Source organism: Centroberyx affinis, unplaced genomic scaffold (assembly GCF_046629955.1).
Source record: "Centroberyx affinis isolate AG114_WGS23_722 - 3 ecotype Tasmania unplaced genomic scaffold, CSIRO-AGI_Caff_v1 ptg000592l_1, whole genome shotgun sequence".
NCBI lineage: Eukaryota > Metazoa > Chordata > Actinopteri > Beryciformes > Berycidae > Centroberyx > Centroberyx affinis.
The window spans coordinates 1-203,291 of record NW_027279232.1 but is presented as its reverse complement, the minus strand read 5'-3'; the positions used below and the strand labels follow the sequence as shown (position 1 = coordinate 203,291).

Below are 203,291 nucleotides of genomic sequence, written 5' to 3'. Positions count from 1 at the left end.
CACATGTACAGAACACTGCGTACATTTGTATTCGGTACAGCAATATGGAGGCTAGCTACCCAAGATGTGAACGTCCACACATATAAAAACTTCCCTTTGTGGAATTACACTGTAGCCTAGTTGATTTCACATGTTTCCTTTCTCTTTACACCTCCGTATGTAATTGATAATCAACACCTAAAAGGATAACCAGTTGCTAAGGACATAAAGGCCGGAGAAATGTATCGTAATGTCGGCATCTCTATAAAGATAAAGAGAGAGAGAGAGAGAGAGAGAGAGAATAGAGCAGTCAGAGCTGAGCCGCTATCCAACAACACCCTCCAGAAGCAAAGGTAATCCCGTTCTCCCTCAGTGAGCCCACATCCATCTGAGCCGCAAAGAGCAGCCATTAAAATTGGCAGAAATAGGGGCCACAGAGGGAGAATGAGCCACCTAATCCTCCAGCAATTCATGTACAGGAGAGAGCAGTCAAACCGAGTCATTAACGCAGCGGAAGCAAAGTGGGGAGACTATTCTTCAGGTCAGAGACCAAACCGGAGACATTTCTCTGGCGAAACTATGCGGCGTCGCACAAACAAAGGCGGGCGATGTTGGGTGCCGCCTGGCAGAGTTCCCACCTGAAACTGAAGCGGCGAGCCAAAAGGGGGTAGAAGAGCACAAGCTGTTCATTATTCATGAGTCTTCAGTTATTCATTAGATGTTCCTGAGCATACTCTTGTACTGTTGGTATGGGCGATCGTCATGAATATTTACAAGAGGTGCTTGATATTTAAACATGACTCGGAATACATTGCCAGCAGTAAATGCCAGGTAAATAGCACTAGAGTGGTACTTGAGTCTCTGGGGGTGCTGTCTTTCGCGTGACCTTTTCTCGTATGGCTTGGGTTTTCTCACTAATAATCTATTCACACGGCCAAATGGCAAAAAAAAAAGGCAGCTGTCAATGAGTGTGACATGAGCCATGTGTCAAACATTTCAAAACTCAATACCCACGTTTGCGTTAAAGTAATAATCTGTGACGTTTTGAAATAAATAAATCTGTTTTGCCATACATACAACGCAAAAGTGATTCAATCTACCGTATAGTCGGTTAATGAAAGCATTTCCATTTGCTGTTCGTTCCTGGGAAAAATGCTCTGGTACATAGGAAGTGATGTGTTTCACCTACAGAAACTCAAACTTCATCAACAGAAAATCCAAGGAAAAAGACGTCACAGTACTTGACACACTGTTTGATTGACAGGTGATCTGTGGGAAGAGCACAGCAATGACCGCTTAGCAGCAAAGCACTTCTCATTTTAATTCTTTTTCTTCTTCCTATTCCTATAAAATTTTACAAAGATCTCCCCTGAAACAAAGAAGAAGAAGAAGAAGAAAACAACAGTTTCATAAATCATCAAAATCAACCCGACACAGGGTGTTGTTGACACTTTCTGGTGCAGAAACATCTTTTTTTCTGAGCGCCTCTAAGATCCCTGATGTCAAGACAGTGGCATTGCTCAGTGGAAATGCCCTGACGCTGCATTTTATACACTGCTGCAGAGCAGAGTGGTCTTTTAGAAAGCAAGTAGGCACACCGTTCATCATATTACACACAGGGGAGGGACATGGACTGCTGGGGCCTCAGCAGCAATCCTTTGCCATGTGCTCAGAGGGAATAAACTTTCACTGCCAGCAGATGGTGATTTCAGTGTCCCAGTAAGACTCCCAAGTCGTAAACATCACACTGATGTCTCATTTTATCTCTCTATGGCGCTTTGGCTAGTCATTGACTAGGCTCGTTTCGGAAGTCCTGTACTCGTGCCTTTAATCCTGATTGGAAAGTGAATAAAGGAAAGCAAATTGTACCGTACCGTACCTTTGTACCTAGGATCAAATTCATCAGTCATCACATAGCAAGAGTGTTTTTGGGGTTTTTTTGTCTCTCAGTTATGAATGAATGCATGGGTTCAGGGATCCTGGTGGCTGAAGGACACACAAATTTAGTCTACATAAAACATCTGAAATGAAATTTGTGACCGCGCTGTAGTCGGTAATAAGCCTTTCTAATAAGTCAGGGAGGAGAGATCAAAGGTATAGTGTCCGCCACAAACAAGAGGCTAATTTGAATGGAGTCGCCTGTCTAGCTCCATGCTGTTTTGTGAGCGGTTTGATATGACTGAAACAGACAGGAGCAATCACAGTGGACTGTAAGAAGTCAAACCTTAACACACCTAGCAACTGACAATGCAAAAACCCTGCATACTGTAAAGATGCCAGGAAAAGGGCATACATTTTAGATAAAACATCTTTTTGTGGCCTTTTCCAAATGGACATGCACTGTTTGAACACATGTCAAAAGAAATTTAATTTAATCCACATTTAAATCATGATCTCGGATTGAAAGAGGAGTTTCAAGATACGCCTCAAGGAGCTAGCATGGCTAGATCAAAAGAGCACATTAAAAATATACTTGCGGGTCTTGCTCCACCCCGATGAAGGCGGCAGCATGGCTGAAACGCGTTGGCGTATGTTTTTCATATGTTCTTTTGAACAAGACATGCAAGAAAGGCTTGTTTAATCTTTTTTCTTGAAGAGTGCCTTGGAGCTTCTTTTTTTCATTGAGAGCAACAACCCTGAACCAAAGAGCACCTTCAACAGATGCCTCTACACAGAAACACTCTCTACCCAGAAAACATTGTGCTGACCAACAGATGTTGACACGACCAGCCTGCACCAGCTTTGAAAACCTGCGGCAAAAATATAGTGCCAAAATGAAAGTTGAGACAACTTCTGACCTGGTGTCAGTTCAAAACAGTTTCCAAAGCTCTTTAAAGCAGTATTCCACTTAGTTTTAACATGGGGGTTATTCGGCACTTGACCACCATGAAAACCAGAATATAAACTACTCACCAAGATCAGATGCAGCTGGACAAGTTTGTAACATTCAGATTTTTACTTCCCATTCATTTGAATGAGGCCATGAAAAATAGCCTGAAAACACGTTGGTGAACAGATTCAACAACAGATCCTGCTGCTGTGATTTTCAGCTGACTGTGGGTCCAGTGTTTTAGAACATAATTTTCCCAAATAGCATTTTTATTGATAGAAGAGAACATAGCCGAGGGATACAATACAGGAGAGATAGTTCCTGTTTGGGAGACTGGATCTACTTTTTTAAATACTAATTTTAGTGAAAACCAAGAACAGAAATGCAAAATGACGAAGCAGGCTCTGTTGTTGAATCTGTTCACAAGCTTGTTACATTATAGGTTTTCCGGCTATTTTCGTGGCGGTCAAGTGCCAAATAACCCCCATGTTAAAACTACGTAGAATATTGCTTTAAATATGAAATTTTACCATGCCATATTATCATATCATGTACTGCTGCTGTCCGTCTAATGCTTGCTGCGATGTGTTGGTTTCGGGGTTTTTTTGTTGTTGTTGTTTTTTTTTTTACATGTGTGTGTGTGTGGCTATCACAAAGGGGATGAATGTGGTGTCTGAGGTTAATGTGGTGTGATATGGCAGGACAGGTTGGAGGCTGTGGGGAGGCTCACACTTCATGTGTGTGTGACAGGGCAGAACAGCGGGGTGTTTGACCAGCTGACCCTCCGCAGGTCTGCGCCGTCTCGAGATCCATCTGCTCGGCCGGCTGTCCTCAGACCCCTGTGGAACTGACGCAGGCGATCTTCCACCCGAGCCGTAGTTTATTACGCAATTCATCTCGGATAACCTCCCCCAGTTGTGGCCGGGGCCTCTTTTCACCAAAGGCTGCAATCATAGGCAGTCAGGCATTTCGGTAACAGAGTGCCGCCTACGTTGTTATTGTATACTTTGTACGGTTGTAACGACATAATGGGTATTAGGGTTCGATCAATATGGGTTTGTGAAGGCCGATGCCGATATTTTTTTGGATTGAAGCTGCCGATAGCTGAAATTCAATCTCTTTAAATTTGACCATTTTAATGTCAGAAATGTATTCTTGGCACGGTGGGAAAGCTGCTGAAACACCTTTTCCACAACCAATAATAATAATCATAATGATGATGACAACCAGTGTAGTATTGATCAATTCTACAATAAAAATGTAATCAAGCAAACTGCATCATATCCATCATATCAGAGGTGGACCACACTGTCTGGACCAGATTTCAATTTTAATTGAAGGCCAGTATCAATCCCATATATTGTATTACATTGTATTATATTATGTCAAAACTCTGCTTTATATACAAATGAAGAAAAACATGTTTTTTTCGGAAGTGTAAAGTGTAGGAGTTCCACGTTGTTTGCGTCCAGTTGCAGTTTCAGAATGAGATTCTGCCTCACTTCAGTGTTCCTCTGTCTCGGAGGTGGATGGGGATGAGCTATCTCGGCGCTGATCGATTGCAAATGAGAACCCATTCAAACCGAGGCTCTGGCTGTCCACAGAAAGAGAGAGGAGGGAGGGGAAAAAATCAATGATTGGATGCTTGAATCTCTCAGCACACGTCAGAGATGAAAATATATACAGTATATATATATATATATACAGTATATTGAGCCTGGGGAAAATCAGGTTTAGTTCATTTACAAAAATTTTCAGTACAGAAAACCAAAAAACATGAATGACTACCATGATAAGCCCTACTGCAGTGCATTTCCACATGATCCACATCAAATATAGCCCCATATGAAGGTAAATCAATGCAATTATTTGATACATTTACATTTACCAATACACAGGATCTGACATAAATGTCCCTCCTGGTATCCCTGCCTTTGATGATCTGATATGTCATTGGGGTATGAACTGGGCAACTCTCATCACAAATATTTCATTGAATAAGGCTCAGTGCAACTCCAGAAGGTTCAACAGTTAATTCTGCCATCCCAGAATCACCCGCCTCCACACTGATCAGACCTATACTCACCTATACTAACTGACACTGTCCCTACACTTAGAGTTACACTTAGCCCTATGTTCCCTCAGCATCAGAGGGTTAGGGTTAGGGGGTGAAAGGGACAAAAACATTACCTCATTGGCAGAGGTACTGATCTGAGGGAACATAGGGCTGAGGGAACATAGACACGCTCCCCTTGAAAGTGTTCACTCAGCAGTCCAGAAATCCCATTGTATCAGCAAACAAAATAGTCTTAACAATGTAAAAACAAATGTACCAGTAGCTAAGGAGAGTGTGTGACTTCCAGTTTCTGCTGCCATAGCTTCTAAGCCTCCCCCTCTCGACACTTTCCCAGTTGTTCCATTGTCTCTGCTTGAGAAACTGCATCGGAGCTCCTCGCCGTTTCCTCCTTGCAAAGTATTTGCTGCACTACCAGCTTCCTGTTTGCTAATGGTGTTCCGTTTTTGTCATGCAGGTGCGCTGTCGCCAAGAACAAGACCTGCATAACCCTTCTGCGCTCGCTCTACAATATTCCTGTCTAAATGTCAATTGTGCTTGGTGAGTTGGTTCCTATTTCCAACCCGTTGCAAGAGTCATTCCACCAAAATGGGTCAAATTGTTTTTCAAATATCCATTTTCCATGTTGTTAACATTCTATCAGAAAGAGGACACATTTGATTTGCAGAAAAACATATCGGTCCAACTCAGACATCTGTTGATTTTGTGCAAATGTTAACGCACAAACCTTAAAAAAAACTTTAAACATTTTCTTACAAATGAACTGTCCCTTATTCTACAGCAATAATGTGTAAAACAATAGTTATTTAATAAAAGACTACAATAAAGTCATTACATTTGGGTTGAGCACAAAAGCAAAGCAAGTGCTGCTTTGCTTTTCAAAGGCTTTTAAAAGAAATGCTATTATTGAAAGAATGTCCCAGTTATTTTAGAATATATAATTGTCTCCTCTTCCCTTATACAAACTAATATTTGCGTTCCATTTGGTGAGGTTATGGCATTATTATCAAAATATACGACTCACCTTCACGTACTGAAAAAGCTCAAGATAGGATTATTTCTGTTAGTGCCTTTTTTCATTTTCATAATTTAAATTTAAAATGTTATAAATAAAAGTCAGTCCTTTTTTGCATCAGTCAGCCTCTTCTGGATTTCTTTCTTTTTTATCTGTTAGTTCTTGTGGGTTTGTTTTATCATTTTTGAACCCACACGCCTGTGACAAACCTCCCACATCAGAGGACTTCTCCTTAGAGCGCAGACATCTTTCACTTACTCTTTTTCATTGGATGATGAAATGATGCCAAGGAATAGAAATACCCGACCCCACACATTTCTGTGCTGCATTACTTCAACATGGGCAACCAGCCCTGTGCATCCCAACCATCCCACATAGGAACACATCTAGGCCTCAAAGTGAGCAATATATAGGCGATGTAGAGTTGGTATAAACCCACCTAAACCTGGGATGAATATACTTTACCCACTTTTTTGGTTGATATAAATCTTAATGAGTTAAATTTCTAGTATACATCATAGTAAGTAGCGTCACACTGATGTAAGTTGTGTGAAAATAGCGTCAAAAAAACAAGCACAAATTAATGCTTTTCTGAAAATATACTTGATTTTTGTTCATATTGGTGGTTGTTTGCCTTATGATGATCACCAGTTTACCCCCCTTTCTTTTATTGACAATACTTAACAATTCAACACAGTAACTGTTGTGTTATCGGAGACAAGCTGGGATAAGCAGGGTAGACAAAGATGGAATAATGGTGGTGGGGGGAAAGTGGAGGGGGGGGCCAGAGTCCCTCCAGTGCAAAGGGAGCCAGAATTCCTAGCTACGCCCCTGATTACGGCTGAATTATACTAGAAAAACTAAATTCTTTATATTTTCTCCAAAGAAATGTGTGTACTTGTGTGTGCAGTAGGGAGTATGATTTGGAGTATGGTTTGAGGAAAAAAACAAGAAACAAGAAAGAAATGTGTAAGTCCACTTTCCCTAATCATTAATATTAGCATCATTAGTATTCCATTCAAATTTTCCATAGGGATTTTGGACTTGAAACCAAATGACAGAATTTCTCATCAATTGTTCTTTTTTTTCCCTTTTATCTTTTTATGTTTACTTTATTGTGTTTTGCTTTACCTTGCTTTATTTTTTATTATCTACTTCATGCCTTATTTATTGTGTAGTGATATTATCCACTATTTGTTTTGGGGTACTATTCTTTTACTGTCTTGTCATTTTATATACCGTGAAGCACTTTGTAAACTGTGTTTCAGAAAAGTGCTATATAAATAAAGTTTTTTATTATTATTATTTATTATTAGTATCTGTGGCATACAAAATGAGGCAAAATTACGACTTTTGCTTACAGGTCCCGATTGTGGAGTCTCAGCAGCATGGAGCCTTGGAGTGCTTGCAGGAAAATACATATACATATATATATATATATATATATATATATACATATATGTATATATATGTATGTCAAGACCATGATTTACTATATCAAGGGCATGAGATGCTATTGCCTGTGTACAAGATCAATTCCCTTTGGTAATTATATATGTGCAAACAAACTGACTAACATATGCTCAATTATCACCCACTTGCATAACATAATTTGTTGAATTTAGTTGATTGCATTATTTATTTAGATTAATTAGCCTGATATTTTGTTGAATAAAGACTTATTTAGTTGGCTCAAGCTTTTGATATGGTGTAAAAGACAGTCAGTAGAAGAGCTGTCAGTAGGCAATGCCTTGCAGCAAGGCATTATTGTTGGTAAGAAACTATTGATGAGCATATTGACAGCTAATTGGCTCTGCCTTTGTCAATATGCAGACTGGAGGGATGGTATTGACTTAGTTAATCAGTTGCATTGATTTTTATAATCAACACTTCAGCCTAGTTGTTATGACTGCTGGTGTTAATGAGTTGTGATTGAGTGTAATTTGACAGGTGGCAGTTCATTGGCCAGGACGTAGGAGTGGCCCAGGATGTCTGCAGCTGATTGGCTCAGCGGTTGACAGCTATGGCTATAAAGAGGAGCCAGTCCAGTCTGTCAGGCAGAGCAGATGTCCACTCAGGACCCGTTGCCAACTAACTGTTAGGCTGCTGACAATGTTGTAAATTTTGTAAGTAGTTTGTTTTACTTTTCTTTAGTGTTAGGTCCAGGAAGCAGTAGGGGTGGGTCGCCTTTTCTTTTGCTACTCTTTTTCTCCTGTGTCTGTTGAGTTGAATTATATGAATAATACAAGTGGCCAAAACCAAGGGTGAATTTTGAAGCCAATAAGGAATTCCTCTAATGTGCAATAGATGTCTGCTCCAAGAAGACTCAAGTAACCCCCTGAAGACTCCAAACCCGGCCCACCTCCATGCAAGTCAATGGGATGACAACCCAACTTCTCTCTCAAAATATAAAGCCAATACATTTTTTTCGACAAGAGGTTATGGTCTCAGTAGCTAATTTCACTTCTTCTAATGTGTGTCCCTGTGGCGATTTTCAAAATAATTGCGTCATTAAGGGATATACCAGTTATAAAATGGGGTTGTTTTCCTGGTGATTGACAGGTCGCCTGTCCAGTGATCGACAGGTGTCCGATTACAGGCCAATAGCAGGCGGCGCTGTGGCTCGGATGGGGCACGTTCAAAGTTTTGCACCGTTTTGCTACGGTGTAAGACGTTTTTTCCAGTAGAACAGGATGTTTGCTCGTCAACGCGCTACCTTTTCCTTCAGTTACTTCCCGTTTGCTACGTTTTGGGGCAGTTGAACATATCGGCTTCGCTTTGGCTGCACCATAAACCGTCTCTGGCTGCACTGGCTCCAAAAAATGTCAACATAGCGGCGATGTAAACCCAATCTTTCAGCTTCAAAACGGCCCTTCAGACGCCTATGGGTGACGTCACACTCACTACGTCCATCTGTTTTTTAACAGTCTATGGATTAATATCATATTGTGAAAGTGTTGTGATCGTTTGGGCTGTTTAAACTCGACCTCGTACATGCTGCTGCCCTTCAAATTCTTGCGGGGAGTGTTTCCCTACAGGACGGCCGGTCCGGTCCGGTCCGGTCCGGGTGCTGTACTCTTGGCCTTGGATAGCCACTGCATGCAGGCTGCGGAGGAGTGACCTCTGGACTGTGTAGGCTACTCGCGGTTATGTAACTGTAACAGGTGCACTTTGGTCTGCTTGGAAAGTGGGAGTATCAGTGTCAGCGTTTGGAAAAGAGGTCAAGTGAATCTGCATGCTCTGCGTACTGAGTAAACCCAAAATGTCGACCAAGGAAGACTACGATTGCATAGTGATTGGGGCCGGCGTCCAGGGCTCTTTCACGGCGTATCAGCTTGCAAAACAGAACAAGAAGACTCTTCTGCTGGAGCAGGTGTGTCACACAGAAAACTTTCTATCTGTTCCATAGGACTTGCTGTTAATGGAGGCAAGAATCTGCAGCTCTCCTGCAATAGAGGCAGACGTCTGTTGCTTATTGTAGCCTCTCTGCTGTCTATAAGAACTATTTGTCTTTCTATTGTGTATGCAAAGCATCCTTACTTACAGTATAAACATTAGCACACTTACTATACATCTACAAAATGTAGACTAAAGGGATTGTTCAGATAAATAAAACTGTATCTGGGTGACAGAGTAAAAAGATTCATAAGTGGTGTCAGGGGTATAAGGAGTATTAAAATATTCCAATCAGAAGTAGGGCAGACCGGGGCATGTTGTCACACTTTTTACTCATTGGTGTATTTCTCAGCAGTGCCCCACTACTGAGATACAATATATATTTTTCTCGCTAGGGTAAGGTCTTCTCTAAAAAATGACATTTTTACATTTTGAATAACTTAGTGGAAGCAAAAGTTATTACTGATGAAATGCCACTTGACAACTTGCCCCATGTCAGGGCATGTAGTCACACGTGACGGGGCTGTGTGCTGTGTTTGTGCACTCCATTCCATTTCCTCTGAAGTAAATGATATAAGATGAAAAACATACTCTTATATTGAAAACAACATACTTCATCTCAGAAAATAACACCCACCACACACCAGGTAAAATAACCCATCCCACACCGATCTTGGGATGCACAGACAAACAAACACACATTCTGATACATATATACATATATTTCTAACAGTATGATATATTCATATACATGTAATATATACACAATTAATTTGATGTTTTTTGATGTAAAATGTCTTAATCACTTAAACCTGCAATAAGCGATTTCAGACCCTATAACCAATCCTAAAACTAATGTGTGCTATATGGAGATTTCCTTGAGACATAATGATATAAACCAATATCCACACAGCCAAAGGTTTGTGGGTTCAAGTACCAAAATAATATTTATTCAGAAAAAAATGAATGTAAAGCTATTTCTAACCAAAAAACAATGTGGATAGTTATGACAACATGCCCCGAAATCAATGTGACAACATGCCCCAACCAGACTTTCCTGACAAAGGTCCCATCACTGAGCACAGAGTTGAACTAAACCACTCAGATTTATTATCAGGTTATAGCTGGCCCTTACCTATGTGTCACAATGTATAATCATTTTGAGTCCTTATGAGAGAAAAGGAAAAACACAAAGATTTTCATAATTTACTTTGAGGTATCAAAATTGTTTTTATGTATGAGTGTTTTGACTTAGACTACTGTAATCAACATAGGGAACCTCTTATTAAGAAAGTAAACAATTGTGTAGTTGGACGTTTGGCTCTTAAACATTTAGTGTCAGAAATAAAGCCACAGAGACAACTAGTCCCGCTCTTCCCTGCTGTTACTTGAAACTTTCCTTAAGTAGAAGTAAAATAACTAATGTAAAATTCTACTTCTGTAAAAGTGAAAGTGAGAAAGTTACCAAGTTACTTAAAAAAAAGAATAAGCTTTAATAAAAGAGTAGGAAAAGGCTGTTGTGCCTAAAATTTAGTTCATAAATAATATTGACTTTCAGATGAGTCGATTCCAAATACAACGTGAATGAGTCGGTCCGAAAGAATCATTGGGTTTTACCTTTTAATATGGGGAAAAGATTTTCTGTATAATATGCAGAAGATATACTCTGTATAATATTTGATATATAATGTTATTTATATACTTGTTGTTTATTCCTGGAGTTGCTGGAAGATTTAGAATTTCAGCATTTACCAAGGTAGGAGTAGGAGCAGTAGCCTAAATGTGGACTGTTGAGTTTAAATTTATTCATCTAAAACCTGCAGATATTTTGAATTTTGCCTCATCATCCTTGGAAAACCTGTTTAGGCTGCTACAGTCATTTTCACAAAAGCATAGAAATATATTATTTTTCATTACAGATGCTCCAAATACAAATTGCTGCACCGTATTACAATTTTGCGTCCAATATTTTGATTTCGATCGCATCTTCCTCAGTGACAGCATCACCGGCAGACCCATCACAATCTATAGGGAGAGAATACACACACACACACACACCTAATGTCAATGGCATCAATCACACAGGGCGCTGACATCAACTACAGGATTGACAGAGTGTTATATCTGTATTTAGGTAAGCTACAGTCAGAAATACAGAAATACCTCTATAACAGCAGCATTCAACCCGTTCTATAGGAGAGTAACTGTTGGAATGAATAGCTCATAGAAAACATATTTCCAGGGACTATGTATATACTGTAAACATCATTCACGACCTTCACACAGCAGTTGCATACAACATCTCACACAACATCGGAAAGAAAGCTCTCCATTCATGTCCTGAGGATGTAACGTGTTCACATAAAACATCGATTTACATTAATCTCTGTTATATATTGTTGACTACCCCCCCCCCCCCCCTCCTAGATTGCCTGATTTGTTTACCTCAAAAAGTCTGCGGTAATGTGCCCATGCTCTGCAAAACGGATGGCATGTCACATGAGAAAACACACAGGAGAAAAAAAATGAAAAAAGATTTCTAGTGTGTGCCTTTTGAGTGAACCGAGTGAAGCCAGATTTACTCTCCTCTCGTCTCTGCTGACTAACCGTTCACTGTTAATGGCGCCGCAATTGGCCAATTTACAAATGGCCAGTTTCTGATGCACTGTACTCTGTAATGGATGTGATTTACAATATTGCGAAGTGCAATACTTACACTGAAAACATACTTAAAGCTGCACTAGCCAGGATTGTTAGGTAAAAAATAGAGCCAATTTATCAGCCGAAATGACCTTCCTTCCTTTTGATATCCTTTGGGGTAAAGACTCAGCTGGGTTTTAAGTAAGTGTCAAGTAACACTTTCTTGTGCTATCCCCTCGAGTCAAATGTACATTGTTTTTTAAAAACCAGGTATTGTTCTATCTCAGACATTCGTTCTGAATTCTTTTTTCAACTTTCAAACCATGTTGCAATTTTTAATGAGTATGGTGATTTTAAATAAATTGTGTGTAGTTTTAGCTGGTAAATATTGTAGGGCTGAGCGGTAATTCAGTATTATCGTTTATCGTCTTTCAGTGGAATCACATCGTGATGATATGAAGATATTTTAATATCGTGACACACATTTCTGCTGTCTAAATTGATGATGACAAGCAATTTTTACTTAAAAACTCTGATAAAATGAGGTATGGTAGGAATATTATTTGAATATTTCAGTTTTGTTTGACATCACACCTAACATTACCATTCGGTTCAATGAGATGAACATTAATTCGATTATTTAACGTGATTTTGCATACATGAACCATATCATGATATATTTATTGATATCGAGAAAAATCATGATATTGATTTCAGCCATATCGCCCAGCTCTACCTCATCCTTAACAGAAAACGTTCATTCATGAGTGTCTAAATTTTATAATGCAATACTAAGACTGTTTTATATTCTTTGTGTGTAATATGACCTATATTTATATTAACTATATGTGTGTGTATGTATGTATATGTGTATCAGTGTATCTGTACGAATGTATGTACTTATGTGTGTGTATATTTGTGTGTATGTGTGTATATATATATATTCTAGTATTTTTTTTATGTGTATAATTTTTAGCCTGTGTCTCATAACTCTAAATGAGTCGTCCTCAACCTCCTTTTTTATTGGGGTACTGTGTTTTTTTAACGGGGTACTGTGTTTGTTGCTCTGTTTGACCTGTATGTTGAGGAGTGCCACATAAATAAAATCATATCTATATCTCGCAAATCAAATCCCAATTCAACCAACGCAAGCTGGCGCCATGTCTTGTCTTGCCTCCTCAGTTCGTCCTGCCTCACACCCGAGGGAGCTCCCACGGCCAGACCCGCATTATCCGCAAGGCCTATGAGCAGGACTTCTACACCCACATGATGGAGGAGTGCTATCAGCTGTGGGCTCAGCTGGAGAGGGAGGCCGACGTCAAACTGTACAGGTAAGCAGTCAGCAGAGAGAGAGAGAGGGAGAGAGAGAGAGAGAGAGAGAAAAGCCATTAAATGGAACATAACAAAAGCTTTGCCAGAACACTGAGATTTGTCACATTCAAGGTGCTATGTACGCACACGAGCAGCAACTCAATCTATGGGAGCCATAAATGCATGACTTTCTCATTACCTCCGGCGTCAGTGAATCACCCCCAGACAACTCCCGTGCCTTTGAATGGGGGGGGGGGAGAAACGTGGCTTTTTTTTTTTTTTTTCATCTCGGTAAACCTCTGATTTTCATTTGCAGAGCGGGAAGGTATTTGTGTGTGTGTGTGTGTGTGAATATGACAGTGGCATCTAAAGTGCGAGCAACCTTCAAGCGGCACTTTAAGCTTCCTGGAAGTATTACCTCTGAACAGCCTTTATTTGTTGTCAGCACCAGCGAGCTGAATAACAAATTGATTCATTATGCATGTCTGAGGCTAATAGATCATGATACCCAGCCCCACCCACATTATGTTCCCGAGCACACTGTGTCCCCCCCCCCCCCCCCCCCCCCCCTTCCCTCTCCCCGGCGCACCCATCTACAGCTCATGACTGATGGGTCCACATTTGAAGGCCACCTGTGCCCTTGGGCCGGCAAAAAAAATGACTGCAGCACAATGAGAAATGTCGAGGCGAGGCTCGTGTGAATCTTTTTGAGCAATGCCTCTCTCCCCCCCCCCCCCCCCCCCCCTTTCTATTGTTTCTCTGGCTCGGGGATAGATGGAACCCGTCGAAATGAGTTGGAGCAAAACTAAAATCTATCTAGCGACCCCTTTTTTGTTTTGTCCACATACATGCCGACGACATGTGTACGCTCACACACACACGCACAAACAATTGCCTGCCAAGCAGTGCCACCCATCACGCTGTTTGACAGAGGGTGCACCGGATGATGTATCATATTTATGATCCTACATACACTCACATGCCTTTTCTTTCCTCTTTGTCACACACACGCACAGGCACACAGGGAGACGTACTCATAAAATTCTCTGATGAATGGCTGAAGCCTTTAGGTAGCGTTGTCTATGCCTCATGGCTGCTGACAGATGTTGGAGCAGCCTTTAGAAAACACTGCTGGCAAAGGGCAAGTCAGCCATCCATCAGGCAGATTACTGAATTAGACCCTGTGTTTCACAACCTCTCACTTTGGGACTCAATAACTTACCGCCGGAGCTGCTGTGCTCTGCTGTGTTGCCGTACACAGCTCATCCAGTCAAATGTCATTGCATGGTTCTCATTACATACTAAGAGATCATTTACTACCTCATTTACAGGATGCCATACAAGTCATTGGTTAATTGACAATGACAGGTTGTAGTGTAAATCAGTGGTTCTCAACCAGGGGTCCTTGAGGGGGTTCCAGGGGGTCCCCAGCAAATTGATGAATTGTTAAACTTCACCATTACTTCATTTACAAGAAGTGAACACCATTAGAGAATGTAGAAGAATGACTGTTTTGATCATAGTTTCTCTGTTATCTCTCTACCTACAATACAGATAGTCATGGAATTCTGGACAAAATCATTTCTAACAATAAAAAATATTCTCAGTTTTGGGTCTGAGAGACAAAATCTTGTCAAATGGGGGTCCGTGGCTCTAATGTGGACTAGATTAGGGGTCCTTGATATGAAAAAGGTTGAGAATCACTGGTCTAAATGAACACAGCAATAGTTCAATAGTTTGAGGATCCTTTGAAGGTAAATAATGCTGCATTTCGGTCATTTTGTTGTTTTTCTTTACACATCACACATGGGGGGGGGACTTCAATGACACAATACAGCAAATTTAGATTATATTGACAGCTAAGTGAGGTTTTAACATAACTTCATGGGCAGAGTTTTGAGCATTCAATTGCAGTTTTAGATCTACAAACATCTCTCAGAGGCGGAGCTACTCTGGAGGCAGAAATGATCTTATTGGTTGAGCTAAACCTCAATGGGCGGAGCCAATGAGCCATAGCGTTTCTGGCTAAGTAACGTTAAACTGAAGCCCAGTGATAACAGGCAGCTAATATTATGAAGCATAGCGCTCTTGCTACTAACTTTAAAAAAAACCTAGGTATAGTTATCTAGGTTAGCTAGTTGGCCTAGCTGACCTTCCAAGTTCAAGCTAGCCATACTAGCCTGTAGCTGTCTAGGTAATCATTGCCATTCCCATTTTTTATTTATACAAGAGTTCCTTCTTCACCATTCAGGTATGCCAGTTAGCCAAGTTGAGCTCTGAAAAACTGTGGTTCTTTGTCTCCGCCCATTGAGGTTTAGCTCAACCAATGAGATTATTTCTGCTTCCAGAGCAGCTCTGCCTCTGGAGTTTTAGTTATACAATCATTTCTCAATCTGCATTTAAGTAACTATCCTCCACATCATACATCCAATAGGAGGAGTTACCTTTTGGCTCACATGTATTGAAAACCTTCAACCAATCACTGCGTCTTCCAATCATAATAGTTTTTCCTCAGGTTTTAAACTGTTGTATGGCTTCCCCAAGGTTAAACTTTTTCAATTTTTCCTAAATTGGGCAATTAGCTTTATGGCAAAGGTAAAAACACAAGACAAATGAAGCATCGCGTTAGTTCAGGCAGGGCACGGACGTCACGCGTTGCTAGTCATCTACCAGCTGATCACCACACACACCAATCATACTCCATTCTCATAACAAGGCGGTCTATTTAAATGGCCTCCTCCTACACTGATTCCTGCTTCACAACTGCTGCACACTCTGCTGCTTGGTAAAGCTTTATGCTACTGCTGCTGTTACTGGTCATGTTGCTGTTCCTACCTGCTACAAGTTGCCGCTGGTCGCGCTGATTTCTCGGGCTCAAGATGTCTCACTTTCGTCAGATGAAGAATCTCAGGAGGCAGCACCATCGGCTTCCAAACCCACTGTCGGAGCTTCCATCTCGCAAAATACAGTCTTGTAATACCGCTTCAAGAAGGCATTGTCAAGAAAAGAATGGCGTTTGCGCGACTCATCCTGCCGCGACACTGCCGCGACTCTCGCAAAGGAGCGAGAGTCCGAACTCTGATTACTTCGAGCCGACGGCCGGTCATTATATCCAGCTCTCACTCGGTCGTGAATGTCCGCTTCAAGCCTGGAAACCGGTCTTTTCCTGCCAGCGTCAGCGGCCATTAGACCCCACCGTGGACCAGGGCATTCCCATGGGATTTCATTGCAAACAATGACGTCATGGTGCCGATAAGGATGCTGGGAGTTGTAGTTCCCATTGCTCCACTTCACCTAAGCTGAGTATTTGCATTGAATATTTGCTCTTATTATGGTGCAAGCATGCATCATTATGGCTGGCTGGGCGAGCTCCATTTTCGATTCAGTGTTGCTGTGTATTTAAGCATAATGCTGACATGCTGCTGCTTAGCTGGGATTGTAAGCTTGTACTACAATTGCTTGTTGCTTTACATGGGTCTGCAATAGTTCAATGCAGCTCATTTTAGTGAGAAGCAATTTTTTGTTTTGGGGGATTTTTGCGCTCCTTAAAGAATCTCTCCCTTATATTCGACTGGACTCTTGATATTGTCTCAGCTCAAAGCCATGAGTGCATATAGCCTAATTGATACTATTGCTGTCGTCAATAAATTGCATATGACATAAGAGATGCTGCATAAGGTGGTTGACTGGGTTTCACTGCTCTGATTTAGGTAGTATGACCTCACACGGGATGCATGCTTGCATCCCTCCCAAGAAGCAGTAGGTGATAGCTGAGGTCTGCAGCAGGCTTGCTGCTCACATAGATATTTCACATAACTGTAGGATGGCCTCTTTCAGGATGCATGCTTGCATCCTTATTCTTCAGATAATGAATTTCTGAGGTCTGCAGCAGGCTTGCTGCTACACATAGATATTACACATAACAGTAGAATGACCTATCAGGATGCATGCTTGCATCCTTTCATGTAGGCTCGTCTGGTGCCACTGCTTGAGGTCTGCAACAAGCTTGTTGCTACACATTGATCTTTCATTATTGATCAGCTGGTAACTTACTAAGAATCGGCTGCACCAGTTATGTTGCCATATGGTTCTGTTTGGGGGATTTGCATGGCGCCCCTGCTATACCTTCAGCATGCTTGCCGGGTAAGCAGGGAGCTGCTCGAGCAGGGCCATATCCGCCAAATATAACTGTATTACCATTAGTTGCAATTAATGGGTTCATCTGTGACTAAAGTGTTCCTGACTGAAATGAAGCATCGCGTTAGTTCAGGCAGGGCACGGACGTCACGCGTTGCTAGTCATCTACCAGCTGATCACCACACACACCAATCATACTCCATTCTCATAACAAGGCGGTCTATTTAAATGGCCTCCTCCTACACTGATTCCTGCTTCACAACTGCTGCACACTCTGCTGCTTGGTAAAGCTTTACCTCCACCTCCCCAGCCTCCACCTGTTATAGTCTATGCAATCGAGCCACGGTGGCTCTTAAATGTCAACACTACTGAGTATTGCTGCTCTGGCTCTGCTCTGTCCACTCCCATGGGGGGATTTGCATGGCGCCCCTGCTATACCTTCAGCATGCTTGCCGGGTAAGCAGGGAGCTGCTCGAGCAGGGCCATATCCGCCAAATATAACTGTATTACCATTAGTTGCAATTAATGGGTTCATCTGTGACTAAAGTGTTCCTGACTGAAACAACATAAAAGAGTGATGGGCCAACATCATCAAATACTACATAGAATAATGAATGAAAAAAGCATATGTACCATTGCAGGTCATGAAAGTGACCAAATTAAACAGCAGTGACCTATAATATTAAGGCAAGACAACAGCATTTCCGTTAGCATTAGCAGTGGAATCATAAACGTGGAAATGTGGAATCATAAAATGTATATAAAAAAACAACCTCCCCTTCCATTTACCTCCGCACCATTTACATCATTACATCAACATCTTCACCAGCATCTGCAAAAAAGTAGAACAGTCATTACCTCCTTGTACTTTTTTTCCTGAAGGCTAATATCCGGTGGAGTGAATGACTTTTTATAAGGGAATCTGAAGAGGAAGCAGAGGGTTGGATCTGGAAATCAGGGTGAAGGGGATGCTCAGGTCAGGCTGGACTGACTTTGTCTGCTGTATTACCAGTTTACCCAAATTACCCAGCAAGACTCCCAAGATCTTACTGCTCATCTTAAAGCTACACTAAGCAAGATTTTTATGGAAACATACAACTGTTTTATCCGCCTATATCACAAAGTGTGGCTGCAACAGAGAACAGCGTCTCATGGCCACTAATTGAGATGTCCTAGATTTGCCCAAATTAAATTCTGACATCAGGTATGTATACTTCTCCGCCCACTGGAAGGGACAAATCAAAACTTTTCAAGTGAGCGCTCCATCCAGAGAAAGCTGGACTCACCAACGTTAGATCTTGTACCTCTCTCAGCCCTTTGGCATCCTTTGGTATAAAACATCACAGGCCGGCCGGGTTGGTGAACATGAGCGTGCTGTGGTGCAGTTTACTGACAGAATGTTACATAATTTCTGGGTTTTGATGTTCAAAATTTTCAAACGGTTTCCTCCCGCTGCTATTTGGAGCGAGCAACATGCAAACCTGCCTAGTGCAGCTTTAACAAATCCGTCAAGCGCACCATTTTGATTTAACACCAAGGCTGCCATACCAGCAGATCAGAGTAAAAGAGTAAAAGTTAAATTGGATTCTTCAGTAAATAAGCTTGATAAGAAATTGTAATCAGTGTCCTACTAACCTGGACCTAGCCTGTTGCCAGAGGCAGAAAACACATTGCTGGCCCTTCTCACATAACATGTCAGTGTTACACTTCAGTTTCAGTTATCTACACTTGTGCACAGATATGTATTATTGACTGCAGTTTCCACCCCTTGACCCTCAATGATGAGGGTGGGTGAGTTTTGCCTGAAATCAGTGCACATAGCTTCACTTTTTGGCATGTTTTTCTGGAAGGAAAGCACTGCCAAACCAGTCAACAAAAACACCAACAACAGGGCCGTGAGTGTACATGAATATTAGCAACACTTGCTCTTTGCATCAAATAGTCTGACAAGACTATGACTCCTTATCCAATTCAACTATTAAATCCAAATCAGACATAAAAGGGGGCGAGGGTGTAGATGAAAGGGAGGATACAGGTTAAGAGGGAATATTAGGTCCATTGGAGACATGGACTGTGCAATATTAGGAAGGTGGCAGTGCAGTGTATATCATCCACACTCCCGCCCTTCAACCATAATAATTCTCCCACAGCATTTAAGCCCCCCGTCTCTTTGTAGAAGGCTGTTTTTTCTTCAATGACACCGCCACCCCGCTGTCCTTTGTCAAGTTTAATGATTTATTCAAGGGTGCCTGGGAAGGGGGGGTATGTCATGCACAACCTTGGAGTTGACGACCCTGAGCTCACATCGCCCAGCTGCATAAAAGTCAAACAAACCGACAACTTCATTCAATGCAGCACTCAGTTTCATTCTATTCTTATCAATGTTGTCTGGTTAAAATACAAACAAACGAAATGAGACCATGGCTGAGACTGACAGCCTCTACCGGCCTCTACATGGCATTTTGCATTGTGTACCACCGGGTTGGATTTGGTGAAAAACCTGCTGGATTTGCTTCATGGCACAAAGGGATATTGCTTTACGGCACAAAACAGGAAGAAGGTGCTGTTCTTCCAGTGCAAACGGCACTAAAGCTTTCAGAATTCCTGGCAATGGCAGATGGTGGAAGGAGTGAAAGGCCGATGGAAAGATCCCTTCCAATATGTTTATCTTCTTCAGAGAGGGGGAGGGGCGGCAGGAAGAAATGGGGTTTATGGGAAATGTGGTCTTAATTTTGAGAAACACTAGTACTGACAATGCCACTGGCTTGAGATAGAGTTCAATTGTCTCCACCATTTGTTTAGAGTAAATATACCAAGGCATTACAATTCATTTGACAACGATATATTGATGATTGAAATTGATGCACATAGCAGCTTTAACATCACTGAGCTTACTTTAAGTATCCAGGTAGACAAGACCCAGTTGACACTTTGTCAAGACAAAGTCCAATCTTCTTTCTTTATTTATTTGTGACTCAAGACCATCATCACATGGTATGGAGCACAAACAGAACATACAATAATAACAAAACGATAGCACACGGCATGGCTAAAGTACAACAAATGTTACTTAAACAAAGGAAGGACATTCTTCAAAAAGGCACCTAATTTACAAATAACTTTTGGCTTATCTGATTGTAATAACAAAATAATTTAAACATAGATGGGTGGTTTAAATAATACTTTGGCAAATACCTTTCTCTATAATTCATTATGCTTGCATTCTCACATTCAAACAGAATATGATACTCGTCTCCCAAGCGGTTCATTCATTACAAAGGTTGCAGATCCTCTGATTTCTATCCAGCCCTTTATATCTTCCATATCTTCTGGTGTTGTTCACCCTAAAGTTACAGATAGCCTGTCTATACTTTTTGGTTTTCATACAACAGATACTTTTCCAGTTTAAACTCTTGTTTAAATTCTACATAAATATCACATGATATCATACTTCTGAGCTCACTTTGCCACTTTTGCATGAACTGATCTTTCAGCCTCTGCACTTTGACCACCTGAATTTCCCTATCTGGGATAATGAAGTTTACCTTGACCTTGACCTTGACCTGTTCAACAGTTAGTTTCAACCAGTTAATGTTGTTACACTCTTGTGTGAGCCAGAGGTAAGACAAACCACAGTCATCCAGTATCTGCTTAACCTGCAAGACCCATGGCGACGCATATACACCCCAATTATGCAGGCTCAGCAAACAGTTGTACATTATTCGACTGAGTTTAGTTTCTTTACCTTATATCAGCCTCCCCCAGTAGCCAATAATTATCTTTTTAACTGTGACACAGAGTGGGTATCCTTCCAGCTCCCCATAGACCATAGAGGTTGTCTTTTAACTTTTAACTTAACTTTTAACTTTTAGGGTGTACTTAAGAAATTTGAGGTGTAGTTTTTCCAATGTATCTATTTTTTCAAACCCCCACACTTCACATGCATACAACATAACTGGTGCAACTAACTTGTCAAAAAGATCTAGTGTGATATCTACAGGTAAATCAAATTTTCTACATTTCTACAAAAGAGGGTAAACATAGCATGGGAGGCTTGCTTGTGCAACTCCTCAATAGCAATCTTAAATGAACCATTATAGATCATAATGACACCGAGATATTTAAAGCAGTGGACAATCTCTAAACTGTCTCCATTGCATACAAACTTTAGTTTGCTAATATCAGCTTTTCTGCAACCAAAAACTGTGACTTTAGTTTTATCACTCCAGTTGAGTCATAGTCAAGACCAAAATAGGCAGTAGACAGCGTACATGTCTTTCCATATGTAAAAATAAGAGGTTCTTAAGGATCAGCAAAGATGTAGATCTATCTGTAGCTTTGTACTAGACCCTTCAACATCCAACTAATCAATGGATAGGGTTTTGACTAATCAATAGGAGGGCTATTACTATACACAGGTATAATCTCTTACATTGTTTGTGCTGGGGAGAAAATAAATGAAGGAGAAAAACACTGGAGACCGGACTCAAGCACTACAGGCAGGGACGGCAGGCATGTCGATGCCACTGCTACTCGCATGACCCATGATCTCCCCTCTCAGACGAACGGGACTCCTGGTGATGGGACCAGAGAAGGCTCATGATTACCAGCTGATCAAGAACACCCTGCAGAGGAACCTGGTTCCCACAGTGATCCTGAAACGCGAGGACTTCAGCCAGCACATCCCCCACGTCAACCTGTCTGACGGAGATGAAGCCCTGGTGGACACAACCGCCGGAGTGCTGTATGCAGACCGTGCACTCAAGACTGTCCAGGTAGAGAGCAAATGGCATTCAGAATGATGGCGATACAGCATATCATGTGCATTAAAGCAGGTCAGAGGTTATGAACTGATATCTCTCAGTCAAGACCATATGTCTCTGATATGATGGAGGTTCCTCCCCAACCACAGCTGCAAAAAAAAGTCCCTGCCTTAAAAGATACGTTTGGTGATTTTGGACTTTTGGAATTTGTTTCTTACATACTTGTAGTACTTGGACCCACAGAGAATATTGGCTCCAGAGTCAGCTGTCTCTTGCAATGACTCCACAGGGAGTTGAGAGTAAACATGAGACTTTCACTAATCAGGAAATCAGCGCAGACTGATGTGGGGTGAAAGTGCGTTACTGGCGGAGTGATCTAGTTTTGCAGACAATCAGGTCAGATTGTAAACAGTAGAGTTTGGTACAAGACGATCCATTGAGTGGAAATGGTGCGGTGCTGCTGCTTTCCGGGCCGTGGATAGAAATATGTCGGTTGGTCTCCATATCGTTTTCACAGACTGGCTTTTTTAGAGACAAACCCAATTTGGACTCATTGTTAGCAGCAAGAGGCAACAGAGCTCGCCGTTTCAACTGACAGATGATTCACAAGCCAATATTGTCTGTGGGTCCACGTACTATTTATATAGGTCCAAAATTGCCCAACTTATCCTTTTAAGGGTGGAAAAATACCAGCTATCGTGACTTCATTCTAAATTCACTCCTCTATCCTGCAGTGGTGGCGCAGCTGTCTTCTCCCAAACTTGTGTCCTTGCAAAGTGCGATGGGCTGAAGGGATGAATGACATCCGTACAGGTGGCTGATATGCATAAAGCACATCAGCCACCTGAGAATTCAAGACCTTAGAATTCAAGACTCTGCTCCAGAAATAAGTATCCACCATACAGAAGAAGGGAACATTAGACAAATTTAAGTTGTCCATTAGACTTCATGCAGTACAGCTGCTGCTATAGTCGTCATGGAGCTATATGAAGAACATTCATTTCTAATGATCAGTTATTAAAGTGCTCAACATGCTGAACATGCTGAATCACTTACATTCTGAGAGGCATGGCCTATTCAGATAAGTTGTGTAGAATGTGAAAAAATATATAATTTCATGTTCATATCTTTTCCACAGTTTATGGCAGAGACCTGTGTTTTGTATTAAGAAATCTACCATACAAAATTCAACATTGGACTGTAAACCACGGCACTATAACGAAAATCCTAGAGAGGTTGGGCATGTGGAAGCAATAAAAGATTAATGTAGCAAAACATTTTCTGATTTCATCACGTACGAAAACTAGTTAGAGCATAAGGCTCAAAAATACTTCAAAACCAAGATGTGGATAATTGAACATATTTCAGGCCCACTGTTTTAACCTAATAATAGCTCACTTCAGGAATATCTTTCAGCAATGAATTCATATTATCTGGGCTCTGTCAGTATTGAACAAAGCAGTGGAGGAGAACAGACTCTTCTATGGCTGCCAGGTCAAGCACAAAACACTGTTTTGTTATTTCAGTGTGGTGCCATTTTCAATTGACTGGACAGATTGTTCACTTCTTTTTTGTGAAGCTGCAGTCAAGTATAAATTACAACTTGTAGTGATAGACGGATAATTGATGGGTTGATGATTGCTGCATGCATTTTCATGGTGTGGCTCTTTACTCTGATAGCCTCCTGCCTTTAATATTCTATTTTACTATATGCCACTATCGATCTGCCTCATTCCCTTTTCTTAGTGTGGGCTTTTTCTTTTCTTACTCTCTTTCTCTCTTATGTGTGTGTGTGCAGGAAGGGGTGTAGCTGCTCAGAAATCAAACTCATCTGATTTTCCTCGTTATTAGTTCAAGTTCTGATTTCTGTGCTTATCCAGCTATGTCTCAGTTGTCAAATCCTAGGCAATGCATATTAATCAACATTTCTGCAAATGCTCCAAAATGATTAGGCATAAATAGTTTTCATATATGGTTCATAACTTATCACCATTTCAGGCATTTGAGCAGCAGACTGTACAATAACTCTACATATGGACACTTGCTAATATATTCCACTAATGCAGTGTTTCACTCATTAATACTCCTACTGGTGTTATAGATCATACTAAATGGTACAAAGAGCGCTTAGAAAATATAAAAGCAGTGCCATTTAAAAACCCTCTCAGGCAAGCATTTGATGGACGGCAATGTGCAGGAGGTGGCCAAGTTCAATATCAACGCAAATGAGCAGAATATTTTCACAATATAATAACACGGTAAAAATGAGGGTAGCAGCTGCAGGAGACGATGGATGTCGTCTCCAGCTTTTATTTTGGCGTTGTATTGACACAGGTTTTCAACGCTGGCGCAGGCTGTCGCATCAACATCTATTCGACGTCTAAATGTTTGCCGGTTCAACAGATTGACTCCCAACAGATTGACGGCCATATTCCTGTTTCAGCCACCATGTCCCTTGGCAGGACAGCCCCAGCCTTGGACAGGTTCAGCACGTTCAACTCAGAATTCGTGGTGCATTTTAACACTATTGTCTTGTACATAGACAAGGTAGCTCCATATGAATACCTTAATACTTTACTAATACTTTCATTCCGATCTCTGCTCTCTCAAATGAATGGAAAAAGTGGGCAGCATCAAATTGAATGGTATTTGGGTATTGATAGATGTAGACCTATTGGAATACTGGAGAAACCAAAGAAGGATTTCCATTGAACACATGGTCCGGGTCCGCCCTTCTCTTTTGCCAGGGGCAGTTTCAGAAGCTGGGCGGGGTTATAAAGGATGGACAGAAGGTAACGGACATCAAGCCAGGCCCTGTTGTGACAGTATCAACCTCTAGTGGTGTTTACCGAGCCAGGAGTCTGGTGATCACCGCTGGAGCCTGGGCTAACACCGTGCTGTCCCACGTGGGACTGCAGCTCCCACTACAGGTATTCAATATCTTGTAGTCCCACATGGGATTACAACCTCCATTACAGCCATAGTCTCACATTATAATGCCACTCCCATTACAAGTACAGTTTACGTCACTATGGGGCTGATTATTGGCCTTTTATTAAAAAATCTGATTTCATCCAGTCACTGTCATCCACATCTGTTTGTTTTAGTAGGCTCCTTGCTAACACTATAGCATAGACTATGTTGAGTGCTAGTAGGCTCCATGCTAACGCTTTAGCATACAGTATGTTGAGTGATAGCAGGCTCCATGCTAACACTTTAGCATACACACTATGTTAAGTGATAGCAAGCTCCATGCTACCACTGTAGCATACACTATGTTGAGTGATAGCAGGCTCCATGCTAACACTTTAGCATACACTATGTTGAGTGATAGCAGGCTCCATGCTAACACTTTAGCATACACACTATGTTAAGTGATAGCAAGCTCCATGCTAACACTTTAGCATACACTATGTTGAGTGATAGCAGGCTCCATGCTAACGCTTTAGCGGACATACACTATGTTAAGTGATAGCAGGCTCCATGTTAACACTTTAGCATACACTATGTTGAGTAATAGTAGGCTTCATGTTAACACCTTAGTTGAGTGATAGTAGGCTCCATGCTAACACTTTAGCATACACTATGGTGAGTGATAGGAAGCTCCATGCTAACTCTTTAGCGAACGTACTCTGGTTGCGTGATAGGCCACTAGCATTATCCAAAGTAATAAGACTGACCTTTTAGTAATAGAAAAAAACACCAACAACATGTTAACGGTTTACTTGTTTTAAAAACTTAAATATCATTAACTCAAGACAGCTCGGTATCCTCCAGTACAAAGCGATTACAGACTGGCCAGGTTGGTAAACATTAAAGTGCTGAGTGTAATGAAATTCACCAATGTGTAACACTGCCTAGTGCATCTTTAACTAGATGTTTTGGCTTTGAACATGAAGGCCAGTAAGACATGGCATAGAGAAAACTGTTATAACAATTTAGACTAACAAAAGACTGACACTCCACGCATTAGAAATCCATAGCAAGCTTTTTTTTTTGTGAATTCTAATCACTGCACTGGTTCTGTAACAGCCCTCTACTGTATTATGTGGCTTTACCAGAAACAAAAGCATTACTGCTGTATATTTAAACACACGTTAGGTTAGAAGCCTTAGTCAGCAAGGCAGTCTCTCCCATCTCGCAATGTGCCACACACCCCGAAAAGAAAAGGTGATGGAAAAACAACCAGACAGCTGTTTGAGTGGAGAATTGGAGTTGGTATTGGAATTGCATTATTCAGGCTAGCAGGCTGGGGGGCCTGGGGAACGCCATGCCTGACTGAACTGGTAGAAAAGCGCAGGCTATGAGCTCATTGGCTCGTTGGAGCGCTGCCGTCTGAATTTTTATGGTCCCTGGGAATGAGAGCACGGCCGGTTAGTTCATTACACTGAAAGCTCCTGAACATTGTGTCCTTATTATTACCACCCTTGGATGGACGTCATTTGTACCGCCATGTGTACATTTAATTAAATCCTCATTCTCACTTCACCGTCACAGTGCTACTATTGTAATTGCACTTCTATTAGAGAGAAAAAAAACGATAAGGAGGAGGATGGTGATCTGTACGCAAGTATGTATGTTCAAGGTTCAGCCACTATGGATTTTGGAGGCTGATACCGAGTTTATGTTTTGTGCCAATATTCAATATCTTTAAATGTAATCCTTTTCATGTAAAAAAAAATACACAAATTACAACGCTTCCCCCAGAATTTCAGGTCAGGGTGGAAAAGCCTTTGAAACATTTTACATATTCATTCATACTTGTGTGGATTCTGATCAAAATGTATGCTAAGGTCTTCCCATAGACAACCAGTGTAGTATTGATCAATTCTACAATAAACATGAAATCGCTCAAACTGCATCATATCCATCATATCAAAGGATGACACTGACTGGAGCAGATCAAAATCATCAGATCCTTAATTAAAACCAGATCTCTAAGCCCTTGGTTGGTGCTGATGGTGCTGACGGTGTTCCCGCCCTCATCGCTGCAGGTGGTGAGGATCAACGTCTGCTACTGGAAGGAGAAGCTCCCCGGGTCGTACGACGTGAAGCGCCGCTTTCCCTGCTTCCTACAGGTGGAGTGTAAGGAGGCCAAAGATCACATCTACGGCCTCCCGTCCAACGAGTACCCAGGCCTGATTAAGGTGCGTCCCAGTGCAGGATCCTCCAGAGTCCAGAGTCCGTACAGTCCCAAGGAATATTTGGAGTGAAGGCATATAGCTTTCAAGATTTCAAATTTATGTTTAAGCATTTACCACAGAGGTGTTTTGATAGATTTTATATCATGTGTATTTTTAGGATTATAAACAAGATAAAAGTCATTCAAACAGAAAACTGTGCAGGGAGCGCTTCAGGTAAATAAGACAAAGGAAGAATTATGACCACCGATCAGGGGCAGACTGGCCATCTGGAGCAGCGGGAGTTTCCCCAGTGGGCCGGTCGACCTGTGGGCCGGCGCTGAGTCCAGCAACACCGATGTGAAAAATGTAAAAAAGCCCCATGCTGTTTGGTGGTTCTGCTATAGATTGGCTGGCCGGCTCCATACAGCTGCGTGTGTGTGTGTGAGGTGGGGGCAGGGGGTGTGTGTGTGTTACTTTGGTACATCCTACCATTCATACGCTGAGCTGACTGATTGTGTTGTGCATAAATTGGGGCCGAGTCGACCTGACACATGAACATTATGCTGCCTTCATGTGCTCTGAGAAATATCCAAATTTACAAGATGAGTGCGCATGAACAATATAAACTAGAACAGTGATTCTCAACCTTTTTCATATCAAGGACCCCTAATTTAGTCCACATTAGAACCATTTGATGAGATTTTGTCTCTTGGACCCAAATCTGAGAATATTTTTATTGTTAGATATGATTTTGTCCAGAATGACTATCTGTATTGTAGGTAGAGAGATAATAGTGGAACTATGATCAAAACAGTCATTCTTCTACATTCTCTAATTGTTAACTTCTTGTTAATTAAATAATGGTGAAGTTTAACAATTCATCAATTTGTTGGGGACCCCCTGGAACCCCCTCAAGGACCCCTGGTGGTCCCCGGACCCCAGGTTGAGAACCACTGAACTAGAAGATATACTGTAGTTTCACATGAAACTGTGTGGGCAGGCTGAAAGCACACAAATTGTTGCATCAGTAAATATAAACGTACATATATATCTACACACATGATCACCTAATTACATAACTCTGTGCATATAAACTGACTTACATGCTTAAATACACACACAGATATGTAAACAGACACCAAATAACTGAAAACACAAATTACCAAGAAAGGAATGATTAAGTGACATTGAAGACAATGACCTGACTGGAAGTTTACTGGGGACCTTTTGAATTTTTTTTACATTTGAGCACTGGCTACAGCGCCACCATGTGTCTAATTACAGTCATATTTGTTGGGACACCAATTCGTATCATTAGCACTTTAGGTCAGTAGCATATAGAATTTCATAGGAAATAGGGCCATAAAACATGATCTGATAAGCCACACCCACATTGATCAAGCACCACATTTCAGAACATTTGGTCAACCAGATATAACCAGAGATATCAGTGTTTGGCATTTGTGGTGCCCCCTGTCAACTGATTTAAAATTGGCTTGATATACAGTATATGCTTATAATACACTCATGTGCTGAGTTTAATGATGATTGGACAGACTACCACTAAGTTATGATTTTGTGATGGGCCACAAATGCTAGCAACTTCACTGGAATAGCCAAACGATAAAATATATCAAAAATTGGTTACATCAGTTTTTGTATCTTGGTCCTCTGAAGTTGTATCCATTCGTGCCAATAGGTCAAAAACTGAAGAAACCTACTATAAAAAACATGAAGAAAAAAAATTACATTTAAATAGCAAAAATTCTAATATGGCTGACCTTGGATGGTCCAAGATGCAAATTTGTAAAACAAGAAGAGCTGGACGTGTGTGCAACGTTTCGTGTCTCTAGGGCCAACTGTTGCAAAGTTCTGACCTTTTGAAACATTTGCTTTTGATTCAGCACATCTCCGCAAGTAGCTGCACTATTTAAAGTGTGAATGAATCTGAACTTTTTTTTATTTTATTTAACCTTTATTTAACCAGGCAGGTCAATTAAGAACAAATTCTTATTTACAATGACGGCCTAGCGAGAGGACAAAAGGACCTCTCGAAGGGTAAAGGGAAAAGGGGACAAAAAAAAACAAAAAAACACCCAATGTTACAATGTTACAGTTATGCAAGTCCAAAGTTTTGGGTGGACGAAGAAAGAAAGACAGAAAGAAAGAACAAGAGGGTAAATACGACTGGGAAAGTCAGGATTTTCTATAATCCCTAAATTGAGATGTGACATTTATGAGCCGAGTATGAAACCTTGTCAACAACAGATGGTAATTGTGACATTTTGTTTTTATTATATTTTGAATTAAAATGTATCTCCCAATGCATAAAATCCCTACTTAATTTTAAACACTCTAAAAAATTACCTATATGTGTGGATATGAATAATAAAAGCCTGTGTTAGATGGGATAGAACATTAAAAACAGCACCTACATGTACTGTTTTATCGCGTCTAACTATAGAGGAGTGAAGTGTCTCATTTCAACTTGCCCAGGCAGAATTTTGGCTCTTGAAAAGCATAGCGCTGCAGTTAAAAAGTTGCCGCAGTAGAGCTCAAAACCATAGTTGGGCTCTTTGAACTGCGAGTGTAGTGCTTCAAAGTCACATGTCTACAATATTTGTCCTACCTCAACAGATCCAAAACTTCAGATTAGTTCTGGGTGTTAGTTCAGCTTTGGTTTGCTTTCATTTGATATCACGTCTCTATTTCCAGCATTATGGTGGGCCAGCAGGAGTTCACAGACTAATAGCAGACCACATGCATGCAAAGGAGGGGGGGACAGATGGCGATGCTACATCACATTATTCACTCTGAGACACAGTCACTGGTGCTACTGTATGTCTTGATGTCTAACATTATGCCCGTCTAACTTACTTTGAAAGGAAGCCCAATTACTTAAAAATGAATGAGAGAAGTTAATAATAATAAGCCTGTATTTGCATTATTTTGTAGAGGTGTTATCGTCTTTTTTAAGCTGATAGATAAAACTGTGATTTTTTTCACTCCTTCCACCATCTGCTGCCAGAAACTCTGAAAGCTTTAGCTCCGTTTGCTCTGGAAGAACAGCGCCCTCTTCCTGTTTTGTGCCCTAAAGCAATCCAGCAGATTTCCCTCCAAATCTGACTCTGGTATACAATGTAAAATGTGCTGTAAAGTACATGGCCATTTTAGGACATTGACACTTTTTTCATCATTTGTAGATGGAATTTGTAAGACTTAGATGGATTTGCGTCAGATTTAGATGGACTTGAGTCAGGTTTAGCTGTCTTATATCAGACTTAGATGGACTTGAGTCAGGTTTAGCTGTCTTATATCAGATTTAGATGGACTTGAGTCAGGTTTAGCTGTACTTCGTCCATCTTACTCCAAATTACACCTAAGTTTGACAAAGTCCATCTGCAAATGACAAAGGTGGCTGAGAATGTCCTAAAATGGCCACTGTAAAGGCCGGTAGAGGCTGTCAATGTTCTTGGCAATGGTCTTGTTTGTTAACATTAATTATACTAATGTCTCAAAATTAATGTGGTAATTTATTAATGGTAAAATGATACATGTAGCCCCTTTAAACAGACTGGATTACTTACATGTATGCTCTTATTTGCAGATGTTATTTACAGACTCGATTGCCTACTTAAATATGGATTACCGAATATGAAATATGTGCTATATATAAATATAAGTATGTATAACGTTAATATGTAGAAATTCAAAAAAATACCAATATGTATACACAATGAAATAGTGGACCCATTATGAAAAGTACAGTATCAGCATATTACAATGACAGCGATACAGGAAACTGAAGAAGCAGATATGTGAATATGTATCACATTAACAACTTTTGAACTTTTATCTGCCATGATGTAACATTGTTTTATATAGAAATAATCTCACTGCAAACTGCGTTATGATGTGAATCCATGCGTCCAGGTGTGCTACCACATGGGCAGCGAGACGGACCCGGACGAGAGGGACAAGCAGACAGACCGGTCCGATATCGAGCTCCTGCAGCGCTACATCGCCTGCTGTTTCCCCGGCCTGGTGCCCGAGCCCGCCGTGGTGGAGAGCTGCATGTACACGGTCAGCATCACTGCCCGTCTGACTCCAGGCTTCACACCTGGTCCTGGAAATCTCTGGACTATCATGGAGCTTTGAGAGGTGTATTCCAGACAGGGAAAGTCGGGAAATTTGATAAATTCTCTGGGGAAGTCAGGGAATATCAGGGAATTTTACAAACTTTACAGGAATATAGCAGTATTTTCCAACTTATTACACGTTCATTTCTACTGTAGTAGAAACCAGACTGCTCACCCCTTTAGAAAAACAACATTACCAAACCAGGAAGGGTTAGCCTCCCTTCCAGAATCTACTCACCAGAGTGTTTTACAGCTGCTGTGTTTCATACAGCGCAAGGCTCTATGCTAATGATCAGTGGAATGATCAATGGAATCAATAGAAAAGCTAAACAACCATGTTAGAATTCCACCGATGTGGCTTTTTGAAGGCTGATACTGAGATTTTTTTTACATTGACGCTGCCAATGGCCGATATTTTATGTCATATTAAATATCTTTGACCATTTTATGCCCCAAAACAATCCAAAAGTATTCAGTGTTTCCACCAGAATTGTATTCTTGTCAGGGTGGAAAAGCCTCTGAAACAGCATTTAGACCATCATGGGACACTAAAATTTTCAATTGAAACACACAATATTAATAATGATAAAGCATATTCATGAAATCCGATTAGTTTATGTTAAGAGCTTTCCATAGACAACCAGTGTAGCATTGATCAATTCTGCAGTAAATATGTAATCAATCATATCCATCATATCAGAGGTGGACCACACTGCCTGGACCACATCTGATTTGTAATCAAAGGACAAATCCCTGATCAATACCATTGTAACAACCAGTTCTGTGATGCCTGTCCATCTCTTTTTTTTCCTAATTATGTATTGCTATATGCTAAGAAGCAACCAGTAACAGGATTGCATTACCAACTTGACAGAGTGAATAAGGTAATCAGGTTATAAATTGGGCTGTTAAGCTGCCTGGCAACATGATTTGTGTGCGTTGCTGGTTGTCTGTGTTTAATTCATTGTCACATCTCATGTCATTCCCTAAAGCCATACACAGGTGTGAGATTATGTGTAGTCTTGGGGGACGTGTGTGTGTGTGTGTGTGTGTGTGTGTAGGGAGAGTGGGGAAGGGTTAGAATTTGTGCAGCCATTCTTGCCCTCAAGCAATGCAGCACACTGCTTTTACAAAGATCACATACTGAAGCTCCAGGAAAACAAGATTTCTGTGACCTTGTCTAATGCCTCTGAAAATCATAATAGTCATGCCCTTTTCCCACTTAACAGCAAGCGTTTTGTTCAAATATCTGTTATTCCTATAAGAGGAAATAGTTTAACAGCTTGTGTCTGCTACAGCGATGCTAAGAAAAAATGTCTACAAGCCCTCTGTTAGAGGGCAGCGCATATTCTACAGTAGATCCTTTTAGCCTGTGGGAAGAGAGCAATGCCATGCACTTTCATTAGAACACAATATTTTACACTTTTTTTTCACACATGGTAAAAGAGTGTGCTGTATGTGTCCTTGTCAAATGGATCCAGGGGCATTCTGCTGTAGCTCAGTTCACTATTCATAGTCCCATATAGAGGAATAAAGAAGCAAAGAGAATCCAAAGAGAACGTGTACAAGCTGCAAAGCCTTTATTGGACAAGAATATTGAGTCAGAAAGTCAGAAACTGTGAGATCCAAAGTAAATTCTCTAGAAGCAGGAGACATCCAAACTTGTTCTCTATTTTCTGATGTTGTTTCTGCAGGTTACACCAGACCGTCATTTCGTGCTGGACTGCCACCCCACCTACAGTAACATTGTTATTGGAGCAGGATTCTCAGGTATGTACAGTACCCGAGGTAGTATGTTGCATACACAGAACTTGAACGGATAGAACGGTCATTCCCATTCAAATCAATGTTCCAGGATGGTCGGAGCGGCGGCCATTTTTATGTGTACCGCTGGGCTAGCTTCTGTGTAAACGGTCTTATGGCAAGTCATGGAGGAGAGAGGTTTTACAGTAAGAACCAAAGATGCGTCTCTGTCTCCTTGCTGCCATGGATTGCTAACATGCTAACGTTGACTAGAAGAGCTAGTGAGAGAAGTACAGTCTGTGATAAAGCTACATTAGCATCGTTGCTAACGTTAGCTTAGCAAGTAGTCTGGGCATTGACGACTTTATAGCCTTAATGCCCAGACTACTTGTGTTGTCACCATAGCAATTTAACCTTAAAATTCCATAATCGCCATTTTATGCTGTAAAACTAGCCAAATTACCATAGCAAAAGGTGGAGAAGGACCGTTCCAGCCATTCAAGTTCTGTGGTTGTATGATGTTTAGCACAAAATGGCTGCTGCTATATCAGTTTTAAAGCTGACATGTCACCACTGTTTCCTTTTGTTAGTATTTTAGGATGTTGTATGGACAGGTTTTAAGTGGGGTATCAAATCAGAATGGAAACCTGAGCTCATATTTAAACCTCCAGTGAAGTAAAGTATAAGCTTTTGTCTAGCTGGGAGTTTTGCTACTGTACCAGTGTTGCCAATTTTACTTTGAACACTACTAGAATTGCAGATAGACCCAGGTCAGCTAACATGGTGCAACTTGTGGCGCAGTGTTGCAAATTGCAATTAGTCCTGCAAGGTCAGATGAACACAGGACAAACAATTCTGTAGATCTATGAACCTGCAAATAAAAGGCCAGCCAAAGTGAAGGATGAACCAAACATCATAGCCATCACTAGTGAGTAGGTCTTGTCAGTGAGTTCATGAAAGCTTTTAGATTTGCTGTTCCAAACACTGTGATGGAGACAGCAGTCCGGAGCTGATCTGCCAGAAAAAGCTTCGACCAAGAGGAAACTGATGTCCTTGTGTGGGAGGTGCAGAATCGCCACAAGCCAATATATGGCTTATATTAAATGAGCTTGGGCGGAGATAACACCTTTGGTTAATGTTTTGCTCCGGTCCTTGGAGAACCATCGTGTCGGAAACGGCTCAGTGATATTAGGTGAAGAGCCAAACAGAAGTTGGCAGCCAACCGCAGAGACAGTTTGGCTATGGGAGAGGGGGGGGCGTCCACCAGCCAGTCCCTGACATCTACAGAGAATGGCTCCGCCTCCACAATCCCCACTCTGTGTGTCCGGGCGCATACTGACAGTTCTGTGTTGGATGATAATCATTCACACCACAGAAACCACATGTGTAGCTGTAAAATGAAAAATGTTGGATCTTATTTTTTCCCTGCTTGAGGCAATTATATCAAAGTCAAATTAGGAAGTTCAGTGCAAAAACACCACAGCAGTAAACGCTTAGTGCCAAAGATGGAGACAAATAAAAAAAATAAAAAAAACAATTTGCGGATTTCCATTTTAATATTTGCGTTCTGAGCAGACTGTGTTCCATTTTCTTTTCACGATGGTTTTGATGTTGTCATGTTTGTACAACTCAGGCTAATCAGGGGCACTGCAGTTGTTTTTTTTGTTTTTTTTAATAAGCTTACCCAAGAATACAAATGACGATAAAAGTAAAACTCAAATTGCTGTAGCCTGTTATTAAATATCAAAAGGCCTTTGTATTAGGTTCAGAGGTCTGTCAGTAAGGTGGTAGGGATGGGAGATGTAAAACTCAGGCTACTGGCTTTTGGAGTGGGATAGTTGTACAGTCAGTTGAAGAGAATACACTGCAATAACAGAATATTATTTATGGATAAACTATTAGGTGTATCCCTATGGACAACATGGCGAATTGAGAATGAGCATTTTCTCCACAAAGTAATTACAAATTAATGCTTTTAGCTTGAAGAGTCTGCTTTTTTTTCTCCATAGTCAAAACATCCAAAGCCTAACATTGTAATTGTTTCCAGAATGACACTGGGTAATTATTTATTTGTCTAACAAAAAGGCAATTTCCCTAACACTCTTTGACGATGCGTCCGCCAAACTGCTACTATCGCCGTGCAAAGTTTCAAGACACTTTGCTTTTCCTCGTCCTTAAATAGCGCGGTTTAAGGAACTAACTTTTCCCACTTCATAAAATGCGGCCTCAATCGACAGATAACTGCGAGCCTGTGCTGCTGATAAATCATACCTATCTGACAACTTCCATATTTCCCTCCCTCCGCTTTGTGCTCCAGCCCTCGGAGCAGCCACAAATACTACAAGTAAAAAAGCACAAAAAGGAAAGCAACATCCTGACCGACCCATTTTTTTTCTCCGAGCGTGAATGCCCTGCGCGCTCTGTTAGTAGATCAGAAAACAAGACTTTCGGTTTGTGCCGTTTTGATTTGTGCCAGTGTAAACCTTTAATAGACCCGGGCCACAGTACGGTAGGATAACTAAAAAAAAAATGCAAGTCATTTTACTCGCGGAATCTAAGAACCCGGGATAAAAAGAAGGGACAAAAAAAAAAAAAAAAGTTGAAGAGAGTTTTCATGTGCGGAATACCCTCAAAGCCCCGGACACAGCAAACTTTCCTCCCAGACACACAGAGCCTTAACTTTTAATGAGACTTTCTTGTCCATTGTGAAAGGTGAGGAGCCTTCGCTTTGGGTTCCGGACTCGAGTTCTCCTCTAATTAACACGGCCGAGGCACCCAGAAGGCCGGCTCGGGCCCCACCCTCGCTCTGTGTCAGTGGGCCTCTCTCCTGGAAGTTGCCTTCGGGGTCTCCTGGCACGCTTCCATCTGCTCCCGTAGCCGCCATCCTTCAGCTAATTATATCTGTAATTAATTTTGGGCTCATAATTTTCCGCTTTCTAGAGGAGTGGGCAGCGGCTGGAATAACGGGGGCATTTATTGCTGGAAATTTACTCTGCGGGGGGTTAGCAGAAGTCATTGAAGAAACCATGTAATCAATGCAAGGGCAGTCATGGTCACTAGACTGTTCTTAAAGTGGCAATTCAGCCTCTACTACTTATGTTGTTTGTCTGTGTTAATAATTGGTTGGAATTACCATGCCATGCCCTCCCATTATTTTTATTTCCTCTTCTGGATCTATGGAAAGAACTCGTTCTCCAGCCCCTCTCCTACGGTGGCAAAGACGCTCAGTGCCATATTGGAGAAGTTCACAGGGCTTATCCGTAATACAAAAAAAAAAAAAAAAAAATGTGTTGCCTTCCTCCCCCTCCTTCTTCACCGCTTGCATTTGTCATCAAAGCCCGACACAAGTGCTTTAAAGCAAGTCCTGGGGGGTTGCCATGGTTACAAAGTCACCCTGCGGGTTTGGCCGGCTATTGAGGTTTCCCATTCTCCTTCTCCGGCGAGATGAAAACGCACGTGGACAAACTGTCAGAGCCGAGCTTTTATGACTTCAAAGCCGGGCAGAAACCACAGGAGCTCGGAGACCTTTGTCAGATGGCGGTGCGCTGCATTCCTCGAGCCCTGTTGACATTCACGATTCGCCTCTCAGACCTTAGCAACAAGCGGAATTAGGCTGCATCTCGAAAATAGCCGCTTCCTCGTCTCACTCCTGGGCTCGAGCACATACACCCATCACCCACAGAAAGGGACAAATCTCCCTTAATTTAGCGTTTGGTCTCGGTTCACCAAAGTGAATAGATGCCCAGTGACAGCCAGTGCAATAGCTCTGTTCTTCCTTTATGTATTCACTCATGCGGGGCTCAAACCGACTGCCTGACTCAGACAAAGGGGCGCGAGACACGGGCTATTTATAGGACAACCACAAGGTGCCGGGCATGCGTTTCCTCACGTTACGATTTTTGATTCACCTAAAATGGTTGGCTGACCCGTTGGTGCGTCTCTTCCCCAGGTCACGGCTTCAAGTTTGGACCAATCGTCGGCAAGCTGCTGTGCGAGCTCAGCCAGGGAGAAGTGCCCTCCTATGACCTCTCACCTTTCAGAATCAGACGCTTCCAGGCAAAGTCTAAAGCAGCTCTGTAGAGCCAGGGCCGGATGCTTTTTATATCCCCCAACGGAACATCTATGATTCAAACGAAAAAGATGTCTGTATTAATGAGTCGTAAAATTTGGGATTGTTATGGTAATTATGCACTAAGCTGTAAAATGCCATCACGACGAGCGCATCTTGTCATTTGCTGCTTGGTTTAATGCAATCAGTTTGTGATGCCCATTCCACATGGGGTCAGCTACATGCTTAGCATTCCGTGGAAACGCTTGTCATGAAAGCAATGATTGGAGCGGAAATCTATCCTAATCAATAGCGAAAAATGCGACAACCAGCCTGACAATCCTTGTCTTATATGGAGCTACCTAGCTTACTTGTTATTGTTATTATACTGTACTATTCACTGTAGTGTAGTATGGAGAGCTGTATGACATCTAACCTACATTGTACAATAATGGATGTTTGCACAGATTTACTTTTGGTTGAGTGGCGTGAATAAGACATTGGAAGAGTCTAGTCGCATTTCAAAGCAATGACAACCTGTGTTATGATTAAACTAAAGGAATCCGCTGCCTACACTGTCACTCTGACCAGGGGCCCATCCAACATCTGCAACTAGATTCCAACATTGTTGTGCAATTGTAAATGCACCCATCTGTGACAAATGGTAATAAAGTAAAAAAAACTGTAAATGTATTGGCTTGTATGATTTCACACATCAGTAAATCCCCCTCTCGCTGCCTTCCCGGAGTTGGCCATTTCGCGAACTAAGCACATGGTTAAAAAGACATCAGCCATGGAGCCATTTGTCTATGTGCAGCCAGCTGCGTGCTCAGTCTTCAGTGGTGGGCTATTGCCCGGATCTATTTCCCCATGTACCGGTAAACATTTTAATCACCAATCAGCTGGCCTATTACAATGGATGCCAACCAAGGCCATCAGCGGGAATGGGAAAATTATGCAGCGAAACGCGAGAGATCAGCGAGCTATTTGCTCCTTTGCCTCTAAGTGACTTCAGATGGATAGCAGAGAGCCATTATGCAAATTAGAAGAATTAGAAGTACATTAAACATGCAAATGCAAATATTCAACCACCAATAATCATCACCCAGGGCCAATTGAAACACCCCTGTGGAAAAATGTATAGCGTGTATAATCCCACAAAGCATAAAAAAAATCCAGAAAATGCTTTGTGTACAAGTACCAACACCTGATTATTACTCAGTCAGTGTCTCTTAGGTGTGTAATTGCTTCTTGCCTTGGCAGCTAATCCAGCTCAGGGTGCTAATGACCTGTACTTTAATGGCATCTGGTTCCATTTATTATATTATGCCACCAGTCCGGAGCACATACTGTATATGTATGGTAGCTGGTGAAGAATCGTCCCTATCCGTACTCAGGAGAAACTCTGTGCCACAGCTGCCTGGACCGAGGCCTTTCCTTCCCGCTTCAAAACATGTAAATATCAAACTTGGATAAACAGGGCCGAGCAGGAGTACCGGTAGTGAGTTGAAGACTGTCCCGAGGGAGGGTGAAAGCCAACAACTGGAACCGTCTCTCTCGACACTGATGTGACACTAGAAAGCTGGAGAAAGAAGAGGAAGAAGGAAAAAAAAAGAGATGGAGAATGACAGCGAGCTTTTTTTGGGTTTTTTTTTTTTTCCACACGGCCGAGCTTCCAGCGCAGCGTCACGTCTGTTTTCTCTCCCTCGCTGTTTGCGGAGGAAAATCTGCCACCGCTTGTCATGAAGGTTTCCAGGCAGATGCAGGGGCCTGAGATCATAAGTGACATTTTTTTTTTTTCCTCCAGAATCTGAACAGCGGTGATGGCGGTGATGAATATTTACTGGGGCAGCGGCAGCCCAGAGGTGTCTTCTGAGCAAGACAAAAACCCAGTGGAGCTCGACTGCGGGACGTTACTGGGCGACTCCCAGTGCAAATGTGTTTGTGGCCCGAGGGTTTTAGAGCAAGTGGTTCTCAACGTGGGGTCCGGGGACCACCAGGGGTCATTGAGGGGGTGCCAGGGAGTCCCCCAGCAAATTGATGAATTGTTAAACTTCACCATTATTTCATTTACAAGAATGACTGTTTTGATCGTAGTTGTGTGTGACTGTTATCTCTCTACCTACAATACAGATACTGTAGTTATGGAGTTCTGGACAAAATCATATCTGACAATAAAAATATTCTCAGATTTGGGTCCGAGAGACAAAATCTCATCAAATGTGGGTCCCACTAGGGAACATAGAGGTTTGTTCCTTTCTTCCAAGATGGCAATTGATGAGTCGTATAAAGGCATAGAGGGTCATTCCTGAGCTGGACTATTTTTGATTTTGCTTGAAATTTTTATGTCATTTTAATGCAATGTAATGGTTTTTTTTTTCCATTTATTATAATCAATCTATTTTATGTAGAGCACTTTGAGTTGCGTCGTATGCTATGTATGAATGGTGCTATAAAAATAAAATTACCCAGCAAGCGAATTTTTTTTTTCATTTATATGAGAGAGAGTGAGGGTGAGAGAGAGAGAGAGGTGGTTCTCAACGTGGGGTCCGGGGACCTCCAGGGGGTCCCCAGCACATTGATGAATTGTTAAACTTCATTATTTCATTTACAAGAAGTGAACACAATTAGAGAATGTAGAAGAATGACTGTTTTGATCATAGTTTCTCTGTTATCTCTCTACCTACAATAGAGATAGTCATGGAATTCTGGACAAAATCATATCTAACAATAAAAAATATTCTGGGTTTGAGAGACAAAATCTCTTTAAATGGGGGTCCGTGGCCCTAATGTGTACTAAATTAGGGGTCCTCAATATGAAAAAGGTTGAGAATCACTGCAATACAGGTCCTGGGTCAGATTTGAACCCAGGCGAACCTGTTGACACTGAACCAAAACTGATGCCATTCAAACATTACACAATACAACTAAAAAGGAGGGAACTTTTATTTTCCGGCTCTCTGGAGTGATCTTCTCTGTCTTCGCTCAAGGGCGTCACGGTTTGACAGTTTGACACTGAGCGTAAAAAGGTAAAGAATGTGTTGTCTGTGCCTCGCGGGACAGAGATAAAACGGTGAGGCTCTAATGTAGTGTTAAGAACTGAGGAATGGAAGACAAACCCCGCAAACATTTGAGTAGGCATCGATGGGGCAGCCAGCGTAAATACAGTTTTGCGTTACTGTATTCCTTTTCCTTCATCACTGGAGAAGTTTCTAAATGCCCCGAATGGACGTCCATCGAAAGTGTTGGATAATAATAATAATAATACATTAGTCTTGTATAGCGCTTTTCTAAGTACTCAAAGACGCTTCACAAACAGGGTAAAATCATTTAATAAGTGCATTTAAAAATAAGAAAATAGTAAAAACAAGAATAAAAGTAGGTGGTTAAAACTAGAGGAATCATGAGGTGGACGGACGGGAGAGAGAGGGAAGGAGGTTAGCAGGTGAAAGCGAGCTTGAAGAGGTGGGTTTTGAGGGCCTGTTTGAAGGATGGTAGGGTGTTAGCCTGACGGATGTGGTTGGGGAGGGCGTTCCAGAGGGAGGGTGCGGCAACTGAAAAGGCCCTGCCGCCCCAGGTCCGGAGCTTGGTCCTGGTGGTCTTTAGGGTGGTTGTGGCCGCAGACCTGAGGCGTCGGGTGGGGGTGTGTCGGGGGACGAGGTCGGAGAGGTAGGGAGGGGCCAGGTTGTTTATGGCTTTATAGGTAATGAGTAGTATTTTAAAGTCAATCCTGTATTTAACCGGGAGCCAGTGGAGGTTGTGAAGGACAGGGGTGATGTGATCTCGGCGGTGGGTGGAGGTAAGCAGGCGGGCAGCAGAGTTCTGGACGTATTGTAGTTTATTGAGGATTTTGTCAAGGATCAGACCTTGGAGCATTCACCAGGACAAATCGGCGAGAAAAAGCAAGCGATTCCCCCGCTCTGAACGTGCTCGCGGCGGCCCGTAATGGCAGCGGTTTGTGAAAATTTAAGGATGCGAAAGAAAAAAAAATAAGAAGCGGCAGCGGTGCCCACAGAGATAATGCCGAGATTAGACGCCAGAGCGGGAGGAATGGACGGAGGAGTGGTATCGACTGACAGTTTAGCAAAAGGCCACGGATTGCGCATCAGCCTGGCACCTGTCTGAGACGCGTCATTATTCTCCACTAACCTTTTCATGAGGCATCGGGGCACAGCGGCCGAAAGCACGAGTAGAAAACGGCGAGCACACCACCAGGACTAAGATGAAAGAATCAATCCCCCTCTCCAAAAAACCCCCAAAAAGACATAGGCTTTAAATCTTTCATCACTGAATCGCATCGATGGAACACAACAAAACAAATTGTTCCACTTTCTTTTTGGAAAGCCAAGTGAGGGCATTTCTTTCATCCCAGACCTTCCACGCCAAAGATTCAGAGAAAAAGGCGGAGAGTGTGTACACGCCCCTTAGCCCTCCACCTGCTACACGAGGAAAATTATGAGATTTCAGCACAACCATTGCTGCTGGTCTCTAATGCAGCAATCAAGTTGTAAACAGGCTTTAACCCACACTTTATTTAAATACTTGAGACCAATAGCATTTTAAGGGAAGAAGATGCTTTTGAACAGCTTTTCTACTGCCAGTTTGCTTTTACGTTAATTTCAATGCCGTTTTCAATCTATGAAATAAAACTGATACTTTTTGCAAGGCTTGACTCAGTTTTTAGTCATACTTAGTCATTTAAGTGAGCGCTCAGGGTTTCCCATTAATGTACACTGTGGCACACTGCCACAGTATTTTTCTGTTAAACAATTTAAAATACGTACTAACTTTATATTCCTTATAAATGAAGACATTAAAATAGAGAAACAATGGTGTGTTTTTGTTTGACGGGATTCTGTTATGTGAGCAACAGCCTATCACGCGCGGCCGTACTGAAAAAGGAAGTTACGCCAATGCAGCAGTTACCGCGCGATTTCAGTTAGGAGTCGAGCCGAGCCGTTTTTCCCAGTAGGATTGCTTTTGCTATTTGCTTAACAATGGACATTCGTAAATGTTTTAAATCTTCCAACTCCTCTAACGTTATATTGGAGGAACCGTTCCGCCTCCAAATCGGACACTGCACCCCAAGCCCCGTGATGTTGACGGCGGAGTGTCCGGAATGCAGCCTAGCAGCAGCAGCGGTCGCACCTGCGGCCATCGAAGGTAATTTAACCCCTCTCCTGATATTAGCTAATATGCTGTGGCTCGTGAGTTCCCGGTGAAGAAGATGACGGAGACCTCGATTCCCTCCAAAGATGGAAAATGGACAACAGACAACATTCTCAGTACATTCCACTGTCCACGCCGACTGTCATCACAGCTTGTACCCTTGCCCTAACTCCTTCTCAACACTTCAAAACGTTTTCTCCGAGCATGGGCGTAGTATGTTGCACAAACGCGAGGCTCAGCTTACTAAGCTCGCCTTTGAAAAGGATCTTACTCACGAGCTCAAGGATGGATGGAAGGACATTTTGATGAGAAGATTCAACACTCAGAAACGCCGCCTTCAACTTCACTGAGACAGAGGGAGAACGAGAGAGCTCCATTCAGAGTAAATTCAGATTGTGTGTGTGTGTGTGTGTGTCTGTCAGCACCCGCCGTGGTGTTTTTTTTTTTTTTAAAGAGTGGTCGGCTGCTTTGCACTTGTGATGTTCTAGTTAAATGTTGTGTGTTGGCGCTTTGCATATCCCTGTGTTGACTGCTTTAAATGATGACGACATGATATTAGCCTATAACGCCTCAGCATCCGCCGTGGTGCTTTTTCAGTTCGAGAGATGTGGGCTGCTTTGCACTTCTGCTGTTATATTGAATGTGTTGTCTAGTGCTTTGCGCATAACATTACCTCTGTGTACTTGACTGCTTTAAATTCTGAGGACTGGTGTGGTGTCTTTAGGCTGGTCATATATTTGCTGTTGATGGTTTAGCATGATGATCGCATCGGTCATACTGTATCTTATTTGCAAGTGCACTGATTGCGGTGCCAACCTCCCCCGTTTAGTCATTGTATCCCTGGCGTCTATTCATTTTCTAAAGCAACCTTGTATGTGCGCCTGATTGGTGCCAGTTGTCTAATCAGTGAATGTCTGCATTGTGAACGCGCCAGTTTTGTTGCCGCTCTCCACGTTGTAATCGTAATTTACTGCATTGGAATAATTTTAGGCCTAATATGTCGGGACATATTAAATCTATCTGAGACTAGGGCTGAACGATTTTGAAAAAATATCAAATAGCGATTATTTTGACTGATATTGCAATTGCGATATGATTTGCGATATTAGAGGGAATGATAATTTTTACATCATTATTCTCATTTTCATTGAAAAACGTATTAAAATGATTATGGTGTGATTTTTGTGGGGATCTGTACCAAACAAAGATGTTTTCTTAAGTCTGCAGAATATGATGTGTAGGCCAAGACATCTCTGCAGCACAACAGTTTAATTTACGATTAAATTCACGATTTAATTTAAAATGGTATTTTGACACACATTTTGCCTTTAACAAATATTGCACCTCCTGCTATTTGAAAATTGCAGGTCATATTGCAATTTCAAAAAAATTTTGATTAATTGTTCAGCCCTATCTGAGATCAATTTGGTTAGTATGCGACCTCAGTATAGTTAGTATGCATCAGTGCTGCATGAATACAATAGCATATCGGATTATCAAAAATATTTAATAATAATTGTGCCCCCTCATGCAGTTCATATGCCCTCCTTAAGACTGAGCCCTGGCGACGGGTCTGACTACGTTATCAGCATTCTAGTCAAAAGACAGATTAGGCATTCGAGAATAGGGCTGGACGATAATTCAATATTATCGTTTATCGTCTTTCAGTGGGATTATATTGTGATGATATGGTGATTTTGGGATACCGAGACGCACAATTCTGCTGTCTGACCTGATGAGAACAAGCAATTTTTTTAGTATGGTAGGAATATTATGTGAAAATGTCAGTTTAGTTTAACATCACACCAAATATTACCATTTGGTTCAATATGATGAACATTAATTTGATTATTTAACATGATTTCGCTTATGTGAGCCATATCGTCATATATATCGATATCGAAAAAAATCCTTATGATTATCGTGATATTGATTTCAACCATATTCAACCTACTCGCCCAGCCCTATTCGAGAATATTATGGCCTAACGAGAAATATAGGCTATGTACGTATAATTACCGACATCCAAGTAGATTGTATGCCTATACAAATCAGCTATCTATCACCTGGTAGTCCTGTAACACCCCCCTCCCCTCGCTTTTTTCCTCCCTTCGGATCTACACTGATCTCATACATGGCCTCTCTGGAATCCAAATCCCTGGGAACTGTATGCGGGACAAAGATCAATCTTGTCTTTAGGTATTTGATTTTCTAAAATGCAAAATAGTAATATTCAAGTAAACAAAAGGAAGTAAGAAAAGTCTTAAGTTGATTTTGGGTTGATGTTTCCTTTAAGTTTAGGAACCTATGGAGGCAAATGTGTGGATATGTAAAATCATTGAAGGTTATCATAAGTCTAAATTGAGATATGTTAAACTCTACATCTACAAACAAGGTTATTACATTTACATTTTGGGCTATACTAACAAGAAAACCATTCAACTGGACTGTTTACAATTTCTTTTTATACAGTAGGCCTACTTCTAATTCAACCACATGCTCCTGTTGTACTGCATTGATATTGCGTTATGAGGTTTAATATTGAAATGTTTTCTTTGTTTATGGATGTGTTGGAGTTCAGCAGTTAAACACTGTTTCCCCTCTGTGAGTTGTCAGTTCGATTTTCCTCTTTTCCCATTAAAAATCAGTATAATTATCAGTGTTGGGATGGAACTAAGTACATTTACTCAAGTACTGTACTTTTTTGAGGTAGTTGTACTTTACTCCAATTTCTGCTACTTTATACTTCTACTCCACTACATTTTTGAGGCAAATATTGTACTTTTTACTCCACTACATGTATTTGATCACTTTAGTTACTAGTTAGTTTGCAGATTCATATTATTAATATAAAATAAATATCAACTAGTAACTTATGATGTATTATTATAGATTAAGCTACCCAACAGTATATACAGAAATTAAAATGATCCCCACCATTACCAGCTGCAACATTAAAGATGAACACATTAATGCATCAATAATTATAATCCAGTAATGCCTATATTATCCTGAAATGGGCCATTCTGCACTTTCACTTTTGGTACTTTGAGAATATTTTGATGCTAATACTTTTGTACTTTTACTTAAGTAAGGTTTTGAATGCAGGACTTTTACTTGTAACAGAGTATTTTTACACTGTGGTATTGCTACTTTTACTTAAGTAAAAGATCTGAGTACTTCCTCCACCACTGATAATTATTTAACACAGTGGTTCTCAACGTGGGGTCCGGGGACCACCAGGGGTCCTTGAGGGGGTTCCAGGGGGTCCCCAGCAAATTGATGAATTGTTAATCATCGCCATTATTTCATTTACAAAGAAGTGAACACAATTACAGAATGTAGAAGACTGACTGTTTTGATCATGGTTTCACTGTTATCCCTCTACCTACAATACAGATAGTCATGGAATTCTGGACAAAATCATATCTAACAATACAAATATTCTCAGATTTGGGTCTGAGAGGCAAAATCTCATCAAATGGGGGTCCATGGCTGTAATGTGGACTAGATTAGGGGTCCTTGATATGAAAAAGGTTGAGAATCACTGATTTAACACATCATACTGTTTACAGCTTGAAATACAGATATGGATTTCTTGAAAGAATTTGTGTTTTGGTGAAGTTAAGTGCAGGTTAGTGTTGTACCCAAAGTGTCAGATATGAATGCTAACTTAATCCATGTTTTCTTCAGCGTCACATAGCATTGCATACCAGTAACGTCAGGAAAAGGGCAAACGTCCAGACCAAATTCTATATGTATTACTGAAATAGTTGCAGTGGCGAGAGGCTGCAGCACCAACTATAAGGCAAAGCAGCAAATATGCACATTGTTGAGTTGCGTGACCTCTCAGTAACTTTGAAAAATGTGTGTGGAAAGATGGCTGCTGACCTTCTCGGGGCAGAGCTGTAGCTTCCAGCCCTTTTTCCAACCACTCCTACACAACCCCAGAGATGAGCCTCGACACCGGGTCAGCGTTCCACAGCACCCCGGGCTTCGGTTCACCTGTCTTCCCTGGTAAACTGGATCCAGGGCTTTTTTTTTTTTTTTTTCTCTCTCAGCCGAGACTTTTACCGAGGCTCAGCTGACCCTGGACCTCTCATCCGCCGCACCGTGCAAGCTCCGCACCAGAGGAGAGACGGAATCCGAGAGCCAACAGGTCACCGAACGTTAATAAACACTTGAAAGTAAAGAGGCACCTCAACCAGGAATGAGCACAAAGTAAGGAAATCGACGGCATTCAAGGTATTACACAAGGAATGAAAGGAGGGAACTGACGGTGATCTTTGCCCAAGCAAGCGTCTGAGGGACGGCGACCCGCAGGAGGCCAAGTTCAACGTCAAACCAACAGTTTCACAATATGATATGATGGTAGGCTACAGTAAAAGTTGATATGAAAACCGCTTTGGAAACTTTTGAAGTGATATCAACAAGTAACAAGTACAAATGTAGACGTTGAGAAGATGTTGACGGCCTGCACTGACCTTTGAAAACCCGTGAAAATAAAGCGCCACAGTGAAAGTCGGGACGACATCCGTAGCTGCTAACGGCATCGTTTGCGAAATCGGGACCTAAATATTAGGGCTGAACAATTAATCTAAATTTGATCGAAATCGCAATATGGCCTACTGCAATTTTCAAATCGCAGGAGGCGCGATCTTTGTCAAAGGCGAAATGTGTGTCAAAATACCATTTTAAATGAAATATTGTGGTGCTGCAGAGATGTCCTGGCCTACACATCATATTCTACAGACTTAAGAAAACATCTTTGTTTGGTACAGATCCCCGCAAAAATCACACCGTAATCATTTTGATACGTTTTTCAATGAAAATGAGAATAATGATGTAAAAATGATCATTCCCTCTAATATCGCAATTCATATCGCAATCGCAATATCAGTCAAAATAATCGCAATTAGATATTTTTTTCAAAATCATTCAGCCCTACTAAATATCTTTCTGGTATCAGTTCAAAACAGTTGATAACCAAAACTAGATAAGATAGAACTTTATTGATCCCCTTGGGGAAATTCAGGTGCCACAGCAGCAATTGGCGAAGGAAATCAAGTATAGGAAGGTATTACTTACCTTAATACTTAATAATAATTACTACTTAATATCGGATTTCATGCTTGTTTGGGTTGGAGTTGAACTTGCCCACCTCCTGCATGTCGCTGTCTGTCAGATGCTCACCGCTCGGCAGATTAACGAGTAACTGAACCCCAAACCAAATCTGTGGTGAAGCCAGACATGTAGAGGTGAAAAGTAGGGTACTGAACTGGCCATCTGCTGTCAGGGTTTTTCCTGGCTCAGAATGGGCCTTTGGGGGGTGACACATGCAGACCGATCATGCTTACTGTCATGCTGTCATGCTTACTGTCGTGAGTACATTACCTTATTTGACAGAAATCTATGCATTTTCCGACCAATTTCTGACCATTTGATAAACAAAAATGTCAATTATGCTTGAGTAAATGAAACCCCAATTAACAAAACTGGTAAAAAAAAATACAATTTATTACAACATTGGAAGGGGAGGGGAGTGAGTTTGAGGGAGAGGGGTGTGGGGTTGAGGGAGAGGGGTGTGGGGTTCTGTGACAGTGCCCTAACGACAAATCACTTTAGTCTTATAATATTCCTATAATACTCCAATAGGGACTTAGTGTCTGTGGTACCAATAGTGAGTTTATAGTGACCTTATCATGGAATTTTTGTCTTCTGTAGTATCACTATAATATTCCTATAGGGAATTATAGCTTTGTTGTGATATTTATTTCATCTAAAATGTATAGGAATACTATAGTTGTTTATCGCAGGGCCTTTGATTCCACTATTGAATTATATTAAATATTATATGCTTTACTTGATTTATTTCTAATAGTAGGACTTCAATCTCAGAGCCGGTAGACTTCTTTTTAGTCTTCCGTGTCATTTTTATGAATGAATTCCGGACATATGGGCCGGATGCCTAACTTGCATTATTGGGGCGTCAGTTATGCAAATTCACAATTCTCATGAACGCGCGTTCATTTAGAACAAGTGGAATTCATCATGTGTACGCATTCGGAGAGGATTTTAATTGCTATTTCTATTCTCAATTCTTTTCATTTTGGTGCTGGTGATGTTCCTTTGGCGCTGGCTAAAACCTCTTTTGGGGGGGGCGCCAAAAATTCCTCTATGCAGGAAAAAACCCTGGGCTATGGGCTGGTCTTTGGTGCCAGGTGATGTCACCACCTCTGATACTCTATGGTGACATCACCTGGCACCAGAGATCAGCCCATAGCAGATGGCCAGTTCAGTACCCTACTTTTCACCATTAGATGGGTTTAGATGAACCCTAGATGTCAGGCTTCACCACAGATTTGGGTTTGGGGTTTAGTTTAATGATCAATCTAAAACTTCTAAATGAATGATGACTGGCTATTGATCTGAGTGCATACAGTGTATTGATAGTGGAAAATGCTGAATAACCACAAAAACGATGCGGACAGAATTACAACTTCCTTCCCCGGGTGAACGGTTGACCTCAGGAATCCGGGCCCCGCGCCAAATTTCTCACGGCCTCTTCCCTCTTTCCGTCGAGAAAAGAAACGCCATCGAGCGGCCATCGCCTTCCTTCCGGAGCGGATGACAGGTCCGAGCGGGCCGTCTGCCGGGTTTACGTGACACGAGGTCAGAGGCGGCGGCTCGCGAGTCAGCCAAAAAAAAAAAAACAAGACGGACTGTCAGCCGAGGAGCCCGAGGGGGAAAAGAGAGGGAAACAGCAGCCGCATTTGGAAGGGTAATGAGCTCCGTGGCAGGAGGAAAAACACTGAAGGCATCGCGTGTTTTTACAGCAGCATCTTGTCACTCTCTCTCTCTCTCTCTCCCGGGGGAAAAAAGGTACGCCGGCGTTCCCACCCTCCGCTCCCTCCCTCCATCCATCCATCGGAATCTCTCGGTCTTTCGCCCGCTCCCTCCCTGGCAGCCGAGACGCGTTTAGCGGCTGAAAGGGCAATTTCCATCACTTCGGCTCATGAATACTGAACGGCCTCAAGTAGTTTTTGATTAAGAGGGTTCAAAGGTCGCAGACAGTAATCTCCAGTCGGGGGAGGGATTTCTAGGAAAACAGGCCACAGGAATGAAAGGATAGATTGGAATAATTCATGTTTCATTTTTAAACTAATTCAAACAGGGCGGGCCGTGGCTGTTTAATACAGGAGGGAGTGGATCTAAAAGGCCATTTCATTTCACTCCAGACAGAAGTGAAATGTGAGGTATTAACACCCGAGAGAATTTCCTAAAATTGCCGTTCCCCCTCCCTCTCAGAAGTGCTGAGGCAGCACGGCGGCTCCTGACATCCTCTGGAGCCGAAGCCGTATACAAGAGGCAGAGCGGCAGCCCGGCCCCCCCACCCCCAGCCTGCTGTTTCGGGGATGTTCCCCCCCCCTATAGAAGACCCGCGGCGACGGGAGGCATCAGAATCACTTACCGGCAACCGGCGCAAGATCCGGCCTCGCCTCCGGTCGCGTCCCGCTGGCTTTTGCTCGTCGGTCGGACCACACCGTAGGCAGGGAGATTTGACCCGTGAAGAAGAAAAAAATCAGCGTGAACCTGACCGCCTCACCTCTCCAGGATTTGGCCCAAATATGAAATCCCAGAGTGGAAAAATGCCCACTATTGCTAGATCTTCATACAGGGAAAAAAAAAAAAAAAAGTGGGATGGGACGGCAATTTGATGCTTAATTAGCTCCAGAAATCTTGAAGTGTGCGTACTTTTGAAGTGTGAATTGAATATTTAATTGAATTCAACAGCCTGTGGCCAAAGCATTTTGATGAAAGCCAAAGTTTTTTCTTTTTTTTTTTTTTTTTGGGCATAAATGCTCATCATGATTCCTTTCTAAAACAAGACCGACTACTGCTGAAACTCTAATCTTAATGATCCACAGACTTTTTTGGTACAATAAGCTCTTTTAAAGGATGTAAATGTCAGCAAAAAACGATACATTGGCGACAAATAGTACACCACATGTCTGAACACCATTTAATCATGTCTGCATTGATTTGCCAAGGAGTGTCATTAGACAGACATTGATTAAAATTGATTAGGAAATAAAGGAGCCCAGTAAAGACAGTTGATTCTGCTTCTATTGCAGCAGCAAATGAACAAAGTTACATCATGAAATATTCAGCTAGTGAAGCACAAGACCATTAAAGGCAGGTAGCATGTAACACATTATAAGACATCATATGTGCATCATAAGAACATTATAACATCATAACTGTATCAGAAAATGTCATGATACACTATAATTCATCATAAATCTGGTATAACCCGGTGTATTTACCACTGGAAGCTATGTTTTTTTTTGTTTATAACACATCAAATGAGCTGTGACGTTCTTATTGGGGTGCTACAATATCTTATTAGCAATTTATGAACTCATATTATCTAAAGTGACTAAGTACTCTGTTCGAAGAGACCACTAACATTAAGCATTTCCATTTACTATGAGCAGTAAATGTCTTATTAGTATGGCGTACTGCTGATCTCTTCATAAACTCATCATCATAAGTGAGGCAGAGGCAGACACATTGTATTATGCACCTACTTTAATAATTGCTGCATGACATAATGTATTAGAACAGGTTTTAGATGGGGTTTCAGTCGCCGCATTATTCTCTGTGTTCATCTGAGAAATGGCCTTAGCTCGACTGACAGGTAGAAAATGATCCTCTGAACCAAATGTGTATAACACTGATGTGGCAAGGCTTCAAACACCCATTTCATTTAGAGGTGTTGCAGTGGTGTCACAGATCTCCAGGCAACCACAGCTGGTTCCATCATGGAAGAACACTGGAGGAAAACAAATAAAGTCTAAATCTATAACAAACAAGCTAGGAACAGAGAGATACCTGCCTCCTTTAGCCCCAGTCTCTACTCCAAACCAGGCCCAGTGCTAAATATATTACTGACAACAGCTTCATAACCTGCATGCATGAACAGGTTATGCATTACAGATGCATTATGACCTTTTCTGATGCAGTTATAGCATTTCATTTTAACTGTTAAATTTGTGTTCTTTTAAAGCAATTCACTTTGTCTATTATCTTTAATTTCCATATTCTTTTATATTTTTACTTATTCTTTTAATGCATTTTGCTTGTTCTGTTATAGCTTTTTTTTCATTTGTTTGCCTTCTATTCATATAAAGCACTTTGAGCTGCATATTGGGTATGAAAGGGGCTATACAAATAATAGTTACATAATAATGATAATAATGATAACCTTTATGTGCTTACATGCATGTATGATGACTTGTGTGTTATACCCAACAACTCAAGTGTTACCAAACAATCTTGCAATAAAATGTACAATCCGGCCCAGGCTACACTGTCTAGACTTTGTACTGGGAGTGTGAGAAAGATCCTTCATTAAAACAACATTAATGATTATTTATGTGAACACACACAAGTCGGTGTTAAATGAAGGGCAAAATGCAAAGCACATTCCTCACCGATATCAAAATATGAGATTGAATATTGATCACTCAGAAGATTAGATCTTGCTTCTCCCTCAGTGACATCCTTCAAGGACACTTTCAGCACTTCATGAAACTCTTAACATAAATGTTGGTCAAACTGATATATTGGCTTTATGATATTGGCCTTTTATTAAATATTGTGCCGTCCATGTCTGATATGGAAGTTCCTCCTGGCCACAGCTACAGAAAAACTGTAAACACCTGCAATGAAATCTTTTCTTTGCATTTTTCAAGAATGTTATTTGTACATGAATTCTTCCCAGATTTTCCCTCCCATTGAATAGTTGTGGCTGCATTAAAGAGCTGCTGACACTAAAACTCTCCACTGAAACCCAGACTAATGGAATTCTTTTAGTGTCCCATGATGGTCTAAATGCTGTTTCAGAGGCTTTTCCACCCTGACAAGAATACAATTCTGGGGGAAATACTAAATATTTGGATTTTTTTTTGGCATGAAAATGGTCAAAGGTAAAGATATTGAATATTGGCCTTCGAATTTCAGTAATCTAACTAGAATGTGTGCATTCAAAATGATCTATTTCAAATTTCAAGTGTAGATATAAAAAAAATGAGTCTACATTGCCATAATGCATGTGTTAAAAGTTTGATTTTCCATGTAGATTTCTGAAATGAAAGTGTCTCTCTAACATTTTTAATCATCTTTCCCAACAGCTGAACACAGTAATCCAGGAATCGCGGCCCCTCCAGCTAAACACGGAGCAGTTTATTCTCAGAGAACTAATTATTGTTATTGTGCGGTTTCGCGGCTCGGCTTCGGAGTGCTGATTTTCTGCTCTGACAGAAAATACCCATCTTCCCTTTTAAATTACAGAGGCAGTGGGAAAAAAACGGCTTCTTTGAGCAAAATCGGTGGGATTTGGAGTTCCTGGAAGGCGTTCTCGGGGGTCAACGCCGCTGTTGACACTTCTCAAAAGCGAGATGAAAACATCAAAGCGGATGCATCGGAAAATACCATTCTTTTTCCTTGTTGTTTCACGCGCCTGCCCTCTGGAACCCTTAGATACGAGCGCTTTCAGAAGTGCATATTCAAGTCTAAGTGGAGAGGCAGCAAGTCAAAGACACAAAGCGGGGGGGGGGGGGGACGCTTCACATCGGCCCACGGGAAAAACAAACCCAGTCTGGAGGCATTCTAAAACAATCACCATCATTTATTTACAATATATTAAACTGTAATGCAAAATTATTACTTATAACAAGTGGTCAATTTGTTCAATAACGAAAATAAACGTGAACTATTTTTAAAGCTAGCATGAATCATACAGATATTTATATATAAATATTAATGTGTACAGTCAGCAAAGTTATGTCTGCTTATGTTTTTTGTTTTTTGAGCCAAATAGTTTTATTGAGCCGTGTTTATCGGGGTAAACAAGGGTCGAAAAAAACCTCAAAATTAATATCCAAACTTGTTTTGACTGCATAGAGAATAAGAAGTGAAGATGTGAGTCTATAAAAACAAAAAACAAAAAAAAAAAAGCATGTATAATACAATCACACCCAACTTCCCCCCCTCACGCAGAAGAGAGTCTGCAAAATCCTTTCAGCCCCCAGTGCCATGTCAAGATATTATGGCCTTTGGATGGCTTGCTAACATATTTGAATGCTACTCATAAATACTAGAGAGATGGCCAAAGGGGGTTCCGTGTTAACACTTCAGCAACCACAAAGATGCAGGTTTCTGTTTCTGTTTTCTCGCTGCATTGCTTGGCCAGTCTATAAAAAGACAAACCTACAGAACAAACAGGCCTCAAAGACGTTATTTCACAGTATTGGCTCGAACATATTGTAGTGTGTCCAGTTCATGACGCCGCGGTCTCCCAATGAGACTTTAAGATGCTGGTCGAGGATACTATCTGCTCCGTGGCGTATGCGTGTTTTTGTGAGAAACCCGACAAAAGGCAGGTGCCCCGTGTCAAGCGCATTCCCTTTGGAAAGCAAAGCACATCAAATTGAAAACAAAATAAGAGACGGCGGTGTGAACGACAAGCGCAAGGACAGAGAAAAACAAAAAACACAGCCGAGCCAAAGACTCCTTATCCCTAAAGCATTCCAGCAAACTACTTAGCCAAATCAAGTTGAAATAAAAATAAGACAAGGGAATTTCACGGAGGTATGCTCAAACCTCATGGAAATTCATTTTCTTTGACGGCGGTCCTCTGCAAACAAATTATCTTCCTCTGTCAAACATCAAAACAAAAGAAAAAGAAAAAAAAAAAGGGGGAGGGGAAATGGTTTCGCTTTCATTGCAGAGCAGTTAGTGCCGCAGCCCTCTTTCCCTGTTAGGAGAAAATCATTTGCCTGAAAAAGGCAGGAAAAAAAGAAACAACAAACTCCGAGGCAACAAAAAAAGCGAGCAGATGATGAGAGCGTCTTCGGTGTGTGGCGCAGCAGTTCATGAAACAGCCAAGATCCAAGCACAGCTGCGGAGAAGCCAGCTGTAGAGGAACCCACTTAAATCGAATGGCACTTGTCCCAAAAAAAAAGCAGAGAAAAAACTGGGACTTTTACCAGGATTCGGCGTAAATTGGCAATAATAACACAGTGTACACATACTTGCAACAAAGGCTTTTTGGCAATACATTGTATTACGGTGCACTGATACATGTATATATATATCCATGTATATATATATATAATATTATCATTGCAACTTCAAGTTCTTTGGCTCAGTTACAACCGTGATATGAGGCAAAAAGAGGGGAGGGCTGCTCGAGCCAAACAGCTGCTTGCATGCAGCATGCAGCCAGCAGAGACAAGTCATTATTAATGGAGCTACTGTTTCTGCAGTGAGCTCGGATTAGGAGCGGGGAGTTAAGAAGAGCCTTGACAATGTAGTTTTAACACTGTACCTAAATCCTGTACGGATCGGGTGTGGAAAGCCCTGCAAGAGTATTAATAATAGTAACATCTATTTGAATATTGTCTATGCTTTGCTGTAGAGATGTTAGCCCCATTAAGCAGTTGAGTATTTGCGTGTGTGGGTTAGTGTGTGTGTTGTGTGTCCAACTGGGGTCAACTTTGCATGCGAGGGAAAATTGTGACAACTGAATGAGTCAATGGCGGGGCATTTGCGAGGGCGTATGCGTGTCTGTGTGTGTGTGTGTGTGTGTGTGTGTGTGTGTGTGTGTGTGTGTGCACAGCGAGGACTACGTTGTGGTCTCGGAAGGCTTGTCCTCGCTGTCGCTATCTTTCAGGTAGCTGCTGTATTTGCGGCGGGAGCGGTAGGACCCCTGGGACGCCCCCCTCTCTTCTTTTTCTTCTTCCTCCTCCTCTTCGTCAGATCTGTCAAAGCAGAAGCGTCTCCGGCTGGGGGGGCTGGGGGGGGGGGGGGCAGGGAAAGAACAAGAAGAAGCTAAATGTTATAATCAGACGTGTGACCGGAGCATAGCTGAACAGTAGACGTTGCTGTCGGGTAAACCTTTCCTCCAAAATGCAATGTTAGGCGTGATCATAAGTGCTCCAACAACACTGTAAACCCATGCGATACGGTATCACACCCAAGCATGCGGTGTTATGATGGTTACTGTGGGACTGAAGCTACACCATTTGAATAATAAATAAATAGCTATTGAACAGAAAAGATGTGACTACACACTCAGAATATTGCATTTGCACAGTGGTATGATGGTAAAATCAAATCCTCAATTAAACAAGACAAAACTGTACAGCTACGCTTTGTATTATGCATCTGATAACAATGTGATGGGTAACAATGTCAAAACATTATGCAAGTGGTCTTTACTGTAATATCTCCACTAAGATTCCTAGATGAGTTCATAAGACAAAGGGAAAATCCAAACTCAATCATCAGTCTACCTACAACCTACCCTGGGTTTTAACATTATTTAACATTCAAGCTGCTTAAATATTGCAAACCGGGGGTTAATTACTGTCAATCGTGCATCTTAAATGAACTCGCTAGTTGGTGTAAATCGATGCTTGGGGTCTAATTATGCCTGCAGTTACGGGGCTGGAGGGAAAAATCTATCGTGGCCTCTCTTAATTGACGACTCCTGTTATTTTTACCTTTTTGGGGCTATAAATCAAAGAGACGTTTGGGGAGGAATTAGCAGCTGTGTAAAATCCACGTGAGTGCTGCTTCTCACCACCTAAGCTAATCTGTATGATGATAAAATTCACAACACGCCTAAGCCTCTTTCTCTCCCAGTGAGTCTTCCACAAAAGTCTTAATGGCATTACAGCGGTGAAAAGAAATGTCACAATAATTGTCATTCAACAGACATAATCCTAATTGGTGTACGAGGAGCCACTGAATTAATGAACGCTATTACCAGTGTTTGGCTGGAAACTGAGAATGTGCAGTAAACATCCAAGAATGTCAGCATGTCTAAGGTGATACATCATCCAAAATACAACTGACAAATTAGAATTTGGAACCCTGAAATGCTAATATACAGGAGTAAGACTGAATGGGAGGCATTTAATATGTTCATTGACGGAGGACCGAAATGCGTCTTTCAGGGGTTAGAATCACACCATGCTTCCAAAACACTCTTCAGGTAAGTCCGTATCAGGCGACCACCTACTGCCTGCCTCAGTCACTGTCTGGTCGGTACAGGTACTTCATCATCAGGTTGTCCACCTTTTTCTTTCTCTTCTTCTGCTCCTTCTTGTTAAGGGGCGGGCCCTCACTAGGTGGCCCAGCCTCTTCCTCTGCTTCTGGGCTGGACACCTGTCGACCCGGGGCTCTCTTCACGCTGTTGGAGCTGCGGTAGGAAATGGTGGAGGCACCGGAACTGGAGTCCGACTCCGAGTCCGACTCAGAATCCGACGAGGAGGAAGATGAGGAGGAAGAGGAAGAGTCGCCCCTCTTCTTGGACTTCTTCTTGGACTTCTTGCCCCTCTTCTTGGAGCTGCTCCTGCTGCGGCGGTCGTCGGCAGAGCTGTCTGACTCGGAGCTGTGGCTTCTCTTCTTTTTCTTGCTCTTGTTCTTGCTTTTGCTCTTGCTCCTGCTGTGACTACGGCTGCTGCAGCTGCTCACGGTGCGGGAAGATCTCATGCAGTCTACGGCAGATGCAGAGCGTCTGAGGCTGCTGCCCCCGCGGCCGCTATCCACATCTCGGACACTCTTGCGATCGTCTTCATCGTTGTGGGATTTTCCTCCCTCGGCCTCAGAGTCCTCCAGGCTCGTGCGCTTGAATTTGATAGGCTTGAAGCTCAGCACCTCATTGATGGCTTTCTCCAGGTCGGGGTCGAGGTAGTTGCGATGACTGACCGGTTTGACATCCAAGGTATCCACCGGGTCGTCATCTCCGGCCAGGGATCTGGCTTGTGGTGGCGGCATGGACATACTGCGCCCGGTGGCGGAATGGGGACTGTATGCCGACCTCTCGGTGAAGGCCACACTTCGACTGTCATCGATATCAACGTCGAACTCACTCAGGCGGCAGCTGCGTGCAAGCGACATACGAGAATCTGCGCGGCTTACGCTCCCAGGACTGCGACCGCCGGACCGTCTACTCAAACAAGGGCTACTGGGACTGCGGCCGTACGACGACTCCCCGGCTCTCCCCTCGTCTAAACGCGAGGTGCTCCGACGGCGTCCAAGCGGGCTGGACAGACCTAAGCTGATGGTGGACTTGGCGTCATTCTCTGGGCTTAGCCCACGACGCGTGGAAGCCCGACTTGGCGCAATGGATGAAATGGTAGATTCCTTGTCAAAGTCGCCCCAGCGGCTGTCCATGCCTTTCCTGGCTCGGCTGGTGGCTTCTGAGTAGGCCTGGGAGATGACCGATTCTCGGCCATTCATGTCGTCGCCCGCCTGGGACTTTCTCCAGGAGCTGACTGAATAGGAGTCATCCTGAGGGTCTGCGGCTTTGGGTTTACCCTTTCGGAAGGAGGATATTGTGTCCTGTGACTCCGAGTTCTCCTTGAGGGCACTGAAGAGGGAGTTGTCATCCCCTTTACCGCCGATGGAGTCGAGATTGGAGCGTTTTCGGTAGCTAAGGGAGCTCATCACTGACACGGGCCTGCTTGGCTCTACCTCCTTGCCCTCTTTATTGGCCTCTTTCCATTCCTTACCCTCTTTCCACTCTTTCCCTTCCTTTGTGTCTATGTTTACGGCAAATCTAGAGAGAAAGAAAGGGGGCGGAAAGGATGAAGGAATGAAGAGAACGGGACAGCAAAGATGAGGTTTGGGGTAAAGTGGAGGGGAATGAGGGGAAAGAGAGTAAGAAAGAATGACGAATGAAAGAAACTTGAGACAAATCATGAAAACAGAAATGTGATGAGGAATGTTAAAAAAAAAGTTGAAATTCAGCAGATTAGAGAAATGAAAAAATAAAGATAAGGAATAAAGGAGAGTGCATTTGGAGATGCAACTTTAGTACTAGACTACACTACTAAATAAAAGAAATTTTACGCAGAGCACAAGTTGGCCCTTTGATTTTGCATAAAGGAATTGATTTCGACAAGCCATTTCTGGTCATATTCTGTCAAAGTACAAGCTTTGACATTGACAACATTGATCCTTTGAGAGATTCATCAAGCTGCCTGAAAGCGTCTCACATGTGAGTGCATGTTTAAACCGACACGCTAAACCTACTAAAAGAGGCAGTGGCCGCTTGCTAGATGATTGAGTCAATGTGTGTCTGTGCATGCAGTAAAGAGAGATTTAAAAACTCCAAAACTTTTTAAAGTTAGGAGCGGCTCAACCGAGGGAGGGGAGTTAAATCTTCTGGTAAGGAGACAAATCTAGGGCAATCGAAGCTGTCAGCTGGCAGACACATCCATTAATCTCGGGGAGAGGCTCAGGTAGACTATGCCAGCTGGCCATTGGGCATGTCGATAAATCTACCATGGAGGCGGTTCCTTTTTAGAAAAAAGCCCCCCGTCACCCAGGGAGTGACAATAAAGACAAAGCGGCTGGAAAATTCATTCAAGTTATAACACTCCCCTCGTTTCAGCCAAATGCTCTACTCCGATTGCTTTATTTCCTCTGGGTCAAACCATGTAAACCCTTTTATCCGGGCGGGCTGAATCCTAAAGCGGTCAAATGTCTGACCGGATTGCTTATTAACAGCTATTGAAGTGACAGTAACGGGAACCGGAGCAAAATGCTTGCCGTCGTACTGACCTGGAGCTCTTCAGGCTGCCGTCATCCGAGAGGTTCTTGGCGGAACCTTTGTTTTTGGACAACCAAGACTTCACCCCGTCGACGCGATCCTCCACTTCAGAGTCCGTGTCTGAATCCCCCTGACTGGGTAAGGGGGTTAGAGACAGAGAGAACCAGTTAGAGGGAGCAAAAGAGAGAGATGAAATGGCAAAGGAGATTATGAAATGACACGAGCAAAGAGAGAAAGAGTGAGATATGGACAAGAAGAGAGGGGAGAGTGAGGCGAAAGAGGTGTCAGACTGGAAAAGGAGTCAACGGTGGGAGGAATGTTAAAAGCAATTCTTTGTAGTTTTGTAAGTGTTAGTTTGGCAACAAAGGAGGAGTGCCGCTTTCATTTTGGTTAAAAGACACCACATGCGGTCAACTCGAGGAGCCCTTGGAAATACACAAACACACCCACAAGAGTGTGTGTTGACGGACACACACTTAAATACTGAAGGGCAAGGCAGCGTTGCAATGGAATCACGTCATCCATACTGTATGTGACACAGGTATTCCATTTTGTGTTTGAAGTTGAGCCTACACCCTTACAACCCCATTAGGCTGTATTGCCGCTGTTGGATGAGTGCTATCAGCATGGCCGTGCGGTTAGATGGCACTGGGGCAGAGTGTGAGGGAGCCAAGGAGGGTTCAACTCCCCTCACTCATCCAAAGCTACTCCAGAGCTACAGTAGCAGGAACAAACCCAATAATGGAGCTTGAATTAATGGCCCATCAGAGCAGGCACAAAATGGACAGATTTTACCTTTCGGCTTTTACGTTTATTTCACCAGTCACGCGCACACGTGCAAACATATGCATACACATACAATTTCAGTTCTTGACAGAATGATTTGGTACACAGTTGGGCACTGCACTGTTTTTCCTCTAAATTATCATTACACGTTGACAAACCACTGCGAGGCGTGGAGCGAAATGGAGGGGTTGTCATAAAATTTGACACGGATGAAAAGAGCACAACACTCATTAAGTGCCGTCAAAGCCCAGTGCTCGTGTGGTGCTGTGAAATTAAGTTGTTACAGCTTAATAGTCCTACAGAGACATCAGGGGGGTGGTTCAAAATCTCTGCATCTGTTTCAGAAACCCTCTCATCTTGCCGTGGAAGGCAGAGAAAAGATTGTTCTGTCCAGCATTTTAAAGCTTTGCAAGGACCAATGCCACCTATGATTAAAATCATTAGCAGCCAGAGACACAAGCTCCCCGGGATTTCAGAGGGGAGATATTCAATAATGGCTTGCCCGGTAAAATGCAAGTGCATACCGTGCTCCCTTTCATAGAGCACTATAACCTTGGATGGCAGTGCTGGGATTGAATTCACGCCGACGAGGAGGGAGGGAGGGTCGGGAGGAGAGATGGAAGCGACTCACTCTTAAGCTGTAATTAGCTTTGCAGGCCATGCCTGGACTATTACACAATCTAGGGATGTGTTGCTGCCGACTGTTATGATGACAGAGCAACCAAGCGTCTGTTTTTGGCAGTGTGGACTTGTCAGAAAGACTGGGTAAACATCAGCCAAAGAGGCCCCGGGAGAGGAAGCACCAATGTTAGCTAGCTGGAGCTAAAAGCTTCCAGAGCTGTTTGCTCATCTTCCCCCTCTTTTGAGATAAAGCTTCACAAGGATTTGTGTGTTTGTCGAGTTTTTGGCGAGTCAACACTTCCCCACAGCTTTCTTAGATTAGTCTTTTAACCTTTCCCTTATCTGGCAACACTGTTTTAAATAACAATTCCTGCCTTGAGAAAATGGGAAAATGAAAAAGGGAAATTGTTTTTGAAGTGCAGTTCAGCAGGTTTTTGTTTTTTGCCTCATGACCCGGGTGACATTGCCGAGTTTCCTGGGACTTGCAGCAATAGTTGTGCAAGTCAATAGAAAATCCCTGCTTCACTTCATCACACTAAAGTATAGATTGATATTTCAAGCACTAAGCCAGTTATAATGAATTTAGTGAAGTCAACAAGCAAGATTATTAATCCGCTTCAAATTTCTGAAATATAAAAATCCAATAATGTGCCAGTTGCCAGAAGTAGTATACCAATTATTTTTCTTTTCATGTGGACACCACAGAATGAATAAAGTAATGGTGACTTTAACTGAATATTTGGCTGGCCTTATTCTGTGTGAATTTTGGTTGTTATCAGTGTACAGCACCATGATGCATTCAGAGCACATACAGGGGGCTCTCAGGTCTATAGCCAAAACAACAGTGGCGGGCACTATGTAATCGAGCGCTTCACACATGGTGTCAACCACAATTTATGTCCTTGACCGCCATACCATTAGTTAAGCCCTGCCGAAAGCCTGGGGGAAGCAAACAAACACTGTGCTGAGGAGACATTAATTGTCTGTGACAATCTGCCGCCATTGGTTGTACATCTCTGTTACACACTATTACATTCATCATTAGCTTCTATGGATCCTCCTGCTCTGCTCTGCTTAGCTCTGCTCCTCTGTGTCCCTGGGTCTTACAGGCACTCGTGTTTATGCCTAGAAAATCTGAAACTCAGTCTGGCCAGTGAAGTCCCTGTGGGGTTTGTAACATAGCCTGGCATATGCATCCTTTCAAAGACTATCAAGAAACCTAAGCTTGGAGAATGCCTCTTATCCACAGTGTCAGATCAAAAGGCAACACGGTTTATTGTGGTGCAATGCTTCTGGTGCAATGGAGCAAATTTATTCCGATAGGCCTCTGACTTTTCAGTGCGTTATGAATTGCTGCTATGCAAATAGTCATTCATTACCTACATAAAAACAAACAGAGCTTTGTGCATTTTACAACAGATTAATACAACTGATATATTGTATTAGTATTAATATATTAAAATATATAGATATTGAATTTATTATGTATTACATATTATTATATATTAGTTATTCAAAATGTAGTAGTGATCTGATAGCTCATCATTAGCATTCAAAACACTTTCTGCTCTTTAACAAAATGCTGCACTTTACAGCGCTGCTTAACAAGCCTTTACAACAGCAGAAAGCGAACAGACTGCTATAACAAAGCACTGACATGAGACTGGAATGGCCGGGAGCCAGAGGTTAACGCTGCGTGTGTGCTCCTCGCCTGATGAGCAAGACAGCTTTTTGTAGGACATTTGAGGGTTCTGCATTATTAAGCAAGTGCAAGTCAAAGATTGATGAGGAACACGCCCTCCTTCTCTGCTGTCAGGAGGGTAGTCACCGCCGAGCCGCAGTCACATCCAGCCCCGGAGCGGGCCGATGAAATATTAAGGGGGCCCCGAGAAACGAGAGGGCTGCTCACCGCCGACCGCTGTTCAAACACGACACAGCGGCGTCCGACAAGGCGCCCTCGGAACACGGCGAGGCGGTAAACACAGGGGGGGAAACCGAGCGGGGCTCTCGGAAACAGCGAGGAACACCCCGGCAGATGCCACGGGGGATGACCAGGGAGGGAGATCATGACACACAGCGGATGGGGGCTGAGTGCATCACTGATATGTGCTCACTCCTGCCCCTCAACTGCAAGCGGTTAACCATACAGATCATCTGAGGGAGGGGGGGTCGTTTCATGCTTGGGCTGGAGAAACATGTCAATGGCATGCATGCAATTCAGCATGTGATGTCATGCAACGAAAAGTGGAGCAAACTGGGGTTACGAGGGAATTGCTGAGCACTGGATGATGCAGTATCACTGAGCCTCCATAGATTAAAGGAAAAAAAACCTCCCTTGGATAGACTTTACACTGTTAGATATCATCAATTTGTGATGTTCAATGCATTCCAGGAGTTGTTTTGTGAAGAAGTATTGTACTTTACTTTTTTGATGGTTGACGGCGGCTCTAGAAAGAAGCCCTCACTCACACATTTATCGTTGATGTTTTAGATCACTTTTAAAATGTTCTGCTATCAAACTCCATCAAAGCCGCACTGGAAATATCTAGACAGTATGTCACGTAATCCATGTTTTGCCAGTTATGGGAATAAGACACTGCCAACCAACAAAATGGACCTGGAAATGCAAGGAACATGACCTGTAACTATTTTTTAAACCGTCTTAGTGTTTTAGGGTGGATTTTGCCTTTAAATACCAGAGTTTCCTAGGACATAATATGACACCCGTTATGTGATGGGCTGACTTCAACTAGACATCAAACCAAGAGAAAAACTGTTCCTCAACTATCAACTGCTCTGGTATATTCAAAAGACTGTAGAATACTGCATCATTTCCAGTGATGAAGGCAAAAACAAAACCAAAAAAAAAACAACACAATTCCGTCAAAGTTGAAATCATGAGCTCCAGTTCCTCACGTTCGGTTCTTTCTTTTCTGATACTTTGTCACCATGTCTTGTAAACTGGTCATGATGATGGATGGAGGGACAGAGACAAAAGAAAAATAACACACAGAACAAATGGAAGGAAACATGAGATAAGGATCAGTCAAAAATAAACCACATGAATAAAACATGAGTGATGCTTAAAATATCTCAACAATCGTTGATATCATGGCGGATGCTGACATGACCCCGCGTTTTGTTCTTTTTCCCCATTGGGAAAGAGACTGTACCTTTTACACGTCGTGTTTTTAGAGGCACTGACTCAGCGTACCACCTTATGCTGCTCTTCTATCTTGCGTAGAGTGTGGAGAAGAAAGCCTAACAGAGTGTATTCTAATGAAACCTGACTCACAGTGCTATTTACTGCTGCGAGGTAGAAAGAAGAAAGCGCTCCCTCTCTCTCTCTCTCTCTCTCTCTGGGAATGTGCGGGGAAGCTACAGTGGCGAGGCTCGGCACACATCAGAGAGCGAGTAAATAAGTATTCTCATAAGGAACCCAGGAGAGGGGGAGAGACTTAGTCATGTTATTCAGTGTGTGTGAATAACATATGACTGAGTCGAGGCAGAACTCCCTTCTGATTGCTTTAGCCGAAGACCCTCGCAGCGCAACATCCATCTTGGCGGCGTCACTCACTCTGTTTTCTCCCCTCTCCTCATCATCTCTGTTGGGTTGAGCCACAGTTTAGCTGTGATAACTGCTACCTGTGCCAAGTGAACCCTGATCCTGCCTGCTGTGAGGAGGGAGGGATTTAAAGGTGCAACAAGTAAGGTTTTTACTGTCTCATGGCACAAAATGACCATTATACAGTATATCTGCGGGGGGGGTTTCATATGTTTATTGATCAATACCAATGGCTACATTTATATGCACACAATAATGTGACGTTGCCAACACTGCAAGCAAGGCAATAGTCTAATTAAGCCATTTACATGATTGCAGAAACTGACAACCTGCTTACATGGCTGAAGTACTCATTTTGATTATCCCAAGAGAATTGTGGAAATCGGTTCTTTTTTGCTAAATATAACTATCAAAATTTAGCAAAACAATTACAGCCACACTTCTGCTCTTCCACATCATGTTGTTCGTTGCAGCCGTAGGACTATTTCTATTTTAATTACAAAATGCCATGCTTCAGACCACTTTTGGGAAACCTGCTGGAAAGATAACAGATTACAGCTCCCTTCAGGCTCCACATGACACAATCGATCACAGTTCAAGAAACGCTGCTAAGGTGAATACATGTCCCTACTGGTGTCTATCAATGCTATTACAATTGGAGTACTCCATATATGTTGCTGCGATAATGCGATGAATACAGAGTCACATTACTGCCTTAATTGCAGTATGATCTTATTTTTGATGTGCATGTGATGAGATTTCTGGCTTTCAAAACTCACTTTCTGGCCCAAAAATATCAAACCCTTTGGAATTTCAAGACCCTCCAAATCCAATCCCAAATAAACGTGCCCGTACCTGTTGATTAGATCTTCGTTGTCGTCACTCTCCATCTCGTCCTCGATGGCCGCCTGGAGGTCACCGATCCTCTTGAAGGCTAGCTTAAGGTCCGCCTGCAGGCTCTGATTAGCCGCCTCTAAACTCTCGATGTCCATTTCCTGTTGATTAGACGAGAAACCATGAACTTTTCAATTGACCCGGGGCCAAAGGTTGACCAGTACAAAGCCTCTGAGTTCATCTTAATGGATGCTGTGCAGCTGCTACTGAAATGTCGTGGGGTCGTGACTTGTTAATGACTGCTAATCAATAGCTGATCTTAGTAATGTCCTTTCATGGCTCCTTCTGGTCCTTACCAGCTCGTGTTTCTTGCGGCTGGCCTCGGCCTCCTTCTTGGCCAGTTCGCCCATCTCCTCCTTGACGTCGCGGATCTGCCTCTGCAGGCGCTTGTTCTGCTCCTTCTCGCGGTTCTCGCTGCTGCTGCGCTGGTCTCGCTCCTCCGTCAGCTTCTCCAGGTTCTCCTTCAGACGGGCTACGAGGCTCTGGGCGGCGACACAGAGGGGGAGAGGGGCAAATGACTCAGGCGCCAGACTAGTCTAACCCTAGTTTTTGCGATTCTGCACGTTATCCCATAACGTATATAATGTACAGAGAGCTGGTCGGAATCACTAAATAAGTGAAGCGGGGGAGTTTTTGATCGCCCTTGATTGAATATTGACCAGCTTGCTATACATTATCCCACATGGCATACACATTAATAATTTGACACAAAATATTGATTACAAGCTTCTGTAAAAAAAACGACTCCAGCAGGACTGTCTGCAATAACCAAGGAGAAACGTCTTTTTGGCTCAAGGTGGTGCTAGTTAATTTAGTTAGAAATCAACCAAATTGACTGGACTTATTGACTGCGGAGTGATATGATTACATGTGGATCATGAAATGCCTTCATTGGCCAATCAGAATCAGAACAAGTCAGTGTTGGCCACTCCTGATGTGATGGAGCTTCCACCCTGACCATAGCTAGTCCAAAATCTACCCACTAGTAGACACTGTGGTTTCTTTGATCACATATTTATTAATTCACCTGAATTGATTCTAATGCGGAATTCTGATCAGATTCCACACAAGCATGCGTGACCATTTTATTATTTTTGAACTTTATTATTTATATGAGATGTCTGACCAGAGAAATCATTCCAGTGTGGTGTGGGAGTTCTTCACTCAACAGCTTCAGGGGCGTCAGTTGGTAAAGCTGGCAATGAAACCTGCCTCATGCTGCCTTAAAGCACCTACCCACCTTCTTGACATTATAAAAAATCACCCTGTTTGCCTGAAATGGGCTTTCCAATGATGTTCAGGACATTTTGGGTGTAGACCATTTGCTTTGAGCATGGCCAGTGGTGAGCTGGGTACGTCATAGCAACAACAAGGGTCAGAAACGAAAGAACCGCAAGCAAAGTAAAATCCCAACACCCATATCAATTAATCCATAGTCCCAACCAAGTGGGAGATTGTCAGGGGCCCACACTAAAGAACTGTAAAGGACTTTGAAAAACTCAACAACACAGATGAGGGAGGCCATGGAATAATTTGAACAACCGTCTGTTGCAGTGCAGTGCGAGTACGGATAAGGGCATAACTCTTCGTCCCCCACAGAATTCAGTTGGAAGGCGATATTAAGAATTGATAAGCTTATTTGTATCAATAATGCAGTGGAGCAGTGTAGCGCAGCACCTTTAAAACACACACTGTAGTATATAACCTTGCTTAAAAGATGAATCCTATACATGCTTTCAAATCTGCCCCAAGACTATATTCAGCCTCTGCATCAATGCCGACAGCAAACTTTGTCAGCAAGCTCGCTCCTCCATTAGCCGCTGGCCTTGTCCATATCTCACATACTGAGTGGGTGTTGTACTCGGCCTCCTCAGATCTGTATTGATTGAGCTCTGCTACCCCTAGCTTTGATGAGTTGTACTTCTCTGGCAACCTGAAATATTCAGTCATTGCAGTTTTTAATGTTGGTGAGAAGTCATAAAAAGGAAAGGCAAAACGAGCGTAACCCCTAACTGGAGGTCTTTTTCACACAAATTTTTACTTTCAGCAATGAGCGCGAGGAGTGGAGGGAGTGTGCCTGCCTGTAAGCACATTGCACAGCTAGTAATTACCGAACTGAACCTTGCCAAAATGAGCACAGGGGCATTTTATCAGTGGGCGAGAGAGGATTTCAATTTCTCCCTGGGAGCGTGCAGATGGTAACCTTTATCCTTCACTTTAGCTTTTTGTCTGGGGCAAAATCAGAAAGTAATTTGAAAATGACAGAATAACAAATGGCATTGTCGAGTGAAAGTAACACAAGCTGCAGGACAAGCAAAGGAGGGATGGCGGTGGTGGGAGTGTCTGAAAGCTAGTGGAGCTACAGCAGAGCAGTGCAGTTGCATAGGACAGAGCAGGATGGAGCTTAATGATGATGTAGGAGAGCGGGGGCTCTTTCTAATGAATGCGAGAACCTTTCGTTCTGTTTTTCCAATAGCTCCCTGACCCCTAGGCAGCACAGTTCACCCACCCACCATTCCCTCCCTGCCTTACACATGTATATGCACAACAGGCGGCCGGAGCTTCCACTCTCCTACACCCCCACCCCCCCACCTGTCTTTGGCTCTCACCTCCAGGCGTTTGACCTGGGTCTTCTCAAACTCCAGCTTGGTCTCCAGCTCGCGGATCTTGGCTTCCTGCCGGCTGACGAGGGATTTCTCCACCATGGACTGCTCCTGGAACTCCAGCTGGCTCTGGAGAGCTTGCATCTAAGACACAAACACACACACATGTTTATATTACTGTACTTGCGAGTACCTTCCATTGGTTACATTCATTCCCTAACCCAGTGGTCTCTAACCAAGTGTCATAGTGACCCAAGTGTCTGCAGGTTTTTATTCCAACGCTACAGCAGCTGATATCACTGATTAATTCCTCCTCTCTGATTCAAGGTACTAATCACTTGCTGTAGTGTTTGGTTGCAATGAAAACCTGCAGACCTGGTTGAGAACCACTATCCCAATCCTCAACCCTAACCTAATTCTAATCTTAACCCTAAACTCAAGTCCTAATCCTAAACTAACTTTAACCATTACCCTAACCTAAACCTAATCTTAAAGGTATAGTTCGTTTTTGGGATTTCTCTTTTTGCATTCTCGCGGGAAGAGAGCGGAGGCTGAACCTAATGGTACGTTAAAAACAGTTGGGAACTGGGAAACTTCCCAGTTGGAATTTCCAACTTCCCACCTTAGAGTGTCCAAGTGGTTGAGGTGGGAACCATGGAAGTATTATATTGGTAGGAACCTGAGCTCAGAGAAGAACATTTCAGACTAGGAATTAGGAGTTGGATTTTTCCTATTCAGAAGTAGGAAGTTTCCCAGTTGTCTTAAACGTACCATAAAAAAACAGTTCGACCGGGAATGAGAAATATGATGGAAGTTGATCCCATTTCTTTATTTTTAGTCAAATTAACAACTTTATAAATACATAAATTAGAATGTATAGCTTTGTTAGACCACCCATCCTACTTACTTGATCCACTAGCCTTCCAGCAATTGAGCTAAGATAACCGTTCCCATACCTCCAAACTGCCAAATTCTCTAAAACCTGAACTATCCCTTCAACCATAAATCCTAATCCTAAACTACCCCTTGTAGACATGAGGACTGGCAAAGTGTCCTCACTTTGAAGATTGCCGTCCTCTATCACTATGATGACACTTGGTCCTCATAAGGATAGAGGTACAAGAACACTTACACATGCACACACACACACACACACACATAAGCAGGACATCATGACATAGTGTCCTCCAGCAGCAACTTGAGAGCTCAAAAAAAACCCATATGTCTGGGAAAAGCCTTGGAACAAATTGTGGCCATTTGCGAGACAACTTAGGCAACCTGAAGCACTGAGTGATTCAACCTCTAAAAAAACCTCTTCGTCAACCTGAAATCAAAGAGCCGGGCAGAAGGCTTCTCATCTCTGTGGGATGCTTTAACTGGAGGACGAGGCCAAAATACACATCTACCATCCATATTCTTTAAAAAGGAGCTTTCGTGCCCAGATTCTAACATCAGTTCAGAGTCGGACTTCGCTTCAAAAAAAAAAAAAAAAACGGCCCTTCATTACCAGACCCCCTTCATATCCATAATTCAAAGCCGGCAGCCATGCCACAGAATACATTTAATTCTTTTATCCGCTGTACAACTATTTCAAAACGGCGAGAAAGAGACACAGAGCGTGTCATTGGGAATGAGGATTTCCTGAGCGCTGGCTCCAGGATGTATGAAAGACAGTGGATTTTTCTGTCTAACCCAAAAACAACTATAATGCCGAAATGCCTCCCGCTCTATCTGTTAGCGGGGAGAAAGGGGCCATTATTTCACTTGTTGTGTTAGAGCCGTGTGTTTTTACTTTCGTTTTCATCTCTTCTTCCAAAAAAAAAAAAAAAAAAAACATTCAACGTTCACAGCCGGCCTCCCCGTCCCCGGCGCAAGCATTGGCAGCATGTTTCGATACTGTGACAGTTTTCCCACAGGTAATGAGCCAGCAGAGAGAGGTGGGTGGGTGGAGGGAGGGAGGGAGGGAGGGAGGGGGGGGGGGGTGGAGGAGAGGAAGAGGAGGCTGGACATGGCGCCTCGCTCGCCTTGACGGGAGCTGCAGGACTCGCTCTCGGCAACGGCGGGGATAATTGCTCCGAGGCAGAGGTCTCAGATGGTTATCGCCGGATGGGAGAATGCGCGGCTCGTGTCGGACCGAGACACAAATCTCTTGTATCTGGGGGTGGGGGTGGGGGGGGTGGGATCAGATGCTGGGGGTGGCAGTTACAGCTCACGGTATTACAGGTCGGATCTCCCTCTCGGTGGCTGGGCCCGATTTGACGGCAGAGAGAGAGAGAGAGAGAGAGAGAAAAGGGGGATCCGGACTGAATCGTTAGGAGGATGACAGCGCTAGCGTGTTCGGCATTATTGCTTGTCTGGGAATTGTGAACGCGGGGTCGGCCATCTGTGGCACGTCTCGCCGAGGCAAATCTCGCTTGAATGACACATCAATTACATCAAGTGTTGTATGTGTCGAGAGAGCCACGCAAAAGTCACGGGAAAAGTGTGTGTGTGTGAGGCGGAGAGGCGGATCCACGTTACTTTTTCAAAGTGATACTCTGGCCACTGCATGTACGTTTTGTGGCTACATGGGCTTGAACATGCTCATTCCATTCTGTCACATCTCTCTCTAGCCAATCTACTGTCCCTTCATTTTAAAGTGATAATCCGCAAGATTCTTGTTTTTCTTGATTTTCGCCACAACATAATAAGGAAAACACTCACCGCTCTTTATCTTTGTCTGTTTTCTTTGTACTAACTAATTTTTCCCGGGAAAGAGGTGTCCATACATACATGCTTAGAACAGCTAATCTAAAAGTTTCACAAACTGGCTATAGGTTGAATCACTATTGTATGGTATCAATCAGCAATAAAGAGTAGCATAATGTACAAATATTTATATGGAAAAGTTGTGGATTATTACTACAAAACATAAATAACGTGGGATGGAGAGCAAACTGCGCATCTGAACTGGGCATCTTTGTCACTGTCAGCGGTATGCTCCAAGCAGACAGCGCCTACCTTCTCCTGGATCTCCTGCTTCTCCTTGAGGGCCTCCTCCAGCTGGGCTTGTAGGTCGCTGATCTGGGCCAGATTCTGGGCCGACTACACCGCAAAAAAAAAAAACCACAACGAGGAAGAACTGAAGTTACAAGTGGAGCTGCTTTGCGGTTAACGGCGACGATCTCTTCTATAATCCGACACAAAATTGGACGAGGATTTGGCTAAGACCTTAACGTTTTCATGTTTACAAGTAGACCATCAATTATATGGTAAAGCCAGAATCCTCCCATCCAAAGCCAAACGATAAAAAAAAAAAAAAAAATACAGAGTAAATCTTCTAACACATGGTGACATCACACTGACAGTAACAAGATAAAATAAATAAATCTGGTGGGAAGCTGGGGGTTTTTTTTCCCTTCAAAAACCTACAGGGAGGGCACAGCAGGCCGGTGAAAGCACATCAATAAATCTCATTTCAATGTGACCCGTGTGAAATATTTGAGATGAGTGCTTTTTTTTTTTCCAGTAGATGAAGCACTCTGCTAAGGCGAGTCCCAACGGGAATAGAGCCGTTTCACTTTAGACCGGAAGGATGGATTCATTTGGAGCCGGCGGAGGCAGATCACTCATCATTCCATCAGCGACGGAGAGAAAGCGCTTTTCACTCCACTTTCATTTCCACTTGGTGCTCATCTGCACATACAGCTACATTAACACTAATGTGGGCCGCTCGCAGCTTGCCAAATACTGCCGCTTTTAGAAAATTACTAAATTGCTGGGGATAGATTAGGTCAAACAATTCAATGCAAAGCTTGATATAGGGATTTTATTATTTTTTTAATTTCTTTTTTACAAATAAACCTTGTATTGCTTTTTGACATGATATGGTATGTTTGTGCATGCACATGTGCTGGGCTATGTGTGTGTGTTGGTGTGTGTGTTACAGTTAGACCGATATATACTGATATTGGCCTTTTATTAAAGATCATATCTGTCAGTCAATGTTGTCCACGTCTGATATGATGGATATAATGCAGTTTGATTGATTACATATTTATTGTAGAACAGATCAATACTACACTGGTTGTCTATAGACATTATTAACCCGAGATTTATTGTGCTATGGTCTGCTGTTTCAAGGGCTTTTTCACCCTGACAAGAAAAATACAATTCTGAAATACTGAATATTTTCAAATTTTTTGGGTGTGTTGTCCAAATTATCAAATTTGTGAATATTGGAACAAAATATTGGCTACCGGCACACCAAAAATATAAGCATTGGCCTTTGAACCCTTGTGTATGTGTCTGCGCGTGTCAGTGAATGTGTGTGTGTGTGTGTGAGAGAGAGAGCGAGACAGAGAGAGAGAAAGACAGACCTGTGCCACAGCAGACTTGTGTTTCTTCATCAGCTCATTGAGGTCCTCCTGGTCTTCCTCCATCCTGGACTGGAGGTCGTTCTTCTCCCTCTGCAGACGACTCAGCTGCTCCTCCAGCTGGGGGAGAAATAAAAATAATACAGAACAGAGAACAGAGAGAGACACGTCAATCATGTGTCATGTCACGACACATCGAAGCAAAGAATGTGGATCATGTTCGAGTTGCAGCTGAAAAGTCCAGAAACCGGTCGGACTAAATAGCTGTTGTTACCTTGTCTCTGTACAGAACCTCCTGCGCTACACTGAACCTCTTTTCGGGTGTTTTACCAGTGTTGGGGAAAGTTACTTTTGAGATTTGAGATTTTGAGACTTTTCTCCTGAAGTGTCATTGTATTCTGCTTGTTATGCAAATGCTTTTTTTCCCCAAGGTGCAGCCGAGGGCATCATGAGGCCTAGAGGGCGTCTTTCCCATACATAGGCACAAAATCAAAAGTTGGTCATTGTATAGAAATTAATTTAAATCCATCTCTAATGCGCCTAATGTGTGCACCAGCAGCATTGTACTCCATCCAATAGAGTCTCCTGGCGTGAAAACTAAAGTGAAAATTAACATTCCACAATTTGCTCCAAACTCTCCTGTGTTAGAAACAGGATGTAAACACTAACCTGATAATTCGTCTTCTGCTGCCCTACAGACTTTAACAGTAGGTAACGTTATTATCTTTTGGTATTTAAGTAATGTTAGCAGAATTATTTAACCAATAACCGTGTCGCAGTGTTTCAGTGCATAGAATTGAGTTGAACATGCGTGGGTATGTGCTTGTTAAATCTGAAGTGCTATTCTTCACAGTCGACAGCAGTTTGTCCCCAATGCATAACTTGCAGGATACTATGTTTCTACCCTTTTCTTTGAGCAGATCAAAATAATGTGAGCATTTCTAATTACAGCAGTTTATATGTGGGCCCATTTTCTGACCAGCCAACCTATATCAGAATCTGGAACTCGCCAATACCACCACCTACATCATCTAAGTAAGTAAAAAGGTATGGGAAGAAATGTTCCGTTTCATCTGTGGTGAAGCCTGACACGTAATGGTGAAAAGTAGGGTACTGAACAGGTCATCTGCTATTGGCTGGTCTTTGTGCCAGGTGATGTCACCTTCTATAGAGTACACCAGGTGGTGACATCACCTGTCACCAAAGACCAGCCAATAGCAGATGACCAGTTCAGTACCCTACTTTTCACCATTAAGTGTGAGGCTTCACCAAAGATTTCAATTTGGGGTTTAGATACTCTTTAAAAAAAACTACCGCATGAAGTCGTTATGACAAAAAAGTAATTTGATTACAGTGTTTCCCCTAGGATGGAGTTGTAGCAGTGGAGGTGAAGCACGCGCGTGCGAAAAAAAAAAAATTGCACAAATTTTTTTTGTGTGCTCGTAAAGCACGCCCTGCCAGGAGGTTTCTATGTGTCTGCCGGCACCAGAAGGCTCTTGAGGCCTAAGTACATACAGTACATTTTAGCACAGTAATGAGCAGGAGAAATCTAGCTTACATATGAGGTGTCTCAAGATTTAGGAAAATACACTTTTATTGAACATAATAAAAGTATAATATTTAAAACAATTATTGACATTTATTGTCAATTATTAATTCTTTCTTCTCTTGATCAGCCAGTCTTTTAAACTCATCTGAAAATTCAAACATGTGATTTGACAAATAAGCTATTAGTTTGTGTGTGACCCATATCACCCACTGGGTGACCGTTTACATCCACTGGGTGTTAGCTAGCGGCTAGCTAGCTGTCATTCATTCTTCTAATTATTCATTCTTAACTGTCCTTTTTTCCAGAATTAACTTGCATCACCACACTGTTGTGTTATGAAACAGTGTTAATTTACTTTAATGTAATGACATTTTCAATGATAAAATAACTTACATTTATGACGTTTCTATCCAAATAATATGTAACGTTAATATCTCTGAGGGAATCTGTCAGTTGTCTTTGAGATTGACAGCTTTCACGCGTCACGGTGGCCCTCGCGCATAGTAAGGCCCGCCTCCAGGAAGAAGAAAACAATCGGTGCATGTGGAATACCTGCTGTCTTTGTATCAAGATGGATCTTCCAAATGTTGTTTATTTCACAGATATGTGTTTCCTTGCGTATTCCTATCAAATGATTGCGTTTGCTGTAACGTTACTGTGCGATACGTGAAGTTGCAGGACCTTTGGCGAATGGTAATCCTGAATCCGTGATCAGCATCGCTTGCTTCAATTAGATGCGTTTACATGGAGCCTTTTAATCAGAATAGTAGCCCAATCAGAATAAAAATGCCTCATATAAACTCAATCAGAATAAACTGCCGATCCGAATGAAATTTCATTCCGTTTGAGAGGGGTGGTTTAACCCTTTCATAATCCGGTCGATGGATAAAATTTCGTCATGTAAACACTCATTCCGATCACTTTCTTTATCTCGCCTCTTTCTGCACACGCTCGCACATTTAACGTCAATAACGTTTCCCTTTTTTCCGGGAGGATTCGAATGGATGTGCTTGTTATTAACCCCGGGGCGCTCAGGCATGATGTAGGCGGTGCAGCCCGTTTTTATATCAAGTCCTGACTCATTGCGGGGGCAAAACAAAACGTCTTTTTTTATAAAACTGTTGCTTCATCAGAAAGAACAGCAGGAAAGAAATAACTGACGCAGGTCCATCTTTTAAAAACGTAAACCCATGTTAGAGTGCTGGATTCGGTGTTTTGCGCATGTCAGAAACTTTTATTATGATTACATACTGTGGAGCATGTAAACCGATGTAAACGCACATCTTAATGCGATCGTTATATTTAGCGCTCAGGTAAACACTTGTGTGGCAATGATGATGATTTCATTCAGAATGAAAAAAAAATGTCTCATGTAACCGCAGCTTGACATCTACCCGGTGCTTGTTGTTATAATCGTTGTGCTGACATTATCAGGTAAGCGCACAGTTTATATGCTTTACTCACAGCTGTGTGAATTGACCTGGATATGAAGCATCCGTAGCGCAAAATGATATAACGTTAGTTTCCAAAGAGAAAAGACAGAGTCCTCTCCTCTCCTCTCCTCTCCGTTTATATGCTTTACTCACAAGTGTGTGAATTGACCTGGATATGAAACGTCCGTAGCGCAAAATAATATAACGTTAGTTTCTAAAGAGATAAGACGGAGCCCTCTCCTCTCCGTTTATATGCTTTACTCAGAAGTGTGTGAATTGACCTGGATATGAAACGTCCGTAGCGCAAAATAATATAACAAAGAGATAAGAAGGACCCCTCTCCTCTCCTCTCTAATTCAGCAGCGGCGGTCATATTTCGGCGTAACACCGCTGCTAGGTGCATATAGGGGAAACACTGGATTATTGACTTATTACCATTACCCCCAACACTGTGTTTCACAGGGTAAAGGGCATAACTAGGGTTTTGTTTTAATACGACTAAAAATGATCACAATAAATATTCGTCCACTTGCCTACCTACAATACTTTTGTTGGGGCAGGGGCGTAAACTTTCACATTTCTCAGTTTCATTATTTACACAGTTACTGCTCGTTGGCTTTGTGTGCATGCTACTCTGTGTATAGTAAAGGTTTTCCTCCGAGGAGCCCCCTGATTAGCTCACAGCCCCGCCACTGATCACAGGGCCCAACAGGGGTCATTTAAGGTCCCAGCCATAATCAAGCTCTCCAATTAGTGGCTAAATGCTAGCAGCAAATGCCTCGTAGCTACCTTCGGCTAGGGGGGAGGGACTGTGGAGTAATCCTATTTCTGTAATGACTGGGATAATACAAGAGGGAGAGAGAGAGAGAGAGAGAAAGAGAGCGCAATTGGCGGTGCAGGGCTATGGATTAATAAATGATGAATAATGTGGCTGTGCGAAAAAGGCTAATGAATCCATTAGCACATAGCAAGTAGATGAGAGAAGTGGGGGGAAAGGCAGCGCTGACACCGTGGCATCCATCTTATTAAGATACAGTCCAAACAGACCTCAGGATGCATAATGGAGCACATCTGATGAATATGACTCGCTGAAGGGAAAGAGGGCTTCAAAAAGAGAGGCGGCTGGCAGGCAGGGCTGTTTATACAGCATTTCTAGTACTATGTAACTGGTTTGGTTGGTGTTTGGATTATAATGGTAAGTTGTTTTTTTTTTTTTTTTATTAATACCACCCACTGCTGAGATGTAGCGAGGTGTACTCCAGGAACTAAAAATACCCATTCGGAATCTGGGGCAAATTCATTTACATATCGTACTTTCCTTTTTTAAAGTCAACTTTTGCCCTGTCTGAATGGTAATATAAGCAGCGACTTTGAACGCAGCTCCGGCACTCTGAGTCACTGAAGGTGTGTGTGTGTGTATGGGGGGGGGGGGGGGAATATTGTGATGGACACTTCAAAAACATGTGCCAGTCTGCAGCGGCAAAACTTTCATTTAACAGTAGCCTGTCAGTGCAATCTCAACCCAATTATGTACCTAGGCTCTTTGGATTTTCATTTTTTTCCCCCCCCTCACACTATTACAGTCAAAAAGAACCCCCCCCCCAAAAAAAATGCCACGGTGCTCTCTCCCTCTCTCTCTCCATCGCTCTCTCTGTCTATACATATTATTTTAGATTTATATATGAAATGAGTGCCGATCGAGGCGGGATAAAAACAAGCCGTCAAAAACACGCAAGACAATTTTCTCAAAATACTGCAATTACAGCGGGGGACGGCGAAGCGGCGGGCCATCTCAGAGAAAGAAATGCTATTTGCATGATTTTATCTATCTGGAATTGCAGTGTGAGATGTGGATAGCGGCGGGAACGCATGAAAAAAAAACACCTCCATTCACGTAATAACCATTTGTTGTCATGGCGCCCCAAAAAAAAAAATCGCCCTTCAAAAGGCACCATTTTGAAACAAACAGGCGGCGACACCTTCATTTTATCCACGCACAACTTGCCTTCCCCTGCACTCAAGGACATCTGACATGTATTTCTGCTAAAAACAATCAAATGCCCTTTGTTTTCCAAGATCTGTTGCTTCCTTAGTGGAGCTTACTTTTACATTCTTTGACTTTTCTTTTCACAACAACAACCACACAAAAGGCACCAAAATGAAAGTTGAGACGACACCTGTAGACGTCCTGCATCGTTTTGTGAAATATCTTTCTTCTTCACATCAATTCAAAGCAGTTTCCGAAGCCGTTTTGATAGGAATTTTTTACTGTGCCATAGCATCATACTGTGAAAATTTTGCGCTAGTGTTCGCACGCATCAGCGCTGCGCACATCTTGCAGAGTTCGTCGAATTCTTGCCGGGAAGGATTGAGCGTAAAGAATTCCACTCGAATCGGCCGCTGCTGTGAACAATAATCAAATGTCGAGGTGCGATCGGTTCGGGGAAAAAAATGCAAGTCGGTGAACGTGTGATTGGCAGATTATATGGAATCCCACCCCTACACGGTAAAAAAAAAAAAAAATCCATTTTGTGTTTTTGTATCTTTTGTGACGCCTGCCAATGCCGACTGTGAAATGTTTGGCTGTCACATCTACCACCTGTCAAGCAGAAGGAAGTGGTGACTTTGTAATGCCAACAGCTACGATACGGAGACAGGGAAACACTGCTAACCAGTTACCTGTTTCTCAAAAGTCCCCAAGAGCTGTTTATTCATCGCCTATTCATCCGAGGACTAAGCCTTGGAACCCTTGGAAAATAGTTGTGTGTGTGTGTGTGTGTGTGTGTGTGTGCATCCTTGCCTGCCAGCTACTTTTGTTTGGCAGGGCAAAGAAAAAAGTGAATAACAGACGAGAAGACAAGGTGAGGGAAAGCAAAAGAGTCATCCAGACAGGCTAACTCCATCCATCCATCCATCCATCCATCTTTCCCCAAATATCTGCTCCTGACCCGCCGCCGTGTGAACTCAATTATCTCTACCCTTCATTTCGCTGCGGAGATAATATTCACCTTGCTGATAACAATATAAGCAGTAATACGTTTCAAGGTGACGTTGTCTTGTTCAAATTAGAAATGGATTCAGAAGCAGTTGTTGAGGGTCTGGGGGCGGACGTCGTCGAACGTCTGTCGATAATTTCGCTGCGCAACTTCGCCTCGCAATACGCAGACGGAAGGAGAGAAAGGTAGAAAAAAGCAGAGAGAGAGAGATAGGGGGAAAAAAGGACTAGAAGAAGACGTGGGAGTGAAGAAGGGAGGGAAAAAAAGCCTAACCCTGTAAAGAGAGAAATTTGGGTGTTTTTGTGCGAAAAAAAAACAAAACACATTCTCCCCGCCACAGATAGAAGGAGAAAGAGAAGGAGATGGGAGAGAGGGGGGAGACATTAGACGATGTGGGAAACGAAGCAGAAAACTAAAGAGGAATAGCAGGAGTAAATAAAGGATGGAGGAAGAGCTATGGGGGAACAGGTGTGTCCTTTAACCCCCTCTCTCTGGCTACTGGCAATGTTTTGACATGTCTACTGCTGCCCTGCTACCACCACAGATGGTGCAGGCTTGTAAAAAAAAAAAAAAGGCTGAAAAACACAACCTAGTTGATTACGAGTGACAATAATTTCCAAATGTTTTTTTTTTTTCCCCTGTTTGAGAGCTACATATCATTTTAGAAGCTTAATCGTGACACAATTCCAACACAATGCAATGTGAGTCTGAGAGAGGTGTACTGACCCCCTGTTTGGTTTTGGAGATGTCCTCCATCTGAACGTGCAGATCCTCGATCTCCACCTCCATGGATTTGCGGGCTTTGACCGCCGCCGCGCACGTGAACTCGGACTCCTCCAGCTGCAGCGGGCACAGAGGCGGGAGGGGAAGGCATCGTTAGGGGAAAGAAATGCGAAATGTCAAATCCTGCGAATCGGATTCTTATTCAGAAATGTCATTAAGGCTAAAAGCACCGTCTTACAAATATGAGTTACAGCATTATGTGTGTGCAAAATAACAGCGGTAGACCAAAAAAGTAAATATATGCAGTATGATTAAGAGAGAAGTTCTACAAATATTGACATACATGAGAGAGAATATGGGAATATGAAGAAAACGTGAAATTAGCTTCTATACTTAGAGATAGATGTGTAAAATGTGCTTCGTATTCACATTAGCAGGTTTACAGAAGGCCTTACATGTGTACAGAAAGTCGCTATGCGTGTAGACCTGCATTGTTGGAATATTCAACTTATCAAATATATTCTGTTTGCAGTATATATTCAAACGTGCAAATTTGTACATGTGCATTGCTAGCTGTTCACCTTGTCAAAATATAAAGTGAAACCAAACATAAAACCAAAAAAACGTTGTCTGTTCACATTATTCTGTATCGTTGTGTAAGAGGGTGAGTCGGCGGGAGTTGGGTGCTGCACCTGGTTCTTGAGCTGGGCGATCTCCCTCTTGCTGGGGGCGTTGTTCTTCATGTGGTCCAGCATGATCTGGGCGTCGGCCAGCAGAGCCTTGGTTCTCTTCAGGTCCTTCCTCAGACGCCTCTCTGTCTCGATGTCGCCGTGTCTCACCTTGGAAACAGGTAGAGCAGGGTTGGGTGACTGGACAAATACATCGGGGGAATACTGTGTTTTCTTCAGTTGGGGATACACCAGCACCTGGTTCAGCAGGTTGTTTTCTTGACTATGAGGACTAACAGTAAGTAAATACGTAAGTGAATCTTTAAACCAGGGTCACAAAGTGCTTCACAAAACAATGTAGCAGAAACAATATGTAACAATATAAAAAGATGAGTTCTGAGACGCTGGTTAAAACACTCAACTGTCTTTTGAAAAGTAAAAATTCCCCTTCATGCCGTATTTAAAAGCTACATTTACAAAAACAGAAATGTTTCCATCAGCTAAGGTAGCATCTGTTTCCATCATCTGGGTTGAAGCGATTAGATTTATTGAACATCGACAAAACACATCCACCAGAAAAATGGAAAGAGTCTTTCAAGAACTGATTCGTATTGGTCAAGTTGTTACTGTTGTTGAGTGTCACTATAATGTTGGCCACATTTCATGCTTTCATTTGAAGAAGAAAACAAAGAAATGTACTTGGCAATAGTCTAATGTACCAACTAATGGTCATACAGCCATGATGGAGCTCAGAACATCCAAAGCCACTTTTGAGCTGCTGTTCAAGGAGACTGAAGCATTCATCGGGCCGATCAAGCTTAGCCTACATCATTAGGTATTAAAAAAAAAAGAAAAGTTAATTCCATTTTTCATTGCTATTTAATGACAAAAGAAACATGAGCGTAAAAACAGTTATTAAGACAATTTTCATCAAATTTTGCAGCTTCTATTCAGCCCTTCTAATTCCATACATCATAATTTGCATGAAAATACGTGGTTGGGATCACGCTGCATTCAACGCATGATCAAATGCCGCAGCTCTCAGTTGTGTCGGGGCTCTCATTAGCAACACACAGAAAACCACTTCTTTCTTCATAGCATTGTCACAACCTTGCATGCATCTCATATGGCACACTGCCTCAAACACTTGTCGTTGGCTGTGGCTGTTTGTTGCGAGCATCTGTTGTTTATCTAGCAAGATGACTGTGTGGTGATATAATGGAAATATGTGATATGCTAATAATGTGAATCACAATGCACATATGAGAATATTTTAGATGATTTAGTATTGAAATGTAGGAGTGTCTTCACTGTATATGGGGAGATAATGGTGGTGAAATAGTCATTATTACACATTCTCTAATTGGGATGATTTCTAGTGAATTAAATTAGAGCGAAATTAAACTGTTCCTCATTTGGCTACTTTTCGCTTTCCCATAAATATTCCTCTAGAGTTTCACAATTATCTGTAATCAGAAGGTAATGGAATACAGTAGGGCTGAACAATTAATCAAAATTTTATCGAAATCGCAATATGGCCTACTGCAATTTTCAAATCGCAGGAGGCGCAATATTGGTTAAAGGAGAAATTTGTGTCAAAATACCATTTTAAATTAAATATTGTGGTGCTGCAGAGATGTCCTGGCCTACACATCATATTCTACAGACTTAAGAAAACATCTTTGTTTGGCACAGATCCCCGCAAAAATCACACCATAATTATTTTAATACGTTTTTCAATGAAAATGAGAATAATGATGTAAAAATGATCATTCCCTCTAATATCGCAAATCATATCGCAATTGCAATATCAGTCAAAATAATCGCAATTAGATATTTTTTCGAAATCGTTCAGCCCTAGAATACAGTTAACGTGTTTTTTAGCAGGGGCTCTGTGTGCATTGGTTCGTTGGTTTGTGTGCAACGCATTTTGCAATGCACAGTGTTTAGGGTAATTACGGTAGGGGAATTACTGTTTAGGTGGTTCAGAGCATTTTCCTCCTTCCATTGCCTTTGCATGCATTCACGCCAACTCTATTTTTTTTGCAGGTTCTATCTGAATATAGGGTAAGACAGCTCTTCACTAGTCATGATAGGACTGGGACCCAACGCTCAACCAGTAAAGGTGTGTTCAGTATGCGGTTACCTCGTCCTGGGCCGACAGCAGCTTCGACTCCAGCTCCCTCCTCTCTTTCAGCACCTTCTGCTTCTCATCGTACTCCTCCTCTAGCTGGACCTCCATTTGCTTCAGCTGGACACACACACAGAAATACAAATAAGTGCATTCATTCTATCTGTCCACACAGGAATACCTCAGTGAGCTCAGCGAGGTGGTAACTCATCTACATACAAGTTTCAAATGTAGGTTTAAAAATTGCCCAGCAATCCCACGTAATAAATATTAAACCATCGTATCATCATATGGGCTGTAGAACAGATTAATTCTACCAAAGTCTGCAGCGGCCAGTATTTTTGAATACTCAGGACGCATGAAAATGAGCAAGATAATATGCCGGGGCTAAAAGGGTCAGTCATAAAATTCAAAATTGACATCTATAGAAAACCATAGGGGTATTTCTTCAATTTATTTATTCAGCATAATGTATCGCTATGTAAATGTCATTGGAAGAGACAGTGTACAGTTGGTGCTCCCAGCTTGTGTAACCATGAAAAAAGCTAATTATGCGTAGGCTGCTGAGGGCTCCACTGGCTGAGGGCAGTGGTGGGGGCAGTCGGTATTAGCAAAGGAAAACAAATACAAAACAACACAAATAGGCTTAATAGCAACAAAGCAGAAGTTGCATCCAAATACCAACACCCACCCACTCACCCACCCACCCACCTAGCCCAACACACAAACACGCAAATTGTCTATCGTATCAATATCAAGGCAAAAGCAAAATTTTAATTCAGTGTGCTTGTGTGTCAGTCGAATAAATAAGTGTGGAAAAAAAAGAATGTGATGTTGAGAAAGAAATCGGTTTGGCGTGTGTGTGTGTTGCATATCCTTACCTTCTTGCTGCAGGACTGTCTGATCTCCTCCACCTCATCGTCTTTGCTCTCGATGTCCTTGGAGTGGGTTTGACGCAAGCGCTCCATCTCCATCTCCAGACGCAGCTTGGCCTGGAAGACAAAGGCAGAGAGACACACTGCATTCAAAGGATATATGTTATTGTCCCCCACCGTCAAATCGGCCCACTGTGGATTCTTCGTCTTTTTTGAGAGTTTTTCCTTGTATGCATTGAGGGTCTAAGGCTGGTGTTGCCGGGTAGATTCGGTGGGCTGTTATGTCTTGCTATGTGTCTTGTGCTCTTCCTGATGTTTGTCCTATATCATTGTGTTCTGTGGCTGTTTGTTGATCAGTTAGATCTAGTTAGGCTCATTCTGGATTTTTGAAGGCCAACACCAATACCAATATTTTGAATTGGAGTTGTCGACATGAAGTCATCAAGTATTCCATGTTTCCGGGATGGGATGCTAAAACTCTTCATAGGATAATAATAATAATAAACATTCACACATACTCCTGTGGAATCCAATCATTACAAGCAAGGCAATTTCTAACCCGGATTTCTCCTTCCTGACAAAGTGGAAATGATACATTCTGTCCCAGCTTTCAGTTTACACCTTGCAGACAAGGAAGCTCAAGGTGTAATGTAAATCTCTGCGTCTCACACAGCGGGGCGCGGGGCTGACGGCGTGTCACTCCTTGACAGCTCTTATGGAAACGCGCTGGGAAAAAAAACTTGCTCACAATTACGCCTGATGGCCTGTGTCCCCTCTGCTGTGCATGTCAATGCTGTCGCCGTTACCTCGAACCTGCAGGCTCGGCGCTGCGTGTTTCATTACCTGGACTCAAGGTTTATGTGGTCCTTTGTGCACTGAGGAAGGTTTGTGACCCTAACTACACATCCATCACTACAGGTCATAGTGCACACAATATTGACACGCACAAGATATCTACGTTTGTAAACATATTTGATACGGTGAATGTTTTCTTACAATTCAGAGCTGCAAACCGAGAGATTTTATGTGTATATGTAAGGCCTTCTGTGAACCTGCTACTCTGACTACAAAGCACATTTTGCAACTATATATATATATTTTTTTTTTTCTTTCCCTTGATATTCCCATACTCTCTTATTTATATATATTTCAATATTTGTACAATTTCCCATGTATTAATCCTGCATGTATTTCATCTTTTTGTATGTTTTTTTCATTCTCTCACTCTCTCAGTCTCTTACTTTGCACTCTCATAAAGCTCTAACAGTCATACTTTTTGTTTCTTTTTTTAATCGCGATATTGTGATATTTTCCGCGATATCGACAATTACACATCCATCATATACACAATATATGATATTATCACCAAGTGCGATAATATCGTATATCGCGATATTTCCCGCGGGACAGTATCGCAATGTTACATTTTGGACATTGGCCAAGCCTAGACGGGAGGGCCTACCTGCTCCAGCATCTGGATGGTGCCGGCCTGCTCGTCCAGCTCCTCCTCCTGGTCCTTGACCTTGGCTTCAATGTCCCGGAGCTGCTTCCTGACCTTGGCCAGCGACGCCTCGTCCTTGGACTCCTGGGAGTTGAGGTCCTGCAGCTCGGCCTCCAGCTGCTCCAGCTTCAGGTTGACCGCGCACATCTCCAGGTCCTTGTCCTGCAGCGGGGGGGGGGAGGGGGGGGAGGTTACGTGCATATCAGAGATGAGGGGGAGATGGACTAGGAGCACACACACACACACACACACACACACGCACGTCCTGGTCTCGACCTGCAGCAGATGATTACATGTACAAGGATGATGAAGGGAGGCTGTGGAACTATTTACTGAGCAGGCGAGTACAAGGTGTGCATAATATATAGACATAAAGATCTTTCTAAGACCTTGGGATTTAACTGGTGACAAACTGGGTCACTGATAATATATACAGTGTAAATAGGGTGAGCCTCTCAAATATACATTCAGAAAATATACACTAGGGTTGAACTGATATGGGTTTTTGAAGGCCGATACTGACACGATATTTTTGAATTGAAGCTGCCAGTAGCCGACAATTAGTGCCGATATTCAGTATCTTTAAATTTGATCTTTTTCATACCAAAATGTCTTATTAGAATCAGTTCAGGTTAAAGTCTTCCCATCAACAACCAGTGTAGTATTGATCAATTCTACATTAAATATGTAATCAATCAAATTGCATCATATCCGTCATATCGGAGGTGGACCACACTGGCTGGAGCAGATGTGATTTGTAATAAAAGAGCGATATCTGCCCCATATAACAGTGTAATCTAAAAGACGAGCACACACACACACACACACACACACACACACACACACACACACACACACACACACACACACACCTCCAGCTGCTGTCGGAGGCTGAAGACCTCCCCGGTCAGCATGTCTTTCTCTCTGGCCAACTTCTCCCTCTGGCTCCTCTCTCTCTGCACCTCCTCCTGGGCCACGCTCTGCTCACTGTCGAACCTGGAGGTGCACACACACACACACACACACACACACACACACACACACACAAACATACAGTAATAATAAATTAGCAGGGGTGGAAAGAGAGTCAAAACATCCCACTCAAGTAGATGTACCATCACTTTGATGAAATTCTAGAAGGAGCAGAAGTAAAATATATACAAGGAGAGGTAAATTATTTTTGTAAAACAAGAAAATAATTCATTTAAATTGTGAATCAGTGCTAAATCACGTTATATGGCTATATGGTTATATGGCTTCTACATAGTGAATAGCATAAATCCTGTACTTTATTTCAACATTATTCAAATGAAGTGCTGCATCTGCTTCTAGGGGCAGAAAATCATTCTCTATGGGCTGAAACCTTCAGCCGTGTTGCACTTCTGGCCACACCTCAATCAGTCATGTTGGAGGCAGGTATTTCACCACTGGCAGCGTCAAATGCTTTGCAATCAGCATAATCAAGAACAGGTGGGTGATCCGTAATCACAGACACACCTCCCTATTCGCTCTTGCTTCCGACCCCACTTTTTTTGCATCTTTCAAAACTGTGTACTAGGCGGAGACTGGCTGAAAACAGGGTGTCTACGCACTCTTTAAAAAGAAAAACGCTGCATATGATTTTTCCCATGCAAGAGAAAAACAATGAGGACAGATAGTTCAATATGTGATATTGCCCATGTTGTTATCGTCTATGTTGAGCTTTCTAAAAATAAGATTCTGATATTCATGTCATTATTCAACTTATCAGCTATCAAACCAGCTAGCAAGGCTAGCAAACTAGTTAGCGACAACCAGGCAAACACAAACCGATATATATACTGATGCAGGATGGATGTTAACTAAGCTACTATCATGGATAACTTGAACATTTAATGTTTCAGTTAGTTCACGATTCACATGCTTTTTGACATGACTCTCAATTAGTTTCTGCTGCAATGCTTATGGTGAAACTACAACATCTGTACTCTGTAATGCATGTGAATTAACATGGAGCAGTCAAAATAGAATTCCAATCACATTGAAACGGCATTGTGAAAGCATCTTGCTTCCAGCTGAAACAGGATGTTGGGGTGAGACATAACACAGGAAGGAACTGTTGGAACTGAGGAGTGTGTCTTTAAGCAAAAGTAAAATTACTGACTTAAAAATATGCTCAAACAAGTACAAACTCACATTAACCAGAGTAAATGTACAGCAATTCATTGCCTCCACTTTCACACACTAGTAAACTGCTGCCTGGGTTGGCCACAAACATGCTGCTGTACACTGTACCTCCCCTGTTTGAAGTACAGCACACACACCCAGCCACACATACACAGCTATAGAAGATGTCCCTTGCTAGCAGACACACACACACACACACACACACACACACAGTTTTGCAGCAATACAAATGAGCTGGAGACTTGTCTCCTCTCTCTGCGCAGCGTGATGCTATAAACAATCTGGAACACAATATATTCTTTCTTTTCCAGATACTATTTTTACTACAGCAACACAACCGAGCCTCACGCAGCAGAACAGGCTCTTACTGAACCTGGCAGAAGGTAATAAAACTGGGTTTAGTCATATGTGTCTGAAGACGCTATGCACAAACATGACTGTGTGTTCACAGACTAGTGTTGGAGAGTGTGTGTGTGTGTGTGTGTGTGTGTGTGTGTGTGTGTGTGTGTGTGTGTGTGTGTGTGTGAGAGAGAGAGAGTTTGTGAGAGAGTGAATAAGTGAATTTGTACCCGTTTTGACTGACATTGGAGTGTCAATGCTGTAACTTTTAGCTCTGAATTTTTCAGTTAGACAACGCACCCCAAACGACAGGTTCTCTCTCTCACACACACACACACACACACACACACACAGATCTGGTCCAGTCAGCGTTGTCCACCTCTGATATGATGAATATGATGCAGTTTGAACCAAGTTTTTTGGCATGAAAATGGTCAAATTTAAAGCTACTGAATATCGGCAGCTTCGATCCAAAATTATGGTATGGTATTGGCCTTCAAAAACCAATATTGGTCAAACCCTAATACACACATAACCTCAGTGCCTCTCCTGCCTTCCCTCTCTAACACACACAAGATATATTGGCAACATTACAAGGATGTTTACCAGACCAGCTGACAAAGTCTATCCCTACTTTCAGACAGGAAACAGGAAATGTTACTGGCATGACATCTTCTATAGTCCCATTATGATTAGTGGTTTTGGTTGACACCTTTCTATAGTTCCATTATGATTAGTGGTTTTGGTTGACATCTTTCTATAGTTCCATTATGATTAGTGGTTTTGGTTGACATCTTTCTATAGTTCCATTATGATTAGTGGTTTTGGTTGACATCTTTCTATAGTTCCATTATGATTAGTGGTTTTGGTTGACATCTTTCTATAGTTCCATTATGATTAGTGGTTTTGGTTGACATCTTTCTATAGTTCCATTATGATTAGTGGTTTTGGTTGACATCTTTCTATAGTTCCACTATCATTAGTGATTCTGGTGGACATCTTTCTTGATGAGACAGTGTAGACAGTATGTATTCTGTCATGTTGGATTGTAGTCTTTTTGCTCAAGGCTTTTAGCACCACCAATATCTTCTTTGGGGAATGTAGCTTTTATAAAAAAAAAACATATGTATAGTACATTTTTCCTGCTGTAAATAACGGGGGGGGGGGGGGGATTTGTACGCTGTGTATTGTACAGTCTAGGCATGGATGTCTTTCAGAAAAGGACCTTTTCATCCTTGAAGCCAGGCTGGGTTTTGAAGGACTTTTTCTGAGGCTCAGGCCTTTGTAAGACAGCAGAGGCTGTGCTGATTTTGTCATTTCTGTATGTAAGCCTTGGCCTCATCATCCCAGTAATTACAAGCAAAACTAGAGACAGCAGGAGCGCAGGAAAACAGCAAGTACGAGTGAGATGTTGTGAAGCTCTGGAGGCTTACAGTGACACAGCTCTTGTTTCTCAACAGTGTGTATACACACACTCATTCGATCAATATGGGCAGGGGCGGACTGGCCATCTGGAGTAGTGGGAGTTTTCCCGGTGGGCCTGTTGACCGGTGGGGCGGCGTTAAGTCCAGCAAAATGAAAAAAATAAATTTACCAATAGTTTTGTAAGCTACCCATATTCAATATTTTATGCTGATATTCAATATCTGACCAATTCCATAAAAACTCAATATCTCCCCCCAGAATCTTACTCTTGTCAGGGTGGAAAAAGCCTCTGAAACAGCATTTACACTATGGGCCACTTAAACTCTCAAACCCAGAACCATAATTATAGATATAACCACATACATTCTACAATAAATACACAATCAAACTGCCTCATATCCATCATATCAGAGGGGGGCAAACAGGACCAGTTCTGATTTTTAATGAAAGGAAAATATCAGCCGAATTTACTGGTTTAACCCTTTTATAAACTTGTTTTCTAGTTCACCTTTGGTGTGTGTGTTTGTGTGTGTGTGTGTGCATGTGCGTGTGCGTGTGCACTGACTTCCTCTGTTTCTTCTCCAGGTCGTGGTTGCGGCTCTGTTGGCCCTCCAGGTGCAGTTTGGTGTCCTGCAGTTCGGCCGTCAGTCTCTGGCATTTCTTCTTCAGCTGCTGGGCGTTCCGCTGGGACTCCTCGTTATCTGCCTGCAGGTCGCTGATCTACAGGGACGAACACACACACACACACACACACACACACACACGCGACAGAATCAGACCTGGAAATGAAAACTTTCAAGTAAATCCTCCAGTCTACAAAAGGAGGATTGACATGGTTTTTAGAATGGGTTCATTTGATCCCAGGAAGATTAACTTGCTCTTCTAATGGTGAACCATGCTACATTCCACTCGCAGTAGAAAAGTGATCACATGAGAAATTGCGATGAGCAAACCGCCTCATTTGTGATTACTACAGCAGAATATAATGGAGCTAATATCACTATCAATTAATTTTTCTGCACCACGATGCATATTGCCACATTTTTGTAGTGCAATATATCCCATCCCTAGTATTCATATATCTTCTTGTTGACTGTATTCTAACCCTATTTACAACTGGTATTAAAATGAGATCTGCATCTGGATAACTGGATAAGGAAAAAAAAAACATGTTACTACTGTGTAAATGCACACAGCAAGCCAGGTGGAAATACAAGTCGTACAATGTGTTTGCATTAGTGAGAAAGTAGCCGGCCGTGGGGTAGAAATGTCAGGACCGCAGGTAGAAATGTGGTCTAGATGCAGATTGCGTTTTAATACCGGCTGTAAATGGGGTTTATGCTCCCTTGAACAACAAATACTGGGATTTGAAGCAAAACATTGTAAATCAGCGCTAGTTCTCTATGCTTCACCAGCAGGTCTGGTCCGACCGAGGCAGACGCTACTTCTTCTGCTGCAGCCCAGAATAAAATACACTCTTTCCTGACAGTATCTCTATCCTTTTTTACAAATGGCTCTGCTGCGTATCTCCAACACCTGGCCAAATCTTTTGAATGTGAAAGGACAAGGCTACTCCCCCAAAGCTTTTTTGTGTCATCGGCTGATTTGCATTACAGAGACACACCGACACGAACTGGTGTTAGAAAGCCAGAGATCCCGATTAGTGCAAAATGCATTTGAAATAGCCCGGATAAGCTAAACACATTTTCTAATATGTATGATAAAAATGCATAGTGTAGTGTTTGTAGAAACATAGAAACCCAAGAAGTTTAAAATGGTGTGTGTTTGCATGCAGCAGGATTTGACTGATATGGGTTTTTGATAGTTTGTGCCAATATTAAATATCTTTAAATTTGCCCAATTTCATGCCCAAAAAGGCAAAAAAAAGTGTAGTTTTGCCCCAAGAGTTTATTTATTCTTCTGAAACTCACTAGTAAAACCCATCATAATAATTACAAATGAAACATATTCATGCATACATACATGCAATCCCAATCCAAATGTCCTATTGTGTGTTCATGTCAAGGGCTTCTCATAGACAACCAGTATAGTATTGATCAATTCTACAATGCATCATACCCATCGTATCATAGGTGGACGACACTGTTAATAAAAGGCCAATATCAGCCCCTAACTCTAGTGTGTGTGTGTGTGCGTGTGTGTGTGTGTGTGTGTATATTCACCCTCCTCTCCAGCTGCCGTTTGTTCTGCTGCTCCACCTCCAGCTTGTCGTCAAACTCCTGCTGGAGCCTCTTCTTGGTGAACTCGATCTCCCGGATGGCTCTCTCATACTTCAGCCTCCACTCCCCTCCTGCGACACCGGCATGTCCACAGTTACAGCTTTATCTTGGTTTTTATTTTTTGTTTTTGATTTGCTCTGCGACTACACTACATTTTATTTGTCGTTTTGCTTTCCATGCACATAAAAAAAAAAAAAAAAAAAAAAAAACGGGAAAAAGTCACACTTTTCTCTGATTTGTGCGATGTTTATTGGTCACTAAAACTCTCAAAAGTCAAAAGTTTGGACACACCTGATTGGATGTTCTATGTTTCTCATTTTCTTAAAGCCATTTTGATCTAAAGGCTTATGCTTAAATGCTTGAAATGTGTTTCTTAGACAAATATAAATAGTGAAGTTTATCCTATGTATGAATTTCTTTCCAAAGCGGCTACTTTAAAGAATCTAAAATATAAGATAGTTTTCATTTGTTTAACACTTTTCTGGTCACTGCATAATTCCATTTGTGTTATTTCATAGTTTTGTCTTTACTATTATTCTACAATTCTAACCCTAACCCTGCAATCCATTACTCCTGATTTAACAAAGAAAAACTTAGTTTGCATCAGAAATGCATTGAGAACCTTTGTCTATAGACGACTGCCTCCAATTTTGTATGAAAAGAGGAAGACAGATATTGTGAGACTACAGGGAGACGATGACTGACTTAAATGACAGATGTGCATGGGCAAAATCAAATCAAAATCCCCTGGTAATACTAATGCCATGTGGAGAGGCTTCCAGACGTTGATTTTTAACAAGCGAGGCATCAGTCTCCGATAACAGTTGGATTTGACACCGTTTATCTGAAGAGGGACCCCATGCTGTTGATATCTGATAATTGTGACTACGATGCTCTGCATGATTTATAAGGGAGTACATATCTTTTTCCTTTCTGAAACTGATATGCTCTTTTTCAGATATGCTCTTTTTCATATCAAGGACCCCTAATTTAGTCCACATCAGGGCCACAGATGATGAGATTTTGCCTCTCAGACCCAAATCTGAGAAGATTTTTATTGTTAGATATGATTTTGTCCAGAATTCCATGACTATCTGTATTGTAGGTAGAGAGATAACAGTGAAACTATGATCAAAATAGTCAGTCTCCTACATTCTCTAATTGTGTTAACTTATAGTGAACTAAATAAAGGTGAAGTTTAACAATTGATCAATTTGCTGGGGACCCCCTGTAACCCCCTCAAGGACCCCTGGTGGTCCCCAGACCCCACGTTGAGAACCACTGCTCTAGTAGTCCGCACCTCAGTGGCTCAGTGCTCTTTTCATTTCGTTTTTTTTTTTACCATATGTAGCCACTTTGAAATCGTATCCATCTATTCTATCATTTCAAACGCTTGAATAAATATTCATTAACAAAATTCTAGCATGAGCAGTACACTGACTGTGCCCCGACCGACACATTTTGCAAGTTTGAAACCTTGAAACCGCCGACCGTCGTGTTACATTTTCCCTCCGCAAACTAACTCAAAGCCCTGTATAGTACAAACAAGTAAAGCAGCGACAACCTATGCACCAAAAAAGATGCTTAGAAAAATCAATTGTACATTCACAAAGACTGTACGCCGCACAAAGACAGCTGGCAGCCTGACTGCGGGGTGTCTGGGACTGCGATCGAACTTCATTTTTCAATTTTGTATGATCCATTCCTAATGCAATTCTGCGAGTAGTATTTCTTGCCTTTTGTCACATCATCGATTGGAAACTACCCCTGCAGTTTCAGCCCCTCGCCTGGAGCAAAGAGACTTGGACTTTTAGAGTTTGTGTACACACAAAGCGGGCGAGTGAATTCCTACACTTGTAAGGTCTGTGAGGGAGTGTGTATACATGTGTGTGTGTGTGTATGTGTGTCTGACCTGTGTTGTCGTCATCCATCTCTCCGTTGAGTTCGGAGGCCCTGATGAGTCGAGCCTCCATCACCTCCATCTCCATTGATTCCGTCTGTTTCTTCATGCTGTCAAACTTGGCCTGACGGATGGAGGGAGGCAAACAGCATGAACGTTTCTGCGTCTCCATACAATAAGCAGGGAGTTCTCCAACATTTTCATGTCTTCAACCCCCAAATAGAAACACACTGGACCCTAGACATTAGGTAGATTCTACATCTTTCTTTCGGTCAAGCTTTTTAGAAGACTGACCTGCATTACTAGTAATCAGAGGTGTGACCAAGTCAGCTTTGCTCGAGTCCCAAGTCAGTCTCAAGTCTTGAGGCACAAGTCTCAAGTCAAGTCCCAAGTCTAAATGTAGATTCTCAAGTCAAGTCTCAAGTCAAGTCCATGTCATTAATGTCAAGTCTCAAGCCTAAATGTAGAACAGCAAGTCAAGTCAGAACAAATCAAGAGTCCAGTATAAATTTAATATCTTAAAGAAAACTAAATATCTAGGACTTTTCAATGCAATATGGTTTTAAAAACTTGGTAAGAGCATCATGAGTTTGATTTCTATAATCAGTTTCAGCTTCAATAAATTCAATCATTCCATACAAATTCAGAAAACAGAATTTAAATTCAGTCGTCTGCTGGAACAAATCTCATCACTTTCAATCTAAGTCATTTACACAAACACAAGATCTCAAGTCAAGACTTTAGAAACCTTTTCAAGTCATCAAAGCACAAGTCAAAGTCAAGTCCCAAGTCACCAGAACCCAAGTCAAGTCAGGTCTCAGGTCTTCTCTTTATGCATCAAGTCAAGTCTCAAGCAATTCAAACTGTGACTCGAGTCCAAGTCAAGTGACTCGAGACCCCACCTCTGCATGTAAGTATAACTTCCATTGCCTGAGCGAAATCAAAAAAGTAAATGAAACTTCTTCTATAGTTGCCGCTGTCTTTAACAGCTGATCAGTGTAAACTAACACTTGTGCGTGTCTTGCGTTGCTTAGCAACAAACACAGTAGTGATTTGTGTGTGAAAGGGTCCAAGCTGGCAGATTGATGGGCTTAATTAGCACAATTTCTAGTGAATTAAATTACAGTCAAATTTTAAGTGGTAATCCTCAAGTTTCTTGCTTTTTTTTTTTTAATTTTGTCTCCATCTTTGGTGCTCAGCGCTCATTGCTGTGGTGTTTCTGCACTGCTCTTCCACCTGTCACCTGTCAATCAAACAGTGTGTCCAGCCTGACGTCTTTTTCCCCTGGATTCTCTGTTGATGAAGTTTGAGTTTCTGTAGGTGTCTATGTATACTATAAGTTCCATTCATGAAATGGCTATAGAGAATTCAACCAATACAAAGCAAGCATGGACACACGTTAACCAGTCTGTCCCGCTGTGCATACATGACATGAAACCCCTCCGTCAATATAAATACCCATATCGTCTCCTCCTGCCTCTCTCTCTCTCTCTCTCTCTCTCACACATACACAGAAAAAAAACAAAAAAAAACACCATCCATCCCACATTTCTACAAGCCAGGCAATTTGTAGCCGGCCCTTCCCCATCAGCAAGCATGCCGCTATCTGAGCAGTCATTGGAAAAATCTATCCCAGCCATTTGGAGTGCCCCCCCTCCCAAACCCCCCCCCCCCTAAAAAACCAATCATGTCAAAAATGTCAAATACTGAACTAAAAAGCTGGGGGTGGGGGGTGGGGAGGGGGTGGTGGTGTAGAACTAGCTTGACAATGTGATTTCACAATTACAGCCATCACAATATGTGTGTGTGTGTGTGTGTGTAAACCAGAAAGAGAGAGAGACAGAGAAAGAACAGGAGAGTGTGTGTGTCCATGCATGAATAACTGCATGGTGAGCATCAAGGTTGTTGCTGTTGAAATGAATGCGATGCCAGTTGACCTGGTGCTTCTCACTGCCGTATTAACAAGCGCTCTATAGCTTTTATTCTCACTGTCATTATCACAGTTTATTATTATCATGATTATTAACATTATGTTTGTTAAGAGCCCTACAGTTCTTCCACGGATTCAATCTGATTTTGTGATTCGTTTATAATCCTATCCGGAAGGGCAAGAGGTAAAAAGAAAAATTTGATCATTCATTCAGGCAAAAGGGAACCACAAAACAAAACTGACATGTGGGAACATAACCACACACATATCTCAACATTGTAGTTTTGAATGGAACACCATTTGGTGGTAAAATGATGGGGTTATTTATTAAATAAGGTTAACTCAAGACAGCTAATGGGGATTCATGAGAATTCAAGTAAAAAACAAAAAAAAAGTCTCATGAACTATAAGCCATAGCAAAAAATTTAAAATAGGATTCTGATGTATTATGGGTGAAATACCCCTTTAGAGTAAGAAAGTGGCATTTTGCAACCCAGCAGACTGTATTCTCCTGTGTGTTTTTCTGGATTCTGAAGAAAAGCTGCCTAAATAAGCGCGGCTCTCAAATTCATATTATCTTTATCAACAAGCGACTTTATCGTTTTGGCAGAAACGCAGCATTTCAACACAGTTTGGGGGTGACATGCACACTGTGGGGCCAAACAGGCACGAGATTGTTTATAGGAAGACTTAAGTGGGATGAGTGCATGTTGATTAAATGAAGGACAAAAAAAAAAAAAAAATTGTGAAATAAGTGACTGAATTCTAAATGAAAAAAGCGTGTTAAGGGTATTGCTGTTTTTCCCACCATGCAAAGTGGTATATTTAGCAGCCTAAAATTGGATATGAAAAATAATGAGCTGTAACTTCTTTGTGTTGAGTCAATAAAAAATGAGTTTGTGGAATATGCCTATGAGAACGTGTTGGAGTTGAATGAATACTACAGTGTGACAGAACTCCTAGGTCTTCAATAATTACTGCCAAAATGCCTTGACAAAATAATACTGTTTAAATATGAGACAATCTGTCATTTATATAGTTTCAATTTAACTAAATTTAATTTGACAGCTTTCAAAATTTAGATCCCTTATTAAATATTACAATTGAGTGAAATGGAGGGAAAAAGCGGGGCTGTCTGACGGAGCTTAGCCTGCCCCCATTTCAATAATTCATGCCAACTGGCTAATGTTAAAATAACATTACAGCTCAAATATAAAAACAGAAGTTCACCATCGAAGAGTAGAAGTAAAATTACATTTCACAATGCCATGCAACCTTAAAATTCATTGTCAGTGGCAACAATCCTGGCAAGTTTCCTTTCCCGATGCCCAGAATCTGCTGTAACTATAACTGTTATTTCGGGTGAGCACCGGAGTAGAAACCCGGCTTGAATGTTAGAGATTGACCGTTACCTTAATGCTAAAAGGCAACTGAGTCTACAGAGTGTGATCCATCTCTATTTTCCATCACAATAAGGCAGTTCTATTTCAATTTGCCTTAATAGCGCTCTGCTTGGGAAAACGCATCAACTGAACGAATGGGTCAGTGCCTAAATGGGCAAGGTGAAGCTTTTTTTCTGCTGAAATCCAATCAGTCCCATGGTGCGTAACAATTTTAATCAGACCAAAACTTAAAGCAGAAGAGTTGGGCCTTTGGTACGCTGTAAAATATCACAAGTGTCTAGCAATTGGACCAAGGCACTGAAACGCCAAACCCATGTTGATCCAGATCAGCTCAGACTCTATGGACTCTGGTACTTGTGTGACTTTTTGTGCGTTTGGTGAATTTCTTGTCATTTGTTTCATTTATTCTTTATTTCATCAGGTAGTTTCATTGAGACCGAGATCTCTAGAGAGGCATGAGAACAAAAGCATTTGCAGAAAATACACAATGCAATAAAGTCACATGTTCTAGCAACACATAGGGACATACATTAGAAAACCATACATAGAAAAAACACTTGAAAATTAAAAGGGAAGCATGCTTTGTTTCTGTGTGTGTGTGTGTGTGTGTGTGTGTGTGTGTGTGTGTGTGTGTGTGTGTGTGTGTGTGTGTGTGTGTGTGTGTGTGTGTGTGTGTGTGAGTCCCTACCTGAAGGTCCTTCATGTCCTTCTCCAGGCGGAGTCTCTCAGAGGTTTCGCTCTCCAGCAGCTGGGAGGCCGACTCTCCGGTGTTACGCTCATCGGCAAGCTCCGACGACAGCTCTGTGATCTGATGCAGCACACACACACACACACACACACACACACACACACACACATATGGCAATTAGCAAGTGTTGAGCACGTCTATATGAATGTGCAGCTTGCTATATTTAGTCGGTCTCCCTTTATAAGAGATGACAGTGTTTGTTTTTAGGGTTCAAGACTGTCATTACTATTCAGTGTGTGTGTGTGAGTGTGTGTGTGTGTGTGTGTGTGTGTGTGTGAGTGTGTGTGTGAGCTCACCCGGCTTTCGAGGCGGTCGCTGTTGAGTCTCAGCTCGTTCCTCTCTTTCTCCACCTTCTCCAACTTCTGCTTCAGCTGCTGGATCTCCTCCTGGGCAAGGAAAAGAAAGGAGTGTGTATGAGAGAGAGAGAGGGAGAGAGAGAGAGAGGGAGAGGGAGAGAGAGAGAGTTTGCATTCAAGGGTTCAGCAGATAAAGTTAATTAATCAGCAAATAAAATAAGTGTGCTCTCAAGAAACCCTGCCTTGCAAAACCAAGCACTGGTTTGGGTGGCTCTCACTGGTGTGTGTGTGTGTGTGTGTGTTTGTGTGTGTGTGTACTCGTTCGAGAGTTGCAGGAGTGTATCACTGGGTGTATGTGTGTAGGTGTCAATGTAGGTGTCCATAAGTGTTGTAGGTAACTGTGGTTAGACTGATTTATCCATTTGCCAATATTGTCCATTTATTAAAAATCCGATCTGGTCCAGTCCACCTCTGATATGATGGATATGATGCAGTTTGATTGATTACATATTTATTGTAGAATTAATCAGTACTACACTGGTTGTCTATGGGGAGCCCTTAACCTGAATTAATTCTAATGAGACATTTTGATTAGATTTCACACAGGCATGCATGGATGTGTTATATTTATCATCATCCTGGGTTTCAATGGAGAGTTTAGTGTCCCATGACCTAAATAAGGCTTTTCCACCCTCACATGAATACAAGTCTGGGGAAAATACTCAATACTTGGAACTTCTACAGAGCTAAAAATATTGGTGTTGCCTTTCAAAAACCCACCATCCAAACCCTAGTTATAGGTATATACCAGTATGTGTGTGTGTGTGTGTGTGTGTGCGTGCGGATACTCACATCCTTGCCACGGATCTGCTCCTCGGTGAGCTGCACCTCTATCAGAGGCCTGACGGTGGTGAAGAGCTTCCACCAGGGCCAGCCCTTCACGCCGCGATTCTTTTTGATGTTCTTCTGGATGCAGCGGATGGCCAGGTCCTGGATCTGATAAACACACGCAAAACAACCATCAGCGGAGGGACGGCGTAAGAGTGAATGGATAAGCAGTGCACAAACAGCCATAAATAGTCTGTATCGTTTTCGGAGTAACATACTGTATTTTAATGATAGCCAGAAGGGCAAGGAAGGGGCTTCTCCATGTGCTGCTGTGTGTAAGAGCCTGTAGGATTTGCATTAGGTCCTTGTAGAACTGCCATGTCTGAAACGCCTGTGGCAGTAAGCTTTATAGACCAGCTGATGCTAGTTTTCACTGCAGTTGCATTGGAATATCGAGTTTTCTGTTTCACAATTCACACTTCTCTACAATTCAAATTGCTAGAAGAAGTGTTTGGCTAGCTAGAAGATTCATTTCAAATTCCCTGGTTTCCTGGTAAGGAAAGTGAATCATAAAGCTCTCAACCAGCAACTGAATAATCTATCATTTGGTCTCCAGGTGGATGGAGCACCTAAAGAAGTTATTCAACTTGCAATGCAAAATCTGACGGCACCTTTGTTTTGTCCAAACCCCCCAACCCAGCAGCCGATACCAGTGCTTGAAGAATCGAACCAAGACAAGCTTCTCCCAACTATGGATACAGAAGGGGCATGGATGGGCAATACAGGGGAGGAAAAGTGAGTGTGGGGGATTAGATCTTTACATTGAGGAGGGATGAATGGTCCCCAATCAGTTCAACAGAAGGGACCCTTGATGATGTGAGCAAAGAGGGGGTTAGTGAACACTCATCAGCCCTCTATGACTGCAGATGCCTACAAATCATCATCAGGGGTTAGGTGATGGTGACCCTCCCTGTTATAACACTTCATATGTTTGTTTGTATGTTTTTCCTTTAGTTAGGCAGCTACCTGTGACTAGAGCACCGATAGCAAGTGAACACTCCAAGTACAAATTAAACCATCAATATCAATTTACCAATTAAGAGGAATTCCATGCTGGAATCTTCACAAACAGCAAGTAATCTGGCAACCCAAACACACAATTGGGGCAAACTGGCCTCTACTATACCAGAGGTTACCTTGTGTGGAGAGTCTTGATCTTTGTGTTGTTATCTGGGTTCCTACTCCAGTTTCATTTTAAAATTCCATACTCAGTTTCTTGCCTGGATTTGAAGATTCTAGTTCAAATGATGGATTGAACATGAAATGACAGTGTGTCTACGACTGCAGTTTTTGCCCAATTGACACATTTTTCCAGACCTGGAGATGACTAAGTACATTTTCCATACTTTTCCAGACCTTGTGTTCTGCTGGTTAATTCCCTTGATCAAGGGAGGTGCACACACATTTCATCTCTCGGCATGGTTGGCCTACTTACTTACTTGCGGTGTCAAACATATGGGGAAAGTGCATGCGTTTGGTCAGACTTTAATGCTGCTGCCCCCCACTTGCACTAGGTCAAATCATCCCATTGTTTGCAAACCACTTCCTTTATCCCCTTTTCCATCAGCGACTTCTACACGGATGCAGGAGTGTGTGCTTAAATAGCAGTACACTAGGATTCAGTAACTTGACAGAAAGCAAACAGAGCGATCGCTGTAAAGAGAGTGTAGTGATGTCTCCTCCTCCTCCACTGCCCTCTACCTCTCCTTTACACCTGGCACCTACCAGGCAGCTACATAGGCCCCGGTTTACACACACAAACACGCTCATACACACACACACACACACACATGCAGCGGCGTCTGCCCGAGCCCACCTGTTCCCAGTCAGGGAGGGGGGAAGTTCTGTCTTTAGGCAACGATTTAATTAGGCTCAGTATTGGCTGGCTGGCAGCGGAATCCCCCACGCTCCTCCATCCTCAACTGTTCCCCATGAATGTCAAAGAGATAGAGAGAGGAGAGAGAGAGACTGCGGGGCTTCAAACGAGGCAGTGGATCTGTTCTATTTGTCTATTCCCCCATGGCGAGGCACAGTTTCTCTCTTTCTCCCGTCTTTCCTTCTTTCTCTCCATCTTCCCTTTTTCTTATTCCCCTCCTCCGTTCTCCCGCTACACTCGGAGCGCTTTGAACGCGGCTCCCCCCGGCGGGGAGGGGAGGACTTGAAGGTTCCCCACCCCCCCAGAGCTGGCAAACAGACGAGTTGGAGAAACAAACTAATTGATTTTGTGTTGTGGCAATGTCAGGAGGGTGGGGGGTGGGGGGTGGGGGGGGCTTGAGCATTTCTGAGACACACAGGCCAGGAGAGCTTAAGTGCAATATAAATTTCCTGTTCAAGAGTCTACACCGCAGTAGAGCTCCACTCTGAGCTAGAGGCTCCATAGAAGGAGATATTCAAGGTATGCTGATTTCAAATGAAAAGCTCTCAAGAGTAATATACTTGAAAACACCCGGTGTGGCCAACCTATACTAACATCAGTGGGCATCAACGGTCCCTTTACTGATTGCGCAAACCTCACAACACTTTTTCCATCGCTAAACAATGACACTTCACTTTCCTCGCCAAAAAAAAAAAAAAAAAAAAAAAAAGCGCCCATTGTGGGTGTAAAACCAACAGCAAACCTGCAAGCTTCACAGTTCCTATTCACACCTTTACCACTTAAAAAAAAAAAATGTTTCCACCAGGAGAGCCGAGGAGTGAAAAATACACAGAGTTGAATCCACAAAAAGCTTTTTGAGAGGCGCCGAAGTGCGAGTGTTGCCCCCCCCCCCCCCCCCCCTTTCTGCTGTGGGGCATTTCGACCGAGTCTGACGCTCCGCCAGAATCACTCAAAAAAAAAAAAAACAGTGCGCTTGTTTTTTTTAAGCGCATTGGCAACAAGTGGCTGTGACAGTGGCCCGCCGAAGACGCGGACCTAATCCCAAACTACATCAATTACGCGAGATTAATATTTTAACGCCGGGCGATGAGGCTCGAGCCGAGTCCTTCGAGGGAGACGCAGTAGTGAAGCCGAAGCCCGGATGCCCTTGAAAAGTAATTCTAGTTGGCAGACTTGAGCCCGGTGCAGCGGGAAAGCATAAACAGAAATGGTAATGGAGAGAGAGGAGAGGGATCCGAAGCGTAATCTTTCCCCATGCGCACACACACACACACACACACACACGTTAACGCTCGCATGTACGCACAGAAAAAAAAAAAAAAAAAAATCAAATTACTGTGCGCCAAATGAACTGTGTGTGTGTGTTCGCATGAGGAAACTTCCGCGAGCGACATCGAGACGTCTGTGAATCAGATGAACACACACACACACACACACACACACACACACACACACACACGCACACACACACGCGCTACAAACAGAAGCTCGCCAGATTCCCACCGGCGTCTTGAAGAGTCAGTCGGCGGACGGCTGCGATGTTCCCACTCGTCACGCTCACTCCGGTGGAACGACACACACACACACACACACACACACGCACAGGCACCAAAACTGTACTCCTACAGTCTTTCTAGCCCTCATGAACGAGCTGCAATTATGACAGGGCCTCCAACAGTCGCACGCTGTGTAGGAGCCACACACACACACACACACACACACACACACACACACCCTCTTGTGCTTGCCACAAAGCAAGAGAAATATGAGTAGGTTCGGAGAGAGGGGTAAAAAAAAAAAAAAGAAAAAAAAAAAAGACTTCACACGCTCGACTGGAGCCCGACTGGAGCCCGACTGGAGAAAAAAAAAAAAGATCAGGTAGTGGTGACTGGTGATTTCTTTGGGGGGCTACAGCGCGAAGGAGAGAGAGAGAGAGAAAAAAAAGAGGGAACGACCCTAAATAGAAAAAAAAGAAAGAAAAGAAAAGCAGATGACGAATGCAACCCAGGCAACTCTTTGTGAGAAGTGAGAATGGGGGGGGAGGGGGGAACAGGGGCAGGGGAGAGAGGCTGGAGGATGATATCTCACAGCAGGTGATCAATAGAGGAGGTGATTGAGGAGACATCGGGGGCCGTGGAGGGATCCCGGCGGAGGGGAGCAGCAAATTGAAGGCTATCTGTCCGTCCGTCCCGGGCCTGTTTGGGCTTGACAGATTGATGGCCGACCGCTGAGGGCCGTGATCCGATGATGCTTTGATTTAGTGCGGCGCTAAACCACCGGGCTTGGTAGGTAGAGGCACTAGCGAAATGACAAACACTCTCCAGCAGGCATGAGGAAGCAGAAAAAAAACGACTGTCTCAACTTCCCCTCAGTGGAAATACTTTTACTAATGTCCCCCCTTTGCCTTTTCCCAAGATTTCAATGTAGAACTTTAACAACTATGAAACGGGTACAGTCCTCATGTTTAGAATCGGCGCTTTACCAAGAATCCATAAAAAACTGTTCTAGTGCTGCAGCCTGCAGGAGAAGCAAACCTAAACTAAAAAAACTAGATGGCACTCAGTTAGGGCTGCAACTAACAATTATTTTCATTGCTGATTAATCTGTAGATTATTTTCTCGATTAATCGATTAGTTGTTTGGTCTATAAAATGTCAGAAAATGGTGAAAAATGTCAATCAGTGTTTCCCAAAGCCCAAGATGACGTCCTCAAATGTCTTGTTTTGTCCACAACCCAAAGATATTCAGTTTACTGTCATAGAGGAGTAAAGAAACCAGAAAATATTCACATTTAAGAAGCTGGAATCTGAGAATTTTGACTTATTTCTCTTAAAAAATTACTCAAACCGATTAATTGATTATCAAAATAGTTGGCGATTAATTTAATAGTTGACAACTAATCGATTAATCGATTAATCGTTGCAGCTCTACACTCGGTAAAGCGCATACCTCTGCCAACACTATGCAATTGTCAAGATATGCCAGTTCCAACAAAACTTAATCATTTCTTCCATGCCACATTACCAGCTCGTTTCACATTAGGAGACGCACACATTTTCATGCAGCACCACATGGCCAATCAGCCCTGTATTTGTTCAGTTTCCATTAGGGCTGCACTTCTACCACTGGAAATGAGCTCTCCAGTGCCCCCGTGGTGTTTGATTGGGCCAATAACAGAGAGTTTGCCTCTTCTTATGTCTGCTGATAGGCCACAAAGTGTGATGGTGCTTGATCTTACCTTCCTCTTCTTGAAGGCCTGTCTGGCCAGGTATCCCCGGCAGGCGGCCTGGAACAGAGTGATGTTCCTCCTGGTCTGGACGTCGCGCTGCTCCTCCAGCCTGGGCAGAGTCCCCGCTCTGAAGAACACCTACGGACAGAGGGTGGGGGGGTGGGGGGGGAGTTAAGACCGGGTCAGTCAGACTAAATGTCAGACTCGGTGTGCGGTGGGATGGAGGTAGGGAAGAGGTTCGGCCGTTTAAGTTTGGTTTCATCACTTTAAATATTTCCTACCATTGACCGTACTTGACAGCCAAATAATAATATCTATATTGAATATATCAAATCTACGGTGACTCAATTAGGGGGGGGATTGGATGGGATGCTCTGCTCGCTACCTGCTGAGTGCCAATTTCATTTTTGACTGCGAAAGTGAAGACGGGCCGACATGAGCCTCGTATAAAACATAAATAAAAAAACGGAGACTCACAAAATGGCAATATAGATTAAAGAAAAAGGGGATATGAAAGGAACATTACAAGAAGGATTTCCTGTACAAGGGCAGAAGTGATTTAAAAGATGAATATATAATTTCTGGCCTGTTAGCATTTTGTGACTGTGAATTAGGTCATTTTTTATGACTCAAAAAAAGTCACCGCAGATTGAGTCGGAGGTGAAGGAAAGTACCTTCTTTTCCATCTATTGCTCTTGTACATTTGCTGCTGCTGAGTTTCAGCAATTATGAAAAAAACAAAAAAACAGGTGTACTTCTTCTTGGCTTCCAATTCTTTCTCATTTTAATGCTATATCAAAGGTGTAATATTTTATTATTTCCATTTTCTAATCTACTTGGGAGATTGAGGAACAAACACCCTTCCTCAGGCGAGTGCTCATCAAACCGTCTGAACATAGCCTTAATTGCATTAGCATGCTATTAGCATCAGCTACAGGGTAAGGCTTAACTTCCCAAAAATCCTAATGAAAACTCCCATGTGGCCGTGACAAATCGGCTCATTTTTCAAAACGAATTTCTATTCAAACGTCCTCTGTTCTTTTTAGACCTTTCCTTAATTTCTCCTTTATTTTACCCCACTTGACCAACAGCCTCGCCACACAGAGCGCGGCTGTTCAAATATCATTAAGTGGCAGAGGCAAGAGCACAGTGTTCCGCTGCGAGTGCATCGCGCTGCAAACACTCACCGCTGATCTAAAGGGTTCTCAAAGAGCTCTCGTCCTCAGCTAGTGAGAAGGCAAGGGTGTGAGTTTTAGGGAATAGCCCACACATACATAAAACACATGCATTGGTCCAAAAATTCAATAAAAGCCTAGACGCAAGGGGAGCTGTTACAATGCAAAGTTACCAGTGTTATTCTGCATCTGACCGATAAAACGACGTGATCGAGTGGAGAAGTGCAACACATTTTCAAGTGACACCATCAAATCCTACCCCTAACCCGTTTGCTCTAATGACTGGACGACTCCAAAACATTTTCTACTTCTCCACTAAAGCCTGTGTCGTTTTAATCGGGCCGATTGCAGAACAAAATGGAACAAAATGCACGGTGCACCCGCTTGGCCGATCAGTTAACGACCACTCCCGTCTCTGCACTGAAAATCACACAATGCGACAACCGAGGGGGGGGGGATGAGAAAAGATTCCCCGGCTTTACTTTACTTGCTAACGATCATGACCCCGTGACGCAACCAGCGAGCAATGCCGACAGGGGGTATAGCGTGACGCTGGTGCTCCACTATGGTGTGCGGATGTGTGTGTTGAGGTGGGCGGAGGAGGGAGGGAGGGGAGGGTCTTTCTGAATACCAAAGACCCGCAGCACGGGTGAGTCGGGAAAAGGGGAGCATATCGAAACTCTGTCTCATCGAAACTCGGGAGGAACTCTAAAGCTCGATGGCGATGTGTAATGGTCTTGGGAACAGGGGACTGTTGCGTTGAATTGGTATCCACTGGGCTCTGAGTCAGGGGCTGAAAATGATTCTTTTACAATAATGAGGTAGCCCACCACTGGGATCACATAGGGTAAAGAGACTGGCATTGATTTAGATCGATGGAATGTCAATCAACAGTTGAGGAAATGAGTAGTATAAAGCTGCTGATACTAGTTGTGAGAGTGGTCAACTTCACTGGAGCAATTCCCCAAAAATCAATGTCTGGATAGGGATTGGCCACTAAAGCCGTGATTTAACGTGATAAATAAGGCCCGGTGTGTGGGTTTGTGGCACTGTGCCTCGTCATGCGGGTTGGCTGGATCCCTCTGTGTCTTGTCTGCCAATGGAAATGCTGTGTTAACAGGTGGTATTAGTAATATTATTAATATGCACACTACAGGACACACTTGGAACCGTAGCTTCGTCTGAACTTGGAAATTCTCGGAGCGGACGGGTTAAACCCCCCCCCCCACGCGATATCCGCCAAGAAAACTTTTCTAATTGACGGCTCAAGGCGCTCAGTGTTCTCTATTCCAAAGAACATTCGGAGAAGCTAATTAACAAAACCATCAGCCTGTCTTTCTCCTTGTGATTCACCGCTTTTTTTTTCTTCCATCTCAAAGAGCTTGAGTCTGGCCGGCGTCTGACTGGCGCTCGGCGGGGGGGGTCACCGGCACACGGCGCCGCGAATAAAAGGAGGTCGGCTCCCCCCCCCCCCCCCCATTAAAACCGCTAGGACAATTGAAGGTGAGAACGGAGAGACTCGGCGCCGCGCACGAAGAAAAACAACACTTACCTCCACATCCCCGCCGCACTATTGGCTGGAGAAGTTCTAATTATCTGTTTTGCTGGGAGAGTGTCACCGGGTGATAAAGACGCTGGGACTGGTAGCCGGGAGTCGACTCGACGGCTACGCAAACACGCGGCTGCTGAGGGAGGTGTGATGGGGGTGGGGGGGGGGGGGGGGGAGCTGCCCACACACAGAGAGGCACAGCTAATGTCTGATTTAATAAGGGTTTCTCCTCGGTTTTCATATGCGACAGCGTCATGAGGGGGGGGGAAAGAGGAAAACAGCAGAGACGGTGGGTAAACATTTACCCTTGGGAGTTTCAGACTCTTTAATGTCTCTGATCTGCTTTCTGTTGGCCTTTGAGTTTTTGTCCCCATGAAAATGCGGTGAACACAGTAGTTTGGAGCACTGAAATAGGTTTTGTGGCTGTGTGTATGTGTGTATATATACATATATATATGTGTGTGTGTGTGTCCTTGTTCTTGTATCCTTGTGAGAACCAGTGAGTTTTAGCATTTTGGCCGGTCCTCACTTGTTAAGGGGCTAGATTACCATATCGTATTGCATCGTATCATATTGTACTGTATCATATCGTATCATACCGTATCATATCACATCATATCATAGATTAGGATTAGGACTTGGGTTTAAAAACTAAGAGAGAAGAATTAGGATTAGGATTAGGTTTACATTAGGGCAAAGATTAGGGGTAAATTTAGCATCAGGATTTGGATTTAGGGTTAAGATTAGAATTAGGATCCTTACAAGTATAGTAAAACAAAAATGTGTGTGTGTGTGTGTGTGTGTGTGTGTCTCCACTCACCCTGCTCAGCCCCATGTGGTAGCTGCTCTTCTCCAGCTCCAAGGACTCCAGCAGCTCCTCCACCGCCTGCAAACCAGCAGAACAAACAAGTCAGCGGACGGATAAACAAAAACAACCCGGCTTGTTCCACTGACTCCAGCTTACCTCTGTCTGATCACATGACCCGTTCGCCCAAAGGATGCTGGCGTGGTGCCAAGGCAACAAACACGCTTCCCCCTAACCTCAGCTAACACATACAAACACACACAGCCCTCCCCCAACCCCCGCCTCAAGGGACTTGAAGCCAGAAAACAAGTCAGCCGGAGAGGCTTCTCAGGTGCCTTTTCTGTCGGTTTTCATCCATCGAGTCAACTCAATCTTTACAAGACAAAGTGCACACTGTTTCTTCACTAGGGTTCAACTGATACAGGCTTTGCCAAGGCCGATACTGGAAGTTAGGATTAAGCTGCTGATAGCTGATAGTCTGTGCCAAAATGTAATATGATTAAATTTGTATTAGACGGGGGAGTAACTCTGAGCTCCAATGACAGGAACAGTACAAAATGTACATCTTTATTTGGATATTCTGTACTTGTACATCTTTAAATTTGATCATTTTCACGGCAAAAAGTTCCAAAAACCTGCGAGTATGCAATATTTCCTCCAGAATTTTATGCTTTTAGACCATGGGACACTAAAACTCTCCACTGAAACGCAGGGTGGTGATAAACATATTCATGCATACTTGGGTGGAACCTGATTAAAATGTCACATTAGAATTAAATCATGTTAAGGGCTTCCCATAGACAACCGGTGTAGTATTGATCAATTCTACAATAAATATGTAATGAATCAAACTGCATCATATCCACATCATATTTTAATGACAGAAACAATATCGACCTCATATGTCCGTCTAACCCCTTTTCTTCAGGGAACTTAACATTTACAGCTCCACTGAGGTTTGAGCCTCTCGGGGACGTGATGTTGAAAGGAATGTTCGATGAGTTTTCTTCTTATTTTTTTGCTATTTTTGAAGGGGGGTTTTGGGGGGAGGTGGGGGGGGGGGATGTTATTGCCAGGAGTGCAGGGCCTTGCAGGTAAAGCGTCTGGCTACCGGCTATCATGGCACCATCACAGTGCCGTTAAGAGGAACTGACAGAACTGGGCTGTCAGCGGCGGAGCTTTTTTGTTTGGCAAAAAAAAAAAAAAAAAAAAGAAGAAGAGAGGGCGGTGGGGGGGGGGGGCGATTTTTCTCAGACAGCCTCCGTAAATAAATATTCCCTTTCTGCGGCTCTCTCTCTCTCCCTCTTGTTCTCTGAAAACCAATTCTTTCGTATCCCCCCGACCCCCCACAATTATGCACCCTTCTCCATCTCAATCCGCTTCCTTTCATCCCTCTTACCATGCCTTTCTTTCCCCTTCCTTCCCTTCGCCCGACTCCCCGGAGGACGGCGCGCCATTAGTTCCCTCTGAGTGGGCTATCCTCTCTAAAGCTCATCTCCGAGGAGGCTTTGTGAGCTGCTTTAACCGCCGCTGTGTTTTGGTGTGGTGGCGAGCGGAGGGCCCATTTCATTGATCTACTTAATTGATCCGGCTAAATCTCTTCTGTTGACAGCGCCTATTCATTTAAACGGCACTTTATAGGTTCTTTGCATTCATAAATATCAGCGTACAGTGAAAACCGTTGTGTACCTTTTCCCTTTCTCCTTTTTTTCCCCCCCTCCACATTATAGGCTTCAGCACATAGGTTATCAAACCCGTTAATGTAGAGACACTTCCCCCTCCCCCCGCCGCCCCCCCCTCCCCATCCATGAAGGCTAATCACGGCTCCGCTATATACCGCCTGAACGGGAATGTAGGGAAGACATTAATCATATGCTGAGGGGGATGTTCCTAAACTGTTCAGCCTCCTATACAAAAGGACTTGAAAGATAACGAGACAAGGCAAAAAAAAAAAAAAAACAGTGAAAAGAGACAAGGGAATGGGGGTGGGTGGGAGGAGGGGGGGGGGGTGAGAGAGAGAAAAGAGAGAGAGAGAGAGAGAGAGGGGAGGAAAAAGAGAGAGCTCTTCCCACTGCCGGTAATTAATCAGTACAGTAGCCGTATGCTGCCAGCCTGCGCAATCATAATTAATTACACACAAGAGCGCCTCTTGGAGCAGGAAAAGGACAGGAGAGAGAGAGAGAGAGAGAGGAGAGAGGGAGGAGAGCAGGAACGGAGGGGATTGTGTGCACGGCGGTGAGGTTACAATGTGGAGGGGCAGGGAGAGAAATACGCAATCCCCCAGCTTCCACAGTTCAATCAATATGTATATTTGAAGGGCCGTAAAGATTTTTTTTTTTTGAGCGGAGCTAGCCGGAAGCAAGGAGGCAAAGTGATGTTTAACACAATTGTAGAGTACATATAAGCTCCCTCCTCTCAATAAAAAAGAGCAAATAATATAGAATCACATATTTGATGACAGCATTGATTTGGCTGTAAGCAGGATGAGTGTATAGGCCGACTGTTTCCAAAGGTTATCAATTAATTACCTCCGCCAAGGAGGTGATGTAATCGGTGCTGTTCGTTTGTTTGTTTGTCTGTCAGCAGGATTACGGAAAAACTACTGGCCCGATTTTTGTGAAACTTCGTGGAAGGGTATAGCACAGGCCAAGGAAGAACCCATTAAATTTTGGAGCGGATCCGTATATTGGTTGCGCTTGCACATTTGCATATCATAGAAGACTGGACTATTGGCCTTGGCGGAGGTCTGCGCTCTCCTGAGTGCCCTTCTAGTTCAATATGGAATGCAATAATGAACAGGCATAGAAAGTATAATATTGTTTCTGAATGCTACTGATAAAACTGAATTACATTTAGGTTACCCAGGTTTGAGCTCAAGCAAAGGAAAATAAGGGCCAGGTTGAAAATAACTGGAATTAGCCTTTAAGATCATTTACTATTTACCTTTGGAGCTGCTACAAGTTCTCATTTTCGAGATAATACTAGTAGCCTACTATCACTCCACATAGTGTATGCTTAAGTTGCCAAGTTGACGAAAAGGACAATTGAGGTGTGTTCCTTTAAGACCCTGAAGCTCCCACAATACACTGAGATGCTTTCTCTGGTCAGACATCTGATATAAAAATAAGAGTAATAAAAACATAATCACTAGCTGCGGTAAGGGAGGAACCTTAATCACATCGGTAGTCAACACTCCGATATCTCTTTTTTTTTTATAAAAGGCCAACATCGGCCCGTCATATGACATTCCGAACACTCACCCTCTTCTCGTCAGTGACGATGTAGTGGCGGCCGTGCTTCTTGGTCAGGTGTGGCGCCAGGACGTCAAAGCGCCGGCGGAACTCGGAGAACACCATGTGGTCCGGGTATCCTGGAGGCGGGGAGGTAGGAGAACACAGCAGACCGAGGTGAGCTCGGGGTTTTTCTGTTTGTGGATCTCTAACAGCATGTCAACCGTCAACGTGTATTTTCAGGAGGAATACGGGCAGAAAAACACTTCAAAACACTAAACGGCGAGGAGACAAAGCTGTGAAGGTTTGACAGGTGGAAACGCACTACTGGAACCCACAACTGTCAAGGTTGCGGGGCTTTCTCAGGCTTTTAAAGAGGCGGAGGTGGTGATAATACCAGTGGGAGCGGGATTTTGCATTGGGATAAAGGGCTGAAGGTATCTAAAAGCATACACCCTCTAAGGAACATACAGAAGGTTACTGAAACCCATTTAAATTCCCTACCTATGCACGTTAAACGCACCTATGGACTCAACTGCCTTAGGCAAGAAAATAGGCAAGAAATATAAATTTCACACTTTATTTACATGGTCAGAAAAACATTTTGAGAGAGTTCAAAGCAGGTAAAACTTCAGTTCCAGAGCTTAGATATACTGTACTGGAGCATGAAAAGAGGAAAACGCAGCTCTCCTTCATATTAACTAAGGACAATGGAAACTGAACAATGTCTAGATCTAAATATGTAGCTCAGTTATCTGCTACTGACATGCCAATCTCCAGCACTGACAATTGCATTCCTTTGAGGAATCCGTATTTAAGTAGAAGTAGAGTTGCAATCCAGAAACGTGTTAACTTATTTGAATGTGGGGTGGTGGACTGGGAAAACACATCAACCTGCTACTGGTAATTATAGAAAACGAATATACCTGAAATAACACAAATAAACCAGAAGACATGTTATCTGGTTGTTTTGGTTGTTCTGCCACTCGAAGCGGAGAGAGACACATGCAACGGGGAATAGAGTGTTCCCGGGGGGCTCGTCATTTGAATGAGGGGGAAGTAGGAAAAAGAAGAAAAAAAAAACGTCTTTGTTACCTTGCCTGTAGATCCGCAGCGCATCCAGGAGCTTGGACCCGCGGAGCTGGGCCCTCAGCAGGCCCACGTCCAGCGTCATGAGGCCCGAGTCGGGGCTCTCGCCGTGGGCCACGCGGGGCTCGCCTCCCCCGCCCACCGCCTCGGCTTTGGGCAGCAGGCAGTGGACAAAGTGAACCCTGGACCGACGCACCGTGTCAATCAGAGCGTCCTACAGACAGACACAACGTACAATATTCAATCAATGTGCATCCGGTAAGGTTTGCCTAATGCGGCGTGCAGTAAATGGCAAACCGGGTGTTCCGCTTTTCTTTTCAACAGGAGATTGAGGGTAAACTCTGCCGACTCTGGCAAGTGCCGCCTGCCACCTGCAGAAACAAACCCGCTTGATTTCTCTCAACTTTTGCCTCCGACTGCAGCAGTGAAGACAAACCAGATGTTGAAAAATCTGGCAAAACGATGTAGCCGCGTAAGTTTATCCACCTGCTCCTCTTTGTCTCCTCTTCCAACCGAGATAAAGCGGCGAACAAACGCTTTTTTCCCCCCCTCTCTTCTGACTGAACAGTTTTGGAGTCCAGGAGGAAAAAAAAAAAAGATGTACCATTTGGTGAAACTAATCCAATTCCCTGCTTCGCTTGCTCTTCGTTTACAATGGAAATCGTTTTTATTAATTTCCGCCAAATGTATCCTATTAGGCATTTTGAGGCTAAATGAAACGTTGAAAATGAACAGTCACAGTTAATATTGATCAGATCGGTTTTATTGAATCAATGTGCGCTGAATGGTCAAACTTCTTCTAAACCATTTGGAATGGGAAAGGCCCGGTTTTTGTCGTTGCAGTTGACTGACATCCCACAGTGCTTCCCAGAATGGGCGATCGTTGCTTCAGCTTGAAAGCATCATGTGTTTTACTCATTGGAACATAAGACCCAGGTTGAAAATAACCGGAATGATCCTTTACCAACCAGCTGTCCAGTGCGGTTCTGGTACACACAGTGTTTTCCGGTAATGAGTGTGCTTATAGGATGCAGTTGTCGCTCTCCTTCAAAAGCAAAGTGTGTGTGTGTGTGTGTGTGTGTGTGTGTGTGTGTGAACGTTAAAAGATTAAGCGCTCCAATGAGGAGTGACAGCTGCATTTACCTGCAGTGTGTATGTGGCCTATGTGAATGTATAGCAGTTTCATCATTCATTCCGTCTTTTTAACCTCCTGAGACATCTGCAGGTTTAAGAACGCAAAATTTAATACTTTTAAGACCTTTTTAATGCTACCTGGAATTTAATTTCAGGTCAATTTAATAACTAAAATAAAGAAACAAAACAGCCTATTTCTGATTGAACATTGCTAATGAAAGATCTGAAACTATAAAGAGCAGTGTAAGAAAAAAAAAACACACCAGCAAATTAATTGCAAGGGGGCAAGTGTGTGTGTGTCCCACCATGGAGGAGAGGAGAGGAGGAGAGGAGACAAAGAGAGGAGGAGAGGAGACAAGGACAGGAGAGGAGAGGAGAGGAGAGGGGAGAGGAGAAGAGAGGAGAGGAGAGAGGAGTGGAGACAAGGACAGGAGAGGAGAGGAGAAAGGAGAGGAAACAAGGAGAGGAGGAGAGGAGGAGAGGACAGGAGGAGAGAGGAGAGGAAACAAGGAGAGGAGAGGAGGAGAGGAGAGGAAACAAGGAGAAGAGAGGAGAGGAGAGGAGAGAGGAAACAAGGAGAGAAGAGGAGGAGGTTATAAATTCTAGTTGTATTAACCTGTTTTGTATTCTTACATAATGTGACCAACCAAAATGAAACTTAATTAAAAACAAACCTACATAACAAGCCCATTTGCTGCAAGACATTTTAATGCTTTTTAAGGCCTTTCGATTTAGAAAATGTACGACTTTTTCAGACCAACTCAACCGGATTTCACCTTCATCCCGCCGTCACCCTCCTCCTCCTCCTCCTCCCCCCTCCTCCACTCACCACTTGCAGCTTGATCTGGATGCAGAGGCTCTTCTTCTTGACGGCGGCCATGCCCGTGGTGAAGGTCTTCCTCATGCTGGTGGCGCGGCGCAGGGCGAGCTGGGAGCCGCCCTCCAGGCCGGCGATGGAGCCCGACAGCACCGTGGCCCCGCCCGCCCGGCCCATGAACAGGCCGCTGATGTTCTTCCTGCGGCGGGACGGGCAGAGGTGGAGGAACAAGATATGAGAGAGGAAGGGGGGGGGGGGGAGAGAAGGAGAAATGATGAATGATGGGTAGATAGTGGAAAAAAGGGTAGCGTGAAAGAGATGGGATAGAAAATGAGTAAATACGGGTAGAAATCATGCTCTTGCAATTAGAGAGCAGGGTGGAAAAGCGAAAAGATGAGAGGGACAAATAAAGAGAAATACGAGAGAAAGAAAAGGGAACAAAAAGGAAAAAGAGCGGGAGAAGCGGGTACATCTCCATTTGTATTTGCATCCACCGAGCGCACATGCTATCCTTTATCGCCGCGTCAGCCGGTGATTGATACTTCAATTATAAAGTACATGGAGCTAATCTGAATGTATTAGTGGCATATTGTATTGTTTGGAGGCCCATATGTTGGTGAGCTGCTCCCTGCCTTGTCTGGCTCACTATGCCTGCCTGCTGCTCTCATCAAAGCGTGCGTTTCGCTTTTCCTAAATCCTTTTGTACGCGTCTAGATTTGCTCGGGATTAACGGCTATTTGCCACTGGTTATTGTAAAAAAAAAAAAAAATACTTATTCATCCTTGCTTTTCCTAACAAATCACTGATTTGGTACTGGAGAGGTACAAAATGAGATAGATCATGTATTATTTGGGCGGGGATTTTTGTCAAAATTGCACTGTAAATGAACAATTAGCCAAGTGAATCGATCATCACACAAATAATTTCAAGTAATATCCCATAAAATACACATCAAGTGCATTCAGTGTTATCCAACGGGACTGAGATTTGAAGTGAGTCAACGTGAGAACCGCAATATATTGTATTTTTTTTCCTTTTAACCCTTACTTAAAGTAATAATCTTTGACATTCTCATATAAATACTAATGTCCATTTTGCTGATTGATATAACACAACAGTGATTCAACCTCTAGACAGTTCATGAAAGCTTTACTAAATTCAATAAATTGTAGGGATGGGACAATATAGCGAAATTCAATATGTATATGTATTGTGGGGCAGAAAAATGAATGGTGATATTAGCTCCCTTTTATTCTGCTGTAGTAATCACAAATGAGACTTAACCATCATAATTTCACAAGCTCGCCATCCAAATCATATTATCTGCACTTTGTAATAACATTTTTAAATTGCTGTTTACATTCTAACAAGCCAATCCCATTGCTGGAAAGATCTGCAGCTCAGAAATATACATAATTCTGCACAGTCAGACTTTGGTGTCATTGAACATTTATTTATTCCATTGTATCGTGGTTGTATGGAATGGTGAGATAAGCGTATCGTCCCATCCCTAATAAACCGCTGTACTCTTTATATATGTAAAACATGAAGCGTGTGTGTTGTGGCGGCGAGCGGCGAGCGGCGGTCTTACTTCTGGGAGTCCTGCAGCAGCGTGGCGGCGTTCTGGGCGGCGGGGTTGTGCTTGGCGTGGCTCAGCCAGCCCTGGGCGTCGTACTCCACCCAGTCGGTGCCGTGGCTGTGGCCCAGCAGGAAGAGGTGGGGCTTCTCTCCTTTGAGCAGCAGACTGGGTCCTGCAGGAGGGGGGGGTGGGGGGTGGTAGTAGTCAGTGTTTCTCCCTTTTATTTTATTCTTGAAAAGCCTCTGAAACAGCATTTACACCATTATGGGACGATAAAAACAGGATGATTATATTAATATATTCAGTGGAATCTGATGATCAAAATGTCTCATTAGAATCAATAAGGGGCTTCCCATAGAAAACCATCTTATCAGAGGTGGATGCCACTGGAACATATCTGATTTTTTTTTTTTATATAAAAGGCCAATATCGGCCCTGTATATCAGTCGAACCCTAATCCCAAGTCATGCATATTCATATATCTTGCATACTCATATCCACTGTTCATACTGTTGATACTGTTAATACTGTTCATACTGTATATATTTTAGCACATTCATACTACCCTTATAGCTTATTTTATTTATATATATATATTATTTATATATATATATATATATTATATATATATATATATATATTTATATGTACATTACATTGCCCTGCACTTTTACTGTTTCTTTTGCACTTCTGGTTAGATGCTAAACTGCATTTCGTTGTCTTAGTACTTGTACTCTGTGGAATGACAATAAAGTTGAATCTAATCTAATCGAATCTAATCGAATCTAATCTAATGCATGCTATGTGGCATTTGGCTGTTTTTGTCCCACGCTGCCTACAGTGTGACACCAGTGCCATTTGTTTTTTTGGTTTCTAGGACTCCCTGGACACCAGTAGTGGATTTAGACTGGTTTCCCAGACGGGTTACCCTTGTTTTCCCCCTGCGCGGGGCCGTAGTAGCTGAAGAGTCTCTCCAGCAGCGTTTCCTCGGAGCCTCCGGGCTGGACGGCCTCCTCCTCCATCAGCCACAGCAGGCCTCTCGCCTCGTCCGTCCTGGCCAGGGTGCGCACCTGCTCTCACGCACACACACACACACACACACACACACACACATACACATACACACACGCAGGTCGGCATATATAGTATGGCACGTAAGCCTAAAAGTACACCTGGAAACGAAGAATCTCCTGGACACACACACAGTTTACATCACTTCTAATTTACTCCTAGTTCTCATCTTAAACCTAAAACCAGGTCCTAATATATACAATAACTTGGTAAGAGCATCATGAGTTTGATTTCTATAATCAGTTTCAGCTTCAATAAATTCAATCATTCCATACAAATTCAGAAAACAGAATTTAAATTCAGTCGTCTGCTGGAACAAATCTCATCACTTTCAATCTGAGTCATTTACACAAACACAAGATCTCAAGTCAAGACTTTAGAAACCTTTTCAAGTCATCAAAGTACAAGTCAGAGTCAAGTCCCAAGTCACCAGAACCCAAGTCAAGTCAGGTCTCAAGTCTTCTTTTCATGCATCAAGTCAAGTCTCAAGCAATTCAAACTGTGACTCGAGTCCCCGCCTCTTCTTAGAATTCAACAAATCAGTCAAAATCAGTCAAATCATTTCATTAGGAAAGACAATGATAATAAAATAAAAGTAAAAAAAAGGTGATGAGCCCTTAGCTATCACAACCTCATTAAAAGGTGAATATGTAATGAAAATGACTCAGTTGGCCAGTCAAGCATTGCTCCCTGGCTTATTAGTCTGCTGATAGAACAGCTTGGCCTCCCACTTTGCCAGTGGGATTCTTAAATGACTGTGTTTGGTAGAGATCGGCTACTATAAATAAGGGCCATAATTTCTGCAAACAGGCTGCCTTCGACTAACATAGAAGGTTAAACTGGCTTTCAGGGCCTTTCATTACTCAAAGCAGATATTGTGTATTGTGCTCTTGAAACCTAATTAGTTGCCGGGGTGAAACTTGGATCCTTTTCAGAGATAAATCCAATTCAAAATGAGCTTTGCTTCCGTGTGATCTGAAATCACAAGCCAGAGAATTGCATTGTGCTGGTTTATTGGTTTTCAATATCTGGTGAATTATATGTTTGCATGTCTATGGGCCTTCTGGTTGTCCTTTCTGGGTTTATCCATATTTGCTTGGGTTGAATCCTCAGTACGCTGCTGCTAATGCAATGCTTTGTCACGGCTAAAACCGCATAGCCCTGTGTGTTTTCCACCACACACACACACACAGAGGCTTATTTACACTCGCTTTTTCCCAATCAATTTCAACACAGCCCGAGCCAAATTTAATTTGAATTAAAACACTTGTTAATGCCACTTTCTCGAGCCAATGCACATCAATGACATAAGATTTGTGCAAAGGCCAGGTGCCACACATATTTGTCTTAATTGAATGAGCTTTGCAGCGAGATGCCAACTGACTAGTAGGGAGAAAAGCGGCTTTTCAACCCAACAAGAAAATCAAAAACTTGATTGCAATTAATATCACTGATGTGGGACGAATTCCAAAAGGAAACTGAACGAATTAAAAAACAAAAAAACAAAAAAAATAAACGAGCCACAGTCATCAAAAGCCAAGCTAATTGGATAGAGGTAATAGGTCTGGCACCGTATCCAAATGGTAATTTGTCTGCTTTTGTCGAAAACTTTAAATGCATTATCTAATTACAAAAGGTGAGGCATTCACTCTTGCTTTGTAACATCTTTATCGAAAAGCAATGACCTGTAAACAACAAGAACATGCCAGGTGAATGCTAATACCACAGCTTTTGTAGGATATGCAAGTAAATAAAAACCAAGCAATTTAAAGAAATTAGCTATGAATGGAGCCTATTTCATTCATGATCTTGGAACGGTTTAATCATAAATTAATCTGACATTTTGATCAAAACTGGTAGTATTCATATTATGTAGTTCTTACAACAGAGCGTCGTCTTAAGTTAGACTTTTGTAAATGCTTATCTTAATGGGAAAAAATACAAATTAAAATGGTTCTATTAGTTTTGCTGTATGAAATGTGTTTGGGCAACAATTTGATTTGCATACATTTCTTAGTGAAAAAGACAACAACTATTAACTAAGAACACCAGAGCTGTACCCATAACTAAATCTGCAGTTCCTGTGTGTACCACCTCCATTTATTCAAGTGTGGACATTGCATTTACTGATTCTTTTTAATGCTGCTGTACTGTTAATGTTTCCTAACATAATGTACTGTTTTTTTCTTTTTTATTTCTTTTTTGTAATTGTTATGTTGTTGACCTGCCCGGGGACTACAGATGTAAATTAGCCTCTTGGCTTGACACAAGTGTGAACTAAAATATTGACTGATGTGTACTGTCCCTGCCAAATAAATCTTAAAATAAATAAATAAATGAATAAAGTATTAACTCAAGCAACTGAGATGCAAACTGCCCTCTCAATCTTAGTGAATCTGGATCTCGATGTATGAAGGCTTCGCTGAATGCAAACTCGCTAATGGTCCACTTACTGTCAGTAATGAGAGCACACAATTTCCATGAAGAGGTTAGGGGTGAGGAACAAGGCACAAAGATAATACATGCACAGAGACGCCTCGAATAGAGGCAGGGTTCTGCTTACCAGGGCTTGTGTGGAGGCTTGATCAATAGCTGCTACAGACAGTGAGGTACTGGACTCTATGTCATCTAAAGCAAGCTCTATGTTTTCCTAGACGCAGGGAGGATAAAGGGTTGGATTAGTCACCTACAGTAGCAGAAATCATCAATAGATCAGAAGGGTAGCTATATAGTCATATTATGAAACTGTAGATTGGGTTGTGTGAGTCTGTGCATGTTTATTTAATTTGAGCACAACATTTCAGACATTTTTGACATCTGTGTTATTTGAATTTGTAGAGCACTACAATGAAATCATGATTTTGGAAAGGATGTGGATTTCTGAGACTAAGGCGGCGGCCACACTGATCCGTTGTTGTCTGTCCTTGTACGTTTCAATTCATTTTCAAACGGATTTGTCTCCGTCCGTTCAGCCAATCAGAGGCGGCCCTACGTTTGTTTTGGGGAAAAACGGCAGCGAACACAGAGACTATGGTCCGACTGAAACAAAGACAAAACGGAGAAAGCCTGGTGTAAGGTTGGGTTTGACTGGAGGTTTTCCAGCTCAGTTTCCAATTCATTTATACTGTATAGTCTGTTTCTTCTTTTCTCTTCGGACAGAAATCTATCCGTCAATAATCCGATCAGTGTGGCTGCTGCCTAAGACAAAATAGCGGCTTTGATCTGTGTGTGTTCTGCAGTTGCTCTCAGTCAACAGAAAAAGCACGTCTTGAACATGAGTGTATGAAGGAGTGTGTGTGTGTGTAGACTATAGCTGGGTTTCCATCCAAGGATTTTGATGCAAATTTTGATGTATCGAATTAGAAATGCTTCATGGAAAAGGGCAAAATTCAAAAAAATTTCCTCAATATTGCAAAAAATATTTCAAAAGTTCACTTAAAATTCACTTGATAGTTGAATCGGGGTGTCTGCTCATTTCATCAAGGCAAATGTAAGAGTTTTTAAGAACTTTCTAATGCCATTTAAAATGAAATAACTATATTCCTGTCAGAATATATGATTTGTCACTGGAAAAACAGCACATGAGAAACTGCATTATTTTTATGACTTCTGAAACTGACTTGGATAGGTAAAAAGCTATATTCCGACTGTATTCAAGACATTTTGGGACATTTTAGGCCCTGCAGACACCCTGTGAATGGAAACATAGCTACTGTGCATGTGTGAGTGTATGTGTGTGTGTGTGTGTGTGTATGTGTTTGTGTCTGCTCTGTCCATGCCCGCGGCTCGGTGTCTTTGCCCCTATCAGCCCGTCAGCACCTCCTTGTATCTCTCCAGCTCCTGCACAAAGGTGCGCTCGTGGAAGAGGGTCTGCAGCCTCTCCTGGGTGTAGTTGTGGCACAGCTCCTCGAAGGTGGCGCCCCGCCGCCGCTGGGCCATGCGCGGGTTCTGGAAGCCCGGGGTGTCCACGATCAAAAGCGAGCACAACGAGTGCTGACTGGACTTCAGGGCCCTGGAGGGGGGGCACGAAAAAAGACCGGACGAGGAGGGGGGGAAAAAAAAACAAACGAGTTAGCGACAGGATACAGCCAAGAGGATACAAATAAAAACGGAGCAAATGGAGGGTAGGAGGGGGTGTAAAGATAAACCGATCCGCGTCAAAATACCGATATGAGAATCTAACATACGCCCGCATCAATTCAAAAGCCCAAATCCAACTCAAATGTAGTGTGAAATCAGCCAAAAATCAATACAGCTATTACAAACCGATACAGTTCTAAATAACCTATATAGAAATGAGAAATCCAAGGCTGGGGGGGGGGGGGCTGTGTGTGTGTGTGTGTGAGTGTGAGTGTGAGAGAGAGAGAGAGAGAGAGAGAGAGAGAGAGAGAGAGAGAGAGAGGAAACCACGTTTTGCAAAATAACAGCAGTGGAGCTTAAGACAAAGAAATATATGAGCAATAAAAATTAAAAATTGAAAATAAAAATTATTACATATACACAGTATGGAATGAAATGAAATGAAAAACTGTAAAAAATAAAGATAAAGGTAATATATATAACAGCTGAGAAACATATGAGAAGATAAAAAAAAGCTTATGTGAATGTACAGCTTATGACGTGAAGTGAAAGGGAGGGAAAGACATAAAGATACAGAGACAAACAAACAGAGGCAGACGGAAAGACGGTGAGTGGTTGACTGAAAGAGAGCAACTCAGACGGCAATCACGCAAGCTGGATTGCTCTATTTCTATCAAACAATGTTTCAGGGGAAAGTGGACGTGGCACAAGTCATCTGCCAGGGAAAAATAGAAAGGAGGAACAAAACAGCCAGGGAGGTATTACACTTCTTTACATATATATATATATATATATATATATAATTTCTTATTTTCAACTAACCAGCTACTGTCCTACTGGAGACACACGAGAGAAGGTCTGAGAGCAACTGAGACAGACAAAAGTGGAGCGAAATCTTACAAAGCTCTTGTCATGCGAGCTCAAAACGAAAGTGGACCTGAACAAGGCAGCGGTAAACACCCGACAATGATGTGGGCCAGTAAATACATGACAAGAGAACGGTATGTCGAGAATGAATGTTGTTCAGAAAAATGATGGGAAATCCAATATGGCAGCAGCTAGTTACAAGGTGGCCACTATGATGGTTCTTGGGATGAAAACCACTTCTTTATTTGTAGTTTTTGAGTAGCAGTATTTGCATTTAGCACCTCTACCTGGACGCCTTACATTGCAACATGTGTTGGCATCGCATTACATAACTTAGACCTAATTGTTAGACTAGAATTGTAGCGCCTCCCTTGGACCAATCGGTGTCATTTTGAAAATGCCAGAGCAAAATGGTGAGATGCATCATTCCCAAGTTTCATCCAAATCCAAATCAGTGGTGTCTGAAAGAACAAATAAACCAACCAACAAACAGACGGAGCCATAGTGCCACTCTACCCCAACAGAAGCAAGGTGTGTGTGTGTGCGTCTGTGTGTGTGTATGTGTGTTGAGGGGGGGTGGGGGGCTAACTGACCTGTTGACGAGGGAGATGACCAGGGTGAAGAGCTCAGAGTAGAGGCCGGATGCCATGGCCTCCAAACAGTCCAGCGCTGTGATCTTAGGGCCTGAGAGACGGAGGGAGGGAGGGAGGGAGGGAGGGAGGGAGGGAGGGAGGGCAAGAGACAAAGAGCCAGAGTGAGAACCACAGTGAGAGAGAAAGAAAACAAGAGACAGACAGAAATAGAGAAAACAACACTTGTGGCTGTCAACAGCAATGTCAAATCTACCACTGCCCCCATCCTACAACTGAGGAAATGATGCATTTTGGTTTTTCAAGGCCGATACCTATGTTTTTGTATTGAAGCTGCCAATAGCCAATATATTGCACAGCTATTCACCATCTATTTCTCCTGTTATTTGGCCATTCCAGGCCTAAAAATGTAAAGGAATCAGTGTTTCCTCCAGAGTTGTATCGTTGTCAGGGTGGAAAAGCTTCTGAAACTAGATTTACAACAAGGGACAAAAAAACTCTCCATTTCAAACTAATAATAATAAAACATTAATGCATGCTTGTGTGGAATCTGATCAAAATGTCGCATTAAAATCAGTTCAGGTTAAAGGCTTCCCATAGGCAACCAGTGTAATTTTATGCAATCACACTGCATCATATCCATAATATCGGCGATGGACCGCACTGGCTGGACCAGATCTGAGTTTTAATGAAAGGCCAATATCGGTCAACCAATATATCGGTCTAACGCTGATAATTAACATTCTCTATGACTTGTGAACCCAGGCTCTTGATGTTAGCAGGGTCTGCCAGTTTAAATCGCTGACACTGGAGGTCTGGTCGTCACCTGAGCCGTCGCCGTGGCCGGCCTCGTCCGGCCCCCCTCTGAACGAGGTGGAGTGCTTCAGCCCTTTGGCCTGGTGCTTGAAGATGGAGGAGGAGAGCTCCTCCAGGCTGCAGCCCAGCAGGTAGGCCGCCTTCTGGGCCCACTCGTGACGGGCGAACTGTTTGCGTCCCGCTGGAGATAGATAAAAAAAAATGACATGAGATGAATAGCGATGCCCGCGGGGGGAACCGGGGGAGAAGAATGACGACGACGACAAGAGGGGGACGAAAGATGAAGAGTATGTAGGAAGGAAGGGGGGGCAAAGAGGACACAGTTAAAACTCAAAAGTGGAGAGCTGAGAGCCATCTTAGACTTCGCTAGCTAGTGCAAATATCAACCGTAATCCATGTCAGACAGGGTTGTGAATTCTGATCGCAAAGTCCTACCTTTAGACCCTTAGATTAGATATGTATTTCCCTTAGTATACACCCAAAAAATTTGATTTTTCCGCAGATGCTGACATGGGTAGACAGTATTCTGTCTGAATACGAGAAGATGATTGCGGGAATTATGTGAAAACTGGCAGCTAAGGTGTTAAGATTCACAGTTTAATAGAACTTTCCTTAAGGAGATGCTGCTCAAACACCAGCCATGAGTTTTGGTAAATCATTTTAAGTGCCGTGACACCGTGATGACAATAAATAGCGTGGGAAATAAAACGCATACAGCATCTGAAGATACGGCGGCATCAGTTTTGCTGGTTTTGCAGGTTGAGAGTTTGGTTCCCGCATGGAGATTTCAACGGTATTCCTTCGTTATTCAATGCTACTGTAGGGGTTTTAGGGCCGTGATTTCTAAGATACGTGGTGGCGGCCACATTCAACAAACCCAAATTAAGAAAAAAAGTGTTGAGACGTTAAGAACTAAAGCAGCCCAAGATGAGACCGCTAAGCACTGCTGTTTATCAGCTACTGGCTCTCAGTCTGTGTTTGCGTGCTCGTCTGTATGAGGAGTTCGTCTCCAACTGGTCTGGAGGCAATTCAAAGCCCCTGGGTTGGAATGGACCGAGGCAACACGACCCAATGCGTCACCCCCCGATCAAACGGCGCACGGACATAAAGCGAGGAGCGCCCGCCAAGCAGCATCAAAAAAAGACAAGCAGAAGGTTCTTTGGGGTACACGGGGCGGGCTGGGAGAAAAAAACAAAATATATATATATATATATTTAGAGGGTAGAGACTAAAAAGACTAACTAGAGACGTTAAAATGAACAAGCTTTGCTTTGCTTTGGGTTTGAGGCTGCGTTGTACTGTGACAGCAGCTCGGGAGCCGAATGCGGGCGACATGGGGAGGCATCAGACGGAGCCGCTTTAAAAGGGACAACAAAGTTCTGATCCCCATGATTTTCATCTCACAGAACAGAAAAAGGGTGGGATAGGGAGCGACGGAGGGGGGGGAATTGTCATGAGGCAAAGAAGAGGAGAGAACACAAGAGAGGGGAGAGATGAATAGCGGCGGAGAGAAAATGAGGAGGAGAAACAATAAAAATGCTAATGACTTAAGGTCTGGAAGGAATGATAAAGGCATTAAGACAGAATATACAAACAAGAGAGAGGGTTTGAAAAAAGTTTTAAGTTAAAAAACAACAACGTTGAACGACTTGTATGGAGGTTGTTTTTTTTTTTTTTGTGTTTTTTTTTTTTTCCATTACCTTCATCTGCGTCTGCGTTTGATAGGGCGCAGCATGCAAACATGCAAGTAGAGAGAAGGGGTTAGAGACAACACAATTCATGTATTCATCAATTCACATTCACTAGCAAAAAAAAAACAGACATTAGCATTAAACGACACTGACATCCCGCCACCATGCTGGGGAGGCGCAAGCTGAGGAGCCGAACATGTCGCTGCTGGAAAGGGAAACCTATGCTTTGCAGCGGTGGTTCTCAAAGGAAGAGTTGTGGTGATTTGTTTGTCTGTTCAGTCATGGTGGCTATCGCTGCTCATGCCAACTACCCAGTTCTTCTCCTATTCATTCCAAACAAACTGGAAACATTAACTGCGCACCAAAGGATTTCTCCTGGAAAAAACAATCTGTGTATCATTCATTCTTTTCACATTCAATTGAGAATCCAAAATCGGAAAATGAAAAAACTATTTGTTATTTCGTTATTCGTTTATGAATCTGATACCAAAAACGGTTTGTTTTTTGTACTTTCGATTTTATGCTCAGATCAAAAATAGGAAATGAAAAAACGGGCCACGGGCCGAACTTGATTTTGATATTTAATCTGTCCGATTTGTGTGACCCAGAAGTTATTGACCTCTTCGTGTGTTGCACTTGATAAGCTTGCAGCAAATTTGCCAACAGTTCAGTGTGAAAGAAAGCCTGAAAAACCAGAATCACGCAGTGATTGTAAGTCAATGAATCAGTATTTTTTTGAGTAATTTGGTATCGACACCATGGCCGCACTGGAACCATATGCTAATTTAATTAAAGACTTATTTGAAACTGGGAAGATGCATGCAGAGATTTCCACCACGCTGCAGCAGATGGGTATCCACTTACAATCAATTACGATTAATTTCAGTTACAATTACAATTGACTTACAATCACGCAGTGATTGTAATGAATGATACACGGATTAAAAACCTACCCGACATTGGGTGTTTGGAACAGCAAATGGAAAAGCTTTCATGAACTGGATATAGGTTGAATCGCTATTGTGTCATATCAATCAGCGATAGAGAAAAATGACAGAGATTACTTCAATTCACTAGAAATGATCCCAATTAGAGAATGTATAAGAATGACTATTGTAATCCTAGGTTTCACTCTGACTACTATTATCTCTCCATGTACAGTGTAGACAGTTCTATAATAAATAAATCTAAATAAACAACTAAATCTTCCTAAATGCGATCCAGTGGGGTTTTGTGGCCCTAATGTGCGTCTATGGCAGGAGAATGATTGAGAAGCACTGCTGCACAGTATGAGGCACGGGGGGTGAGCACACCTCCTTGTCTTTCGTGCTGAGAAGCTGGTGTAACAGAATTAGATCCAGCCAGAGGCAACGGCAACCATTTACTGTGCTTACTTAGGGCTGTGAGTGGTTAAATATCGCTGCTGTCATGGGAAAACCTAGTAACTCCAGTTTTTGTTATTTTTCTATGTTCCAACTCCAACTTCAGTTCAAGGATTACATGTTCTGCTATGGGTTGGGAAACTCCTAAGACCCTTGAGCTTTTGAAACCTTTTCAAAACCGACCGGATAAACTCAAAAAGTTGACATTTTGGAGATACAAGGGAAATCTTACAGGCCCTGCTGAAGTGATAGGGCAAAACACAGGCACACACACACACACACGTTTGTGTATGTGCATTACTGTACTTGCAAGAACCTTCATTCCCTAACCCTAATTTAAACCTAATCCTAAATCCTAATCCTGAGCTAACCTAAACCTTTATCCTAATTTAAACCTAATCCTTATTTTAACCCTAAACCTAAATCCTAAAATTCCCCTATGAAAAAAACATAACATAAAACATAACAGCACAATAACCATAGTTACCATATAATACAATAGTAAAAACCATCATGGAAAAACCATAGGATATTTTCAGAAGAGTTTCCCCTTTTCCCCTTTTCCCCCTAAATATTCTCACTTTGGCCAGAGTTCCCTCCTCCCTCCTCTTTCTATCCTTGTGATAAGGATGGAAATACAAGAACACACACACACACACACACACACACAGGCTCTGCAGGACCACCAGGGCAGCTCACCTCCACTTCAATGGAAAAGTGGCAGGGGGGGAAACACTGTTTGTTTAAGTTGACCGGCATCCTCCCTACTATGAACTGAACCGTTTCACTTTTCTACTACAAACCCTTTATCCCCTCTAACTGGCATGGAAACAGAGGATATCAAAGTGTGAAGCGGAACAGCAGCCAGTGAAAAAAAAAAAACCTCCTTTTGTTCTTGTTGCTGTAGCAGTCAGCGTGCTGCTCACTGTATGCGTGTGGAGTCAAATGTCAAGCCTGACCCCTACTGGCAGCCGGGAAACGTGGTTCAAAGTCAACTCCACTCAGACAAAGCTCAAGTCGCCACATAGAACATTTTCCTTCCGAGTCTCTTTTTTTTATTTTTTATTTTTTTTAAATTCGTTCATTTAATGTTTTTTTTTTTAAAGGGGGGGCGATGACCTGTGCAGAGGGAGTTGGCTTATTTTTCTGTATAGATTATGGTAATTGGAGCAGGAACACATTCTCATTAAAAAGGTTGAACTAGTCTGGCGAGGCACAGGAATAAATGGTTGGCGGTGTGAGGAAGCAAATAGCTGGGCGGGGGTGAAAAAATAGAGTATTCAGAGAGAGAGGCGTAAACAACTGGAAGGAAGGAAGAGTATGAGCAAGCGTGTCGTGTTGCGTGTCGCCCCCTCCCCCCCAAAAAAAAAAAAAAAAAAATTCAGCTTCATGCAAGAGCAGCGTGGATGTGCTCATACAAATACGACGGGACACACACAAACACATTTGTCTTGACTATACTTGTGAGGACCTTCCATTGACTTTGTTCATTTCCTTACAACTAACCCTTACTCTAACCTGAGCTGATTCCAATCTTAACCCTGAAACAAGTCCCAATGCTAAACCAACATTAACGTCAGAAAGCCAAATTGAAGTCTTGAAGCTGTGAAACTATAAATTAATTCTTAAGGGACACAAAGTCCAACTGTGTTTAGTAAAGCAGATATGAAGCATATTGCTCCAACTCCAATCTTGGTGAATTTCAAGTTTTAACTTCAGTTCAAGGATTACATGCTCCTCCTATAAAAACCCATTGGATGAACTCTGACATTTTGAAGATAGGTTTTCACTGGACAACAAGTGCTTAGACTGACATATTGTAAGCCTCTAATACCTCTTATAACTCTAATACTCTAATACTTTTTAAGGAAGCACAGATACCCTATAATCCTAATGTTAAACGTAAACCTAAACCCAAATCCTCAACCTAGACTAACCCCTTGTAGAGGTGAAGACCGGCCAAAACGACCTCACTCCAAAGGTCTAAAACTCAAACTGGCTCTCACAAGGATAGAAGTACAAGAACACACACACACACACACACACACACACACACACACATTCTGTGGAGACGAGCTTCGGCCTGCGCTGGGATGATTAAAAAGTTCATTACCGCCTTCGTCTACATCTGTGACTGCGGGAAGACAGAAGAATATCACTGAGGAATAGCACTGCGAATACAATTTGAGAGCAGCCACCTATCTGTCTTCATTAAGAGATAGACGGCACCAAAAAAAAGAAAAATGTCCACCGTACATTCAACACTCGAGCCCTCCCCAAATTAAAACTTCTCAAGAGTCCTCGGTTGTTCTAGCCCTCTTTGTACGAGGCGAGAGAGTGACATTTTTCCTCGACATGCCTAATGAATGGCGAGGCGAGCGCTGGTTCCCAGTATCTTTGAACTGCTTATTTAATTAAGGGGCTTGCAGAACAAGAGTAAATGGATTTCACGACGCGTCTGCGCTTCTTTTGGGCATTTCCTTATCATGGGGGGAAAAAAAGCATGCACGCGGTCAATTAATGAAAGGGTGTGTTATGTTGTCACCCTCCATTTTCTAATAAGAAAATTGAGTAGAGTGATATCAAAGTGCTTGGGTAATACTGATGGGGAGGCTGGTAAACATGAATGTTTTAATAAAAGACTAAGACACACAAATGAGAAACACGGGCTGTTTGCCATTCTTCTTAGGGGATACACTCAGTGAGAGGATAAGGAGATAATATGCATCCATTTTGTTAAAGACACACATTTGGTTAGTTTAGTGAATTATTTCAGTTTTTACTGGTAGAAATGACAAACCAAGTTTAGTCATGGTTAGCTCACTACCCTAAGGCATATTATATCAGCTCTTGCAAAGACCCATTAGAGGCTTTTCTGAAAATAAACCAAGTTCTTGGGAGATTGGCCTGTTGGTCAACTTGGCCAAAATCATCCATGTGTCCCCAGTAGATCACTGGCTGCAATGCTTCATGCTAACACTTTAGCATACACTATGTTGAGTGATAGTAGCTCCATGCTAACACTTTAGCGTACACTATGTAGAGTGATAGTAGGCTCCATGCTAACACTTTAGCGTACACTATGTAGAGTGATAGTAGGCTCCATGCTAACACTTTAGCGTACACTATGGAGTGACAGGTGTCCACTAACATCATCTCAACAGTACGAAAATGAGAACTTGTGGCAGCTCCAAAACTAAATGGCAAGTAATCTTAAATGACATATTTTTGTGCAGGACATTGGTAAAATTTACACAAAATATGAAATAACATAGATATGAAATAACATTCTCTTTCGAACTACCAGGGGGCTACTTTCCCTGTTTCCATAGGAAGTGAAGGTGGTGGGTGATGGGAGACTGTGTACAGCTAAAAGTCAGCAGCACATGAATATTTGGTTGATCACCTGAAACAGTTAAAAAAAAATTAAACCTGGCTACACCAGCAACATTGAGTTAATGATATTTCATTTTTTTTAATGTTTGAATCTACAGACCATATAATTAAAGCTACAAACAATTTCTTATTACTAAAAGGTCTGTCTCCTTTCTTCGGATAATACTAGCAGCCAACTATCGTTCAACATAGCATATACTAAAGTGTTAGCATGGATCCTACTATCACTCCACATAGTGTAAGCTAAAGTGTTAGCATGGAGCACCAGAGCCGACAATCTGCCGGGGACACATTGATGATTTTGGTGTCTACTATCTCATCACGTAACGGCTAAGTGGGTCAAAGAGACAGCCTCTCAGAAACTTGATGTATTTCTTCAACAACATTGTCTGTCTATTTGCAATCAGTGGGTTGGGAGGTTTCTACCTTTTGTGGCGCCGGCGGCCCCGAGGTGGTAAATGGCCCCCAGGACGAGCCAGAGGGCCTTTTGCTCTTCACCAGAGATGCCAAGCACCTTCATGGCTGCCTGCAGCTTGGTGAACTGCTGGGAGGCTCGCTGTTTGTCCTCAGGCTGGATAACACAAGATCAGATGAAACTTTAATGATCCCTGTGGGGGGACTGGGTCAGTGTAGCAGCAAATAGTAGTAGGATACAGCAAATAAACATAGAATATAAATAAGAATGTAGCAAACAGGGGGTAGTAAACATAATGCAATGGACAATTCTAGCATGTGAACATATTATATGGAAATGTATGAATGAAAAGTATGGGGAAAAAAAGACTTACAGCATTATGAGGGTGTGCACAATAACAGCAGAACATATGAAAAAATGAATGAAAATATGTACAATAAAAAATAAAAATAAAATGAGAGAGAATATGGGATATGAAGAAATAGATGGAGTGCAAATGTGCTTTGTATTCACATCAGCAGATCTACAGAAGGCCATACACATGAATAGAAAGTGTTGTGAAAACAGGAACCAGTGTTGACATTTATTTCAATACACACACACACACACACACACACACACACACACACAGACAGACTAATCACAAAGGGACATGCTGTGCTTTGTAATTAAACCACACAAATAAATACAATACCTATATAGACAAAAAAAATCTTTTCCTCTTTTTGTGCTTGGGCGTCACTGTCGTCCTACAGACAGACGCCCCTTAATCACACCATCCAGTGCAATTACCTTAGACTGAGGCAGGATCCCAAAAGCGCTGTTCTCCGCAAAGTGGTTAAAGTGCAGCTCCGTTCTGGGGGGGAGAGGGGGGGGGCATTGGAGAGTGAGAATGAATGGGTAAAATGACATGAAATGACAGGCCACTCCACCGCGGGGTCGATAAATGAGACAGAGTGATGAAGGAGCGGTCGGCCACCCGTGCCAGCTCATTGAAAACCTGCCCGGCGGCCGTCGCGGGACAGAACGTACGGGACGCCCCCGCCGCTTGATCGAGACGAGGCTCGCCGAGGACAAAGCCGCCCATTATCTTTGTGCGGAGAGACGGCGAGAAAGAAAACTGTCTGCGGCAAAGAAATGTGAAGACGCCGCGATCGATAGCCTCGGGATGACGGTGTAATTTCAGTCCGGGTTTTTAACAGGCTGCATTGACACAAACCGTGCTTGGGAGGAGTATATTAATACTCTGGAGTGTTTACTCATTTAGTGTGGTTCATTTGGCCAGGTGAGGACAACGCCGTACACCGAATAACCTCAGTCAGACTCCTGAAAATGTGAGTCTCAGTCCTTAACTGTGGTTCAGACCAAAGAAAACCAACTGAAGGTGTGATCGCACCCTGACAGTTGTTCTATAATGGCCAGGTTTTCAGGCACTGTATGATGAATACAAAAATAGGATGTATCGAAAATGCCTAATTTACTGCTATAAATAAAATTTTGCTTTGGTCGAACATCCCTTACTTTTAAACACGGACATCCCCATATAAGCTCGGCAGCAGTCCTCCAATATTACAGTGAATTTCTTTTCAGCTCTAAATACTAGTAATTACTATTAAGCAAAAATATTACCTAAAAAGGTATGACCCTGGACACAGAATAATAATATTACCATGCTGTAATTGACAGTAATAAATATGATTTTTAGACTAGGCTTTGAAAATAAAATTGAACGGTGAGCAACCAATATTGGTGGCCAACAATTCATACTTCTGTTCTGGGTTGTGCGCTCTGAAGTGAATATGATTATGTACCAAAATGAAAAGATTGGGTTAAAGTTTAGTAATTGCTCTCTAGGTGCAAAACAGTAAAGCGCTTAAAAAACAAAATAGAACAATATCACTGTGTTCTTTTTTTAAAAGATTTTTTCAAGACATTTTTAATGCTACCTGGAATTGAATTTTAGACCAATTTAACAAAACAAAGAAACAAAGCAAACAAAGTCTTTTTTCTGATTGACCATAGCTAATGAATGTTCTGAAACGATAAATGAGCAGGAAAAGAAAAGGGACATCAGGAAATTAAGCCTTAAATTAAACAGGAACGTGATGTCCAAGATATTTGTCATGCTGCATCAACACTGTTCTGTATTAATCTAAGAATAAAAATGCACATGAGGTCAAACTTACCGTGACCAACTGGAAGTACAAGTAATTTAATATATCAGAAAATTAAACCAACACTACTGCCGGTCCCACTCACATCTGTTCTTACTTTGTTTGTCTTACTTTCCAACTCTGTCTCAACTAAATATCACTCTGCCCATACCACTATAATTTCACATTGGCATCTTTTAATGCTTAGGGCTAGAGGAGTCACCTGAGGGTGCTGTCGGCTCCGGCCATCATGTAGTAGAAGACGTTAAAGGTGGACTCGGCCTCGGGACGTCTGGTCACCCTCAGCTTCTCCAGCAGCATCGTCTGAGAAGAACGGAGCACCATGGGTCGGACTGCTCTGCTATGGACTTACTCAACATGTGGAGGTGTGTGTGTCTCCTAGGGCTCGACTGATATGGGTTGTTGAAGGCCCATACTGATATTTTTCTGCATTTATGTGTCTTTGAGCTGTATGCACATCTGTATGTAGTTAGTGTGTGTGTGTGTGTGTGTGTGTGTGTGTGTGTTACCTGGATAGAAGCAGAGGCCACCTGTCCAGCCTGGTCAAAGTCCAGGGACACAATGTGGGAAAAGCGGCTGGCATTGGTGTTCATGGCGGTGGCGCTGTTGCCAAAAGCCTCCAGGATGGTGTAGACCGCCTGCCACTTTTCCGCTGGGATGGGTAAAACAGACAATTGTACCTTCAAAAACTAGCAGTCAGTTTGAAGGATTGAAGGAATTTTACCAGAGTGAACTATGTAGAGCTAAAATGGCTGAGTAAGATCTGACCTTCCGATCTGCCTTTGATGTTTCTCAGTAAAATACTGGACTTGTCTACATGCAATTGACTGAGTTTCTGAATACAAACAACATATTTGAATGCAAAGCACGGCAAAGAGACGGCTCTGATGAGGATTGTAAATGATGGAAGAATCAACCTTGATGCTAATAAGCTCTCTGTTCTGGTGTTTCTTGACCCGAGTGCAGCCTTTGATCCTCCTAAATAGATTGCATAAGTGGGTTGGTCTTTCTGGCATGGTTTTAAATTGGCTCAGGTCTTACCTACTAACTAATAAGTTCTTTGTTTGGGTGACCACTCCTCAGACACTCCTTTTCCACCAAATTAGCTCTGGTTTTTGAACTGGTTCCGTTCAGGATTCTTGGAACCTTGGTGCCATGTAGCGAACCAGCCCCCGTTTCCACCAGTTTTGAGCGGAACCATTGTAATCAAGGATGCGTTATCAACGGAGGGCGTTGCACAATGCACACCGGAAGTAAACAGTAGTAGCAAGATGATGTCACTGATGTCATCAGGGTTCGCACTTGAAAACCTGCTATTTTTTGGTTCCAGCTGGGAACCAACTTTTCGGGTTCCGACCCAATTTATTTTTGGTCAAAATGCTCCGAACGGTTCAAAATTAGGTGCGCGAACCGGAATGGAACCTGTTCCATGTTGGTGGAAAAGGGGTAAGAGAGAGAGTTGGTATTACAATCCGGAGTGCCCCAAGGCTTGATTTTAGGCCCAATTCTTTTTATCCTGTATATGCTCTCACTAGGGGCCATCATTCGCAAACACAGCATCGGTTTCCACTGCTATGTGGATGATATACAGCTGTATAGCTCAGTCATGCCAGATGATCTGAATCCTATGCATGTCCTTAGTAGCTGTATTTCAGAGATCAATGCATGGATGGCGCAAAATCTTCTTAAATTGAAGAAAGATAAAATTGCAAATTCTCGTAATTGGGCCCAAGGCGCCACAATAGAACATGATTACACAACTTAAGTTACTGACAGAGAATATTAAATCTAATACCTGAAAAGTATTACTAAGGTCAATCAAACCTTTTCTCACCCATGATGATACAGACAGATTAATGCATGTTTTTATCACTAGCAGGCAAAAAAAAGACTATAGGACAGCTACAAAATGGACAAAATGCTGCTGCTTTTAAATAGGACCAGGAAGAGAGCACAAATTACTTCTGTTTTAAAATCCCTGCATTAATTACCAGTTCATTTTTGAATAGATTTGAATATTCTTTTATCCGTTTTTGAATCATTTCACGAACTCTCCCCTGACTACATTATAGATCTGCTTAGTAAATATGTTCCTGGCAGCACCCTCAGATCCTCGGATTCCTGTCTTTTAGTTCTACTTGTATGTAGGACAAAAACCTATGGGGAGGTTTTCAGTTCCGATGGTCTCCCTCTGGATCCGAGGGCAGCTGGGACAGTAGACATTTTTAAACGCAAGCACCAACAACAAAATGAACCCAGGAATGCATGGCTGTTTTTTTCCTACAGTGTTAAAGGGTTTAAGGGTGGATTTTTTACTTCAAGTTGAATTCTCCTCATTAGCTTCACTCTTATTTACATCCTATTTTTCTTTGTGTTTCTTCTTATCTAATTAGCGAGTGGTACACAACTAGAGGACCAAACAATGAGACAGCAAAACTCAGTACGCTGACATTTTGAAATGCACAGTGGCGTGTATGACTGTGCTTTTCCTGGGCTGCATGCTAGATCTCATCGCCCCCCTCTTTCATGGTCCACTGTCTAAATGCTGAATGCTAAAGCACTGGTTAGCCTATTACCGCTAAAGCAAGAGAGCTGGGATACTTCAATAAGCTCACCTAATTATCGCTTTCCTCCGCAGGGCTTCATTAGGGGGGCTGCCCTCATCCATCACACACGAGCATAACCACGCATATACAACACACACAAACACACCCTCGCATTTATCAGACCAAACTTCCACCCACATTTGTACGAGTGTGCCAAGCGCCTTAAAGCTGTCTCTGTGCTTTCCCAAATTATTTATCAGCCCCGTCAAACTATCCCCAAAGTCTTCTTCAGAAGATTTCACCTAGCAATCTGGTGAACTCTATGCTTTCATTCCCTCTGGCTTAGGTTCTGTATGCCTGCCTCAGTCAGTTTGGCTCTCTCTCATCTCCAGCAGCTTGGATTCTCACTGAAGCAAAAAGAGACATTGCAATGTCATCGCCCCAGTTGTAACCTTTTTATAATGGCTACCTGCGAATTGATTTTAAGATCTTACTGATGACTTCATGGCAGGGATGGGTTTGGACCAAGTTATATCGCAAACGTTTTAAGGTCCTTGGGCAGGTTCCTATTTAGATTAAAAATAAGAGGTTCCTATTAGCTGTTCTAAAGTCTAGATTAAAAACAAGAGGTTCCTATTAGCTGTGCTAAAGTCTAGATTAAAAACAAGAGGTTCCTATTAGCTGTTCTAAAGTCTAGATTCAAAACAAGAGGTTCCTATTAGCTGTGCTAAAGTCTAGATTAAAAACAAGAGGTTCCTATTAGCTGTTCTAAAGTCTAGATTCAAAACAAGAGGTTCACATTGGCTGTCTCAAAGTCTAGATTATAATGGTTAGGTATCGTTAGAAATTTATCAATACCATTATCGCTACTGCTTATCGACACAGATACTTATCAATACCCTGATCAATATTCTACTCCCCTAATGTAACTGAGAGTGTGACTGTAAGGTATTGATCCTGTCTAATGCTTGTCCACCCATCACTAGTTATTGCTACCTTTGATACAGTTGTGTCAAGGTGTTTACTAAAGGAAAGGGGGGTGTAACTGGAGTTGAGGACCATTGTAATCTACCTACAGTAGAAAATATTAACCAGAATTAGATTTTATACACTAGTTCTCTCCGTTTGTCAGGTCAGTAGAGGACAACATATGGAGAGTTTAATTCCAAAGTAAGATAGCCACCATCTTGAAAATGTGACTCGCTCTTACAAAATGATTGCTGGCATCAATGCATAATTTACTATTGATTATTATTGTCATTCACCAACTTAAGATCTTTGCTTACAAAAAGAAACATTTGAAATAATTATCAGTGGTATTTTCAAATATTGAGCAGTAAACATTTTTCCCTAAGGAACAGATTTATGGCTGATGAAATGAATGAATGAAACCCTGTACATGCTGTGTAGGGATTGAGAGTTTGATACACAGGGGATGCTGCCTTTTGTATTTATGCCCCAAGTAGATGGAACGCCCTGCCTGAGGACCTGAGAGAGGCCCCCACACTGAACACCTTTAAAACCAGGTTAAAAACCTTTCTTTTCACAACAATCTATGGCTAAGTTCTTAATGTGTATGTGTGTGTGTGTGTGTGTGTGTGTGTGTGTGTGTGAGTCTGTGTGTGTGTGTTTTGTATATTTTGACATTGGCATATTCTGCACTGATTCTTGTGTAACTGCACTAACACTTGTTGATGCATATTGCATATGCATACTGTATTGTCTTTTTATTTAAAGCACATTGTTTTGCCCTGTGTATGAAATGTGCTGTATAAATAAATTTGACTTTGACTTTGACAACTCGCTACCACAGAAGCAAGCAACGGCTGCGGCTTAACAAGTATTTATGGATCAAAATTAAGAGACATTAAGAATAAGTCGCCTTGCTATTGCTCAAGAAGTCAAATGCACTGCAAAATGCCAGAGTTATGTCAGAACAAATTAAAATGACAACAGTGCCGTTGGTCCAGGAGCTGATGGGTATTTCGGTTCAACAGAAACCGATAGCTAATCGGCACTGGTGCAAGATGCCCAACTCAATTATAGAAAAAAAGAGATTATGGATTATACATAAATCAGTTGTTTACCATCAGGGCTCCTTCATGGCTCAACCTGCCTGAGGAGCTCAGGCTTCTAAATCTGTATCAACATTTAAATCACTTCTTAAAAATCATTTTTATAGAACTGATGGTTTACTTTTATGTTCCTTGCCTTGCTTTTACATTTCTGACTTTGCCATCACAGCTGTCAATTTTGTTTCTTTTTGCACTTTGTAACAGTGTTTTTAAAAGTGCTATATCAATACAGATTACTGGGTGTTTGTGTTTGGTGTGTATTTGTGTTTTGTTTATTGTTTTGAGCCCTGTCTGTTTTGTCTTGTCTATATTTGTGCGCTGTGAAAATTATGAAAATAAAATATATTAAAAAAGATATTTGTATTATTATTAGGTTATATGAAACTTTAATGACCCTGCGGAGAGCAAATGGGGGCATAAAAACACACTCAACCGAAAATTCCAAAACTTAAATATAAGAATATAAGTCCAAAAAAAGCAAAAGTAGTATCAGCAGCAGCAGAACTCACTGAGACAAAAAGATAAAGATGATGCTAATTATTATTCTATATATTATTATTACTGTAACCACTCCTTTCTCTCTGCGGGCTCACCGGAGAAGATCTTGCCGGTGCTGCCGGCGATGGAGACCAGGTACTGGACCAGATGCTGGCAGTTGGTGGTCTTGCCGCTGCCGGTCTTGCCCAGCAGCACGATGGACTGGTCCTGCCGGGTGGTGAGCAGGTTGCGGTAGGCCGACTGGGCCACGGCGTAGACGTGAGGCGCCGAGTCCTCGCGCCGGCAGCCTTTGAACATGTGCATCACCTGAGGCGGGGGGGAGAAAGGGAGGGAAGGGAGACGAAATGGAATGGAAGGAGGGAGAAGAAAGGGGAAAGAGAAATAAGAGGAATCCGTGGTGGGGAGCTTGTGTAACAAACTAGCAGGAGAAAGACAGGAGATGCTTACGGTGCACACTCCACTGTACAGTGTACAGTGCTGCCAATCTGATATTTCTGACATTTATGATTCAACATTCAGGCAATAATCTTTACAGGGTGTCTGCAAGCTTCAAGTCGATTTAAGACATTTTAAGCCAGTTAGAATGAAATGTGAGACCAATTTTGCGACTGTAGAGCCTATCAAAATAAAGGTCTGTGTGACTGGGTTGACTTCTCACGACTTCTACAACTGAATTGAAGCCTTAACGTGCTTTAAGATCTTTTAAGGCCTTGAGCTTAGATACTATAAAACATTTAAGACTTTTTCAGGACCCGCACATGCCCTCGCCTCGCTTGTCTTCTTTGATGTAGTTTCACCATGTTACCAAATGTGCTGTGTGTTAGACTGTGTGTGTGTGAGTGTGAGAGCCTTCCCAGGTCTAATAAAGAGTCATTTCATTGCGAACAATGAGAGCTGAGGAGATGTTCGCGGCTGCTGGCCTCTGGGAACTGTAACCTCCAAATCTCATTAGGCTAATTGGATTTCATTGTCATTTGGAGAGGGAGAAGCCCTGGCTATCATCTCACTCATCTTTCTTCATTTAATTAATAAGTCTCTCACCACTAACTAGGCAGACCACTAAAGAATCCTCTCTGGGTGTCCTCTGCAGAGGGAAAGGAGCATGAGTGTGTGTGTGTGTGTGTGTGTGTGTGTGTGTGTGTGTGTGTGTGTGTGTGTGTGTGTGTGTGTGTGTGTGTGTGTGTGTGTGTGTGTGTGTGCATATTAGATGCACATCATTTAATAGCTCAATGATGGTTTGTGTTTTAGTGTCTCAGAGTAAGTGTTAAATATCCATTTGGCTCTGAACTCAGACAAGGTTTTCCTAAGTGCTTCATTATTATTACATTTTTATGGCTTATGTATGTTACTTGTGTGTGTGTGTGTGTGTGTGTGTGTGTGTGTGTGTCTGTGTCTGTGGTTGTCAGCCTGTGTGTGTGTGTGTGTTACAGGGTTGGGCTAAAACGGGTTTCTGAATGCCAATCCTTAGCAATGCCAATATTTTTGGATTAAAACTACCAATGTTTGTGCCAATATCCAATATATCTACATTTTTCATGCCCACAAATTCTAAAACATCTCCAGTATTTAGTGTTTCACCAACAATTGTATTCTTGTCAGGATGGAAAAGGATCTGAAACAGCATTTAGACCATCATGGGATACTAAAACTCTCCACTGAAAGCCAAAGTAATAATGATAAAACATATTCATGCATGGTGGTGTGGAATCTGATCAAAACGTCTCATCTTATCAGAGTCAATTCAGGTTAAGGTCTTCCCATAGACAACCAGTGTAGTATTGACCAATTCTACAATAAATATGTAATCAATCCAACTGCATCATATCAGAGGTGGACCACACTGACTGGACTAGATCTGATTGGAAATAAAAAGCCAATATCGGCCCCGAATATCAGTCTAACCCCTCGTGTGCGTTCTCAAATGCATGCGTGCGTCTCCTCACCTTCTCAGAGTACATGGATGGCGTGCTGAGGGGGTTGATGACCACCATGTTGGGTCCGGCGTAGGTGTGGATGAGGTTGCCTCCGTAGCGCTGCCTCAGGGCGTGCATGACGCTGGACTCGTTCAGGTAGAGCAGCGAGGCCAGATCCTCCGATCGGTCATATGAAGGAGGGTTAGCCTAGGGCCGGAAAGAGAGGAGACCGTGAGGAAAGTTGCCAATGATTAATTGGGTTTGATGCCTCATTGGTGTAACTGAAGAGTTGTCACAGTTGTAAGAGTAAAAGGCAAAAAAAATCATCTGTGAGCTCTCCAGTGCCCCCGTGTTGTTTGATTGGGCCAATAATGGAGGGTTTGCCTCTTCTTCTATCTGCTGATAGGCCACACAACACTGATGGTGTTACGTGAATCCGTTCAACTCTGTTGGCAGAGGAAAATATCCACGATCTATTTCTTAAAGGGATAATAAGTACGATTTTTACTGCCCCAAAAATGACCACAACAACTAAAAAGCCTTGTTTAAGCCGAAAAAGCAATTCACAAAGCAGTTTTATTATTCCAGAATTTTGCATGGGGATATATTACCTCTTCCCTTGACATTTCTGTTCTATCAATTTTGTTGCATGGATTACGTAATGCTCCTTTGACATTTAAGTCTTTGTTTGAAATGAAAAAGATGGGAATGTTTTATGTCAAAGTGAAGTGAAGTAAAACTCTCATCATGCCCATAGAAGAGCACCTTGACTTATACCACCACTCTTCTAGGTACAGCGTCTTTTTCCCACCATTTTCATGGTAGTTACAGTAAGAAATAGACCTTGGATGCTTCAAAATTGCATTTGACTGACGAGATAAAATGGCAAAGCTGAAGAATATTATGTTGTTTTACAATCCTGAAAAGGTATTTTCTTCATTTTATTCAAAGTACTTCAAGTCCCACTATTCACGTTGCTCCATTCCTATTGGAACCAATATAGAGTAGATGCAGTACCCTATGGGAAAGACTCAAAGTTCTAAATCCCACTCTCCGTGGATATTGCCATAATATCTTACATGCATAATACCAATATACATTTCAATCTTGCGTCTAGCTGTCATTGGTAATCACCAAGCCAAGTCTACTCTGCGACATTACAGTGACTGTTTATTGCCACTGCTATTCATAGTTTTATTAAAAATCTATCTCTCAACATTCACAGCAGGCCTCCTGACAGGCTGGGCAGATCACGAGGAACAAGGGAAAGTATTCATATGGCACTACTAATAACGATTAGCTTTCCAAGTCGGCATTCGACTGGCTATGAGTGAAGGGCGATCAGTTCACCAGATATTTAACTTTTTGACCTGACCAGGAAAAACCCCAGGACCGTTAGGGTAACATGATCTGGGGGATAATATTATGCCTGGGTCCAGAGAGTTGAGGGTCAAGAGAGGGGTGGGGTGCTGTTTGCAGCAGTATATGTACTGGGCAGCGGGTCGGGCATTAGTATGCGGCGACGTAAAGTGCCACCGGGAGCAAACCCCACTGCCAAGTCTTTGATGCAATTAAAACAGATGTCTTTTCCCCTCCCATCTCCCGCCAGCCTCCAAGTTTGCAATTCCTTAATCAAACAGATGCTTCAAACATTTGATTAGCTGCCATCGACCTTGACGGAGCAAAGTCACTCTTATCGTCGAAAAAACGAATGGCTTTGCCTGTCTTGGGTAAGGGAAGAGGGGAGTTGTCTTTCTTCTTTTTCCCTCTATCAACAGATATCTTCTTGTCAAGGTCTTGGAGACGGCGTGAATATTGAAATGTTTTTTGGTACCGGTGAACAGATTTTTTAAGGCCCGTCTATGTCATGTCGGGCAAGGTGCCAACGGCTAAGCGAACTGAGCGACAACAGGTGGCGGCGGCTGGGCGTCGAACCTCCACCTGTTCCCCTCTGACCCTTTCCTCCAGACACATCCCATCATGCCCGGTGGCTGTCGGTGTCCTTAGCGGCCATCTGTGGTCGCATGACCGTCCTCTCTGGGCACGCTCAGACAGACTGAGTGACAGGTGGAGAGTAGACCTCCCTCCCTCCTTCTGCTGCTTGTGCATGCCGGGCCCTTTTTTTAAAAGTCAAACTGTGGCCCCGAGGCATCGTTTTCTAACATCCTGGCTGACAAAACAGCTTTGTCTGGGAATGAATACTGAATATACTTGATGTATTTACTACAGTGCCTCTGCAAAGGTGAAACAGGACCAGAGCCCCACTGGTTTTCTACCCTACCAGCTAGTTAATTGCTGTCACCTGGCATGCCAGGTGTAAATCGGTCCCTGATTACATGGCTAGAATGAAAACCAGCAGGGCTCTGGTACTTTAGGACCAGGCTTGAGAGCCACTGCACTATGACTAGTAAACAAAACATTATGCATCCAGATTTTAAACTACATCAGCAGTTCTTTTTTTAATACAGTCATAGGCTTATGACACTTAAAGGAATAGTTCACCCAAAAATGAAAATTCTGTCATCATCTCCTCCCCCTCATGCCAGTTGAAACACAGGTGAAGTTTGTCCATATAACACACAGGGAGGCTGCCAGCACAACTCCATAGCAGCCTTCTCCAAAACAACTGAAGTCAATGGGGACCAGTTCTTCAGAGTTCCAAAAAGACCTACAGTATATTTACACCATCATTTAGTGCAAATCTGAACTACAGCTGATTGATTTGCAACAAATAATGGTGTATAGGTCTTTCTATTCACAGTGTGATTGTTTTTTTTTGCTGTTTTTGTTTTGGAACCCTAAAGAACAGGTCCCCATTGACTTCAGTTGTTTTGGAGAAGGCTGCTACCAAGTTGTGCTGGCAACCTCCCTGTGTGTTATATGGACTAACAAATTTCATTTGTTATGAGGGTGAGTAGATGATGACAGAATTTTCATTTTTGGGTGAACTATTCCTTTAATGATGTGAAATTACAGTGAAATATACTCACATATTTACATATACAATAATCTTCACTAAGCTGAAAAAAACATCCCCACACTGCAGACATTTTTCTTCCCACCAGTTATATTATGCAAAAGCGTATGTCACTACAGTATCAGGATGGCTTAATTTTGAGCTGGATCGCCACAAATTCTGTCACTACAGATACTCACCTGGCACCAAAGATCAGGCAAAAGCAGATGGCAATTTTAGTAGCATGATTTTTACCATTAGATGTCAGGCTTTACACAGATTTGGGTTTGGGGTTTAGTTACTCTTTAAACAGTCACTTACCTTCTCCACATCATCCTCGTCCACATCCAGTACTGTCCCATCATGCTCCAGTTTGATTTTCACCTTGCCCTCTGGAAGGGAGCCAGGCTCTGTCTTTACCATGGTGGCTGGGCAGAGAGAGAGAGGAAGCAACATTAGCTGTTAGGGTTTATTGCTGCTTCAAGTGCCCACACACATCTGACAATGTGCCTGCCTGAATTATTGTGTTTAGTAATCTAAGTGAGTAATTGGCTAATTAACCTGAAGAAAAAGTGTCCATGGGTGTTAGATGCACCTTAATGTCAAGTACAGTGTGCCGTTATGTATATGATACTCCTGGTGGAGTTTTGTTGCTTTTAAAAGAAAGATTACCCAATTTATCACTATAAATGTAGGCTTGAAAGTGTATGTGTCCAATGTAGGCTAGACAGTATAGGAAATGTAACAGGATAATCGTATATTTCTGTGTTTCCCTACTGATGTGATTTTGTTTCATGAGCAATAGTTCTGCCTGGCAAGTGCAAAATGGACAAGAAGTTGATTCAAAGTTTCCCAGTTCTATGCAACTTTTATTTGAAAGGAATAAATGTCATAAAACGTTTGTTTGTAGCTGCAGACTAGGGCTGAACAATTAATCGAAATTTTATCGAAATCGCAATATGGCCTACTGCAATTTTCAAATTGCAGGAGGTGCAATATTTCTTAAAGACGAAATGTGTGTCAAAATACCATTTTAAATGAAATATTGTGGTGCTGCAGAGATGTCCTGGCCTACACATCATATTCTACAGACTTAAGAAAACATCTTTGTTTGGTACAGATCCCCGCAAAAGTCACACCATAATCATTTTAATACGTTTTTCAATGAAAATGAGAATAATGATGTAAAAATGATCATTCCCTCTAATATCACAAATCATATCCCAATTGCAATATCAGTCAAAATAATCGCAATTAGATATTTTTTCAAAGTCATTCAGCCCTAGTGCTACATAGATGCAATTGGAGCCTCTCACACTGCCCACAATCGGTCAAAACAGAGTGACTGATCAACCAAGTTGCTGGCATGAACACACAGTACATCTATTATTGTTTAGTGGAGGATGTCAGCGGGACAGCAGTAAAAACAGCATGAATTTATACTGCCAGCTTATTTGTTTCTGGTATGAATGGAAGTGAAGCATGCAGGAGCAGAAAACGCTGATGGATCTGGGAAAAATCCAAAAAGTGTTCGCATCTCACCCAGGGAGAAGCCATCCTTGTGGACCAGCCAGACTTTCTCCGATCCATACCACGCCTGCTCTGCTGCTATCTGCTCCTCGGTCTTCACCTGGTGGACAGCGGGGACAAGGAGAACGTTACTCATCTTCATCGTCGAAAGTGCCGATATTCTGAACAGATTAGAAATGTCATTACATCTTAATCGGAACACACTGACTGAGGGGCCAAGCCGCTTCACTGGACCACTCAAAGTCAATAAACACCGGTTCGTTCTGATAGAGTTCAGGCAAATCATCATACACTAAAAGACTCCAAATCCAATTCTGGCATGGTTATACACTCTGACTTTACAGGCATCTTTCAATAAGCATGTAACAGAATGGCTGAGATAAGTGCTGAGATGGCCACTTTAGCCAATTTGATACCAACACATGCAGAAAGGCTATGAAGGAAACGCCTATCAAGAGGATGAACATGCAGTGGATGACAATGGGCACACAGTGAGGAGGCGCTGGAGAATAGCTTGGATGGAGAGGAGTGGGAGACTTTGCAGCATAGGGTCCAATTGATATGGGTTTTTGAAGGCCAATGGCTATACTTTTGGATTGCGCTATTGGGCCAGTATCATTCAATTTGACAATTTTCATGACATACTGTATAATATAACTAACAAGAGGTTCCCGCAGAATTCTATTCTTGTCAGGGTGGAAAAGCCTCTGAAGCAGGTAGTCATCAATCAAACTGCATCATATCCATCATAAAGATCATAAAGCCAATATCACATTTTTAATGATATAAAAAATTCTGATATTTAAAGGCCAATATCAGCAATATATATCGGTTTAGCCCTAGTAGGAATTCCCTCACTGGTCTGTGCTCCCACACCCTCCCAAAGCCTCTCACAGTCCACTGGACATTGCATGCTCCTTCAGGGTGGTGTGTACAAATATGCATGTGTGTCTGTTTATTTAAGTGTGTGTGTGAGAGAGAGGGAGAGTTCTGGTAATCAATGTAAACTGTCAGTGACCCCAAACCAAACACACAGTTTCAAGTCAATATAACAAGCCACAGAGGTGGGTTAGGAGGGTTGCATGAGTGAATGTTTGCACTCAATAAAACCACACTAAACATCACAACACGCAACCAAAATGCTTGGTAATTTGGTTCAGTGCACACTGAAGGAAGAAAACGGAAGGAGGGAATAAAACAAAATCTGAATAAAATAATAATCACAAATAAAATATTAACTATAATTTCAACAAAATAAAAGACAATTGAAAATCCTTAAAATATTTTATATAATATGTATAATAATTCTAACTTAATTACATTAAATTATATTTAAATAAAACAAAAAATAAACAATGAATGAATGAAATCAAGAAAAGAATAAAGATAATTACGCTCTTATTTTGAAATGCAACCCATTAACACAAATTGAATCATGACTCGATTCAGTGACGACTGGTCATTTTGGATTCCTGCAGTTCATAAAAAAAACAAAAAAAAACAAAAAAGACAATTCTACATATTAATCCAAATACGAGTGCAATGCCAGAGTGTCACACAGTGTGATTTGATGGGAAAAGTGGACAAGACACACTGCAATCCGCAAGCACAGGGAGAGTTTTCTAGTCAACAGCACAGCACTCCGCGGTGGAGGGTGATGGAAAGGTGGTGTTTTTTTGGTCAGGCTGGTGAATTACACTCAGGCACAGCGCAGGCCAGACCTTAGGTTGCTGGGCCGCTGCATGGGATGCCTGAAGGAGGGCCACAGGGTCCTCTTCCACTGCTCCCTGGTGATTGGCCAGCATGAGGAGGGAGGGGGTCAAAGGTCACAGTTAGATATGAGCAACAGATATATATGGAGGCTGAACAGCACACATACCCAAGAGCAAACAGGGAAAATAGCGTGTCATCTGCATAGGTGGAGATTTTATCATCGCATCAGAAAATGTAGGAGCAACGGATGCTTATATTTATCCAGCAAACCTGCGAGAAAGAAATCTGATAATATGATCCACTTATTGGCATTACAGTAGATCTGCTTGAAAATGTTGCTATTCGTGGTCAAGTGTAACCGATTAGTGGAAGCCTAAAATTGTTGCTGCAAAAGAAATCAATTGTAAGACATTGTGGCTTCAAATGTTTCTTTGTGAGGCAACAAAGTAGAGTTGGAGTCATGAAGGAGGACAGATGGAAGTGACTGATGAGGAAGCGAGTCTACATCTGGAGATGAGTTAATGCATGATGACACAGAGCGACGAGGTGGCAACGTCTGACCGTCATAAATCACCGACGGCCACACATCACTCACACACACCAGTCAAACGCGCTGGTCATAAAACCCCCTCGGATCGGACGCGCCAGACACACATCCACTGCCGGAGCGGCCCGGCTCCAGGCCTGGCCCGGGTCCAAACATGCAAACAGCGTTTTATCAAGGAGAACCGCTCAATTGCCATGCCAATATCGAAATAAGAGGCAACACAAGAGAAATGCAAAACTCATGCGGGGCCGTTCTACCAGCCTGATGTGTCCTGAAATCAAACCGTTTCGATATGCCGCTGCATTACAGGTAAGCAGGTTAATAAATTGCAACTCATGAGCAGCAAAATGGACAAAACAAGGATAAAGCAGTCAAAAAGCTTTTGTCAGACCGGTTCACAGCATACAGAACTAGTAAAAGAGGAAAAAAAGAACTAGTTATAAAGTTACAAAGTACAGATTAGGGTTTGACTGATATGGGTTTTTGAAGGCCAATACATACAGCAATATTTTTTGATTGAAGTTACTGGCAGCCAATATTTGTGTCGATATTCACCATCTTTAAATTGGGCCATTTTTGTTTTTTTTGACAAGTATCCAGTGTTTCCCCCAGAAACCCAAGACACTAAAGTAATACTATGAACACATTCACATCTTCACACATACTTGTATGAAATCCAATCAAAATGTTGTTGGAATCAGTGCAGGTTAAGAGCTTGCCATAGACAACCAGTGTGGTATTCTATAATAAATATGAATCAATCAAACTGCATCATATCCATCATATCAGTGGTGGACCACACTGACTGGATGAGTTCAGTTTGTTAATAGGACAATTTTGGCCTCATGTAAATCAGTCTAACCCTAATACAGATGATCAAAACTGACAAGCAGGAACAAAAAAGGGATGATGGCAGTGGCGAGAACAGGGTGAAAAAGTTAGAAGGAGTCCGGGCCTTACGCTCCAACACGCCACACGAGTACAAACTCCGGCCAGGAGGCTGGGGGGCCGCGGTACCTGGGGGGGGGCCCGCGGCTCTGGGGCCGCCGGGACGGAGGCTTGGACGGAGGCTGAGGCACTGGCTACTGGCTCCAGCTTAGCCACAGAACAGCCACAGAAACACAGCCGCAGCCAGCAAAAAAGCAGTGTGAGCGAGGGAGATGGAAGATGTGCGGAAAGAAAGGGAGATGGGGAGGGAAGGGGCAGAGGGATGGAGGAGAGAAAGAAAATGATGAGAAGTTCAACAAGAAACTTTGGAAGAAGAAAATCCAGTGTATATAAGCAAAAACACAAGCAGACACAAGCAGTTTGACACGATAATGGAAAAGTAAAAAAATGTTAATATAATGATTTTACATGATAAATGATACAGATTCCTATACTGACTGAGCATGTTCTTTGGCAGCATGGAGTTTAATGGATAACATGGAGTTATGCATAGATTTGCAGAGAGACATATTAGTAAGACGTTATTTCAGTTGGAATGTGCCGTAAAGCTCAGGCTTGAAAGGGGAGCCGGAGAAGTGTACTGTTAATTGAAAAGACTAAATCATCTCGAGACAGATAATTAATGAGCTATCAACCGGCGGGTCCCATTTAAATTCATTTGAGAAGATGGCGTTATTATGAGCCTGAGTGATGTTAAGGAGATAGTGCAAGAGATACAAGTGCAAAGTGGAGGGAGCGGTTTAACCTCCTGGTAGAGACCGGAGAGCAGAGATATGATGGAAGAAGCCAGAGAAACTGAGAGCAGAGGAAAGTTAAAGGTGAGAGACTGAGGCAGAACGAGAGAAGGGTAAGATTCCACTGTTCTGTCCCATTTGGGATCCAGTCAGGAGGGAGAGAAAGACCCTCCGAAAACCTTCCCCCCCTGACTGTGACCCTAAATATACACCGCTAAACTAAGAATGTTAGGCATGGTGACTAATCCTAACAGCCTAGGGGACAGTTAATGGTTTTAGGTAGGGTTTGACCGATGTGGGTTTTTGCAGGCCGACAACAATATTTGTATTCGGTAATGTCCCTGTCAAGATTTTATTCTTGGCAGGGTGAAAAGAGCATTTAGATGGGACTCTATGGACATTAAAACTCTCTATTGAAACCCAGGATGAAGATAATAATAAAGCATATTCATTCATACTTGCATGGAATGTGATCTAAATTTGCATTAGAATCAATTCAGGTTAAGGGGCTTCCCATAGACAGCCAGTACAGTGTCGATTAATTATACCATAAATAGATAATCCAAGCAGCATATCCATCATATCAGAGGCAGATATCAGATGTTTAATAAAAGGCCAATGTATTGCTCCAACCCTAGTTTAAGGGGATATCAATGAGAGAAGACAGAGGGACACAGAGAAGGAAGACGGAGGGAAGGAGCGACAGATAACAAGACTTGACACAACATGAGCAGACAGAAAGCCGAGGCGAGGCATCAGTGACGGGCAGACAGACAGCGGGGACCATTTACAGGGGCGGTGAAGATCCTCATCAGGCGTCTCTGAGCCTCCTCCGTAGGGCTGAGCGGCGCCTCCTACAGGTCAGAGCAGCAACACATTGAGTCCCGGCACCCACTGACACAGAGGAAGCAAAGCTCTAAGGCCATGACTACCAGAGCAAGCCACTAAGAATACACTTAAGCATGATTTCCAATACAGATTTGCCATCTGTTGGTTATGTGTGTGGTATGGCGTGTTGTAACACACTATGATGTGTATGCTAAGTGGCATCTGCACACCGGGTTTCCCACAGTGCTTTATAGTAAAGGCTTATTCAAATAAATACTCAAAAAACCAAATTAAAAAAATAATAGAAATTCCATTATTCTTGCATTTATCTTCATTGAGAACAAAGCAATTCTGAACACAGTGTCCAACTGCACCATCTGTTGGTCAAGAGCAGCATTACAAGCAGTATGAAGCCAATTATTTTGGGACTGAAACATGGTGACCGTGGCTAAAACAACATTCACACACAAAAACACACCTTTTGGGTTATTTTGGAAATGATTTTTGAGGACACCTCCATATTAGTAGTGCCCCCATTTGAAGAGGAAATCCTGGAGGGTGCTTCAGACAGCGTGCACACACACACACAAAATGAGCAAGTCCCCCACACACACAAACACAATTGGCCAGTTAAGAGAAAAATACTTGCAAGCAGACAAAAGTTGCAACAAACCATGCTCTGGCAGAACTGGTTAACAAATAAAATGTCATACTTAAATGTCAAGTAAGTCAATCTAATTATCAATGTCTTTTTGTTGTTTGTACATCCCTGCCTATAACTAACAAAAAATGTAAATTAAGTGTGGCTAGGCAACGCTGGCTGTAACAAGCCTCAGAAAACAGTAAGCGGGTGAACTCCAACATCTAGAAGCAGACTCTCAAAGCTAGTGTGGCGGTCAGAGCCAGCATGTGTTGAGGCTTAGGCATAAACAAAGACCATGTGAGGTCTGTAATTGCGGAAACTCAGTGAGGGGCCGGGAAGAGACAGCCTCTTTACCATATCTGCCATCTGGAAAGTTACTGGATAGTTGTGTTATCTCTGCGCCTGGTCATGGGCTATGCTTTGAATTTTTCTCCCAGAATACAGTGCTGCCTTCAGTAATTGGCTCTACATGGGTCTCCTAGGAGTGGCTAGGAACTCGAAGCCACTGGCAACATCACATTCCTCCTTTGGAAAAGTCCCCTACTGATGAGCCCTGGTAAACAAGGCTTGTGAGCTACATTGTGCAGTGAGGTCTCGCGGGTGGAGAAAAAAAAAATCCTTGTTTGTTTTGATGGGAGACGTCTTGACACAGAAAGGGTCTCAGAGGAAAGGGTTGTAAAGGCAGAAGAACTGCATGAGATGAGGCCCCAAACCTCAGGAGAAGCTCAAAGAGAGCGTGTTCATAAAATCTGCAAAAAACAAAAGCCTCATTAGAGTATAGTCTCTAACAAATAAACAACTCGCTAACTTGCCAGTAAATCCAAGTTAGTGAAGAAATGAGAAAGTTGAGGGGGAATTTGCGGGCTTTTGATCCAAAGCTTGCCAAAGCTTGTTCAAATCCCAGGACCGGCAGGGATGTGGTCGGTGAAAGGGAATGAGTAATGCTCTCCTCCTGCTTCAGCAACTACTGTGGAGGTGCCCTTGAGCAAAGCACTTAACCACCAACTGCTCCAGTGGAGCTGCTCAGTAGCCAACAATAAAAGACTGTCTGTGCTGGGTAGCTCCCAGTGTGAATGTGTCGAACTGTATTAATGTAAAGCAGGGTGGTGCTGAAAAAGAGCAAACATGCTCAGTCGCCTTATCCTTGATAAATAAAGGTTGAAAAAAACAATACAAGTACCATAGCGAGTTAGGAGAAATTTAGCTTCAAAGACCATCGGTGACCCTAGAAGAGCTAGTTTTTGTGGCAAACAACTCCACAGTGAGGTCACAAATATCAAAACAGCAGTGTGCACTTTTATTTCAAACACATGCGTTTACAATTGCCATCCACTTTTCACACCAAAGTTCCACAGCATGCTAAGTGTGGACACCCTACCTCTTGCTTGTTCGCAGCAGGTTCTTTTTGAGCGGGGACGGATCCTGGAGGGGGAGACAGGGGACTGGGCTTGGGACGGGGAGGAACAAAGCCCACCGGAGGGGAAAGGGGAGAGGGTTTCGGGGCTGGGACGTAAGCTGCTGGAGGAGAGTGGGGGGAAGATTTGGGGGGTGTTGGGGTGGTTGAAGGGGGAGTAGGAGGGGTGGATTTAGCGGCAGGAGTCGACTTGGGCCTAGGTACGAAGCCAGGAGGTGGAGACATGGGTGAGGGCTTGGGTGGTGGGATGAAGCCTGCAATGGATGGGAGAGATGAAGGCTTGAAGTGAGAGAACTTGGAAGGAGTCGTGGTTGCAGTTGAAGGACTTGCGGTTGCAGCTGAAGGACTTGCGGTTGCAGTTGAAGGACTTGCGGTTGCAGTTGAAGGACTTGCGGTTGCAGTTGAAGGCCTTGCGGTTGCAGTTGAAGGACTTGCGGTTGCAGTTGAAGGCCTTGCGGTTGCAGTTGAAGGACTTGCGGTTGCAGTTGAAGGCCTTGCGGTTGCAGTTGAAGGACTTGCGGTTGCAGTTGAAGGACTTGCGGTTGCAGTTGAAGGACTTGCGGTTGCAGTTGAAGGACTTGCGGTTGCAGCTGAAGGCCTTGCGGTTGCAGTTGAAGGACTTGCGGTTGCAGTTGAGCTTTCAGAAGACGTGCTGATAGGGGCCGTAGCAACCACAGGAGACTTGACCTCCTGTTTTCTAGCTGGACCGGCACTTTTGGGCTCGGATGTGACCTCCATTGGTTTTGAGATGTCCTTTTCCTCTTTCTTCTCCTCTATCTTCTCTACTCGCTCAACTTTTTCCAGTGCTTCGTCCTTGCGTATTCTCGGGCGGGGCTCCCTTGTCCTGCCCCTGCCCATGAGGCTACTCAATCCTTGCGAAATGTCGTCTTTCTCCTCTTTATGGATGGTGTCATGTTTGAAGGAGAACGCTGACATTTTGAAGCCCCTGGGCGCTGAGGCTGGTGCTGGTGTTGGTGCTAGTTTAGCTGGTTCAGGACCGGGTCTCGCTGGTTCTAAGGCTTTGGTTGCTGTTTGTGTTAGCACAGTAGCCTCCTCCTCATCTGTGGGTAGGACCTTCCTGACCACACGGCGGACCACCTTCACCACTTTCTTGCGCGTCAGACCCTGGTCATCTGTAACGTCTGGCAAGATGGTGCCGGTGCCCATAACCTTGATATTGCCGCTGGCTGTGCCGTTGACTGCACTCTTGTTCACGGTGCCGTTTTGCTTGCTGTCACCATTCATGACTGGCTCAGGGCTCATGGGAACTCGTGGCAGTTCAGGACTCCTAAAACGCTCCAGCATCTTTGACGGCGGCTCAGGGCTTTTGAAGCGGTCTGGCACTGTAACGGGTGGCCTAGCCCTAGGCGGGGAGGGACTCCTGACCCGCGCTGCAGGCTCTGTGGGGGCAACTGATGGGGGGCTTTTTGCCCGGAATATCCCCCTGCCAGGGTCTAGAGCTGGCACCGACTGGGCCCGGCTGCACAGACTATCATTGTCTGGCTACTCACACAGAGAGGAAAGAGAGGAGACAGTGGGAAGGTGATGCAACACAGTATCAGAAATGATAAAGCAAAATTGAAGCATCATGTCTACATGTTGAGAAAAGCTGCTTAATTTTCATTCATCCCACAAAAATATGCTCTTTAAAACAACAGTGTGACTTCATTTCCTCCAATATTTCTTATATTAATCCGTTAAATATGTTCAACAACTAAAATGTTGGAATGTTATGCTGGGCTGAATGTGTCATTTTGCCCATGCATTATTCAAGGCTAAAAGGAAAAGTAACCTGAAGCCCTGCTGTCTGAATGGGACAGTCAGCGATACAAACACCAAAGTTTGTTCATAAAACACTGTTGGCCCCCTTGAACTTAGTCCAAGTGATCAGGTTACCACTGCTTGAAAACATCAGGACTCTCAGCATACTCAAGAAATCACAAATTTCGGGGCGGAGTCATTTCACATCACAGATCCATTTGAGCTCACATCGGGCGCCTTTTGGGTTAACTGATCACAGAATGTCAATATATGTCTAAAGCACCTCATGCCAGTTCCCTATGCAATTCATACAACTGCTACTGCGACAGGAAACTTCTATCTAATCTAGACTTCCACAGCACTACAAAGAAGGTCTGATTGGGCTGCACAGTACAGGACAGCCAGCTGCCTACCACATGCCTTACTGCCTCCTGAAATAACCCTGAAATAGCTCACATTGGGTTTATTCGAGAAAGGTGTGCATGGCAGTTAGATACAGTGAGACAGTCAAAGTGTCTAGGAGAACTGACAGTGACTGGTCATTAGCAGAAACCTAGTACAAAACGATTGGCTGCTTCACAAACACACAAATGTACACACCATTTATATCCATTTACCCACCAAGTCCTCCCCTCTCTCTACGCCACCCACTATGGTGCAAATGTCATACTAATCTCCTTAAGTATTTCACACCTATCACCATTTTTCCTGTAGGCATTGATTGACTGAGTACACGGCATCAAAAACACATCTTAGAGCCAATGTTAAAAACAGAACTAAGTATGTAAGAGAGGGTAGGAGGGTCTTGCAGCTAGTCAGCTCATGAAGCCCGGATTTTAGGTTGATGTTCTCACCATCAATCATGTAAAACATGGCATTGATTTGTTGTCTGCCAGTCTTTCTCACTTCAAATGCAAACCAGACTGTTAGGTAAATGGATCAAGTCTTGATTATCCTGGCTCCTCTGTCTAGGCCTGTCTTTGTGCTTTTGCCTTGTCAGATTTACCAGACTGAAACTGAAAGATCCCCAGTCTGTTTCCTTTGGGGAACTTGTAGTTGCGGCCCCAAACATAAAACATTTTGAAATGGGTCTATACTTTGAAATGGGTCTATACCTACAAAGGAAAAGGCAGGGATGAGGCAAATGGCTAATAAACTTCAAGTTAGACCGGCTAATGACAAAACAGATATACCATCTTTTCATGCACTATAATTCAAAAAACAAGTTAAACATAGGTGTAAAGTTTACAATGAAATGAACTGCATGGATTAAGATTGCTATAGCACTCTCAAATGTGGATCATGGCTAATATTATGGAAGGAAACCTACTGGCTGCTCCATGTCTACAAGTCTGGCTGATAGAGAAGGGCTTAATGGGATTTGTGGGCTTAACAGATTTCTCAATTACCAGCAAGGTAATCACGAGTAACGCTCTGAAGCCACCATAGATAGGAGAGATAGATTTCTTCTACTTCGCTCATCATATATAACATTTAAAGCCCTTTGTGAGTCATTGGGTCAAGCGAAGAAATAATGTGCACTTTCCTATTTTACAATGCAAGGCTGCAGCCTACCACCCATCAAAACCATTAGCATTTTCTAAAGCAATTACACTATTTAGAAAGCAATTACAGGGCCTGCTCACAGTGCCTATCCCCTAAGCCTTTGTTGCGAAATTAAAAAGGGTAAGTGTCTGTGACATTGCATCCACAGTTTAGAAATTACTTTGTTCGTCAACTTTGTGGCCTTTTTCAAATCAGTTTGTTAATGAAAAAGTTCATGCAGCGACAAGAGAGGCACTATTCTGTTATACGCCCAGTGCAAGAAGTTTAGCTGAAATATAGCATGGACCTAAATTAACACTGACAAAACGCTATAGGTCTGAAAGACTAGTGAAGAGTTTCTAGGGTAAGCTTAGATGAAGGAAGCACACAGAGAGAGAACACTTTGGACTGCCAAGAGCAAGGCAAGACCCTATCTCAAACTATCGGACCACTGCATGTGACACTGATTTCAGATCAGTCCAGTTCCATTAAATCTGCAAAACATACAACAGCAAAGACTTGGACCTTGATCTATGACGTCAGACTTGGAATGAGGCCTAGAAGATGTGAGACAGCTCTGCCGTGACTCTGATGCCCAGAAATCTGTGATCCCGAGTGAAGCCTTGTTCTAAGACTTGGTCTGAGTTACTGTTCCCCTAGCAGAAGGATAATATTCACACTTTGGGACACTTACGCTTTTGGCGCCTGGCTTGTTCTCGTCTTTGACCTGAAGGTGTTGGTATGGAAAGGGAACTAGATCAAAACCTTGACACCATATGAAGCTGTTGCTGCATGAGACACTCTGCAAATCACAAACCATGCAAAACCTGAGCTTACTTGAGCGAGCCATCTTTCACTTACGTCATCTTTGCATTGCAAAATCTCTTTCTTTAGATACAAACAATAGGGCTATTATTTCAAGAACTAAAAATGGATGCACTCATCGTACTGCAAGGCACTTTGGTCGTGGTAGTGTCCAGCAAATGGCATAGGTCATGTAAAAATCACAGCAAATGGGGAACTATAACCAGTGCGTATACATGAAAGTGGAACTATAGCCATCAAATTGGTAATGTGATACATGCAAAGGCCACACATCATTAAAGACACATGTGCCAATGTAAAACCACACCGTGCAGTGTTACAGTGCTTTGTGAAATGTCCAAATGAGACTTCCCTTTTGCTCCCAGAAGGAAAAACGTGATGAGAATGCCATGTTGGCTGATCTGATGTCATGGGCTGCGTTGGATGAGGTGGGAGGAGGAGGAGGAGGAGAAGAAGGGCTGGGTTAGGAAAAGGGGAGGGAGGGTGGGAACGGACGGATGGAGAGACAGATGCACAGAGATGACGATCTTCACACTACAGGTAGAAACCGTTGGTTCTTCAATGTAGGCAGAACCACTTGTCGATGACAGAGAGATGAACGAAGTCTAGGACAGAGAGAGAGAGAGATGTAGGAGGGATAGGGGATTATAGCAAGATTCTAGAAAGCAAAACAAACAAAACAGATGGCAAAAGATCCTGGAAAGCAAGGCTTCAAAGATAATCCACCTGAGAAAACTAAAATCTAAAGGATAACCGTCTTAAAAAACCTTGTCGATATGGTAAACAAAGTTATAGGCGTGCTGTCCTCAACCTTTTAAACATGTCCTTGGTATATTTTGAAAAGCGAGAACTAAATGTCAAGTGACATAAGAATGTAATGCAGGAAGCCGAAAGGGAGTTATTGAATCTCATCAGGCCAATTTGTACACCAGGATGAAGCTGGTCTCTCCCCTTAGTCACGCCCAGGCCTGGTGCTCTTTGGCTGGCTAAGATGAGCACAAACAGCCCTGATCCCTTTCCAGAACATGTTTTACTGGGCGTCAGACAATGTCCAGGCCTGGCTCGACCGTGGGAGGTGTTGAGTGTGTGTGTGTGTGTGTGTGTGTGTGTGTGTGTGTGTTTGTTATCAGTGGGCATTGAACTAGGGCACTGACTAACAGGCTTATTTTTGGACGAGACACTGGAACTGCGGGGCTTTGGGCCAATGCTGCCTGTTTAGTCCCTGAGAGAAAGTCTGTGAAAACTAGGCCAATGAGACCCACATATACAAACACATAGGAAGATATATTTTTCATACTGATCTTGGTTTGAATACGTCAAAATCTGATACCAATTACCAGACAAAACTTTTGCAGTACCTCCCCGGAGTACGTTGAATGAAAACACATTTCATTATGCGATAGAGTAAAATATATTTTCGGAGCATCGCTTGGAGTCGTCGTTTGTTTTTCTAGATAGAATAAGAACTTGCTCGACTTATTTTACCCACACAAATGCCCATAAGCAAAGTCTAAAAGAGAACTGGCCCCAATCTAAGAATCCAACATTTTGATTTGCAATACTTTCCTTGCCTAAAAATCTATACTGAAACCATCATGAGTATGGTAACCGTCGTTGCCATACTTTTTTTTGCTACCATTTTAATACCAAGTCATGCACACATACACACAAACACAAATAGAAGACCCTTGAAAAAATGGTAACGTACAGTCAGTCTGGAACCTCAACAACTGCATTCAAGCACACACACACACATAGCAGACCTGGATATAGCATGGTGACAGCAAATGTTGCTCAGTCACTAATCTGGGGAGCTGGTGTGTTACTGGAGAGTGCCAGTAGAACAGACCTCAACTTTCCTGATTGACTCACTAAGCAACACAACATTTTAGAAAGAACAAGCCACCCAAAGATAAGTCAGACAGTTAAGTCCAAATTTAACATGAAAAACTCTCCCAAAGCTGGAAACCAGAGAACCAAGACTCTGATCTGAACTCCAGAGACATTTCTGAAGCTTCTCTACACAATAAATGAAAGGCGGTCTTTGTCAACTCAGGGAAAAAGTTTTTTCAAGCTTTCACACTTAGAGGAGCTTTATTTCACAGGAGTATTAACACTTCTGATTCGGTAAATGTGCCCACATCACCAGTAAAGCACCTTGGGTATTGCCAATGCGTGTATTCTATTTATTGTCGATGTAGCAGCTCTGGGAAAAAAAATATCTTGTCTCTTTGTGTTTCTAGTTTTGAGAGAAATTAATTCATATACGCAAATCTGTTTTAAAGCATCCAGGAAAAATGTGTAAATTCTGTCTGAGGGTGAACTTTGACTTCAATACACCAAATGACAAAAGGCACCAACATTCGGACAGAAAACCAGCTTCCAGCCTGTTTGCTGACCATCTATGATTACAATTCTTTCCAGAAACTGCCATACACGCTGACCTCCAGCTCCATCACTAATAAAACTGCCTGTGTTTATATAGATTGTAATCTGCCCCAGGGGGGATACAGCTGCCTATTATTTCTCATGTTGGCTCACAATGTAATCCACATTTGATGTTTTGAATGAAATCCTAGTGGGAGGGGAGGGGAGGGGAGACAACGGCAGTTCGCATCTCTAATCCTCACAGTCTACCGCACAAAAGGGAAGTCTGCTCGCACATGGCATCTCACTCAGGAAACAGGCAGCTGCTTCATGCTACACTAATGTTGACAGTCAACTGGCTAATTCGGGGAATCTGAGTGAATTTTACAAAAAGTAAATTCAATCACAACTAAAAGAAAAACATGATGATGACAAATCAAAAGTGTCAAAACTCACTTCTCAAAGTCAGTACAGCACCCTTTCATCAAAGTGTCTTAACTAGTGACACAACATTACTAAAACAGCATTGAAACCTCAATACAAACTAAACTTTCCATCATGGCAGAGGCCCACACAAGAGCTTCCATGCGTCCATATAGCCTATACCGCCAAACTTTCTTTCCACACACTTCTACGTTTCAAATTCTGGCACTCTTACCCGAAAAACATACAGAGGGGGAAAAAAAAGGGGAACCGAGCTGTCGAGATGAACGCTATCGTAGCAACCTCAGCTGGAAAACCATTGAAGATGGCCCCTCCGCTGTGGTCAGCGCTAAAAATAGAGGTACCGGCTGTGGAGCCTCGAGGGCCGCCCGCTTTTCATAGATTTTTTTCCGCTGAGGGAACTCGCGCTTCTTCCCCGAAAAAACCCTGCGCCAAAGGTTACTCCCAAATGCTTCTGTACCTGTTAAGTGAGTTAATCAAGTAGTTCCGAAACTCCCATGTCCAAGTTATTCCGCAGAAAGGGCCAAAGTGTAGGAGAAGCTGACAGAGCCGCTGGAGACTCCTATCGCACACGGTGGAGTGTGAATAAGCGAGGAGAGAGGGGAGAGCGCCCTGATAGGCCGGCTATTCCTGACAGTGGACAGACAGAGATGTGGGGACAGCTGTTGTGATACGAGGGTCCCGGGCCAGGCTAAAAATAGAGGCCTCGACTGCCCAGCTCAGCCGGGCCTGCCACAACGCTCCCCCACCCCCAAGAATTCAACCAGCAGCCCCTCTACAGCTCCACATATCCCCCTGCAGTTGCTCCGTCACCTCAGCTGCTACTGTGTGTGTGTGTGTGTGTGTGTGTGTGTGTGTGTGTGTGTGTGTGTGTGTGTGTGTGTGTGTGTGTGTGTAAAGGTAACAAAGGGTGGAAGTGATGAATTCCACTTACTCTTGTTACAAAAATGGAGTAGCTTTTTGTGTACTTGTACTTTTCAGTAATATTAAGTCAGCAATGTGTTGACTGAACTACTCTACTTCCTTGCATTTTGAATATGTACAAATGCAATAAGCATTGCATCAGAAACTGCTCAGTGATACATTGCATCTGCATCAAAGCTGCACGAGCATGTGGAGGAAACATTAGCTAACTGTCACATTAAATGCTCAAATGTTCCTAGGATAGCTACCCAGGCTAGCTTTATTAGTATCCATCCAGCTACACTATTATTGGTTTCTGTTAGCCTGGTTGTTGTCTAGCTAGCTGGATAGCTAATAGCAAAACAAACATCAAACTAGTAACATTATTCAATAATGAGGGGTCATTTCCCTTTTTTTCTCAATCACAGTCTGAGTAATGACATGAATTTCAAAGTTTTACTTTTACAATGCTCCACAGTCTATTAAACAATTTCACCTATTGAGCTTTCTTGTCCTTTTTACATTGAGGGAAAAGTTCCAATGTCCAAAAGATCTAAAGTAAACATGTTTTTATTGTGTATTTTAAATGAGCAAACCTTTACTTTAAGAAGTACCTTAAGTAGATTTGTACACCAATAATTTGACGTCTGCTTTCAGCAAAGTAACAGCACTTCTACTTGAGATGAATATCTTGCTACTCTTTCCAGCTGACTGCAGAATATGTAACTGTTAAGCGTTGTCGTGACACAGCTGTGCATGTTTCAGGATGCGTGTTGAAACTAGACTTAAACTGGAGATCTCTCCAATCTAGGGTTTCGCTAGTACATACCTGACCAAAGGGTCCAATCATTTTGTAGTGGTTAAAACCCCCGTACCACCGCTGTAGGAAGATCCAATCCCGCCAGAACCTTCTCTCACCGTCTCAACTCTGTATCCACTCAGCTTTCCCAATGTCTGTCTCAATAAACAAAGTGCATTGCCCACTCTCCTTTAGAAATATTTTAGATGTGAAATTTGTTGTATGCTCGCATTTGACTGTGCTGAAAATGGTATTGTTTTTCCTGCGTGAACATCCTAGGTGTGGCAAAAAGAAAGAAGCCGAGGCATATAAAGGAAGGTGACGAAGAGAAAAACAGAAGCACAGTGAAAGCGTGCTACAGGAAATAGTGCATGGGCTTGACTCTTGCCTCACATTTTACTAAATGACTAACTTTTGACTTGTCAAATCCTGTGATGCTGCCACTCAAATTATTAGCCAATGCTGAAGCTGACTAAAAACCTATTAGCCTAGTATATCCATCTATTAGTAAATGGAGAATATGTAATTTGACTAGGCTATATGCATCTTCCCACATAAACGCTACTGTAGAATACAATATAAGGCACAGTTTTACACTTGCAATAGAAGTACACCAAAAATTGCTGAGAGGTGCTGATCACTGGAAGTAGACCGGAGAAAACAAGAAAAAGCTCCATAGAAAATACTCTTTATTTGATGCTGTTTTGGCCCTGCAGCCTTCTTCAAGATCAAGAGTAAAAAACAAACAGGCACTGGTAGACTATATAGATGCACAACACCTGATGGTAATCCTACAAATCAAGCTCAACCATTCAGAGTAGAGTAAGAACATCAGGAGGCCCAAGGCCATCTTGATCTTGAAGAAGGCCGCAGGGCAAAGTCATCAAATAAAGAATATTTTCTATGGAGCTAGAGTGTGCCACACACTTTTTGTTCTTTCCTACAGTTTTACACTTGTCCAAATAATGAAGAACGTAACAAAAGAAATATCTAAGTTATATGTTGATTTCACTTTTGCTGTTACAGCCTCTAGACTGGAACAAACTTCCTCAAAGTGTCAGCTCAACAGAATCCAAAGCTGTTTTTTTTAAATCGATTAAAGACCCACTTTAACTCTCTGGCCTTTCAGTGTGACTGATGTGCTCTACCGGCTTTTTTGAAATGTAATTGGTCTTCTTTGTGTCTGACTGCATCCTTCACCTTGTGAAGGGCTTTGCAACAAAGTGTTTCGTGTTTGAGGCGCTATATAAATAAAGCTGACTTGACTTTCTCTTCCTCTAGAAACTCAACAGTGAGTTTCTCAAGGCAACAAGCAGATCCTCTGACACTCTGTCATCACTTAAGCCAGTTAAATTCTTCGTAATGTCATCCACAATAAAGGCATTACAATATCCACCCACACCCACATGAGAACACATGTCCCCAGGCGGCACATGTCAACAGTCTGCTCTATCCGTTTCCCACCATCTCACACCGCTAGAGGCCGTCGCTCCCTCTCCCACCACAGCTCAGCACCCTCACCTCGCTTTTTTGGCCACAAGATGGAGCCAGAGGACTGGGGAAAAGATCTACATAAAGAGCAAGGAGCTTTTGTGGATCCCTGCAAGGACACAAAGCCTCCATTATTTACCAGTGCGGGCTGGCTGCCATCGCATTCTAGAGAGGGAACACCAAAGCGATTCAGATAATGTGCGACCAAAACCGAGCTGTGAAGTGAATGGGCTGAAGTGACGGCGCCGCTCCAACTGGAAGGAGGAGAGGGTTGAGAGGGTTAAGGGGGGGGGGGGGGGGGGCTGCAGGCGGGGTTGCCTTGGGAAATAGAAACTAGCTTGAAGAAGAGGGTGTGGCAGAATGAAGGGGCGAGGGGAGGAGATGTGGTGATGTAGCGCCGGGTTCACGAGTGGAATTAAGCAGAATGAATGGCGAAGGGCCCGCGTGTCACGTGCACACGCGTGTGTCACGGGCCGGCCCTGCCACTTCACGCAGGTTAGTTAGAGAAGGAATGCGAGGTATGGAGGGTTGAATCAGCTGGGAATGTTGTGCCGCCTCGGAAAAAACAAAACACACAGGACCTCGTGACGTCTGACGGGAAAGCTCGACTGGCATCGAACCCGCAGAGAGCAGCTAATGGTTTTTGTCATATACAGACGTGGGGAAGTGTCCTGGTTCCAGTCTAGGCCTCTCTCAGACGAGACCCGGTGGACAGGATGGAGACAGAAGGGGCTCCCTGTGGACTTCAAAGCCCCCACCGAGAGTCAGTAAATTCCCCTGTCAGCAGTCTGCCTCCCACCTGACAAGCTGCTGGATCGTGGCCATGCGAACGTGTGTTTAATGGAAAGCAGATGTACGTATATGTGTGCCAGTAGGTCGGCCAGTGTGTCTGTGGGTCGGTGCGTCAGTCGATATGTCGTCCGTCGGTCAGTGTGACTGTGTGTCTGTCGGTAGGTTGGTTTGTTGGTCAAAATGTCAGTGGTGATATACCTTGCATTTTGTTGTTTGGTGCTGAATTTTTCTCATGTATGAACACATTCAAAATTCAATACCTTGTGAAAAACATATGAAAAATATATTCTCAGACGGTTGCAAATTGTTCTTCCTCTTCCAGTAAAAACATTAATGTGATTCTACCTGTTTGCCCTGCAAGTTATTGAAGGAGGAAAAGTCAAGCCAACTTTGCTCCGGTCACATACAAGCCAGAGCTGAAACGCGACAAGGTCACGCCCGCTCTGTGAGGGTTGTTGAAAGGCATTCTGGGAAATATAGGAGTCGTGTCCTCGAAAGCATTACTCTACAGTCTTCAGGCTAGATATTCGGGGAGAGATCCAAACACTAATGCGACAGAATTCAATACATTTCCTCAATGACATGCGACATTGCCCTAAAGCACCCAGTGGAAAGCTCAGCAGATGGTGACAGTATTAATGTGTTGTAGTACTAACAGTATTAACACACACACACACACACACACACACACACACAATAAAGCTAAACGACGGTGGATTAGACCACAATCCATTCACTTTTTTTCCTACTGGGGGGCTTATTTAATTTTCCATTTCCATGTTGACTGATTTGAACATGGAGTTTGTCCAGGACACACTGATTCAATCCCTGACCTGACTGGCATTTTAATCACAATGAGGGCAGCTCTGTAGATGGAAAAGCACAGTAGATCTACTCTAGGTTAAGATATTTACCCTAGAGTAGATAACCAAGATGGATTTTATTTTAAATCGTAATACCCCATCACATAAACAGAGTAACAATCAGACATTTTTGACTGTTTCAGAGTGCGAACTGTCGTTTTCTGATCAAAAAAATGCACCATTTCTCTCACCCAGAACACACTGGAAAGACACGCCCGGTTATAGGCTCCCACAAGTCAACTACGGGGGACCCTGGGGGACAGTAGTCGCATTCACACACAAATAAACTCAAAGAAGAAAATGTGAAAAGAGTGAAATACAACAAAAAGGTACTCTTAAGTATCGCAAACATTTTTCCCTATACTATCTCATTTTCAATTTAATAGGCATTTTATGACCTTTCTTACAGACCTTTCTTCACATAAAGGGGGGGTCAAAATCATCGCACTGAAAATATGGATTCTATGCTTTTTAAAGCCCAACAGCAGATCTACAACTCCTTATAAATGTTGAAATGGTTGAAATGAAATTGAACTAAGAATGTGGAACTTAATTAGTCATAGGAGGTTGAGTCCAGGATAGGAACAAAACTTGTGCTCACACATTACCACAGCGTCACTCACACAAACAGGGCTGTTATTGCCATGGCTACAGCTCTCAGGTTACTAGAACTGAGGTCCACGTAGGGCCAAAACAATGCAACCAGCTACTAGAAGCCAATAGCAAGACCACATCATTTCAAATGTTATCTCCTTTACTATTCATGTGGCTAACCACTTCCCATATTGCCTGATAAAACAGGCTACTGTAAAAAAACATAATGCCTCTCACATCAACCACTGGCAACAACACTGAAAAGATAGGCCTTTTTCCATCACAGGATACAAGAGGACACTGCGCACCCCTGCTTCAGAGATTGAAGTGGATACAGCATATTTTGGGTCTATTCATGAGGAGCATAAATTAAAAGTTAAGGTCATATCCTTGGTGCAAGTGCAAAGCTAGTATTCTGCTGTGTGGGTTTATGTCATGTTATGACAATTTTGCAATGCAATTCTTTGCATTAAATAGTCAAATTTAAAGATATTGAATATAAACAAGCACAGAATAATAGCAATCAGCAGCTTCAATAAAAAAATATCAGTAATGGGGTAAAAGAGTTTCAGGTTCAATGTCACCTTCATCCCTTCGATCATCTTTATTGGCTTACGCATTTTGGAGCAAGTTTCTTCGTCCGGGCACGTTTGAGATCAAGTTGGTGTTCTAAACCTTTTCTTCCCCCATTTCTATTAGCTTTAGTTCCCTGAACTGACAACCTGTTCAGTTGCCCTATTGAGAAGTATGACTGAAGCGCCAGCTGCTCGCTATAAACAAAAATGTCAATATGGGCCTTCAAAAACCCATATCAGTCTTCCCACATCACCAAATTCAAGCTACTGCTGTCAAATAAAAGCCTGGATAGAACCTACTGGGAAACTATAATCATCACAAGAAGTGGCATGCCACATGCGCAACATTACATACACACCAGGTTCAGTGGGCGAAGGCGTGTACCATGTAAACTGGGTTCGAATCCGACCCAGGACCTTTGTCGCATGTCATCCCCCTCTCTCCCAGTCTTTCCTGTCTTCCTCTATCTTGAACTGCCTAATAAAAATGCCAAAAAATGAGTTTAGAAAGACGATAAGGGGAAGGAGGCAGATGTGTGTGTGTGTGTGTGTGTGTGTGTGTGTGTGTGTGTGTGTGTGTGATTGTGCTGAGACTGCGGCCATGCCTGAGCGAGCCCCTCCATGTCTCAGCCCTGCTGCAGGGTGGCAGATCTGGATCTAGGTCACGGCTACACAGACAAGGGGCGTGCGTGTCTGTGTGTACATGTACACATGTGACGGCAACAGACAGACCGGGAGAAGACTCTTAACCCATCAGTGTGAGCGCTCAAAACATGCCTCATTTGAGACGGCAGGCACACACACAGAGGTCGCAGAGTCGGGGCAGGGCAGGGGAAGCTGCTCTGTCAGCACCCAGCAGTCATGACATCATGTTGCCTCAGTTTCGTCTTCTTCTCATTGAGACGAGCAGCATTTCATACAATTGCAAGGAAGAAGCAAACGGCTTTTCTTAGCTTTCTACTTATGGATCTGGGTTTCAGGGAAATGCATGAACTTCAGTGGAGGACTCCGCCTCATGTGGCAGGACACTAAGAGAACTTGCATGAAATGTACACGTCAACATCACTGCAATCATATGGAGAATGTTTGCAGCTGATGGGTTGTGTTGACTCTGTGGAATGCCTTAAGCCATATAGGGAGGGTGCTTCTCTCCAGGAGACTCCAGGAGGAGACTCTTCGTACGCTGCAAATAAGTCCGCCTAACTGCCACAAACCCAGACCCATGCAGACTGATTCAATACCTTTATATAGGCAACCAGAGTTTCCCATACATAAGCTCATCTGTGGTCACAATATCGGCAAGCCACCACAAAATCAAAAGTTGGCCAATTTATAGGAATTTGACCGATCTCTAACACTGTGCCTAATGTGCACATCATGTCATGTTTGTCACTTGGCCATGCACAGACCAGTAGAATTGCACTCAATCCAACAGAGAGAGAGAGAGATAACATGAGTGCAGTGCAGAGAGTCAATGCATAATGCCCCTGATCCCCAGCTGGATTCCACTGGACACACTACTCTGTAGGTAAGAACAAGTGATTAATCCTTTACAGCCACCGCCACAAGTAAATTGTCAACCTATGGGAAACGCTGAGGCAACTGATACAGCTGTGGCCAGCTGCTCCGAGAAGGACTTACTGAATCTCACTCACATGCAGATGTGCCAAAGAAGAAACATTCTTCTCTCACAACAAGACACGCTCTTCACCCTTTCCCTCCACCCCCCCCCCCTCCCCACTACACAGCGAATCGACTCCACAATCACTTCTTGTTCTCCCTAGCAGGCTAATTCTATCTGGCTGCAGTAATCTCTGTGGAATGCGTGGGCAGGAGAAAACATGGACGATGCTCTTTACACAGCTCCCAAGATTTAGGTTTGGCCCCTGACCTCACATGCTGGGTCAAAGGTCAGGGGGGGGGGGGGCGGGCTACAGTGCACAGCGCGGTGACAGCCTGAAAAAGCCAATCAGAGGCTCGCGGCCACGAGGTTTGGATGTGATTGACTAAAAATCTGCGTGACACACGAGAGTAGCTGAATGCACTGTGTGTCTGAATTGATTAGATTACTGATTGGGGCGGTGAGGGTTGATAAATTAGCATCAATAGACATTAGGATGCTTTTAGGATAGCTTCTGCACATGTCAACTTCCATAATGGGTGCAGGCTTGTCAGGTTCTATTTAACATGCTTAATCAAACAATCGAAGAAGGCTGTGCAGCATCTGATAATGTAAAAAGAAAGAAAATGTCCCTCCAAATGGGTCAAAAATGTAATAAAACTACAATGTAATGAAGTCCTGGATAATGTAATAACATCACATTATTGCATTAACTGTCTTGGCTTAAGCGACATTATTATTACATCATCACTTTAAAAAACATGTCACACCCCTTATCACCGATTAATGTAATAATGTGATGTTACTTCATTATACAGCAACCTATTACGTTAACAGGTCACATTTTTAACCCATCTAGAAGTTATTCTATCATCTGGTAGTCATTACGTTATTAGTTGCTACAGGCTTACATGAACACAAAGTGATGAAAGCTTATGTAGACACCGAGACACACATCAACACACAGCAGTATAATGTAGTGAATAATGAGCCCAGTGCGCAGCCTGTTCTCTCTGGTTGACAGAAGCCCCAGGCCTTAGGTCAACTGAGGGATAGCAGATAACGTACACTGCCATTCACTGGCCTATTTGTTCACATTGTTCACAACGGTGCCGCAGATAAGCCGACTGGCGCTGGACATGTGCTGTAGTATGGTCTTTGAGCTGAGGGTGTAGCCTATACTGTATGTGTGCTAGTATCTGAGGGAGTGACTGGGTTGTGTGCGAGTGTCACATTAAGCTGGCGGTGTGCTTGCTGCAGAAACTCATTTTGCCTGGTTTGTATTAATTCAGATTCGTTTGTGGAGGAAAACAAAGCACCTTGTCCCTTCCTGTTTCAGTGCCTTTGTTTACATCTCTGTGCCAACATCTAACACTCACCTCTTCAAAATGAATGTAGCGTTTCCCATACAACGTCAATATTTGGGTGGGCCGCCCAGGTAAAATGACAGCCTGCTGAGTCAGTTTTTGTTTTGGAGTAATTTCGGTGCCGTGATGCATGAGGCTGGGAATTCTCACAGATGTAGTTGTCAAACAATCACGCTTTAATGCTGCCAAGCGCCGGAAGCATGTTAGCGAGCTATAATGACATAATTCATTGCACCTATGATGCAGCGTATCTCTGCTCCTTCGAGCGACAGAGTGTCTGTGCCGCCACGAGCCTGAATGGAGAGACAGAAACGTTGCTGGGCTTGCTAAACGAAAACGTCACACTGTATACATCAATCCTCTCACTGCACATCAATCACAACCAAGGCAATCGTGCAAAAGCCAGCCCTCTCCTTCAATGGTGTGCTTTTGTTTACCAAAAGTAGCTGACCAAAAACACAGACACAAATTACAAAACCTTACACAGAAGCCCGAACAATTAACTCCTCAATGTCAGAGGGACTTTCCAAGTCATGGGTAGAACGGCTAGGTCAAGCATGTTTATCTACAATCTAAAAAGCCCTACAGATCTAAATCGTCCAGAACTGCTGGAACAGTAAATAGTTGTGTGATCCCTGGACCTCTACTCTATGTTACTCACAAGACTTAAATAATACCACGACTGGAAAGTGCTGCAGAGGTGTCTAGTTAGCAAGTGGCCACTAAAGGACGATCACTTCTAAGAAGCAAGGGTGGCTATGTGCACACTAGGGAGACCAATGTATTGATTTTTCCTGTAAATCAGTCTGTTATTAAAATGGGATCTGGTCCAGCCCACCTCTGATATGATGGATATGATGCAATTTGATTGATTACATTCGTATTGTAGAATTGACCAATACTACACTGATCGTCTATGGGAAGCCCTTAACCGAAATTGATTCTAATGGGGAATTTTGATCCGATTCCACAAAGGTTTGCAGTTTGAGCGTCCCATGATGGTCTAAATGCCGTTTCAGAAGCTTTCCCACCCTGACAAGAATACAATTCTGAACACTTGTAATTTTGGGGGGGATATCATGGAAGGTGCTTGCTCCTCGATTGTATAATTTCCTCCTAAATTAAACTAAAGACCTCAATAGTAAAAATAACATCCTTCCAAATGCCCCAAGGGGAGCGCAAATGGGAGTTCCTGTACTCTCCGCCCCTCCTAGCTTTGAAGTCGCCATGGTCAGGCTAGACTGGTTGGACAGACGCTGGAGACGGGAAGTGGAAGCGCCAGACCTCCTACAACTGCAGGTGGGGTGGGAGGGGGGACAGTCACTTCCTCTTCCTGGCTTTCGGTGGCCTGAGATGGTCATGTTGATCATCAGATGTGTCCCTCCAGTTTCTAGCAGTTTTTTTTTTTTTAAACCCGTGCAGGCGCCCTCAGATCAGTAAAGAGGATTGCATGAATATTTCTATTGGTTCTATTGTGAAGAGTGTCATAGATTTAGATGGTTCATCATCTCATTACAACTGCTTTAGTGGCCCTTGCTCCATGCTCAGCCAGTTATCAGCAGGTTGAGAGGGGCGTGGTCTTGTGCACATGCTTAACACTATGGTACAACCGGAGCTTTTTTTTGGGGAACAAATATCCAGACTACAGGTCACCTCATTAACTATGCATACTGGTGACCAATCAAAGCATTCATTAAAATATATATTGGTCTAACCTTAAAAGACCTCTTGATATCAAGCTGTGACAACTGGTGCTTTAAATCCGCATCTACTATGAGTCGACATCAGACAGCTGACCCTCCTTCAGAGCTGACTGACAGTTTGCTCCCCGAATCACATTGCAGGGAGACAAGAGGCGCGTTACCATGGAAACAGCTCGTCAGGAGCCCGGCTCTGCGGTAAAGGCACTTTGCTCTCACTATGCTGCTGTGTCATTGTGCTCAATAGGGAGGGGAGGGGGAGAGCTGACAGTGTGGTTTCGAGCTAACAGTGGCCAGTGCTCAGACGGGCCAAACAAGCTGTGGCATCCGACCGAGGCAGTGACAGTGACACTGTGTTACTGCAGCAAAGCCCTCTTTCTCTTCTTTCTCCCTCTGCCAGGAAATAGTGCCTCCCGCTTTCCACTTGAAAGTGAGATGTGTAGCGTTTTAGACTTTAAATGTCTCAGGCAAAGCTAACTGGGAGTGTGTTCAAACTCCAAAAGTCAATTTTAGCCAGAAATCTCAGCACTTGGCTAAGAAATCGTTAAGTCATTGGTATTAATCAGGTAAGGAAGCAACAGGGTTTATGGGAAATGTATAGCACCTTTAACATATTAGCTCATTACATTATATTCATTCATTTCTTATTCATGTAATGGTTTAACCTTTCCTCATTATGTTCCCCTCTGACACTGAAGCCAAGCGACTCATTCTAATTTCGCTGAGTGCATCTGCTCATATCTCCGACCCTCCCTTCTTGCTCAACTCTTTGTCTCTCTGACAAGACTGTCCTTCGCCAGCCTCTCCATTATTCATTCGGCCCGCAGCATCTCTGTAAATAATTCAGTTAGCGTAAGGAAGAGGACGGCCGAGTCACCGAGCCGAGCCACAGCGGCGGCGATGAACTCGCCATGCCGCTGCCTCCTGAGCCGCTATATAAAGCAACGCAGTGGCGCACCAGTGAGCAGCCTGCATGAACAAAACGCCAAGGACCGGGAAGGTGGGAGGGAGATGGGCAGATCAATTTTCAGTCAAACAAGGCAACAGTAAACAATCCCCCCCCCCCGTCTGGACTAATCGGTACCAAATATGTCATCTTGTGGTTGTTTACTGTGTGGGACAGGTAGAACTGGAAAGGACTTGTCATTCAGTGGAAGGGACCTTTTGAAATGGACGTATTTATTTAATCATTCACATCATCATTCATAATAGGTGAGCTGATATGATGTGAAAGGACACTAAAATGCACTAAAAGGACAAAAAAAAAAGGAAGATGAGGTCGCACTGAAAGATAAGCTCTAGGGTGTGTGAGGGTGGAAACAGGTTAATAAAATTCATCAGAATGTCCTCTACCTTTTGTTTGTCTTTTGAACCCACATTGGCTGTAACTAACACAGCATGGTGCGAACAGTCTATTCCCAGGAGTCAGTGTTGGCTGAAGTGCCCGCTCTCACCAGTGGTAAAGAACAATGGAGGAGTTGAGGACTGCAAAATAAATGGTATGAGCGGATGGACAAATGGACAGTGCTGCTCGTACTTCTACAGTACACACAAGTATGAGAAACACATGCACGAACACAGCCAAGCGCTCTCTCACATAGATACAAGCCGGTCCCTCCCAACAAAGCAGCAGTCCTCACCATAGAAGCGCCGACTTTTGTTTTAGGGCAGCCTTGTCCATCTAGTAGGAGACTAGCTGTTTAAGAATATCTGTCCCGGTCCAGACATGTTATTTATGAGTTGTGACACTACCGAAGATTATAACTTGACGGCTCAGACACTGAGAAGGGGCAATTATGGGACTCAAGTTCAGACTGAAGCAGAAACTAAATGCAGGGAGAGTTGATTTCACATACAACGGTGACTAACGCTTTTTGAGCCCGGGACAAGCAGAGAGCTGAAAAGTTACGTCAAACGAAACAATCAACAACATGGTAAAGGAATTAGATTAAAAGCTGGACTTCTTGCTGTAAAAAACTGCTATCAAACATGCATTCTTTCTAGACTGCTACTGTGCAGATAATCCTGACTGCTTACTGTACTGTAATTTGCCACTGTCACCACTTGGATCTCAAGCGCTGCCAATCATTACCTTACACCTGACCCCGGAGGAGATTTTCATCATGTCCTAGTGCACAAATCAGCACATTACAGAACAGTGCTGACAGATGTAGGACAACCTGCCGCCAGCAGCAGTCAGTTAAATGATCATCATTAGGGTTCACCTGATATGGGGTTTTGAAGGCCGGTATTTCTATGTATATTACTATGTATTCTGTTTCCCCCAGAATTGTATTCTTGTCAGGGTGTAAAAGCCTCTGAAACAGCATTTAGACCATCATGGGACACTAAAACTCTCCACTGAAAATACATTTATGCATAAAGAAATCTGTGATCAAGCAAACTGCATCGTGTCCATCATATCAGAGGTGGACGACACTCACTGACTGATTTTTAATAATATGGCCAGTATTGGCTCCATATATCAGTTGAACTCTAACGTGCAGTCCCACTGAGCGGCATCTTTCTGGATGGGGCGTAACTAAATCCAACATTCAAAACACCTTTCTGCATTCCGTCATCAACACAGCCTGTGTTTACCCCAGTGTCTCTTCCAGTTCATTTAACTCTACCTCCCTCTCATGGTGCCAGCGGTGGCTAATCCCTCTCTGTGGAAAGGCGTGGGGATTACCTCCCAGCACGACCGCCAGATCAGCCCGACTGGAACATCTGGTAGAAGACTGAGATGCGGCTACTTAGTTATGGGAGGCTTATGGAGGACTGGGCAGGAAGCGAATAAGTAGGGAAGAGGATTTAAACAAAAAAAAAAAAAAAGGACTGGTGTTAGGTTAACTCTCTTGGGTTGCACATTACAACACATCAGGCTCGGATCTTCTTAGATAGCACAGTGTGCGTGATGGGTGGCGGATGAGTATCAAGAGGTTCTGGATTGTGGAGGCAGGGTTTGAAATTCACACCCATCCAAGTGCCAAATGCCAGTAAAATATAGTCTTTGTGTCTTTCTCTGTGGCAAGTCACTTCATGATGAATTAAAAACTTGATCTACTGTATAAGTGAGGAAGTTTGAAGTTCTGTTTTTTTGTCTTTTTATTGAATCTTAAGCACAGTACCTGATCCTTTATGTGAAATGAATTTATGAGTGTGTGTGTAGGTGTGCGTCTTCCACCAATTGTGTGCCACTGTGACTCAGTCCCATTGCGCACTCCCCGTCTTATCACATTCCTATCTCTAGCCGTGTCTGTCCTGTCCTGACTGGTCTCTGAACACTTAAGCCAGGGACGTGCAGAGCCTCCGTCAGGGGCAGGGGGCTCAAAGGACAAAAGGGGCACCTGTAGCGCTCACGTGGGGTGGGGGTGGAATATCTATAGATAAACTACAAAGCATGACTTGGTTGTATTTGCCTGTGCTGTTACCACCCTAGTGATGTCATCGATATTGAGGTAGCGACGTTAAAAGTCAGTATCAAACTTCATACTGATTTCACCCCGCTTTAGGAATCGCGGTCACAGATTACATAATAAAGAAAAACAAACCGCTGTATTAAGTAAAGAGATAATTCAAGACATGGCAAATCAAGCATTGGCTTTTATCGTATATGCATTGGGGAAAAAAAGAACAATAATCTTACATTTGTCACGCAATCAACAAAATCCTATGTGGGGCAGGATTTCAACAGTCATAATAAGTATGTTAAAATTGAATGAGGGCTTAAGTCTATAACCCACACACTATGGGATTGTGGAAACACTGGGATAAACAAGGCCTTTCGATGCCCTTTCAACATCTGAACCACCGTGAACCATCATCAAAAGTAATACCATGATTTACAATGCAAACACCCTAAGCAAAACAGAGGCAAAAACACAGTCAGCACAGCTTGAGCCTATGTACTCTGCTCCCATGACAAGAAACTCACTGTACAAATCTTTTAATGTTGAAAGAGCTGGTGAGTTTAAACAGATAATAAAGGATCTTGTGACAACTCAACAAGGAGCTGTCTTTAAATAGCCTATGTATTTGAATATTTAAGTATGTCTAAATATTTTTTGTCATGATTTTAAATAGGTTTGGATCCTGTGAACCTGCTGGTTTGACAGTGGACTAGTGGACTTTGGAGTGCTTATAAAGATTTCACTTGTTCTCTCTGATTTCCATTGTGTATTGATTTTATTTTTGACTTAATAATAAATAAAACAGGGCATTCAACAAGAGCTGCATTAAAAGCCTAAGGCCAAACAGAAATCATTGTGTTAGTACATTACAGTATGTGGATACAGTAAGAATCAGAGGAATCCAGATGTAATATTTCACTGCAACCACAATAGCTATATAAGGGATCGTCGAGAGAGAGTGGAGGGAAAGTCAGTGGAGCTTCGCCTGGAGACAAAGACATTCCATCCTTTTCAGGAAACTGTTTCTATTTCCAGATACTTAAGTTAGATGGAATTACACCGTTTGAGCACGGAGGGGGTTTTGTTAACAGGAATCAGGCTGGACTGAGTGTGTGTTGTACGGACGGGTGTGCATGCTTGTTTACGTGTGTGACTCACTATCTGTAGCCAGGAGATATGCCATTTCACCCCACACACACACAGAAATAAACATACCTCACATAGAGTTAATGTTAAGTCCTAAGTTTTGTCACAAGAAACAAGATGGGATACACTTGTAATACCTAGGATGTAGATCAGTTTCTAAGCTGGTATGTAATGAGGCATCTACTTCAATGTGTTGAGCAGGATGGGTTCTGTCTGCCCCATCAGCCACTTTGGTACATGACAAACTGCAAGTTAGTCATGTGAGAGTTCTGAATAGGCTGGATAACAATCTGTCACAAGGAAGAGATGCTTTGGTACCTGTCTTGAATAACGTGTTGTTTTTGCTCTGTCCAAGCAGAGGTCCATGAGTGGCCAAAAGGCAAAGCTACATCACTGCTTGGTCTCAGGACAGGGGGAACAGTATACACTACAGAACACAGTATGAGCAAAATATGCATGGCTCCCCTGGGGGTTTTCAATGGACATCTGGGTATTGAGTTGAGAGGGGATAAAGGGGATAAAGGTCATGCAGGGCTGTAGGACTTTGGTCCGGTCTCAGGACCACTTCTCAAATGTCTTGGAATTAACTTACTTGTCTTGGACTTGTCTCGGGCTCAGACACTATTGGATTGGGGTTAATGTAAACTAGATGTAGCTAGACAGTAGTGAATGGGTTATAAACTCCAGTTGACATTGGTATTCTCCTTTAAGCAATATTTTTACATTCGGAGAGAAATATAAATAGTTTATTACCTATTTTGGTAATAAAGACTAGTTTTGCTCTGGTCTCAGTCTTGACTTGGACTCGACCGCCTTTGGACCTGGTCTGGACTCGAACTCGACTAGACCTGATCTTGGAATTGACTTAGACTCGAGACTAAAGGTGGTCTTCACTACAGCCCCGGGCTCATTCAAGGTTTTCATGTCACAATAATGAGGGCTGTGTACAGCAAGAATACCAATTGGCTTTCTACTGCAATTGTTTTTTCTTTTTCCATTTAGTCTGAGAACGTGGCACTAGGATGACTGGTGAGAATGAAGAGAATCCGTTTGTGTCTGTGTGTGTGTGTGGTGATTTTCTCAAGAAACCGATAAAGGCGCATCCAGACGAGACATGGAAGCAAATTTATTCTGTCATGTGCCTTGGGCCATGAGGGCATAGATTAGTCTGTCTTCCTCTCCTCCCTCCTCCCCTCTCCTCCCTGATTGAAATCTCCATGAGTGAGAAACCAGGAGGTGGAAAGGAAGAGGAAGCGGACGTCAACATCAGCACAGGATGGTGGCGAACGTTCAGACACACAATAAAAAAAAAGAAAAAATGGCACAAGGGATCGGTTTGACTGGGAGTTTTGTATTGTCTTCTTTATGGGCTAAAGAGCATTGGCAGGAGAGTGAGCTGTTCCTAGATCTGCACCTAAGCAATGGAATACTAGTACAAATCTTGGTTTGGCGGTTCACTTGGGCGAGCAGTAAACCACAGATGTCCAGCACGAGGGAATGTGAACCAACAAAACTTGTCTCTCTTTTGTCATAGCAGGCAAACCCTAAACGCCTAAAGCATCTACATGTTTGTCATTATGGTCTCAGATATTCGAAACCTCTCAGGTCGAACAAGGTGGCAAATTTTACGCATTCCTGGCTGTCATCTCATCAGGGAACAAACTAGAGCAAACTCTATTGTCTTCATGTAAGCCAAGAGACCATCAGTTGTTGCTGTTCCTGTCTAGGCTCAAATATATGACCGGTTGACTTTGCAGCGAGACAGGATGAAACCTTAATGATCCCCATGGGGAATATGGCTGGCTGTAGCAGGAAAAAAAACATAATAGGATTTAGCAAAGAAAATAGAAAAGAAAGAACTGAGAGAATGGGACAATCAAACTTAACGCGACCCGACAATTCCAACGTATCAAGAATACATTAAGTACAAATATCAATGAAAAGTATGAAAATACAAACTGACAAATTACAGATGTTTGAGATCGCACAAATAACCACAGAACATACTAGGAAAAATGAATGAAAAAATGTAAATGTGAAAAAAATGAAATAAGCAGCATGAAATAAGGGAGAAATTAGAAAAAATATCAACATATGCACAGTACATGATGTGCAAAATGGGATTTATAGTCACATGACCTGGTCAACAGAGGGCTATAAATATGTGCGGAAAGTGTCTAGGCGTGGAGACATGAACCGAAGCAGAAATCAAGTTCCCGCCCCCCCATCACCCGCTTCAGAACCTCATTCCCTCTTCCTTCATAACAGCATCTCCAGGGAAAAGGGTCAGGAAGTGGCCTATTTGTTCCAAAGCAGATTCCACAAATACCAGAGTGGGACTTTAAGGGAGAGGCCTGCTTCCCCTTGCTTCCAGTCAGCCTGTCAAGACAAGCGAACTTGGCTTCTTGCTGCTTTAACCTCCCCTCTCTCTCTCTCTCGCGCTCTCTCTCTCACGCTCTCCCCTCCCCTCATATCCTTCTCATGGCCTCCCCTCTCCTCCCAATCGCTTCTCAATCTGGACTCCCGCTGCAACGCTCGGATGGTCGAGGGGCCTCAAAGCTCGCTCGACCTCTGGGGGAGTTACAAGCTGAGATGTTTCCCCAAACATTTCCACATTGTGTGATATATTATCACAATTAATAACAAGCTTGTGCCTGATTGGGAGAACATGGGAAAACATCAAACAAGGCTATGCCACACAAGAAGGATGCTGGTTTCCACTATATTACTTACCAATAATTCAGATAACAAATGTGCTTTCTTCATGGGAAGTGTTGGGAATTTTCCAAGTTATACAGTTGATGTGGTAGTTACATCATGTGGATGTACATGTGGATATGCAAGTTTAGTACATCATTAGTGTAGGTTAGGTAACTTTTGCCTTCACAGCATACATTAATGAGACAATTTTTTTTATTTCATTCCATCGGTTGCACATTTGAGTCAGAAATTATGGAAGTGTGTGCTTCTTTATATGTAGAAATATGTTTGCTAACCTGGTTTAGATTAGATTATTACTGTGTAATATTTATTACTGAAGGTAATCTCCTTCATTACCAATTGTAATACATTCTCTATGTTTATCCATATGATACAGCACAATGACACATTCTAGGCACAACATTAATTTCAATGGGTAACATATTTCAAAGGACAATATAGTATTTACTGCATGTGCAGTCTCCAAGCCAAGTTCATTGATGTCATTCTGTTTCTTTATCTAGTTATGTTTAATTAATCACTGAGTGATATTTATTTTCTATCCTAAGTGGTCTGTGGCAACATGAGCCAGGAATATCTTACTGTTGGAGCTAATATTTATGCACCTTTTCTTTGTCCTTTAGTCCAGAATCTGTATAGTGTCCACAGCCTAACTGTGAATGCCTACATGTTGCAGTCATTGTACCCCTGTCATACAGAGTAAAGGAGAAAGTCATCTCAACCTGGAGACATTTCACTCTAGATTAGGAGCCCTGTAGTGATCAATATGATCTCCAGCCAGTCTTAGATATCAAAAGGTTCCAATCAAGTGAAGGGAGAGGGGTTTAAAATCTATTACAATGTAGACACACCAGTATGACTAAGACAGTTCTTGTTGTACAATGCCAATTGCTTGTTTCCATAGCAACCGTGGGTACCCACCATGCCAGGCCTCTCTGTTCAGACATGCCTATCCTCCCCCATACTCTGCATCCAGATGGCTGCTGTAGTGGAGCAGGGGGCAACTTGGCTCGCAGGAGTGAGGAACTGCAGGCGGTGAGTGAACTGTGCAGAGTGCTGACACCTTCAGTTTCTTAATGCCGCTTTTCCTATCTTAACTCAACAACAGACTCACACATGCCCACAGTATATTCTACACTTACACTGTTTTCAGCAACCTTTACGGACTCTAAGGTGTCAAATCTAAATCTCATGTCAGGGCAGGTCTAGCCAGGTCTGTGGAAACATAATACCATATGAACCTAACATATTAACTTAGCATGAATCCTTACAGTGAGGGTAGAGCTTAGCACAGAGCTAGTACCGGTCAGTCTAAGGCCTGGCTGGTCAACAGAGTAGCTACAGAGCAGGCCAGCTGGATCCATTAATCACTTTGTTTCACCGGGTCCATTGGTCGCCACTTCCTCTCCATGCTCTAGTGCTTCCTCTCCCTCTTCACCAAAGGCTACAAAGCAAGGGAGCATGATACGTCTTGACTATCAATTGATATCGGGTAAATTATATGTGTTGTTCTGGCAAAAAGGAAAGGTAGACCGGCCCACAATGAAATGTGGAAATGAAGTGTGGATAACAGATAAAGGCTGTTAAGGCAGTGGGGTACTTACAATGAAGTCAAACATGCCCGAAATAGAAACGGCCGGTGCATGCAAATGTGTATGTACTCTCTGCGGCTTCGTTTTGTTTATTTACACTCCACGTCAGTGGGGAGCATGACAATTACAGAGGTAACCGTAACCTAAGGAAACCGAACAACAGCGAAAAAGGCAGCTGAGCCAATATGATGACTTAGAAGCCGTTTGATCGGTCATAAAGGTGCAGGTATCCTTCAGCAAGCTCAGCAAGCCGAGCCTTCAAACCATTCATTTTGAAGAGTTGACCACCAGATGTTAGCACAGAGGAAAAGGAAATGGAGACCCTTTTCCAAAAGACAGCACAACCAATCACATGACATTTTAGACCAGTTACAGACGGTCAATGCAGTAGTTTCGTCCACCATTTTTGTTGTGCAAGTTAGAGATGAAAGATATTGACTACAAATCTAATTGTGATTACTTGACAGAATATTGCAATTGCAATTTAAGCTGCAAAAATATATATATATTTCAGTGTACAGGATTTACTGAGTTTGAGTATGATCAAGGGTTTTCACCAATATTGTTCTTGATTCATGGACCAAAGATACCTGCAGCACAAAAACACCTTGTTTAGAAATCAATTTTAGACGCCCCATTCTTAAGAAATTAATTGCAGCCTCTGCGATTTGGAATTTGCAGAAGTTCATATTGCGACTTCTATTTTTTTTTTTCCAATTAATTGTTCAGCTCTAGCGCAAGCCTGCCGAAATTTGTTTTACAGCAAGTGTACTTTGTCACTGATCACTGAGGCTTCCATTGCTTCTTTGAGTTGATACCCGGGATTGAGAGCGAGAAAGAGAATTCAAGATTGCACAGGTTTCTGGTAGGCTGACACAATCACCCAATGGGAAAAGTTCAGACCAACTGATCTAGATGTGCCAGACTGAAATACCATGCTGAGGTTACTTAAACCCCACTAGTGGCAGGAAATACTTGAGGTCTCCCCACCTCTAGAGAGAAAAAAGGCCAGCAAATATTTAGGCATTTGTTATAATATGAGTTGGTGTATACGTTTCTAAAAAACCTGAATTATAACAATGATTTTTGGAATGTAGGCCGAGTAAAGAGCGGTGGAAGGGGTGGAGGGAATAGAGGAAAAATGATGTGGACGTCTGAGCCGAATTGTTTGAGCGCAGGGAACAGAGATGTTTGAGAGGCTCTAGATACAAGTGGAAGCGAGTGAAATCGGAATTGCTTCCTGAGTGGGGTGAAATAACAAGACGAGTGCCAAAGGTAACAGGCGCTGCTGAGGGTACACTATGGTGGACGGCGTAGGTTGTGATGTGGGTGTATGTTAGTGAGAAAAAGAGTGAGTGAGAGGACTGACACATCCAAAACATGGATGTGCATCAGAGTGTCCATGTGTTTCCCAACCAGCAAAGAGTAAAGAACAGGCAAAGACAAAACTTCCAGTATGCAGGCAATAGCGTATACCTTACCTGCCACTGGCCTAATAACTGAGCTTGTGACATGAACATCTTAGAGGGAATGTACTCATAAATCAGCTAATTACAGATTGATCCACAATCAAGTTGCTATTGCTACGCTAGCTGAAATAAAAAGCCTCAATGTCAGAGAGCCAGCACCCTCAAATGACCACCAGAGGACTCTTAAAGGCGGTGTATTCTGCTTCGATGGTGTTCGTTGTTTTATGAGCCTGTATTAAATATTCAAATGAATCAAATTGCTCCCAGACAGTTGAGAGCTGATGCCAAGGCATCCGGAAATACCAGAGCCCACTGCCAAAGACTGGAGGAGAGGGCTAAATGGCAAGTATGAGACAGAAACTGGGATGAGCTGAAAGGAAAGAGAAACACCGATACCCGAGTTTATAAAAGAGAGATCACAATTGGAAAAAAAATGAACAGAAATGAGTTATTGGGTTGAAAACGAGGAGAGAGCTGGCTTTTGGGGAGGACAAAAAAAAATTGTACTCCGCAGCTCAAATGGATGAAACCACACTGGAAAGGAGAGAGACTTAACAGTGCTATTAAAACCAACAGACAGCTAGTAGAAGGAACTGGAGGAAAGGACAGGGAGTCCTAATCACTGTGGCCCCTCCAGGAATTTGCAGCACTGAATGCTGCACATCAGGTTTTACTGGAGGCATGCAGTGACCTGGACCAGATTTCTGCTCATGGTTTATGGTTTATGCAACACTTCAGGTGGTGCTGTTCAACAGAAGTCTGTACACCCAGACGGTCACATAAACACACTTCAAGCCTCTAAGCTAGGCTCAGCAAGTGTTACAAGTCAGACTGCTAAATCCATAAGATCAGGAATCAACAACTTGATTATAGTCAGGAAGATTTGAGGATTTTGACCAAAACTGAAATAGTGTTGACAATAGTCGCCAACCCCACAGGAGTCCCAATAAAACTAGGCTTTATTACAATACATACCGCTGAGTAAAAGCTGAAGAAACCAGAAGATTACTAGTAGTTTAAAGAATTCTTTGTTGTCAAAACATGACAAACCTTACGAGTCCTCTGGCCAAACCACACTTCATTTTCAACTGTGCTAATTAGCAGTTTGCTTGTTAACCATAAAGTGATTGAAAATAGAAATGCAAATCCCATTTCACATTTCAGTGTCAATTCGTCAGAGCATGTGCATACTACTACAGAAAAATTCAAATGGAAATTCGAAGAAAATGCTATTGTTTGATTGCATTTTCATTTTCCAATTTGCATTAACATTTGAATAAAGTAGAAAACACGCTACCGAATACCAAACTGAACTGTGCAGTCGATTCAATATGCCACTACAGTTTAGTCCAGCTCCTTCCACAGTGCCACAACAAAATAACACCACCAGCATTGCTGGAATGTAGTGGAAAGTTCCCACCAGCCAGGCTTTGTGCTGTGGGTCAGTGACACATCAGGGTGGAGATAACAAATTACAATTACTCTTGTTACTGTAATTGAGTACCTTTTTTGTACTTGTACTTTTCAGTATTTTTCAAGGTCAGGTATTTTATTTTTACTTACATATGTTTTGACTTATACATTTTAAATTATATTTTTGTAGGCCCTCCATAAGCATAGCATCAGAAATGGCACGGTACTGTTACGCCTTTATTGGCCGATCAAAAGAAAGCCTGAGGGGGGTGATGAGAGAGGGAGAGTCAATGGCTAAGTAAAACTAGGTAAGGGAAAGATGGAGCTGGTGAGTGAGGGAAAGATGAATAGGTTAGGGAGTGTCAGGAATGTCATCAGACCCAAACCCATGGCCTGTTTACATTTACAGTTCTGAAAACACTGAGGATGTTATTGAAGAAAAGAGGGGTGTTCTGTACAGACAGCAACACTAACACATCCCTAAATTCTTAATTAATTTTACTTAAATAGATTTTTACAGCATTAATTGTACTACCTAGCAAAGTAACAGTACGTCTACTTATGAAGAATATGACGCAATTTGATTAATTCCATATTTATTGTAGAATTGATTAATACTACACTGGTTGTCTTTCGGAAGCCCTGAACCTGAACTGATTCTAATGAGACATTAGATTCCACACAAGTAAACTGAAACCAGCTCTTACAGGAATCTATTTATCCTGTTGTCTGCTTATACCAAACCCCTGCATGTAAAATCTATAGTGACTGTATGCTATGCTATTGCTTTTACAGCAGATATGGCAAAAAAGCAAGCTTTACCTCCCTCTTCTCTTTATTACCCAAGCAGACTTTGTGAACACTGGTGAACACAGCTACATCTGATATGGAAATACGCATGAAAGTCAACCTCCAACACACACTCACGCACTCTAAGGTTAATGGTTATGGGAAGCTAAGCTGCTTACAGTTTACACACCAATTTCTGCCATTCATTAGTTCTGGATTCACTTCTTCTGTGCACTTTGGCACCGCACCTGGTTTTGTGCATGAGTGTGTTATGCATGCGTGTGTGTGTATGCGTCTTTTCTGCCAACATCTGGCCTACAGCTGAGTCCAGACTCTCTTCACTGCCACACCTCTACCAGATAATCTTTATTGCAGTCACAACTGTTTGTTTGGGTTAGTGCTTACCGGCAATGCACCAGCACTGCAGCAGCATCAGCACATATCCGACCATACAGAAGCTCTGTTTCCATCGTGTTCCCATCCAACCGCACAGTAGCTGTGTTTCCATCCAACTGTCAAGCTAATTTTGAGCACATTTTTTGAAATGTCACAAAAAACAAAATGCAAATTACATGTTTCTGTAGGCTTCCTGAATGTAGAACTACGTCAAAAACACATCCACCAGACAAAATGGAAAGAATCTTTCAAGACCTGGTTAGTATTGGTCAAGTTGTTATTGTTCGTTAAGTGTCAGCTCATGTTGGACATATTTCATGATGTCATCCAAGGACAAAAACAAAGAAATACACCAGTGTCGTGACTTGGGATTGGGCAATCGCATTGGAGCGCTACTTCAGTCTTTATTCTACAAATTCTTTTGCCAATCTATCACATAACATCTTCATCAACAAAAATCTTTTCCGTCTCAAGCAAGCTTTTCTAATTAGATGAATCATAATTCACAAAAACATACTTGGATGGAAACCCAGCTACTGTCACTGTCAACATCTGGTCAAAAATTAGCATTATATAGCATTTTTCTATTAGGGCCCGGCGATCAAGCAGCCAAGACCACACGTACCACAAGAAATAATATTCTCATCTTATCGAAAGACCTGGACCTCATTCACATATTCACAGTAGCGCTTCACAGTCTCAACTCTGCAACACTTGAGGAGCAGCTCTGCAGCCATTTAGCAAATGTGCCTTATAAAAACCTATTGCATAGACAACTGTCCTCATAAAGCAGAAGGGGGAGAAGTCGGTGGGATCGGCCAGTAGCGGCTTAATGCTGCAGGAGAGTAGAGAAACCTTGGCGTGGAGTGTCAGTTAAACAACAATACGAAGCCTCATTAAAGACACACATTTGTATGCAGCAACATGTGCGACTAGACTACGACTCAGTTTCGGGCAAGGTCCCCTTCACTAAAAGTATACCGCCACCTTCAGCTACATTTGAGCCAAAACGAAACCTTATCGTTTGTCTTGTTTGTGTAAAGGTCTCATCCTTCCTTGCCCCATCCCAGTGCTTGTCATAGGATATCCTGCCCGTACGGGCCAATGGCTAAAAGAATAGGCGCATCCCGTCTGTCCGGTTCCAAGTCTTGATTGTATGTTTATGTATTCAAGTTTCAGTAGAAGACAGCATTCTTTACAAGTCTCCAGATCAGTCTAACTCTCATAACGGTTAACATATGGCTCCTCACCAAGGCAAGATGCAAGGTCAAACTGCCTCTATATAGGCTAACTAGCACATTCACTGCCCTGCTCTGAATCATGTGGTCATGGTGGTGGTCTCCAGGTTGTACTTCACCATGTAGTTATAAAACACTCCTATACGCTAATAACACCAGAGAGGCTATATATTGAATTTTGATATATTGAATTTCAATATATCGTCCCATCCCTAACAGTAATGCAATAGAGTTTTGCTTCCTACTCTCTATAATGTGGCATAACGGTTTACATTTATCATGCAAATTAATGGTCTAACATATCTAGTTTTGAAAAATATAGGTCTATATGACAGGAGTTACACAAACCAAGAGAAAGGCGTTCACATTGGACACCTAGTGCTAGTGTTGTCATGATATCAGAATTTTGACTTTGATGCCAATACAAAGACTAATATCTAAAATACTATTATGATGCTATGGCAATCAAGAAAAACCATCACAGAACAACGGTCACTGAGATGCTAAATTACTTGTGTTACCAGACTGACTTTGTAGCAACTTTTGCACGGGGGTTTTGATGTCGGTTGGGTCTTTGTCAGCTCCGTAAGTGAAATAGTTCCATATTTGGCTCATGGCACCGGTTTTGTCAGCCAGTTTAAGTGGAGCGGGATCCAGTTCAAGACGTTGTGGACTGTTTAATGCTGTTGAATGTTTTCAGCTGTTTGACTCGGACCGCTGCAGCACACTGTCAAGAGCCAGACTGAGGCTCTGTCTATCTCCCGTGTTTTGAATGTCATTCAATTTCATTCAAAATAATCGATTCAAGTATCAAAATTATTAAATGACTAGTGGAAATATTATTCCTATGTACAATCACATTATTATTCACCCCTTGTCATGTGGGTTGAATAAAGCGAATGTTATCACTGGTTTAGGGAGTTGTTCCAGGGATACAATATGCAGAAAAGTGGACAGCTGCCATTGGCATTGTGAGCCGTGCAACCTGGCAGAATTACGCCAGCTTCCCTTTTGAACCCATTGTCAGGATTAAACGATGGCCGCTTCTGTCGGTTCTCCTTTATTTAAACAAGCAGTCAAGCTGTTGATATCCGTTAAAGTGGACAAAAGAGACAGAGACAAGCATGCTGTTTTATAGACGCACAAATTAGCTACACACACTGAGAGATAGGCACATGAACTTAAGCCGAGGCAAATCTGTGTGTGTGTGTGTGTGTGTGTGTGTGTGCGCTTGGTGACCCAACGCCGCTTCGACACTTAAACAAAGCTCCCTCCGGCCTGCACTTCCTGTTTGCACGATGGAAATCATTATGGCAGCTCCTCACAAGACACAGAACAAGTCTCTCTTATCCATTCGGAAGGGGGATTTTTCCAAGAAACTACCCTCGCTCCAGAGTCATTCATTCTGTCTCCCTTAGAAAAAGGACAACATGCGGCCTATGTAGTCACTCCCTCCCTCCCTTAGCAGATGAATTCAATTGTGGTGAGGAGGGAGATTGGAGTGCCTTTCATTCTGTGTCACAAGGGCCCTTGAACCAGAGCCAATGGAAGCAAACAAACAAAGCCCTCTGAAATTGCCAACCAGTCCCTACTGGAAGATGGAACTGGCCTGGGCAGCTCACTGTGTTATTGAGCTGCTGTTAATAGCAAACAATGATAAAGACCGAGGATTAATAAGAGGGGGTATGGGAGGAAAAGAAGAGCTGGGCGGACGCACTGGTGGTCTGCAGAATGTGATGACGGGGTGTCGTAGGGGAGCGAGATGCGAGGTTGTTGAAAACCGAATGGCAGCACACAGCCCAACTGATGAGTCTGCGAGAGGAAAGTTCACATGCAACGAACAAACTTCACTCCAGCTTCAAAACAAGACTATGGGAGTTCTGTGGTCTGCCATAATCGGAGACGAGGTTGAACTGTCTTCTTTGAGTAGAAGTCAAAGTTGCAACCTCATTTGTCCCAATGGCCAATCAGATTGGCAGCAAGAATTAAAGAGAACATTACATAAAGACATGAGGCCAACAGGCACAGCAAACAAAAGATACAGCTGATTAATGCCAGTGATTGGATTCTTCCCACATGTTAACGCCTACGGCTAAAGAAGTTCTTCAGATTGTTTGTCCTGTGCTAGATAACAAGCACTGCCTTGTGGATTCAAACTGTAAATAAACCGTTCTGTATTTTTATCCGTCTACATCAGAGTGTGAATACTGGATGAATACTCGATACACTCTAATGTTAACAGTAAGCTGTTGTTCCAGGATAACCAAGTGGTACCCTGTAGGCCTACTTATATTGTGCTCCAACAGCCGAGGCAGCAACATCCCAAGCCTTATCTATTTTAATGTTGTCTTTGTAGAGACAATTCTCTCTCTCTCTCTTAAATAAACATCTAGGGTATTATTATTTATTTTCGTGACAACTCAATAACAGACGCAAGTGATAACTGAAAAGCAGATATGATCATCATCATCCCACAATAACTGCTGAATTACACCATCATCTGCTATGGGAGCAGCGAGACTGAACCGATGGCCAAAGGGTCGTACCTTAAACACAGAATGGAAGGAATGATATGAACTGTACTCTGCTATCTTACTGGCCACATTCACAGTCTTCACAAGGGGGACTCTTCTCACAAATGCCAAGTCTTAAAGGATAAGGCTGGTGTTTTTTAATGCATTGCTTACTGTCAACAAATCCTATGAAAATAACAAAATCAACAATGATTTTGTTTTGCCAACAAGTCCAGTCCATGTAGCCCGTGCCCAATGCAGCCATGTCCCAGCAGCCATAGAACTCCATTGTATTAAAAAAAACGATTAAAAACACGTCAAAGAGCCATGCCGTTGCTCTGGGCAACATATTTCATCATCGTGATGCACCGGGCCAGACGACTTTTTCCTCAAACAAATTAATAAGCCAGCTGTAAACACTTTGCATCTCAGAAAAGTAGTTCCGTAGCACCGAAAATAGTCCCCGGCGTAATGAAGAATTTGTTCCCATTTGAATTTGATTTGGTAATAACTACAACAGCCTGACTTTTCATGGTAACAGTTAGTGTTTTTTAAAATTGAAACTATGTCTTTGTGAGCTGTATTTCAAGGTCTTTAGCTTACTATTGGAGCCAATGACTTCCAGGTTGATGGCTAAAAACGATACGTGGGAAGTCAGAAAGTAACGGGAGTAGAGCAAACGCATTGTTGATTTTGTTATTTTCATAGGATTTGTTGACAGTAAGCAATGCATTAATAAACACCAGCCTTATCCTTTAAAGGGGATATTGTAAAAGGCGTGGTGGGTTTTGGGGGTTTGTGGTGCATCGTCCCCGAGTTTTGAGAAAAGCTCATGGTGTGGGAATGGATCCTTCTCAGTGTTATGATTGGGTGTCTCCATGGACAGCTCAGCGCTCTTAATCCCAGATACAGCTGCAGAAAAGCATTTTGACACTCAATGCCTGTAATCCCAATTTTGTTGTTTTAGTCAACAGATCTGCTTACAACAGGCGTACAATACTTGACCTTCCAATATTTATTATTCTAACAAACATCTGTAATCACTGTGAGCACTGTTATTATGTGGCTGATAGTACTTTAAATTACTTTTTGTAAATCTAAGCCAAGGCCAAAACAGCCATGAGAAAGAGTGGAGGTAGCATAAGGATTTATCTAAAAGGAGAAACACACATTATGTCAAAAGCTTCCAACACACAACACTAGTCAGAACTGGTTGCAGACAGTTTGAAAGGGACCACACTTTCAAGTACTTGAGCAAAATATGTACAGTATAGAAAAGTGGTGCATAAAATACACACTAGGCTCCAATAGCCTCCTCTTGACACCAAGAGGGGCAGAAAAAAGCTGGCTGAGGCACTTCATCTCCCACATCATGGTCACATGCTTGCAGAGGAAGGCTTAGGAGCATTGTAAACATTACAGTATGTTGAGGAGAAGGAGAGAAATATAGAAAGCCTTGTCAACGAAGCAGCCTCCAAAATTCTGAGTCTGGGACATCGCTGCGTTTCCCTTACAGTGATTACACTCGGTCAAGTAAAGTTTCTGACATTGCACACTTGAAAAATTGTGAGAAAACAAAGCTAGACCGTTAGAGTGGCTGGAGGAGATGAGGCTCCTGTAGCAAAGCTGTGAAGGGAGGAAATGTTTCTGTTAGCAGAAAATTAACCGTGGTCAGACAGGTTTATTGATATTGCCAGTCACAGACCAAGACCTAACCAGCTTGGCACTTGTGGCATCCCATAAAATGTTCCCTGCAAAAGAAATTGTGTTCACCTTTAACTCAAAGCACCCTAAGGGAGTAGGTTTGGCAAACTTTTGATATTTGTGTGTATAAAGTGGACAGGCTGCTTACATGTCTGGCCTCCCTGCGCAGTCCCTCGGTGTTCCTCAGCCAGCAGCGGCTCAGCTCGCTCAGCTCCAGGATGGGCTGTACTTTCAGCCGGACCGTGTCTCCGGACTGGCGGATCATCTCCACGATTTCGTCCCGGCTCTTGCTCTCCACGTTGCGGCCGTTTATCTCCACCAGCCTGTCGCCCGGGACCAGCCCCAGGGCCAGGTCCTTCGTGCCGGCGCCGGGCTCGGCGAAGTGGACCACGCGCCTGTAAACTCCTCCGTCGGGGCTGCGGTCCAGCATAGTGGTGCGGCGCAAAGAAAATCCAAAGTCGCCGGTGTTGCGGCGCTGGAGCTCCAGTTCGCGTGTCTCCGGAGCGGTCGGCGCAACCACGGCCGGGAGCTGCAGGTCTGCTGGGAAGGTCTTGTCCACCACTTCGGGAATGCACACTTTTTGAGCTGTTGGGACTTCAGGCTGCTGCTTGAGGCTTTGCTTACGCAGCGGGTCAAACACCTTGGTTTCCACCTGCGGGGAGGGAGCGGCCGAGTTCTGGCCCGAGGGTGTGGAGCCCTCCGACGGGCTCTCCTCTTTGCTCCTTTGGGAGAAGGAGAAGCGCTTCATCATCTGACCAACCTGCGAGGAGTTCTGCTTGGCCAGCGAACCGAAGTGAGCCACGCGATCACGCACCGAGCCCCGGTGTCCATCCTGTCCTCCTCCGCCCTCGCCCTTCAGGTCATCGGTGGAGCTGGCGGCGCTCAGCTGGTCGTCCAGAACCATGCTGCTGCGGTTACTCAAACCGTCCGATTCAATGTCGGTGAGGGTAAGCTCATTGCTACTGGCTACTTTGATGGGGATGGGGTTAGAGATCTCCAGTTTGTTCTTGGACTCCCGCTTGGCCTCCCTCTTCAGGTTGAAGAAACCACGCCGCATACTCATCTCTTCCAGGCTGCGCAGCTCTGCTGCGGACATCCTCTCCTTCTTGTCTTTCTTGTCTTTCTTCCCCCCATCCTTCTCCTTATCCTTTTTCATTAGATTGAACATGTTGGTGCACTCAACACAGCACGTCCCACCAATGTGGCTCTTGTTTCCTCAGACAAAAAGAATTTTCCATACAGAGGTAGAGATCCAGTTGACTGGTCAAGTCGTTTTGTAATGACCAACAGGGACCTGAAGGTGACACCTATTCAAATCCCCTGGGGAGAGAGGGAGAGAGAGCAAACTGAGTCAATCTCCCAAATGAAAACATCCTGCTAAGGAAACCCTGAATCCCTTGTATTTCATGATTGTAAAAACAGACAAGAATATCTAAGGGCATTGACGAAGTGTGTTAAATGGCCTACTGTCCAGCTTTCCACAGTGTATGGGTACAGCAAGTTTTGAATTGTTGTGGTGCACTTCATTTATTTTGCTAGACAATTTCACAGTCTCAAAATTGAAAAGGTGAAATCAAGCAAGTGCTACTTATGTTTTCTCTCAAATAGGCTTTTCAAAATATATACAACTCATTTTTGCCCAAGTGTCTCAAGATTGTTGCTGTGACTACATGTGACATCTGTAAGTGGCCTTGCAGAACGTAGACCTACATCACTGATGACCTCAAACACTTTTACAGTCTATTAGTGTACCATAAAAACTATCACAAACTGAACATGGTCAAAAAAAAAAAAAAAAACTATTCTACATTACAGTCAGAGGCCCATTAAAGGAGTCTGGCATGAAGAAAATACATTCCTGGCTCACATTTAACATGTGCCTTTCCAAAACCTCAAAAATCAGGGTGAGATTGTTCCTGCCGCAGGCCGACACAGGCAGGCAAGCAGATACACATCCTTCAGCCTGGTTTTCATTAGCTGCTTTAGTGCCATAGAAAGAAGAGCTACTCATACCCCTTTCTCCACGGGGTAGCATAGGCTGGAATCCCAAACAACCAACCACATCGTCCCTAAATTATAGGTAACGTGAGGCATGGATCTTTCTTATTAGGGATACTTTGTGCCCCAAGCATTCAGCTGGACCGCAAAATGTCAGAAGGCCAAGCAAATATCATGTCATTCAACTGTTGTCAAAGTCTAACTGGTGCCTTATAGATCATGAACATCAGGTGACTGAGCTGTGTACAAGTCAGTGATAAAGGAGAGGCAGAGCTGAAGGTGTGGCAAAACTTTCTCTGGTGCCCATTCCACCAGCAAAGTCATCACCAAAATTGAAATACAGGCCTATGTTATTCATCCTACTGTGTTAAAACATAGTGATGTTTGGAAAATAATAAGAATTAACAATCCTACTGCTTTTCAACTCTTATCAGTGATGTATCTGTCAAAGTAACTGTCATTGCCCTACCTTGCTTGTCCAGCTCTGATATTACTATCTCGCATGAAGGCAAATCGAAGGCCATTCTCCCTGTCAACAACCTTCTCAAATAGCCCCGGTACGTCCCCTCCTCTCTGAAGAGGACGTCACGCTAAACTCCACTCAAAACATCTGGCTGGTAATGGTGCCTTGCACATGACTTCAGACCTTTAAAAAAAATCGCAAGCAGCCAATCTTCAATTCGGCATACATCCGATACACCGACCACCACTTATTTCAATAAAATGCCATGTTTTACAATTGGTTCGCCTGTTATGTCCCACAGCCCACTACCACCAAAATATCGAGCAGTGGGAATCAATTTTACAAGTTAACATTTAAAAAAAATAAAAGTATGTATATGCCGAATTCACCAGACGGCCGAAAATAAACGATAAAAAAAGAAGTCACGTTCTTACCATTGACTATAAGCATGGCTACATTCATCTGGCAGACTTTTTTGAATGGATATTGGCGTGACGTTCTCTCCATACAATAGGACGGAACGTATCGGGTCTAGGTAACATTAAATTACCATGATTCCCAATAGAGCCTGACGTTACGTTCTCTGTCATTTATGGGCTGCTGAGGGTAAACCGGTGCCAACACTTGGCACACTCCCCTAAACAAAGCTGAGGAGGTAGCAGGGACTGTGGATATAACTGCACTATATGCGGAGTCAATAGGACAAAAAGCATGACAGAGCTAACTAGGTGTAGCTTTGTCGGCTGGTTAGTGAAGCAGCTCAATAGCTAGCCATTTAACATTAGAAGTAGAGAACATAGAACATCGAGTGACCGTTAACCAAATACAATTTCGCAGCGAAAGAAAAAAGCACCAATAGCGTTGGCCAGCAGCATTTCATTTACGATTATGCTCAACTTTCCAGTAAGCCATCCAGCTAGCTAGCTAGCTAGCATTGGCTCAAGGCAAAGCCGTCGTTCTTTGCCCTCATTTTTGGTGTAGCTAACGTAAAATTCTGGGATAACACTGGGTTCCTGTGAAAATTATCCCGTCAATCCGACTACCTGCCTCAACACCACTAAATACCTGTCTTCAAACAAAATGTATCCCCTATAAGCAAACGTGTTTTAGAATATATTAAATACTCACTGTTTTCCAGTATAATGGGGCACCACTGGTGGCTGGTTGATGGGTGCAGCTCGGCTCGTAGCGAACAGAAGCTGCAGACTGTGTGTTAGTTAACGTTAGCTTAGCTGGCTGCTCCCAGCACCACAGCATGACACCAGCTAAAGACAGTTAAACAGCGACTCCTGCTGCCAGTTTGGAGTTATTGCAGGGTGATAACTGCACCAATGTGTCTGGGGTATCTGTTTTCAATTGAACCGCCTGCTAGTAGGCACCATACACTAAAACATGTATCTTTACTATTTATATGTGAGGCCGCGTGCTGCATAAGACCATGAAGACACTGCAAAGACCGTAGCTGTGCAGAAAATTGGATAAGATGACATCTCAGTGATCCCCGTTACTATTTGCTGCTTCAACAACCCAGTTTCCCCACAGGAATCAATACATCTTCATTAATTTTCTCTACCTGCTCAATCATTTTCAGGGTCGTGGGGACTGGATCCTGTCCCAGCATGCACTGAGACACCCTGGACAGGTCTCCAGTCCCTCATAAGGCAAACACAGATAAACAGACACTCACATTCATTCCTACGGACAGTGTAGAGTCTCCAGTCCACCTGACTGTGGGGGGAAACCCAGGAGAACACAGAGAGAAACATGCAAACTCCACACAGAAAGGACCGGGAATCAAACCTGCAACCTTCTGGCTGTGAGACCACTTGTTTGACATTGTCTGCTATGGTGCTTTTTTTTTTAACTAAATGTTTATTCAAAGAAGATATACAAACAGAACATCTTGTTATTGCAGCAGTTATAAAATTTGTAATAGAAAGGAAATTCAGATTTGTAAGCGCATTCAGATTTGTCTACAGTCCCACCCCCCATACACACTCACACACTCATTCATTCTCCACACTTCTGTAAACCAATGAGTCTGTCAACGCATCACTTCTATCCATGGAACAGTGTCACCCCCAAACAGTGTGCTTGTACAACAATGAGGAATCAAATAAGAGAGAATAACACATCTACAAACAAGGAACAGGCAGCAGAAAGATAGGAAGAAGGAAAAGAAAAAAGGGTGATATGATGCCAAATCACATGCTAAACACATCTAGCCCCATCCAGCACCTCCAGCCAGAGCTATCAGTCTCTCAGCATATACGTTTTAAGTAAATTCAATCAGTTTAACCACTGACAGCCATGTGTTGTAGGTCAGAGGTTCTGTTTAAAGGGCCAATTTCAATTTTAATGATTTTGTTTTTTATGGCTCAGGATAAAAAATAATGTTCTTCACAATGCTTTGCAAACAAATGCAGTTTAGTTTGAAGTTGAATTGAAATTAGTTATTAAATGAATGTGAAGACTAAGTCCTCAGAGTTCTGGACCCTGATTGGCCGACACCACACCAGCTCCTCGAATTCAAATGGCAAACTGGCCTGAGCTGCGTTTTCCCAAAAGCATCGTAAAGCCTTGTTCACGCTTTGTCAGAAGTGCTTCTCAAAACCGCCCGAAACAAACTTCTGAAAGCCCTGAACCTTTGTGGTTTTGCAGAACATTACGATATGTAGGAGGTGCTTAAGCTTGCAGGCTGTCCATCAAACAAGGGGGGCGGGGTAGTAAACAGGAACGAGTCATAGGTCAGAGGTGAAAGCGTGTTTCCTGTTGTCCATTTAAACAAAATGGCGGTATGCTTCGATGGAGATGAGAATGTTGTGCGAGAATGTTGTACGATTTCATTCTAGGTGAAAGAAGAGGAGATGGTCGGTGCGTCCCCTGAACAAAAGAAGAGGAGGTGGGAGAGGACAACATGCTAGTTCAACAGATGCGTGAGCAAGTTCTCCTATTTTCGAATGTCCGCAGGTTGATTTGATGATTTAAAACACTGAATTGAACCCCACATTAGACATGCTATCACACATTGTAGCCAACATTGATTTGGGGCGAAAGACCGGGCAGAGACTCTAGCGTTTTCTAGCATCGGGCACTTCATGAACATCTTAGATCACGGTGGGTTTCCCAAAAGCTTCTTCACTAACGATGCTCTAAAAAACTCGTCGGGTGCTCCTGACCACTCGTAGGACGCTAAGAACTTTGCAAGGAAAGAAAAGATCGAAACTGCAAACATTTTTGAAAAAGACGTGAAAGGCAGGCTACATATTTTCAGGGCATAATCAGGATTTTAGGTAATCTGAACCTTTGCGCGTAGGAAACCTTCGTAACCACTAAGAAAGATCATTATTGGGAAACGCAGCCCTGATTGGAAGGATTTCAGTAATTCTTTAGTGAGGGGAGCCAATCAGGACCAAGTCAAGTTCAAGTTTGTTTATTTATAAAGCCCTTTATCACTCGCATGTCCCAGAGAACTTTACAGAGAATGAGCCTCACTAGATCTAACTTATCAAAAATCAGTGGTGGACAAATTTATATAGGACAAACATAGTGAAAGGCACAAGACAGACAAGAGCAGATTTTAGCAAGACAGTCTACCTATTCTACGTAGCCTAACCTACCCGGCACCTCACCAGCCTTACACCCTTATTGCACACAAGGAAAAACTCCCAAGAAAAACCTTAGTAGGAAAAACTTGGAAGAAACCTTGGGCGGGCTGAGGCAAAGAGGGATCCTCCCCCAGGACAGCTCAGCATGCAATAAGTACCGGGTAAAACAGTGACAGGATCATGGGCAACAACAATGACAGGGGAAAACAGAAAGAGAACAAAAAAAGAGAGACAGGCTATGGAAGCGTATCGCATGCATAATTCAAATGGAAATTTAATATGTAAAATGGCCATGTAATCCTACATTTGAATTTAAATTTGCCACTTGTATGTGCAGTTTTTGGCTCAAAATTCAAATTCAAATTCAATAATGTAATTTGCATTTGACATTTCCTATACTAGTATTGATATTTCATTTAAACAGAGTTTTGCACACTTTATTTGTAGCTTTATTCAAATGATGATGCAAATTGGAAAATTAAAATGTATATCCCGAACTGCATAGATATGTTTCATGTGATTATGCAATAATGGAATCAAAATTATAATTGATATGTCATTTACCTTATATGGTTTCTCTAATAGGGCATTTTACATTTCATTGTCAAAGACAATATAATGCTGTAAAGGTGGCAAAATGTAAATGCTTATCCAAATGTAAAAAGTGAAACAGCGCCTCCTGTCTTTGCCATTTAATACACTCACCACTGTGCTGATTCCCTGGCAAAATGCAATTGCAAATGCATTTCGAGAGGACTGCATTAACATTGTCACAGGCGTCCACCTGTCAGTCATCCCATTAAGGCGGGTCTTGCGTTGTGCAATCAGAAGTACTTCACAACGTGGGAAAGGAGTGAAGGCGGGAAGTTCCATGAAGCTGGCCACAATATCATTTCCCGTTCTGTCGCGCACACACACACACACACACACACACACAGCAAATGCAACATATATACCCAGACATATTTGGCCACAGATTCACTCGTACAGACAGCAAATAGAAAATGATTAGACACAGTGTAACCAGGAGGCAGCCCTGTGCTATGTTCCCAACGGCAAAGTCTATCAGATACAAACCCACATCCAAACACATACAAAACATTTGCACATACATACACACATACACACACAATCAAACACACACTGCATCCGAACACTTACCTCTCCCATCACACACACACACACAAACACAACAAACAAAAAAAACTAAAGCCTAACAGTGCTATGGTAGGTCATATGATTGTGAGAATACATTTTTTTTTAGTCCAGTTGTGATGTGTTTACTGGAGTCTGAAACTGCCTGTAAAAAAGAATGAATTTTTGAACATGCAATAACTTTAAATTGTACCGCTCACACAAAACAACATTTTTTACAATGTCTTCATTAAACATCTTCAATCATATGTGTACATAAATAGAGGCAAAATTGAATTCCTATAATAGGGCCCCTTTAAACCGGTTCAGTGTTGTTGCTTTCTTGGCTGCATTAAAGAGTAGATACAGTAGGCATGTGTGTTTTCTGCCTCTCATCCCCTCTGGAATACCCCCAGAACACATAACAGTGGATCCCTAGGTGGCTGAATCCCAAATGCTTCACTAAAGTCTAATATCTCCTTTCTAGAATTATCTAAGAAAGTGCTGACTCCTCTCCATATGCCCTCCAGCAGGCACTTGTTTGGGGTCCATTCCGGTCATATATACTTTTACAAATACTTTGACTAAATCATCTTGATCTCCTTTGAGGGAGCATCTTCAATTCTCACTCATGAGACAACGCCGGTAACATGACTCTGCTCTACCTATGTTAAAGTAACGGTTGCCAAGGAGTGTAACCCTCACAACAGTACATCTCAACACATCTCATATATCACACACACACACATCTGTTCTGAAGCAAGCTACCGAAGAGACGTCTTCATATGAAAACACAGCCGGTGGGTATTCATTCTTATCAACATGTGCATATCTAATATACATTTGAAATTGGTGTTCCTTAAAGAGGATGCTACAAATGTGGAGACAATACAGTGTTATGTATGTTTATAGGTAAATCTCGATATACTACTATGCCTACTAAGGATCAGCCAGTATGGGTTTTTGAAGGCGGATGGTTATAGGTTTTATTTGTGCTGATATTAAATATCTTTAAAATTGAATGTTTTCATGCCAGACAATTTAAAAAAAATCTCATCTCATTAGAGACAATTCGGGTTAAGGGCTTGGCATAAACAACCAGCATACTATTGATTAATTCTACAACAAATATGGAATCAAACAAACCATCATATCTATCATATCAGAGGTAGACAATGAACACTGGACCAGATCTGATTTTCAAATCTGATCTGAGTTTCCAAATGGGGATCAACAAAGTTTCATCTTAATTTTGTCACTATATCAGCAAACCAATATATCAGTCTAACCCAAATGCCTGGTGTTATTGAGGAGCAGAGGTAAGAGTTTGCTCAAAATCATTGAGTCATTTTGTATAATCACTTTATTGTGTATGTTTGGTAACTCTAACAGGTACCTAATGGCAGACCAGGAGAATAAAGGATTTGGACCAATGCCTGAGTTACCAGTGTACAGTATTGGGATGCAGTCTGGTCACAATGCAGTGTACCCAGCACCAGTGAACCCCGGACCAGCAGCTCCTCCAGGCTACACCCCGCCTCAGGCTCCTGTGCTGATGCCTGCCCCGGGCCGCCCCGCAGGCTGCCCCCCAGGCCTGGAGTACCTAACCCAGATCGACCAGCTCCTCGTCCATCAGAGGGTGGACCTGGCTGAAGTGGTCCTCGGCTGGGAGATGAACAACGTCTACACAGTAAAGAACAGCATGGGGCAGCAGGTGTTCGTGGCTACGGAGGAAAACGACATCTGCACCCTGCAGTGTTGCGGCCCCGGCCGGCCCTTCACCATCCACCTCCGGGACAACCTGGGACAGGAAGTCTTGACCCTGACGCGCCCCCTGAGGTGCGGCTTATGCTGCTTCCCCTGCTGCCTACAAGAGCTGGAGGTGCAGAACCCTCCTGGAAATCCCGTAGGCTACGTGGTGCAGAACTGGCACCCCGTTCTGCCCAAATTTACTGTCCTAAATGAGAGGAGAGAGCCCCAGCTGAAGATCAAGGGGCCGTGCTGCAGCTGTAACTGCATGTCTGACGTTATCTTTGAGGTGGTGTCCCTGGATGAGTCGGCTGTGGTGGGGCGGATCAGCAAGCAATGGAGTGGGTTCCTGCAGGAAAGCTTCACAGGTGCAGATAACTTTGGGATTTTATTTCCAATGGACTTGGATGTGAAGATTAAGGCTGTGATGCTAGGAGCCTGCTTCCTCATTGATTTTATGTTTTTTGAGACAAACAAGGGGAAACAACATCAATACTAATATTCATAAGTTAAAGATGTTTTGTAAGATGTTATGGGTCATTATGTAATATTCAAAAGTTAAGGGTCTTCTGAAATTAATTCTGTACAAAATGAGACTTAGATGTGATTGTTTTCCAAATGTATGACGTGAAAGCATGATTAAAGGGAGAGGTCAAGATTTCTATCGTAACTACGTAAATACGTTTTATGTATTGTAGTGTATTTTATGTATTTTATGTATAATACACAAAAGCAGTGTGTGTATGTATGTGTGTGAGAGAGAGTGAGGCTACATAATGTAATACTTCCATGAGCTACACTCTGAGGACCACATCGGTTTTCCTCCAGGTAAATCCACTGCACTTGCTACTTGAGAGATTCGATTATATTGATATATTGATGACTTTGTTTATGACTCCATACTCAATAGAAATAAAGTAACACAAACAAATGTTTGCAATGGCAATGTGAAGCTTTAGTAATAACTTAATTACCTAATTACGATGACTACAATATATTGTAGTCATCAACACACAGTGCTATGTCTTTATCAAAAAAGAAATGCAAGGCAATAAATTAGAATCAATTCCTGAAAAGACATGTAGCTGTGCCCAGCTGTTTTAGTTCATTTAGGCAACGTATATTGTTACTGTCTCTTTAAGAAACTGCCTTGCCTCGTGCATTTGTTTACTTTAAACCTGCAATAGCGAGATCACACCTTATAACCAATCCTGAAACTATCATGTGTGGAGATTTCATTGAGACATAATGATATAAACCAATATCCACAGTTTTCACCTATTTTCTAAAGCTTGTTGTCAAATTCTGCTCCGGAACAAAACTCCTTCCGGGCCATTCAGTAGCTTTTCATTTTTATTGAACAAGCTTGGCAACCCCTCCCATTCCTTAATATTTTACTTGACTTGTTAAAGAGTAACTAAACCACACACAAATCTGTGGATTTCCTCAGCCAAAATATCCTATATAATCTACTCTGTTGCTATGATTGATAATGATTGATTGATAATTGATTAATAAAAACATTAATTGGCGATGTGGGTCTAATATTTCCATATTTGTGTCCATTTGCCCTACTCTGTAGGCTGACAGTTTGCACAATTCTGATCTGTGTGCTTGCACATGAATGATACTTCATCTGTAAATATGATCTGGTAATGAGAATAGCTAACAGTGTACATTTGCACATCTGGAAACATTTCTGTATACAGGCTGCCTCCATCTGTAAATGTGATAAGGTGAATATCTAACAATGCACATCATAACATACCTTAGTTAACCTGTGTTTAAGGAATGTTTCATTTTTCCAGGCCTTAATTACAGACAGCTTGCTTGAATATTTGTAGCATCAGTAACAAAGAAACAGAAATCACCACTTTATACATATTTTAGCTATATAAGAAAATAATTTTTCTTTGACATATGACAACTACAGTAAGTATACAAGGGTGCAACATTCAGAAATTGTTAATTTACGCAGTGGTTGGTGAGGTAACAATCTGGTGGTGACTTTACTGTAAATGAACAAATTATGTTACTAAGCTAAACAAAAATAGAAAACAATATTAGTGTCATGAAACTGAGATAAGTACCATCCAGTATGATAGCTAGACCAACCTGCGGCCCAACCTGCAGCCTGCGGACGACGAGAAAATAAAAAAATCTGCGTCGGAGAGCTAGACGGGAGCTGAAGGGGTTTAAGACCGATACACAGCTGGCTTTCTTTCTCCTACACATGTAAGTGAAATACCAATAAGGGTCTCAAATTGTGTTACCGAGGCTTTTAACATTTTTTTTTAGGACCAGTGTTGTTTGTATATGTGTAATGGCATAGTTTATTTATGTAGTCAGTCAGTTTATTTATGTAGTCAGGTTACCTGTATGTAACCTAGCCTAACAACAACAACAACTTGATCAACAACTTGATCAGAAAGTCAGTTTCAAAATTATTACATTTAATTTGTTTATCAAAACATGCTCTGTTTAATAGAAAAGCTAAGGTCTTATATCAAATATGATTGCAAAGGCCAAGGTGTGTGTATGTGAGTGAGAACTGAATTAGGTCCATGACACCTCAAGAAGGCTCAGCAGTGTATTCCACATTGGAGTGTATTCCACCCCCCTCTTTGCCCAGACTCAACAGACCCAAGTCCACTACACTACTGTCGCTGTCACCTGCACCTTGTTATCAATAACATTACAATACATGCTACATCTGAACCCTACCAAGTCACACATACTATGAAATTTACATCCTACACTTGCCCAAGCAGAGAGCAGATACCTGACCAACTCAGCAGTCTGCATATCCACATTGTATCTGCTTAGGCAAAGCTAAGTCTGACTGGCCCTGCTGGCTTGTCTGGCAGCTTCTCATCGAATGCCAGGGCCCGCTCAGCTGTCCAGCCACCCTCAGTGTTTATCTAAGTCACATGATTAATCAGAGGCCCCATTAAGTATGGTTGCTACCAACTTAATCTGCAAACAATACAATACAATTCAAGTAGCATTTTCATTTTTGTCCACAAAATCAAAAGTCACACACTGTGATTTTGTTGTTTCTGCATTTTGTACTCCGAAAAATCTAAATAATGAAGTGGAAATGACAATGGCACAAAGATTGGAGGGGGGGGGGGGGGGGGGAGAGAGCAGAGAAGAATGGCTGTGCAAAGAGAGGAGAAGGATAATGCGAGTTCTCTAGTCCAGTGGTTCTCAGCGTGGGGTCCAGGGACCACCAAGGGTCCTTGAGGGGGTTCCAGGGGGTCCCCAGCAAATGGATAAATTAAACATCACCATTATTTCATTTAGAAGAAGTTAACACAATTAGAGAATGTAGAAGAATGACTGTTTTGATCATAGTTTCTCTGTTATCTCTCTACCTACAATACAGATAGCCATGGGATTCTGGACAAAATCATATCTAACAATAAAAATATTCTCAGATTTGGGTCTGAGAGACAAAATGTCATCAAATGGGGGTCCGTGGCCCTAATGTGGACTAAATTAGGGGTCCTTGATATGAAAAAGTTTGAGAATCACTGCTCTAGTTGACTCTACCTGGCCATAAGCTGTGAGCTTGATCACAGGATCACAGTCTATGGGGCAACTTTGAGGACATTGGTCCCATTGCCCCTCCACAGCAACTCCAGTCCTCCCTCTTTCCTCATGGCTCTGAGGCCGCTCAGTAGATTCCCTTTAAAAGGGGTGGAACCATGGACCTGGGAAAGCACAGTAAGAAGCGGTCACTGCAAACTGACGTGGAGGGTGCATCTTTACTGTACCAACACTTACTAGGGGCTTTGTGTAAGGCAATACGTGTAATGTTCTGCCTGGGGTGAGAGATGGTCTCTGCAGGTTGCTATGAAGTCTTTACATTAAGTTTTACATTGAGTCCTTTCAAATCAATGCCTTAAAGGGCCTTAAATGAAGTGAAATATAGCTGTTTCAGAGGTCTTGAAAATATTGCTCTCTCCAAATGCTACTTTTTAGTGAGATCTCAACCCAATGACACCTGCCTAAATTCTAGTAGGTGTACTGCTTTTCACTTTTCATGTTTAATTTTGGAGCAAGGCTAGTCTTCAAACTTTACTTACGTGGCACTGAAACGTTTTTACTTCGAAATTTAACTTGAAACCTGCAGCCACCTGGTCTCTCTGAAGCTCTCCAGCACAGATCAAAAACAAATCACAGATGGTGGGACGATCACCAACTAGTTTGCGCGCAGTCCAGACAAGATTAGTCAAATTGACCTTACATGGCGATAGACTTTGAATTGGTTGATGGGAGCAGTGGCTGTTCGGGATACAGCTCCAGCCACCAGATGCTTCCACACTAAGCCAGACCTCTTCTCCTGGTCGAAGGGTTCACCTGGGCCAAAGTAGTGTGTCTACTATCTGGATCTGGTCTACTATCACAAAATGTTTCAATAAAGTAAGGTGATTGTTTGAATTTAGGATGCAGTCTACATTGGATTCTAGGTCAGCAGCAACTTGGCAACAGATTTAAAGGAGATGTTCTCGAATTTGTAGCATCTCAAGAAGGAAGGTGGATCAGTACAGTCAGCAAGCTAGACAATACAGTATTCATTATTTGTAATGTATATGGCCATAATTTGCAATCTAACAGCTCTAAATAAGCTATTCATTTACACTCTTAAAATAGCTACCCCTTACCTAGGGGGTTCTGGGGGCATGCTCCCCCAGCAGATGTTTTCTGCCAAATGCTTCATTTGAATGCATTTTTAGAGAGAATTTTAACTTGAACTTGAGGTTAAACAAACACCCCTAAAGGTCTAAAATATCCTCAGCATAACATTACACAGATAACTATAACACTTGTATCCTGATGGTAACTATTACTGACAAGGATGTCGATTTCATTTTACAAGTGCTAGGGGCATTTAAGGCGGGGGGGCTGGAAGATGTTTTGCTCACTATATGTGCAATTTTGTGTATTTTCACATTATTTGGCATGACTCCTGGCATCTCTAGTACTGAAGATCATTCTGGGGATCCGGGTAATTTTACTGCTAGAACCCAAGTTTTTGATGGTGTTTATATCATCATTTACCCTCAAAAACAAATTAGGGCACATGACAAATACTGTCATAACTTGGCAGGTATTGTGATAATCTGACTGTTGACCTTATTACCCCCAAAATGAGCATCATCACACTAACAGCTGCATAGATAAACACAAAAAGGCTATAGTGAAGCCATGGGTAGTGCAGTGTCCTGTTACGTTGGTTTTGGAAACTTGAAACCTTCTGAACCTTCCCTCGAGCCGAGTTGTGACAAAAATGGGAGACCACACATGGAATCAAATGTTTAATTTAAGATTTATTAACCAAAATATAAGATTAACCACATACCAACATAAGGTATGCCAGTCAGTAACATCAGTGGTGTATGAAGTGCATGGATGAGTGAAAGAGGAACACAAAGCTAACCCCAAAACACCAAACCTAACACCAAGGGGGAAAGAGAAAGAGAAATACTGACTCAGCTTATATATCTGAAGAGCTGGCCAGCACAGGTGTCAGATGTTACACTGACGATCCAGTCACCTAAAGGGAAGAACAGACAGAACTTCCTCCAGATGGCACTAGAGGGCCATCACAAAACCTTTTGAAATGAACTGCCATGTCCTTAGTTTTGACAACATTCAACTCAAAGCAGAATTCATCACACCATAACACATTGTCACATTATATTTTAATTTCACAAACACTGTCACAATATATACATAATTTTGGAATTAAGAAGCAGTGCATTGCTCAACAGCACATTGATTAGTCTCAAATCCAAATTTACAAGTGGTGTGTGAGCAATAACACAGCAGCTCCTATTTTTCATGGGTTCACTAGCATATACATTATGAAGATGGGAGTTACTATTTGCAAGATCAATAAACAGGAATATTCATAACAAAGTAAAGTATCCAAAGTAATATCCAGTGTAATTAACTACCATGACTTCAATGATACATGGAAAAAGCAGTAGTTTTGTGGTGGCAGTGAGGGAAACAGTGACCTCTGTAAGGCATCATTAATACAAGACGCAGGTCCTGGATCTCTAGTGAACTACAGCAAGACAGAGGTCAAGCTGAGGTCCCCGTCAATCTCCAGGATGTCAATCTGTTGGAGGGGGGTGTGGCGGTGTTTGTAGTCATGTGTCTGATTCCCGTTGACCACAATCCTGAACATGTGAGCCTCACAGCAAATGGTCAGCTGAAACGAAAAATATATACAGTAGTCACCCACTTTGACGAGACTCCATGCAGGTTACTGTGAAACTAACTTATATTTACTGTACAACTGATCAGTACGCTGGTGATGTATGATATCTGATAGAGTCATGCCATTTGGCAATAATATTGTTGGTGATATTGGTGGTGGCTTATGATCCTGATGGGCCAGATGGTGGCACCGTAAACAAATGAAAGCAGTCAATACACATAAGAGGCCATAACTCCTACACAGTAAGTCCTTTTTACACCAAACGTGGTATACATACATATGCAGCCGAACTTGCTCCACAACTTTGCCACTGGTGGTCCCAGTGCAGTGGCAGAGTTGTGGAGCATGTTCACCATATTGAATTTTCTGTAATGATTGATTTTTTGGAGAAAAAAAATTTGACATCTCCTCCTTCACCGCTGGTCCAAATGGGAATTTGCAGAAACCATCTTTGGAAATCTCTGTTAGCTCAAGCAACAGAGGTCCAAACACACAGATTGCTCTCCCAACGCAATCTTAGTGAATCTAGACCTGAATATCAGCACAAAATATTGGCTATCGGCAACTTCAATTCCAAAATACCTCTCAGTATTGGCCTTCAAAATAACCCATCAACTCAGGATGTTAGTAATGTATTTGTATTTGTACCGTGAATGGATGTCCGCGGTAGAAGGGCATTCCTCCAGAGCGCTCCTCACTCCCCCACTGCTCCCTCAGCTTGGTGTTTCGCACCACCGTGTTCTCAGAGAAACGTGGGTTGTAATGCAGAGCGATGCCAGAGTGAAAGCTTAAATTCACATGGAACCTGAGAGAAAACAGCAGAACATGACATTGGGCCTCAAGAATAAGAATAACAAAGAGTAAATAATAAATGATGACGGTGATTGCCTTTCCCTAAACCAATAAGTCATTGAGAAAAATGTCAGCTTTGGATTAAGCTTTGTAGAAGACACTCACAGCTCAGTAAGGTCACCATAAGAATCACATATTTGATTATTCTTTTTTTTTTCTATTCTCAGTATATTTAAGTTAAGTTAAGTAAAGTTTTAGTTTATTGACAGTGCTTACTGTACTCTCTTTGATTTAGCTATAGCACTGATATGACTAAGTGCTCCGCTTGAGGATGATGTTTCAGTGAAATCATACAGGAATGCAAGGTTTCCAGAGCTTATCAATAAATTCAGCATGGAATGTAATAATGAGCAGTCATAGAAAGTATAATATTGCTGGTGAATGATACTGATAAACTGAATTACCTTTAGGTTACCTAGGTTTGACCTCTATACACGCACATCCGCATACTTGCGCACAAACGTGCATGCACACACAATTTCCCGTTATACCAAAATGTAAATCTGGCAACCGTAAGTCTATGTGAGGCTATAGAGGCTTTGCAATGGCGTCACAAATCTCCTAGCAACCACGTCTCCCAGAATTGGCTGTTAGTTAATAATGTCTCAATATATAACAACCAAGCTAGAAAAAGAGAGATAATTTAAAAAGATTACTGTGGTGTGAGTGTAAGCCAATTCAATTCAGATTCAGATTCAGACAACTTTATTCATCTCTGAAAGGGCAATTTGTTGCAGCCTACATGACCATAACCACAAAAAACACGTCAAACACACAAGACAAATATCAAACAGAAGTACAATACGTTAGTCAATTAAAGTTATAATAATTACACAATAAAAAAAGTGCTCAAAGTGCTCATTCAGCAGCTTAAAGGATAAGGCTGGTGTTTTTTAATGCATTTCTTACCGTCAACAAATCCTATGAAAAATAACAAAATCAGCGATGATTCTGCTTTGCCAACAACTCTCGTCCATGTAGCTGATGCTCAATGCAGCCATAGAACTCCATTGTATTAAAAAAACGATTAAAAACCTGTCACAGAGCCATGCTGCTGCTCTAGGCAGCATATTTCATCATCACGATGCACCAGGCCGGACGACTTTTTCCTCAAACAACTTAATAAGCCGGCTGTAAACACTTTGCATCTCAGGAAAGTAGTTCCATAGCACCGAAAATAGTCCCCGGCATAATGAAGAATTTGTTCCCATTTGAATTTGATTTGGTAATAACTACAACAGTCTGACTTTTCATGGTAACAGTTAGTGATTTTTAAAATTGAAATGATGTCTTTGTGAGCTGTATTTAAAGGTTTTTAGCTTACAATTGGAGCCAATGACATCCGGGTTGGCGGCTAAAAACGGTACGTGGGAAGTCAGAAAGTAACAGGAGTAGAGCAAACGCATTGTTGATTTTGTTATTTTCATAGGATTTGTTGACAGTAAGAAATGCATTAAAAAACACCGGCCTTATCCTTTAATAGCAGAGGGATGAATGATTTGGAGTACCGATTAGTTCTCCTAGGGGGCACTGTGTACCTGTGTCCTGGAGGCACTAGAATGAATTCATTTGCCAGGACATGACTGGGCTGATACATTATGTTTTTTGCCTTGCTCAGTACCATCCTCTCCCAGAAAGAGCCCAAGTCTCTTAACATTATAATAAGTAGTATATAAGTAAAAGTGAATCGTCTGATAATGTAGATTTGTTTCAAATTGTAGGTTACTATGTCACAGTAAATTGTCTTGTCTCTAGCCCTAGTCTCTAATAATCTACTAATTCAGCAAAGCAACAGATATTAATGTTTATGTTATATAAAGCCCTGGCACTTCCTGGAACTATCTCTGCTCTCTGCTTGCTGTTGGCCTGTTGTGTGTGTGTTTTGTGAGCTCATGGCCAATGTCTTTCTTTTGTTTCATTTCTGTCACTAAGGGCAATCTTATGTTTGTTTGTATGATAAGAAAACTGGAGCAGGTAATGGGCCCTACATCTGTTACATGTGGCAAAGTCAAGTTGTTAGACCACTAGGTCAGGAGTGGATGCCATCCTTTGTAAATTGTGTTTGGTTAGTTGGAGCAGGCAGTCAGGAGTAGGCTTTTGTTTCAATTTTTAGACCTCTCCTTCTGAGTTATTTCGATTTGGTTTTATTCTTTACTTTGGTTTGGCATCCCTCTGGTCCCTTGTTTCCCTTGGTGTTTCTTCAGACTGAAGAAGAGTAGTGTGCTCCAAACGTCATTTACTTTGTGGTACCAATAAAGCAGCAAAAGGGAGCTACAGTGTGCAGACTTTCTTTTTTAGATATTGTGTATAAGTATACTATCTTCAAGGAAATCAATAATTAATCCAGACCTTGTAGCATTGGGACTGATTGTCCCCTGGATAGTGATGGTCCTGCCGGGGTGAAGTCCACCACTGATAATGCTCTTGTAGGGAACAGCCTGTATGCAGATGGAAGTGGAAAGGAATAACAATTGTCTAGAAACTAAGAGAGCAGTGCCATATACAGTAAATGCTTTCTTAATTCTTCCTTGCAGTGATCTGAGATGTAACATGAGTGCAAAGACAAAACCATGTCTAGACCACATAGCTATTACCTCTTAAGTCATTTGTGATCATTTATTCAGGAGGAAGAAGGCTGCAACTTGGACAAGTTAGGGAGAGCTGGGACAAACAAAGCACTGGACAAAAGAGGCATAGACATTTTATCGTGTAACACACAAGTCAAGACACGAGTTGTGAAGTCATTACGTTTATACTTCCGCCCACGACTCCTCTTTGTCCCGACAGGCAGGGACAAAAGAAGCAGTGCCTTATTTTTACTTTTGGGCTAATTAGATTGGAATCGTTTAATAAAGCAATTATTGTTGCTG

At 42.6% G+C, this 203,291-nt stretch overlaps 5 protein-coding genes across 8 annotated transcripts; 2 read left to right on the top strand and 3 right to left on the bottom strand.

The window, feature by feature from the left end:
- The first annotated feature begins 8,645 nt into the window (after positions 1 to 8,645).
- Positions 8,646 to 37,842, top strand: pipox (pipecolic acid oxidase). Its single transcript, XM_071518536.1, has 8 exons — positions 8,646 to 9,271; positions 13,117 to 13,265; positions 21,944 to 22,157; positions 24,893 to 25,075; positions 27,140 to 27,292; positions 31,202 to 31,351; positions 33,102 to 33,177; positions 37,100 to 37,842. The coding sequence occupies exons 1-8, from the start codon at positions 9,134 to 9,136 to the stop codon at positions 37,228 to 37,230; spliced, it is 1,194 nt and encodes a 397-aa protein (XP_071374637.1). The 5' UTR covers positions 8,646 to 9,133; the 3' UTR covers positions 37,231 to 37,842.
- A 15,262-nt stretch (positions 37,843 to 53,104) lies between these two features.
- LOC139643394 (unconventional myosin-XVIIIa-like) lies at positions 53,105 to 188,065 on the bottom strand. Of its 4 annotated transcripts, XM_071518529.1 has the most exons (42): positions 187,972 to 188,065; positions 184,531 to 185,702; positions 141,527 to 141,614; positions 140,306 to 140,412; positions 137,059 to 137,235; positions 135,211 to 135,421; positions 130,506 to 130,648; positions 130,199 to 130,299; positions 128,615 to 128,678; positions 127,834 to 127,978; positions 122,639 to 122,650; positions 120,949 to 121,119; positions 120,126 to 120,216; positions 118,405 to 118,597; positions 117,149 to 117,235; positions 114,443 to 114,584; positions 113,527 to 113,686; positions 111,948 to 112,134; positions 109,991 to 110,198; positions 108,926 to 109,035; positions 105,681 to 105,746; positions 102,146 to 102,274; positions 96,997 to 97,140; positions 96,145 to 96,234; positions 95,789 to 95,908; positions 91,780 to 91,891; positions 89,811 to 89,938; positions 88,193 to 88,347; positions 84,570 to 84,693; positions 83,659 to 83,859; positions 82,203 to 82,313; positions 81,337 to 81,441; positions 79,215 to 79,361; positions 78,526 to 78,639; positions 71,825 to 71,941; positions 70,467 to 70,550; positions 67,473 to 67,610; positions 65,160 to 65,345; positions 64,825 to 64,964; positions 63,321 to 63,365; positions 59,009 to 59,131; positions 56,468 to 58,001 (listed from the first exon to the last, which is right to left on the bottom strand). In XM_071518529.1, the coding sequence occupies exons 2-42, from the start codon at positions 185,548 to 185,550 to the stop codon at positions 56,468 to 56,470; spliced, it is 7,530 nt and encodes a 2,509-aa protein (XP_071374630.1). In that variant the 5' UTR covers positions 185,551 to 185,702; positions 187,972 to 188,065. The 4 variants fall into 4 exon arrangements, with proteins under 4 accessions (XP_071374631.1, XP_071374633.1, XP_071374634.1 ...); XM_071518530.1 differs by lacking the exons at positions 56,468 to 58,001; positions 122,639 to 122,650 and adding an exon at positions 53,105 to 55,227; XM_071518532.1 differs by lacking the exons at positions 56,468 to 58,001; positions 63,321 to 63,365; positions 122,639 to 122,650 and adding an exon at positions 53,105 to 55,227.
- Positions 146,212 to 152,863, bottom strand: LOC139643393 (uncharacterized). The gene is made up of 6 exons (XM_071518528.1): positions 152,827 to 152,863; positions 152,336 to 152,376; positions 149,074 to 149,844; positions 148,693 to 148,978; positions 148,306 to 148,595; positions 146,212 to 146,310 (listed from the first exon to the last, which is right to left on the bottom strand). Exons 1-6 carry the CDS (start codon positions 152,861 to 152,863, stop codon positions 146,212 to 146,214), a joined length of 1,524 nt encoding a protein of 507 aa, XP_071374629.1.
- Positions 188,066 to 193,065: 5,000 nt separating the features above from the next.
- On the top strand, positions 193,066 to 193,833 carry LOC139643396 (phospholipid scramblase 2-like). Its single transcript, XM_071518535.1, has one exon. It carries the CDS (start codon positions 193,141 to 193,143, stop codon positions 193,831 to 193,833), a length of 693 nt encoding a protein of 230 aa, XP_071374636.1. The 5' UTR covers positions 193,066 to 193,140.
- Positions 193,834 to 198,720: 4,887 nt separating this feature from the next.
- On the bottom strand, positions 198,721 to 202,903 carry LOC139643395 (galectin-9-like; the record flags this gene model as incomplete). Its single annotated transcript, XM_071518534.1, has 3 exons — positions 198,721 to 199,560; positions 200,218 to 200,374; positions 202,771 to 202,903. Coding segments are annotated over 3 exons (437 nt in total), but the record flags the coding sequence as incomplete, so codon positions are not given.
- Between the last annotated feature and the right edge of the window lie 388 nt (positions 202,904 to 203,291).

What these genes read in the sequence shown, in the direction of transcription:
- pipox (XM_071518536.1), top strand. Translation starts at nt 9,134, where the DNA reads ATGCTCTGCGTACTGAGTAAACCCAAAATGTCGACCAAGGAAGACTAC. An exon ending in GACTGCAGCTCCCACTACAG is followed by an intron (nt 25,076 to 27,139) that starts GTATTCAATATC and finishes TCATCGCTGCAG; the next exon opens with GTGGTGAGGATCAACGTCTG. An exon ending in TATTGGAGCAGGATTCTCAG is followed by an intron (nt 33,178 to 37,099) that starts GTATGTACAGTA and finishes TCTCTTCCCCAG; the next exon opens with GTCACGGCTTCAAGTTTGGA.
- LOC139643393 (XM_071518528.1), bottom strand. Translation starts at nt 152,863, where the DNA reads ATGGCATTCTCATCACGTTTTTCCTTCTGGGAGCAAA. An exon ending in TTTTTCCTTCTGGGAGCAAA is followed by an intron (nt 152,377 to 152,826) that starts AGGGAAGTCTCA and finishes ACCAACACCTTC; the next exon opens with AGGTCAAAGACGAGAACAAG. An exon ending in CAGGCGCCAAAAGCGTAAGT is followed by an intron (nt 149,845 to 152,335) that starts GTCCCAAAGTGT and finishes CTGTGTGAGTAG; the next exon opens with CCAGACAATGATAGTCTGTG.
- LOC139643394 (XM_071518529.1), bottom strand. Translation starts at nt 185,550, where the DNA reads ATGTTCAATCTAATGAAAAAGGATAAGGAGAAGGATGGGGGGAAGAAA. An exon ending in GGATCCTGCCTCAGTCTAAG is followed by an intron (nt 127,979 to 128,614) that starts GTAATTGCACTG and finishes TGTGTTATCCAG; the next exon opens with CCTGAGGACAAACAGCGAGC. An exon ending in GCGACCGCCTCGAAAGCCGG is followed by an intron (nt 95,909 to 96,144) that starts GTGAGCTCACAC and finishes GTGCTGCATCAG; the next exon opens with ATCACAGAGCTGTCGTCGGA.
- LOC139643396 (XM_071518535.1), top strand. Translation starts at nt 193,141, where the DNA reads ATGCCTGCCCCGGGCCGCCCCGCAGGCTGCCCCCCAGGCCTGGAGTAC.